This window comes from Doryrhamphus excisus, chromosome 5, assembly GCF_030265055.1.
Source record: "Doryrhamphus excisus isolate RoL2022-K1 chromosome 5, RoL_Dexc_1.0, whole genome shotgun sequence".
NCBI lineage: Eukaryota > Metazoa > Chordata > Actinopteri > Syngnathiformes > Syngnathidae > Doryrhamphus > Doryrhamphus excisus.
This window is the reverse complement of record NC_080470.1, coordinates 13,389,545-13,677,902: the sequence shown is the minus strand read 5'-3', so window position 1 is coordinate 13,677,902 and position 288,358 is coordinate 13,389,545. Positions and strand designations below refer to the sequence as shown.

Here is a 288,358-nt window from a genome sequence, read left to right as displayed (position 1 = left end):
CAAACACAGCAGAGAAGAGCACACATACAGTACAAAGAGCTGTGTGCACAGCGAGCACAGCGAGCAAAGCCTCCCAGCGTGAAAGCAATGAGCATGCACACACACACACACACACAGCGGCAACCATCGGCGTAGAACCAGGACAAGACAGGCAGGGAAGAAGAAGAAAAAAAAGAAGAACAAGAAAACATTTCCACCCAGAAAAAATGCTGAATGACAGCTCGCCTCTCTCACACGTTTAATTGGACATCACGGCGCCGCCGTCTTTCATCCAAAATGTAGGATTTACATCATGGAAGAGGCGGAATACATTACATCATGGTGCCCCCCCCCAACACCACCACCACCATGATTTCACAGGCCACAACTGATGATGCCTCCACAAAGTCCACACATCTTCTACACAAACTTGTTTTTTTCTGGGGTCTGCAAGCGCGAGACCCTCATTCCAATGGCGCTCCAACAGTGGTTGCAGCCCAACAAGCCACCTTGCCCTCCCCCTATCACACACTCCCTGCCTGTATTAGAACTCCAGCTATTAGTCATAGCCGCACGGTGCCAGCTCGCCAGCTTGCTCTGACAGCCTGCGTAGCTCCCTGCAACGCTGTCAAATGCACATGCGTGTGCACACGCAGCATATTTATGGACGCTGGAAAGAAACAATACAGGTTTTGGGGAAAGCACCAACTATCCATCAGTCAGCTACAGACGTGCTAGCTGTAATTTTGTTACAGTTTTGTTACGGTTTTATCAATTTTTGTTGGTTTGTGTTCAAAATAACTTGGAAACCTCTAACAAATTTGGATGGCATTTTCAGGAATCGTGGGAAATGGGATATGGAAGAACGGATGACATTCCTGGGGGGATCTTCTTTAGCCAACAGGCTAACCTGGGAGTGTAATGTTAGCACCCTAGCATCACATAGCTATGCTAGCCAACATGCTACGTAAAACAAATGTGATATGGAAGAAAGGATGACATTCTGGGGGGGGGGGGGGGGGGGGGGTTCCTTTAGCCAACAGGCTAACCTAGTATGATGTTCATGTTAAAATGGGAGTGTAATGTTAGCACCCTAGCATCACATCGCTATGCTAGCCAACATGCTATGTAAAACAAACGTGATATGGAAGAAAGGATGACATTCTGGGGGGGGGGGGGGGGGGGGTTCCTTTAGCCAACAGGCTAACCTAGTATGATGTTCATGTTAAAATGGGAGTGTAATGTTTGCACCCTAGCATCACATCGCTATGCTAGCCAACATGCTATGTAAAACAAATGTGATATGGAAGAAAGGATGACATTCTGGGAGGGGGGGGTCTTCTTTAGCCAACAGGCTAACCTAGTATGATGTTCATGTTAAAATGGGAGTGTAATGTTAGCGCCCTAGCATCACATCGCTATGCTAGCCAACATGCTACATAAAACAAATGTGATATGGAAGAAAGGATGACATTCTGTGGGGGGTTGGGGATCTTCTTTAGCCAACAGGCTAACCTAGTATGATGGTCATGTTAAAATTGGAGTGTAATGTTAGCAAACTAGCATCACATAGCTATGCTAGCCAACATGCTACGTAAAACAAATGTGATATGGAAGAAAGGATGACATTCTGTGGGGGTCTTCTTTAGCCAACAGGCTAACCTAGTATGATGGTCATGTTAAAATTGGAGTGTAATGTTAGCAAACTAGCATCACATAGCTATGCTAGCCAACATGCTATGTAAAACAAATGTGATATGGAAGAAAGGATGACATTCTGGGGGGGGGGGGGTTCCTTTAGCCAACAGGCTAACCTAGTATGATGTTCATGTTAAAATGGGAGTGTAATGTTTGCACCCTAGCATCACATCGCTATGCTAGCCAACATGCTATGTAAAACAAATGTGATATGGAAGAAAGGATGACATTCTGGGAGGGGGGGTCTTCTTTAGCCAACAGGCTAACCTAGTATGATGTTCATGTTAAAATGGGAGTGTAATGTTAGCGCCCTAGCATCACATCGCTATGCTAGCCAACATGCTACATAAAACAAATGTGATATGGAAGAAAGGATGACATTCTGTGGGGGGTTGGGGATCTTCTTTAGCCAACAGGCTAACCTAGTACTGCGGTACTTGTCCATTCATTTGTAAGTATTTGGGCATCTTTTTCTGCATGTAAAACTATAATTATAAATAATTATGGCTTATAAAATGTGTTTTGTGTGAACATTTTGGGTGTCTGGAACGGATGAGTTGGAATTAGAATATTTTCTATGGGAAAACTTGCCTTGGTTAAAAACCGTTTTGGTTTGAGTCAGACCTTCTGGAAGTGATTAAATGGCTATTATGCTCATTGTGGGCCCTTTGTATTTTGTTGTGGACTCCTATAGAGCAGCTACGCACCATAACCAGCACACAAAGCTTTCTAGATCTTCCACAATCTGTACCTATTTCAGCTGGATTTCCTTGGATTTGCGCTTCCCACCAATGTATAATTATGTATTCCATCCATGACCCACCTCCAGGCACGCCCACTCCGCTGTGGTTGGCCAATTCGTGAGTACTTGAAATGACTTTGTGTAGAGAACAGTATATGAGTTGATAATAAAGGTGATGTATCGTTTTAAAATGTCAGCTTTTAACATCCAGCCATACATGTTGGATTCCCAATCCCATCCGGAAGTAGAGACTGGACAGTCCCAAGTTTCTCAGGAAAATAGGTTACTGTAAGACGTCGCTAAATGCTAAGTAGCTTTAGCATTTTAGCGTTTTCTACAACATGGGTAAAGTCTACTGTGTTTTGTGGGCGTACCAGTGTGTACAAAAAACATTGTAAAGGCTATTAGCAACCCCCCTTCCTGTATGCCCACTCTAAAAAAAAGCACTCTCACAAGTGCTTTTGCATGAGTTGCACTAAATAAAGACAGTTAGGACACTGATAAACTGTTGCTTACTGCTGGCCCTTCTGACTCTTCCACACCACCAAGTAACGGTGGAAAGGCGTAGGGCTTCAGCAAGTTTGTGGGCTAGTCCAGCTGCATAGTGGCCCATGTTCCCTAAACAGTCCAGTGGGAAATGCCCTTGACAGATGAAAATGTATTTCTTTTGCTGGTAGGGAATCAGGAACTCCAACTACTTGGGGCTGATGGTGGCGTCTTTAGGAATTGGAAACAAACGTGGCTTTGCTAGCAAGTAAACAGAGGAGCAGAGCTTGGGGGAGGGCAGACAGCTTATCTGGCTTACAGCCACGCCCATATAAGGAAGTCCGTCCCTCTGTGACATCACAAAGGAACTGTTTTACCATGTCTTCTGAAAGCGAGTGTTTTGAGCCATCCCAAACGTCTTTCAGGGCTCACTTCCAAATACACAAACCTCATGATCTGAAACTGTGGCATGATTTAACACCAGAATACAACATTCCAACTACATTTATAGGTCAGAAAAGTGTAAAAAGCATACATCCCCTTTAATTATGTTAACCAAGGCACCACTGTATCGTTTTACGGATTTTACCTGAGTCAAATTTGCTGTTACGTGCTTATTGTCCTTTTTTGTTCAACAGTGTCCAGGTGAAATATGGAGGACCAAAACTGCCAAAATAATAAATAAATAAATAAAAGTGAAAATAAAAACAAAAATGAAAAAAAAAATCAAAAAATTAAATACAAAAAAATTAATATAAATGGAAATAAAAACAAAAATAAAAATATATATACATAAATAAATAAATAAAAGCAAAAATAAATACTAAAATAAAAAACAAGATTCAAAAATTAAAAATAATTACAAAAATAAATGTAGAAATAAATACAAAAATAAATATATAAATAGAATTACATATCAATAAATAAATAAAAGCACTCTGCTCTCATATGTATTTATTTCATGCAGCAGACAATGTCAGCTTGAAATGCAGAAGGAAAAACTATTCAAATGAGGGGGCGGTCCTAAGTGTGTCTTGGGTTGAACTGTTCGCCTATTGGTTGATCGACATGTGAGTGCGAAAAAGCTCCGTCAGGGAGGAGAGAGATCAGGCTCCAATAAGGCTTCCACCCGAAAAAGCAGGTAATCCGGGGAAGCATCATCCGAAATATCTGCTAGCAAACGGAGATCCCTGGAGATTGCAGCCATATTTACCGCCATTGAGAGTGGTGTGGTGACTTCCTCTTGCTGTGGCTGTTTGCAGGCATACCTAGTCGATTTTCGCACTCACATGTCGATCAACCAATAGGCGAACAGTTCAACCCAAGACACACTTAGGACCGCCCCCTCATTTGAATAGTTTTTCCTTCTGCATTTCAAGCTGACATTGTCTGCAGCATGAAATAAATACATATGAGAGCAGAGTGCTTTTATTTATTTATTGATATGTAATTGATATGTAATTCTATTTATATATTTATTTTTGTATTTATTTTTAATTTTTGAATCTTGTTTTTTATTTTTGTATTTATTTTTGCTTTTATTTATTTATTTATGTATATATTTTTTTATATTTGTTTTTATTTCCATTTATATTTATTTTTGTGTATTTAATTTTTTGATTTTTTTTTCATTTTTGTTTTTATTTTCACTTTTATTTATTTATTTATTTATTATTTTGGCAGTTTTGGTCCTCCATAGTGAAATGATGTAAAACGTTCACTTGTCCATTTCATATGTCAGGTTTGTGCCAGTTAAAAAGCTTTTATTTAACAGACCTCTGCATAGATTGCATGCAACATGAGTGCAGAAACTGTTAAAAAAAAAAAAAAAAGCGATTGCCCTCCAAGCACAATCCCCAGAGTTACTACCCAATACTGCGTAGTTGTGGTGGAATTGCAGAAATGAAAGTATAATTCACACACTCGCTCTCTCCTTCCCTCTCTCACACCTCTAGAAGAGTGACAAAGCCATTATGTTAAAAGGTTAGCTCAACGGGAATTCCACTCACACTTAATTACTCTCTCATCACATTTGTCTTTCTTTTTCTTTCTCACTCTGCTTCTCTTCTCTCCTGGCTTCCCACAACGTCCATTTGTCTCCCGTCTATAAAGATCCTGTTTTATCCCGCTCCATCTCTTTACGCCTCATTATTCACAAATCAGCTCTTTTACGTGTTCGTGTGTGGTTGTGTGTGTAGCAGTGCACCTGGACTATAGAGACATATCAAAGCTCCTCACACACACACACACACGCACACAAATGGATGCTGCAACATGTACACGATCACAGTGCAAATAAATAAGCAGGAATCCAGGCAGTCATCTGACCGCTGCAAAGCTCGGCTGACCCACATATGCAGCAGGCGGGGGCTCATCTCCTCCGTTGAATACAAGCAGGCAAATAAAGGGAGGGACTGAGGGATTATCAGGGCTTGGGGGGGGATGGAGGAGGAAGGGGGCCAAGTCCAATGCTGTTATGATGAGATGGCTTGACTTGAAATTGAAGGAATCCCCCCCCCCCCCATGTACTGGTATACGTATATTCATCCAATATATGCAGTACATACAGTATCTATACTTCACTCCAAAGGAGATGAGGATTCAGGTCACAAGTTTAGCCACATGCACACACGCAGGGTCGTTATTGCACAAAAGGAGCTGACTGACTGACTGACTGACACTTTTGATGGCACAAAGACACAGTCAGCCTGAAATGAAAGGAGGGAGGAAGGAAGGCCAGCCAGCTGCTTCACGCATCCTCAGGAGTCCACAGAGGGAAGCGTCCGGCTGCACGGCATCCTGACTCTCCAACACAACATCCTGTTCTTTGGGCCGCTGCACTGCCAGGATTTTATTCCTCCTCTATAGGAAATAATCATCTGTTCCGGGGTAAAACTGTTGCAAGCATGAAAGCTGAAATACCATTTCTACGAGTGCAAAACCACCGGCAATACTAAAAGCTCAAAATACAGGTTATATTTCTACTACGTACACTGTGATATCTTGGCTCCAGCGTACCCCCACCCTAGTGAGGATAAGCGGCATAGAGGATGGATGGATGGATGGACACTGCAACATCCTCTTACGTGCACGGGAAACCATTATTTCTTCTACCGGGGCTCCTATGAATTCATGAATGACTGCTGTTTAATGGCTGACCATGTTTGTCCAAATGAATTGAAATACAAGTGATATTAAATTAGCTCCACACTTCATGGAGTCAAACACGGTATGTCCAACATGAGAAAGTCAAAAGACGTTCTCCTCCCATTCAGTGTGGAAGTGGTATGTTTATGGCTTCATTTTAAACCCTTTCTTGAAGGAAAAGTGCACTTTTGTTTGAAATTTACCCCAGGTTTTTCTAAATTCTAATAATACATGAGTGTTTAGTATTAGTGTTTCATTGCTGGCCAAGAAAACACTTTGTTACTCATAAAATGTTGTTCCATTATAGACATTAAATTAGCGTCACACTGCATGGAGTCAGACATGGTATATCCAACATGATAAAGTCAAAAGTTCTCCTCCCATTCAGTGTGGAAGTGGTAAATCATTGGCTTCTTTGTCCAGCCCCACTCCTGTTTAAACGCTTTCTTAAAGGACAAGTGCACTTTTTTGGAAGGATGCCCATCATCCACAATCTTTATGTGAGACATGAACACACGTCTTTCTCTTTTCTGTGTTCTGTGTTCCAAAGATATAAAAACAGATTAAAAGAGGCAACTAAGAATGGGACACACCTACTCCGTCTCCATGTCCATCATGTGTGCTGCATATGAAGCACATTGTTATTATTATTCTTATGAACATCGCCACGCCCAAGAACTACATTACTGGTGTGGTGACACCTAACTACTAGCGGGCTAGCAGCTATCCCAATGCCTCAGGCCGCATTTAGTTTGATCATTTTGCCGTTTTTCTGCATGAAAATGCTTCATTGCAGCCAAGAGTGGGTACAATTTGCAACCACAAAACAGTGATCATTTATTCATTGATGAATTTCTGAAACATCATAACATCATATTACGAGGGACGACTATATCACTGATGTCTTCTGTGTGTGGGTGGGAGGCCATGGAGGGGTTCAAATGAACATCCAGCCCCAGCACCTCATCGGGATGTCCAGCACGTCCCCACCTGTTCAAGTGTCTTGGGGCCATTGGGGAAGCTTTTACAAGGGCAGACAAGGAACATTTCAATCTCAGCCATTCAAATGCAAAAGAAATGGCTTTCAGGGGATTAATTAATTAATTAATGACATAACATAATGGTTGAGACTACCTGGAAGACCAGAGTGATCTTCATTTCATTTGTGCTCAACACTGGATAGCTTTTATGTATCAGTGTCATTTTGGATGAATACTTTCTAGTAGGGATGCTCCCATCAGGTTTTTATGCTGCCGATACCGATACCGATCATCCACAAGTGAAATCAGCCGATAGGGGCCTATGATGGTTTTCCACTTTTCTGACCTATAAATGTAGTTGGCATGTTGGATTCTGGTATGAAACCATGGCAAAGTTTCACATAATGATGTTTGTGCATTTGGAAGTGGGAGGGCTCAAAACGCTGGCTTTCAGAAGGCGTGGTGTAACTGTTCCTTTGTGATGTCACAAGAGGCTTCCTTATATGGGCGTGTCTGTAGGCCAGATACACTCTCTGCCCTCCCCCAAGCTCTGCTTCTCTGTTTACGGTGTTCGCAATGTCACCCAGGAAGTGTTTATTTGCAGTTCCTGATTCCCTACCAGCATAAGAAATACATTTTCATCTGTCAAGGGCATTTCTCACTGGACTGTTTAGTGAACATGGGCCACTATGCAGCTGGACTAGCCCACAAACTTGCTGAAGCCCTACGCCTTTCCAACGTTACTTGGTGGTGTGGAAGAGTCAGAAGGGCCAGCAGTAAGTAACAGTTTATCTGTGTCCTAACTGTCTTTATTTAGTTGAAGTCATGGAGCAAAAGCGCTTGTCTGTGTAGCATTATAGCGTCAGCAGGGTTGCTAATAGCCTTTTCCCACCACAATTAGTGGTTCTACCAGAGTTGTTTTACACACTGGTAGTCCCCAAAACACATTAGACGTTACCCATGCTGTAGATTCTGTAAGATCTAGAAAGCTTTGTGTGCAGGTTATTGTGTGTAGCTGCTCTATAGGAGTCCATAACTCAATACAAAAGGCTGAACAATTAACATAATAGGTCCCCTTTAAATCTTGCACATTTGAATAGGACTTTTTTCCTTGAAAAATATGACTTTATTCTCATAAAATTGCTACTTCATTTGCCAATATTAAGCCTCTTATTAAGCCATCATATTACTTTGGGGAAATTTACACTCGGTGTTGCTGTCATTCATCAGTTTATTCAGGTAACGTTTCGGTCTGTTTGACCTTCATCAGACATAATAAATTTATACATATAAATTTACGCTTGAAAAAATGTAAAAATTGTAGATATATTATTACAACTTTTTCTTCTTCTAATATTATTGGAAGAATATTATTAGGATTATTTTATTGAAAAAAATTACATTACTTGCCGAAAATGTACACTTACTTTCTTCAGAAATATAATATTACTATTTTTTTTTCTCCAAAATGGAAAAAATCTGCACTTAAATTTGAACAGTTTAAAATGTATCTAAAATTTTTCTCTTTAATAACCGATTTAATTGATACATGAATGACATCATCAATATACTTGAGGGTGTCAAATAGATAAATAAAATGTCAATTGTTAAATTATGTGTTCATAGTCATATATTTATTCACATTAATGATTTATTTCATGAAATTAATAATTAAAATGGGGGGAGGGGGTTACAGTTCAGTGAATGCTGATGCTGATGATGATGATGACGAGGAAGAGGACGCCATGAGAGGGCCAGGATGTAAAGAGGAAGCTGAAAGCGAGGAGGAAATAAGCCAACTGCTTTGATGATTGATTATTTCCCAGTGCAGCTAAGAGGTCTCTCTTCCCCTCCGCTGCTTTTATCTCTTCCCAGCTCTTCATCTCCATCCTTCCTGTTTACATTCCCCTCCTTCGTCCCCTCACTCCATCTCCACGCCACCCAAAACATTCTTTACAGCATCGAGCGTGTTCTCCGTCTGGCGTTAGAGACGCTCCGATTGGACTCTGCTCATTCAACATTACAGCAATAAAGTCCTCATTTATCCAAAAATAATGTTTGTTTTTTCACAAGAGGCAACTTAGACTTAGAGAACAAAAGCTTGTTTCTGAGATAGAAATCTGAATACTAGAAAAATAAAGTTACCATTTTATATTTTCCACAAAACAACATCCCATTTCAATTTAAAGCCTTTCAATATTAAATTAATAACATGGACATTTCACTTCTCTCAGGAAAGGATTTTTTTTTTCTTGAAAAAAACAAAGTAGCCTTCCGAGAGTAAAGTCCTGTTTTTCAGAGAAAGTGGAGTCGAACCAGAACAATACAATTCAGTTGTACTTTTTTGTAATATTCAATACTCTAATATTTAAATTTCTAAAAAAAAAAAGTAGAATTGCAAAATAAAGTTGTTATTTTAAAGGAATGAAGAAGAAAAAATCACATTTAATTGAAAAACAGTAATAATATTACAGGAATAAAGTAGTAATAGTCTTTTGTTTTTGTTATTTTTTAACCTTTTCAAGTTAAACCAGGACAACAACTGTACAACTCAGTTACTCTAAACCAGGGGTGGGCAAACTTTTTGACTCGCGGGCCGCATTGATATAACAAAATTTCCAAGGGGGGGGGGGGGGGGGGGGGGGCAGACTATATATTTTACACGTAACAGTCCACCTGGTATTATTGTATCTGTAAAATTGTCATGCAATCTGCTATTATTATTTATTATTTTATATTTAAATATTAAAAATTAATAAAATATTATAATAATTAAAATAAAATTAAAATAATAATTATTATATTATTATTATGTAAAATTAGCAAATATAACAATATTATTATATATAATTAATATAATAATTAGCATTAATATAATAAATATAATAATCATAATAGTTATAATAATAATATAATAATTATTATTTTAATTTTTATTATTATTATGTGCTTGTGTCTCTTTTTTCAGGAGCACTTTGTAAACAACAGACCATGTCAAAAAACAAAATTGATACAACCACCAAAAGGTTGGCTCAGGCCATGATGCCAGGTTGTATGTTGAGTTTAAATTAAATACTTTTGAAAGATTGGGCGGGCCGTATTCAAACACTTGGCGGGCCGGATGTGGCCCCCGGGCCGTAGTTTGCCCACCCCTGCTCTAAACTGTACTATTCTCTACTGTAATTTTATAAGAAGAAAGTCATATTTTGTAGAGTAAAAAAGTGAGGAGAATGAAGTCAGAATAGTTTTTTTTTTAAGTCACATCATACTAAATACGTATGTTGGAAACGTCCTTACTGAGTGAATATCGTGAAAGTGATGTATTCCTTTGAGTGTTGGTGATTTCTTGGTGTTTTTTCCAGCTGCTGAGGTGGTGATGGCGGAGCCAGTGTTTTGTTGAGCAGTCCAAGTGATTGGCAATCTTTTGTGGGATATGTAGTACACAGAAGGCTGATTTCCCGTCTGGCCTGCCAGTACGGACCACAGTTTTGTGTTTTGTGACGCCTGAACAGACGTACCAGCAAAGACAAATGAACGGTGGATAAAAAGAGACAAGCCTGGTAATAAGTCACTCCACTTGGCAATAAGACAGGAAGTAGACTAACTCTCTCAATCCCACAAGTCTCTGGCTTTTAGAATGTGCTTTTCAAATCCAAAGTTCTAAGCATCTGGGTTTTCTTCTCCCGTCCCTGCCTCTGTGGGTGTCTGTCCCTGGCTTTGCCGCGTCGATACTGGTGTCTGCTGTGGAGGTTTGGAATCAATGCAAGCCATCCATCTGTCGGCTGTGTTGTGCATATGTGGCGCTGTAGCGAGCAGAGCAACCGTTCCGTCATAAGGAAGCTTATTCAAAACCTCTTTATTAAGGAAGAGTTGGCTACCAGCGCCATCGATTCAAGTCACCACCAAGCCTCATCGTCACCCGGAGCGTGATCTCCGGAAGCTGGCGTTACCAGCGATGGCTGTAGGCAACCTACTGAGGTAATTTTTATTAAAAGTAGCACCTGCGAGGGTTGTGAAGGATAAAACCGATAGGACCGGATATCCAGTAAGCCGGACATGCGACTGCATCCGGATGGACGAGGATCATCCATGAATCCCGAGATGAATGGCTTAAAGCAGGGGTCACAAACACGCGGCCCGCGGGCCAAATGTGGCCCGCAGGACACTATTTTGAGGCCCCCGCCTTGATAGGAAAGTTTAATGTTAGTGCGGCCCGCGCAAGTTTGATATGGATGCTGTATGGCAGGGGTGGGCAAACTACGGCCCGGGGGCCACATGCGGCCCACCAAGCGTTTGAATCCGGCCCGCCAGTTGCTTTCTAAGTAACTTCAACTTTTAACATACAAACTGGCAACATGACTAGCAAGTCGGATGTCTGATTTAGTAAAAAATAAACAACAAAACTGTAAAATTAAATGACATAGTTTGATGTGGTGTGATATTTAAAGTGCTCCTAAAAAAGGGACATGAGAACATACAACTGATATAGGATAACACTTTTACAGATAAAATTAGACAAATAATTCAAGGAAAATGATAAGCATAAAATAGTGTGTGTGTGTTAAATATATGTTCTGGCCCCCCAGACAATTTTGTTAACTCAATGCGGCCCTCGAGTCCAAATATTTGCCCACCCCTGCTGTATGGTATCATGTACCCAGAAAAAATGATTACGTTTGATTCATGTTCATGTTAAATGTTAAATAACTGTTAATAGTTATCCTCCCTATCCGTGTGGAAGTGGTAAGCTTTTGGCTATTTAAGTTGAAAGGAAATAACTTGAAGGCTACCGTTTAGGTTGCTAGCTCTCTAGTTTGCGAGTTAACATGTGTCTCAAGACCCTGCAGTTGCGCAATATGTTGTAGATAAAAAGAGTATAAATGTGACTATAGTCGTGTTTTGTCATGTCTACAGGGCTCTAATAATGCTTTGTTCATTTTAATCTGAAAAAAATCATTTGTCTACCCACCAACTATATGTGCTTTCTTAAGTTTTTATTATTTGCTGTTTTATTATTATTATTATATTTATTTATTTATTACTGATTGATTGATTTTCTTTATTCTTGATTTGTTTATTTATTTTTCGTCTTATTTTGTGTAGAAAAATAAAAATTAAGATATTTGAGAACAGTGGAATGTTTTATCAGAGCTTTTCTTGTAGAAAATTGGAACCAAAGCGAAGTTTTTTAATTTTTTTGTTTTTAGTAAATGCGTTTTTTGGGGTTTTTTTTGGAAAACTTGATGCTGCCCAGTCTCACCCAGACCCGAGCTCCAGTGGCCCCCAAGTAAATTGACTTTGAGACCCCTGGCTTAAAGAGACAAAGCAAGACGAGAAGGCGAAGGACAGTCCATCTCTTAAACGACGCCAGAGCCTGGGCTTCCGGCCAAAGGGTTGTCACACGTGCTCTGTAGCTTAGCATAACTGAATATTAGCAGCATGCTAGCTGGTCACATAACAGCCATCTCATGTATCTTATGTGTGAGGTGTTGTGCAAAGCTAAAACAGGACCAGCATCAAACGAATACACAGCCACCAACCACCGGCACCAGCCTGGACTTTTTCAGAGGTTGTGGCCCACACAAATATGCATTCAGGTGGAAATTCCACAAACATTTTTTCACTAATGTAACTAACTTAAAAGTGGGTGGCGACATAGTGAATATGATATTCATTTATTCATTCATTCATTCATTCATTTTCTACCGCTTATCCTCACGAGGGTGCTGGAGCCTATCCCAGCTCTCTTCAGGTGAGAGGCAGGGTCCACCCTGGACTGGTGGCCAGCCAATCCCAGGGCACATATAGGCAAACAACCATTCACACTCACATTCATACCTATGGACAATTTGGAGTGGCCAATTAGCCTAGCATGTTTTTGGAATGGGGGAGGAAACCGGAGTACCCGGAGAAAACCCACACATGCACGGGAAGAGGTCTGCGCGCTAACCACTCGACCACCGTGCAGCCCATATTCATTTATATTATACCAAATTATCATTTGGGGGGGGTCACAACAACTTGAGTGACTTGTTCAAAGGGCATTTTTTGAACAAATTATTGGGGTTATTATTATTTTGGAATGAATCCCAATAAGGGGAGGACTGTGGCGCTTGGCGGAGGTGTGTGCCATCAGGGTGCTTCTCTCATATTAAATGATATTATATTTCATTTGTCTCTGTGGGTGGAGGCAGGGCCGCTAGCATACACACAGAGTGCAGATAGGCGTAACGCATTAGAAATGAAATAGTTTCAAGATATTGTCCTATATAGGGCTGCACGGCGACCAAGTGGTTAGCGCGCAGGCCTCACAGCTAGGAGACCCAAGTTCAATTCCACCCTCGGCCATCTCTGTGTGGAGTTTGCATGTTCTCCCCGTGCATGAGTGGGTTTTCTCCGGGTACTCCGGTTTCCTCCCACATTCCAAAAACATGCTAGGTTAATTGGCCACTCCAAATTGTCCATAGGTATGAATGTGAGTGTGAATGCTTGTTTGTCTATTTGTGCCCTGGGATTGGCTGGCCACCAGTCCTGGGTGTACCCCGGACTTGCCGAAGACAGCTGGGATAGGCTCCAGCACCCCTACAACCCTCATGAGGATAAGGTAGAAAATGAATGAATGATATTGTCATATACTGTCTTACTTCCATTGTACCTTCGGTCAAAGTAATCCCGTCTGGTCTGATTCTCATAGAGCCAGTCTAGTCATGATATGATACCGTGATGTGTACTTTGGCCGGATACAAGCCAACAGGTTAGATATTTGTACACATTCCCCTGCAGTGGAAGGTGAAAAGGCGGCATTGAGCAGGGTGCTACATCTTGTGTGTTTGGACGGACACCTGCTGCTCCATGTCGGCGTTCTAGAATTACCTGTGCTGCCAAATGACACCATGATTACAGGGTTAAAGTGAAGTGCGGAAGCCTTGATTTGGCTGCATTACAACGTTTCACACAATGAGCAGCTTTGTGAACGAGCGCATCGGGCACGCTGAAGCATCACTCTGCCATGTGGAAAAAGCTCACTTCAATATATGGAGGAGGAACAACTAAATGACGGAAATAAACTCGCGCCCACGCAAATTCACAAAGTGTCACTAATTGTTGGAGCGTCGAAAAAATCAAGCATTGATGAACACTCACGCACACCCCCGTGCATTCTCTTACCTGTTTGTGCATCTCTATGTTAAGACCGTAGGACATTTCGTAGTACTGTGGAGACAAAGACACAAACACAGCTTTGTCAGATATTGTTATCCAGCACACATCAACAACAAGAATGCAGAGCCAACATCTGTTGCTGGGCAGAGGGCCATATGGTGGGGTGCATGGTCCCGCCGACATAAACCATGCGTGCCTACTTGTGAAACTCTTTGGCCGTTACCTGAAATCTTTTCATTAGGAGCATCATAAGACGTCACAAGATTAAAACGCAACAACATTTCCTAAGAAAAATGTCTCCTGGGCACTAGGCCGGGGATGAGAAGAAATAAATGAATCAATCAGACAATCAATGAAAAGGCAGCGGATAATCAATATATATACAGAGCCTCCCGCTTCATAGAACAATGGCATGAAGTGAGACCTTTTGACAGTCTTGGTGGGTGGAGGCGGGGCGGCTAGCATACACACAGAGTTAAGAAGAACAGAAAAAATGATCTTAGTAGATTGCAATATATTATCAACTATTTTTTCATTGTACTTTTCTTAAATGTAAAGTTAAAATCTCGTCTCTTGGACTCAATCTCGTGTATCATGGCAGCCCTACCTTTGAAGATATGCTCTAAACCAGGGGTGGGCAAACTTTTTGACTCGCGGGCCGCATTAAATTAACAAAATTGACGGGGGGCATTATGTAGTATTTTACACGTAACAGTCCATTTTTACACCTATATTTTTACACATATTTTACATGTAAAAGTGTCATGCAATCTGCTATATGTGCACTTTGAAATCATTTATTTGATGTAAAGTGTGTTTCTCAATGTATTATTATTATTATTGTTATTTTTATTAGAATTATTATTATTATTAGTTATAGTAATGTTATTATATTATTATTATTATTATTATTATTTTGTTATAATAATAATATTACTACCATTATTATATTAATATTATTAACAACAATATTAATATAATAGTAGTATTATTATCATTATTTGTACTACTATTATTGTGCTTGTGCTCCTTTTTCCAGGAGTATTTTGTAATATTACTACCATTATTATATTAATATTATTAACAACAATATTAATATAATAGTAGTATTATTATCATTATTATCATTATTATTATTATTATTATTATTATTATTATTATTATGTGCTTGTGTCCCTTTTTACAGGAGCATTTTGAAACAGACCACATCAAATAACGAAATTGATAAAGCAGCTACCTCAACCATCAAAAAATTGGCCCAAGCCACAATGCCAGGTTGTATGTTGAGTTCAAATGAAATATTTGGAAAAAAACAGGCGGGCCATATTGAAACACTTGGCGGGCCGGATGTGGCCCCCGGGCCGTAGTTTGCCCACCCCTGCTCTAAACAGCCATTTGGTGACATGATATATCATAAGTTCATTGTGAAGCAGGAATGACATCACATTCCCCAACATGCCAACAAGCCTTCCTGGCGTTACCACGTTGTGTGGTTAAGAAAGTACTCCCACTAATTATGAATAGTGTACCAAAAGAAAAAGAACATTTAGCATTTTAAAGCAAAAGGCACTTTCTTTCAAAATGTATCTACCATCTTTATGTGAGAAATGAACAGACGTCTTTCTCTTTTCTACGCCATCTAAAGATATAAAAACAGCAACAAAAAAAAGAGGCAGCTCAGAATGCACAAGGCTGTTTGGCAGTTTCCTGCATCCTAGCAAAGCAAAGCAAAGCAAAGCAATGAATGCCGGGAAGCACGAGTTGTTTAGTATTCTCCACTCGTATAGGTTTGTTTGTTACCTACATGTTGCCTATCAAGTTGCTGTGTGATGATTTTTGCCTAGTGTGTTCCCGCATAGGTCATGATTGGTTCCTGCCAAATAAAGAGCAGCCTTTTCCTCACCAACCTGTGTGCACGATGATATCCCATTTCATATATTCCCATTTCATATATTCCCATTCGATATTTGATGCTCCCATTCCCATTTGATATTCCCATTTCCACTTGTTTGGACAGACATCATGATGACAACAATATCTCAGAAGAGTAGAATTTAAGAGCTGATATCTAGCAACATGCTTTTGCCTGCTACCTTTAGTTGTAGCAAGCATTGAAATGATGAAGAAACTGAAGAAAAAATATTTTCTCTCTAAATTTAGAGAGAAACAAACAAAGCAAAACTTCTCAATCTCAATCAGAAATCACTCCACACTCTTTATTGTTTTCTGGTTCTACCATATCTTACTTATTGTATGGAAATATAGGGTAATAACTATAAAAGCAATCTTCACTCGCTAAATGTACTGCAAAAAAGGTCAGTAAGGATAATTCATAATGCCGCCGACAGAGAACATACTAACTCCTTATTTCTAAAATCACAAATACTTCAACTTGCTGATATAGTTCATCTTCAAACAGCTAAAATAATGCATAAGGCTAAAAATAACCAATTAGCTAAAAATGTCATCCAATACTTCTCTACAAGAGAGGAGAAATATGATCTCAGGGACGAAGTACATTTGAAACACTTCTATGCTAGGACTACGTTATGCTAGCCATAGCATTTCAGTATGTGGAATCAAACTATGGAACGGATTGAGTAAGGAAATCAAACAATGCACAACGATGAGCCAATTCAAGAAACAATACAAGCAGTTGATGTTTGCTAAATACAAGAATGAAGAGTCTTGAACCAGTCATGATGTGCTATATATATCACTATATTGACACGCACTATGGTACACATTATGGTATTGGATGCTCATATCACCGAGTACTTCGGTATGAGGTACATTATTATAGAATAAATAAATAAATAAACCTATTAAAAAAACTACTATTATAATATGGTATTATGGAAAGCAGGAAGTGAACAAATGTAACAGTTAGTGATTGTAAAAGTACCAGATGGAGGGGTAGGATTTAATAAGCTTTGCTTCTTCCTACTCCTTTTGGACATGTGGAACTGGGAACTGATTATGGGATGCACTCAATTGGAATCTGATGCATGTTCAAATGAAATTAAGCCATTGCCATTACCATTACCATTTAGTGGGAGTGGCTTTTCCAGCAGAAATGATGGTACAAATAGTTGACGAGTCATGCCAGGTCCCCTTTAGGCCCCAAGCTATTTACCAACGATGGTAAGACCGTGTTGTGGGACAATCCAGCACAGCATCGTGTGCTGCTCGCTAAGCATCCTCAAATATGTCCAGCATGTAAGGACGCCTGTCCTGTGAATCACAGCAGATGAGGCTGCTTGCTAAATGCGTGCCCCCCTGCACATTATGTTCTGTGATGATGCTGATGGAGCGATGCTGATGGAGCGATGCTGATGGAGCGATGCTGATGGAGCGATGCTGATGGAGCGATGCTGATGGAGCGATGCTGGCATCCAGCCAGCGAGGCTCCATCATGGTGACAAAGTCAGCCTCGGCTGCTGGATGAACAATGTCTGACTGATGAGAGCGACACCCCTCTCTCTCCCTCTCTCTATCCCAATCTCGCTCTCTCGCTCCACGTCCTCCTCGCCTCAGTCGGCTTCTCTCTGATCCCCATCCGAGTCCACAGCCTGGCTTTCTCTTCTGTTCTCTTGGAATGTTCGCTCCTTTGCCTTGATGTGCCGAGGTCTTTTAACCCTTTTCAGTCATGGCTATCAATCATCCATCTTCCATTTCAACCCTGATAACGTATTGCGCTCCAGCACTGATGTGTACTTAACTGGCCCGCATCCACCACCACCCCCCATTGGTACCATCTCGTCCACGTACAGAAACACACACCTTCACATATCACACCTGACAACGCAAAGCTATTAAAGCTCTCCCCTCGCCGTGTGTGGGACATAAAAGGCGCTGACATCTTACTTTTAGCCAGGCCATGTCTTCCTCTCCTCATTCACACCCAACCTCTTCGCTCCTGATGCGGCTCTTCTTTGTCACTTCATCTTTTCAGGTCCACACAACCATGGTTACGTCTGACAATGTAAACATGTACAGTCTTAGAAGGGGGGTCCTCATTGCTTTGTCTAGATGTCTTTGGGACTGCCCACACCAGGGTGAAACTGTGGCAATGCCTGCCCCCCCCTGCTGTGTTGCTTGTGCTATTATTTTCCTGACAAAGACGCCACACGGAGTCACTGTTATTCTACCCCAAAGTTTAACCCGCATGGACTGACATTTCCCACGGAGCTGGATGTACTCCACCCAAGCCCCGCTGCAACTTTGGACTGCTACATACGCCCCTGGCCACCGTGCTGCAGATCACTTGTAGGGCCATCTTTCTGGAACCTGCGACATCTTAATGTGGACCAAACTTGCCTTTTGCCATGTTGAACTTCCCACGACCAGCATCGTTTACACCGGCACTGTCCGCAAGTTGCCTTGGCAACACGTGTCAATGTCAAATGTATTTATATAGCACATTTCCATCTTCAACCGCCCAAAGTGCCAATAAAACACAGAAAGTACACAAGCATGCCCGATGGTAAAAACCGCACAATTAGCAACCACAGTAAACAATACACAACGCTAATAAAACAGTTTAGAACAGTGCTGATTGCGCTAAGACTGCAAGGGAAATGATCGAAGAGAAGTGGTGAAATATGGAGCGCCGTGTGGTCATCTCATAGACTGAATATACGCTACAATACCGCCATCTTAGCCGATGCTGTCTACTGACTTGGATGGGGAAAGCGTAGAGTGGGTTGTTCCACTTTGTCCCCCCACCCATCGGACGCTCATTGTCTGAGGGTCTACGAGGCAGCAGGCCGGCCCGGATGCTCGGCTTCTGCATGATGATTGGATGATGACGGTACCTGCTTTAATTTTATGGTCTGAGTGTTATTGTTGTTGTTAAATAGCAGAATAAAGTTCAACTAAAGTCACCTTTTTCAGTAGGGGGGTTGGTACATACAGTAATTCACCCCGGAACTATTCAAGTTGAGGGTGTTGCTAACCCAACGGTTCAGGTCGTAGGAAGATGCCTTTTGTTGAGGTTTTAGACGTCTCCTTTCACTGCAGTGTGACTTCATGTTGAACAAGAAAATAAAGGTTGCTAGCTGCATTCCAGACTCCGCCTCAGACTGACGTTCTTTGGTGCTTCAACCAAAATACATTACATAGGAATGTAGAAGGAGGTAGGTCTTTGGGATAGTAGCTGGCAGACTAAAAGAGTGTGAGCACCCCTGGTCTAGACAAACAGACTTTATGTGTGTGTGTGTGTGTGTTTTCTTCTTCTAAAGCTGTGATGTCATGTGTTCTGTCTGTTGAGAGCGCCACAGGTAGGTGGAGCTGTGTATTACATCCTTTTCACCCAGTCATCCCTTGCTGTCTGGACGTGACCATTTACTAATCCATCACATTTTTTTTCAGGTGGACGTGCCCTCAGCATCGTATTTTCTCTCCATGGGACTAATGGGAATGGTAATGGTAATGGTAATGGTAATGGTTTTATTTCATTTGAACATGCATCAGATTCCAATTGAGTGCATCCCATAATCAGTTCCCAGTTCCACATGTCCAAAAGGAGTAGGAAGAAGCAAAGCTTATTAAATCCTACCCCTCCATTTGGCACTTTTACAATCAGTAACTGTTACATTTGTTCACTTCCTGCTTTCCAAAATACAGTTTAAGGTTGTTTTTTTGTTTGATTGTTTGTTGACCCCAAATTGTCCATAGGTATGAATGTGAGTGTGAATGGTTGTTTGTCTATATGTGCTCTGTGATTGGCTGGCGACCAGTCCGGGGTGTACCCCGCCTCCCGCCCAAAGACAGCTGGGATAGGCTCCAGCCCCCCCGTGACCCTCGTGAGGAAAAAGCAGTAGAAAATGAATGAATGAATGTTTGTTTGTTTGAATTTTAAAATTTTGTAATTTTTTGTCCCGTACCCAAGTACTCGGTGATATGAGCATCCAATGCCATAATGGGTACCATAGTGCGTGTCAATATAGTGATATATACTATAGCACATCATGACTGGTTCAAGACTCTTCATCCTTGTATTTAGCAAACATCAACTGCTTGTATTGTTTCTTGAATTGGCTCATCGTTGTGCATTGTTTGATTTCCTTACTCAATCCATTCCATAGTTTGATTCCACATACTGAAATGCTATGGCTTTCATAGCATTTTCATAGCATAGCTTTCATAGGCGGATTTTCCTTTCGGCAAACGTCTCCTAAAAACGGGGACAATTAAAGGACATATTACTGTTTTAGTGTCAACTCAAAATGCATAATCCTTGGTGAAAGGCTATGGCTTTCAGTATGTGGAATCAAACTATGGAATGGATTGAGTAAGGAACTCAAACAACTCAGGAACTCAGAAGTTTGCCGTGCTCAGACCAGGATGTGAGCACACATCCTGGTCTGCTCTGAGGCAAGCAAGCTTTGGATCGGTCGCTAAAGTGGCCTTGACAATCGTGCACGTGTGAGATCCTGAGGACTGAGCTGACTTCTTGAAGCGTTCCCTTGAGAGTGTTGACGTAAAAACAAAATTTCTGGCAGAGCCAGCATCTCCAAGTTCTATGGAGCGCTCATGAAAAGACAAAGATCAAACCAGACAGTTTACCGTCGGCCGAGATCAAGCCAGCCATTGAGGCCTGCCGCATTCTTGTAGCGTCTCATTGAGGCCACTTTTTCCCTGCTTCTGAAATCTGTTCCAGTTATCTGTCGGCCGTGTTTGCACAGTGTAACCCCAAAAAACTGTGTGAAATAATCATGTTTATCACCTACTTCTCCTGTCCTCGTTCCTGACGGAGGTAAAGTCCTTCCAATTCTCTAGGGAGATGATCATTACCCAACAAGGGACTGTAGTTGATAAGAAGCTTCAGCAACCTTCAAGCTTCCCTCCAGAACTACTGAATCCTCCATGGCTGTCATCTTCATTGATTTGGATAAAAACTGTTTTCATCTCGCCTTCACTTCTTCACCAAGGATTATGCATTTTGAGTTTTTAGGAGACGTTTGCCTTTGTTTGCCGAAAGGAAAGTCCGCCCCTGAGCGTGTACAGTTTTTCAATTTAAAGTGCTCATGAGAGTGCCGGACATGATTCATCAACTTTGCGTAAATATGTTATATATTGTTTGGAATTATGTTCCACATTGTTCCGGCCATGACGAGCTAGCTCTTGCAATTCAACCTCTCAGCTAAAGCTGACTAAACAAAGGCTTCTGGAGGTAGATAGTGGACTTGGTTCTGTATATTTCCATCCAAATAGTACTCATGCCAAAACTTTGTGCTGCTGCTGGATGTTCACAGTATCCCAGTGAGACCCAGTGACTTTGTTTCTTTTCTAAAAGGGGAAGCTTTAAGACAACAACGGACAAGGCAAGTGCAAAAAACCAGAGACAGATGGACACCCACCAGTTCTGTTGTTTGCAGTGATCATTTATCAACTTCTAGCGACTTCAGCCAGTACTGTAGATACTGTCCTGGGCAACACTGCAGATGACCTCTTTCCTGATCAAAACATGATCAAATCCAACAATGCATACCAGTAATAATTTAAAAACTCAGGATGTAAGTCTCTTTGTGGTGGTTTGATCTAGATACACAGGTTCCAACGTGAATAAAACGTGTATAGAGTATTTAAAAAAGAAAACAATACGCTACAGTGTACAAATATATTCCATTCTGCAGTTAGTGTTTGTTGATGTAGACATTCATCTTCCATTACAAAATAGAGAAGCCAGTCTTTACAGAATTCTTAAACATGCTGTAAGGCAGGAAGTGGCCAAAACGCAAAACTTCCAAGTACAATGATTAAAAATAACACTGAAAAAAATGGCAAAAACTACACCAAATTTGAGGTAAATGGATACCATTTTGGGGGGAATATTATTTTGTCCAAAAATAATAATATACAGTTAGAAATCCCCTAATTTTGCATGTTGTTTGTTGCGAGTGGTCCCACTTACTTGAGCCGTCCTTGAACGCATCACAAAAACATTGTCCCAGGCTACTCAGATAGACTACTCTCGTGTATTTGTAGCCTCTACCATGCCTTCTACCATGTAGGAATGCATCGAGGCTTATTGGGTGCTCAATGTTTGTTTGGTGGATTTGTACACAACCCTACATTGTGTTGCTACGCTCTACACAGAAGATGTTTCGCAGAAGATGGACAGTGTGTGTGTGTGTGTGCGTGTGTGTGTGTGTGTGTGTGTGTGTGAGAAACAAAGCCTGGCAGAAGGTCAGTAAGCCAACTGGCTACATTTCAAGCATAACTTTCACTTTGACACAAAGGTTTTTGCTCAAATATCTAAACAAATATACCAACTATACTAAACATGGGACTACCATGATGAGTGGGGATGTACACAGACATGGTGGCAGAGATACAATGTCTATAGAAAGCCAGCAGACCTCCAAGTGTCACCAGGGTTTGATCTAAACGGGACGTTGATGCCTGCTTCACATGCTTGTGGCTCCCCAGCACGCCTGATCCATTAAGCATGCGTGTACACGTGTGTGAATGTAACTTGAGTTTCCGTGGTGTTTGTGTATAGCCAAGCGAGTGTGTCAAAGCATTGTTCCCGGGTGTCCCACGGGGGGGCTTGTCTCGCTCATCTACCCTCCCCCCACAGCAGGGATGTTAAAACATTTATTAGAAGGCTGGTCCAAAGCACATCCCAGGTCAGGTTAGCAGGCTACGAGTGATGACTCCATTAGTTCTGACATTAAGCTTGACAGCAGCTCCTCTTGCCGCCAGTTTCATCAGTCGGAGAGTTAAGTCAACTCCTGCACGCAGGGAAGCGGGAATTTGAAGGAGGGCGCTTTATTTTGTTGTGTTGAGGGAGACGTGGTCCAGTTTTTTAATCCCTATGTCCTGCCTTGTTTCTAGACTCCTCAGACTGCTTTAAGGCTCTTAAAAATCCATCCTCCCCTTCATCTGGCCCTCTTAAATCCCTAAACAATTCCCGCTCTTGGAAGGCCGAGCAACTTTGGAGTGGTTAGCATGTCAACCTCACAGACAAAAGATAGAGGGTTCTCCTGTGGAGACAAGACCAGCATGTTGTGTTAATTGTTGACTGGATGGTTGCTTGTTTGTGTACATGTGTCCTGTGATTGGCTGGTTGGTTGATGGATTGACATTGACATGGCATACCCCATATCTCTCACTCAAAGTCAGTTGTAGACTAGTACCTGGCGGCCCTACGACTACCCTGCAGTGGTCGGGCTGATTTCAAACGGAGATGAGACAGCCTACAGAGGAGGTTCAGAGGTTCAGAGACTCCCAACCTGGTGCTCTGAAAATAACCTGACTTTGAATACCAGGAAGACAAAAGAGATCATCGCGGACTTCAGAAAGATGAAAAGTGATCGTTTCCCCCTCTACGTACATCAACAGCAAGGGCGTGGAGAGGGTCCATGACTTCAGATTCTTGGGAGTTCAGATCGCCGATGATTTGACACCTCAGCCATAGTCAAAAAGGTTCAACAACGGATACGCTTCCTGAAAGTCCTCAGGAAAAACAACGTGGCCCGGAAACTGCTGCTGGCCTTCTACCGCTCCTCCATTTAGAGCCTGCTGACGTACTGCCTGACCATCCGGTACGGGAGCTGCACTGCTGCAGACAGAGAGAGGCTGCACAGGACAGTCAAAGCAACACAGAAGATTATCGACTGCCCTCTCCCCTCCCTGACAGACCTCCACAACTCCCGGTGCGTCAGCAGAGCTCTCAGCATCATCAGGACTCCTCTCACCCCCCCTACAGTTGTTTCAGCGACTACCTTCTGGGAGGTGATACAGATGTATCAGGACACGGACAAACAGACTAAAAAACTGTTTCTTCCCGAGAGCCATCATCTCCCTCAACAATTTGTAACCAAGGCAACCAATCGTCCTTTACGATGTAAATGCTTCTTTATTTATTATCTATTCCTCAAACTTTTATATTTTATACTGTCACACTGTCTTGCACTGAAAATTCAGCTGCTCTAATTTCTAATAGTATATGTAAAATGACAATAAAGGGCATTCTGATTCTGATTCTACTGCCAGCCCTGCTAGATCTACTAGTACCTGGCGGCCATACCGGTGGCCCTACGAGATCTACTAGTACCTGGTGGCCCTACTGGTGGCCCTACGAGATCTACTAGTACCTGGCGGCCATACCGGTGGCCCTACGAGATCTACTAGTACCTGGCAGCCCTACTGGTGGCCCTACGAGATCTACTAGTACCTGGCGGCCCTACTGGTGGCCCTACGAGATCTACTAGTACCTGGCGGCCCTACTGCCAGCCCTGCTAGATCTACTAGTACCTGGCGTCTAGTATCATACCAGTGGCCCTGATAGCATCTACCAGTACCTGGTGGCCCTACTAGCATCTACTTGTTCCTGTCGACCCTACTGGTGGCCCTACTCGATCTACTAGTACCTGGCGGCCATACCGGTGGACCTGCTAAGGTCTACTAGTACCTGGCGGCCCTACCGGTGGCCCTACGAGATCTACTAGTACCTGGTGGCCCTAATGGTGGCCCTACGAGATCTACTAGTACCTGGCAGCCCTACTGCCAGCACTGCTAGATCTACTAGTACCTGGCGTCTAGTATCATACCAGTGGCCCTGATAGCATCTACCAGTACCTGGTGGCCCTACTAGCATCTACTTGTTCCGGTCGACCCTACTGGTGGCCCTACTTGATCTACTAGTACCTGGCGGCCATACCGGTGGACCTGCTAAGGTCTACTAGTACCTGGCGGCCCTACTCGATCTACTTGTACCTGGCAGCCCTATTGCCAGCACTGCTAGAGCTACTAGTACCTGGTGGCCCTAATGGTGGCCCTACGAGATCTACTAGTACCTGGCAGCCCTACTGCCAGCACTGCTAGATCTACTAGTACCTGGCGTCTAGTATCATACCAGTGGCCCTGATAGCATCTACCAGTACCTGGTGGCCCTACTAGCATCTACTTGTTCCGGTCGACCCTACTGGTGGCCCTACTTGATCTACTCGTACCTGGCGGCCATACCGGTGGCCCTACGAGATCTACTAGTACCTGGCGGCCCTACTGGTGCCCCTACGAGATCTACTAGTACCTGGCGGCCCTACTGGTGGCCCTACGAGATCTACTAGTACCTGGCGGCCCTAATGGTGGCCCTACAAGATCTACTAGTACCTGGCAGCCCTACTGCCAGCCCTGCTAGATCTACTAGTACCTGGCGTCTAGTATCATACCAGTGGCCCTGATAGCATCTACCAGTACCTGGTGGCCCTACTAGCATCTACTTGTTCCGGTCGACCCTACTGGTGGCCCTACTCGATCTACTAGTACCTGGCGGCCATACCGGTGGACCTGCTAAGGTCTACTAGTACCTGGCGGCCCTACTCGATCTACTTGTACCTGGCGGCCTGACTGCCAGCACTGCTAGATCTACTAGTACCTGGTGACCATACCGGTGTACCTGCTAAGGTCTACTTGTACCTGGCGGCCCTACTGCCAGCACTGCTAGATCTACTAGTACCTGGTGGCCATACCGGTGGCCCTGCTAGCGTCTATTAGTACCTGGCGGCCCTACTGCTAGTGCTGTTAGCATCTACTAGTACCTGGCAACCCTCGTGGTGGCCGTGCTAGCGTCTACTACGACCTGGTGACCACATTACACTCTTCTGCACTCTGTGTGTTTATGCTACCAACCCCGCTTCCACCCACTGAAACAAAGTGACAGTAACAAAAGGGCTCACTCTGTTCATGCCGTTGTTCTCGCAAGGCTGTTTCATTCTAAATGACAAATGTTGTCACCTTTTAATCTTGTGACACATCTGGTAATTCGGACAACCACAGTTGCTAACAGGATAGTTGCATGGACCGAGTGGAACGCCTGCCGGCTGGTGGGGTTTTCCATCTCACTCCCTGACAGCTTAGGAGTCGTGATGAACGTCAGGTTTTTTGTTTTTAGCTCGACGGCTGGCGCTCTCAACGCAGATTCTTCAGACTGTGGTTGGAGCCCAGGGTTTAGGACTAGGTGGGTTACACAACGAGATGAATTCATGAAAAAGTGGCAAGGATCTGGATAAATGTGCTGATATAGGCATTTACTTCCACTGTCGCACGAGCCTGAGAACTAGCAAAGAGATGGACATTGAGGACAAATACAGCTAAGCCTCGCCTCGTTTATGGCGGTTAATTGGTTCCAGACACGACCACGATCCTTTCAGCAATGGCGGAATGTGGCTCAAACCTTTTCCTATACTGTACTTTCCATCTGGTCTTTCTTCCTGGGCTCCTTCCTCCCTGCCTGGCCTTTACCAGTTTGATGGAGAAAAAAAAACACTGCTGAAATATTGAAGCCAGCGTGGCAGGTGAGAGCTTCGTACTACTCCATACTGTAGTACAGCAGTGTCTTGGTTAACATCATGAATACTTCCCAGAAGGGCTGACTCTGACCAAAACGGTCTCTAACCAAAGCAAATTTTGCCATAGAAAATGTCAATCCCTTGAATGTGTTGCAGACGTTATATTTTTTTATGCAGACAATGATGCAAAAATAATGACTATATCACTTTTACCTAGTTTTGTTGGGGAAAAAACTCACAAAACCACCAACTAATAAAATAACACAAAATAAACACATTATTCTGCTGCAAAAATGGAAAAAGTGCATATCAATGTTCTTGAACCAAAACACAACTATGGCGGCTGTGATGTCATGGAAGTGGGGTGTCAGGATGTTTTCCAAGCGTTTGTGCTTTATTTGATCATCCGCTAATGTTCTTCTCGTGCCACAAAGCGGAGGTGACTGGCTTTCACCGAGTCAACATTTTGTGTTCTGAATTGGGTTGAAACAATTTTTTGTCGCTGCGGCAGAGCCAATTAATTACCCAGCGCCTCTCTCTCTCACACATCATGCGATCCCCCGCTGTGAGCTGTCACCCACCAGTGGTCCTTTTTTATGTTTTTATCAGCGCTTTATAGCCAACTCATGAAATACAGAACAAGACAAAACACCTACTGCACATTAAAGGCTATTATATTCTTGTGACTTTTAACGCTAGTAATTAATATTGTTGTGTTTATCACAATAATCATGTTTTTTTTTCCAGAGCAGCTTTTGTTTTTTCTTCATTCATCCGCATGGAAGAAATTGTGTGCTTCTATTGCCTCATAATGAGGCGTTCAGGGAGCATTTTTAACACGAGCTTAAGTCCTGAAGTATTGTTGTGTAACCTTGTAGAGGACTACAAGTGCCGTGTGCCAAACGCGTTTTAATGAGAGCAAGGCAGCACCACAGAGGGGAGCTTGCCGAGGACAATTAGATGTCTACTTTTTGGTAATTGCAGTTTTCCTGGGGACACGAGCATGTAAGCGCCACGTGAATAGCCGCCATGCTACCATGCACACTTGCACATAACGCAGACACAGGCAGCGCTTCCAAGACAGCGCTGAAATCGGCATTCGCCAGCATGATAGCCAACATCCAAACGACTCACTTTGGCTTTTGAATTAACAAGGTCTTATAAGGAGGGAATTGTAGGACCATACAGTCCCTGACGACATACGTACCGTAGCTCCCAGGCTCGACTGTCATACTACCTCGTTCACTACCCACTACAACTTGCACAGCTGGGACCAAACTGGTAGTGGGCATGCTACACTTCCCCATGCTTTTCCACTTCCTGCTTGCTGTGGAGCGCTTTAATTCGTAGGAAAGATGCACGCTGAGCTCTTATCAAAAGTACTTCTGCCACCTTCTACTGTGTACTTGCATCCAAAAACTAATATGTCATTGGGATCAAACGTTTGGGTTGAAAAAACATAGAAATACATCTTTGGGTAGCGAATGAGTTGAAAATATTCATTGCATGGTGTTAAAAGATGAATGAATGAATAAAATTCATTCATTCATTTTCTACCGCTTATCCTCATGAGGGTCGCGGGGGTGCTGGAGCCTATCCCAGCTGTCTTGGGGCGAGAGGTGGGGTACACCCTGGACTGGTGGCCAGCCAATCCCAGGGCATATGACAAACAACCATTCCAAGCAGCCCTAACTCCAAAAATACAACCTAAAATTGACGATCAATTCACAGTATTGGAGGAAAAACACTGAGATTTGAAAGGTTATTGTGCTTTTCCTAGAGACTAGATCAGGGGTGGGCAAACTTTTTGACTCGCGGGCCGCATTGATTTAATAAAATTGACGGGGGGGGGGGGGCAGACTGTATAGTATTTTACATGTGACAGTCCATTTGTGCACGTATATTTTTACACATATTTTACACGTAAAAGTGTCATGTAGTCTGCTGTATGTGCACTTTGAGATCATTTATTTGATGTAAAGTGTGTTATAAATGAATTATGATTGTTATTGTTATTATTATTATTATTATTACGACCAGTCCAGGGTGTACCCCGCCTCTCGCCACAAGACAACTGGGATAGGCTCCAGCACCCCCGCGACCCTCGTGAGGATAAGCGGTAAAAAATGAATGAATTATTATTATTATTGTTAGTATTATTATTATTATTATTATTATTATTACGACCAGTCCTTGGTGTACTCCGCCTCTCGCCCCAAGACAACTGGCATAGGCTCCAGCACCCCCGCCACCCTCGTGAGGATAAGCGGTAAAAATGAATGAATTATTATTATTATTATTATTATTATTATTATTATTATTACGACCAGTCCAGTGTGTACCCCGCCTCTCGCCCCAAGACAACTGGGATAGGCTCCAGCACCCCCGCGACCCTCGTGAGGAAAAGCGGTAGAAAATGAATGTATTATTATTATTATTATTTTAATTATTATTATTATGTGCTTGTGTCCCTTTTTTCAGGAGCATTTTGTAAACATCAGACCACATCAAATAACGAAATTGATAAAACAGCTACTTCGACCATCAAAAGGTTGGCTCAAGCCATGATGTCAGGTTGTACGTTGAGTTTCAATGAAATATTTTGGAAAGAACAGGCAGGCCATATTCAAACACTTGGCGGGCCGGATGTGGCCCCCGGGCCGTAGTTTGCCCACCCCTGGACTAGATATTAGGAAGAGATACCTCAAACTAGTGAAATCTACACACCGACCACTAATGACATCTTAGTACACCCAGAATCCTGAAACCAAAAAGTCTTTGGATGAAAAGTCTAGTGGTTCCAGGAATTAACTTAATCTTAACTCATGCTAGTCAAATCATTTGATTGGATGGTAAACGCTCTTTTACTTGTATAGTGCTTTTCCACCTCCAAGGCACTCACAGCGCTTTGACACTGTTAGCCATTCTAACAATTCTTGACTAAGCTAGACTAAAGTAATCCCTATAAGTAAATAGCTCTTAACGCAGGCAAACATGTCTAGAAATATCATTTGCACTGTAAAGAATGTTTGACATTCCACGGACCAGGACACACCAATGACCAAAGGACTGAGTTTGTAGAGCAATATGGTACATTGGTTTTCAAAAATAAACATTCATCCTATCTGGTTATGATTTCTAATAGCATAAATATTCCTGGAACAAGTAGGCTTCTTTATAAAAACTTGTTGGCCTACTTGGAAGGTGAATACGGGCTTATTGAAGATGATCCACTTATAGGATTATTATACCTTATTTGCACTAATATTTCATTTTCACTTCATTCATTCATTTTCTACCGCTTATCCTCACTAGGGTGGGGGTATGCTGGAGCCTATCCCAGCTGTCCACCCTGGACTGGTGGCCAGCCAATCACAGGGCACATATAGACAAACAACCATTCACACTCACATTCATACCTATGGACAATTTGGAGTGGTTAATGAAGCTAACGTGTTTTTGGAAGGTGAACCCAGGTCTTCCTATCTCCTGACATCGCCTGACTGTGTGACCTACATGCTAACCACTCGGCCACAGCGTGGCCTCATTTAAGATTTCTCATCAAGTAAAAAGAAGTAGCTGCACAGATAGATCATTCCAGTTTGAAGTATTTGTCCTAATATCCAGTCTGTTTTAATTGATATTTGGAAAGGTCTTTCTGCCTTTGAAATGGATTCAGGCTGATGTCCAGATCTATATACCGTATTTTCCGGACTATAAGTCGCACTTTTTTTTTTCATAGGTTGGCTGTTCCTGCGACTTATACTCCAGAGCGACTTATAAATGAAAAAAAAAAAGTGTTTATGTTACATAAACACTGGACACCATTTCTGTTCATGTTTATTTTTGTGTAGCTGAATAACCATTGTGTTAGCATATCTTACACCTACTCAGCCTGTTCTCTATTCTTTTATTAATGTTAGTGTCACTAAAATAGGAGAGAGGGAAATGAGTAACAGGTGTGGAAAAGAAGGAAGACAGGAAATTAGCCAAGACAGTAAGTGAATGAGAAAATAAGAGTATCCAAAGGGGAACCAAACTAGAAAGGGAACAGAAAAGGAAGTGGAGACAAAATAAGGGTATAGATACGGGGAAACAGGGGCAAAGGAGGAAAACATAGAGAGCTGTCATTATGCATTTTTGGCCTTGTGTGACTTATATTACAGACTTATACTTTGATATATATATATATATATATATATATATATATATATATATATATATATATATATATATATATACGTATATGTCTGTCAGAATAACAAGGTATATATGATCATGGATGTTCATGTACTACGACCAGTTCGCGTTCGCTATAAAATATTACTTATATAGAGGAAATGTAAATGATGATGTGTAGGACAATGCAGCCCAAGCCAAGCCAATCCCATCACATGCCATTGCATATTACATGTTGCATATTGCATGTTGCATATTGCATATTACATATTGCATGGACAAGTAACGCAGTCTATTCAACAGCTCTTTGTTGACACAAGGTCAGATTAAAAAAGCAGCCTGTTTGTAAAACCTTGAAAGCTTGACAACATTGCATTTTCGGGCTTGTGGCACACCCACACCCATCAGCACTTAACACATCCTGAGGCAACGGTTTCTTTGAGAAAGACTCCAAATCAGCATAAAAGTGAAGAATCCCATGATGAGTGTTGCTACCAAGATATCCCAGATGCATCTGAGCAGTAAAGGTTAGTGATGCGTACGCACCGACGGCTGATGTTGACTTTGCCGACAATAACAAATGTTTGATGTCATCCAGCGTGGTATTTAAGGATCCTAAAAATGATGAATAGTAATAGCAGGAGCAGTGCAGCGTAGTGAGCAGAGCAGGGGGAAAAACACCCCCCCCCCTTAGGGTGGATGACAGGCCTAACAAGCTAAATATAGCCTTCTGGGTTATCTCCTCTGTGGGCACAGCCAGGCCGTGGTAGCTTCACATTATTTACGTGTCTGTGCTTGTAGACTGGCCATCTTGGACTCCGCATCTACTCTTTCTATTCTTCCATCTCTTACTCTCTTTTGAATTGACTTTTCCCTCCATCTTTGCTCACTCATCCATCCTTAGCTCTCCCCTGCCCTCATCACGCCCTCCTTTTCAGCCGCAGTCTTTCCCCTCGCCAGTCTGTCACTCTCTCAGACATTTTTCTCTGCCCCCCCCCCCCCCCCCCCCGAACCATCGCCCGTGAAGCATGGCGCCATGTTAGCCATCCAGTGTTAGAAAATAAAACAGCCTAGAGTGCTGCATGTGTTAGCATCTTTACCTGCAGCTGTCATGGGGAACAGATGGGCTCCAGTGTTGACAAACAAAAACACTCCACAGGATGTCCAATATGGATGACAATATGACATCTAATCAGCCCGTCTCAGCTGCTCGCCAGCAACATTTTCATTAAAGACTTTATTGTTTTATATCTCAGGGATCGGAGTACTTTATGATGACCTCTGAGCACTGTGGTGTCATTGCAGAGTTCCACCAGGATCAGTGCTTGGCCCTATTCGCTTCAATGTTTACATGCTGCCACTGGGCGACATCATTGGCAAACATCAGATTAGCTTTCACTCTTATGATGACAACACTAATCTAATAATCTAATCTAATCTCCGAGTGTCTCATCGATATCAAACATTGGATGTCCTGTAAGTTTTTACTCTTGAACCCAGATGAAACTGAGATGTTGATGATTGGCCCTGCTACAAAGAGTCGCCTGTTTAAGGACACCACTCTGAGCTTTAACAAAACATCATTACGCAAAGTGACTTTAAAAGATCTGGGTGTGATCTTTTCATAAGCACATTAAGAATGTTCCTAAAACAGCATGTTTCCATCCTGGTAACTTGGCTAAGATATGACCTATTCTTTCCACTTCTGATGCAGAGACCCTAGTCCATCCATTTGTAACGTCTCGCCTTGACTACTGTAATGTACTGCTTTCTGGTCTTCCAAAGTCTAGTTTAAAAAGGCCGCAGTTAGTACAAAATGCAGCAAATCTGACCATATTTCTCCAGTACCAGCCAACCTGCACTGGCTCCCACTTCATCCAAGATGCCACTTTAAGGTTCTGCTACTTGTATACAAAATATGACATGGATCGGCACATTCCTATTTGGTTGACCTCGTTCTACCTTATGCTCCGTCTAGAAACCTACCCTCACGACACGCCGGTCTTGCAGGCTACAAGCCCTTTATATTTGGGCACCAACGTTGTGGGATGCCCTACCTGTTAATATTAGAGCTGCTACCTCAGTAGAAATGTTCAAGTCTTTAGCATTTACTTAATATTATTCCTGGCCGGTTTCACTGCTGCTACCCTCTGCAGAATCTGAAAAGATCTGAGGTGGTCCACCTCTTAGAGGCGCTGCCAAGGAGGGCCCAGCTTGGCCGATGATTATCCTAAGACCCGCAGCTGACCAAGTCTCCTGATGGCCCTACATCTACATCTATGACCTGGACTATTACGCTATTTCCATGCACTTGTCATATGTTGCCCACTCCACAGCCATTGCAGTCATTCCAGCGCTCCCTTCTCAACGTTTCTTTTTTCTCCAAATGGGGTTTGGGGCTTTTCCTTGCCGGGATGGGGGTTCAGATCAGGGGATGTCGTCCATTGTTGCCAGCTTGGAAAGCCCTTTGAGAGGCTTTTGTGATTAAGGGCTGTATAAATAAACTTGACTTGATATCATCTATTATTTAGGATTAGATTTTCACATTATTATTTACTCAGATCTTCCCACGATTTGGGCAGTAGGCCAGAGAAGATAAAGGAATAAATCCATCAACACATTAGATCATTAATATATTGCTATCGTCTCTTGCCTCGAAACAGGCAGGAAACCGTTTTTCATTCTCGTATATCATATCATCATATATCATATCATTGTATATCATCGCTATTATTCATGTTTTAGGATGATGTCATAGTTCCCTCACATCAGCCCACTATTTATCTTACATCCTGAGCATTATGCTATGAAAAGCACCAAATATGTTACTTGTAATAGAAGCCGGGCGGGTGTGCGCTCTAAAATAAGTAAATAACCTGGTTAACATTGGCCTTGTGGCTGGAGGAAACCTCCTGATCTCACTATTTCATCAACTCCAAGAGTTGGCAGTGAGTTCGTCTATCTACCTCTGCATGCACTTCATAATACCGCTTACTGCTGGTGCAAAACTCCAGGGTGGTATACCTGCTGCTCATCACTGGCGTTCAGGTCGCCTTCCCGCTGCTACAACATTGGTTCTGTTGCTGATGTGTTGTACACCTAAATCAAGCCCTTTCCACGTTCATACTACGGATCATTATGAAAGGAAAAGTGCCCTTTTGGAATGTTCCACAATCCTTATGTGGGACATGAACACTCACGCAGTCCAGTGTGTAGTAAAGATACACAAACGGGTAAAAAGAGGCAGGTCATGAATGCACGTCATGGGACACTGAAGTAAAATGCATTCGGGGAGGGTTGCATTATCACCGTGTTGTTGGACGGGGCGCCCTCTCAGGTTTATGAAAGGCAAGCAGCTTTGCAGACGGTGCATATCAAATTCTACGCGGCTCTGCATGGATTTTGTAGCAGAGACAAAGCCTCACGATACATGTGAGTGGCATAATCGCACATCAACACCCGCAAAGAAAAACTCGGGACTGGAAGACTGGCGGCACAAACTAGAGAGGGGCTTTTTGATAGCAACAATGTGTACTGATTACCCCCTTCTATTCATACCGCTGTATCGCTTTACGGCTGCCTCTATTGACCACACGTGAAAGAGTGTTGTAGCGGTTGGGTGTAAAGGAAACAAACCGGCCATCTCAGTGAAACACTCACCATGATGTAGTGCCGCTGCATCTCCGTCTTCTCGCTGGCCAGCTTCTCACACTCCAGCTTCAGGCTGCACAAGGACGCACAAGGACATGCAAATGAGACACTTTCCTTGCATGTGGCCAAGTATCGTCATTTCACACATGACCCAGCAGGGCGCAACGCTCTCACTCCACAAAGTGTGAAGGATGAGTCATTAGCGTTACACAACTGGTCTCTACATTAGGTACACTTACCTGCCACTGAAGTGTGTATTTGGATATGCTAATCATATCATGTAAATACCAGAGGAATCTGAACACACCAGCTTGTTTCCACCGAGCAGTACTGTTTGCTATGTGACGTATCTTTCTTTGTTTCCATTTTATAGCGTAGCTAAATATCTGCTGGTGCTGACCCATTGTTTTGCATACTTTCGTGTGCTATCTCCATGCATGTTAACATGCTAACATTAGAATAGTACAATTTTAGCTGTTTTTAGCATTAGAAATCATAGTAAATCTTTGCGCTCTTGTGTTGTTAGCATGCCAACATAAGAGTATGAACATACGCATGCTTGGTGTTGCATGCTAACTTTAGCATGTTAGCGTGTTATTACCATGGTAGTATTTTTAGCCGTTTTGAAAGTAGAATTCAGAAACAGTTTGGCTATTATGTTAAGTGTTAGCATGCTAAAGCTGCATGTTAGAATTGCTAGCATACTAACAACATTAACATAGCAGCACTTTTCATAAGTATAAACATTGATGCATGTATAGTTAGCATTGGTAACATAAGCATAGTATTTTCTAGCTATTTTCCTGAGTACAAACATCCAAATACTTAGTGCTGTCATGATAGGTGTTGGCATGTTAGCGCTAGCATGCTAACATGAGCATAGTAACATTTTTGACATTTTCATGAGCACAAACTCATACAAATACTCAGTACTATCATGTTAGGTATTGGCATGTTAGCGCTATTATGCTAACATTAGCATAGTATCATTTTTTGACATTTTTATTAAGTGTTAACATGTGCAAACACTTGTTAACCACTGGCTAACCATGTTATTTCATAATACTTTGCATTTGTTTGCTCTACTTTTTTCAGTTGATTACACTTTTCCCCCGTGTTCTAAATACTCCTATCATTTGTGCATTTTGACATGCATGCCTTTCCTACTCATGTCTTGTTTGTCTCTTCATTCTGCTTCAAGGGACGTGCACTTTTTTTAAATTTTGCCCATCATTCCCAATCTTTATGTGAAACATGAGCACATTTTCTGTGCAAAATAGCTCTAGAAAATTAGTTAATTTGAGCTAGGTAACAATGCTGTCATTGGGATACACCTATTTCGACTATGAAGATCTCTAAAAAAAACCTCTGCCAAGGTTGCACGGTTTGATATCCATGCAATGATCATAGATTAACACGTATTAATCTGGAGCTATCCACTCTTCCGTCTGGGAACGCTGAGACGAGCGGCAAGTGAGGTTGTGTTAGTCTGCCAGATAAAAATGTTTTTCATGTTAGCTGCTACAATAACAATTGACTGTGGCTTGGTTAATCTACACCATGGAAATGGAACACTGTTGGCTGTTTTTTTTAGTATTTTTGAGAGGGCTTTTGAGTTAAAATCGGTATTTCCCATGATGTCCTTTGTTAGCCTGACTAGGGACCACGGATGATAGATAGCCTTTTGGCTAAATCAGGAATATTGATGGAAATGTTTATAAACATGCAAAGTCTGTGTAAATAAAAAAAAAAAGTCCTGACTTAGCTGGCCAACATGCAGCCGTCATCATTTGCACACCAATAAGACAGAAAACCTCACACCAATGTGAACCAACATCGGCACCATCCTTGTCAGCATGGCATTAATTCATACCAGAAATGTGCACATTGCTGTACCTGTGATACTGGGCCTGGAGAAACTGGAATTCCTCCTTTATTCGGTCCAGAGTTTCCAGGACGGTGAACTTGAAAGACTGGCCAGGTTGCAAGGGGACCTTGATGGGGGGGAGGACAGACAGAAAGACGGACATTTAAGTGCACGTGTGGCTCTTGGCTATATAACACGCTAAGTGCATGTGCATGGCTCGTACATTTTAGTGTGTGTGCGTGTCAGAGACTAAGGGAAGATGAAAGTGAGAGGAAAGGTCACTTCCTCTTCCCACACATCATAAAGCTGTGTCCTTTCTCTGTCTGTGTTCTCCTCCTCCTCTAATGACTCTTCCTACTTCCCAGCCCTCTTCCTCGTCCCACCCTCCCTCCCTCCTCCACATTAGCATCCTCTTGCCAGCTTGCTAATGTATTCCAGCCTACAAAGAGCTGCGAAAGGAGGAAATGTCATTAGAATCACGTATCTGCTAAAAGCTAAAGAAGGAGCAACAAAACAAACATCTCTCAGGGGAACATCTCCCCCACCAGCCTTTCAACCTACACACACACACACTAAGCACCTTCCTCCACCATGTTTGTCCTAAGACTGGGGTGCTTAATGATAGCGCCACTGTGTGGTGTGTATGTGTCAGAAAATAACCAAATAACACAAAGTAGATGTTTTTTTTTATTTGTGCTCATCTCCATAACTCGGTGATCTATTGGCATAAAAGCCAACTGGTGCCCTACATCGGTTGAAGTTGCTGGAGAAAGTCTGGCCTATTTGCAGCCAATTAGCTTGGCGTTTACACCCATACACACACACACACACAACACAACACACACCAAACCAAACGCCTCCGTCACTCGCCGAGTAACATGTGGGACAAGCAATGTCACCTATGGACTTGGCAGGTATTAAAATACACCCTTCACACTGATATTAATGCCAAGCAACACCATTTCACATTCATTTAGAACCAGCAAGGCATGCTGGGAAGCCCTCTTCCCCCAAGAGGAAATTACCCAGCATAGACTGCGGACAGGGCACCACAGTTGTCCCCCATTACATCACAGTTTTGTGTAGTAGACTATGGTCTCTTCTTAGGCCGACCGTACTGACAAGTAATATGTAGTAATATGTAGTATTGTGGTCACTAGGTGGCCGTAATGACACAAAACATGGAGACATTAGCTTACATGACATTACCTTAACATTGCATGAAGTCAGCCAAGGCATGTCCCACATCATCAAGTAAAAGGTTTTGACTTCACTATTTCAAAATTATTTCACACACACATGCTTGGAAAGAGAAATGTTTCGAGATAAGGGCCTACTGTGCATGAGAAACAGCATCGGTATGACCCAAAGTTTGGGATGAGAGTAAATGTACTCATCAAATGTGCATATGGATGAATTTGTCAGATCCCTGCCTCCACCATGCCATCTCATCAAAATGTCTGATCCACTTGTTATAGTCCTCCTCATCTCTCAAGCAAATCCATCCATCATCTTCATTTACGATATTGCTTGCTGTTTAGCAGAGATACATTCAAAGTAGCTTGCAGCAGTCTTTTGCCCCTGTAGCTTACCAGTTGCAATGTGGTATAAACAAATAATAATAGCAGAGCAAAGGCAACTATAGGGGTGTTATTGCATGTCTACAGGGCTCTAATTGTGTTGGAAATTTAAGTTTATTGCTTGTGATATGAGGCTTCAGGGCAGCCGAGTGCTTAGTACATAGGCCACACAGCGAGGGGACCCGAGTTCGATTCCCCCCTCGGCCATCTCTGTGCAGAGTTTGCATGTTCTCCCTCTGCGTATGTGGGTTTTCTCCGGGCACTCCGGCTACTCCGTTAGCTTCATTGGCCACTCCAAATTGTCCATAGGTATGAATGTGAGTGTGAATGGTTGTTTGTCTATATGTGCCCTGGGATTGGCTGGCCACCAGTCCAGGGTGTACCAAAAAACTGTAAAAAAAAATATAGGTTATTGACGATAATTCGTAGCACAGACAATAACACAAGTGTTATTGTGACAGGTCTACGCGGTTGGTACTACGGTTGGGTCTGGAACCAACTGAGTGCCATGAGGGAGGGACCACTGTACACTAATAGAGGGTCCATCCCATTTGATCCTTTAATGATGTAAACAACAACAGAAGCAAATGCATCCATTCCAATTCAGCGGCAGTGTGCAGAAGGCTACACGCTAACGCTGAGCTACACAAGGTTGGCGGTTTCAGTGGCGAGCTTCATTAGTCTAGACAAGCACAATTCAATTAGATTTCAATTAGTTCGACGGTGGAGGCCAGAGACGTGGTGGGTTCCTCCAGTAATTAATCCGCAGGGCCGAGCTGAGCCGAGTTAAAGTGGAAGCTAGACAGCAAGGGGATGCACGCTAACTGTGTGTGTTTGGTGGGGTAGGGTTGTGGGTGGTGGGGGGTCTGATAAACAGATCCCCACTGACCTTGATTTACACAACACACACGGGGGGGGGGGGGACTTGGAGGGTGTGCTACGGTAGCAGAACACATATGCCATGACATCACTTACTACATGTAGATTCCCACTTGCAGCATGCACACCACTACAACACACACACACACACACTTCAAAGTGGGAAGGAGCGGTAGACAGTAGGACTGATTGGCAAAAGAAGAGATATGATGCCTTGTGTGACAGACAGGCGGATGGATTGAGCGAGTGATAGACTGACGTTGTGACAAAGCGGAGAGAGAGAGACGATGAGCGAGCTGAGGGCTGCTGACTGAGTCAGACCTTCATCCCTGGCACCCCCCACCATGGGAGGGCGACGAAGGAAGACTTTGATTGCCTGTGAATATTCTTATCCTTACAGGTCATCGTATTCTCAGGTCATGGAGTGGATGGCAACTGGACTGTCTAGGTTGTCTCGGAAGACGTTGGACCTCTCATCCCAGCAGGCTTCATCAGTTCATGTTCAAAGACGAGGTAGAACACACCAGCCAGACTAGATAGGACACCTCTAATCTAGTTCATGCTCAAAGACTAGGTAGGACACACCAGTCAGACCGGATAGGACAGCTCTAGTCTAGTTCAGGCTCAAATACTAGGTAGGACACACCAGCCAGACTAGATAGGACAGCTCTAGTCTAGTTCAGGCTCAAATACTAGGTAGGACACACCAGTCAGACTAGATAGGACAGCTCTAGTTCGGTTCATGATCAAAAACTAGGTAGGACACACCTGTCAGACTAGATAGGACACCACTAGTCTAGTTCATGATCAAAGCCTAGGTAGGACACACCAGTCAGACTAGATAGGACACCTCTAGTCTAGTTCATGATCAAAGACTACGTAGGATATGCAAGTCAGACTAGATAGGACACCTCTCGGTTAGTTCATGATCAAAGATTAGGTAGGACACACCAGCCAGACTAGATAGGACACCTCTAGTCTAGTTCACAATCAAAGATCAGGAGGAACACGGACAAGTCAGACTAGATAGGACACCTCTAGTCTAGTTCATGATCAAAGACTAGGTAGGACACACCAGCCAGACTAGATCAGAAAGCTCTAGTTCGGTTCATGATCAAAAACTAGGTAGGACACACCTGTCAGACTAGATAGGACACCACTAGTCTAGTTCATGATTAAAGCCTAGGTAGGACACACCAGTCAGACTAGATAGGACACCTCTAGTCTAGTTCATGATCAAAGACTACGTAGGATATGCAAGTCAGACTAGATAGGACACCTCTCGGTTAGTTCATGATCAAAGATTAGGTAGGAAACACCAGCCAGACTAGATAGGACAGCTCTAGTCTAGTTCACAATCAAAGATCAGGAGGAACACGGACAAGTCAGACTAGATAGGACACCTCTAGTCTAGTTCATGATCAAAGACTAGGTAAGAAACACCAGTCAGACTAGATCGGACAGCTCTAATTCGGTTCATGATCAAAAACTAGGTAGGACACACCTGTCAGACTAGATAGGACACCACTAGTCTAGTTCATGATTAAAGCCTAGGTAGGACACACCAGTCAGACTAGATAGGACACCTCTAGTCTAGTTCATGATCAAAGACTACGTAGGATATGCAAGTCAGACTAGATAGGACACCTCTCGGTTAGTTCATGATCAAAGATTAGGTAGGACACACCAGCCAGACTAGATAGGACACCTCTAGTCTAGTTCACAATCAAAGACTAGGAGGAACACAGACAAGTCAGACTAGATAGGACACCTCTAGTCTAGTTCATGATCAAAGACTAGGTAGGACACACCAGCCAGACTAGATAGGACAGCTCTAGTCTAGTTCATGCTCAAAGACTAGGTAGGACACAATGGTGGTTTAGGTGGTATCACCTTCGTTAGCATCCCATCCAGATGTAATCATATGTAGTCATGTAATCATATGTAGTCATAATTAATATTTCAATTGATTTAATGATCTGAAGCATTTAAGTGTGACAAACATGCAAAACATAAGAAGTCAGGAATACATATATTTATATGTTTATATATAATATTTATTTACTTTTTTCAAAATGTATTTTAATTGATGAATTTCAATTACTGTCACACAAGAACATGACAATGTGGGAGCTTCATTTGTAATTTTACATTTAAAGGTGTATTGAGTATTTGTATTGAGTTGCTCCTATAGAGCAGCTACACACAATAACCAAGACAGAAAGCTTTCTAGATCTTCCAGATTATGCACCCATTTGTGCAGTGTTTCCATGGACATCCTGCTTTAATTTACTCCACCCACGGCCCGCCTTCAGGCACACCCCCGAGCATTCCCGAGGACCTCCAGATGCGTAGGTCCGTGTTTACCGAGTGGGTTGATTGAAGACACAATGAATGAATAATAAATCAACACCTAGTCATCGAATATGGGAACCTGATCCAAAGGAATGCAACGTATCCACACCTTTATGAGATCCAAACAGCAGTTCGAAGAGAGAGACCCGTCCTTTGCTGGTGTTAAAGGCGGCCAGATAGCCAGATGAGATTCTTGCTTGAGTAATTTAAGCAAAGTTAAAAGATAAAAGGGACCCGAGGGGGGAAACGTGTACAATATTTACAAAGATGGAGGCGGAGATGGCGTATGTAGGCCATGGCAAACATTTGTTGTTGAAGTTGAGCACGAGTATGTCGGGTCTCTCCTGTGCTGTGACAGATGGCAGTACAGACTGTTTGGGGGGTCTGAGAGGCTGGCACCAAGGGCCAAAAAAGCCCATCGCCGTGTGTGTTGTTGTATGGATGTGCACTAGTACTGCTCTGTGTGTGTGTGAGAGAGAGAGAGAGAGAGAGAGAGAGAGCACTAATGCAGGCGTCATAGAGAATTCTGATACCAAAAACTGATCCAGTTAATCTAGCTGGTGGATGGGCAGGAGGGGGGGGGGGGCGGTCTCACACACAACTTGTGGGACAGCAGTGAATCACAATTTGGACGAGACGGCACGGGCAAAGCAGGGAATTAGGGAGGATTATCTATGGCGAGTCGAGGGGGGGTGGCGGGGGTAAACAGAAGGAGGGTTCGGGGAGGTCTGTTTTGACTTGATCATAAACAGGATGGCGATGCTGCCCCTCGCCATGACCATCCCCACCTGTGTCAATGGCCCTGCTTCCACGGACTAGCTCACTGACGAATATTTCAGCAATGGACAAAGATAACAAGAACAGACCTGTAATAGATACACGCTAGAATGGTGGAATTGACTTATGGAGGCAAAATGGAGTGCAATACTTGGCTGCAACCAGCAGAGGCACTGTTGATTTGGTCTAAATCACACAGACTTGCTTACTATAGCATCATTATTCGACTCCATGCTACAGTCACATACAGGAGTACACAACTATCATAGACCGTCATCAATAACATTTCTAAAACCATATTTATGTCATCAGGAATCGATAAACTGTTTGCATTCCTGTAGAGATATTATATACGTACATTCATGCACCCATTTTTATACCGCTTGTGGCAGGTATGCTGGAGTCTATCCCAGCCGTCTTCAGGCGAGAGGCGGGGTAGATCCTGGACTGGTCGCCGGCCAATCGCAGCACACTCAGATATTGTAAAGATATGTAAGGGTTGTCTCCAAAAAAGACTTGAAATGTTGTGCCACAAACATCGGGTGCATTAGAATAATCACAAAATGATGACAAAAGATGGTACCATTGCAGGACTATCCCCATCACAGTTGCTCCCATGGGCTTGTCTTTCTTATTTAGTGTCCCGTATGTCTGGACTAAGCAGGAAGAGGGAAAATACATAAGCGGGAGTGCAGAGAATAGTAGGAGTGCCCACTTGTGTATCTGACTACACCGATACGGTACATGCCTCTTTGTGTCTTTCTTCCTCACACTTCTGGAGACGCTCTTGGATAGACTGCCTTCTGTTCGGTGGCCACTCCATGCTTTGATAATAAAACAGACAAAGCCAAACTTGTTTCTGTGGGCTTCATTAATAGAAGAAAGTGTCAAAACACACCCGCAACAACAAAGCTGAACAGCCTTGTTACCGTAACACATCAACATACCTGGGAGGCTGCAGAAACAAAATGAACATAACAAGGCAGCAAGTTACCAGTAAACAAGTTCACCAAGCTCCCAGTCTCATTGCGTCCTCTTGCGGCTGTCCATGAAAATATTCACTCATAGGTTCATGTCACTCTGTATGAATTAACGTTGAAAAACATGTTCAATTACACATATATTTTGATACACAGTTTGTCCCTCGCTCTATTGCAGTTTGAATATCACTCATTACTGTGAGAAATTAGGAAAGACAAGTTATAGGTAGTCCAGTGGTCATGAGGCATCAGTAATGTCAGGAGACATGACGTTAGATTACATTACCTTTCACACTGCATAGAGACTGGCTACTCAACCACCGACTTATTCATTTTTCACATGCCACGGCCGAGACGGACACGCCATGGCTGAGATTGAGCGAAAAAAGGGTTCTCCTCTCAGTCTGAGTGGAAGTGGTACATTTTTGGCTTCTTTGTCCCCCTCCACTCCCTTCAAAACATGTTCTTAAGTTTAGAATAAATGAAGTGGAAAAGCTAACTAGTTAGCTCGCTAGTTTGCTATTCTTGCAGCCCTCATTTGTAAGAATAACAGAGTGTAAAAGTAACTCCAGAGGTGTTATTTCATGTCTGCATTGTTTTAATCATGTTCAAACTTGTATTTAGAAACTCATAAACAGGTTTTCTATGCTGCACCTTACTATTTGGATATACTGAGGGGATCGTACAAAGTCAAGTGGCCATCAAAAAGTTGAGTGGTGATCACGGCAACTTCTGCAAAGTCTCTTATCGAAGCTGGCATGAAGTCTTTGTGAACTGGAACCGTCACATTCAAGTGCACGGTGGCTGCTGACGTCCTTGCACAACACTCGCAAGTGATACTGCAATCATCCATCTGGTGACTGACGTCAGCGCGATTCGTTTTGCATTCTGTCTGAACGCCATCACGGGAGGCTTTGTTCGTCTCTCTCGGTTCATCTTTCATAACAGGCAACTTCTGTTTTTTTCCCCGCCCGCTGGAAATGAGAGCGCAAGTGTGGAACAGATGAACGTCTGCGAGTGATTGGGTAAGAAATAATTCGATCTGGCTGCTCGTCTTCCTTTGCGTCTCCCTGTTTTAGCCCCTGGCGCGCTCTGCAGACGCACGAGTATCCACACGGTGTTGGCGGGCAAGCCCGCGCAAGAAGGCATCGGCAAACACTAACTTGTTCTTCAGCACATTTCTTGCCTTCCACTTCCACTCCGTCGTTCTTCTACCCGCCTTCTTCATTTTGCATGAAAGCGTCTCAGACAAGCAGAGACACATTCGAAGAGAGCATGAAATAATAATTGGCTGGTGAAATATTTAGGGGCAAAAGGCACAATGAATAGATGAGACATGCCCGGGATTGGTGCTCCTGTGAACAACAACAACAACAGCTTACTGCTTTTGGACTGACGGGAGGATATCCAGCAAGGCTGTGTGTAGTCTTATGAACACATCGCTTATGTCCCGTGCAAACACAAGGGGCCGGTCTGAAAGTCTTTCTTCGGATGGCCTTACAATTGGCTGAAAGTTTGACAAGTTGTGATGGGCAGCCCATACACGCAACATTTAGGTAGGAGAACTACCAAAATATCGGCTTCTATGAACGACGCCGTTTTACAAATCGTGGACAAGCAAGGCTTCTGCAACCAGCAGAGGCGCTGTTGATTCAGTACGAAGAAGATCACCATGACATCAGCTATGGGCCATGCAGACCTCTGCTACAGAACAACTCCTCCAAAGAAAACAGGAGTTCAGAACATTTAGGAGGCGACTTATTCATTTTTCTCATCAATGAACGTTTTAGTTAAGCACACATCTTCATTCACACTAAATCTGTATAATTAATTACATTGAATTTTTTCAAAAACAGACTCAGCGACTCGGCCTGGCCGGCGAGGCTCACTGGGAGACGACAGTCCGGTATGAGTTTTTCGGTCAAATGACAGCTATGGTTCGTTGATTAAATTTTAAAATAGGAAAATAATATTTTAAAATAGGAATCAAGATCACAATTTTTCAAAAGTTCTTGTCTATCCCTAACAGTTAGTTTCACTTCCTGGTGTTTTTGTTGATGAGGACGAAATAATAAACGAGACGAGACGTCATCCAACCCACTGTGTCACATGTGGCAATATCAAATGTTAGGGTGAGGGGTTGGACGTTTAGTGGACATGGCTGCAAGCCCAAAGCAAAGCATTTTGCATGCCCATAAAACTATTTTTATCACACCCATACGTTCCCTCATTACTAGTGTGTGAGCGTGTGTGTGTGTTTGTGTGTGTTTTCCGATGCAACATTTTTGCCATCAGCATTTCTACTTGGCTATTAAACCAAAGTCAGACTTTGTACGCCATTTATTGTAATTATGGCGTGCCGTATGATTTCCATATTAACAGAATTGATCAATAAAAACGGAATTAACTGTTAGACGCAGAATCTCGTGGAAAATGACATCGAGTGAATGAAATGCTGTCATCGTGAGGAGAAGGAACGGCAAACGGCTCAATGGTTTAGCTAGGTTTATTAGCGGTCTGTTGAGGACTGATGTCCCATGGCAAAGGTCTACCAAGCTACGGTATAAACACCGGGTAAAATTGGCCAATCATGTATTCCTTCAATAAATGGAAGGATTTTTTTGCACTTAAGTCACAGCGATTTCATTTACTAGGACAAAAGTACACACTCTATGCAGGTTAAATAAGTGTAAAAAGTTTAAAAAAAAGAAAGAAAAGACCAGCCCGGATAAAAACGCATCGCCTTGGCTTCTCATTTACATGACAATGAACAACTATTAACTAGAAAGGCAAAGAAACAAACACTCGTATTTACTATATTGTTCTTGTGTGAACATAGTTTCCAGTTCTATGGTTATCGTCACACACTTCTTTGGTCTCACTTTTCAATAAGGTACACAAAAATACAGCAGTTCAAGAGGAACTATGACACATGAATTTAGAATAGTTACTGATTAACTAGTATAGAACTAAGAAGGAACTAATGACTAAGCCACATAGATTTAGAGTAGTTACTGAGGGACTAGAGCACAAACATTTAGAGTAGTTACTGAGGAACTAATGAAGTAATGAGAAACTGAGTAGTTACTGAGGAGCTATGGCGCATACATTTAGAGTAGTTACTGAGGACAAATAAAGACCTAATGAGGAAGTAATGAGTAGCGGAAGCTTGGTTGCTCATTAACTACTGTAATTGTGGGTACCTTATTGTAAAGTGATACCACTTCTTCTTAGCCATTAAATGTAGCACTCGTTTTTTTTCTCCCTTCCTGCGACATTAACCGCCTGTTGTAATGTCCCCTGAGCTCATTTGTAAACAAACCTTCACCTTTAGAGGAAGGATGTTGTACCAAATGCTCCGTGTTTGAAAAGTGTAAAAGCTTTCCCAGAGACCTCCGTGACGTCACAGCAGCTGCTTGGAGCGTGTGCCCCAATACAGTGCACCTTGCTGGGCCACAGCAGGTGTCTCCTCCCCCTCTGTACTCTGGTTCTCCTGGTAGTAGTCATGTCATTAGGACTCATCCATCCGGTCCTCATTTCTTCCTGTCCTTGTAACTTCCAGGGGTGCACCAACTACACTTACATCTACATTGGAAAAGTAGATATCAAGTCCATCTTGAGAAGCAGAAGGTTAGCGTGTCGGTAAGATATCGTGCAGCTCTAGAAAATCTAAAGCATCCCGGTAGTGTTGACCTTTGAGTTGCCGACTGAAGTCAAACACACAATTAGAGATTGTGTCCGACCATGGAGACACATTTTCCAAATGTAACTTTCGCCTGTTTGAATCTGGTGGTGGTTCCATCCTAATTCCCCAGCCTCCACGGTGGATGCACTTAAGTAGCACATTTGCAGCAGGAGCAACAACAGGAAATGAATATTCCAGCTGTAGTTGTCTAAAAAAGAAACAGGAAGACCTACTTAAGCGTGCTCTGAATTGATGGCTGCTGGAAGGCAAACAAACGCACACGTGAAGGTGCATGCGTGTTTGGCACTCTCACACCTCGCCATGGATCATATTCCATGGCGGCGACAGAAATAACGCCGGCAGAGGGGGGTTGGAGTGATGGCGTCTACATGTTGGCATGGGGGTCAAGCTCGATCACAAAGGTCTGCATTATTCTTTATTGCTTCCATCTTTAACTTCATGCTTTTCTCCCACTTCCGTCTTGTCTCTTTGAGTCCTATTAGCATTCTCTGTGCAGACATAATTGATTCCTCATGCCCGACTCTTGTGAAATGCCATTCATAATTCTGTATGATAGCTATGTGTGTGTGTGTGTGTGTATCTGGCTGGCAAGTCGCTCTGCAGGCGGACTACACACTGCAAAGTGGCCACTGACCTATTTGTAGCACAGACACAGAGAATGACAAATAAATCTGATTATAGCAAGCGGGCCGTGCCCCCCCGGGAATAAAAAGCGTCCTTGGTCACACTGAGCTCAAGCTGTCACTCACCCCTCTGGGATTTTTTTTTATGAGTCCCTGCGTATTTAACCTTTATCTCACTTTGCATTTAACCTTTACTTTACACTGGCGGCGACATTAACGCCACAGTTTGACTGCACTTGAAGGCTGAAAGTGAAGGAAGAGGCTTTTTATATAGGAGCGTTGGAATGAAAGGAGCATGATGGAAACACACACACGGTAGTGACCTGTCCAGACAGTGGGGTCAGCTCCACCACCGACTATCTACAAGATGAGACAACATATGGGGGCCAACATCACGACGCCGAAGACAGACCCAGAAGAAATATGTGCTTACCGGATGCCTGCCCTGAGGGTACATGATCCCAGGAGAGGAGAGGCTTCCAGTCCGTTTGATGGCCAGGTTGGTCCCCTGGCCCTCCACTCCTCTGCCCTCCACCGGTTACACGCTCAGAAAGTCCACTTCTTCTTCTGGCAAATTCAGTCCGATGCTTGTTTATCCAAGAGTGTCATGAGAAGACCCTGGACTTGCTCTCCTCTTATCAGTCTTCCTCCTTCTGTGATCAGTCAAGGTCCAATCATAGTGACATGACAAAATTACATCCCACCCGCCCCCCCTTCTTCTTCTTCTTCTTCTTCTTCTCGCCTCTGCTCGTCACGTCGCCGGATGCCCCTTCACCCGGCCATCCAATGACAGAAACATAAACACACAGATGGATACCCTTCTTCTCTGCTTGGTCTTTCCTCCTCTTCTGTGACACGCCGAGCGCTGCTGCAGAAGGGGAGGGAGAAGACGGAGATGAAGGGAGTGTGTGCGTTAGATTTCTTTTTTTAATATGAAAATATGAAAAAATAAAAATAAAAATGAAAGAACAGCAGGTCAGTGGAGGATCCAGCGGGCTTTTCAGCAGCAAACCCTAGACTGGAATATATTGTGCCTGTTGGCTTCAACACAAACAGGACGGGCAGCTAAAGCTGCTCTTAAGGTGGACTGAGCAGATCGCAGAGAGAGAGAGAGAGAGAGAGAGAGAGGGAGAGAGATGGATCTTTTTGCCGTTGTGGTCACACAGACATATTCATATTCATATAGCTATGTTTCACAATGTGTGGCAGTTAAACGCTTTCAGGAGAGAACATTTTCCAAGGCTTCCCAAAGAATCCTGATGACAATTCCAAATATTAACAATAATTCTGCCATTTATTCAATATGCCATCGGGATGATTCATATTTACATTACAACAGGGGTCTCAAACTCAATTTACCTGGGGGCCACTGGAGCTAGGGTCTGGGCAAGGCTGGGCCGCATCAGGTTTTCCAAAAAAAAAAAAACGCATTTATTAAAAACAGAAAAATATACAAACTATTTCAATGCTTTGGTTCCAATTTTCTACAAGAAAAGCTCTGATAAAACATTCCACTGTTCTCAACTATCTTACTTTTTATTTTTCTGCACAAAATAAGATGAAAAATAAATAAACAAATCAAGAATAAAGAAAATCAATAAATCGATAATAAATAAATAAATATAATAATAATAATAAAACGGCAAATAATAAAAACTTAAGAAAGCACATATAGTTGGTGGGTAGACAAATGATTTTTTCAGATTAAAATGAACAAAGCATTATTAGAGCCCTGTAGACATGACAAAACACGACTATAGTCACATTTATACTCTTTTTATTTACAACATATTGCGCAACTGCAGGGTCTTGAGACACATGCTAACTCGCAAACTAGAGAGCTAGCCACCTAAACGGTAGCCTTCAAGTTATTTCCTTTCAACTTAAATAGCCAAAAACTTACCACTTCCACACGGATAGGGAGGATAACTATTAACAGTTATTTAACCTTTAACATGAACATGAATCAAACGTAATAATTTTTTCTGGGTACATGATACCATACAGCATCCGTATCAAACTTGCACGGGCCGCACTAACATTAAACTTTCATATCAAGGCAGGGGGCCTCAAACTAGTGTCCTGCGGGCCACATTTGGCCGGCAGATTCAATGTGAGAAATTGAATATTTTGGTAACTAGAGGATAGACAACCTGTTTATGACAGTATTATAAATACAGGTCTTAACATTAAGACATTAAGGTCTTAACATTCTTTATTTACAACACACTGCAACTCTTATGCCGCAGGTACTCCATACGCTAGCTAGCTAGCAAGCTACAGCTAGCGAGCCTTGAATTTCTTTCTTCTCAACTTAAGAAGCCAAAAACGTACGATTTCCACAAGTAATGGTCAGTGAACTCGATCATGTGGGACAGCCGTGGCTAATTTAATAATCACTTCATGCAGTGTTAAGGTAATGTCATGTGAGCTAAAGTCTCTGTGTTTTGTGTCATTACTGCCACCGAGTGACCACAATACTACACGTCACTTGTATTTACATACAGTATGTGTGGACTAATATAGATATAGACATAGTCCACCACCAAGCAGCCATCATATATTCAGTCATTCATTTCTGGAACTTTGTAATGTACCAAGAGACAACTGTACTTCTGTTCCACAGAAGGTGCTAAGAAGAAAGTAAATGGTAATTTTCAAGAGAAATTGAACTATACGAAGACCAGAATTGTCCAAGTCAGGGGTCTTGAAGGCACCTTACCGGGGCGCCGCTGTAGGCGAGGCCAGGCCGAGGTGCCTCAAGTATTCCACTGGGGGTGCCCTGGCTTCCAAGCATGCCTTGCGGGCACTTGTCTTGTGAAATATAGGTGTTATTTAAGTATTTGTTGCATGCCTGTTGCATGTACAGATTGAAATATCTGTCAACTGTGCAATTTAGATGAGCAGCAGAGTTTTTAATTGGATGAGTTGAATAAAGTTTGTTCAAGTTCACTTGAATTAGACCATAACGTACCGCAAAATGAATGCATTGGTACTTTTTGCATCGACAGGCAAGCTTATCAAGCTGCTTCTTGGACACATAAAAAAACGTACAACCACACCCTTGATTGACACAACCTGGAGCCAGTTAGATGCAGACACTGATCCACTCAGGAAAGGCTACCGCCCCTGCGTGGGCGGGACACAAGAACAGCATAACAAGGTAGGCACTTCCTAGTTTGGGACCTTCCTGCTTTTAGCACATCTTTCCAGGATTTATCAAGAACTTTTCAACATGGCATTGAAGAAGGTGTTGCTACAGTAAACCTCAGATATATCGGATTCAATTGTTCCCACTGGTTTTGTCCGATATAAGCGAAATCCGTTATATGCGTATACCGGAAAATGTCCGTTTTACGCATATATCGGATTTATATAAATCGGATTTTATCCGTTATAAAAAGGCACTTCCTTGACTATGTTTCCAATGTACCTGGACGCGCAGGCAACGCTGCAAACGCTGCAAATGACGTCGTATAGCGGCCTCTCACGATTCGGCGAATCGGAGCGCCACGATGCGGCCATCCGATATATGCGAGGGAAATTTCATGGAAATGCATTGGAACGGGACTGGAGATTTTGTCCGAAATAGGCGAAATCCGTTATAAAAAATCTGATATATGCAATGAATTTTTATTGGAAATGCATTACAGAAAAATTGGTTCTTTTTTATCTGTCCGTTCTGAGCGAATTTCCGATATATCCAAGTCCGATATATCCGAGGTTTACTGTATTCTCATCCAAGATGAGATATTCGCCGACTGCCGACCACTAGATGCTCAAACCACACTGCCTGTCATCCACGCATCACACATTGATGTTATATGCCTTTCCCAGGGTTGTATACCCATTGGCAGTCTATTCATTCTGTGTTGGTTTTTGTTATGAACACAGTACATAATCAATATACAAGACTATAATGTCTGTGGGCTCAAACACTACCACTAAGTCACAGTATTTCAAGTGTTTCCACGTAGAGAGCATCAGTCTGGCCCAGACGTCTTTTGGCGCTGCTCATAATGTCTTTATCCCGGGCAGCTCTGCCTTTGAACTTGATCAAACAGCCATTAATCCGCAACGCTGGCGAATTGGACGCAGCCGTGCCTCTTGGCATGTGGGTACAGGGTTTCCAGTAAGACAGAAAGTGCATTTCATAACAAGAAGGTCAGCCAGAGGGCAGCCCCGAAGACTTCATTAAGGTCACATACAGAGTTCCTATCATCCTATGTGATCCTTACCAAACACCACTTCTGGTGAATGACTCCATCAAGAAACCTCTACATTTACATAGAGTTGCACCGATTAATCGATGGTAATCAATTACCCAATTAACTTTTTTGGTAATAGATTTATCGTTTTTGACTTATAATCCTCTGATTTCAGCCTCTCAAATGTGAATATTTTGTAATTTCCTTAGGAAAGAACGTAAATCCAATGAATCCACTCTACACACCTGTGAGTCAGTGAAACTCAAGCCTTTGTTAAGTACTCAGGAGTCAGTGAAAATCAAGTATTCATCGAGTACTTGGGAGTAAGTCAAACACGAGTCTTTGTTGAATACTTGACAGTCGGTAAAACTGGAGTCTTCATCGTGTACCGATGAGTCAGTCAAACTAGAGTCTATGTTGGGTACCCGCGAGTCAGTCAAACTTGAGTCTTCCTCGAGAACCTGTGTGTCAGTGAAAGTCAAGTACTTGGGTGCTGGTGAAACATGAGCTTTTGTCATATACACTTGAGTTAGTGCAATTCCAGTCTTCTTTGAGTTCTTGTCGAGTACCTGTGAGTCAGCAAAACTCAAGTCTTCATAAAGGACCCGTATGTCCAGTACCCATGAGTCAGTGAACTCAAGTCTTTTTCGAGTACCTGTGATTCAGTGAAAGTCAAGTCTTCATTCAGGACCTGTGTGTCAGTCAAACCTGAGCCTTCGTCAAGTGTCCGTGAGTCAGTGAAGCTCAAGTCTTTGTCAAGTACCCGTGAGTGACTGAAACGCAAGTCTTTATCGAGAACTTCTGTCAGTGAAACTCTAGTCTTTGTCATGTACTTAAAATCAGTGAAACCCGAGCCTTCGCCGAATACCTGTGAGTCAGTGAAACTCGAGTCTTTGTAGAGTACCCGTGAGTCAGTGAAACTCGAGTCTTTGTAGAGTACCCGTGAGTCAGTGAGACTCATGTCTTCGTTGAGGGCCCATGTGGCAGTGAGTCAAAAATATCAACTGGCGAGATTTAATTCAATGCTGCCACTTGCATGATTTTTGGTTTATTTAGCAGTCACACATTTTTTTTAAAAAAGGCAGACACCGAGTCAGCAACGCTACTTTGCAGGTACTTGGTTTAGACACTTGATTTTGTTTAACAGACCAGTTTGCTGCTCGCAATATTGTACAAAAGAAACCAAATCATACAAAAATGGTGCAAATGAAAACAACAATTGGACTGTCCTGTACTTGTTTGGAGGAGTGTGCTCTGTCCTTACGAAACAATAAGGACGTATAGCCAATAAATACATTGGCTCACTGTGTGTAAAGACGAAAAACTGGCATTCACACCACATCACCTGTCAACCACAGAGCTCCACTTCCTTCTACTTCCTGTTCCAGACATTACAAGCTGCTGAAATCACGGAAAGACTCATTCCAGAACCTTCTACGTCTCAATTGAGTCCATTCACACACAAGGCTGCGTCTAATGACTGGTTCCACCTTAAAAAAGAAAAAAACTCTGCTTGCCGGGAGACTCTCCCGGCGCGCTGATTGGACGAAGGCCACTGCGGCTGCAGCCAATAGCGATCACGGGGACCCACGTTGGCTCCTGATGTAAGCTGAGGAACTGGCCAATAGGAGCGAAGAAGCAGCTTTAAAATGGGCGTAGATGAAAATGAGGAAAGAAGAAAAACGGAGATGGGTCTGTGGGGGATTGTGGGGATTGAAGTTCCGATTATTCTACACACACACCTCATTTGCATATTTTGGAATGATCTAAGAAATAAACAGAACTCAGTTTAACCCAGAAAAAATACGGACATATGAAAACGGTAAATAAAAATGTGCACGGCTTCAACTGTGATAATATTTGAATCAAAATGACTACAAAAATGGCCACACACACACTTTGTGTATGTAGAATGAAGCGAGGGCGATCCTGCAAACAAATGTGATCCCTTGACCTTGCAGTGTAAACATCTAACGTGTGTGTATAGTATAGTGGAGTATAAGCCACAATTAGCTCCACATCCAACTTATTTCCTGCTCCCGGCCCGCAGGAAAGACGTGTGTCACATGTGCTGACATGTTTTAAATAGTTTGGTGTTCATGCGCTGACTTATTCACTCTTTAGCGATGGCGTAAAATTCCCATAAGACATGGCCAAGGTGTGTTGATTGAAAGCCTTTAGCAGTAGCCATGAGGAAGAAAATAACCTTTCATCATGGGATAGGCTCCAGTCCGAGTGAGGAGAAGCGGTATAGAAGATGGATGGATGGATGATCACTATCAGGGGCGTGGTCATAACCATATAAGGCCAAGACAACAACACTGAGTTTTTTATTCATAAAACACCCACATCTTCCAATTAACCCTCCAAAGTAACATTTAATGCTTAACGTAGGAGTTAAAGTATTATGTGTTGCTCATGGGCTCCAACTACAGTTTTAGAGTGTGATTTACTTAAATAAGGATGCATAATTGCAGCTGTGCATGTGAGATAAACATTAATAAAGGCATTAAAGCCTCAGTAAGGAACACCAAGTCTTGTTCTGTTGGTAGATTTGTTTGCGTTTATCTCGGATTTGACGACATATTTCAAATAAGTACGTTTGTCTGTCATTGACCAAAGGGTATTCGGTCTTTGGTGTCAACACGCACAATGGCACAATGGCACTATGGCACATGGCGTGCTATTTCACGAAGCAATAAAGCCTAAGCCAGCTGTGTCCTGGCTGGTCCACCAATATTATAGCCCAGGGTGGGCAAACTTTTGGACTCGTGGGCCGCACTGAGTTAACAAAACTGTGCGGGGGTCCAGAATATCTTTTTTTATAACACACACTATTTTACGCTTATAATTCTAACAGTCCACCTTGAATTATTTGTCTAATTTTATTTATGTATTATATTTAATATATATTATTATATTATATTATATATATATTTAATATATTATTTTTTACATATTATATTTAATATATTATTTTTATACATTTATTATTTATTTATTACATTATATATTATATTTAATCTATATATATTATAATTATATTATTATTATCATTAATTATATTATACATATCAATTATATTATATTTACTATATTATATTATATTTTATTTAGTTATTATTTATTTATTTTATTTGTATTTTTGTGTTTATTTGTATAATTCTATCTGTAAAAGTGCCAGACTATTAGCTATAATGTTTTAAATATGTTCCATATATCCCTTTTTTTTTTTAGCACTTTAAACATCAGACCAAATCAAACTACAAACTTGAATTTCACATTTATTTAATTTTTTAAATTATTTTTATTTGATTTTTTTTTACTGAATAAGACATCCGACTTGCAAGTCATGTTGCCAGCATGTATGTTAAAAGTTAGAAAGCAACTGGCGGGCCGGATTCAAACGCTTAGTGGGCCGCATGTGGCCCCCGGGCCGTAGTTTGCCCACCCCTGTTATAGCCGATGAAAGTAGGCCATCCTCAGTTGCTATGGTAATGAAGCCTGCGTCCCCTAACCTTAGCTGAGACGGTACCACAACTACACGGTGTTACTTTAAAGCAGGGGTGCTCACACTTTTTCAGCATGCGAGCTACTTTTAAAATGACCGAGTCAAAATGATCTACCCACTACAAAAATGCAAAACATCTATTTATTTTCAAATGTATTGAGGATTATTTGTACGTACAATGTATGTTGATGTACCTTACATAACCAAATGAGCCAATATTGCAAAACACACATAATTAACTATTAAAATTTTTTGTAATTACCTGAGTTTACTTTGATGACTTGCACTGAATTGAACCAGCCAGGGATGCATAGTCCGGACAGTAGCTGCTGATAGCCAGCCTCAAGCACACTTCCAAATGTTTATCAGTCATGGATAATATCCGTATCATAATATCCGTATAATATTCCATATCTGTATGGAAGTGATATGTTTTTTGCCTTTTTACTTGGTCCAGTTTTTGCCTTTTTACTTGGTCCAGCTCCTTCACTCATTTTAGTGACCATAAACTTTAGCGAGGGCTTAAAATCTCGCAATTCGCCGACTAGCTTAGCACTTTGCATCGTTGTTTACGCATGAGCGGTGACCTAAAGGTCAAAATTCAGTTGTCATCTGACTGGTTGTCCTGTATGTCAATCAAGTAACGGGGATGGATGATAGGCTGACATCGTAAGTTCTGCTGCACTTAGAGACGTTGTTTGATTTGATTGGTCACCCGAAGGGCAACATTCAGTTGTCATCTGAATGGCTGCCCTGTATATCAATCAAGTGACGGCATTGATGCTGGGATGATATTTTTTTTAATGTCACGCCGCGATCGACCAGCGATCGACCAGTACCACCTCCGCGATCGACCGGTAGCTCGCGATCGACTTAATGAGCACCCCTGCTTTAAAGAATGTGTGTTGTGAGATTTAATGAACTCTTACAAGACCCCCCCCCCCTCCCCCAGTCTGGCAATGAAACGGCCAAAAACAACAACCACATCAATCACTGTCCTGCCATGGAGTGGTCAGTGAAACTCACGTCTCGGCGCAGTACCGTCTGTCAGCCAAACTTGAGTCTTCACAAAGGACCCGTGTGTTCATGAAACCCAATTCAAACTGAGTACTCGAGAGTCAGTGAAACTTGAGTCTTTGTCGAGTACACAAGAGCCACTAAAACTCGGTTTTCGTTGCGTACCCACGAGTCAGTGCAACTTGAGTCTGTGTTGCGTACCCATGAGTCAGTGAAAAAATGGAGTCTTCGTCGAGTAACTATGAGTCAGATAAACTTGAGTCTGCGCAGAGTAGCCGCGAGTCTGCGAAACTGGAGTGAAACTTTCTTTCATTATTGTGAGTCAGTAAAACTTGAGTCTGCATCGAGTACACGTGATGCATCTTGAGTAGAAAAGCAGAGTTCATTTCAGGCAAGGACGGTATTCAGTACCAATTCGGTAAAACACTTGTTGATGATGAGCACATCCCCCCTGCACTGACACGCCTGGATGCAAAGGAAGATGAGACACCAGGACATTGTCACGAGGCCTCCCACTTAGGGCAACGTGCAGAAGATAAATGTGTGATTTTGCACCATGTTTACCATTTGTAAGGAATGTAAATAACATGGAGAACATGGTGTCCATACCACATCACGTGTACACACTGTGACTTATGTGTGCACATGCTGACAATATGAGCTGTGAAGTGACTTTTTATGTGTTTAAAGTGTGTGTGTGTGTGTGTGTGTGTGTGTGTGCAGGGCATGCAGGCTGCAGTAGTAAGCAAAGTGGTGATCAGCCAACTTGGCACACGGCGGTTGTGCGACTAATTGGAAGCGAGGCAGGCTGCACAGAACTAACTCACTGCTCTTGAGTCTGCAGCCGCTCACGTGCTTTCAGCCTGTTTTGATTCCTGTTTTTGCTCCTTTTTTTTTTTTTAATCATCTTATCTGGCAGTAGCACCTTCATGCTCCAACACGTATTCTCTTTGAACTGTGGAAATAAAATTCATGAATGATTGTAAAAACGAATAAATAATGATATAATACATACATTCAATTAATACAATGAATTAGAAATTCAAAAAACAACCTTAACTGGAGTACCAGGAATGTACCATTGCCCCATGGTCAGATTATTTTCATATACCCGGCTATATACTGTACTGTCATATCTCCTTCAGCCTGAATTATATTATATATATCATATTATATAGCATTATGAACATGACACACACCCATCCTTTCAGCGGGAAGGCAACCTAGCATAAAAGGTATTTGGGTTTATTCGCTAGAATGGGAAAAAGTAGTGCCATCGGGTGGACAAATACAAAAACCACATATTGAAAGCCAGTCTTCCACAATGAAATCTCACCACGAAAAACAAAGTGCTGCCACTTTAGAATAATTCAAAGAAGAAAGATGACCAGATCCTGAATATTACATAAGATTGACATTAAAACAAAAGTGCCTTGAGGATCTCTTGGCAAAAATGTGGGTTGAGTCACTGAAACTCCAGTTTTCGTTGTTCGTTGTTTTCGAGTACATGTGATTCGGTGAAACCGTGTCTTCTTTGAGTACCCGTGAGTCAGTGAAACTCGAGTCTTCACAGAGGACCTCTGTGCTTGTGAAACACAAGTCTTCACTGAGTAAATCCTGACTGTTTGTCGAGTACGTGAGCGCCATTGAAACTGTCGTTTTCGTTGTGTACCAGTGAGTCAGTAAAGTCCAAGTCGTCGGTGAAACTATAGTCTTCATCGAGTCAAAGAGAATCAGTGACACTTGAGTCTTCAAGTACCCATGAGTTAGTTATTGAGTCTTCATCAAGTACCCACGAGTTAGTTATTGAGTCTTCATCAAGTACCCATGAGTTAGTTATTGAGGCTTCATCAAGTACCCGTGAGTTAGTTATTGAGTCTTCATCAAGTACCCGTGAGTTAGTTATTGAGTCTTCATCAAGTACCCGTGAGTTAGTTATTGAGTCTTCATCAAGTACCCGTGAGTTAGTTATTGAGTCTTCATCAAGTACCCGTGAGTTAGTTATTAAGTCTTCATCAAGTACCCGTGAGTTAGTTATTGAGTCTTCATCAAGTACCCGTGAGTTAGTTATTGAGTCTTCATCAAGTACCCGTGAGTTAGTTATTGAGTCTTCATCAAGTACCCGTGAGTTAGTTATTGAGTCTTCATCAAGTACCCGTGAGTTAGTTATTGAGGCTTCATCAAGTACCCGTGAGTTAGTTATTGAGTCTTCATCAAGTACCCGTGAGTTAGTTATTAAGTCTTCATCAAGTACCCGTGAGTTAGTTATTGAGTCTTCATCAAGTACCCGTGAGTTAGTTATTGAGGCTTCATCAAGTACCCGTGAGTTAGTTATTGAGTCTTCATCAAGTACCCGTGAGTTAGTTATTAAGTCTTCATCAAGTACCCGTGAGTTAGTTATTGAGTCTTCATCAAGTACCCGTGAGTTAGTTATTGAGTCTTCATCAAGTACCCGTGAGTTCGTTATTGAGTCTTCATCAAGTACCCATGAGTTAGTTATTGAGTCTTCATCAGGTACCCGTGAGTAAGTTAAACTCAAGTACTTGGGAGTCAGTAAAACACAAGTCTTTGTCAAATACAATTGAATCACTGAAACTTGAGTCTTTGTCGAGTACTTGCGGTTTTGTGAAACTCAAGTCTTTGTGAAGAACCCGTGAGTCAGTGAAATTTGAGTCACCGACTTTTTGTCGAGTATGTGAGAGTCATTGAAATTGTAGTTTTTGTTCAATACACGGCTGTGCTGGAGAAAAAAAACCAAAGCAACAAAAGGCTGTGCTGCTTCAGCCAATATGGTTGTCTGGTCTGTGGTTGCATCATGACGTCAGTGGGATGTTGCAGCAGCAGGTGCAGCATGAACACACAGCGTTAGCCAAAGGTGAGGGCAGCGCCTGAATGAGAGCAGATGCGTATGCATGTGTGTGAGGGGAAATAATGCTGGAAACATGCATGCGTGTGTGTGTGTGTGTGTGTGTGTGTGTGTTTGTGCTCACACAGGCCAGCATATCCCCTCAGGAGTCTCTAAACACGGCATCATGAATTTTTCACCACTGACATCCTCCATCTGCACTGATGCCAACACACACACACACACACACACACACACACACACACACACACACACACCTCTCGTGTGTGTGTGTGAGTGTTGATAATACGGAATGAAAGAGTTGCAGCAGACAAGCAAAGACATCCACTGCGATTGTGTTGCTCTGATTTTTGAAATCTATTTGTCACAAATGTTAGCATTGACAGGAAAATATGCTAAGAGACTAGATAGGACTTACGAGAATAAAACCAAACTTTTATGTGAAAAAAGTCGAAAATTTACAAGAAAAAAAGTAGTAAATTGACAAGAATAAAGTTGTACATTTACAAGAAAAAAAGTTGAAAAGGCTTGTACATTTCTGTCATTAAAGTCATACGTTTGTGGAAAAAAATCGTACAAGTTGTACATTTACAAGTCATACATTTATGTGAATAAAGTAATACATTCATTCATTTTCTACCGCTTATCCTCATGAGGGTCACGGGGTGCAGGAGCCTATCCCAGCTGTCTTTGGGCGAGAAACGTGGTACACCCTGGACTGGTGGCCAGCCAATCACAGGGCACATATAGACAAACAACCATTCACACTCACATCCATACCTATGGACAATTTGGAGTGGCCAATTAACCTAGTAGTAGTAGTAGTAGTAGTAGTAGTAGTACAGATTGAATATACGATGCTGTTTGGTGGTAGACTATGGTCTATCATTATTCATAACATATGTAAATACAAGTGGTCACTAGGTGGCAGTAATGTCCCAAAACATGGAGACATTAGCTTACATGACATTAACACTTAACGCTGCATGAAGTCATGGGAAAGTGGCCATGAGAAAAAAAAGTTCCCCTCCCATTCTGTGTGGAAGTGGTACGTTTCTGGCTTCTTAACCTTTGAGGCTAACTGGTTGGCTCGCTAGCTAGCAGTCATCTTGACTCCCTGCAGCATAAGAGCTGCACAATGTCATGTAAACAATGACAATAGGGGTGTTATTTCATGTCTACAGGTCTCTAATAATGTCTCTCATCATAATAATATTATCAGCGTTTCCAGTTAAGATAAAAAGCAAGAAGAAAAAAGATGAGAAAAGCGAACAAGAAGGGGACAAGAAAGACAAGACAAGAAAAAGGTAGGCTGAGGACTTCTCGGAAGAAATAAAGATGCTAGCTTATGTTAGAAGATAGAAAGCAGAAGGATGATGTGAGGAGGGGGAGCAGGAGAAGGAGGAGGAGGTGTCACAAGAGCAGAGTTTTAGCCAGAGGTGTTTTCATACTTGAGCGGCCGCTGATGGATGAAGGTTGGTTGGCTTGTGAATTAGTGATGAGGATCGTGATGAAAGCGATTCCACGGCCCAGCAGGTCGCCTCGGCACCGACAAGGAGGCCGGAGGTCTCCTTGATGGACACGGCAGGACCGGACCCGGCCTGCTGGTGAACTTGTGAACTGTCAACATACCAAGATCCATCTTGCACCTCCACATCTGCACAGGACAGTGCTTGATTCCGTGGATGTGACACCAAACTTTCACCGTAAAACATTTCATCCAACCTCTCCAAGGTTCCAGAGACCTCATGTTGCCTGCCGACACCATCATCCTTCCTTCATGTGTCCTGTGCTGAGCTCTGCTTATCGGCTGCTTTTGTCTGGCATGTGATAAGTCGCCTGCAATCAGCTGGGAGAAAATCAATTAGTTGGTAAAAAACGACGGGGTAAGTGAAGCCTTTCATTGACCCCAAAGGCTGATTTCTCCAACCTGCTATTTTAGTATTTAGTATAAAAAATAGGCTGATTCGTAGTAAAACATGGACATAAAAACACGCCTGATACTTTGAATGACTCAGAACAAATTGACTTTTGTACTCCTTTTAACCAGGAAGACATGTTTGCTTTGGAATCAAACGTCAACAGGCAAAGGAAGACTCATCACTCATTAATGGCCGTTCAAAACAATTCACATTTGCATGCTAAGAAGGCTTTTGTCACATGTTGGTGTCCGTTTACGTCCAATGAAAGAATAAAGCCCTTAAAAGAATAAGTCTATAGTCACACACGTAAATAGAGTAAAGTTCGACCCTGGACGATGGATTCTTACCCCATTACACTTCTCCACTGGTCTGGCTCATTTCTCCAAACTCCAAGATCATTTGGCAAAACAGTTCATCACTTTGCAAAATTCCCCTTGGGGATGAATAAAGTACCTGCCTACCTACCTACCTATACCTACCTACCTATACCTACCTATCTACCTACCTACCTATACCTACCTACCTACCTACCTATACCTACCTATACCTACCTATACCTACCTATACCTACCTATACCTACCTACCTACCTACCTACCTACCTATACCGACCTATCTACCTACCTACCTACCTACCTACCTACCTATACCTACCTACCTATACCTACTTACCTATACCTACCTACCTACCTATACCTACCTACCTATACCTACCTACCTATACCTACCTACCTACCTACCTATACCTACCTATACCTACCTACCTACCTATACCTACCTACCTACCTATACCTACCTATACCTACCTACCTACCTATACCTACCTATACCTACCTACCTACCTATACCTACCTATACCTACCTATACCTACCTACCTCTACCTACCTACCCACCCACCCACCCTCAGACAAACTCAGGCTCCTTAACCCTTAGATGCACGAGTGACTGGACCCTACACTCTTCCATAAGTGGGTCAAAAATGACCTATACTAGAATCTAGAATGCGTTTTTATGCCTATTTTGCCATTTTGGTTAGGAATAATCACTTGTATGATACTATCTAGTATTATATTTAGGACCACACAAGAATGATATCATGTTAGAAACATCTTCATTTTTCACTTTTTTACATCTTTGAAAAAAAAAAACCCGTACAACAATAGAAAATGTGAGGATCCATTGTGTGTTGCATAAAGGTAAGTTAAAAATGTGAATAGCATGATATCAAAAATATGTTTTTTGAGGAATACCTGGAATATGAAATGATAACAGTTTTTCATTACAAAGATATTTCAAAAAAACAACCTGCCCGGTCATTGTTGACCCACTTTTGGAAGGTTGGGGTAGTAACACAAAAACAAACATTTCTTAAAATGTATAAAAGGTAAGTTAAAAATGTGAATGGCATGATATCAAAAATATGTTTTTTGAGGAATACCTGGAATATGAAATGATAACAATTTTTATGGCATATACAGGGCATATACAGACAAACTGTGCTAACAGGCATACAGCATCATGTAAATACTTCAGTATGTATTATTCTATATGTGATGTATTACAGTGCAAATATTTGAATATGGAGTATTACCCACCCACTAATATTGTACATGCACAATACACAGTATTATAAATAATACGTATTTGGTTAATTAGTACAGTAGTTACTGAGGAACTAATGATGAACTAATGAGTTGTGGTTAGGGTTCGGTAAGTTTGTCATTTTATGTACCTTACTGTAAAGTCGAATGTCTTTTTAAATAATATGATGTAATACATAGTACAATAACAATACTTGTGCAAATACTCGTATACTGCCCGATATGATATGCTGTACACATACTGCAATAATGAGCACGTAACATAAATATCATATCTACAAGATAGATTTCAGGGTACGGGGAAGGCTAGTGAGACTCCAGGGAAGGAAGGAGGGAAAAGAGGAAAGAGGGAAGGTCAGTTGAGGAGAGGACACATGGAATTAATGTGTGTGTGTGTGTGAGAGAGAGAGAGCGAGAGAGAGAGAGAGAGAGAGAGAGAGAGAGAGAGCGAGAGAGAGCGAGAGAGAGCGAGAGAGAGAGAGAGGAGACTGTTTCTCATCTGTCTCTGTTTCCTGCTGCTGCAGAGAAGTAGCTGCTACACACACAGCAGCAACTGCACAGGCGAACAAAAATGTTCGTAGGAAACCAACCAAGGGGACCAGACTACCCATTAAAGGGTCCAGGTGTCTGTCAAGGTGATTAGGACACCATCAAGGGGACTAGGAAACCAACCAAGGGGACCAGAATACCCACTAAAGGGTACAGGTGCCTGTCAAGGTGACTAGGACACCATAAAGGGGACAAGGAAACCAACCAAGGGGACCAGAATACCCACTAAAGGGTCCAGGTCCCTTTCATGGTGACAAGGACACCATCAAGGGGACTAGGAAACCAACCAAGGGGACCAGAATGCCCACTAAAGGGTCCAGGTGCCAATCGAGGTGACTCGGACACCATCAAGGGGACTAGGAAACCAACCAAGGGGACCAGAATGCCCACTAAAGGGTCCAGGTACCAATCAAGGTGACTAGGAAACCAACCAAGGGGACCAGAATACCCACTAAGGGGTCCAGGTGCCTGTCAAGGTTACTGGGACACCATCAAGGTGACTAGGAAACCAACCAAGGGGACCAGAATACCCACTAAAGGGTCCAGGTCCCTTTCATGGTGACTAGGACACCATCAAGGGGACTAGCAAACCCACCATGGGCACCAGAATACCCACTAAAGTGTACAGGTGCCTGTCAAGGTGACTCGGACACCATCAAGGGGAGTAGGAAACCAACCAAGAGACCAGAATACCCCCTAAAGGGTCCAGGTGCCCATCGAGGTGTCTCGGACACCATCAAGGGGAGTAGGAAACCAACCAAGGGGACCAGAATACCCCCTAAAGGGTCCAGGTGCCAATCAAGGTGACTCGGACACCATCGAGGGGACTAGGAAACCAACCAAGGGGACCAGAATACCCACTAAAGGGTCCAGGTCCCTTTCATGGTGACTAGGACACCATCAAGGGGACTAGCAAACCCACCATGGGCACCAGAATACCCACTAAAGTGTACAGGTGCCTGTCAAGGTGACTAGGACACCATCAAAGGGACAAGGAAACCAACCAAGGGGACCAGAATACCCACTAAAGGGTACAGGTGCCTGTCAAGGTTACTGGGACATCATCAAGGTGACTAGGAAACCAACCACGGGACCAGAATACCCACTAAAGGGTACAGGTGCCTGTGAAGGTGACTAGGACAGCATAAAGGGGACAAGGAAACCAACCAAGGGGACCAGAATACCCACTAAAGGGTCCAGGTGCCAATCAAGGTGACTCGGACACCATCAAGGGGACTAGGAAACCAACCAAGGGGACCAGAATGCCCACTAAAAGGTCCAGGTGCCAATCGAGGTGACTAGGACACCATCAAGGGGACAAGGAAACCAACCAAGTGGACCAGAATACCCACTAAGGGGTCCAGGTGCCTGTCAAGGTTACTGGGACACCATCAAGGTGACTAGGAAACCAACCAGGGGACCAGAATACCCACTAAAGGGTCCAGGTCCCTTTCATGGTGACTAGGACACCATCAAGGGGACTAGCAAACCCACCATGGGCACCAGAATACCCACTAAAGTGTACAGGTGCCTGTCAAGGTGACTAGGAAACCAACCAAGGGGACCAGAATACCCCCTAAAGGGTCCAGGTGCCAATCAAGGTGACTCGGACACCATCAAGGGGACTAGCAAACCAACCAAGGGGACCAGAATACCCACTACAGCGTCCAGGTGCCAATCAAGGTGACTCGGACACCATCAAGGGTACTAGGAAAACCACCAAGGGGACCAGAATACAAACCAAAGGGTCCAGGTTCTCGTCAAGGGTACTAGCACACCCACCAAAGGCACCAGGAGATCATCAAGGGACCCAGGGGACCAGGACACCCGTAATAAGGGGTCCATGTGGATATCCACGAGAGGTCTAGGTGTCAGTTGAGGTGTCTAGGTAGAACGTGGAGTTAGGGACGCCTCAGTGCCTGAACCACAGAGAGGAGACCCAGAAGGCCCCAAAGGGCCAGGAAAAAGGGGGGGCTCAACGCTTTCCTGCTAAGCAGCAACTAAAACAGAACTTGTACATCTTCCTTTTTCTGTTGGACACACACACACACACAGACACACACACACACACACACACACACAGGGTGCTGTGGGGATATGTACACAGCACAGGCTGGGAGATTAGAAAAGCAGGCCAAGAGACGCTTTCCCATGATGCATTTCTGGGAGCATCCGTATTAGACGAGCTGTGTCAACACTCACTCCTGCTCCAGCTGAGGACGACACACACACACACGTGCACACACACGTGCACACACACACACACACGGTTCAGAGGCTGAAATGATCTCATCCTAGCATTTTTGGTTTGGTAGCAACCAGGATGTCCTTGTGGGCCGTCCGCGTACGTCTGCTCAAGGTGAGCATCGAACATCCTTCCTCACGCTGCAAGGAAATAACACATCCACAGCAGGTATCACATAAATCATCAACTGCTGCAACGGCGGCGCTAAACATAGCTTGGAACCTCAGCCACAGTGCATGCTGGGTAGTCCTGTGGCCAGCGATAAAATATTGGTTCTAAAGAGCATGTGGACGTCTCTCCGTGTTTACTTACCTGGCGTCTCCGTCAGCGGGTTTTGCAACCAAGACTAAAAGCTACCCAGCTTGCCTTGTGGCTGCAGACTGTATCTGACTCCAAACAGGAGTCCTGGCTATAGTTTTGATGTTAAAGTTTGGCTGGATGAAAGGGCTGAGGAGGGGTCAATCAAGACGTAAAAAAGTTAATCATGATTAATCAGGACCTTTCCCTTGTCAGCTGCCATCAAAAAGGAAAGGTAGGTAAGCGTGGATGTCATGTAGAGGTAGCGGGTAATGTTTAGTGGTCGATGATGTCGGCCCCCCCACCAAGATGTCCCTTTAAGAATACTGTAGTTTTCATCAGTTTACCTTTACTTGCGGCAGGTGGAGCAACAGCTTCTCCTAGCGGATGTGAGTGGAACTACATGCACCTCTGGTAAGACTACATATCAAATGTATGGAATCTCCCCTCGGGCATCTCTGTGTGGAGTTTGCATGTTCTCCCCGTGCATGCGTGGGTTTTCTCCGGGTACTTCGGTTTCCTCCCACATTCCAAAAACATGCTAGGTTAATTGGCCACTCCAAATTGTCCATAGGTATAAATGTGAGTGTGAATGGTTGTTTGTCTATATGTGCCCTGTGATTGGCTGGCCACCAGTCCAGGGTGTACACCGCCTCACCCCCAAAGACAGTTGGGATAGGCTCCTGTATTCCCCCGCCCTAGTGAGGCTAAGCGGTAGAAAATGGATGGATGGAATGGATGGCTATTCTATATTTACATGTAATATTTACCTATTCTGAATTATTTCATGTTGGACATTTTATACATATATTTCTGTGCAATATTTTGTCATTAAAGTTTAAAAATACACTTCTTACTATTTCACATGATGCAAATTTGCCCAGCAAAATAAATCACGTGTCAATAATGGTAATGGCAGTGGTTTAATTTCATTTGAACATGCATCAGATTACAATTGAATGTATCACATAATCAGTTCACAGTTCCACATGTCCAAAAGGAGTAGGTAGAAACAAAGCTTATTAAATCCTACCCCTCCATCTGGTACTTTTACAATCAGTAACTGTTACATTTGTTCACTTCCTGCTTTCCAAATGTAATTTGTTGTTTTGTTTTTACTTTATTTTATTATTATTTGTTTTTGATTCATTTTTTATTTTAAAAAAGTTTCTTTATTTCACAACTAAATGATGTTGCATATGCGATATTCACAATAGATTATCCTTGGCCTTCTATTTTAATTTGCTTTCATGTTCATGGATCATTTTATTACGATAAGATGCTCATTAATGGCGTGTCGTTTCATCATGTTGTAAGTATGATGACAGAGTCCTGCTGGGAGGAGTCAGCGAGAACCTGAGTAGGACGCAGGAGTTCATCTCTTAAACGTGGAGGACCACAAGACGGTCACCTGGAACACCCAAAAGACAATCGCTGAAAGACTCCAAGACCTTCCAGCATCCGAGTCGTGGGTGCTGCTGTTTTGAGAAGCAAACAGGTTGGGTTTTTATCGTGGGAAAGAAAAGCAGTGAAGGACGTTGTGTGTGTGACTTGATTGACTTTATTCGTAAGGCACCAGAAGTCCTTCGTCTTCACTGCAGAACATATTTCACATAAAATGTCTGTTTGTACTTCTCATAGTTTGCTTTTTTTAATAACTTGTTTCAATGCAGACACAAAACAATTTCACTTCCAGGTTGTACATTATACACAAAGTATTTAGAAAACGAGAAAAGAAAGAGCTTTACATTGCGACAGCACAAGAACGCTCCAGAAGAGGATGCATTGATATGGACAAAGCTCTAGTGTGTGTACCGTATAGAACCTCCAGCTACAACAAAGACATCCTGTTTGGCATTCCCTAACTCACATCCACACAGAATAACATTCCTGCCAGGAAAAGAAACCGCTGCCGAGAAGAAAAAGAGACTCTTGCTGCAGACCATGCATGCACTGGTGCCACGTGGACGGGGGAGGAGATCAACATCCACACTGGCCGGGAATCCAAGATGTCATCGTTCCAAGCTTTTCTTTGCTGCCCTCTGCTGGCCAGCACGCACAACAACCCTTTCCTGTATATTGTACTAAGGTGCTTCTTCCAGTGAAAACTGGGGAACAATCTGGCATTTGTCCACGTGGCAATCAGACAGCGTTGTGGCGGCCCCTTTCACACAGGCGTTTCCTCAAAAGGCGGGGAAAGGGTTGTGTGAAAGCAGCTTTGGGTGTAAAGATGTCTCCAGATTTGAGGTGGAAATGCTCCAGTGGGAAGCAGGAAATGGCGGCGCACTCACACGGGGCACTTCCACTCGCGGGGGCGCTCATGCTGCCCTACAGCGTCGGGGCTTTGCTGTGTTTTGGCTTTCTAACAGCACTGGAATGGATTATTTGGCAGGTGGATATCATCATCAACTGGTGGGAGGAGTTGTTGCACTCATTAGATGATGTTGACAGGAGAAGGCTATGTATTTATTTTTATTGTGCAATATTTATTTGTTTGTCCCAAAAACATTTTAAAATAAATATAGCATAATAAAAATTGATAAATTATCTATAGAAATTAATATATTGCATAATAAAACATATACAAATTAATTGCTATATTTCTATATAATATATAGAAATTAATAACTTAGATAATTAATTTCTATATTTAGTATAATTTTGTTTGCATTTTTCAATGTATATAATTTTACATAATTCCTTTCTACATAAAAATATATAGAAAAGATATCTCTATATTTGTATTATGCAATATTGTAAATTTTCAATCTTTTTTTATGTAATGTTGTTTATTCTTATAATTCATTTCTATATATTTTATTATGCAATATTCATTATTATTCATTTTTTATCAATAACTATGTGTGTGGGGGCAGGAGGGGGTGGGGGTGGTGGGGGTTGACCAATGGGGTGGCAGTGTCGACGACGTTTCCCAACGCTTCTGAATCAATCAGGCATAAAAAGGGTTGTCTGAATGTTCTGAGCTCCTGTTTCCATGCCAGTGTTGCAGAGAGCCAAATGTGGTTTGGTTGACTTTCAACATGGCCGCTTCCAAGTGGGAGATTTCCTACTGCCAAGCGGCGTGGAATGCAGCACGAGCAGACGTCCGAGTAGGTAGCAGAGAGGCGAGAGGAGGAGAGTGGAATACACAAGGTGAAGCTTGGTCATCAAAAGAGAGAAAACATTCAGTATAAAAAGAGAAAGGATGCGAGGAAGAAGCTAAGTCCTCCCAGGAAGAGATTGTTTCAAGTCAGGTGATATCTTGGAGCTCTGGCAAGACCAGGACATCAAAACAAGAGCTTCCAATGACGCCTAATCAGACTTGTCTCCGTCGTCCTCGCGGTGGCTGTCGGCGCCGTCACGCGACGCTTTCTCTTCCTTGGCCAGCTGCGCTTGGGAGGCCAGCAGGGAGGAGAGGGAGAAGAGGCCGGAGGAGGTGGTGACGGCGGGGAGGCTCGGCTGGCTCAGGCCCAGCGGCAGGGGGGTCATGGGGAGGGCCAGGCCCTGGAGCTGGGACAGCTGGTGGGCCTGAAGCTGCTGCTGCATGGAACACAACCTCCAGTCAGACCACGCCTGCGTATCATCCTCCAGTAGCAGTCATACTCTGGATGTACTTTTCTAAGTCCTGATGGAACGCTTCGAGGAGATGGAGGTCCAACAAAAAGCTGACTTCCAATCAGATCAATGGACGTGATCTTAGGAATGAAAGATGATCCGGCTATGTTGATGCATATCCATATACCGTTTATCCATCCAGCCGTGTGTCAATCATGCATCCAAGTCCACCATCTTTTATTCATCATTGATTGACTGGCACTCTACATGTACATGTACTCTATATGTACATGTACTCTATATGTACATGTACTTTATAAGTACGTGTACATGCACTCTATATGTACATGTACTCAATATGTACATGTACTCAATATGTACATGTACTCTATATGTACATGTACTCTATATGTACGTATACATGTACTCTATATGTACGTGTACTCTATATGTACGTGTACATGTACTCTATATGTACATGTACTCTATATATACGTGTACTTAATATGTACATGCATATGTACTCTAGTATATGTACGTGTACTCTATATGTACATGTACTCTATATGTACGTATACATGTACTCTATATGTACGTGTACTCTATATATACATGTACATGTACTCTATATGTACGTATACATGTACTCTATGCATGACTTAATGAGTAGTAACTTACTGACTGAATGGATAACGGAAATGAATGAATGGATGAGTGAATGAATGAGTGAATGAGTGAGTGAATGAGTGAGTGAATGAGTGAGTGAATGAGTGAGTGAATGAGTTAGTGAATGGATGAGTCATAGAGTGGGTGAATGAGTAAGTGAATGAATGGATGAGTGAATGAACAAGAGAGTGAATGAGTGAATAAGTGAGTGAATGAGTGAATGAGTGAGTGAATAATTGAATGAGTGAATGAGTGAATGAGTTAGTGAATAAATGAGTGAATGAATGAGTGAGTGAAAGTGAGTGAATGAGTGAGTGAATGAATGGATGAGTGAATGAATGAGTGAGTGAAAGTGAGTGAATGGATGAGTCATTGAGTGAGTGAATGAATGAGTGAGTGAAAGTGAGTGAATGGATGAGTCATTGAGTGAGTGAATGAATGAGTGAGTGAAAGTGAGTGAATGAGTGAGTGAGTGAATGGATGAGTGAATGAACAAGAGAGTGAATGAGTGAAAGAATGAGTGAATGAATGAGTGAGTGAAAGTGAGTGAACGAGTGAGTGAGTGAATGGATGAGTGAATGAACAAGAGAGTGAATGAGTGAATGAATGAGTGAATGAATGAGTGAATGAAAGAGTGAGTGAATAAGTGAATGCATGAGTGAATGAATGAGTGAATGAATGAGTGAATGAATGAGTGAATGAATGAGTGAATGAATGGATGAGTGAATGAAAGAGTGAGTGAATGAATGAGTGAATGAATGAGTGAATGAATGGATGAGTGAATGAAAGAGTGAGTGAATGAATGAGTGAATGAATGAATGAGTGAATGAAAGAGTGAGTGAATGAAAGAGTGAGTGAATGAGTGAGTGAATAAGTGAATGAATGAGTGAATGAATGGATGAGTGAATGAATGAGTGAATGAATGAGTGAATGAATGAGTGAATGAATGAGTGAATGAAAGAGTGAGTGAATGAGTGAGTGAATAAGTGAATGAATGAGTGAATGAATGGATGAGTGAATGAAAGAGTGAGTGAATGAGTGAGTGAATAAGTGAATGAATGAGTGAATGAATGGATGAGTGAATGAATGAGTGAATGTACCATGCACATGAGGAAAGGTGATGATAATGACATGTTGAGTAAGAAGCAGACTATAAAGATCGTACCCTGATGATGGAGTTCATCTCTGGGGGGGTGACCTGCTTGGCCCTCTCAATGGCTGCCAGGACCTGCTGCTGGTGCTGCAGATGGTGACGGGTGGGGGCGGGGTCAATGAAAGGCAGACATAAATGGGGGGAGGAGAGGTTAGATCAATATCAATGTCCAAACACAGACCTGACGACCCTGCGGCCATTCAACTGTTCACACATACACCCCCCCCCCCCCCCCACACACACAGTGTGTGAAAGCCTTGTGTGTCATGGCTGGATGGATGGTGGGGGCAGGTGTGCCATAATGGGTGGAGGTGGACCCCCTGGTGGAAAGATAAGAGCACCGGCTTGTCTGAATCACACAAGCATTTATTACACAAACACACACAGAGGACGGAAATGAGAGGTGGTGGTGAGGGTGGTGTAGGAGGAGGACACACAGACAGAATAAGGGAGGATGTTGCAAGGAAGAGAGAGGTTGTGATGCTGAAGGACAGGAGGTGGTTGGGATGCTGAGCCAAGAGGGGTCAGTGTGGAGCAACAGGCCATGAAGTGTGATCTCATTGCAGGTAAGGGATGGGGCTGGGGGGCAGATGGGGGGGGTGTTGGTGGCATCTTGGTGGCACTGTGTGTGTGTGTGTGTGTGTGTACCTCCTGGGACAGGTATGGGAGGACTTGTGCACAGATTCCATTTAATCTCTTCACGATCTCAGCCTGTGGAGGAAAAGAGAATTAGTAATCATGTTAAAAATCATATTTAAAGGTCATAAACAGGTTTTCAATGACTTATTTTCTCTTATTATATCAACTAGATTGGATAGGAGGAGTGTAAATGTGGCTATAGGGGTGTTATTTCATGTCTAGACGGCTCTAATCATGTTAAAAAAGCATATTTCAATGTGATAAACAGCTTTTCAATGGATTATATGTCTGATTTTCACTTATTATGTCGACTACATTGGATAGTGTAAATGTGACTATAGAGGTGTTATTTCACATTTGGCATATTTGAAGGTCATAAATAGGATTTCAATGGCTTATATGTCCTATTTTCTATTTGTATGTCTACTACATTGGGTAGGAGGAGTGTAAAGGTGACTATAGGGGTGTTATTTCATGGCCAGATATCTCTAACAATGTTAAAAAGTGTTAAAAAAGTTAGAAGGTCATTTTGTAAAAAAAAAAAAAGAATCATAAAAACACAGGGGCTTTTGAAAATTGAGTTTTGATTGTAATTGTGGCAGTCCAGAAAGAATTTGAAAGCAGCATATGCTTTTAAATATGCGATGGTGGGATTTCCTGACATGCATGTTCCTCCTGCCAGACGTCTTCCAAAGAAGACGAGAGTGCAGATAAAAGCTTACAACATAAGACAGAAAACATAAATGCTGCAGGAACAGTGGAATATTTGCACGCATGCAGCGAGTCCCTCAGAGACGCTTTCAACATTTCCCAGCATGTGTGATGATGATGATGATGATGATGATGATGATGAGCAGACAGAGGAGCAGAGCGCTTGATGCTGTGCTCTGCATGCATAATAAATGCTAGGCGTGCCGCTCGCCCCTCATTTCGCCTCCAATTTACGCTCCAACACAATTACCCCTCATTTGCATATCTTGGACGCATTGGCTGATTACCACCAAATGTGATAATAGACCTGCATGTGAGAAAGATCGGGATTGGTCACCATTAGCGCCTGTATGTGTGTGGGGTGTTGGTGGCTTTGAGAAGGTCATACCTGATGTTTTCCATACCAATGAGAGCGTGGCCGGAATACCTAAGAGCATGTATTCTTCCTACAGGGATTTAAAGGTTAAGCCTGGGAATATATTTTACACAAATCCCATGAATAGACCATAAGAAACACTTTACTGAAACCACCAATCAATAACCATAGAACTATATAATAATAATAAACCATATAACTCATATACCACTAATCGTCTGTAGAACTCATATACCACCAATCAATATCATCCGTATAACTCATATACCACCAATCAATATCGTCCGTATAACTCATATACCACCAATCAATATCGTCCGTAGAACTCATATACCACCAATCAATATCGTCCATATAACTTATATACCACCAATCAATATCGTCTGTAGAACTCATATACCACCAATCAATATCGTCCGTATAACTCATATACCACCAATCAATATCGTCCGTAGAACTCATATACCACCAATCAATATCGTCCGTATAACTTATATACCACCAATCAATATCGTTTGTAGAACTCATATACCACCAATCAATATCGTCCGTATAACTCATATACCACCAATCAATATCGTCCGTATAACTCATATACCACCAATCAATATCGTCCGTATAACTCATATACCACCAATCAATATCGTCCGTAGAACTCATATACCACCAATCAATATCGTCCGTATAACTCATATACCACCAATCAATATCGTCCGTAGAACTCATATACCACCAATCAATATCGTCCATAGAACTCATGTACCATAGCTACCATAGCTAATTTCGTGGCGCAGTGCAAGGTGGCGCAGGGTGGCGCACCCCACCGAGCAGTAATTTCACCCAATGCCCCCTAAATGAGTAGCTTGGCCCCTCCCCCGTAATCAACATTTTCGAAGTGAAAAGTCCACCAGAAAAAGGACAAGACAGATCAACTCATGGCTCCTCCCTCCCCTCATCCCATCCTGAACATCCAATCACTGTTAGTATGCAAATGGGGGGGGGGATCTGTGTGGGGGTACACACACGCAGCCGGGCCATGCCATGTTAACCATTTTATTTCGGGGGATGTTTTGTATTACCATTCATAGTAGATACATTATCATTCAGTGTAAGTGTATTACCATGCATAGTAGGTATATTATCATTCATAGTAGGTACATATATTATCATTCAGAGTAAGTGTATTACCATTCATAGTAGGTATATTATTATTCAGAGTAAGTGTATTACCATTCATAGTAGGTATATTATCATTCATAGTAAGTGTATTATCATAGGGAGTGGGGTTATTGTCATTCAGAGTAAGTCTATTATCATTCAAAATAGGTGTATTACCATTCAGAGTAGGTATATTATCATTCATAGTAGGTATATTATCATTCAGAGTAAGTGTAATACCATTCATAGTAGGTGTATCATTCATAGTAAGTCTATTATCATTCAAAATAGGTGTATTACCATTCATAGTAGGTGTATCATTCATAGTAGGTGTATAATCATAGAGAGTATGGTTATTATCATTCAGAGTAAGTGTATTATCATTCATAGTAGGTGTATTATCATACATAGTAGGTGTATTATTGTTCATAGTAGGAGTATTATCATTCATAGTCTGTGTATTATCATAGAGAGTGAGTGTATTATCATTCAAAGTAAATGTATTATCATAGAGAGTCGGTGTATTATCCTTACGTAGTAGGTGTATTATTGTTCATGGTAGGAGTATTATCATTCATAGTCGGTGTATTATCATTCAGAGTAGGTGTATTATCCTTACATAGTAGGTGTATTATCATTCAGAGTAAGGGTATTATCATTCACAGTAGGTGTATTATCATACAGAGGAGGCATATCATCATACAGAGTAGGTGTTTTATCATACAGAGTAGGTGTATTATCATTTACAGTAGGTATCATAGACTAGGTATATTATCATTCATAGTAGGTGTATTATTATACAGAATATGTGTATTATCATACAGAGTAGGTGTATTATCATACAGAGAGGTGTGTTATCATTCCTAGTAGGTGTATTATCATTCATAGTAAGTGTATTATTATACAGAGTAGGTGTATTATCTTACGAGTAGGTGTTTTATCATACAGTGTAGGTGTGTTATCATTTACAGTAGGTGTATTATCATACAGAGTAGGTGTATTATCATTCATAATAGGTGTATTATTATACAGAGTAGGTGTATTACCTTACGAGTAGGTGTTTTATCATACAGAGAAGGTGTATTACCATTCATAGTAGGTGTATTATTATACAGAGTAGGTGTATTATCTTACGAGTCAGTGTTTTATCATTCAGAGTAGGTGTATTATCTTACGAGTAGGTGTATTATCATACAGAGAAGGTGTTTTATCATTCAGAATCGGTGTATTATATATCACAGTACGTGTATTATCATTATCACAGGTGTTCATGTCTGACTACACTTGTGTCGTCCAGCTGTTGAGCAGCACCAAAGATGACAAGAAGAGCGTTGGTCGCCTCCTCTCTACTTCCTCTGCTACGTAACTTAATGCGGCTAGCAGTGTACAGCAGTTAACTTCTTTTTACATTTAGGTGACATCTCATACCTTGGCTGTGCGCCATCTTGGAGGTGAATAAAGTATCTTTGTATTTGGGATGACTTGTCCATGCTCACCACATTCACATTCTACCTGCGATGATGAACAGATGCCCAAGGTATTAAAATCTGAGTGGAGACAGGAGGTGAGCAGCACAATGTGGGGGAGGGTGGTGGTGGTGGTGGTGGGGGGTCGCTATCACACAATGGGCCTGGACATGAATGCTCCTCGACACCCGTTTCCACACTTCCACTTCCATTTCAACTCTCTAATGGAAGCAGCGCGTCCGCACATGCTCATGCGGCACACAAAGACACACAAATATCTACAATGTACACACCCATGCTTGCACCATAGCCCTGGTTCAACACGGGAAGAAAAGAAACCATCATGAGCACACACAGATGTCGAATGTACGAGAGCACACTCATGTATGTGTTCTGCAGACAAGAGCAGAAATTACTCCCCCCGCTTGGACCGAACCAACTAATGTTCGAGTGCCCAACCTCCATGTCCCCATTCCTCTGGTCTCCTCTTTCAAATAAGCCGTAGTGCCCAAATCTTTCCCTCCAGTGAGACCCACGCTGTGAAAAATAATATGATGCAACTCTTCCATGTTGATATTTAGTAAGCAACACATGTAGATATGCTAAGAAGGTCGATGCAGGCACGGCAAAACTGATGGGAGCAGCTGTGGGTCTGCAGTTTCTTGTTGGTTTGAACGACAGGTAAGAAGTGATTACAGTACGTCCGCCTGGAGGAAGGACTACACTCAGGAAGGAAAACATAATTTTTCCTCTTTTTACTTCCCTTCATGATGTCTCCAGAGTGTAAGGCAGACTCTTCTGATGATGAAAGTGAAAGTGAAAAGTGAAGTGAAACGAGACATGAGCAATCACAGTGCAGAAACGGAAGAAACGGTCATCATCACTGCCTGGAAACGGGTCTAACACCACCACCATCATGAAGGAGAGAGGTGCTGCTATGAAACGGACAGTGATAACTAAGCAGTGTAGTGCTCTTACTGTGGACAGTCACCCCCCCCCAGTATGCCCGTCTCTCCCTTCCTTGCAACACCCTTTCTAGTATGCAGGCCAACCACAACAATGAAAGGCCTTGGTGTCTGTTTTGTAAGATTTCATTGTAGTATTTCATCTTTGTATTTACTGTATCTGATATGTCCTTCACGTGCCCATAGTCATCATTAAAGGTATCCTCCACATTAGAGATGCATCCCCTAGCCCTCTAACCCCAACCTTATAAGCAATAACATTTTAGATCAACTTCTAGCATGTAGATGGAAGGGTAGTTAGTGCACCCCTGGAGGTAAGAAGGCCAGATGTTCATTGCAGAGCATCTGGTACAACGTCCGTCCCCGTCAAGTGACTGTTTGTTTACCAGTGAGCTCAGGGGAAGTTACAAATATTCCGCTTGCGTTTGGTTCATTTGCTCAAACAGAGAGAATTTAACCTTTGTATACACCTCATTCCGAAAGAAAAGTGCCAATTCGAATGGACATATACTCAATATTTCTTCCCCTAAACCAATTGAGGTATCATGTACATGACGTAACACGCAGATAGAGACGTTCCTCTCCTTAAAAATGGAGGAAATGGAGCAATCAGCACTGGACTGCTGCGGAAAGTTTGTTTTTGGCTCCCACCAATCTTTCATCCCCAGCTTTGGGGTACTCTGTGGTTTCACGGGCAGCACAGACAAACCCAACACAAACCTCTAATTAATGAATCCCACGTCCTCTTCGCCTCTTCCTCGCTGTCATTTTTGGCAGGAGTGCATGGGTTTCACTTTGTGACTTTAAAAAAAGCATAGCGACTGTCTCAACAACTGTGATAAACAAACTTTTGTCCTCCATCTTTGATAAATCATGTGATGTTGATGTTTACGTTTTACTGGGCATGCCCATTGACTATTCCGTTTGATTATAGCGGCGCATTGAGACCAGAGATTGGAATATTCCTTTCCATGTACGTATACCACTGTTTTTGGAGTCATTCGGAAAGATTCCATTCAGAAAGATGAAAAACTCCTCATGTAACCGTGGCATTTTTTAAAGCTAAAACCCAAGGCGGGATTAGAACTTGTCCTAAGGCCAGGGACCTCCTGCATGTTGAAGAGTGTGTGTTATTGTATCACAGGACAAGACGTACAGTATACACAATATCATGTTGACAGAAGAGTTCACCACTACTCACCTGTTTGTGCATCTCAATATTGAGGCCGTAGGACATCTCATAGTACTACAAAAAAGACAAAAGACAAAGACGTTTTGATCATTGAAGATGTCTTTCCTCAAAGGAAGCAACAATGCATACAAAAACAACCAAATCAGCCTAACAGTAACTCATAAATCAAAAGCCGAATGAAGCCCACTGATTCTCATTTGGCCCATCAGAGGTCCTTTAAATGTCCTCTCACAGTTGGCATACAACATACACACCAATAACGACAGACACCAATAACGACAGACACCAATAACGACATACACACCAATAATGACACACTAATAATGACATAGACACCAATAACGAGATACACACCAATAACGACATAGACACCACAGTACAGCAACCCCAAGCCACCGCCACGGAATTCAGGCCACCAGCAGCATGGACCCCACTGCCCGGAGACTGCCGAACACCCTCCCCCCCCCCAGGGCACAGAAGTGCCCACGACCAACGACAGTCCAAGGAAAGCACCACAACTGCGCCCCCCAGAGCAATCCCCAGCATCAGCTGGTCCCAGCAGGACCCAGAGGAAGGCTAGGCAAACCAGACCAAATCATCCCGCAGCCCAGGCCACACCGAGCGAGCTGCTACGCCCCAGTAGCCAGCGGGCCAATGGTGGGGTAGGCAGAGGGCTCTCCATCCCAGCCACACCTGTGTGTGTCATGAAATGGTATTGTGTATATTGTGCAATTAAAAATAGGTCTGCTCCAAAGGGCTGTGTATGTGTGGTGTATGTGTGTGTATGTACAATATGAGGTCATTCAAAGTGGACGACAGCTGAGCTATGGTGGGTGCCATGCCTGCCCAGACCCCCCCAAGATCTTAGTGTCTACAGTGCGGTTAAAATTGAAGGGTGACTGAGACAGAGGAATGCTGAGTGCAACAAAGCAGCCGCAAGGAAAACCCTCACCCCCGCCAGATCCAATTGGGGTCCTTCCTCGGGGTCCTGCTGGGGCCACCCTCCAAGGTCCTACATGTATGTGAGGTGGTGCAATGCAGCAGGGAGGACAGAGGCCCCGCACGGCCACCCCGCAATACCGACCAACCGAGCAGGGCAAGCCAGCACAGCACCGTCCGGAGCAAGCCATGGGCTGCAGGACTGGTTGCCATGATGGGCCGGGTGGGGCCTGTGACCAGTCCTGGACCCGCATGGAACAGAGCACGACCACACCCCAAAGGCACGCGAGCCAAAAGTGCCAGGGAGGGCCAGAGACACATGCACCACACAGCAGAGCCCACAAGAAGAGCCACACCCCTGCAGACACAAAAAGTGAATAATAATGATCATATATTGATCATAATAATTATGTACCACCCTTGGCCATCGCTGTGTGGAGTTTGCATGTTCTCCTCATGCGTGAGTTTTCTCCGAGGACTCCGGCATTCCAAAAACACGCTAGGTTAATTGACGACTCCAAATTCCTCATACAAAGGTATGAATGTGAGTGTGAATGGTTGTTTGTCTAAATGTGCCCTGTGATTGGCTGGCCACCAGTCCAGGGTGTACCCCACCTCTCGCCTGAAAAGAGCTGGGATAGGCTCCAGCACCCCCCGCAACCCTCGTGAGTGGTAGAAAATGAATGAAAGAATATATATGTATGCAGACGCCCGGCACCCCAACGGCCGGCCCGCACCGCCCCCAGAACGACCACTCCACCCACGCCCCATCCCGGATCCAGACAACCCCCACCAAACCCCCAGAACCACCAGGGGGGCAGCCCAGCAAGCAGGGTCAGGGACACCCGGCATCTGCCCACCCATCCCCTAGACCAAGACCAAGCCAGAGGAACCCCAGGAGCGGATACAGACACCCTCAGCCCTTCGAGAGTCAGGTTAACAAATGAATTATTGGTGGCCATATAGATTGGAATTCTATTCTAGATTTTTGCAAAGGACTATGTTCAATTTCTTTTTTGATTTCCAATTAATGAGAATGTTTTCTTGGTGATGCCTAATGCCGCGATGAGGACTTGGTGTGATTTGTTTCTACGTTGATTGTAGAAAGATTGCCCAACAAGCACAATACAGATGAGGAAGGAATGGAGAAGGTCCCAAGTGCCAAAGATAGGTCCTCACACACTGCTTGCCAAAATTATTAATGGAGTGTAAATAGGAATCCATTATATGATCTGGGCAGTGTACACAGATGTTCGAGTCAGTTAGACCCATTTTAAACATTCTCATGACCAAGTATGCTATTCCAGTGGTGCACAGGAAATAAACCCCAAGAAGGATGTCGGAGAACGGAGCTACCACAAATCATTACACCTCATCAAGGGAAAACACTGTCATCCACACAGACCTATTTATGCAAGTGAGCCACTATCTATCACTGTTCACATTCATCACATCACAACAACAAACATCACACTGATTGAAAAGCAGAAATTATTGCTTGTGTTTGAGACGATATACTGGTATTATTATACCATACTGTATACATTATATTACGTTCATGAAATAATCATTGTTTGTGGCCAGTTATCATCCAGTGAAATGTGTTATGGTGACAGTGCTACATGTCTTCACTTCTTGGCCACCGTAGTTACGGCTGGAGCAGCTAACTTGATGGAAGTGGATCATGAAGATGAGCTCACGGCAAACAGGACGTCAGCCACAAAGGACACACAGTGAAGATTAACAGCTCGGGTCATCTTTGTGTGTGTGTTCAGTGTTAATGAGAGGGCCCACCCCGAGGCATCAAGCCAGTTAATCACCCACACTGCTATCTATCTGTACGAGGGACTGGCACTGCCGAATAAACAACACACAAACACTCACCGCCCACACACATTTCCTTACCTCTGGGTCAGTCTTACACAGACACAATCACAACCTCAGACACACACACACACACCCATGTGGAAGCTCCCTAAAGTAATTACAGCGCTTGGGAAATGGAGGTGCTGCTGACTGGGGGAGTGTAGGGGTGAGGGGGAACCTGATATCCTATTAGAGGAGTGTGAGTGTGCATGTGTGTGTGTGTGTGTGTCATAGACTTGAAAACTAAATTGGCCAATAAGCGCCAAAGGACGCTAAAGCCGAAGAAAAAATAACTTTAAACTCATTTTAACTCATTCAATCCCAGCCATTTCCTCAGTAGCGGCCATTTTAGATATCCTGTTCCCGGGCTACACCCACACAAAACATACAACCACACCACTTTTTTGTGTTCTTTAGTAATCAGCCGTAGTACATACGTAGGTAGGTAAGTCAGAGGTAAGTAAAATATCAGTTCAGGGAGAAAAGCATCTTATTGTGAAAGGATACATTTCAAGCAGGACTTCCATTCGGACACAAATATTTGGCTTTTGTGACAGCTCAAATAGCAACATAAACAACATCAAAAAGGCTTGCTAACGATGTATTTACCAGCATAACACCATCAACTATTTACGATGTGGAGCTGAGCTATGTGCGTGCATGTCCGTGCGCACGTGTGCATGCGTTAAAATGTCCCTCCAATATGTAACCTTCTGCACGCTGCACTCCTCCACGCTCTCTCACCTACACCTCCTCAGATCTTCCATCTCTGATCCACACCCAAATGCCCTACTGCCACCTAGTGGCCGTTTTAAGACTGCTGTGAATGTGACAACGTATAAATACAATGTGGGATGGGGCGTATTAAAATATTACAATATATACTTTGGTATTGTAAGCGTTGTCAAAATGGTTATATAAAGAAAAAGAAGAGGTATTGAAATATACTGTATGTACTATTCTGCACTGGGCACTAGGTGCCAGTAATGTTAGTGTAGTGTGTTGTTGATAGCGTGGCCTATAGAGGGCAGTAATGTCCTGCCTGCTGGGTTAGAGCCATCTTTTAGTAAGTACGATATCTAGGATGTGTTGAATTGTTGGTGTTTAGAGCCTGGAGGACAGTGGCTGTGTTCGAAACCGCATATTTACGTGCTACTCATACGAACTCTTTAAGTATGCAGTGTGTCTACACTGGCAGTATGCGATTTTTGAGTATGCGAGAAGTTCCCGGATGCATACTGCATTCGCCAGAAATGTTCAGTATGTATCATCAGCTTACTACTCACACTTAAATTACCCAGGATGCAACGCAACGTGACGTCATCGCGAAAAAACCCCAAAACATTGGCTCAACACTGAGCAGCAGCATGGACCAAACGGCGGTGTCAAGCAGGATATGTTGCGAGTTGGTTCGCTTCTTGTTTTCAAAGTAAAAGCAGTGATTTATCACTATGGTTTTTTTTTTGTATGAGAAAAGTAAGGGGGTGTTTTATTTTGTGAAAATAACCGAAAGTGCATTGCTCACTTCGGCTAGCTTAAATTTTGGGTATGCAGCATGGATTGTGGATATTATGGGCATGGAAGTATGTAGTAGTTAATATGCGGTTTCGAACACAGCCATCGTCCTGTGTCCATTTGAAATAAAAATGCTGACTCATTGACAGCCATCCTGACAGGGGTGTAATTCAGCCACGGCCAAACTCCCACGGCGTGAGAGTGGTTAGCACGCAGGCTTCACAGCTAGGACACCCAAGTTCAATTACACCCTCGGCCATCTCTGTGTGGAGTTTGCATGTTCTCCCTGTGCATGTGTGGGTTTTCTCCGGGTACTCCGGTTTCCTCCCACATTCCAAAAACATGTTAGCTTCATTGGCCACTCCAAATGTCCATAGGTATGAATGTGGGTGGGAAAGGTTGTTTGTCTATAGGTGCCCTGTGATTGGCTGGCCACCAGTCCAGGGGGTGAATGAATGAAGATATGAATGTCCTATTGTCTCTGATTACGTCTACTATATTGGCTAATAGGAGTGTAAAGGTGACCATAGGGGTGTTATTTCATGTCTAGAGGGCTCTAGTAATGTTAAAACGTGTATTTAGAAGGTCACAAACAGGTTTTCTATCCTGCTTGGAGGAAATTCACTCATCACAGTTGGGTCTGTTACCAATGAAATGACTGTACACCACTTAGCCTTTCACTGCCTGTGTGTGTTTACTGTATGGAGCTGCCATCAAGCTGAGTCTGTGCAGACCAAGAGGAGGTGTGTGTGAGTGTGTGTGTGTGTGTGTGTGTGTGTGCGTGCGTGTGTTGGCGGCACAGATTAGATGAGATTAAAGCTAGTCAGAGGATCAATTAGAGGCGAAACATCAGAAGGCTACATTGCCAGATACAATGAGATTAGCCCCGAGCCGTGTGTGTGTGTGTGTGTATACATGTATGTGAGGAGAGGGAAAAGAAGATGTAGGGCAGGATAAAAGCAAAAAAAAAAGGGGGGGGGGGGGGTCGAAGGGAGGTGTTTGTGTGATTTCAAGTGATTAGCTTGTAGGATCAAGCAATGATAAAGAAGTAGAAATACTTGCTAAAAATGATGCACGTGATTCTGGAAGTATTATTTGAACATTCCACCACATAGGATTAGTCTTATGTTTGTCTCTTTCACTACTTACTCTCTTTGTCACATCTATAGTATTTGCTATGCACCTAAATACCATGGATGACACCAGTTACTCTACCTACCTACATACAACATGAATGCATGATGGATGGATGGATGAGTGGATGGATGAATGGATGGATGCCTTGATGATGGCTGGATGAGTGGATGGATGCATAGGTGGATGCATGATGGATGGATGAATGGTGGATGGATGATGGAGGGATGGATGGATGCATGATGGCTAGATGATGGAGGGATGGATGGATGCATGATGGATGAATGGATGCATGATGGATGAGTGGATGGATGGATGACTGGATGGATGCACGCATGCATGGATGGATGGATGATGCATGATGGATGGATGAGTGGATGGATGGATGCATGCATGGATTAATGCATGATGGATGGATGGATGGATGCATGATGGAGGGATGGATGATAGATGTATGGCTGGAAGTATGGATGGATGACAGATGATGGAAGTATGGATGGATGGCTGGAAGTATGGATGGATGGATGACAGATTATGGATGGAAGTATGGATGGATGACAAATGATGGATGGATGGATGACAGATTATAGAAGTATGGATGGATGGATGACAGATTATGGAAGTTTGGATGGATGGATGACAGATGATGGAAGTATGGATGGATGGCTGGAAGTATGGATGGATGGATGACAGATTATGGATGGAAGTATGGATGGATGGATGACAGATTATGGAAGTATGGATGGATGGATGACAGATTATGGATGGAAGTATGGATGGATGGATGACAAATGATGGATGGATGGATGGATGACAAATGATGGATGGATGGATGACAGATGATAGAAGTATGGATGGATGGATGACAGATTATAAACAGAAAATAAACATTTGATTATGAAGGCTCATTATGTATTTGTAGTCATTTTGATAGTAGGCTAATATAGCTAATATAGATACATGGCGCATGTGTTGCCTTCATTATAAGGCTTATGTAAAGCTTTTGATTTTTTGCGGCTCCAGACATATTTGTTTTTTGTTTTTTTGTCCAATATGGTGGCTCTTTCAACATTTTGGGTTGCCGGCCCCTGCCCTTGACCATTGGACCCAGATGGCTGGATAGTTGGATTGAGGGCAGCGTGACTCACCATGATGTAGTGACGTTGCATCTCTGACTTCTCACTGGCCAACTTGTCACACTCGAGCTTGAGGCTGGAGAAGAAAGGAAGAGGAAGGGAGTGAGACACAAGCAGAGCATTGCTGCATCGGTCACCTCAGTCAACATCACTACTTCCACTTTTGGCAGCGTCAGCACCGCCTCTGCCTTCATTACCATCAGCACCGCCTCCCTTGTCAGCCTTGCCATCTTCATCATCATTACTGTCCTCATCCTGACCTTCAGCATCAGCACCAACATGGAGCGGTAACATCTCCACATCTCCATGATGCCCGCTGACGCGTGCAGGTCAAGGTCCATGTGAACTCTGCTCACATGCTATGTGAGAATGTCTGCTTCCTGGAGTAAAACCACATAAATCAATCTAAAAATAGCGCCTGAGCGTCCCCGGTGAGCCGCTTCCCAGCGACAGCCATTAGCTATAATCACGTCAGCGCTGATGACACACGAGGTGACAGGACAAAGGAGGACGCGTCAACAAGTCAGGCAGTTGGTAAAGTGGAAAAGACAGGAGGTAGAAGGAAAGGTGTAAAGAAAATCTGTTGATGGAAGGAGCTGGTTCCGACACAGTGGTCTGACAGGGTATGATCTGATGTGGGGAAGGGATGATGTAAAGATAGGTTCACATCAGGCTGCACGTCTACAATCTCTGATGGGGTGTGCACATTTCTGTCAGGAAGGAAAGGCTCCATTAGAGCTGGGGCTGCGTAGGAGCTGTGTCATCGTCACACAGATTGTACTGTCAGATTACTCACAGTTAGCTTCACTTTTGGCATTTTGCTAATCTGCATGTCAGAGCGTACGCCCTTTGGTCATCGTAGCATGTTGATACGCGGTGGCCTGCAGCGCTTTTTTAGCAGAAGAATACACCATGTGCAGCTCAAGCTCCATTACTGTTAACATCCTCTGCCGGGTACGCCGCCATGTTTGTTTACCTGAGCGATAGTACAACCATGGTGTCAACAGCAAGAGCAAGTTAGCCATCAACTATAAATGTCTTTTTTGCCCATTTCTCGTTTGCTTTTATCAATGGAACAATGTAGAAGATGACTACAAATAATATATTTAACATATTTAATGTGAGGGACCTTTAAATTATGTATAATGTGAACAAAGGAAGTCTATTTGAGTTGTTTTGCAATGTTAATTTTTTGTGACTAGAAATACTGAGTAACATTTATGTCCATCGACTGTATTCTTTATTTAGCATATTTAGCATACCGATAACATGAATTTCTGATGGCACTGGTCCTGCTGCCCTTTCTGTCACCCATTCTCTTGAACATTTTTATGGACAGAATTTGTAGGTGCAGCCAAGGCGTCAAAAGCAGCCCGGTTTGGGGGTCTTAGGATCTTATCTCTGCTGTTAGCAGACGATGAGGTCCTGATGGCCTCATCAGACTGTGACCATCAGCATTTACTGGGGCGGTTTGCAAATCCGAGACTGTGATTCTCATTGGGGAAAAGGGTGGTTTGCTCCCACTGGGTTGGGAGGGTGGAGGAGTTAAAGTATCTTGTGGTCTTGTTCACAAGTGAGCGAAGGTTGGAGTTTGAGGTCGACAGAAGGATCGGCACAGCATCTGCGGTAATGCGGTCGCTGTACCGAACCGTCATGTGAAGAGGGAGCTGAGCCAGAAGGCAAAGCTCTCATCTACGTTCCCACTCTCACCTATGGTCATGAGCTGCGTATCGTGACCGAAGGATGTGTTTAAACCCTTGGTACCGAGGTTGTGGAAGACCCCGCTCCTTGTGTATGAAGCAGGCACACCTCCCTACCTAACTACTCCATCTCACGGGCTGAACCTCCCCAGCTGAGGGTGAATCCTCAAAGTCAGGTATTCACAGCCTAGTTGTGCATCCAGACCCTGCAAGATCCAGTAACCGATTTATGTATGACCCTCTACTCTCCCTCTAGATGGTGCGTTGCTTCTGGTAAGGACCTGGGAATTACCAATGGTATTTCGACTATTTCTACCTGGTTGATGATTCTAAGCACTACACGTCACCTTGGGGTCATTTCCAGGTCGCACCGTAAGATAGGGTGAGAGGCTCAATCGTCCGGGAGGAGCTCAGAGTGGAGCTGCTGCTCCTTCACACAGAGAGGAGCCAGTGGAGGTGGCTCGGGCATCCACTGAGTGCCACCCATGGGTGAAAGTACGCAGAAGAATACACACTCATATTTTCCTACGTTTTTTTGTCGTTTGGGACCAAAGTCGTGTACGCACATTTTACCAGTGCTGACAAGCTTTCTAAATGAGGCCACTGATCTGCAGATTAGCGATTAGCATCATCTTTCCTTGCTGCTGACAGCCTGCACACCCGAAGCAATAATGATTGGAAAGCACAGAGCAATGGGGGTGTCATCTGAAAGCAATCTGTTTTTTGTGTGTAAATCTTACACGGATTCACCAATGCACGGCTAACACATCCCACATGACCGCTGCTGTTGCCGCCTGAATCCAAAATGCTCGGCTTTCTGCTCCTCAAGTGTACGTTTGTAGGCTGTGTGCTGATTGTCATGGCAACACCCCCCACCCCTGTCAGTCTACCTGGGATTGGCTTTTGTGATTGGTGCTCATCAGCCCCCAGGCATGCACCGCTGCTCTCAAAAGACACTTTGATGGAGTTTTATTGCTGATTCTACCCTCTCTAAATCGCTCCTGCTGTCATCTTTATTTTGATTTATGTATTCCCTGATCTATTTATGCATGTGAGCGAGGGAGGGGAGGCGAGGAAGGGAATTAGGAGGAGGAGGAGGAAGACAGAGACAGATACAATGGCTGCTCGTATTCCCAAGGGAGCGCCTGTTGTACATTTGCCTTTTAAAGGCTTGCACAACAGACAGGCACAGCGCTGCAGCAGATCACTACAAAGCTTCCACTGTGACTCCCTCACCACCCTGCCTATCTCAACCCCCCCCCCCCCCAACCCCCTCCCTCCTGAGTCAACAGGCAGGCACTGTATGCATGTTCTCTGTCAAGAGTCGGGGAAAAAAACCTTTTCATTCAACGCCGCTTTGGCTGTCTGAAGGGGGCTGTGTTGTGGGGGTTAACCGCTGCTGCTCACCATTGTGGGAATTACCCAAACCAAAGGAAGTAAAAATACGGCCAGAATGTCATCACCCAAGATCAGGTAGAAATGAACAAAAAGGAAGACCTTCAAGAGTCTCATCTGTTTGGATACACTAGAATCGGGTTGGGTCGTTTTGGCTCAAATCTAAATCACACTTAATTTAGTCTTCATTTAGATCCCACATGCCTGGGAAATAGTCTTTTGGACAGCCTGGCATCTGTGGCAGACCAAAGGCCACTGAGGAGGTTCCGTTCCATCATGGACAACTTTTAAAGGGGACCTATTTTCTGACCTATAAATGTAGGTGTTACATAGGTGTTCAACCATGTCAAACTTTCAAATAATGAGGTTTGTACATTTGGAAGTGAGCTCTGACAGAAGTTTAGGGTGGCTCTGAACACTTGGATACAGAATTTATTGTAACACCAGGCTGTCACAGGGAGCCAGGCTTCAAGCCGGACCATTGCGCTCTCAGACTGCCCTCCCCACAGCCACACTTAGCTATGGCTCCCAGGAAGTCTTTCTACCAGGCAAGCTCAAGCAGAAGTGGTTGGTGTTGGTGATTCCCGGCAAGAGAAACATATTTTCAATGGCATTTGACACAAAGGTGTTTTTGTGAACATGAACGTGAAATATCTGCCAAATGGATGCTTAAGACAGAAGTGGTGCGTTCTAGCCGGTAAAGGTGCATGCAAGTCATACACACTATGCTTGCCCTGAGTAAACACGGACCGACATTACCACTCTTTGAGTTCATACACGGTAAGTCAGGGGTCTCCAGCCAGTAGATCATGAGCTACAGTACGTACCTGTAGCTCCTAACCACTTCAAGTAGCTCTCCAAAGGCTTTATTCATTTATCAACTCCTATATACAAGTAGAAAGTAGGGTTCAGCAGTGGGTATCCAATCACAGCGGAGTGGGCCATGTGTGGAATAAATGAAAACAGAGCGTTTAGAAATCCAGCTGGAATAGGTGCAGATTCTGGAAGATCTAGAAATCTTTCTGTCAGGGTTATTGTGTGTAGCAAAGGGCCCACAATCAGCATAATAGGTCCCCTTTGGGTGATTACCTTTATTTTGACATTTTTGAAGAGCTGCTCCAAATGAAATTCCTCTTGGAGATGAACGAAGTCTGAAATTGAACCTCCAACCTCCATTTCAGTTCACGTATAATTATCCAAGTCCCAACTATTTATTATTTTTCTTACTTAATATATATGAAATTATTGTTATTGTTATGTTTTTTTGCACGGTGTTCTAGTTGTTAGTGCGCCATCTCTGTGTGGAGTTTGCATGTTCTCCCCGTGCATGCGCGGGTCTTCTCCGGGTACTCCGCTTTCCTCCCAACATTCCAAAAAACATGCTAGGTTAATTGGCCACTCCAAATTGTCCATAGGTATGAATGTGAGTGTGAATGGTTGTCTGTCTATATCTGCCCTGTGATTGGCTGGCCACCAGTCCAGGTTGTACCCCGCCTCTCACCCGAAGACAGCTGGGATAGGCTCCAGCACTCCTACGACCCTCATGAGGATAACTGGCAGAAAATTAATGAATGAATTATGGGTTTTTTTTTTCATCATAAGAACGTTCATCAAAATGAGAGACTTGAAATAGTCCAGTTTGTTAGTTCCTACAGTGGCATCAGTGGACATTCAGCCCAAATCAACATCCTAACATTTCTACAGTGGACCCTGAAGGCCGTGTGACAGCTTTATGTGGAAAGAAGGTGTATTTTGCTTAGTGGGTGATGTGTACCTGTGGTACTGTGCTTGGAGGAACTGGAACTCATCCTTGATCCTGTCACACGAGTCAGACGTGGTGAACTTCAGCTGCTGCGATGAAGCCTGCCCAGGAGGACAAAACACCACACCAGATTAGCACAACATTCCCCTCAAACCAGGCTGGGCGAAATGGACACAAACTCACATCCCAGTATATTGACATTGAATATCCATATACAATATATAGCCCAACATTTTTTTCCACCAAGTGAAAGAAATAATTTGATCCAGACTGGCCTCCAGCCTCCAAGAGAGCGAGTCCCAATGAGGTTTGAGTGTAAAGATAATCATTTCATGAAGACTACATTTACGTTAGCGATGCCATTCTGTAAAACAGGCCCAGATCCACTTTGGGGATGTGTGGATCTCCACTATGCAGAGTGACAACTCCCAGAAAAAGCAGCTAAATTTGTTGCTAGTGCCGTTTGAGGAAATATGGGGCCGAGAGGATTCATAATGTTGCCAGTTTTAGCCAGAGTGGCCAAGTTGGCAACACTGAAACTTGTCATTTCCTTCATGTTCTTCTGCTCCGTCCTTTCTCTCTCCTCCTGTATGCAAGGAGTGGGGCAGGGCAAGAGGAGCGCTGACACACGGTCTACAAATCCAGTCTACATCCATTACGACAAAACATTTGTTTTTCATATCCTGCATAAAAATAGAGGGGGCAGCCATATTTGAAGTAGAAATAGGGCCACCTCCCCAGCTTAACGAGCCAGAACGATCATTCTTCCACCACGCTTGACTAATGCTGTTTGGACTCCTTGTAAATCTGTCCACTTTACATCTGCTGGTGTCAAAGCCACCCAGGGACCACATCTCTTGGTGCCACAGCTGGGGAAAGTTAACATCTTCCCAGTAAGAAAAAACTGGTGCTATTAGGGATAGCTTGCCCCCCCCCCCCGCCACTCAGCAAACACGCACCTCAGCAGTCACACAAGCACAGCCATGCAATACAATGACCACAACTTCATTCACTTCCACTCCAGGCATGCATTTGGTTGATACTGATGCGAGAACCACAGACATCCCCACAGACACGGCTTAGTCACCCTGAGACCCGTGCCATTCTACCATCTGAGAAGCATCCACATCAAATCTTCAGGAGTAACGCAACCTATTTAAGGGGCTATCCGCACGCAAACATTTCCAGGTCAAAGGCGTCCAGTATTTTATGCTGTCAGCCTTTCGTGCCATTCCATTCCATTCTCCTTCGCTTACCCGGGTCTGGGTGACGGGGTCAGCAGTTAGGGAAGCCCAGAATCCCGGCCCCCGGGAACCTCCTCCAGCTCCAAAGGGAGGAAACCAAGGGGTTACCAGGCCAGCTGTGAGACATAATCCCTCCAGCGTGTCCTGGGTCTGCCCCGGGGCCTTCTGGTTATGGGTGCCCTGTAAAGCTCTGTAAACCAGCAAAACCACTGGTTTTCAGAAACAATGACATCACCAACCCGTCGCCAACCTTTCACCGTCATGTGACCAGAAGTGACTTTTGATGACAAGCCAACATAATACGTGAAGATTCGGACTGGCATGACTCACCCCTGTCCACATTTTCTTCTTCCCCAAAACAACTTGTAGAAGTCCTTAAGCCAAGACAAGTTGGTCCGGTTTATGTCAACCATGTCTGTGATACCGTCAGCCTTTGGGCGTCACTGTATCCTTTGGCCAAGGAATCGATTCAACCTATTCATCCTCTAAAGGAGGAGACAACCTGAACAGTACAGCTGCGATGGATTCAAGCCCCGCGAATCATGGTCAAGATGTTTCTCTTGTCTCTAAAAAAACAACTTAAGCCCACGTCCACATTAGAGTAGACCACAAGGGAACTTTTTTGGCATGTCGTCCATCATCCACAATGATGGAGTCAGCTTTCTGCTAGCGTTACCTTTGGCTAGCAGCCTGGGGCATCGGGAGCCAGTGTGTGCTCAAGCTAGTTGCTAGCCGGCTAGTAGCTAGCCACTGTGGTGTGGCCAGGCATTGTCGACTGTTGTGTGAACAGATAAGTCACTGTGAAGGTTCTGTTGTGCATGAAAAGTGTTCCATGCTAAAGATATCACTGATATTGTGTGGTGAAAAAGAATGGGCAGGGACTGTGAAACGTTTGGGAACCCACTGCACCATAGCAATGAACAAAAAGCCCCCATTTCTTCTTTCTGTTTACTGCATGGTGTGATGTGGTCAAGATGGATGGGTTAGCCTACCATTCCATCTCTGATTCAGCGTATGTCTGTGTGAAAGGGGCAAGAGTCTTCAACAAAAATCAGACAGAATGTCCATACGCTGCCGTGGATGACTTGAATCATCTCAGTGCTGTCATACGGAACCCTCCGTCTGCACAGAACAAGCTGTTGCTGTGAGACACGAGGCTGTAAAGTCAAACAAGCTATTTCCATTATCTCTGTGGACCGTGCTGGCGCAGGAAGACAATCATCAAACAGCAGCACAGCTATTTGGTTGTGTGCCACACTGAGCATGTGTCAACACACGGCACTTAACTGCAGGCCGCCTCACATATCACGCTGCGATAACTGCTCCCTGCACCGCTTGGCTTTGGCTTTCTGTGTGTGTGCCTGCAGGTTTGGACCCAGTGAGCCCAGGGCTGGAGTTGTTGCCCTAGATCTGCTTTGCGCCATGTCTAGCAACCATTTAAAATTGCATCCTTTTGAATGGCGGAAACAACATGAATTCACACTAAATCCACCTTTTCAAATGTCTGAGCAGATATTTGTGTTTCCATGGTCAGAAAGGCCAGGAAATAAAGCATCCATGATGTTTTTTTGCAGTCAGCTGAATGGTCAACATTCAACCATTAGTAGTCAAATGTAGCACCAGTTAGGGTAGGTATTTTATTTCCAACAGAAAGCACATCTCACTCGACGTGGGTCGTTTATATAGAATGTGTGATGCTACAGCTACAATGGCAGCAGGGGCCCACACTCCTTCAGCCTGGGTGCTACTGCTTTAAATGAAGTCCCAAAGCTCTACCTTCTACCATAAACACAGAATAAATGAACGGCTGGGCTTGTGGGACTCCTGAAGCAGCTGACAGGCTCCAGCAGGCTAAGCGCGACGTGGGTCTGGTCAAGGCAAAAACTCAGGAAGAGTTCGGTGAGGCCATGGGAACACACCTTTCACCTCAGAAACGGGACGCAGGGCCACGCTGTTTACAGTGGGGACGGAAGCCTGCTGACCTCGCAGGCCGTTCTCTCCCACTGACATACCTTCCATAGAGGAAGCAGAGTCTGAAGACACGAACGCAGACCCTGACATCATCGTGACTGAGATATCTGGGGTGGTCACTCCGCATCAGGCTGAGACCGTCAGCATTTACTGGGGCGGTTTGCATCCCAGTGTTCAAGTATCCCGATGTCTTGTACAGACCTGAGGAACTGGACTTCCCAAGTGAGACTGCTGCCCCTGCGACCTGGACCTGGATAAGTGGACGAAAATGGATGGATGGATTAAGCTAATGTTGCTGAAAAACTACTAATAGGATAACTAGTAAATAGTAGGGTTGTAAGGATTCATTCACTACACACGTATATTCGTTCCATCCAACTACATCCATTATATTCCTCCCATCCAACTACATCCAATATATTCCTCCCATCCAACTACATCCATTTATATACAACTACATCCATTTATATTCCTCCCATCCAACTACATCCAATTATATTCCTCCCATCCAACTACATCCATTTATATTCCTCCCATCCAACTACATCCATTTATATTCTTTACAACCAACTACATCCATTTTTATCCAACTATATCCATTTATAGTCCTCCCATCCAACTACATCTATTTATATTCTTCCATCCAACGACAGCCATTATATTGCTCCCATCCAACTACATCCATTATCTTCCTACCATCCAACTACATCCATTATATTCCTACCATCTAACTACATCCATTATATCCCTCCCATCCAACTACATCCATTTATATTCCTCCTATCCAACTCCATCCATTATATTCCTCCCATCCAACTACATCTATGTATCCTCCTCCCATCCAACTACATCCATTTATATTCTTTCCATCCAACTACATCCATTATATTCCTCCCATCCAACTACATCCATGTATATTCTTTCCATCCAACTACGTACATCCATTATATTCCTCCCATCCAACTACATCCATTTATATTCCTCATATCCAACTACATCCATTTATGTCCAACTACATCCATTATCTTCCTACCATCCAACTCCATCTATTATATTCTTACCATCCAACTAAATCCATTACATTCCTCCCATCCAACTACATCCATGTATATTCTTTCCATCCAACTAAATCCACTATATTCCTCCCATCCAACTACATCCATGTATATTCTTTCCATCCAACTAAATCCATTATATTCCTCCCATCAAACTACATCCATTTATATTATTTCCATCCAACTACATCGATCTGTGTTTGGCAAGTGTAGAAAACACATTTCGTTCAGGAAGTGAAAGCCATCAAACTACTGACGTCAACTGATGACTACTGATGTAAGTCATGTTATGTGACTGTGTGTACTGTATGTGGATGTTAGTGCAGTACATGTGTGTACAGCATGTAGTACATCAGCCTACGTGTAGTGTAGTACATGTGTGTGGGGTCCTCCTTAGTTTGAGTTGTAGCTTGGACAGTTCTAAAAGGAAGTGTGGTTGTTACACGTTAACTGATCATGCCTTTTGTTCAAGCATTGATATTTCACCCTTTGTTCTGTGGTCCTTGAACACACCATAGAAACATACAGTAGTTTGATACCTGAAATGTGTGTGAGGCACGCCAGTCAACAATGGCGATCAAAGACAGAAGGGGAAGATTCTGGAGCTGAATGTAATCTAATCATTTTTATTGCAAATGTTGATTGGAAATCTGAGGAGGATCTCCATGCAGTGTTCCAGATCTGCCTGGACCAAAGCACGGTGTTGTACAGGAGCAGCTGGCAACAGACGGATGTCCAGGACATTCATCAAACACTGGAGCGGTACCGTGATGCACACCATCTGCTGAGGTGAAAAAGGTGTGTGCATCCTGCAAAATAAATAACCATGCGGCCAAAACTAGCAAGTTTTAGCACTGACCAGGTGTGTGTGTGCAGCGCGTGATGAGCTTGTGAAGATGATGCTTGGCTGCTAGAGGGCCAAATATCCAGTGCCATGAATCATGCAGCCCACACAGCCTCTCCCTCTCACAGAGGCAGCACTTAAATGTAGGACAAGCTCTAATTCCATTCTGCCCTGCTCCTGTGAGACGTCATTAAAGCATTAAAAAGCTTTGTGCACCGGCCAGGCAATTGAGACAGTCTTCAGCGAATAAATGGGATTTGTCGTTTCAGGAAATTACTGCCCCGCCTTCCATCCCATCCCACCTGAAATCTACTCAGAGACCCCCCCCCCCCCCCCCCACACTGCACACACACGCCCTCTTCCTTGCCTCATCATTGCCACCTTTGTGAAGCTGATTGCAAAACATCATGTATGTTTTTAAACAAGAAGGTGGAAGTGTTAAAGGCAACACTAGGAGAAAATTAAGGTTGAGTTTGTTTAATGTGCGCACACACACACACACACACACACACACACAGAGTGCCAGCAGGATACATAGGAAACATCCTCCTCTGTATAAATCCTGCCTAAGGGCAGCAGGAGTGTGGGGATTGTATTTCCTGAAGCACTGCCTGACTGTTTACATCTCAGTCTGGTGTGTGTGAGTGTGTGTGTGTGTGTGTGTGTGTTGGGGGCAGGGACAGAGCGCAGAAATTGTAAGCACTCGCTAATGACTGGGTGTTATCTCGTTCTCGCTCTTAAACGGCTGCAGAAAATCTCCGCTGGCTAATAGTTGGCCCATTTCTGGGCAGCGGGCTGTTGTGTTGTTTGCCATAGCAACAAGTCCAGTCAAGGACGTGATGATGGCAGCTCATCCGCTGGCTGTGTCTGTTAAAAGACTGAAGAAAGCTGTACTGCTCGCTTCCAATGTGCAGGCAAACAGAGAAAGGAAGCACCTCTTCAGAATATTCATCAGTATACTTCAGGCCAAGAGTTGATGTTTTAGCTAAGTTATGGTTCTTCCCCAGTTCAGGACACCAGGGGTCCTCAACCACTGGGTTGCAATCATGACAAAAAAATCACATGGCAAACTTGGAAATAACTACAATCACATTTTATGTAAATGTCTAAATGTCTAACAATATGAGAAATATGTCTCCATATTTCAGTCCACAAATATTATACATTTGCAAAAGTTTTTACTTGTTTTTGTTGTTCTCCCACTTTGTTTGACAGTCCTTGGAGGGGACCTATGATGCTCATGTTACCCTTTGTATTGAGCTGTGGACTCCTACAGCAGCTACACACCATAACCAGCACACAAAGCTTTCTAGACCTTCAACAATCTGCACCTATTCAACTGGATTTCTTTGGATTCCTGCCAAAATGTTCTGTTTTAATGTATTCCACCCACAGCCCGCCTCCAGGCACGCCCACTCCGCTGTGGTTGATCACACTCCCGGGTGCTCATACAGATTTCTGGTATTGTGCCGGGAGCTGTAAAGCCAACTTTCTAGGACTTGATGATAAGGGTGATGTATATTTTTAAAATGTGGGCTTTTAACATCCAGCCATATACGTATGTTGGATTCCCAATCCCATCCAGAAGTAGAGACTGGACAGTCCCAAGTTTCTCAAGAAAAGAGTTTAGTTCAAGATGTCTCTCAATGCTAAGTAGCTTGAGCATTTTGCAAAAAAATATGCAAAAATCTCCTTCATAAGAAACCCTTAGCTATGCTCAAATCCAATAAATCTAACACCAAAAGCACAAAAAACTAAACATGAGCTAAAGTGCCCTGTTTCAAAGGCTTCTAAATGTCAGCAACAACCGACAAATACTTGGGGGCATTTTGTTGGTTCAATGCCTGATTCCCGAGTGGTTAACACGCAGGCCACACAGGTCGGCCATCTCTGTGCGCCAGCCAATCACAGGGCACATATAGACAAACAACCATTCACACTCACATTCATACCTATGGACAATTTGGAGTCGCCAATTAACCTAGCATGTTTTTGGACGCATGCACGGGGAGAACATGCAAACTCCACACAGAGATGGCCGAGGGTGGAATTGAACCCTGGTCTCCTAGCAGTGAGGCCTGCGCTCTAACCACCCGATCGCCATATTTTCCAATAAATACTTCAGGATGTTTTTCCAAACATGAAGCTTCATGCAAGATGCACATTCCAAAAATATTCCAAAAACATTCCTAAAATAAAGTAGGCCATCGTCTTTTTGAAAGAAATACAGAAAATCTAATCTAATCTTTTACAACAACCTTTAGCAGTGCTCAAATTCACAGCAAAGAACATCCATCCATGGATGTATGCTGGAGCCTATCCCAGCTGTTTTGGGGGAGAGGGGCACATATAGACAAACAAGCATTCCCACCCACATTCATACCTATGGACAATTTGGATTGGCCAAGCTAACATGTTTTTGGGATGGAGGAGGAGATTCCAACCCAGGCCTTCCCATCTCCAGGCTGCACAGATGGACGACTATACGACTGTAAAGTCGTATACTGTATACTGTCATCAAGGTAAGATCTGATGAGCTTATGGAGTACTAATGTGTATATTTGTCTGCTCCACAGCCTCAAGTTAGTACTTCATGCTAGCACACAGCTTGTTCCAAAACCAACTCAACAAAGTCCAGGCTGGTACTGGTAGATGGTGGCTCTGTATTCATTTAATGTTTTTCATTTGATGTTCCTGTCTTAGTTTTACACAGTGCATCATAAGTAATACAGTACAGTACAGTAAGATCATGAGATTTGTGGGAACACAAGCCAGTCCGTGGGTCCCAAAAGGTAGGGGACCACAGAAGTACGCTGATCTTCTTTTTTGGAATTGAAATGGAACGTAAACATGTTTCCGTGTGAAAGAAATCATCTTTTATGAAGGATGCATCAAGTCAAAACATGGCCCGCTCGCTCCAAGCGGTGTCAAACCTCGGTTAGGTACGCCCTGGGTGTCATGTTTGGCTTTTTGGCAACAATGTTAGCTAACATATAGCCGTGCTTTGGTCAATTATTTTACGGCACAAACTATCAAATTCAAGACAGGCAGCCTTGGTTTGTGATGCATCCTGTTAAGTCCTAGAAAACTATCTTCATTTCCACCTGAAACGACATGAATATATTGATGCTGGGAGTTTCTCATTCATTCCTTCCTTCATTCATTCATTCATGGCCAGTTTTTTCTTGGCCAAGAAATCTCGTCATGTTATAATCTCATCGGATCCTGTGGCACCCCCACCGAGAAGAACCCCAATAGACAAATATCACAACAGACCACGTCCAAAACCCTGACCAAAGCTTGGCTGTGATAGATGTCTCAAGTGTGTGTGTACGTGTGTGTGTACGTGTGTGTGTCTTCAGCTGCTGTGGAGCGCAGAAAGAGCCTAATCCTGTTTGGGCCAGGAATTTGATTTTGATTATTATCTCGCACGAACCAAGCCAAGGCTTAGCGCAAACCCCCACCCCCACCCCCCACAGACACACACACCTCCCCCTTGCAGTCCCGACAGATTTGACCTCGTTAAGATGCTTTAAAGAGGATTATTCTACTTTTATCACTTGGAGTGAGCTGCCCTTGCAAACATAGACTTGGCTTGCAACTAGCTTGACCCCCCCCCCCCCACCCCCCACCCATCGTGCAAGACCAGCCAAGCGTGCGGTAAAAAGGCACACAAACACGACACTTACGGCACACTGCCCTGCAGACACAGATGCACAAAATACACACACAAACATAGCTGTGACAAGGTAGTGGGGGGGGGGGGCATTTCATTGCAACGCACACACACACACACACACACATGCACACACACAGGAAAAGAGTGCAGAGATTGCATAGGCGAGGGAAATGGGCAATTTGTCAAGAGTAGGGGAAAACGGTGAAGCAGACGGGGGCTGAGGGTTTGGAGAGCATGTCTGAGATTAAAGCCAGACGCGTGAAGGGGGTGTGGGGGTGGGGGGGCTTTAAGATTACACCCCGTATGGTTGTGCAGATGACTGATGTTTGCTTGTGAAAACCAAGGTTATTACTCCCAACAACATGAACGCAGAAGGAGAGGCAGCCGATCAGTGAGATTAGTTTGCAGCCAAGAGATGGATCTGTGGATCCATGGATGGATTCATACCATGATAACACCAATCACTGGTTGGACGTGCTTTACAGGACCTATTCCTCACACACACTGCCGGTGGTATCTCCTGCTGTAACCACAGATGCCCTGGGGTACAGCAAATCACCAAACATCTATCCCAGGGTGTCCAGACGTGATCATAACAAGAAGCATAGCTCTGATAAGCTAGGCCTGTCGCCATAACACATTTAGCTAGTCCATAATTATGCAACTACTTATCGTCAATAAGTGATATTCATCGACACTTGGAGACCATTTTTTCATTGTTGAGGTGAAATTCACATTTGAACCACGAGATGGTCCTCAGATTAAGTACCCGTATAAGGACCCCGTCTCTGTTCAACCTTGAGGCACCTATGGTCCTGTGTGGAGGTCATACTTGACACCAGGAGATGGCCCACATATGGAACTTTCATCCAACCGACATTGGTGGTTTTATACTATGTGTAGTAAATAGCAGTGATTTTCAACCACTGTGCGTGCCGTGAGAAATTACCCAATATCATTTCTTTAAATGTAACATTTATTAATCATTTTCTGCAAATATTATGTCATTGTCGAGTTTCTGTGGTGTAAAGACTGTCATAGCTATGTAATATCCATCCATGTGGCAACACGTAGCTCATTGCCTCATTCCTCCCATAGACTTAGTGATGCATGTGAGGTGGTTAGTGGTGTGCTGCAAAATTTTTCAAACGTAAAAAACGTGCCGTGGCTCAAATAAGGTTGATAAACACTGGTATATAGGATTTAAACTGCCACGTACTTGAACTAGCATATACTTCCACTGATGCCTTGCTTAGCTATGTTTGGGCTGGCAGGATGGGACGTGGTGGTTGTCAAAGCCCCACTGAGATGGGTTGGGGGGGATCGAGGCATAGACGGTCGTGTACTCGCCAAAAATATACTACTAATTGATAGATTAGGCATGATAAATAGATACTTTCTATAAACCGATGTAATAATAGTGGTACATAGTAGCGCTTGAGGCAGCAGTGGTGTGGAAGATACCGCTGTATGTGACGATGATGATGTTTGGGGTGCTCCAGGGATGAGGAAGAGTATCACAAGCGGCTCAGACTTTTGATAAGAGGCTATGATGGAGACAGGGATCTGACCAATTGTGATCCTGGTGACATCATCCTATACACCTTAGATGAGTAAACCAACTTTGGGTCATACTGATGATGTCTCTCATGCTCAATAGACTTTTATCTCCAACCATTTTCTAGCTATAATAGTAACCTCGAAAATTAAAAACAAGTCTGGCGCTGAAACAGTTAAAGAGGATTTATTATACTCATTGTGGGCCCTTTGTATTGACTTGTGGACTCCTGTAGAGCAGCCACACGCAATAACACACACACAAAGCTTTCTGGATCTTCCACAATCTGCACATATTCCAGCTGGATTGGTTTCATGCTTCATGTGAAAACTGTCTATTTTCATTTAGTTATTCCACTTCACTGTGGTTGGTCACAACCCTAAGGAGTTGATAATAAAAGGTGATGTATCTTTTTAAAATGTGGGCTTTTAACATACAGTCATATGTGTTGGATTCACAATCCCATGTGGAAGTAGAGGCTGGACAGTCCCAAGTTTCTCAGGAAAATAGGTTACTTCAATACATCTCTCAATACTAAGTAGCTTTAGCATTTTAGCCTTAACTTTTCTACAGCACGGCTAACGTCTAATGTGTTTTGGGGACTACCAGTGTGTAAAACAACTCTGGTAGAGCCACTAATTGTGGTGGGAAAAGGCTATTAGCAACCATGCTTCCTCAACACAGACAAGTGCTTTTGCTCCATGACTTCCAGAAAATAAAGACACTGATAAACTGTTACTTACTGCTGGCCCTTCTGACTCTTCCACACCACCAAGTAACGTTGGAAAGGCGTAGGGCTTCAGCAAGTTTGTGGGCTAGTCCAGCTGCATAGTGGTCCATGTTCCCTAAACAGTCCAGTGAGAAATGCCCTTGACAGATGAAAATGTATTTCTTTTGCCGGTAGGGAATCAGGAACTCCAACCACTTGGTGGCGTCTTTAGCAATTTCCCTTACACCCAAAGAAACACTTCCTGGGAGACATTGCTAACACCGTAAACAGAGAAGCAGGACTTGGGGGAGGGCAGAGGGTGTATCTGGCCTACAGACATGCCCATATAAGGAAGCTGCGCACTCTGGTGTCACAGAGAGCTAGTTTTGGAAAAAAAAACTTGCTGAAAGTGATCGTTCAGAGCCGTCCCAAACTTCTTTCAGGGCCCACCTCCAAATGCACAAACCTGATTATGTGAAACTTTGGCATGGTTTAACACCAGAATACAACACTCTAACTACATTTATAGGTCAGAATAGTCGGGTCCTTTTAAGAAGAAACCTCTCCACACACACACACACACACACACACACACACACACACATGCAGTTTCGTAGTGTATTGGGGGTCATATTTGAGTTGGAGCACATATCTGTAGTGACGGAGTATAATGCAATGTTGCTCATGTCCTTTGACATGTTTCCTTTGACTCGGTGATATGGTTGAGGAATGGCTGTTTGTCACGTTCTCTTTGTGACGTTCTCCCAGGCAGTCTGTTGAACATTTCCTGAAATGTTGGCTTCACAATTGTATTGAAAGGCTGCCATGTCTTGTGCAATGTAGCAAGCAACAGTGCCTGTGAGCCTTTGTTTGACATTTACTTTGCTTCTGCCGGGAGGACAGCTCTGCTGCGCATCCACACTGGAGCTGTGTCAGTCCACTTAGAAACTATGGCTGTTGTGCCTTCATTCATATTAGCGTGTGCTTGCTAACTGCTAGCACTCAGTTGTGGATCCACTCAGTAGTTGCCCCGCCTCCACATAATGGGGGCTGAAAGGTGGGTGGAGTCTCTCTGTTCATTCTGCTATAGCGCCAAGGTACACAGACACACATGGAGTGAACCCTCATGTCATCCAGCCTGTGGGGTACAGCGAGAAAAGGAAAAACAAACAGGCATGCATGCACATGTCCAAATGATGACATTATTTTTTTTATTGTTCAATTTATCGATTTATTGTGACAGGCCTGCGCTAACCAATCAGCTAAAAAAATGCTCCAATGAGTCATGTAGGTGAACAAATCGCACGCTCCCTTTTTCTCCTGCCAGTGACGTCAACAGCCGTAACAGCCGTAACAGCCGTAACAGTCGTAACGTCTCCTGAGCTCACTTGGAAACAAACACTCACTGCCTTTGAAAAGTGCAAAGCGGCTGCTTGGAGCATGAACCCCAATACAGTGCACCCGGCTGGGCCCCAGCAAATGGTTTCTCCCCCTCTATACTCTGCTCCTCCTGCTAGTAGTCATGTCATATATATATATATATATATATATATATATATATATATATATATATATATATATATATATATATATATATATATATATATATATATATATATATATATATATATATATATATATATATATATATATATATATATATATATATATATATTTCATGAGGACTTATCCATCCAATCCTCATTTCTTCCTGTCCTTCTTAGATAGACCAAGAAAGGTTGCTGTTGCCATGCTGTGCATCATCGTGGGATGTCAACAGGGTGTTGTCCCAGTCACCATCCTTGGCCTTCTTGGGCTGCCAAACAGAGCAGCTAATTCTCCTGTGTGTTCTGCTCTTGTTGTTTTTGCTGGTCTAGCAGGGGCGCTCTGGCCGGGTTAAGGCCGGCTGAGCCAATCAAGCAAACCCCCGTCGAGAGCTTTGTGCCTGACCAGCGCAGCGTTCTGCAACAGGGAAGGCTTAACTCTTCCACCACCCTACCTTCCGCCTAGCCCCAAGCCCACTTCACAGGGGAACACACACACACCTTGTTAACTCCAACAAAACAGACCATTCCAACACCACAAACCAATGTCAACAACAATTCCACCCATACGTAAGACAACTTGGCACCAATTGTACATCTTATTGGTACATCCACTGCTCATGTCCACGGTCCTGCTAAGGAATAACCACATTACACACTCCTCATCACACTGTTACCACCACTTGAACAATGTCAAGAATGGACTGTTGGATGCACTTTGGATCTTCTAAGTAGAGCTTGAAAATGCTAAAAGAAGAAATTGGATCATCAGCTGATCAAAAGTTTTATTAACAATGTGGACTGAATGGGATTTAGTTTCCTGAGAAACCTGGGACTGTCCAGTCTCTACGTCCGGATGGGATTGGGGATCCAACACATATGGCTGGATGTTGAAAACCCGCATTTTAAAAAGATACATAACCCTTCATTATCAACTCCTAAAAAGTTGGGTCCGGCAGCTATCCAGAAGTCCTCCTGATCACTTGGGAGTGTGACCAACCACAGTGGAGTGGGCGTGCCTGGAGGCGGGCCTTGGGTGAAATAAATTAAAACAGACGAGTTCTATGAGAAACACAGAATCCAAGGAAATCCAGCTGGAATAGGTGCAGATTGTGGAAGATCTAGAAAGCTTTCTAGAAAAAATTGGCATCATAGGTCCCCTTTTGGTATGTTCCATATTGACATGAATATCGGACTTTAAAATGTATGGATGGAAGGATGGATGGATTGAAAAGATGGATGGATGGATGGATGGATGGAAAAAGGATGTACGGGAAGGATGGATGGATTGAACAATGGATGGATGGATGGAAAGGAAGGATGGATGGAAAGGAAGGATGTAAAGGGAGGATGGCTGGATGGATGGAAAGGAAAGATGGATGGATGGAAAGCCAAGGTTCTAGTGTGTAGTAGAACAGCCTGCTAGCATAAAGTGTGTTTCTGTCTCCTTGCTCTAATTGAGCCCCCCCCCCATTGAAAGCATTTGGACACAATCATCCACTGTGTCTCTTCACCAAAATCAACATCACCTGTGACCCGTGTCCTCAACTTCGCTTCTCCAAAGCAAGGTCTCCTGCGGGGTGGGGGTTGGGGGGGTGCAGGCGGGGCTGTGTTTGTCATGCTAATCAGCTGGCCTAACCTTAATGACCCAGACATCTGCTGGTCCGCGTGTGTCAAACCCCCCCTCCCATTCAATTTGTTCCCCCTGCGTACAGAAAGAAGATAAGACCCTTGAGGCTGCTAAGAATGTGTGTGTGTGTCCTTGTTGGGCGGCAACAAGAGGAAATGTTTTTATTCCCATGTAGCAATAATTACAGTGCATGCCCCCCCCCCCCGCACACACACACAATAAACATGACTAGCTTTGTTGCACACACACACAAAGAGATAGGTGCATGCAGACTGGTGTGTGTGTGTGTGGGGGGGGGGGGGGGGGTTAACAGGCGAGACAGGGGTCCACCAGGATTAGAAATCCCCTGCAGCCGGAGGTTTTAGAGGAAAGGCTGGGGGGCTATTCTGTTAATTCAAGTGGGCTTAATAATGCCTCTGCACCCCCCCCCCCCCCAAACATCAGATCTGGAAGGAAACATACGTTAAATAAGGATGAGGAGTGTGTGCAACCAGTGGCCATGTCTGCGTGGTGGTGGGGGGGGGGGGGGTGCCCCCATAGTACTTCCTTTCTCAGCAGCAAAGGTTAGCTCCCATTTTAGCTCCCATGCGCTAGCAAAATATATACTTGACTATGCATCCCCAAGGTCAAACACACGCCCTTCCCAATTGTTTGTCTTTTCATCCAAAATACACTTGCACCTTGGTTAACATCATTACTCCCTTTCAGAAGGTATGACTCAAACCAAAAGAAACTCTAACCAAAGCAGATGTTCCCATAGAGAATAATGGAAATACAATTTATCCTTTCCAGACACCCACAATGTTAACACAAAACACATTTTCTAGAAAATAATTCTACTTTTCCACGCAGGAAATGATGCACGATGATGACAACTGGCAAATGAATGGCCAATGAAACTACCAACTATTTCCTGGTTCGCTGGGAAAAAAACATCAATCAACAAAATGCAACTAAATAAAGACATTATTCTGCTGCAAGCACAAAGTGCAACCTTGTTCAAGTAACAGACATGATGTCGTGGAAGTGTGTCACACGTCAAACCCGCAGAACTGCTTGGAAAATAGCATTGTCCATATAATCTGAATAAAGTCTAAATCATTGAAGTGTACACGAGTAAAAAATAAAAGTAAAAAAAAAACACACACAAGTATTACACACTGTGTGTTACAAGCGAGCGGCCATGTCGAGTCCCTGCAGCAGAAAAGTTGCAATGTGATGTAAACAACAAATAATAGGAGCGTAAAGGTGACCATTATGTCGTGTCTACAGGGCTCTAATCATGTTAAAAGTGTATTTTTAAAGTCATAAACGGTTGTTCTATACTATATAACTATAAAGAACTACGTAAATATACTATACTGTAGAGGGTGAAAAAACGAAAAAACAAACAAACAATAAAGTTACATGGAAAAAGCCTCAATTTAGGAGAGAGTCCTAATATGAGAAGAATGGTAAACAATGTATGAGAATAAAGTGTTAGCATGTCTAGCTAGCCCCTTTCACTTCCTACTTCCTCGCCCCGCCCCCTCCGCATGCCCCAAGCCAAAGGTCACATAAGCGCCCCCCCTTCATAGCTGTCCCAGGCAATGCCTGTCAGGTCGACCCATTCACTTATGTAACCGTTTATTTATGCTGTCATAGAAGGAAAGATGTATTTATGTCGGATGGAAGAGCGTCGGGGAGGTCTACTTCCGAAAGAAGGGTGGAGGTGTCCGACCAAAGGTGCCGGTGCTCGCATCCGTGCTGTGGACTGAGCTTCTGTTGCCATGGCAACGTGGATTTCAGGCTAACGCGGGTCCATACGTCCTATCACATTTGCATATTATTCCCTTGAATGAAGACTCCGTTTGAGCAATTGCATGACTATTAAATAACGAAAGACGCTAGCAAGACAAAGAAAGGACAGCACCACTTACTGAGTGTCTTGATTGTGGAAACATCATGTCAGTCCCTTTGTCCTCGCCGTCCTTTCCCACAGCTGTCAATGTTTCTATGAAGTGTCCTTGTCCTTTGTCCACAGCGAGCTTCAAAGTGGAGCTGTCTAACCTCAGGGGGACGACGAGCTAACAGCAGCGGCGAGACACCCGCAACAAAATAAAAACAGACCAGAAATCACCGAAGAAGTCTGCCGGAGGACCAGCAGAAGACAAACGTCGTGTTATTTGTGCGAATGTCCGTGGGCAGGAAGACAGCATCCAGCTGTCAATCAAAAATGATTCATCGTTTAGTGGTTTGGAAGGTTAGCTAGCTAGCTAGCTGCTGTCAATTCTTTTACTCAACAGTTTTACTTCCAGTTCCTTTTTTACTACGAACGAGCAAGAGAAACACGTTAAGAGAGGAATGACAGGAAAAAAACAACGGTTGGTGTATTTTGCTAGTTGGGTCCTGATTGACGTCCCACAAAGAAACAAAGCGGCGTCCTCATCAAAGCAAACGTTCCCAGAATGGGAAGGTTTGTCTTTACAGATGGAAGACGGCAAATCTTCCTTTCCTTCTTCCACTAGAGACTCGATGACTGCTGCATGGACGTACACGCCCCACATAGAAATACAAGCGCTGCCGCTTATCTACGTCACCTACATCTACAGCAGCAACACGGCCACGTCTGGGCGGCTGGCGTCCTCATGTGGACGCATCCGGTAATGCAGACCGCTCCGAGGCTCACAGGCTTATAGCTTACTGTAGATCACCGGTATTTCAATCCGTTTAACGTTTTAAGAGACACGTTCTTCCTCTTATCCGGCTCAGGGTTGGTATTTCAGAAATATATACAGAATATTCAAATAAAGCTTTACTGTTTTCGTACCTGTTACCACAGAGTATTAACATAACCTGACATCACAAGAATAAAGTGGTACATTGACTAGGAACACGGTGTTACGTTACGTTACAGAAGTGCTAAATTGAGTGGGAACATGGTGTTACGCTGTGTAACAAAAGTGGGACATATACTGGGAACACGCAAACGTGGTACATTCACCAGGAACATGGTGTAACGTTAGGTAACAAAAGTGGTACATTTACTGGGAACATGGTGTGACATTATGTAACACGGTGTAACGTTATGTAACAAAAGTGGTACATTTACTAGAGACACGACAAACGTTATGTAACAAAAGTGGTACATTCACTAGGAACATGGTGTAACGTTAAGTAAAAAAAAAACACACACAAGTATTACACACTGTGTGTTACAAGCGAGCGGCCATGTCGAGTCCCTGCAGCAGAAAAGTTGCAATGTGATGTAAACAACAAATAATAGGAGCGTAAAGGTGACCATTATGTCGTGTCTACAGGGCTCTAATCATGTTAAAAGTGTATTTTTAAAGTCATAAACGGTTGTTCTATACTATATAACTATAAAGAACTACGTAAATATACTATACTGTAGAGGGTGAAAAAACGAAAAAACAAACAAACAATAAAGTTACATTTACTGGGAACATGGTGTGACATTATGTAACACGGTGTAACGTTATGTAACAAAAGTGGTACATTTACTAGAGACACGACAAACGTTATGTAACAAAAGTGGTACATTCACTAGGAACATGGTGTAACGTTATGTAACAAAAGTGGTACATACACTAGGAACACAGAAATGTACATTATTTTTGTTGTGAATTTAACTGTTCTAAGATTTTTTTTCTTATAAATTTAGAACTATTCCGATCAGTTTTTCTTGTAAACTTAATTTTGTAAATGCGTAAATTGGAGTAAAATTTACTTTTTCCTTCTGAATTTGAAGTCATTGTGGTTAACTTCCCCACCTTATGGTAGTAAACTGAGAAAGTTTTACGTGCAAATGTACAATCTTTTTTTATCCTTGTGAGTCAACAGTTCTAAGTGTATGAGCGGACTTTGGTGTACATTGTGTGGCCGTGGGGCTAAAGAGGAGGTGGGTTGAGAATAGGAAGATATTTTATTCCAAATGCAAACATTGAAAAGGAGGCGGCTATGAAAGTAGTAGAATGAGGTTCAGGCAACAGTGGTTGAAATGAAACATAGAAAAGAGAAACATGGCTAAAATACTGGAATCAATCATCATCAGTAAGCACAAGGCTTTCCATCTCAAATACCCCCCTCCCCGACAAACACATGCAATCAGTTGAGCTTATAAAAACAGCAGATGAATAATCTTAATAAAGGATTTCCTAACCCATCATGACATATCTAGTCTTGGACCATGACATTCACAGGCCCTGATTCTTCCCAAAATTGGCACTTCTTCTCATCACCAAGTCAAGAGTCTGCTTTACAAATAAAAGGGGGGGGGGGGGGGGGGGGTTGGCACACTCATTGTACAAAATTTACATTTGGTATACCTGAAAAAACAAGAAAATACATGACTTTCCATTTGTACACCACTAGACAAAGTTGATTGTAGAAAATGAAATCTGGAAAATATACAAGCTGACATGTTGGAGGAGATGGAGAAAGTGTCCCGTCAGTGCTCTCATTCAGTACCTTCACGTCCTCTCCATCACCTGGGTTCACTCATCTGTTGGAAACCTTGGCTCCTCGCCCTTCTACAGTGCAACCTCCAAACCTTTCACTGCCTCAACTCTTATCCTCACTCAGGAAATGACATCACTCCATACCAAACCTTCATGCAGCGTGCATGCAATGCTCCACCTGTCTGCTTACACTGCTGTGAAAAAGTGATTCCCCCCTAAATGATAAATTAAGAGATGAATTGAGATCTATCACTGTGGAAAAAGTTATAAAACAATTTTTAAAGCTTTGGGACTCCAGCCAACCACAGTGAGAGCCATAATCACCAATGGCCAAAACATGGAACAGTGGTGAACCTTCCCAGGAGTGTCCGACCAACCAAAATGACCGCATGAGGTCACAAAAGACCCCACAACAACATCCAAAGAAGTGCAGGCCCCACTTGCCCCAGTTAAGGTCAGTGTTCATGACTCCACCGTAAGAAAGACACTGGGCAAAAACGGCCTGCATGGCAGAGTTCCAAGACCAAAAGCACTGCTGAACAAAAGAACATTAAGGCTGGTCTCCATTTGGCCAGAAAACATCTTGATGATCCCCAAGACCTTTGGGAAAATACTCTGTCGTCTGGTGTAAAAGCATTTCATAGCAACAGTAAAATATGGTGGTGGTAGTGTGATGGTCTGCTGCTTCAGGACCCGGAAGACTTGCTGTGATCAATGGAAGCATGAATTGTGCTGAAGGAGAATGTGCGGCGGGTGAGCTCAAGCTGAAAGCAACTTGGGTTGTGCAGCAGGACAATGATCCAAAACACAGCAGCAAGTCCACCAAAGCAAATGAAGACTTTGGAGCGGCCTAGTCCAAGTCCTGAGTTGAATCCTATTGAGATGCTGTGGCATGACCTTCAAAAGGCCTTGATGAAGGAAAAGCCTCCAATGTGGCTGAATGACAACAATTCCTCCACAGCTGGAAGAGACTCATTGCAAGTTATCACAAAGGCTTGGTTGCACTTGTTGCTGCTAAGGGTGGCCCAGCTACTTATTAGCTTTAGGCTAATCACTTTTTCACACCAGAGCGGTCCATTTCTGCTTCTAAGTTTATCATCACTGTATATTACCATCCTGTAAATAATGCTGGAATCCAACGGTTTTATTGAACTCCAACGGTTGTGTTGTCATACTTAGATTTTTATATTTGTATTTCCATCTTCAACTTTTGGTGACTGTTTTCTTGTTGCACCAAGCCACCAGAGCAACGTCCTGGTATGGGGTGATGTATATGGCAATAAACCGGATTGTGATTAGGTAGAGGTTCCACTGTATGGGACGTTTTGTCGTATCATTAGAGAGAAATCCCTACAAGAGCAGTCGCACGTCGGGAGGAAATCGCATGAGAATGGACGTTATGACGACATGTGCCGCACGGGCCCTTTAAATGTTGGAATGTTGGACCTAGGCCTGTCACCATAACCAATAAATCAATTCATCGCACAATAAATAAAAACCAAGTCACTAATTTTGCCAGCTTCAATGTATTGACTCTCTCGCTATCAAACAGGCTGGATGACAAGAGGGTTCACTCAACAGCTGAGCGTGTTGGTTCAATAGCTGAATGTCAACCCTCCTGTCATTCAGGCGCTTTGTCCCGGTGGGGAGAGGCGGGGCGCTACACGCTAGCATACGCACAACTTGCTAGGTGTGTGTGCGCGGTGTGCTCCACGGTGCAATGCTTCTGGTGTCTACTTCAGTCTTGGGTTTCATCTGCTGTGATTCCTCGAGTAGAACACCTGACCATGAACCAAAGGCATCCAACAGCATATTCCACACACCATGTTGCTAAAGATCCATTAACGACTGAGCATTCTTTTCATTAGGGTGTTTTTTGCTTTTGAAATGCATGTATTATTTTTGGCACAGTGTACTCCTTATTATGCCATAAAACGTGAAAATAATATGGTTTATCGGCAAACATATGTAGGACAATTATCACCTGGCCAAAAGGGTTATGGTGACTGGCCGACATGGTACCGTGCACCAAAATCCTCATCCCGGGCCAACAAGTGACGTGTCGCACTTGGCAATACCATGCTTGTCTTGTACAAAAGGCAAAATGTGAAGCCAAAAAAGCCACCAGGAATGTCACGTAGGCATGTGTGGTTTCGATGCCCCCCCCCACTCTGAGCCCTTGGATGACTAAACCTACCTGAATTCCTTTCCCAAACCCAGAAAGGTGTTCCACCAAATGCTATACCCCTTCCCAATGTTCCACATGATGACTTTGCACAAAGCGCAAAGCTGAAATGGAAGAAGAACGCTTAGAAAGATAAAAGACTTCTCCAGAAAATAGCTTTTTTTTTACAGCAGTAGAAAAGCTCCTTTGCCAGCAGCAGCAAAGGAGGTGGACGTCTTCCATGTATCCAACATTACAACTGGAAGGACGTACAGTATGCTCTAGTACTTGATCAAATATTGGCAACGCGGTACTTGGTACTTGGGAGGGGAACAATCAATAACGTCATCATCATTGTTTGGATGTCAGCCACTAAAGCAATACTGCCGAGGTGTTTACTCCTCATGGTCCAACACAAGTCATGTTGGTTATCTACACTTTCCACTCACGTATGACACATGAAACTGACTACACCATTCAATAACCTGCCCATTACAGGCAACCTCCCGATTTACCTTTCTTACTCCACCAGAGGGCAGCAGCCGATATCGATAACCTGCTGTAGCCCAGCAAGGTGCACTGTACTGGGGCACATGCTCTGAGCAACCGGCGTGACGCCACTGAGGTCTCTGGGAAACCTTTGACACTTTCCAAACGCTGTGGCAGTGAATGGTTCGTTTACAAGTGAGCGCCATGGAAGTTAGGCAGGAGAAAACCGGAGAGCTCGCTTTGCTCACCAGCACAGTACGGGTAATCTGGCCTCATTGAAATGATGGTGAGGGGGTTTATCGGCATGACTTCATAATTCCCTGAACTATCGTGCACCCCTCATCATGAGCATCCAGCAGCTTTATGTATCTCTGCATGCGCTTTAAAACACTGGCTGGTGTCTTCCACTGGTCAGGTGGTGTGCCTGCTATTCCAACATTGGTTGTGTTGTGGTGCTGCTGTGTTGTTTGTTCATAAATGACTTGAAGCATGAGGAGCAGCGTGTGTGTCTATAACCTGTAGTGGTGTTGACTAAGAGAATGAAAGCAAGTGTGTGTGTGTGTGTGTGTGTGTGGTAGCCCTAACACGGTGTAAGCCAAACTATTTACATTTCTGCGTATCAGCAATAAAGCAAATGATGACTCAAGTACACAAAGTACCGGGCTGGCAGATAGCGTATTTGTCTGGCGGGGCTGGCTGCAGTGGGAGAGAGCCCTTTAAAGCGTAAAGTCTTCAAGTGGGGGTGGCCCGGCTGGCATCCCCCTGCAACACCCCGCCACTGCAGAGAAGAAGGTGTCCCACCCGCACTGATATAAGCGGACAACAGAGCCTTTCCAAGGCGGGGAAGGGCGAGTGAAGAGCGAAGCTAACGAGAGTGTTGTGTATGTGAGGGAGGGGCGTGCTGCAGGGGCGTGGCCTTCCATCCCTCTGCCCCCGCCGGGCGGCTTCGAAATCAAACCAGGTTGTACTCCTTGAGGTTGAGCTGCAGAATGGTGTCTTTGACTGCGGCGAAGACGAAGCGGATGTTCTCCGTGTCTGTGGCGCATGTGAAGTGGGAGTAGATGATCTTGTCGCTGTCCGGGTTCAAGTCCACAAACATTTTCAAGATGAACTCCCGACCCGCCAGAGGGTCTCGCTGGGGACCTGGAAAAGGAACACGCCATGTTATCAATTCTATGCATAGAAAATGGATGGATGGCACTGCAATACTGCCTCTATCCACCAGACCGAGCCAGAGGAGCTCAGACCCCAGAGCGAGGCTGATGTCATTGCAGCACCCCAATGAATGTGTTCTCACAAGCAATTGCACATGTTTAGATATTTCTGAGGTATACCTTGACACCATGAGCCAGACTGTTACACTGTTACACATAACAGCTCCTGCACTTATAGCTTGTGATTGGTACAGAAAGCAGGTACAGTTTCCTCACTCACTACTAAACAATTAGTAGTAGATGTCACAAGATTAGAATTTAGCCATAAATTAGCAGTACAATTACGTGTACACAAATAAAAGCTCCCAGTATGGTATTTTTCCTGTGTGGTTCCTACAGAGTACAGTACTGCTATCCTTTCCATTGTACTTCACGGTTAAGGCCACAAGGTGTCCCTATATGATGAAAAAAGTGCTCTCAAGAAGCTGGGGGCTGGCCAATCATGGATGAGCAGTAACATTAGCAGCATTAAAACATTGGGATGTTGCAAGCAGGAAGCTCAAATGAAAACAAACCAAAGTACCGTCAAACTCAGGGAAGTAGTCCACCAGGTGGGAGTACATGATCTTCTCCTCCAGGAGGTCCCTCTTGTTGAGGAAGAGGATGACGGAGGAATTTTGAAACCACGGATATGTGATGATGGTCCGGAACAGCGCTTTGCTCTCCTCCATGCGGTTCTGAGCAGATAGCATGCACACAAAGCTCTCGTTGGCAAGTCACAAGACTAAAGACAGCAGAACCTGTTCAAGTCCACAGCCCTCAACTGGCCCGCTCACGTCAACACAAGCGGTTGTCAACATAACGGAAAGTGGCCTTTCCCATGTAGACAAGAGCTAATATGCTAATAATAAAGAAAAATATGCTTGCCGACTGTATTTTTTTTTAAATAATGGCCCAAAGTTCCCAAATTGCTATCCTTATATGCTATCCATTATTATTGTTGTAGGTGCACATCGAATCGTTTACCACAAAGAGATTTCCCCTACTTATTATAAATAAAAACTTATTTCCATCTGCGATTAAATGCGATTATTTTTGGGTTAACTATGGACAAAAATGCCATTAAACACAACCAAATATTTTAATCGATTGACAGCCCCATTATACATATACATACACACACACACACACACATCCATATATATTTTTTTCAGACTTATCCATGCCCACACAATAAAAGACTTCATGTGTAATAATTATATACTTCTCTCATTCAGGGAAAAAACATCACTTCACTACCCTGCCTCTCACCTCGTTGTCCGACTCGACCAGGACCTGGTCGTACTCGCTGAGCGCCACCAGAAACATGATGGAGGTTACGTTCTCAAAGCAATGGATCCACTTCCTCCTCTCTGACCTCTGACCTCCCACATCCACCATCCTACCAACGATGAAGGGGAAATAAGGGGCAAAAGAAAACAGACAACAGAATCAAGTCATTAGCTTCGGTGATTGATTGTGTTTAAGTGGATGCCACACAGAAAAGCATGCACCAAAGGACCGAGGGTGTCAAGGGAAAGAGCATAAATCATTTCAACAGAAATGTAATATTCATGCAGGAAATTGGTGGCTGAAAAGGACTGGACTGTAGCTGCAGTATGTACAGTAGTAAAGCAAGGCACCCACCCACCCACAACTAGGACAGAAGCAGAAGAAACATGCATGCATGTTTGTGTGTGCATTAGAAATGGTGTTCTTGACTTTCTATTGCGCACAAAAATTCAGAGAAGACAAGAGTAAATCTCAAAGTGTCTAACCAATGATCAAGCAAAGCAGCCTGATATGCAAACAAAACACCTCAATCCATCCATACATCCATTAGTCTGCTCACATGACTGACACTTTGTAATACAGTCGTAAGTCAAGGTCTGGGCACCCACCCCCCTATTTTCATGAGCAAACCAAAGAGTATTTGGATCTATTACTCCATTTTCATACAGTATATCTCATAACTGGTGGATGGACACACACATATCCCACACAAAAAAAGGGCTTCAAGTAAAAAAACAAATCCTGATCCTCCACTTTTCCCCCCGCCAAATATATATACATTTTTTTGGGGGCGGGAAAAAAGTATATAGTATATATAGGTAATATACTAAGCACAGTGATTATAATATGAACCCCCCACTAACTTAAAGGTACCAAATACGACCCAGAAGTGAATACGATTCTACACAAGTTCCTAAGCCTTACTTTGTGAACGTTACTCTGTCAACAGCCTTAACGTTAGCGAGCTAATGCTAACAGAGCCAACAGGAGAACGCCCAACCGCAGAAGTAAAGAGCAACTAAATGTGGCCCTAAAGAGTCATTATTCGTGCCGTCCCGAATACCGCATTCGGGTTCGGCTTCACCCCGATAGCATACACTAGCTTCTTGGAGCACAGCACACAAAAACATACGCCTTACCCTGAGTTGTCCTGAATGCAGTATAATCGGAGGATTGGACAGTAACGGTTTGATGGGGAGGGGCTTTGTAATAGCGGCATTCAGGGCCACAGAACTACATTACGCAGAAAACTCAAGAGCTATGCGTTTTTGTTGCCGCGAGTCCGCCATCTTGTGTAGCACAACCTTGTTCGTTTGCGACTTTCGATGTTTTTACTGATGGTTCCTCAAATTCTGGACACGATAAGACATTAAAATGCCCTACTGTGCAGCTGTAAACTACCTATAGTACATGCCAAGTTGTGCTACACAAGATGGCGCCGTGTGCACTGAAGCACTGCGCAACGGTGACACCGCGCTCTGTGTGTTGTGTTCGGGTGTGAGCTTTCTATGTCTTTCTATTTCTGAGAGTCAGAGACGTACCGCATGGCTACAATGAGTTTGTGTTTGTCTGGGTCCGGCAGATTTTTTTTGTTTTTCGTTGGTCATATTGAAACGCCGGAGATCCGGCACAGTGCCGGAATACTTTGCACACATTTTTATTACATTAGAGCCCTGTAAACATGAAATAACACCCCTACAGTCAACTTTATTACCATATTACCTAATACAGTAGACAAGCAAAAACATATGATGAACATGATAAGCAAAAACAAGACATAACAACTTACTGTTTGCTGTGTGAAAGTTTAGTTTTTCATGGCACTCAAAAATAGCCATCCTTACTATGATGTTTGTTGCTTGATTGATATGCACCCTCACATCACATAGTGCACTGCTTGTACGGCTTCTCAGACGTGACAGGAGACGGGCAAATAAACAGGCAAAAAATGTACCACTTCCACACCAAATAATCAGCTGGTCAACCACCAAACAGCAATCATTTCTTCATTTAAAAAAAAAAAAACACCATCCAGTTAGGTAGCGATATTGAAACAACTTTGTAGCGAGTGATGGACTATACTTTGTTTGTGTTATTTCATCTTCACGCAAGGCTCTTGGTTCACTTCACCAAACGGCACTCATGAATAAAGTCATGAAGTCAGACTTGGCGGCAAAGAAACTACGTTAACTAGCCAAAGATCTTCTATACCACAGGACTGACATGCGCCATATGACAGGAACACTGCAGTTTGGAAAAGGCAAGACTGATTTCTAGAGCACAATTCATACACAAGGTCCTTCAAAGTGAAGAAGGATGAAATCACTTTAAAAATCATTACACAAAACATAGCATAAATCTTTCATTGAAACAAAAAATTATGTGCAGATAAAATCCTTTCACTTGTCATCTTGTCAGCTTGGATTTGAACTTTGCCAAAGTTGAGGATTGTCGCATATCTACTGGAACTGGACTGGACTGTTCCAGATTTTGGCAGCATGAAACCAAAAGTAGTCTCACCGTGTTTAGTCCTGACTCTGGGCACCCCCAGGAGACCACTACCTGAGCTTCTCAGAGGTAGAGATGGTTTATGCAGCTCTAACATGTCAGAGATGTACTTTGGCCATCTAGACATGAAGAGACTGGTACACAAGCAGAGCTGTTTTAAAGTCTATTCTGTGAACGACAGGATGCCAGTGCAGAGACCCCGAGTACTAATAGGCTCATATTTCCTGCTTCTAGTCAGGACACGAGCTGCAGCATTCTGGATGTACCGCAGACGTTTTATAAATGGTTTAGTGAGCCCAGTGATAAGGCCATTACAGCAGTCTACAATAGATCTACTGCAAAAATGCTAGTAAAGCGCCCTTTACATGACAGGAGTGTGCTGCTGTTTTCAGAAATCTACTGCAAAAGCACTTGACAAAGATCAACTACACGACAAGAACACAGCTGTTTTAAGGATCTACTTCAAAACCACCCAGAAAAGATCAGCTATACGACAAGAACACAGCTGTTTTAAGGATCTACTACAAAACCACCCGTCAAAGAGCAACTACAGTAAAGTCTCGTTATATCAAAGTACTGCTTATTACGATACTATTTTCATTTCCCGGCAAATTTCTAGTCTTTTATGATATAATTAGTTCTGTTATTATGATAATCCGGTTACTACGATGCCCTTTTCATCTCCCGCCAGCCAATTTGGTCTGCTTATATCGATACAAAAGCAGCTTAAATCAATCTTTGCTTAAGGATTTCAATACCAAAAAAGAACACGGCGAACGGCTGCTTCCAGTCAACTTTATTTTTCACACTTCCACCACCAGAGCGCAGCACACACACCGATTCCCGCACTTCCTGGTTCACAGGTCATGCTCAACCCGCCCCACATAGCTGGCCAAACACATGCCTGCAACAGAAGAACCGACTGACATAGCATACACACCTATTCCAAAGAAGACACAAGCGTACAAATACATGTATTTAATTGTGTTGTATTCAGATATCTTTTTATTCTATACACACGAGAGAAACCACGAACGCAGTTAGTTCTTCTGTTGCAGGAATGTGTTTGGCCAGCTATGTGGGGCGGGTTGAGCATGACCTGTGAACCAGGAAGTGCGGGAATCGGTGTGTGTGCTGCTCTCTGGTGGTGGAAGTGTGAAAAATAAAGTTGACTGGAAGTAGCCGTTCACCGTGTTCTTTTTTGGTATTGAAATCCTTAAGCAAAGATTGATTTAAGCTGCTCGACATTGTTCTATACTATAGAACAATGTCGAGTGCATTATTGCCCACTTTTAATGCAGTTCGGCGCATACTCGGATATATCGACAGTCCGGTTATATCAATATTTTTTCCGACTCCCGACAATATCGATATAACGAGACTTTACTGTATATGACAAGAACACTACGGTTTTTAAGGATCAACTTCAAAACCACCAGTCAAAGATCAACTATACGACAAGAACACTGCTGTTTTTAAGGATCTACTATAAAAACCACCTGTCATAGATCAACTACATGACAAGAAAACTGCTGTTTTTAAGGATCTACTTCAAAACCACCTGTCATAGATCAACTATACGACAAGAACACTGCCGTTTTTAAGGATCTACTACAAAACCACCTGTTATAGATCAACGATAAGACAAGAACACTGCTTTTTTTAAGGATCTACTACAAAACCATCGGTCATAGATCAACTATATGACAAGAACACTGCAGTTTTTAAGGATCTACTCCAAAACCATCTGTCAAAGATCAACTATACGACAAGAACACTGCCGTTTTTAAGGATCTACTACAAAACCACCGGCCATAGATCAACTATACGACATGAACACCTGTCAAAGATCAACTATACGACAAGAACACTGCTTTTTTAAGGATCTACTACAAAACCATCTGTCAAAGAACAACTATACGACAAAAACACTGCTGTTTTGACAAGGATGTACTGCAAAACCACCTGTCAAAGATCTACTATATGACAGGAGTGCAGTGCTTTTAGAAAATCTGCTGCAAAAAGAGGAGTCACAAATCCTCTGTATGACCGGAGTGCTTTGGTATTTGTAGGAATCCAAGGAGCTCCAAGGAGGGGGGTTGGCCCCACGTTTGGACGTGAACATGAGGGTGGGTGAGCCAGACGTGTTGGCATATCTCCTACCAGGAATATGCACACATTCCAATGCATTGCGGATGAAGAGCTAATGAAGTGTATTAGCTGTGTTGTTGGTGTCTTTGTAAAGCCATGGAGAGGGTGCAATGAGTCACAGTGAGCTCGCTGCAGTGGAGCAGCTGGGAAGCGCTTGAGCGCAACCACGTTGCAGGCGCGGTTATTTGCGGCCTCGCCAAGCGTAGGAGGAGGATGACATGATAGCTTCCTATCGATTTGCACTCTACTTTCATCACTCTTGCTGGCTCCATCTAGTTCCATCTTCTCTCCTTTCCATGTGTGGCTTTGCCAGCGATGGAACGGAAGGTGTTGGAAGGTTGTGGAGCACAGAGACTAAAACAGAAGGCGTAGTTCGGTAAAAAGCACTTCTACTCATGGATGACAGAGGGCAGCTTTTGGGAAGCATTCATTCACATGCTGCATATATATTCCTGCACTCTCTCTTCCAGCAGTGGAAAGTCAACTAAATAGAGTAGGGGTTCAAGGGCCAAAAACAATCTGTTCCTACTGCCGGCTCTTTACATCTACAACAAATCATGCTCATTTATTTTCATAGGTAGAGCAAAGAAAACCTGTTTGACTTTTTAAATACAGCTCAGAGCCTTGGAGACATAGATTAGTTGTTGTTGACAACACATTGCCCAACTCTTCCGCTGCAAACACACCAACGCTTGCTAGCGAGCTAACATTTCTTCCAAATTTAAGCAAAACCAAAAACCAAAAACATACCGCTTCCACACAAAATGGAGGAACTTTCTTCGCTCTATCACACGGGTGCTCATTAAGTCGATCGCGATCTACCGGTCGATCGCGGAGGTGGTACTGGTCGATCGCGGCGTGACATTAAAAAAATATCATCCTAGCATCAATGCCGTCACTTGATTGATATACAGGGCAGCCATTCAGATGACAACTGAACGTTGCCCTTCGGGTGACCAATCAAATCAAACACCGTCTCTAATTGCAGCAGAACTTACGATGTCAGCCTATCATCCATCCCCGTTACTTGATTGACATACAGGACAACCAGTCAGATGACAACTGAATTTTGACCTTTAGGTCACCGCTCATGCGTTAACAACGATGCAAAGTGCTAAGCTAGTCGGCGAATTGCGTCAGATTTTAAGCCCTCGCTAAAGTTTATGGTCACTAAAATGAGTGAAGTAGCTGGACCAAGTAAAAAGGCAAAAACATATCACTTCCATACGGAATGGGAGGTGGACTTTTTTTTTCACAATGTCTTTTTCGAAGTGCGTTTGCCTGGCTAACCTGGCTATCAGCAGCTACTGTCCGGACTATGCATCCCTGGCTGATTCAATTCAGTGCAAGTCATCAAAGTAAACTCAGGTAATTACAAAAAATGTTAATAGTTCATTATGTGTGTTTTGCAATATTGGCTCATTTGGTTATGTAAGGTACATCAACATACATTGTACGTACAAATAATCCTCAATACATTTGAAAATAAATAGATGTTTTGCATTTTTGTAGTGGGTAGATCATTTTGACTCGGTCATTTTAAAAGTAGCTTGCATGCTGAAAAAGTGTGAGCACCTCTGCTCTATCATATGGGACAGTCAATGGCTTGATGGTGATACGGTCATGTCATGTAAGCTAATGTTTTTGTCATTACTGCCACAGTGTGACCCCAATACCACATACCACTTCTGTTTACATAGGTTTTCACTAAGACACCAAACAGCTATCATTTATTAATTCATTTCTGAAAAACTGCAAAGAAGCAAACTGCCATATTATAAAACCCCAAAACATGAACTCATTCAATACCAATACCACATATTTATATGTTTTTCGAAGCCTGAACGCTCGCTCCCAAAGGTGTATTTATACGTCTTGATACTATTGTTTTTTCACAAAAACAGGTGATGAGAAAAGACGTCACTTTTCAGGTAGCAGTGGTGCATTTGATAAGAGCCCGGCATGGATCCTTTGCATGTATTAACACGCTCGACAGCAAGAAGGAAGTGAGAGCATTGGACTGTAGTGTGCAGAAGGCTACGTATTGGAGGAAAATTTGAAAAGGGGACTTACAGTATGATGCTCATTCTGGGACCTTAGTATTGAGCAGCTACACACCGTAACCGGTACAGAAAGCTTTCTAGATCCACCACAATCTGCACCTATTTCAGCTGTGTTTCCAAAATGCTCTGTTTTCATTTATTTCTCCCATGGCCCACCTCCGGGCACGGCCACTGCTCTGTGACTGGTCTCACTCCCGAGCACTTTTGAACTACTTCCGAACCTCACTTTCTAACGTAGATGTTCTAGATCGGTATCAGAAATGTGGTCATTACATATTTTTTGTGAGACTACCGGTGTATAAAAAACTCTGGTGACTGCTGACTGTAGTGGAAAAAGGCTATTAGCCACTCCAAGCGTCAGTGGGCTCGTAATTTGCACCCCGCTCCTTGTATGCACATTTTAAAGCAACACAGACAACCACTTACTTACACTAAATAAACGCAGTTATGACACTGATTAATTGTTAACTTGTGCTTCTGACTCTTCAACTTACCAAGTAACGTGGGAAAGGCATCAGGCTTCAGCAACAGTTTGGTGGAGAGACTACACCTTTAAATCCTGCTGGTGCTTTCCAACATGTTTTAGACATAATGTACTGAGCAGCCAGGACAGAGGTGACATGACCTGACGTATGTGGGAAATCTTCATCATTGTTTGGGCAACTTCCCAGCATTTTTAGGTTGAATTCCGAATTTTTTGACTTTCCAACAACAAATCACCTTGTCATGCATGTTAGAATGCCTTTTTTCTTGACGAGTAGAGAGATCACGAGCCACTTATACATGGACCCAAATATTCCAATTGGATTTGGTTTATTTGCTGAAACGGAAAGAATGTAACCTTTGTATACACCTCATTCCGAAAAAAAAGTGCCAATCCGAATGAACATATAGTCGGATTCACGGGGGTGGAATATTCCTTTCCCCAATCCGATTGAGGTATCTTGTAGCCGCTCAAACGGAAACTTGTCAGGGTGCGTTCTTCTTCGTGGTGTTTTTCTTCTGTTGTTTATTGGCGGTTGGCAAGCAGCTTTCGTGTGCATTCCCGCCATCTGTGGAACATAATCTAAACCCTTCTATACGCCATTCACAAGTCCAGTTTGTCTTTAAAAAGAAAATATATATCTATATAAAACATGTCCTGAGTTTAATTATAAAATATATGCAAGATTGAATTTGATCTTTTCCTGTCTAAATTTATCCTGGGTGCGTTCTTTCAGTGCATGCTCAGATATGACGTAACACACAGCCCCAGACGTTCTTCACTTTTAAAAATGGAGGCGAGCAATCGGCACTGCATTGCTGCGGAAACTTTTTGTTTTTGATCCAAACTAAACTTAAAGTCTGGACGAACAAAAAACTTGCAGTTATTCGGCGTTATTCCAACAAGTGAAAGTCGGGGAAGCCGGTATCACGTGATGTTGATGTTTACATTTTACTACGCATGCCCCATTGACTATTCTGTTTGATTATAGCGGTGCATGTAGACAAGAGATTGGATTTCGGAAAGGTAATTCGGAAAGAGGAAAAACTCCTCATGTAAACGTGGCTATTGTTAATAAGCAGTTTGTGTTGAACTGGAGGCTTTTAGTAGGCAATACATGGGAATGCTGGAATGGGTTGGCAGGGTAACATGAAGCCCACAGACATGCGATGGAAACACGTGAGGCCGAGGTTAGTCAAAGGTGATGCAATTCTTTCCCATCTACCTGAAAATGATGCTTTGCAAGTCGAAAGGGTATTCTATGATCCCGGTGGTTGGGATACGAACCCTAAGCACATCCTGTTGAGTTGGCAGATAGGACGATTCAGCAATACGATCCAGATCGCTAAGGTAGCTGGAGGTGGGAAGGACAGCAAGAGAGGAGGAGGAAATAAAGAAGAAAAGTGAAGCAGATTCAGACCCTCTAAAAGCAAGTGGTTCAGTGCAGATGTAACCAAAGGGAACATTCCTGAGGAACAAGAAGGGATTAGATGCAAATGTGCCAGAAACCCACAAAGGAAATAGACTGTAGCCTCATCCATGATGGCAGCTCCCATACCACATTTGCTCTCCGAGGACTACATGTACAAATCAGTCAACATGGCTTCAATAAGAGACAAGTTAGGAGTCAACAGGCCAACCCGTAGGTCTGGACTCCAGACTTCTGGGATGCTACCATCAGGGATGCGTACATGTTGCAGCCCAAGCCGAGCTCACAGAAGACGGCGACATCGACGGCCGACCAGAGATGTGGCGGGCTCGCCGCCGGTACCTGAAGATTATATTCTCCAGGTCAAAGGGGTACTCAATGATGCCGGTGGTGGGCACTCGAACCCGCAGCACATCCTGCTGAGTGGGCACGTACTCCGATGCAGTTATTCGATCTATATCGCTAAGGTAACTGTGGATGGGGAAGAGTACGTGACAGGAATGCAACAGCAAAACACTGATGTCAACCACATGCACACATCATGATATCAGATACAAGAACTCTCAGAGTTGCATCAGAAACAAGCATCATCTCTTAGATCTCATGTGTGGGTGTACCTAATGACATGGCCGAAAGTCATAATGAACATTTTCAATGCCGTAAAGTCATGTAAGTCAGGAGCAACTTACATATGTGTTTCTGAACACCTGTCGTTAGGGCCGTCGTTAAGGAATGGGGGTGGTTTTGGCCTTTGTCATAACTTGCAATGAGTCTCTTCCAGCTGTGGAGGAATTGTTGTCATTCAGCCACATTGGAGGCTTTTGCAGCATCAAGGCCTTTTGAATGTCATGCCACAGCATCTCAATAGGATTCAACTCTGGACTTGGACTAGGCCACTGCAAAGTCTTCATTTGCTTTGGTGGACTTGCTGCTGTGTTTTGGATCATTGTCCTGCTGCACAACCCAAGTTGCTTTCAGCTTGAGCTCACCCACAGATGGCCGCACATTCTCCTTCAGCACAATTCATGCTTCCATTGATCACAGCAAGTCTTCCGGGTCCTGAAGCAGCAGACCATCACACTACCACCACCATATTTTACTGTTGCTAAGAAATGCTTTTACACCAGACGACAGAGTATTTTCCCAAAGGTCTTGGGGATCATCAAGATGTTTTCTGGCCAAATGGGGACCAGCCTTAATGTTCTTTTTGTTCAGCAATGCTTTTGGTCTTGGAACTCTGCTTTGCAGGCCGTTTTTGCCCAGTGTCTTTCTTACGGTGGAGTCATGAACACTGACCTTAACTGGGGCAAGTGAGGTCTGCACTTCTTTGGACGTTGTTGTGGGGTCTTTTGTGACCTCATGGGGTCATTTTGGTTGGCCGGCCGCTCCTGGGAAGGTTCACCACTGTTCCATGTTTTGGCCATTTGTAAATAATGGCTCTCACTGTGGTTGGCTGGAGTCCGAAAGCTTTAGAAATGGCTTTATAAGCTTTTACACAGTGACAGTACATTCCAATTCATCCTAATTATGTCATGTTTTAATGGGGGTCAGTTTTTCAGACAGGGCCATGTAGGTTTGGATTTGTTTCTCGCTTCATAAAAAGTTTCATTGAAAAACTGCATAACGTGTTGAGTTGTGGTGTCATTCATAATAGTGACTAATATTTTCATTTGTTTGATGAACTGAAACATTAAAGTGTGACAAATCAGATTATTTTTTGACTGCTGCCACTTATACTCTGAAGTGACTTTACAGTCCAGACAATAGGGTATATGGAACCATTGTTGCATATTATTAAGCTATAATATGTTCCACTGCTACATGCAAATAAATAGTGTGTTTTTCTCGTATATTGGCAGAAGAGAGACGTACTATTTGGTAGAGTCGGAGAGCTGGTACTCTCTCCTGCGGTCATAGGCCTCCTGGATGCCAGGGTCAGACCACAGCGTCTTGATGGCGCCGATGTAGGGCTGATCGAAGGACGAAACCATCTCCACGTCCACCTCGCGCACCAGCTGCGCATTACTCTGAGGGTGACAGCAAAGGTGCAGAAATACCCATGAGTCACAGGTCGATATAGTCGTCTCATTCCTCAGGAGGATCACACTTATTTTACAGGATTGGAGGTAATGAGAACATGAGCGGAAAAGCACACCAAGAAGACACCAGTCAACAGGTGTTGTGTATATTACATACTTTGTTCTGTTCCAACTTGTATGGTATCTTGAGGGTCTCCGTGGCCCGTATCATGGCCTGCATGGACGTGAAGATGTTCTGGTAGACCAGCTTGGTGAAGCCTTTCTTGTCCTCATCCGTGTAACCCGAGCCGTGGATTATTCTCATCTGCTTGATAAAAGTGCTTTTGCCACTCTCGCCGGTGCCTGAGGAAAAAACAACGTGGTTTAGCTTTGGGGGAGAATGATGAGGTACCGGAGGAAAATGCCAATGGAGGAAAATGTCCTGGAGGAAAATGCCAATGGATGTTTGTGATGCAGCTCTTCAAGTCCAGCGGTAAGATGCACATGCCTTCCACCATTGGCACTCATATATGAAGCCGCCATGTTGTGTGGAAAAGTGACTTGTTTGGTTGCGCTGTTTGTGCCATGAACGCCATTGTGATCATGTATTTTTCTCATGGACTTGTTAGTTCATTTATTATTGCCTGACTGAGTAACTAGTGGTGTCATAGGCTTATGTTTTTGTTGTCTTGCCTTGATTTCGGCACTTACACTTCACTAACCCTAACACTACATTATGTAAATCAGGGGTGCACACACTTTTTCAACCTGAGAGCTACTTATGACATGACTGAGTCAAAATGATCTATCACCAACTAAAAATTATTTATAAATATATTGATAATTATTTTTATATGTACAGTATATGCTGGTGTACCTTGCATTACTGCATCAACCTATATTGCACAATATAACAAGTAAATTTTTTTGTCATTACCTTACTCTGATGACTTGAACTGAATGGAATCAGCCATGGATGCATAGTGAAATTAGCAGTGTGAAAAATGATTTTAGGGATTTTAGTTCCTTCACCTTTCTCCTTCTCAGCTCGCTCTTCGGAGGGACCTGGGTGTTATAGTTTTTATGAACAGTCCGAAAATGGCGTTCCACATTTTCCTTCTTCGGTAAAGTAATTAAAAAAGTAATTGTAGACTGACAGATGAGGCAAACGCACTTTGAAGAATAAGTCCTACTCTCACTCCGTATGGTAGTGGTAGGTCTTTGGCTTTTTACTTGGGCCAGCTTTTTTCCAGCTTTCCACATTTTTATCCCTTTCTTACTCGCTAGCTTGCAAGAGTTTTGCAGTACTTAGCGCGGTTGCATGCGCAGTGAGCCATGTGTCAGAGAAAGGTCAGGTCAGATGTCATTGTGAGGACAGATGATAACTTTTTTTTTTTCAATGCCATGCGACCAACCCGCAATGCCTTTGCGATCGACCAGTCAATAGCGATTGACGTAACGGGCACTCCTGATCTAAATAATTCAACCAATTGCTCCTTCATTACTTAGTCAAATGTTTTATTTTTTCTTGTGAATTTTTTTATTTCTTTTTAAAACAAGCAAAAATATGTTTATCCGATTACTTGATTAATCGACAAAAATTTCAATACTTGGTTACTAAAATATTCGATAGCTGCAGCCCTAATTTCAACTATGAAGCCCTCTAAAAAAAAAACCTCTACCAAGATTGCAAAGTTTGATATTCATAATACATTAACACATACGCTGATGATAACAGCTAATAGTTGCAGTATCCTGCCATATTTGGATGATTTAAAACACTAGCCAAACTTCTTTTCTAGGCACAGTGACACACATACATGCGAGTTCCGTCAACAACACAGCAGCGACAAAGCTTCCAAAGTCGGCTCTCCTTGGGATGGCCGTGTCTTCCAGCACAAAACGTGTGCTCCAGTCCTCATGTCAAAATTGCTCACTGCAAACCAGCAGCTTGTTGAGTCTTGGTAGCCAAATGGAGAGCTAGCAATCCACTCTTCCGTCGTGTTAGTCGGCCAGATAAAAAAAGGTTTTCGTGTTAGCTGCTAAAATAATATAAAATAATAATATTGTTCTAGCTTGGTTCATATACGAGTCACATGGAAATGGAACACACAACAACCAGGCGCTGAACATAAGATTAAGATTACATAAGATTATTTCCAAATGCCCGCATGTCATGCTGGGTAGTCCAGTTGCAACAACAATATAAACCATGACAACTAAAACACAATCAGGAATACGGTATGTGTATGTTAACTTCTCCTTGTTAACTTCTCTGACCACCTCCATCAACATATTTTGCAATCAAGCAAAATCGCAAAACAAAACACAACAAAATGTTGGGTGAAAGAGAACCACAACCTACCCAGCATGCCTTGCAGCATGGGTATTGCACATACTGTTTGTTTGTAGGTAATGACTTTGTGCTTCATGTGTGTTCACATGTGTTTTTTTGAATGGCATTTTTGTACATGCCAGGGATTCCATCTGACTGTTTTGACAACTCAAGCGTGCCACAATAGCACCGTAAGTCACCTGTTACTTTCCATGTTAAAAGGTTTAAAAAAAGGAATGTGGAAATGCTGGGTGGGCTGGATTAAGATGCTCGGCAGGCCTCAAAAAGAATAACTAACCCTACGACATAAAAACAGATAAAAAGAGGCAGCTATGGATGCACGTCATGGGACGCACCTATTCCCACTCCACGTCCATCATGTGAGCGACATATGACAGAAAAGCAGAGGCGAGATGACTGCATCGTCCCAGTGCCTGCATAGTGGTATTTCTCACAGTCAAGCTGCAGTACATTCCTGGCAGCTACTCTTTGGGGCTCATGCAAGTTCCTATGGCAACCCCTGGTTCCAGACTCATAAATACATGTCAGAAAGCACTCGGTGAGAGGTTTCCTCATGTCTCCATGGAGGCAAGGCAAACATGCAACGCTAGTCACAATGGGTTTTCCCCCTGCAGCTGCTTTTCACTGAGGTCACAGAGGTGACAGTACTGTACATGATAACAGACTTATTCATGCAGACTTACAATGTGCTGTAGTGTATTCCATCTGTACATCTGTACAGTAGAGGTTGTTCAGAACCCCAAACTGGGAACGTAAATGAAACATTATGCATCAGTTGTTCACCATGAACTCCCCAATTAAAGCTTTTCTTATAGTGTCCGCTGTGTGCTCTATGAACATAAATAAACGGCAGTCTCTACATTGTTCAGAGAGACTGGCATGAGCAGCTGCGGCTGTAGGTAACCTCCAGATGGAGAGCATGTCTTAAAATGTTGGTTGCCCTACTTAGTGAAAAAGTTGTGCATGTTATTTCTAATAAACTCAGCAGCACTATTACAACGTTTCTGTTGAATATGTGATGTGAAAGGACCTGGCGGTCAAAAAGAGCCATGCCGTCCTTTCCACTTTCTCATGCGCTCCAAATCAGTTGTTTGAATCTGCAAACACAGGTGTGTATTTACAGCAGTGATGAACATATAAAGTGCTTCTTTGAACCAAAATAAAACTGGACTAGACTTATTACCTTACATGAGTAATTATTATCATGTATTATTCCATTTTCTTATTTTTCTTTAATAACGCATCTATCTATCATTAGTCCAACAGCGCCTGAAATAAGCAGCACCTTAGAGGAAGGAAGCCATGGAACACATCCAGTTTACTGGGAGGGGCTAGCTAGAGGCCCAAACTGCCATTTGACTGGTGATTTACATGAAGATCAATAACCAGGAGCAGAGTGTGACACATCCACCTTGCAAAGTAAAGAGAGAGGGGGTGTGAGGAAGAAAGTGTGCCCTGAGTAAATGATTCCCTAACACTCCCCCGAGCACCTCAAACAGGAAGCTACTTGGATGGCCACTTCAGCTCGGCGCTGGGGGGCTTTTTCTCACTGGATTAGGAACCAAATGCTGGAAGTGGCCCGTTTTTGCCCGCTGGAACTTTTCCAAAGACATTTTCAGGACATGAACATTTGCTTCAAGGAATCCAAGCCGGAAATGACCCCTTGATAGGAGCAGGTTTCATGCCTTTCACACAAATGTATGCTCTTTTTGAGGCGCAAAGCTGAAACAGAGCTTGCCTTTGGTTATTAACAAGTATATGTTTGCAGAACGCATGAATATTTGTTCCCGCCCATGTTGACAGTATTAAAAAAAAACTACAAATCATACCTTTGAGCTAGGCTTTTGAACAAACAAGTCAATATTCGCTATGTCAGCAGTCATTGGAACAGCGACTAACCCCACGTCAAATACTTCACTAGCTACAGGATGGTGTCGCTAAAATACAACTTAAGCCTCAATTACACACCGCTCCACACCACTAGCATAAATGGCGACAGCTGGCTCCACCCCCTATGGCGGAGCTTGAGGTGAACCCCAAAACAAATGTTAACGGTCGAGCTGTAATTGGTGGACTTTCCTTCAGGCATCATTTCCTTCTTGGGGAGGCATGGTAAAAGTAGGCCATAACAAAAGAAACAATGGAGTAAGTAGAGGAGACTTTGAGCCTGTTGGGTGGCCAAAAAAAACAGCGAACCGGGGCATGTTAACCGAGGTATCTAACAACGACCTCAGCCCAGCCCAGCCTATTAGTGGATGACATGTGTGTGCATATCTTAAAACCTTCCTCCAATGAGTAACCTTCTGCACGCTACACTCCTCCATGCTTTTCCACTTCCTGCTCACGGTGGAGCGTGTTAATACATGGGAAAGATGCACTTCTGCCGCCTTGTATCCATTTTTACTGCTAAACACTGCACCAAACATGAGCTCTGCTATTGTGCAATTGTGTCATCAAGTAATTTTGCCTCTTGTGCAAAAAGACGAAATCCTGCGTATCAATAGGTCTTCGGTAGCGACTAAGTTAATAGTGGTCAGGAGGTGTGCCACTGTACACAAATAAAACTAATACCTACAAGTTGTATAACCACTTGACATGAAATGTCATCATACGTGGGTGTGTGTATTGTCTGTGGGGACATCCACACCCAATACTTTTAATATCTACTATGATGTCATACCCATTTCTTCATGCATTCAATTGTCATTTGGGGAATATAAAAACTGCACGTCCCCTGCCATTGACCCACAGGGTTGTGTAGGTGTGGGACACCAACAACTACGCAGGTACCGTACGTATTTAGGTTGACCTAAGAAAGAAAACTATTGGAATCTACCGGTACAATAGGAGACTAAGCAAATGGATGTCTTGGCCACAGACATGAGGAGAATGGCTGATGGTATTGTTTCAGACACGGCAGTTTGGTGACAGTTTTCCTCAGCAGAGACTCTTTGAGACACTAATCCCTTCTGCTAAGTCTTCTTCCACCAGACCATGCGGTATGAGGTTTGTCACAAAGATGAGCTACAATGCTGTACACACTGCTACCTACTGTACGGCTACAATCACACAGCCCCGTTATGATGTATGATGAAGGGCAAACAGGAAGTGCCAACCATATTTGTCCACCACAGGTAAATGAATGTGTGGGAAATACTGGAAGACTGTAGTTACTGTATGTCGCTGCTGTGCCACACTGCTTAGCGCCAATGATGACGTTAACAACATGACAACACATCAACATAAGCAGACAGCTTTTTCAGTGAAACAACACTTTTGAAGCTCAGACTTTGCCATTTCTTTTTATTTTGGCGGTCATCCACGATCCTTATGTGAAAAATGAACACACATCGTTCCCTTCTCCATGCATTCCAAAGAGAGAAAAACAGCCAGCATGAGGGGGCCAAACATGGACATAATGGGACATACCTATTAAGACTATAAAGACCTAAAAACAACACCTCCAAAAACAGGCAACCAATACCCATTTGCATAACTGACGTGTATATGATGCACGCTATTGTTATTGTAGCATCTAACAACAAGAACTATTTTTGTGGCGTAGCGACACAATGCCTCAGGCTACTACAGACAGGTAACACTGGAGCTGCTCCAGTGTTGTTTGTGGGTTAGTAAAAGTTACCGCTAGGTTAAAAATCATGCCTGGCTGGCACGTGTATTGTAGAAGGTTGTGGCAATAAGCCCCAAAGTTGGTCAACTTTGACATCGCAACTGACGCAAGCAGTGAATACCAGCTCTCAACGTAGACCTGACATCGCCAGGAAGACTCTGCAAGATGCTTGTTTGCTCTCAGCATTTCTCAGCAATGGGGAGTAAACGTCTTGTGCCAAAAATACAGCCATCCCAATACTCTTTCTATGCTGCTGCTGCTGATGGTAGTGTTACTTCCCCTCTATGGGCTAAGTCAGGGGTGCTCATTAAGTCGATCGCGATCTACCGGTCGATCGCGGAGGTGGTACTGGTCGATCGCGGCGTGACATTAAAAAAATATCATCCTCGCATCAATGCCGTCACTTGATTGATATACAGGGCAGCCATTCAGATGACAACTGAATGTTGCCCTTCGGGCGACCAATCAAATCAAACAACATCTCTAAGTGCAGCAGAACTTACGATGTCAGCCTATCATCCATCCCCGTTACTTGATTGACATACAGGACAACCAGTCAGATGACAACTGAATTTTGACCTTTAGGTCACCGCTCATGCGTAAACAGCGATGCAAAGTGCTAAGCTAGTCGGCGAATTGCGTCAGATTTCAAGCCCTCGCTAAAGTTTATGGTCACTAAAATGAGTGAAGGAGCTGGACCAAGTAAAAAGGCAAAAACATATCACTTCCATACGGAATGGGAGGTGGACTTTTTTTTCACAATGTCTTTTTCGAAGTGCGTTTGCCTCATATGCCATTCTACCATCGCAGTACCAAAGAAGGGAAATGTGGAGTAATGTGGAGGTAATTACAAAAAATGTTAATTGTTAATTATGTGTGTTTTGCAATATTGGCTCATTTGGTTATGTAAGGTACATCAACATACATTGTACGTACAAACAATCCTCAATACATTTGAAAATAAATAGATGTTTTGCATTTTTGTAGTGGGTAGATCATTTTGACTCGGTCATTTTAAAAGTAGCTCGCATGCTGAAAAAGTGTGAGCACCCCTGGGCTAAGTGAAATCTGCACCCAGGAAGGAAGTCCCATTAATGTTTAAAACAATCAAAATGCAGATGTACACTGTAAGTACTACATGTTATCATGAATGTACCTGTTACTGCCTGGTCTCAGCATGGATATAAAACCATAAAAGTTTTTTTTTTTTTTTTAGAGGGCTATATACATTAGTTGAAGCATATGTGTCCCATTACATCCATTGTTAGCTCCCTAATGCTTTCTCAGAGCATTCAATTGATCACAACTGGACTGATCAGGTTGTCTTAGAAGATGTTTGGCCTCAATAGTTCATGATCAAAGTCTAGGTGGGACACAGACCAGTCAGACTAGACTGTTGCCTAGGACAGCTCTAGTGTGAATGAATGAAAATATTGGCAGGCATACGTACACCCCTCATGCTAGCTGTCGTTATCTCTTTCGAACCCACATAAAAGGGAAAGCCATGGTCAGGTTGTTTGTAGTAGGGTTGGGTGATATTTAATATGTAGCGCTTCCAATGATAAAGTATGAATGATAAATGGAAAGAAGCAGGACTTTATTGATACGTAAGATGAATGAAATGCTGTCATCGTGTAGGGAAGTAGTTAGTAAAATCACAAATGCCTGCTGACAACGTTTATTCTTGGACCCAACTTGTTGTACAAGACACTCTCAGACACAGGACACACTTTCTTACCTATAAATACATGTCCTTTACAATTTGACACAAGCTTACTTCATTATATGGCTTGAAGGGGAAGTGCGCTGAAAAACAAATTTTATCTAGCTGACTAACACGACGCGTCATTTCCAGAAGGAAGAGTGGATAGCTAGCTCTCCATTTGGCTACAAAGACTCAACAAGATGCTGGTTTGCGAATGTATCGGTCGATCCTTAGTGGAAATAGGTGTATCCCAATGACAGCATTGTAAGCTACCTCAAATTAACTCCTTTTCTCATGTTATAATGCACAGAAAAGGGAAAAATGTGTTTTATGTTTCACATAAGGATTGGGAATGATGGGCACAATCCCCCCCAAAAAATGCACTTCCCCTTTAAGGTTTGTAGCTTTTTATACAAGACTCCATTTATATCGTCATATCGCGATACATCAAAATATCCTGATATGTGCTGAGGTCCATAACACCCATCCCTATTGAAAATGACAAATATTTCCAATATAAATAGTTGCGAGTGGGATCATCGTACCATTAACCAAAATGGTGGTGATTTGGATAATTACTAAAGTTGCCCAGCCCTACGCAAAGAGACACGTAGAAAGTATTGGACCATGTAGAAGACGACACATGACACAGTGCACACTCTGCTTCTCCCCATGGGGAGACTGAATGAGTGACAGGAGGGTTGACTCTCATTCATTGGCTACATTTAATTTGGCTACAGAACCAACACGCTCACATGTCAATCTATCGACGCCGGCAAAATTAACCAGTTTGTTTTTATTTATGGTGCAGTAAATTGATGTATTGAGTATGGTGACAGGCCTATGAATGTGTAATTATGAGTTTTGTACATGAAACAAACCGACTGCTGAAACTCAGGGCGTGTCAATATCAGTTTGCTCAACCACCACAGCTACCAGACAAACACAGGGCACAACTAGACCATGCCTTCTATCTAGAGCTTGCCACACAGTGCCAAATGTTCCCTCCAATGTGTCACCCAAGCCTAGCCATGGCGGGTGTGCCTACTGCAAGGACCTGATTCTCACAGGTAGGCTCCCTTTCATGCCACATCCTTGGGTGTTGGCCATCAGGCAAACACTCGTTAACCCAGTTCACCCACCCGTTTCACACATACAGTAATACTTGCATGATGGATGGATTATGCGTGCCAAACCAGTACACATGCACACATTGTTTTAGTTTTAGATCTGTGTCAATACATTCCATTTTGATGATCAGCTTTTACTGGATGCACGTTTTATGAAATACTTTGTTATAGGTTCGGAGAGATCGCAGCAGAGAAATGACCACAAACAACGACTGTATGTATATTAATGATATTTAATGATAAAACACACAGCAGTTCACAACATTTCCCATCATAAGTTATTATGCTAGACACAAGCTGTCACCCCCATGCCCCCACATAACACTCCAATCCGCACAGTTCAGATCCAGAATAGCATACCTTACCGTTGACAGAGGGCGGAGAGCCAAAACACCCCGGTAGAGTAATCTGGAAACCGAAAGCTGGACACTCGTGCACAGTTCACAGCAGACTCTAACCGGGATTGAGAAAACAAATGCTTTATAGACTCGCCCGTGCGAAAACAGGTGGCCAGCCTGTCTCCGCAGGAGAGGAGTCATCACCTCCGTCCTCTGCCTCAGGCACCTCAATGTCTCACAACATTCTAGTTCGTTTCTCACAACATTCTAGTTCGTTATCAGGATATGGGAATAATATTTATCCCGTTGCCGGAACAAGTTAAAAACAAGTTATATAAGTGTGAAAAGTCAAAAAGTGTGCGAAGCAAGTTATATAGCTGTCAAATACAAGCGGGCAAAAACAAGTATATGAGTGTAAAAAAACAAGTACAAAACATGCATTGCATAGCCACGTGGGTCAGCTCAGGACAACACAAATAATCTCTTCCTTCAATGCAGTATCGCAGTAACGCAGTAAGGCAGTATCAACAATACTAATGACACCCAACCCTGACCGACTGGCCAAGACTACACACCTTTGGATAGTAGCGAATACACCAACATGACCACATGCATGCTGTGTGCCAAGAAAGAAACACCAGCATGATTTCAATCTTACCTATTGTGTGTGTGTTGTTCTCCTTGCTAACAGTGTTGAATGCTATAATTATTATATATATCATTCTCTATCATTCTCTTTATTGGCCGATTAGTTTTATCCCCAACAGACCGCATGCTCCTGACACAGGTTCAATCATAGCAGTTTCCATTGTTTTAATAAGAGTATTCTCTATCATCACCTTATGCACTTGATAGTTTTAGCAGATTGTTGCACAGGTCAGCTGTTGGTTCCTGCTTCGACCTTCCGACCTGTCGCACCTCCTCCAGTGCCAATGCGGGCAGCTGCAGGGTCGTCAGTTGAAGACCACTGTTCACAGATGTTTCGCCCAACAACTCTTCTTCTGTGGCAGTCAGATTGCAGGTAGTCCATATAACCCTAAACATAACCACCCCTTACACTATGTACTATGTCCATTTAAGACATATAGTATATATAGCCCTAAACATAACCACCACTTACACTATGTACTATGTCCATTTAAGACATATAGTATATATAGCCCTAAACATAACCACCACTTACACTATGTACTATGTCCATTTAAGACATACAGGATATATAGCTCTAAACATAACCACCACTATGTAACAATTCCATGAGAAAAATACATGATCACAATGGCGTTCATGGCACGAACAGTGCAACCAAACAAGTCACTTTTCCACACAACGTAGTGTAGTCAGAGTGCAAATTGTGAAAGGTGTGTGCATCTTACAGCTGACACCACCAACCACTGGGATTTCATTGTTGGCGCACAACGGCAGTGGCGTTAAAACTGATAGACGTCACAGTGTTCCAACTGCTGTTTACCACATTTTCTCTCTGTTTTCTTACGTTTGCTTTTCCTTGACCTTCGTTGTCTTGCCACTTTTTCTAGCCGCTTCAACCTTCCCGCGTCTTCAAACACCCGCTTCCTTCTTCGTTCTCTGCGTGCGTGACCTAAGAAATTATTCGAAACAATTCTCAACTACTTTTTGTAATGGAGGTATTGGAATTGTCCAAATGATCACTGTAGCCCTAATTTAATGACATGTGACTACAAAGCAAGCGGACTAGCACTGCTTTGACAGGAGCTGCTCTCCATCCATCTTCCATCTGGGAAAATCCAGCCTACTTTACAGCTGGAATGATTTTCCTCCGCTCAACAGATGAAACCACTAAATGTCCTTTGCATGGGCACTCTGGCATTTCACACAACAAGACAATCCTTAGGGCAATCCTCCACGGTCCTTATGTGACACATGGACACACGTCTGCCTGTTTCCTGTGTGTTCTAAACGTATACACACAGGTCAAAAAGGCAGGTCATTAACTCATCCAATCCCAGCCACTTTTCAGAAGACATCATAACAAGGCCATTTTTGACCGTTTGGACTGATATTCCAAGGTACACCGAATATTGTGTTCATGGAACGTACCAAAACAAAGATTAGACTCATCTTTCAGCAGCAAAAAAAGTTTTTGTTTCTGTTTTTTTTCCCCCATTCTTTAGTAATCAGCAATGGACCATGAATAAGTTTCAGGAAAATATTGAAAAACAGCTTTTTGTGATATACACATTTCAAGCATCACTTTCACTTGACTGACACCAACATAGCCATATGTATTTAGCCCAATATCCAAACCAAAAATGCTTGTTTTACGTTAAATATTACACCAACAACTAACACGAACTAACCGTTTGTTGTTTTTTTTTTTCATTTTTTACAATTCTGTTTACTTTTTACCAGCATAGAATGTGCTTTTTGACCTGGTGAATAAATGAATTACTTAATGAATGAATCACTTCGTAAGTGATCACTCTTATGTGGTTTCAATCCAGCCTATGAGTATCAATAATTGCAAACTGTACTTATTCTTGGCCTAAATTAAGCATTTTTAAGCATCAAATGGTGAAATGAAGTAAAATACAAACACAAGGCAGAGGCAGCGTGGTAATTGTGAATGTAGTACTGTATTCCATATTGGCCACTCGTTGTCTAGTTACTGTGACGCTGCTGCAGTAGGAGCTTTATTTAGGTCTTGCATAGCTTATTTCCTCAGATTCTGTCTACTATGCTGGTTAATACCAGTGCAAAGCACAGGCAAGTATGCGGTCCAGGAAAAGACAAAGTCTTATCAGTCAGGTCTAGAACCAATGAACGACCATAAATGTTATGTTGAAGGAAGGGTTCCAACCTCATAGTGAAACTGTAAGGATGTAGAGCAAGTCGGGCCTCTGGAGGGGCTACATTGGAATGAATGGCAGGGAATACCACCTTGCCTTGCAGCACACTTCATCCTAATCAACATTGTTCCTCCAGAGGATGGTACAGCAGACAGCAGGAAGGTTGCCAGTAAACAAACAATGCTTGCAATCACTACTGCAAACTCTCCCACAGTGAGACTCATGTTCACTTTGTCTACAGTTTCCTGTCTCCAAAACACCAATTAGTATTTTTGGGGACGGTACCTTGTAATAACGGCCACTTAGCTTGGAAACTCATAAGGCAGGAGATTAGTAACAGGTGTGCAGCATTTACTGCACAGTGGAAAAAGGCCATTTGTATCATTTGTGTTTTGCAACGGCAGGCCATGCAGCGTTGTCACGTGGCAATGATACAAGGCATCAATACCGCACAAAAAGGCAGTAAAACCAGGCCTGGCATGACATAGTGAGCGATGTTGCATATTGCAGATGAATACCATTAATACGAAAGCACAAAACCCACTTCATGCTCTTTCTTCCACCACATCGCCACCTATACGCCTGAATTCCACTTTTGCTTTGAACTTCCAGCATTACGTAACTTCTAGTTCCAAACACCGCTGGAAGCTGCCTGAATGGCAATTGTAACCCCAACTGCATCATCAACACTTCATAATCAATATCCATTTGGTGACATCCACCATTGAAATAAAATACATCATGCCAACCACACTTACTGCTTATTTGCTTATTTATCCACAAAGCCACCCTCCCTTCCTGATCACTACACACCATTTGTCCACCAGGACAGGACCTCCAAACGTCTTGGGCACTCCGCTTTCCTCCCGCAGTGCACAAACATGCTTATGTTAGTCTATATGTGCACTGCCATTGGCTGGCCACCAGTCCAGGGTGTATACCGCCTCTTGTCCACAGTCAGCTGGGATAGGCTCCAGCATACCCCCGCCAACCTGAGTGAAGTTACCCCCTCCCCCACCTCACTCTACAAATAGTCTCATTTTTTAGTGGTAGGTTTGTGCTGTTTTGTGCAGTTAAAATGAACGTTTGGGCTACTTTCGTTTTTTAGTTATTAACAATTAAAATTTTGGCCTACTACATAATCAGCCCCCCAACATGTTCAGAATTATTAAATAGGCCAAAACTTAAATTAACTCAAAAGCAAAAGCAACACAAATTGATTTCAGTCAGTCCAGTTTAATTGCCCAAAACTGCACTAACCTAGCACAAAAAAAATTAGACTACTTTGGTTTCATTCCGAGCATGTCGGGGGGCTGGCTGACCTTTGGTTGACCTTTGTAATAAACTGTAATAACTCAAAAATCAACGTTCATTTTAACTGCACAGAACAGCACTATCGTAGTGAGACTATTTGACCAAAGTTTTGAGTAAGGTGGGGAGCCAACTTCACTCAGGTCCCCCGCCACCCTATCGAGGATTAAGTGGCATAGAGAATGGCGGGATGGATATACAGTACAGTGGAACCTGAGTTTTCGTACCCCCTGGTTTTGATAGAATTCGATTTTGAACAAAAATGATTGCTCTAATAAACAAAGCATGGATCTAAAAACTTGTTGGGGGTGTTTTAATAGCAGCCTTTCTGTGCCATGATGTACATCAATTACCTGCTTCTTTTTACCTCTTTACAACACACAGAAAAGACAAAAGATGGGCACAATTCCAAAAAAGAGCACTTTAGAATACTAAATAAACTGGCGGGTAACTTGGCTTCAGGCAAAGGTCTTTTTTTTCTTGTATATTTACAACATTTTTTCCTCGTAAATGTGTGACATTATTCTCCTAACTTCCAACTTTTTTTCTCGTAAATGTACAAATCTTTTCTTGTGGCTGTACAAGATTATATAAATGTGCAAATCGCTGATTATTTTAATACTCAGGCCTAACAGGCATTGCCTGAGGCAGCTATGAAAAGTGGGGGCTTATGTGACCTTTGGTAAAGGTCATATTTTTTCTCACAAATGTATAACTTTTTTCTCGTAAATGTAGGACATTATTCTCAGAAACTCCCAACCTGTTTTCTCATAATTTTTTTTCTTGTAGCTGTATAACTTTATTCCTTGTAACTGCATGACTTACGTAAATGTACAACTTTTTTCATACAATTGCGAGAAGAGTCAATTTTAGCCTCAAAATCTCTGATTATTTTAATACTCTGCCGTAACAGGCATTGCCTGAGACAGCTACGAAAAGGGGGAACTTATGTGACCTTTAACCTTGGGCTAAGGTAATATTACGATTTTTTTTCTCGTAAATGTACAACTTTTTTTCCTCGTAAGTGTACAACATTATTCTTGTGAATGTACTATTTTTTTTCTCTTAAACATATGGCATTTTTCTCGTGAATTTACAGCTTCTTTTCTCTGAAATTTACCACTTCAGTTTTTTCTCATGAATTGGCGGTAATAAAACCTATGAAAGCTTTGGCCAAGGTAATAATACGGCATTCTTGTAAATGTACACATTTTTTTCTCAAAATGTACACATTTTTTTCTCAAAAGTGTGTGACATTTTCTCATGAATTTGCACCTTTTTTTTGTAAACATATGACTAAATTTACAGTAGAGTTGGGCGAGATGGCCCTTAGCATATATCACGATATGATAATATAAAATTTAATTTCAGCAGAGTCTGAGCAACAAGTTGTGAAAAAAGATTTTATTGTGGAAATCTCAGAATATTTTAATACTTGGTTGTAACAGCTATGAAAAGCCAGGACTTATGTGACCTTTGCCCTTGGGCAAATAACATTAAACATTATTCTCATATATTTCCAACTTTTTTCTCTGAAAGCTACGATTTCTTTTTCTCGCGACTATACCACTTTCTCATAAATTTATGCCTTAATTCTTGAAATCTCAATTTTTTTTCAGTTGGTTTTCTATGCTGTAATTCTGAACATGTTCAATTTATGAACATTGAATCCTACCCAAACCGCGATAAACGAGGGATCGCATTGTCTATCAAATGTTTTTGTTCATAATCCTGAGCGTGTGGAACGGATGAAGTGGATTTTCTATGATTTACTACTGGAACAATTGTAGTTGTCGTCTGCCCTGACTGGAAGAGATGTGCAGTGAAACCAGTGGATTTCTATGAACAGCTTCTAGTGTCTATCCAGGTCTATCCAAAGAGCATCCAATGTGCTGTGAACTCAACTCAAAAGGCAGGTCCGACTGCCGGATGTGTCTGACGGGCCAGCAGTTGACTGTTTTGTCAAGAAGAGGAAGAAGATGATGCAGGCTCTTACCCAGCAGAAGAAGCTTCAGCTCCCTCCTAGAATCTCTTTTGTCCCGCCGGAGCTGCTTCTCGATCTCCGAGTTGATCCTTTTGGACTCCTTCGCCTCTTCACTCAGGCAACAAGCCATCATGGAGTCAAGAGTCATCACCGCATCAGACCAAACAGCACTGACACACTACTACTACTACTACTAGTAGTAGCAGTAGCAGCACTGCTAGTACTACTACTACTACTACTACTACTAGGCAAGCTCCCGGTGGGTGCCAATGTAATCCTCTCTTGGAGCTTTCCTGCAGGTCCAATGGAGCTCGCTACTTTGCTCGTTGAACTGACAAATATTTGACAGCTAAGACTTAAGTCGTATGCAAATTGTCAGTGTGCAAAGCCTGCCTGAAGATTGGAAAAAAGTAAAAAGCGACGTTCCCACTTGCAAAATGCTGGGAAGACCACTTTCCTTCCAAAAACAGCGAAAATGAGTTTGGGTGATTGTGGCTAGCTTGTTCGCTAAAAGCAGCTAATGTTATAACAAGCTAACGTGGAGGTGGGGGGTGTCAAATCAGATTCCCTGTATGACTTTTAATCAATCCCCCCGCCACGAAGCTTAACTAAAAAGAAAAGGTCGTTTTTTTTAATAAAACGCTACAGGCTGCGTCCCAGAGACACAGCGGGACATTGCTGGCCGCCTCCGCCACATTTGATCCGAGCTTCCTGCAGGCTTAGCCTCCCCGACGCCGACACTGCCCGCCCGCGTACCGCTGGGAACAAGCGGCTTGCAGCACGTCCATCTACCCGCACTCACACGTCGAGGATCTCCCGGTGTCAGACGCTGATTCAAATGACAGCCATTAACTATGACAACGCACACAAGAGACCGATGCGCCCCCGGTGGGGGACTGGGATGGCTAAATGGACGAGCAAAGGCTTTGCTAGCTAGGTTGGCTTTGCTAGCTAGGTTAGCTTAGCTCGCCATCCATGGAATTGCAGCCAATTCCCAAAAAAGCGCTAACTGACAGAGGAACGTCATTTCTCCCAACGAGCTACCTCCAAGTAAACCTTACAACGTCAAATAGTGCCAATCAAATTGGCACTTGAAGCCAGGACGAGTCATCGTTTCTGGTGTGTGTTTTTTTTCCTTGTGGAATAGCGCTCCACGTCCTGCCAGGAGTGGCGCTGCCCCGTGACGTCACGTGTAATATTCAGGTTTTGCTCATGTAATATTAAGGCTTATAATATTTTCATCTCTCAAATTCCCGACTTTATTCTCATAATATTCCTTTTTTTGTAAATGTTTGAGTTATGACTTTGTTCTCGTAATGGTAAGAGCTTTTTCGTAAATTTACAACTTTATTATTGTATTTATTTATTATTTATAACTTTATTCTTTTACATTTTATGACTTTATTCTCTCTTAATGTGAGTTTTTTTTTCTCATAGGTGTATGATAATATTTCAATTTTTCTCTAATGAATTAACTGGTTAACGGAATTTTCCTTTAACCGCGGTAATATTTTTGAGGCGGATTCACGTGCGATCCACCGTGCATGAGTGGTTAGCGCGCAGGCCACGCACTAGGAGACTTCCGTTCAATTTCTGTGTGGAGTTTGCGTGTTCTCCTCGGTTTTTTGCGGGTACTCCAGCTTCCTCCCCCATTCCAAAACCATGCCATAGGTTAATTGGCCACTCCAAACTGTCCAGGTATGAATGTGGGTGGGAATGTTAGTCTACATGTGCCCTGAGATTGGCAAGCATTTCAATCGATTGACAGCCCTAAATATTATTTTAAAAATTGGGTTGAAAATATATGACATTATTCTCTTAATATTGTGAGTTTTTTTCATAAATATGTGACCTCTATACTAGGTGGCCAGGGTGCATGTACATGTGCTTCACCTACAAACCAAACAATGTTAACAATGTTTCAGTTCATGATTAAAAAAAAATGTGAGTAAGAAGTATTTGAAGGTTTTTCTTGCTTTTCATGAACAAGCCGTAAAGACAAAGAAAAACAAAAGAAAGCCATGAACCAGAAGGCGACAGGACCAACGAGGCCTCCAAAGCCTTTATGCTTGAGCCAAGTGACACATCGTGGATCTTTACTGTCACTGCAGGGAGGACGCACCCTGATGACGTCACGGGCCCATGCTCCCCGCTTGATCTTGCCACAGAAATCCAAGTAAGTGTCCAATGGAGTCAGTGGGTGTTGCTGCTGGTTTCACGGGTGACATTCTGGCTTCTTCTCGGCCGCTTCAACCACCGACACAAACACAAGTAGGACGAACGTGAAGAAATATAAATATTACTTGGACGTGAAGAAGTATTATTAGGCAGAAGTGAAGAAATATTATTCTAAATGTGATGACGTCATACATCCGCCTTTGTCGTTTCGTGTGTCGTGTTTGACAGGCATTTTTTTCAGTCCTTTGACAAAAAGGCTTCTTGTTTGAGTCCTGTTCGTCATAGGTTTAGTTCAGATTTGATTGGTGAAAACTAACAAATAACAACGTTTAGCACAGGAATATTTCCAGTTGTTCCTCAGAAACATACAACTTTATTCTCATAAAGTTATTATGAGGTTTTTATTGGAAATGTATGACTTTATTGGTATTATAAGGTTTTTCTGATAGCTTTATTGCTTTATTCTTGTAATATGTGTCATGATCTGTGTGTTGTCGCTCTGCTTTCGCCCTTGTTGCCACCTTTGTTTTGTACATTTTCCTGTGTGCACACTCTTGGTTGAATAAATATTTTTGTTCATGTCCTGCCTCCGCATCTTGGGTTCCGGACCACTTCACTACTTACTGACAATATGACCATTCCATTTTTTCCTCAAAAATGTATAACTTTAGTTTTGTAAATGTAAGACTTGATTTTTGTAATATTACAAGTTTTTTCCCATATCGTCATTTATCATTTTATCCTCGAATTTATGACTTTATTTTTGTCGTGAGAGTAGGGAAAAGCTGGAGGAGATGCTAGTAGAGTGGAGGTTTGCACTGGAAAGGAGAGAAATAAAGATTAGCCGCAGCAAGACGGAGTATATGTGTGTGAATGAGAGGGACCCAAGTGGAAGAGTGAGGTTACAGGGAGAAGAGATACAGAAGGTGGAGAATTTTATGTGGGGTCAACAGTTCAGAACAATGGAGATTGTGAAAAGGAGTATTGTATATTTTGTCAACATGTCGGGTGCTGGTGCCATCCACTACAAATGTCATATTTTGCTCATTTCGCTTTCAAAAATGGAACAATTGGGAGATAATTCCAAAGATTATCCACCACATGTGAGCAGAATGTGGTAAATACATGTAAAAACAAAAAATCAGTTGGCATTGATATACTGGCATTGATATGCAATTAATAAAAGGAGTTGTAGATTGTATAGCTACACCTCTGACCCATATCTGCAACCAGTCATTTCAAACAGGCACATTTCCTCATCAAATGAAAATAGCAAAAGTCATTCCAATATATAAAACCGGAAATAAACATATATTCGCTAATTATAGACCCATCTCTATACTTCCACAATTCTCCAAAATTTTAGAAAAACTTTTTAACCATAGACTTGATCACTTTATAGAAACACAAAAAGAACTAACTGAACATCAATATGGGTTCAGATCAAAGCGATCTACGACATTAGCAGTCATGGAACTTACAGAAAAAATAGCGACAGCGATAGATAATAAGGAATATGCAATAGGTATTTTTATGGACTTCCAAAAAGCATTTGATACTATTGACCACAACTTATTAATAAAGAAGCTGGAAAGATATGGGATCAGAGGTATAGCACAAAGGTGGTTACAAGATTATTTAAATAATAGACAACAATATGTGCAACTAAATGATAATAAATCTGATCTACTGAATGTGACATGCGGGGTACCACAAGGTTCTGTGCTGGGTCCTAAATTATTTATTATATATATGAATGACATATGTGTATGTATATATATATATAAACATATATATATATATAAATAGATATTGTAAGTGTATATGTGAGAAAGAATAATGTAACATAGTATGCATGTCTGAAATAAATTAAGAAAGAAAGAAAGAAATAATTGATCTGTCATGTCAGAGACCATCAGAGAATGAATGGATTGAAATTCCACTGCGGTGGTGTCCCAACTCAAACATGGAGCCCATGTTATGTCCAGAATGAAGGTGTTTCATTATGAGAACTCATAAAGGTGTATGATGTTTCCTTTATGACAGATAAATCATTGACACCAGCCTGTTTCCCACAGCAGCCAGTCACAGGGGACAAAGTCTCTTCTCTTGCCGGAAAGCGACCAAAGAAAGACTGACGGGAAAATGATCATCACATGCGGACACCTTCTGCACACGCCCTCTCACTGTCTTCGCATTCCCCTTGGCACCTTTCTTTCTCTTCTTTTTATTTTCCTTTTCTTTTCCCCAACGCCACACCCTCTCGTCGTGTCGTATCATCTCATTATTCACTATTTTCATTTTGCATCCCTGGAGTCTATTCAGTGTTTTTTTAAAGGGAGCCATCCAATGCACACACACACACACACACACACCTGGTTTCCATGGCAAAGGAGATCTCAGGTGATCTGAACATGGGAGGCAAAGAGAGCCCAGACAAACCGGTTCTGCTGGCAGAGACAAAAGAAGAAGAAGGAGTGACAAAGTGCCTACTGTACACTTCTCTGAAACATGTCAGCAGATGCTTCCTAGCATAGCCTGGGATTAGTCTACATGGCTTTGTGGACTTTGTTGAATCGCATATGAAGCACAGCGCGCCCTCACATTCCAATCAGGTCACACCAAAAGCCAAGCGTAGAAAAGCCAGACAGCAAACCATGTCAATCCAATGAAACTTCCTTTGGCCCCATGGCGGGTTATTTGGCAGCCACCGTCAGTGGCAAAGTCCATTTCACAGAACCACACAGCACAGGACAGACTAGCTTGCATGACCAATTCATCAGCCATTACTTCATCACTAGTCCCTCAGTAACTACTCTAAAAGTGGGTACTTTAGTCATTACTTCCTTGTTAGTTCCTCAGTTAGTACACTAAAGGTATGTGCCTTAGTCATTAGTTCCCCAGTAGTTCCTCAGTAACTACTCAAAATCTAGGTGGCTGAGTTCCTCCGTAACTATTCTATTCATTAGTTCCTCATTAGTCTTTCATTAGTTCCTCAGTAACTACTCTAAATGTATGTGCCTTAGTCATTAGTTTCCCATTAGTTCCTCAGTAACCACTCTAAATCTAGGTGGCTGAGTTCTTCAGTAACTATTCCACTCATTAGTTCCTCATTAGTCTTTCATTAGTTCCTCAGTAACTACTCTAAATGTATGTGCATTAGTCATTAGTTTCCCATTAGTTCCTCAGTAACTACTCTAAATCTAGGTGGCTGAGTTCTTCAGTAACTATTCCACTCATTAGTTCCTCATTAGTTCCTCATTAGTCTTCCATTAGTTCCTCAGTAACTACTCTAAATGTATGTGCCTTAGTCATTAGTTTCCCATTAGTTCCTCAGTAACTACTCCAAATGTATGTGCCTTAGTCATTAGTTTCCCATTAGTTCCTCAGTAACTACGCTAAATCTATGCGGCTGAGTTCCTCAGTAACTATTCCACTCATTAGTTCCTCATTAGTTCCTCATTAGTCTTTCATTAGTTCCTTAGTAACTACTCTAAATGTGTGTGCCTTAGGCATTAGTTTCCCATTAGTTCCTCAGTAACTACTCTAAATCTATGTGGCTGAGTTCCTCAGTAACTATCCCACTCATTAGTTCCTCATTAGTTCCTCATTAGTTCCTCATTAGTCTTTCATTAGTTCCTCAGTAACTACTCTAAATGTGTGTGCCTTAGGCATTAGTTTCCCATTAGTTCCTCAGTAACTACTCAAAATCTAGGTGGCTGAGTTCCTCAGTAACTATTCCACTCATTAGTTCCTCATTAGTCTTTCATTAGTTCTTCAGTAGCTATTCCACTCATTAGTTCCTCGTTAGTTTTTCATTAGTTCCACAGTGACTACTCTAAATCTAGGTGGTTGAGTTCCTCAGTAACTATTCCACTCATTAGTTCCTCATTAGTCTTTCATTGGTTCCTCAGTAACTGTTCCACTCATTAGTTCCTCATTAGTTTTTCATTAGTTCCTCAGTGACTACTCTAAATGTATGTGCCTTAGTCATTAGTTCCACAGTAACTACTCTAAATCTAGGCTGATAGTTGGCTGAGTTCCTCAGTAACTATTCTACTCGTTAGTTCCTCGTCAGTTCCTCAATAACTGTTCATTCGTTCCTCATTAGTTCCTCAGGAACTACTCTACTTATAAGTTCCTCATTAGTTCCCCAGTAACTAGCTACTCATTAGTTCCTCATTAGTTCCTCATTAGTTCCTCTCTAACTACTGTATTTCTGTGTAGCTTTTTGTAAAGTGAGACCGAAAGGAGCTCATGGCAAAGTAGGAATGTGGACGGTCTGGCCTCGATACAGGAAGTTAGCACCAGGAAGTGGCTGCATCCCAGCCAAGAAAGAAGAAGAGAAGGGAGCTAATGTTGGGGAAGAGGTAAAGGTGTTACCCAAACAATCCCCAACAATGGAAGAGTGTGGATCCCTGTGTCCTCCAATAATGTTGGTCAAGTGATGTTAAAGGCTTCCTGACATGAGTCATCAACTTTGCTTAAACGTCTTCTGTCTTCTACGGAAATAAATTCACTTGAAAAGATAATGTAATCTCTTGAGGCGCACTTGTACATTTATTATTTGAAACTAATTTGACAAGCAGTTAGAGCCGATGCTCTTATATTGAAAGCCCAGATCGCTTGACTTCCGGCGCTGTTAGTGAGTGACGCGCCGCACGGTACCGTCGCCTTGAGCGCATTCCACTTGCGGCGCGGAACCGAAGACGCGGAACATTCCTGCGTAGGCGCGGTGGACTTTCCCGAGCAGCAGGTTGGTTGGTCGTGTGAGCAGTGGAGGGAGGAAGAGGAAGAGAGCAAGAGGGAGGAAGGACGTGTTTGTCTCATGACGTTGCTGGGCTGCTTCAGCCGCACTTTGCCGCCGGACGGAGGTGCGCTGGCCCGGGCAGCTGCTGGGAGGGAATGGACCGCGGAAAAGAGCCCCTGGAAGCTGGAGTGTGAAGCAGTGATTTAAGGTAAAGGAAGTCAGTCTTTCGGCGTATGACCTTTATTCATCAATCAGGTAAACAAAACTTCTCGGAAGACATATTTTATCTATACATGCTAATAATAACTTTATTATGATATGGGGCGTACTTTCATAGGTATACCAGGTATAGGTTATTTAGGTTGGGGTTTATATTGAGTGTCAGCTTTCATAGTCATGGAGCCAAGCTATGGGAGAAGATAGAAGGTATGTATATGGATATTCATTTCCTATCTAGCTGCAGTAATAATCTAATATGTTTGTATTAGCTGATGATAGTCCATGTGGCGTTTGCATTGTGGTTGGTGTGGGATGAAAAGGAATACACTGCAGTGGGAGGCACTTACTCCACATGAAATATACTTTCTTGCCCTGGACTTTGTCATGATCAAAAACATGGAAATGGCCACTCGAAGTTATGATAATCTGTTATATCTTTGGTGTTTGGGTTGTCCTTGGGTGGATGACAGCTTTTGGGTTTTTAATGTTACGGCACGTGTTTCTGTGTAAGGACCAATGTGAACCATGCTATCCTGTCATTGCTTGAAGAGCATCACAAATTAATCTCCTACCTTTTATAGCTCAAATGAAAGAAAACATAAACAGGAATACATACTCATACTCATCCCGGACCCGACCATGATAAGTGAATTTCCCGCAATTTTGCATTCACTATTAACTCTTTGCCTGCCAGCTGTTGCCAGAGGAGAGAGATCTATACTGTCAGAGTTTTGGCCATTGTTGATGAACGTCCGAGACTCACAGAATATTGAGTTCTAGCACTAAATAAACATTGAAATTATGGACACAAACTTTAAACTCAGAAAAAAAGTTTGTTTCTAGCCTTTTTGTATCTTTATAAATGGGCAGGAGAACACAGGGGGGCTTATTTGGAACAAAAACCGTCCATATTGTTTGTTTTAGTGACGCCAGAAACATCTGACCAGTTGTTTACTTCTATGAGACAAGACAAACAACACAGGAAAAAGGATTTGGATGACAAAGTAACTAATTTATTCACAGATTTACAACATAACACTAACTCATCATCTATTTACAGATGTGCACGTATAGACGTATGTGTGTGCGTGTCTATAAACTAAAAAGCTAAATATGTCGCTAGATCAGGGGTGGGCAAACTTTTTGACTCGCGGGCCGCATTGATATAACAAAATTTCCGGGGGGGGGAGACTATATATTTTACACGTAACAGTCCACCTGGTATTATTGTATCTGTAAAATTGTCATGCAATCTGCTATTATTATTTATTATTTTATATTTATAATTAAATATTGAAAAAATAATAAAATATTATAATAATTAAAATAAAATTAAAATAATAATTATTATATTATTATGTAAAATATGCAAATATAACAATATTATTATATATAATTAATATAATAATTAGCATTAATATAATAAATATAATAATCATAATAGTTATAATAATAATATAATAATTATTATTTTAATTTTTATTATTATTATGTGCTTGTGTCTCTTTTTTCAGGAGCACTTTGTAAACAACAGACCATGTCAAACAACGAAATTGATACAACCATCAAAAGGTTGGCTCAGGCCATGATGCCAGGTTGTATGTTGAGTTTAAATGAAATACTTTTGAAAGATTGGGCGGGCCGTATTCAAACACTTGGCGGGCCGGATGTGGCCCCCGGGCCGTAGTTTGCCCACCCCTGCGCTAGATGTATTTGACGGTGAATGAGTTAATAAACGTAATATTTTGATTGTTAAAGCATAGAAATCCTGTTTTTGACTTTCCGAAAAGACGTTTTTAGGGCCATGTAGACACCCCCATGGTCACTTTCCCACTCCTGTCATTCTTTAGTTAGCCCCTTCAATGTATGGGGAAGAAGGACAAAAAAGAAAAGCCCAAAGTATACCACTTCCACACAGAATGAGAGGAGATTCTATCCCAGCCGTGGCGTGTCTGTCTCAGCCATGCAAAAAATCAAGTCATCTTCCATAAGAAAAGGCATTTGCAGTGTAGGAACTACTCCAATGTATTGATCGATCCTCTTGGCTCGATTCTGTGTGATCAAAACTAGAGTGGTAAAGGTCAAAGGTTAAACAGAGCCAAGTAGTCGTGTCGGCTATGTTGTGGTTGGCCTGATATGGATTACCAGGAAAGTCATCCCAGGTGCATTGCCAGATCAAGACTAATATGCAGTGCATGATTGGACGTGTAGTATGACTGACAGCACGCTGCTTGGTTGACCCTCAGGTTTTGGGGCCATGGCGGGTTCCTGGGACCTCTGCCGGGCCATGTGCATGTCCTGTCTCTCCGAGGAGGAGCAAAAGAACATTGCCGTGAACAGAGAGATCAATCGGCTCCTCGGGATGCAGAAGAAGAGGGAGCGGCGGGAGATCAAGATACTGCTGTTGGGTGAGTGCTGGCACCACTTGGGGGCGGGTGCGTCTCAATCATGCGGTCCACCGATGAGTAACCACATAACATACTGTAATGCTGCGCTACTGATGCAACACTCGGCCCGGCCTGTTTGGTGACCCAAAGCAGAACTAAGCACAACTATGTCAAGCATGCGTGCACGTGTGAGAATGTCAAGCATGGCCAACAACGTCACTCGTCCAAACCAACCAGACCGGAGAGAGGCTGGGCTCAAAAAGCCACAGGCACGGCGATGGCACTGCAGATAAGTGCCCACCTGATCGGGTCTGATGAGAACGGATTGAACATTCACTACTTTACTTGTCTTTGTCTGCTCCATGTCAGCATGGATAGACCAACACCATTCTACGCAACAACAGCACAACCAATACCAAGCATTGATTGATCGATTGATCCTTTAATCGTTCATCAGCAGTTATCAGAGACGCCAAGCGGAAGGAAGTGGTGTCAGTTCCTTGTGATAAGGAGCTGACTGAACTAAAGATGAAGGTATTCTCGCCACATTTAGTACGGTATTTAGTAGGGATCGACCAATATGGGTTTTTTCCTGCCGATACCGATTTTTTTCCATCACCCTTAGCCGATGGATGATTTTGCTTGGGCCGATATTTGTGGCTGATACTGCTTTTGCTCCCTCAATTTATATGAAAAAATGACAATGATAACAAATACTACAGGTCTCAAGTTGAAACAAATATTTATTGAAATGTAAACACTGAACACAGTAGGATTCAGCTTTCTTAAACTCGCATTTGAACAGCATTATCAACTTTAAAAGGAATAAATATTCAACCACGTGCAAAACATTTCTGTCGTAGTTTAAGTTTATCTAGCATCCATGTGATGACTGCTCCTCCGCAGCGTGACACGGAGGTTCCCAGCGTGCTTTGCGGCACCGTCGATGTAAATAGTTCGTCAGTTTGTAGTTAATGTAGCATAGTTGTTCATTCTTGGTCTGCTCAGCTAGTGAGAGTGCTTTTATTCATCTGTTGCGTTGGTATGTGATGTTTTTTGGGATTTCTTGTTGTCACACCATGACTTCAACTGTTATGCCTAGCGGTCACCCAGTGAAATGTGATGGGCTATGCATGGTGTAAAAAACAAGCTTATTCTATTACTCGGTATTTATGTTTCCTATTTCAAAGCAGGTGGCAATATTTCAACTAAGCTTAACTACTATTTGAGACTATTTAAAAGTTGAAAACTACCCTCGTTATGATGTGGCAGCAGGGTACCGCGGCAACACAAAGCTGCCCGGCGGATGCCTGTCTGTAAATCATGCGGCGGAAAAATATATCAGTGAACCCACGCATGTATCGGCCGAATAAGATGTATAACGAATAACGCAGAATAAGATGATTCTTTCTTTGGCTACCCCTTCCAGCACAGGACAAACAGACGCCCTTGGACTTTGCCTTACAGGAAAGCGTAGTGTTGTGTTAAGTGACAACTTTATTATCATCACAAGATGGCATGTAGCAAAGGGCCGATACACATCCAGTACACACTTTGTTACGTCTAACACTGTAGCACAGCTGAGACGCTGTTTTCATTCCAAACTAAATTGCATGAAAACTAGATTGTTGGAAAACCAAAGTTCTATGGTCATAAAGTAGAATCAGTCGGTTCAAACTATCAACATCACAGTACAAGGCCGTATTTGAAGTAGCAGTATTGTACTGAAACGTGATTGGTTAACGTGCAATTATGAATACGCAAGAGAAAATAAAACATTTGATTACATAATAATACAATATACAATAATAATACAATACTTTAGAATGTAGTATTACTATTGAGGTCTGTAAAGAAAAAAGCAAAAACGTGTTCATCAGTTGTCTATGCAGAACTCCAAATCCATGGATGGAAATGTTTGAGGATTGGATCAAAACAACCTTTTTGGATAATAATCAAAAAGCAATTTTCATATGTGGAGACTGAGTGCCAAAGATGTGGATGAAGCATATGAAGACTTTCTACATGCTTCTTTGAAGCTGCACGATAAGAACTGTCCAACGGTCCAAGAAGCAAAAGAAAAACAACCAGGATGACAAAAGGACATACCAATGCTTGTAAGAAGAAGAACACACTATACAGGATATTCATCATTCAACAGACTAAAGAAGCAGAAGGAACATATAAGATAGGGATGGGCGAGTACACCGCTGTGTGTATCTGTATCTGGTCACCCATCTGAATGACCTGTATCCGTACTCGTAATGGGTGAGGCACATGGCCATGGATTATGGGTGGGCCTTAAATCTGAATATTTTTATTATTATGAAGTCGGACATTGACTTGGATTGATCAGAAGTTGCTATATGTATTGTTTATTATTCAGCTATATGTGTGGAAGTGATCCTTGAGACTGTATCCTTTGATTATTTTTAATAAGCTCTGTGAAATTGGTGATAAACATGGCAATAAACATAATAATAATCTGTCAGGGCTGCACAGTGGTCGAGTAGTTAGCATGCAGACCTCACAGCTAGGAGACCTGAGTTCAATTCCAGCCTCAGCCATCTCTGTGTGGCGTTTGCATGTTCTCCCCGTGCATGCGTGGGTTTTCTCCGGGTACTCCGGTTTCCTCCCACATTCCATTACACATTCTAGGTTAATTGGCCTCTCCAAATTGTCCATAGGTGTGAATGTGAGTGTGAATGGTTGTTTGTCTATATGTGCCCTGCGACCACAAGAGAATTTTATTTAACGATGGTATCCCAGGGCTGCACGGCGCACGAGTTGTTAGCGTGCAGACCTAACAGCTTGGAGACCCGAGTTCAATCCCACCCTCGGCCATCTCTGTGTGGAGTTTGGAGTCTATATGTGCCCTGGGATTGGCTGGCCACCAGTCCAGGGTGTACCCCACCTCTAGCCCGAAGACAGCTGGGATAGGCTCCAGCACCTCCGCGACCCTCGTGAGGATAAGCGGTAGAAAAGGAATGAATGAATAATTCTTGGCTGTGTATGTAAGTCCAAGGGCTGTATTTTTAAAGCACCGCGTTGGCTACAACAAGCAGTTATCCAACTGATTCAGCCAAACCACTGTCAGTGACTAATGCACTATCGTGCCCGCTGTCTTGATTGCAAGGTGCATACTGCCACGTCTTGACAGGGGTGCTAAAATAAGGCCATACATGCAGAATACTTGATGCCGCTCTTGTGATGCTGTGCAAGTGTACCTAATGTCTGCCAGTCAATGCAGGTTACTGTTGCCACTGTCCGGATACTGCTAACTGAAAATGTTATTATTAAATCTTATATTGCAGGTAGCACGCCTGTTTTATGATGACTTCATGGAATAAGACTAAATGGAGTTGTTGAGTGTCTGCACAGCGCTGTGCACCGTGCACGCTACAGAACAAGTTTACCAATTAACTTTAGATACAAGCCCAATAGAGGCGAGCTGAAGAAAAGCTAATGAAGTGGAGGCATTGTGACGATGGCCAAGCCGTGAATGAGGCACCGCTGAGGTCCGCTGCAGCCGTCTAGAGAGAGGCAGTCGCTGTGGGTGAGTGATTGGCCAATCACAGAGCGTGAAGAGTGAATACTTACTCAGCCTTTTCTTTAAACACAAATACGGATAATGACCGAATGTACTCCTTTCATACTTGTATCCGGCAAAAATGCATCATCCATAAAGGAGTATCCGGTTCGTCCCTAGTCTGCAGATGTGGTCCTGTACCGGACTATCGTGGTGAAGACAGAGCTGAGCCGAAAGGAGCTGGGGCATCTAATCCGGATGCCTCCTGGACTCCTCCCTGGTGAGGTGTTGCCGGAGCCCAGCCGGGAGAACGCCCCTGGATAGGCTGTAGAGATTATGCCTTGGGGACCGGGAAGTCTGGACTTGCCTACTGAGGCTCCTGCCCTCACGACAAAAGAAAATGGAATAGAACAAGAATATGGTAATCATGTGTATGTGCCACTAGATGGAGCTGTAATCACATCTAGAGACATCCTCGCTGGACGCCACTGCAGCGGACTGGGACTGGTTACAAGGCAGCAAGGGTGTCACTGGTTGGACGGTGTGAAATGAGGTTGACGCCACTACACTACGTAGTCATGTGCTTGCTTGGAAGCGACACACCTCGAGCATGTCACTTAACACTGCATTCCAACATTCACGCTCTCGTGTAATGTGAATGAACAAGATACTGAACCCCCAATTGGAGGTGGAAAAGTGCCATACAAGTGGAAGACCATTTACTATTTGCCACAGGAGTGGTATCATTCATCACAATAACCATTCCAACAACCCAAGATAATCCTCAAAGTTATCAGTTTCATTAGCCATTACCATATATACCATTCATTCATTTTCTACCGCTTATCCTCACGAGGGACGCAAGGGGTGCTGGAGCCTATCCCAGCTGTCTTTGGGCTAGAGGTGCGGTACACCCTGGACTGGTGGCCAGCCAATCCCAGGGCACATATAGACTCCAAACTCCACACAGAGATGGCCGAGGGTGGGATTGAACTCGGGTCTCCAAGCTGTTAGGTCTGCACGCTAACCACTCGTGCGCCGTGCAGCCCTGGGATACCATCGTTAAATAAAATTCTCTTCTGATGCCCCCCACCCCAACACAAACCGGTCCGTGGGCTCAGAAATGAGCGCTCCTCCTGCCGGTTATGAATAATAATCTCCACTGTGAACAACATGATTCAGCACAAAGCTAATCCTGCAAGTTCAAAACCTGGAAGCGAATGTGAAAACTAATTTGGGCTTGATTGACAGTTTGGGCCAGGAAGTAGAAATTGTCACGCTCTCCCACAGGAACTGGGGAGAGCGGAAAAACCACATTCATCCGCCAGATGAGGATCATCCACGGACGAGGCTTCTCGGAGGAGGACAGGAAAGGCTTTGCCAAATGCATCTTCCAGAACATCTTTACAGCCATGAAGGCCATGACCGGAGCCATGAGCACGCTCCGGATTCCCTACTCCAACCCGGAGAACGAGGTACGCCAACACAAACATGTCCACACACAAATAGCCTGGGCTGGCCTCCAAATTTGCTGAGTCAGCAACAAAGTCCATTAGAAGCAGAATCAATCACCTTGGATCCTCCAGATCTACGCTACCTGGCTCCAGGATGTCAACACGGTGCAGATCACACAGATGGAGCGAGGCTACGTGGACGCCATACGCCGTCTCTGGGCCGACTCGGGTATACGGGTCTGCTACAGCCGGCGCTGCGAGTTCCAACTCTTGGACTCCACGGAGTAGTGAGTACAAGTTTTTCATCTGAAATCACACCATGCTAGTATAGTTAGTTCAAGAACAAAGTTTTTTTTTGCTATTTTTAGTAGAAAGCATGTGGTAAGCGCTCACATACGTACACAAAGTAGTTGGTTGATGTTCTGCATCATACGTTGGTAGTGTCTGTCTGTTTTCTCCACCTATTGCGTTGCTGTGTGTAGTTCATTGAACAGTTTGGACATTGCAGTTGTGTTAGCCCCGCGACTCCTAGCTCATGTACGTAGTATGCTTCAGTTGAGTACCATCTAGTGGCTAAAAATAATAGCACAATTATTGACCAGCAAAACGTGTTATGGTGACAGGCCTAGTAGATGGTTTCATGTTAGTAAATAAATGGTTCTTTTCAACCAGTCCAGGGTGTACCCCGCCTCTCGCCCAAAGACAGCTGGGATAGGCTCCAGGATACCCCCACCCTAGTGAGGATAAGCGGTCTAGAAAATAGATGAATGGATGGTTATCTTCATGTAAAAGAAGGTTTTCATTGTGTTTTTGATGTTTTTTAGACATTTGGGCTAAATTTACTGTATATGGCTACATTTGTGTCAAAATGAAAGCTTGAAATGTATCTGCTTTTCCCCGTTTTAGTTGGGAACTGATATTTTCCAGAAACCTTCCCGTGTTCTACTGCTGATGACTAAAGAACAGAAATCGGTAGAAACAAACTGATAAAACAGATGAAAGATGAGAGTCTAACCTTTCTTTTGGTGTATATCAAGTTGATATCGCCCTATATAGAACACAGTATTCTGTCTTATAGAATGTCCTCATCATTTTAGTCATGAAGGTGAATTCAAAAGGAGCTTGTCTCAGCTAAACCTGTCCTGTTTCATTTCCTGGCGTAATGAAAGGTGACTCCTGCAGACTTCGGAATCCAGCCACTGGGGCGGGGGCTTGTTCCTTTCAGACCGTATGGAGTAATTCCCAGCATTCATCCACCTGCTGATGGCTCACTTTGACGTGGATGTTCGATAAAAGCTTAGCTGCAGCCTTCAGACGCTGCTGTGCTTCCTGTTTGCAGAGCAGCTCAGTCATCAAAGTCTGTGCCTGATAAGTGACCAAGGCAAACAGCTTTACAGCCATAAAGCCTGCTGTGGACACGCTCCCTTCCTGGGCTTTTATCATTTTTAATCACTGCTAATTCATCACCTATCTTCTGTCTCGTATGTTTGCTTTGCACATATGGCGATGTTGTCGCTGCAGTCAGCTAGCGAGACACTTTCTGACATGGTCCTCTCTGCCTTTCAGCTACATGAACGATCTGGAGCGCATCGCCGCGCCAGACTACCTCCCCACAGAACAGGATGTGCTGAGGGTCCGATTCCCCACCACGGGCATCCACGACTACTCCTTCACCATCAACAGGATCACACTCAGGTGGCTAACATCAGCCCACGTATGGCTGCCTTTGTGTTTGTGCACTGTTCACCTGTCGGACTCATGCAGGATAGTGTTTCTCTTGGCTCCACACGAAGCTAAGCCGCCCTGGGCTAATTCCATGTCACACATCCTCACGGTGTGCATAGTGACACTCGAGTATGCTGCAGATGCTTTAGAGGAGGCATATGATGAAAGTTCTCACAGTTTCTAGGTGTCAAAATAGCCCAAAGGTGAAGAATTAGAGCGGACTTAAGAACCTGGAAAAGCAGCCTGGCTGGCCTGGTACAGCCATGTAAAGTTCATCCTGACTGATGGAGCATATGGTGTGTATCCTCACCAGGGTCACAGGTATGCAGGAGCCTATCCCAACTGTCTGTGGGTGGGGTACACCCTGGACTGGTGGCCAGCCAATCACAGGGCACATATGGACAAAAAACTATTGCCACTCACATTCATACGTATGGACGATGAAGAATGGGGGAGGAAAGCGGAGTACCCGGAGAAAAGCTGATTGTGTGGCCAACATGCTAAACACTCGTCCACCGTACAGCTGATTCAAACAATTCTTAGTTTCCATCCGGTCTCTGGTTTTTTGTACGGCCAACAAACAAGGCTGGGGCGGGGGTATGATGGTAGAACACACGGAACGATGAACAACTCTGTTTCTGTGAGCCCTGGTCGGATGAGGCGTTCAAGTGCACTGTGTATTTCTAAACTGTGTGTGCTGTTTTCATTCACTTTGCTCAAGAAGGGGAGAAACATAATTGTTGTAACAAAGGGTAGGATTAAGGATGAGGGATGGCAGAGGAAAGGTTCCTATTTCAGCTAGCTTACAGGTGGAATGGAAATGAGGCCTGGCTTGAAACGTTTTCCCTCTCTGCTCCTCCCTTCTTCTGCTCAGGATTGTTGACGTTGGCGGCCAGAAGTCAGAGCGTCGAAAATGGATCCACTGTTTTGAGAATGTCACCTCGCTCATCTTTCTGGCCTCCCTCAGCGAGTACGACCAAGTCCTGGAAGAGCGACAAGTCATTGTAAGTTTGTTCAAACTACACAAACACACATAAACATAATTAACACACGTAACAAACTCCAACTGGGCGACCGGGCATGCTCAGAACACCTCACCAGGGAGGCGTCCGGGAGGCGTCCGGGAGGCGTCCGGGAGGCATCCGGACTAGATGTCCTAGCCCCCTCACCTGGCTCCTCTGACTGTAGGAGAGGGTGGGAACATAGATCCATCGGTAAATTGAGAGCTTTGCCATCTGGCAAGCTTTGCCTTGCGACCACATTACTGCAGATGCTGCGCCAATCCGCCTGTCGACCTCACGCTCCAATCATCCGTCACTCATGAACAAGACCCCGAGATACTTGAACTCATCCACCTGGGGCAGAACCTCATTCCCAACTCAGAGTGGGCAATCCATCCTTTCCTACTGGGAACCATGGCCTCTGATTTGGAGGTTGTGAATCCTCATCCCAGAAGCTTTACACTCAGATGGAAATCGTCCCAATAAACACTGAATGCAGCCCGAAGAGGCCATCAGGACCACTTTGCCTGAAAATAGCAGAGATGAGACCCTAAGCTAAGCCCCCCAAACTGGACTCCCTCGACGCCTTGGCGACAAGGCCAGCCTTGGCGGAGGCCAACGTTCACCGGATCAGGCTGGACTTACTGCTGGCAATGTGGGCCTCCTGCTCCAACGTACAAGGTCCCACTGCAAACAGTGTGGTCCGGGCACTGCTTCCCCTTTCTGAGGCGTTGGATGGTTTGCCAGAACCTATTTGAGGCTGACTGAAAGTTGTGCCCCATGGCCACTGAACTCCTCCCACGCCTGAGTTTTTGCCTTGACTACCGCAGAAGCTACATGCCGCTTGGCCTGCCAGTACCTGTCAGCTTCTTCCCACAAGCCATCTATGCTCAGTTGGACTCCTTCTTCAGCTTGACGGAAGCCCTGACCTTTGGTGTCCACCCGGGGCTTGCCACCACGACTGCCACCGACCACCTTGCAGCCACAGCTCCGATCAGCTGCCTCAGCCATGAAGGCATCTAATACGGCCAAATGGGACTCAATATACTCGTCCTCCCCAGGATGCAGGTGAAGGTGAAGAGTTGAAGACTCGACGAGCAGGACACTCTGCCAGATGTTTCCAGCACACCCTCACGACATGTTTGGGTCTCTCAGGTCTGCCATCTAATCCAACTCATCATCGAATGGTGATCACTTGACAGATCAGCCCCCTCTTCACCCGCGTCTCCCTATCTTATAGAGGTCCAATAACATTGCACTGCATGGGTTCAGATTGGGGAGGCCGTTCCTCCCGATCACGCCACTCCAGGTAATTGCCCACATGGACGTTGAAGTCTCCCAGCAGAATGACTGAGTCAAACTGCCAAAGGCAGTTTAGAGTACCCTATAAAACTTCAAATAAAGTTTGAAAAGTTCACTGGGGATGACCCACAACACAGAGGCACCGAGCCAGGGGGCCATTACTAAGTCCACACCCGCTCGCCGCCACTCCCCTGCAGCAACTCCAGAGTAGGAGAAGGTCCAGCTCTCGAAGCGTTTGGTTCCAGAACCCAAACAGTGGGTTGAGGTGAGCCTGACTATGTCTGGTCGGAATGTCTCATGTTTGGGCTCCTTCCCCACATACCATGTCCCAAGAACCAGACTTGGCCCCCGAAGACCAGGTCGTCCAGGCGCCCGCCCTCGACTGCCTCCCACAACACAATGCACCGGGCCTTAATGCTTGCCCCCCAAGTGGTAGGTCTACGGGGTGAAGAAGCATGACTTCATGGTGAGGCCCCGGAATCCCACTTCTGGGCGAGGTGCGGCCTCTCCTCTTTGTTCATAAGGGTCATCTAACATCCTGATTTGTTATTGGTGGATTGGCGTCTCAAACTACACATGGAAATGCAACTTCCATCTTGACTTTTCTGATGATGGATGAAGTGAGTGAGTGGTAGGATATGTCTCCATCTATAACAGAGTGATGTGTTGACTTGGCCTTGCTTGGCATCCTGCACGCCACTATTTTTAAACTTTAGTTTATGAAACTAATATTCCATGGTGAACTGGAAAATGTGTTGTATGTTTTGTAGGAAGATATGTCATTTTGACTTGGAACTTGCATGCTTGAAAATTGCGTGCACCCCTGATATACATGTACAATATACATAAATACTATATTATTATAAATATACTCAATATACTGTGTATATTGTCTATTTTGGTAGTAAGAGGTCGATCTTTGGAACTTGCAGGGTGACAAGCAATGAGCACCCCCTCCCTGAATGCACACAAACATCTCCATGAGTGTCCAATTATGGGGTGGCAGCAACAAGACGGATGATTCAAACCTAAAAGCACTCTATGACTATGACTATAGGACACTCTATGACTCCATTCAAGGAAGAATGGAGTCACTAACAGACAACCTGGAAGACATGTTGGGACAATGGTCCCTCCTCATCGTTGTCCGTCCTAGTGTCCCTTCACCTGTCTGCCAGCAGGTGTCACTCCTCAACTATAGCCAGCAGGCCCTCTCCAAGCCTACATACTTCCTCAGCAGCCTGAATGAAAGAAATCTACTTCAACACATCCTGGAAGTTGACTTGTTCATCTGTGTGTCTCTCAGAACCGCATGGAAGAGAGCTTGGCGTTGTTCTACACCACCATCCACTCGCCATGGTTCCACAGCACCTCAATCATACTCTTCCTCAACAAGACCGACATCCTGGAAGACAAAATCCAAACGTCTGACCTGAAGAAGTACTTCCCAGGTTTCACAGGTAAAAGTGGTGCTGCTCACTGAGCTGAGGTCACTTTTAAACTCATATTACCCAATATAGTTAACATAATAAGAGAAAGTAACACAATGACAACCTGTTTATGACCTCCTAAATGTGTTTTTTAATATTATTAGAACCCCCTAGACATGAAATAACACCCCTACAATCACCTTTACACCTCTATTATCCAATATAGTAGACACGATAAGAGAAAGTAAGACATAGAAAACCTGTTTATGACCTTCTAAATGTGTTTTTTAATATTGCTACAGCCCACTAGACATGAAATAACACCCCTACAGTCATCTTTACACCACTATTCCCCAATATAGAAAAAGAAAAGCAGTTTACCATCTTCTAAATAGTTTTTTTCAACATTATTAGAGCCCTCTAGACATGAAATAACACCCCTAGAGTCACCTTTACACCTCTATTATCCAATTAGTGGGCATAATAAGAGAAAATAGGACGTAGAAAAGCTGTTTAGCACCTTCTAAATAGGTTTATTAATAGTATTAGAGCCCTCTGGACATGAAATAACACCCCTATAATCACCTTTACACCTCTATTACCCAAACTGCAAAAATGAATTTTAATAAAACAATAAATATTAATAAATATTAAAAGACTCCTTTGCATCTAATTGCTGAACAATGCACAGTGACAGCATGTGATTATTCATATATCTACTGTACATATAGAGAGTTAGCAAGCTAACTAGCTAGCCTCTCCTATTTACTAAGAAAGGGTTTCTAACGGAGTGAGGAGGAAGGACAAAGTAGGAAGCAAAAGCCTTACCACTTCCACACAGAATGGGAGGTGAGGCGCGTTGTGTCGGACATGCATTGTGAAGGTCATCTTGTCTAATGTCATGTGGCATTACTGACACCTTGTGGCCAGAATGCTACATATAACTTGGCTATCAACGTTTGGACATGAATAAAAGTCCACAGTCAAAGGTGAAACAGTGATTCATCAATTCGTTTTCAGAAAGAAGGAGGCATATTAGTATTAGCGGTCGAGAAATGTCACCTGTCTTAGCCGCCTGACCAACATGCATTTTGTCTTGTCCTGTCCCAACACCCGACCCAATTCCAGGTAGGAGTCAAAACGCGGAGGATGCCAAAAAGTACATCTGCAAGATGTACGAGCTGCAGGCCAACAACGTGGACAAGAGGGAGGAGAAGAAGATGGTCTACCAGCACTTCACCTGCGCCACCGACACCAACAACATCCGCAAGGTGTTCAACGACATTAGGGACACGGTGCTGTTCAAGTCCCTCCGCGAGTACGGCGTCCTATAAGCAGCCAGAGGATGGACCATTTGAGGGTTCTATTGAAACATGAAGGATCAGAAGGCAGTCCTCATCCTCTGCTGCCATGAAGATGATGATGATGGGACTTCACCGAGCCTGATGGATTTTTTCAAATTCTTCTTCTGCAGAAACAGACCAAATCAGGCAGATATGCAACGTTAACAGGATCCACCCGTTACATCAGTAATGGCTGCGCTCAATATAATATACCACCTTCACAACTTCACGTCTATTTTCCCTCACAAGCTCCTTTCATTCACATAATTCTACAGTCAGTCCTATTGAAATATCCCGACATGACTACTAGCAGGAAGAGCAGAGCATGGAGGGGGAGGAGCCCCCTGCTGTGGCCCAGCAAGGTGCACTGTATTGGGGCACACGCTCAGAGCAGCCGGCGTGACGCCACAGAGAACTCTGGCAAACCTTTTACACTTTTCAAATATGTTTCAGGTCCGTGCTCCAGCTCCGTGTTTGTCCCCGTGTTTTGCCTGTCCTACAATGTTCTAGAATATATAGAATGTTCTAATTTGCATATCGTTCGCATATGATGTCGTGAAATGTTGCAGGAAAAAAACAATCTTATAGTAGAGGTGAAAAAACACCTTAACTACGTTTAGAACTACAAATAAACTTTTTTTCTTATTTTGAATTTTCTATCATTTCATCCAAATAAAATCTTTTATCTGGGCCAGCGCTTCTCAGTTCTCCCATCACACGCTGGCTCTGGAGAACCTTTTAAATTATCTCAATTGAACTGTGAATAATACCTCTGCTGGTGAATATATGTCATAGCGCCACATCATGGCGGCACCCGCCGCTGCTTCATGAGAAGACAACATGCACAACAATACGGGCAATTCACTATAATAAAAAACTCCAGAAAGTCGCTCGTCGCTTCTGATAAAATATGTCGTCAAGGGGGTGGAATGTCGCCAGAACTAGTGAAGGATTTCATATATGTTTGTCTCCTATTCTTTGTGTCTCATATATGTTTGTCTCCTATTCTTTGTGTCTCATGTATGTGTGTCTCCTATTTCTTGTGTCTCACTCATATAACTATGCACTACATTTAATCAAGTACAACCAAGTAGCCCTGGGCAAATCACAGGACACATAATCACTTTCAGGCACATACAGTTCCGGAGCTCTACTACACATCCACAATTTTGACTAACAACAGATAACGGGGGAGCATGACGTCGGCAGCCATAGCCTGTCGATAACGGCTGGCTCCACCGCTCCACCCCGCCCGCCCTGCGTTGGTGAGAAGACGTCGGCCGAGGAAAGGAGGGGGGGCCACCTGTGATACGCCAGAGATCTACCGACATTTTTTAGCATAATAAAAGCCGGGCAGGGACAGTTAGCTGTCCTCATTTGTTCTGACCTGTAAGTAAAGCCTAGGTCTCTGCAGGTGTTAGGGGAAGACTTATGAGCCCGGAGCTCCGTGTAATCTGACTGGTCTGAGAGTAAACCATATAACTGACAAGTTTGTTGTCATCTCTTGCCTCCAACACGCCACCCACAGGAATCACTGACCTAAGAACAGGTGGTCAAATTCCAACAATTGGCACCCAACGTGGTGCCATAAATGTAACGCTCCATTCGGGTCCAGTGAAGGGCAGTACACCGAGCGCGGTGAGGGAAACGCTTCACTTGGATGCTTAACAATAGACAGGGTCTATTGCGCTAATTTTACTGGGTGGAGGGCCGTAAATGTAACGCTCCATTCCGGGTCCTGTGAAGGGCAGTACACCAGCAGGCGGTGAGGGGAACGCTTCACGTGGATGCTTAAATAGACAGGGTCTATTTGACAACTTTCTTTATTGCTCAACATCCTTGCAACTATCAGTTTTGTATTTGTTTTTTCTTTTAATTGTTGTGGGAATAGAATGGAAGGTGAGTTGGGCCGAGAATGTGAGGAGTAGGAAATGTGTGGGGGTCCCCCGAGGGTGTCACAAAGTGAGTTGTTTGGTTTTGCGTAAGGTCAGGTTATGAGTGGCTTGGTAAGTCAGGATAAGAATAAAGATAGACAGATGGTACGTAAGACATGGGAAGTGTGTGATGGACAGAGTAGGGATAATATTGTGAAGGTTCAGAGTAAGTTCAGACGGGAGGAAAAGATTATGAAATAAATGAGACAGGTGGAGGAGAAAATTGAGCAGGCGTCATTCTGGCAGAAGTCAGAACTTAAGAAGACGCTGAAAAAATTAGAAGATTCCAGGCGAATGATTCATTCGATGGGGATGGCAAGCTTGGCTTTGGCCGCCCCGTACATGACGCGGGAAAAACAGTCGAAGGCGAGAAGGGCCCTAGTGGTCACGCCATCGGCACCCCCGCCCGATCCAAACCCTCCCAGTGGAGTCTATCCTTATCCTAGAAGTTGACATTGATGGGGAGGAGTTAAATAGACACGTTCCGACCCTACAACAAGCAAGGCGCCACCCCCCAACAGACATAGGCGACCCCGTGCCACAGGTTGGCGACCCGTCAGTGGAGACTGGCGGTGCGACTTCCTGCACGGGTGCGGCGCAAAACATGTCCCTTATAGATTCGGCCAGACACAGTAAAAGCGTATCTAAGATTTTAAAACAAATTGACATGTCTAATGTGTTGCCAGAAGGCTGTACCAGGCGCCGACACACTGCTGAGACAGATTACGGCAGGCGCCAGCCGGCGACACCTACGGCGGAACGGGATACCCAATCGGAAGATGACATATCCCTAACGCCGTCTTCACCAGCCCCTGTGAGACGAGACGACACAGGGGCTCGATCTAAAACAGTTATGCCTTTAAAAGTTGACGTGGCGGGCCAGCACACGGTATACACACCCTTTTACCATAACAGACATTGACGGCATGTGTCATAAGTTGCCTCCACTAGCCCGTGGAGCAGACCCATGGATCAACGAGGTATTGCGCCTCACAGCTGGCCTCAGTTTGGCCTGGGGAGACGTCCGCTGTCTGTGACCACACTGTTTTGAGCGGCAGTGCTAGCTGGAATGCCCTCGTCAGTGGCTAATAAATTAAAAGATGTTCCTAATCTGTCAGTCGAAACAGAAAAATCATACAAAGCAATCTTGTTACACCACATGCGCAGGCACCGTGAGGAGGAGGACGAAAAAGATAAAACACCAAAAGGATTTAGCAGCACAACTGTTGAAATTACAATTGGCTAAAGAACGAGAATTCACCTCAGATAAAAAGAAAGAGGAAAACATAATGTGGCAGGGGCGTGGTGGCATATCTAACCGAGGTGGGAGAAGGGGTGGACCGTCTCAGGGCTACACTGGCTGTTTTGTGTGCGGAGCTCTTGACCACTGTGCACGTGATTGCCTCACGTGCACTTGACAGTGGCCACCATCAGGATCACCGCAGTCGCTCCCACAACAACAGCAACAGCAACCATGGGCTCATCAACCACAAGGCACGCAGTCACAAGGAGGCTCACATGGGCTGGGCGGCCCATTCCACCGACCTCAGCAACAGCAAGCGGCTTCTCAACCTTCCCCTGCTGGTCAATACTACCAAGACCAGGACGGCGGTGCCAACTGGTTTGAACTTGATTGGTCGTGACATATTGACTGCTTCTAATGCTACTATTTTGTGCACAGACTCTGGTTTAACCCTGACGTTGACAGACGGCACGACAGTGGACTGCAACAACCAAAGTACAGGAGGACAATACCTGCTCAAAGAACTACCGGCAACCACAACAGCCGACATTTATTGGTGCCATCTGACTCAGACTTCTTCACCGAGCAGTGTGGTGTCAGTCTATGAGACGTGGAAACCATGGATCCTGTCCAAGGCCACGTATATGCCTCCCACCACCCCGTTACATTGCACATTGTTTTACGACACACAACAGGATATGACATATCAGGAAAGATTTGAAGAAATTGAAGGTATGGAGTGGTGGTTAAATTATTTCTCGTCTTTTCGCAGGTCCTGAGAGGGTGGCGGCCAGCATCTATTTTGTTAAGTTGGAACAGGCCTGGTACAAAGGCACCCCTGATTCGGCGCCACACATCTCTTTGGCTGTGGCCCCAGGACATGAACAACGGTCCTTGGGTCCCATGGTGAAACGGTTGTTGGCAGCTAAAGACTGTACGCCGCTCCCTGAGGTACCGCAGGTACAGCACTCTCCCTCGGAGTCGGCGTATCGTGTGGTGTGCCAATGCACAGACGTGTCCGTTGTTCAACATCGCTTGATTGACAGGTACGAGCTAAAAACACTGACAGATCACAAACTCTCCGGACCCATGTTGGACACCATCCCGGAGGGGGTGTGGTCCAACGGTCCATTTGACGTAGGTTGTTGTGAGTTGAAAGTATTTTGCTTTCACCTATCATGGCCAATGGTTACAGTACACCCGCATGCCCCAAGGTTTCAAGAACAGCCCTGGTTTGCTCAATCATCATTTGCGCCAGGTTTTGTCAGTTTTGCAGCTTCCAGATGGATGGACGATCTCCTCCTCGCCACTGACTCTGCTGATTGTTGTTTGCAGGCCACGGAAGCCGTGCTGCTGTGTCTGTACGAATTGGGTTTCAAAGTCTCACGCAAAAAGCTACAATGCTGCAGGAAATCTGTCACCTTTCTGGGTCATGTTCTCTCAGCTGCTGCATCCCAAGCCTTCCACGGTGGGTGAAATGCTGTCCTTTCTGGGACTGTGTGGTTACAGTCGACAGTACATCCCCTGCTACGCGGAACGCACTGCGCCCTTGCACGCGTTAGTACGTGCCAAGGGCTCTAGGCATGCCAACGCCAGGCTGGACTGGGACTCGGAGACTTCACAAGCCTTTGTGATCCTAGTTCAGTCGCTGGCCTCTGCTTTGGCTGCGCAGACAACCGTTGTGTACTCGTTACACCGCGGGGGTCGCGACTCTCATCCAAAAGACCACCCTGCCCCGGAGGATGTCTCATCTCTTAGGTCGCCTCGGTCTGCATTGGATGCAGCCCGTGAGGGGGGAGGTGGTGAAGATGTCGCTGCCCTTGGCGATATCCCGAGCCCTGGGGGCTCCTCCTCCCCAACCAACAACTGAGGCGATTTCTGGATTAACTAACACACACACACACACACACACACTGATAGTTCAGCACCTGATTACACTGATACTGCACAACATACATGCAAGCGGCAAACTATATTACATGCCACTTAGGATAAGCTTCCTGGTTTTGTTTTGACATTTTTGTCATTAGCTATACTTCTTTATCTCACTCTGTGTTCTTTTTCGTCTGTAGGTGTGGTCGGAGGCCGAATAACTGCCACGGCGGTCCCAGACGGAATGGTGTCCACCAGTGCTTCGAAACATTACAAGAGAGAGTTCCAGACGAATATAAACTAGTCAATCAGATTGCAGCAGGTTTTGAGTCAATTATCCCTTGGATCACCGTTAATAAAAATGTTGATTGCATCAATTATGTGCATTACAATCTACAGCGCCTCTCCAATCAGACCGAAGAAGGCTTCAAGGCGGTAAGTGAACAGTTGCGGGCCACGTCTTTGATGTCCTTTCAAAATCGTATCGCTCTCGATATGTTATTAGCAGAAAAACATGGTGTGTGTGCAATGATTGGTACGGAATGTTGCACTTTCATCCCAAACAATACAGCACCGGGTGGTCGTTTGCCTTGTGCAATTGAAGGTCTCACAGCTTTGAATAAAATCACATGAAATCACATGTCGGTGTGGACACCAGCCCGTGGGACTCGTTGATGAGCTACTTTGGTAAGTGGAAAGAGTTGGCCTCCGGCATTATTATTGCAGTTTTAGTGTTTCTTGTTCTGGCTGGTCTTTTCGTTTGTTGTTGTCTCCCATGTTCCAAGTGCCTTTTCCAGCTCATCCTGTCCAGGGTGATGGCGGCCGATGGGCGAGGTCAATACCAGTTGGCCCGCCTGCATCCACCGCCCCCACAGGGTGACCAGGTGCTTCTTCCCTAACTCTGATCCGGTATTTCACCTTGTGGCCTCTGTTGAGGCCATGAGGGGGATTGAAGGATTTCATGTATGTTGGTCTCCTATTGTTTGTGTCTCATGTATGTTTGTCTCCTATTTCTTGTGTCTCACTCATGCACTACATTTAATCAAGTACAACCAAGTAGCCTTGGGCAAATCACAGGACACATAATCGCTTTCAGGCACATACAGTTCCGGAGCTCTACTACACATCCACAATTTTGACTAACAACAGATAACGAGAGAGCATGACGTCAGCAGCCACGGCCTGTCGATAACGGCTGGCTCCACCGCTCCACCCCGCCCGCCCTGCGTTGGTGAGAAGACGTCGGCCGAGGAAAGGAGGGGGGCCACCTGTGATACGCCAGAGATCTACCGACATTTCTTAGCATAATAAAAGCCGGGCAGGGACAGTTAGCTGTACTCATTTGTTCCGACCTGTAAGTAAAGCCTACGTCTCTGCAGGTGTTAGGGAAAGACTTATGAGCCCGGAGCTCCATGTAATCTGACTGGTCTGAGAGTAAACCATATAACTGACAAGTTTGTTGTCATCTCTTGCCTCCAACACAACACCCACAGGAATCACTGACCTAAGAACAGGTGGTCAAATTCCAACAATATTGTCAGGGCAAGGGTGCGTGGCGCGGCGGTTTGATCCCCAGATGCAGGACACAGCAGGCTCAGGTAAGGTCTTAAAGTCTTTTAATTGTCCAGTGAGTGAGGCACAAGAAACTGAAAGCGAGGGAGCACAAAGAGGGGGCTCTGTGACTTAGTGCCAGCAGGCACAACACAAATTACCTCACGAAACAATAAGTAGTCCGCGTCTGTAAATGCACAAGGAGAGCAGTAAGGGTACAAATGACACCAAAACCCAGACGTGCCCCCAAACAGCAACACGAGGTATAAGCACATGTCACAGCGCAGCGTGACAAATATACCTTTATTCGTCCCTCAGTGTAGAAATTTACATTGCACAGCAGCAAAGGGGACAGAACTAGTTCAACAGTAAAAAAAATAAACAATCTAAGAATAAACAAAAGTAATAAAGTAATAACAGTTTAACAATTTTGTCACGCGGATTGTTGTTTGATTTCCCGACGGGGAGTTCCTGTTTTGTATGTCACAATTTCACGTTGAACCTTGAGCAGGATTACGATTGCAACAACCAGTAGGGTAAAGCAAACCCTTCTCACTAGAACATCACTTTTTTTCATATTTTTTAAAATGATTTCAAGACCAAAATATGTGATTTGGATACACATGACAGAGGTCTATTAAACTCATGAAAAACATGCAACTTAGTGAAAATTGGATTTAGCGCCTTTTGGTTGCAAGCTCTTCACTTCTTCCCTACCTTTTGTTGCAACTGCACAGTCAACAGCTTGGGCAGCCCTGGGTGTGTGTCGCATACGGAAACCTTTCTTCCGTGGCATCTAAAAGAAAAGAGATGAAATCAATGTCAGTTCACACACCATGTACTTAAGCTTCTAAATGCTCTTTTCCATGCTCTCTGGTTACCCCGTGTGTGCGTGTGTTTTCTCCGTGCCCCCCCCCCCCCCCCCCCCCCCCCCCATTGGCGATGCCATATTGTCCATAGGCATGAAACTGAGTGTGAATGGTTGTCTATATGTGCCCTGTGATTGGCTGACAACCAGGATGTACAACTGGGATAGACTCCAGCAGCAGCAGTAGAAAATGAATGAACATATCCATACATCTTACGTACTGCCTATCCTCACAAGGGTCGCGGGCATGCTGGAGTCTACCCCAGCTATATTCAGGCGAGAGGTGGACTACATCCTGGTCACCAGCAACACACAGGGCACATATAGACAACCATTCACAGTCACATTCATGGCCACAGACAATATGGAGTGTGTGTGGGGTGGGGGTCAAATGAAAGTGAGTATGAATGGTTGTCTCTATGTGCCCTGTGATTGGTTGACAACTGTTGAATACATGTGCATCAAGAACCTTCTACAACAACAGTATAGTCATCAAGCTGGACTTGTTCCACTGTATGCAACGGCTTCTTCGTGAGTGTGCCTCAGAACATCACTCGCTATACAGTACCTTTGCACAGTTCCTGTCGGCTGCCTTCTCTGTGGTGGACCAGGAAGACCTGCAGAGGCTCCAGGATGCATACGTCTTCTGTGGCATCCAGCCTGCAAATCCCACCAAGCAGCATATTCGTGAGCACTGCAGGATAAAGATTCCTCCGCCCGGGACGCTTATTCAGAGAGTGGAAGGGGTGTTGAAGCACTTTCTGTTAGAATAAAATGTAGATACAAGTATTATTTTGTTAGTTATCACACTTATATCCATTTGCTTAGACAATAGAAAGTGTTTGAATGTGCTGAAGAAGGAATGTTCCCGTGACCCTGATCAGAGACCCCCAGGAACCCCCAGGTCCTGGAGGTGCCTGGATACACCAACAGCGACTCTGCAGATGCTCATGTTAATCCTGCAAGAATGTGTCAAGATAAATAACTCATAAAACATTAAAAGTAATTGCTCTCACATACACACACACACATAGACAAACAAATACAGCTCGTGCAACTGCCTTCTCCACCCCCCCTTAGAGTTGCACGACCATGTAGTAGGGACCCTCGAAAGAGAATAAAAAGAGAGGAGTGTGAACTGCATACTCAGAGTGGAGCGGCATGTCACTGGGTATGTGGTTTCACTCTCCTCGCTGCGAGTAACTTTGAATATTGTTGTCTGTCTCTTCTGTATTTCTGTATTTAAGTGTTTTTACAAGTGTCACAGGAGATTGAACCTGACACTTTCACCTGACCACAGATCCGAATGGCATCCCTCTATATAAGCCCTCCATGCTAAAGAGATGGAGGATCCAACGTGTCCACATTCTGCGCGGTTGCCTCAGTGATCCTGAGGTGGAAGGGGGCATACTGTACCGCCGTGGAGGAACGATACAGTTAAACCACGTGCCAGGTGAGCGTGCAGCAGTCCCCGTCTGGATCCCCATCAGAGGCACGTCGCAGCAGGAGGGCTACCACTTTCACCAGGCCAAATGGGTGACCGGCACGCAGGTCTCCCCAGAGCTGTTCCAGGCCCAGGCCATGACAGGAGTGTGTCGCTGGAACTATCAGCGTCTGCTGGACCTGAAACTGCCAGGCGTTTGTCTCCCGCCTGTTTTCGACCCTGCACTGATGTGCTCCCTGAATGCTGTTTCCAGACGGGTCTGTGGCGAAGAAAAGTTTGTCCAGGTTTGGCCTGGAGTACAGGGAGCCAGAGTGTTGTTCGGTCCCTTTAGACTGGGACAAACATAAAACCAAGAAGGACCCCGGCCGCGCCACAAGTGCTCCTTCTCCAGGCATCCTGTCTGATCAAGGAGCTGGTCAGGGAGCAGAACCAGTGCAGCCTTCCTCCACACCTCCCACCAGGCTTTTCAACTTTGTTCCCCACTCTGTTCACCCTCTTCAAACTGCTACTGCGACTACGTCTAGTCGTGTGGCCCCTATCCCAGCATCTGAGTTGGACAATAAAGCTTCTGTTACTGAGCTTCAGCCACAGCCAGGTAAAAACTTATCTAATCATGTGTCCCCTTGTTCTAATAGTGTTGCATCTTGTTTGAACCAAATAACAAATGTGTATCTCATGGTTTTCTTTGCCTAGAGCCCACAAGAAGATTGCCCATCCAATGTTCTTCGACTGCTGCCCGCACTGGACCAGTGGAGACTGGAGGGAGAGTATTTGTGTTGGACCACAAGCGCTGGCCGTCTCCAAAGAAGTCGGCAATTGACGAGCTCCTTAATAAACACCGCGGGCACGAGGACATGATCAAGCTTGTGGTTCGGGAGTATGGCACTCTTGTCCACAAGTCCAGCAAAGACCCCAACAGCATGCTGCATCCAACATCAAAATTGCATATTTCCAAATACATAAAACACAACAGTAAATTTCTCAATACATCATCTTCACTAAATACCAGCCCAGAGAAGCTGCAACATACACAGCAGCTTTGGCAGTTGCTAAGCACTACCTCTGCTGTGCCTGTCGTGACACTGCCTGCAGCTATGGTCATTCCACCATCACCACCACCACCACCTGCTCATACCCTATTGGAGCAGGAGCAACCACCTCCTGTGTCAAAAAAACTCAAACAAAAACATGTCTGTGCTGTTGTCAACCAAAATCAAAATATCAAGGGGATGTGACATCAATACATGACTTTTATCAGCGGGGCCCTGTCAGATACTTTTATTGCCCCACAAAAGTTTTCCAAAAATATGGTGCAGAAGGTCTGACAAACCCCAAGATGCCATTTCAAGAGTTCAGTCAAACAGACTTCTACCAGCGAGAGCTCGATGATACAAGAAAGAGGGTGGAGGGAAAAACAGCAGAAGAAGAGGAAGAGGGAGGAATCTCCTCCACCCCCTGTCCGAAAGTGCCGGTTCTGCAGGATGCAGCTAAAGCAGGGTCCGAACAGCCCCCACATCCACACTGGCTTTCCAGGGCAAGCAGGGAAGTACATCTACTGCCCTGCCAAAGTCTTCTCTATCTATAGAGAGAACGGGATGGAAAGAGAGATGAGCTGGAGGGAGTTCCAGGCCTCTCCTTTTTATGAAAAGGAGAAACAACGGTAGCAAAATAAATGAACTTTTTTTTATTATTATTCATAGCTTGTGATTAGTATTCATTTTTTATTTCTGAGAGTGTTTTTGAGTGTGGCATGGCAACCTGATAAATAAATATTCTTTGTTACATTGCATTGATTTTGTGTTTTATTTCAAGCATCAATATAATAATCTGGTATCAATATAAGCCTGATAGGAATAGTTTGTAATCATATAGGGATTAATTGGAAACAATATATATTGTGGAGAAGAAAATGGTGACTTGACTGATGCTTAGACGGGATTCAGACACCTGACTTCATTTCTCCAAAGTCTCTCTGCTTGTCAACAACAACAACACCCACGCGGCCCCCGCGAGCTAAGCAGGCCTTTTTCTGCTTAACCTGACCTTTTTGATCAATTCCACAGCTGACCGAGTTTCTCGGGGAACACAAGAAGCGAGAGGTTCAGTCATCACTGGGAACTTTGGAAGTGTAGTCACCTTAAGTCAGGTCTGCTTTGGTGAACTTCAGAGGCATCATGACCAGTCTGCATCAAAACATGATCTGAAATCCTGTTGCAGGTTTCTGGCATTGATTCTTAATTCAGTTGCCATCCCTGATAGATGGTAATGGTAATGGTAATCATGCCCGCGTGGCAGGCGAGTCTCTTTGCTTGTCTGACGTCTGTGTCGCATCCTGATTGGCTGGCAGCAAATGTCAACAATATGCGCGCGGCCCGCGCTTGGCAAGTGAGAATTCTACCACTGAACCACCAATGCCACGTGGGGACACACTGTAAGAGAACAAAATTCAACTGTCAAGTGGATGAGCCTCTGCAAAGTGGCGCTGAATGACAAAACATCACAATGTCATACTCTTTGGATTCAAGCACCTTCTGGCGTAATGGGATCCACAACAATCATGTCAGCTGTGGATGCAACGTCAATGCGTTCTTGAAGGGCAAGTGACAAAAAGAAGTACATGGTTCAGAAATCAGCTGCCAAAGTTTCACTGACCAAGCACCCAGGCAGTGCTGGGATTTGAACCCAGGATCTCCTGTTTACTAGACAGGCACTTTGACCAGCTTAGCCACAGTGCCAGCAGTTCATCTGGTACCAACACAAAAACAGTTCGCCAATGGGGAAAAATGTTCATACAAGGGAGGGAGTCCAAAGTCAAACACTTGTGTGAATTGAAAGTCCCTGGGTGGGCTCGGTTATCAAACTCGCTCCCAAGGAAATGTTGGAACTTGGGAAAGCATTAAGAATGCCAAAAGCCTACCCTATGGTAGAAGATAAGATATGCCTTTATTGTTATTCTAGTGGGGAAATTTGCAAGGTCCCGCAAGTTCCGCAACAGCAGTGGGAGTACCTCAGTATGTTTACAGACCATGGACTCCTCCTAAATTTAGATACATAGCCTTATCCATGTCAAAACCACACAACAACCTTGACCAAATCCTGACTGACATAACTGACTTGGTACATAATCACCGTCTCAACGGAACTGAATTAGCCCAACTGTTGACATTGACCACAGGCTCCAAGTATGGTGCTTTTTGTACGGCCATTTAGCCAATTTGGCCAAAAGGGAAACACCCTCGTGGCCCATTGCCATTTTTATGTTACCTGGCGACTTCAACCAGTGAACTCCACTGTACCGCTTATCCTCATCAACGGACTGTATTCCCCACTCTTTACCAGCATGGGGACATTCCAACCCAAGATGAGAACACACTGGACCAGGTACACAGCAACATAGTACGTGGCACAGACACAGCTTCACCCTACCCCCACTTTTAGCCCAGACTGAAAAAGCAGAGAAACCCCTTTGCAGCTGAAATTGCTCAGTTGGGAGAGCGTTGGACTGAATCTCTAAAGGTCCCTGGTTCAATCCCAGTTTTCAGCACAATTGCTGTTTACATCGTGAGTTGGCAAATAGTTTGTAAAGGGGTGACTTTGTTCTCTTGATTTCATCAACATCGATCACGACAACACAGCCAATGACATATTAAGACCAGACAAGTGCAGTTGGGAGGTGACATACAGAATCCTGATGCATATCATGTTACAATCAGACACAAACAGGATGTAGGACCCGACCTTTAGTTCGCGCAAATGTTCACAGCATTAGGTCTGCAAAGTGTTCAGCTGATGCACATTTACTGGAAAGGAAAATGGGCTTTTGTCATGGTAGCCATGCCGACACAAGCAAAAAGGTTTCTCCCGCCAGGACAACAATGAAATTCAAGCTTTTCTCGCAGACGAAAAAGAACCAGCTGGAATGAGCAATCTGCACCTCCAAGTCTGAGTTTATGGTTCTTGCCCAGAAAAGCATAGCTCACAGCCATAATTGTATAGTGGTTCCTACTCTGTGTTGTGGCCGCAGCAACCCCGGCCGATTCAGGGTCATGGCAGGTGTGTGTTGCTTTTGTAATTGTATTGTCTGAAAAGACAAGATTGTCTGTCCACTTGAAGTGTGGTGATGTAAAAATACACTAGTTTTGACCACACCTGTATTTTTAGTAAACATTATTAGCATGCAATGAATCAAAGTATAAGGTATGATGTCGGAGATCAAGAACGCTTTTGTTGGCAAAAAAAAGCCATAACATATCATTTCGACAATACGGGTATCAAACCCGCTATTTCTCTCATGTAGAGCAAGAACTCTAGCCTTTGAGTTAAATCCCCCACTGCACAGGAAGGCTGCCACAATTTCTGCAACACCAAAACACTAATTAAGATGTGTCATTTTCAGTCAACAAGACCATGTCCACAAAGGAGATGAGGTGACCGAGAGGTTAAGGTGATGGACTGCTAATCCATTGTGTTCTGCACGCATGGGTTCGAATCCCATCCTCATCGGACTGTACTAGTGCACCAGTTTTGACACCACCTGTGTTTTTAGGAAACATCATTAGAATGCAATTAATCCAAGTATCCGGTACGATGTGGGAGATTGAGAATGCTTTTTTGGCAAGAAAAAGGCATAATATACCATTTGGAGAATGCAGGCTTCGATTCCACTTCATCTCACATGCGAAGTGAGCGCTCTACCATTTGTGGTCCTACAAGAATGGGATTTGTTTTTGTGTACTTCGAATGAAATGTTTTCCGCATGTTGCAGAATTTTCCACAGGAAAGAAATCTTTAAGATGTATCACCAAAAGAGCTGAACCGCCCAATGTGGGGCTCGAACCCACGACCCTGAGATTAAGAGTCTCATGCTCTCCCGACTGAGCTAACCAGGCCCTTTTCTGCCAAGATATCACTTTTTAATTTTTTTAAATTCATGTGGTCTTCTTGATGTTTGATCAATTCCACACCCAACCTAGTTTCTCAGGGAACAAAGGAGCGAGAGGTTCAGTCATAGCTGAGAACTTTGGAAGTGTAGTCATCTTAACCCTCCTGTTATGTTCATTTGCCAGGAACAGCCATGATGTTCCCGGGTCAGTTTGCATGTTTATTTATCTGAAAGATGTCCAAAACCAGATAAATCCCCACAAGCATTGTTAGTTATTCACTGCTAACTCCATTACTAACTATTCTATCAATGTTTAGTGCAATGGTGTACCTTACCTCTCACAGGTAGTGGTTTAATTAATTTTAATTAATTAATTAATTGAATTAATCAGGGCGGCACGGCGGTCTGGTGGTTAGTGCGCAGACCTCACAGCTAGGAGACCAGGGTTCGGTCCCCGCCCTCGGCCATCTCTGTGTGGAGTTTGCATGTTCTCCCCGTGCATGCGTGGGTTTTCTCCGGGTACTCCGGTTTCCTCCCACATTCCAAAAACATGCTAGGTTAATTGGCCACTCCAAATTGTCCAATTAGGTATGAATGCGCGTGTGAATGGTTGTTTGTCTATATGTGCCCTGTGATTGGCTGGCGACCAGTCCAGGGTGTACCCCGCCTCTCGCCCGAAGACAGCTGGGATAGGCTCCAGCACCCCCCGCGACCCTCGTGAGGAAAAAAGCGGTAGAAAATGAATGAATGAATGAATTAATGTCATACTCTTTGAATTCAAGCACCTTCTGGCGTAATGGGATCCACAACAATCACGCCAGCTGTGGATGCAACGTCAATTCGTTCTTGAAGGGCAAGTGACAAAAAGAAGTACATGGTTCACAAATCAGCTGCCAAAGTTTCACTGACCAAGCACCCAGGCACTGCTGGGATTTGAACCCACGATCTCCTGTTGACTAGACAGGCACTTTGACCAGCCTAGCCACAGTGCCAGCAGCGCATCTGGCACCAACACAAAAACAGTTCGCCAATGGGGAAAAATGTTCATACAAGGGAGGGAGTCCAACAAATGTGTGAATTGAGAGTCCCTGGGTGGGCTCGAACCACCAACCTCTCAGTTAACAGCCAAACGTGCTGACCAATTGCGCGACAGAGACTACAACAGCATGACTGCAGTCAGGTTTCACTAAGTGCTGTCCACCTTAACTCTCGGGTGGTCCGGTCTGTTACGTTTCAGGTGTCATTCTGAATACTGCCCTTTCGCAGGAAAAGAGCCTTTGTACTTTTTCAACATGAGCTCTAAAGAAAGGTATAAGCTGAGATATACTGCATTGGCCGGGAATCGGACCCGGGCCTCCCGCTTGGCAAGTGAGAATTCTACCACTGAACCACCAATGCCACATTGGGAAACATTGTCGAAGAACAAATTAAATTGTCGAGTGGATGTGCCTGTGCAAAGTGGCGCTGAATGACAAAACATCACAATCACAACACACGCACGGGATGCCAGGGGAGGCCGAGTACTAACAGAGCTGAGCGAGAGGGCATAAGAAAAAAAATTGTGAACTTGTGGTGGTTACCCGACAGCACCAAGGATATGGTGCACGTCTGATGCGTAATGCATGCCAGGTGATGTTCATCTAGCGAGCGGACATTCTTGTGGGGGACAAGCTCAACAGTAGGAATGTTGAGAGAACTGACCAGTCCGCTATCAATGAAGTTCTCGTCCGCCCCAGAGTCAATTAATGCTGTGGTAGGAGAAGCTTCCCCCGCCCAGGATATCGTACCTTCCACCTGAAGTCGGCCCACCAAAGCGGATGACGCAGCCGGTGTGGTTGGAGCGGGCAGTGCCAGCAGCTGGGGAATATCCCTGGTGGAGGAAGAGCGTTGGCGTGCTGGGCGAACTGGATAGCGGGAAATTGTGTGTAGGACTCCCCCAGTACAGGCACAGCCACAGGCGTGGACGGTGACTCCTCTCCGCTGACGAAAGGCGACTGGCTCCCAGTTGCATGAGGACGACACTCCCGACGTCATCAGACGGAGCTCCGTGTTTTGTCTGAGTCACGGCTGGTGTGTGTTGCTTTTTGTTGTTTTCTTGCCTGAAAGGACTTCCAATTTTACTCTTGGCGAAACACTGATAATCCAGAACATTAGTTGGAGGGCTCGTGGCCACCTGGTCACCTGAACAGGGACTTGAATCCCGGACACTCAGATCAAAAGTTTAATGTTCAGGTGATTGGCTCAACCTTTGTCTTGTCTGACCATTAACTCTTTTTGTCCAGAAGATATTAGGCTTGTCCATGTGGGCAGTTTAAGACCTCCGTCGATCTTGGAGGTGGCAATTTCGGGACAGGGGCTTCTTCATCTCTGCAAGGTCAAGTACAGTATGCCAGAAGATTTTGCCTTGTGAGTTGTCCTCATTCATCAAGGGCCTGGATAGCTCAGTTGGTAGAGCATCAGCCTTTTAATCTGATTGTCGAGGGTTCAAGTCCCTGTTCAGGCAGAGAAGAGTAGACCCCACATTACCAGCATGGGGACATACCAACCCAAGATGAGAACACACCAGGTACACAGCAACACATGTGGCAGAAACACAGCTTTACCCTGGCCCCCCTTTTAGCCTCTACTGAAAAAGCAGAACACCACCTTTGCAGCTGAAATCGCTCAGTTGGGCGAGTGCGAGAATTAAGATTTAAAGGTCCGTGGTTCAGGATTTGGAAGCGTTCAGCCAAATCATGCGGGCAAGACGCGAAAAGATGAACATTTCCAGGGCCGAGGCCAAAGCTTTAAAAGAATTAAGAACAAACAGACAAATCGTAATCAAACCGGCAGATAAAGAGAGCGCGGTGGTGATTTTGGGACGAGAACAGTACACCCAAGAGGTTTATCGACAGCTGAACGATCAAAGATATTATAGAAAACTACAAAATCCAATTGTTCGGCAGACAATGCCAATGGTACGAGAGATCGTGTATACGTAAATTGTATTATAAAAAGTTCATCCTAACCATCAGAAATAAGTTCAGGCAATGGTCCGGCGTTCGTGCAAAAAGTAGGGTTAGCCTAATCCTAACCCAAACCCAAACCCAAACCATATTCTACAACAACTGCGAATAAAACAAAGGTTAGGGTTTGTCTATCATCCCCAGTCCCAAGAATTGGTAGAACGAGTAAATGGGACACTCAAAGCCAAGCTCAATAAAATCTGTGCTAGCGCAAAGTTAAATTGTGCGGATGCACTAACAATTGTATTAATGAGCTATCGCATGCAAACTAACAGAATTACACATCTAACACCGCATGAGATGCTTACGGGTCGACCCATGCCAGCACTGCATTTGAGAGGGCCTTATAAAGGGCCCCCACTTGAGCAGTTGCAAAATGAATTGACTATATAAAATATGTTAACTGCCATACACGGAGCTATCTATGTGCAGGAGAAAAACAGGGTTCCTGAGTCGACAAAGGTGACAGGCGGCTTGGTGGTGCCAGGCAACCAGGTGTACATCAAAGTGTACAGGCGAAAGTGGCACGAGCCAAGACGAGAGGGACCCTATAAGGTGGTTGAGCAGCCTTACCTATTTCCCAATCCGGACGATCGTGAGGATGATGGCACTGACTCAGAGGACTCGATGAGCCATGAGGTATGACTGTTGCTATGATTGGCAAGGGAGCCGGACCTTGAGCTGAACATCACCATCTTTAAGTCACTATGCGAGTGGTTCGTGTTGCATTACTTGCCAACAAGAGGAACCCGACGAGTACGGGGACCAGCTGTCCCTGCACCTGGACCTGATGGCGCAAGGGGAAGTGGTTTCCCCCATGGACCCGGCCCCCTCCCCGGCAACAGAGGCCCTCTGTCGTTGGGAGTCCGAGAACTTACTTGACGACACCCCACTGGTGACCTCCACGCCGCCAACGAAATCACCTGTGGAAAAAGAAGGCCAATGGGAAGAGCTGCTGGCGGACATCAGTTTCGACAGCTCCATGTCCGGCTCAATAGGCGGGAGCCAAAAGCAACTGGTCCAGCGACATTGGAACACCACCAGGAAAATGGTCGACCGGAAACTTACCGTGTGGAAGAAATTTGTCATCCTGGGAGATTCTAACCTGTCCCGGTTCCCACCACATGACTTCCCAGATCTGCAGGTTGACAGCTTTCCGCGGGGCCACCTTTAGGAGTAGCCGAGGCACTACTCGCCAAGGCAGTCATTCACACGAAGGTGGAAAAACTGGTGTTGTCCTTCGGGATCAACAGTAGAACTCAGAAATTCAAAGAGACCACCTCCAGGCAGTTGCAGGCCCTTTGGAAAGAGGCCAAGCGGGTCTTCCTGGAGGCAGCAGTTTTCATCCCATTAGTTAACCACTCACCATACTAACGCCTACTGAGAACCCTCAATGAGTATATTGAGGATAGACTACCGTCCATCCCACTTCTGCAGGACAATCTGTTCCACACAGACCCAGACTGCATACACTGGACCACGTCCACTGCTGAAGCAATGCTCAGGCATTGGACACGATTTTTAAACTTGTAGGCCCCCAAAGGACAAAGTCCCTGGGGGGTCCCAAGTTTCACTAAATTGCCAAAATGTTAAAGTGTTATCCCCCAGTTTCAATCCATCCGGAGCACAATTATCCCTGTTATCCAAAGGCCTACCTTTTATACCTACCCAATCAGGAAACAAGAATTATAAATTGGAAAAACACAAAAGACTACTTTGGGATGTGCAAGAATATCATAGACGGCTTAGACTTATTGAATTTTTCGGTAGAGAAGAAGAAGAAAAAAGTGCATAGCCAAAGTTCCACCCCCCCTCGATTGCCCCCCCCCCCCCCCCCACAACCCCCCTTTAACACAATCTCCCCCGCCCTACACACCCTAATTAGAAAAGATAGGGAACTAGCCGAACAGAAACCTGAGGAAAAGGATAACCTAACCAAAAGGGAAAGAGCCGCACTAAAGGAATTGAATAGGGATAGCTCCATAGTTATCAAACCGGTGGACAAGGGATCATCTATAGTAATTCTTAGCAGAGAACAGTACGTCTGGGAGGGACAAAGACAATCAGGGGACCCCACTTATAAAAAACTTGTATACACAAACGATACCCCTAGTTCGAAAAATCATCAAAGAACTCATCTATCAAAAATCCATCAAAACCCGAGACTTGGAATCCCCCACACCACTTCCCCCCGGGTAGACCAATTGTATCGGATTGTGGTAGTGAAACATATGGTACGGCTATATTTATTGACTTCTATCTTAACCCACTCTCCAACAAACATTCGGCTTATGTGAAAGATACCTACAATTTTGTCAAGTTAGTCCAAAAAAATTAAATTGCCGGCCCAGGCCTTCTTTTTTTCGCTAGACGTGGACAATATGTACACGAATATCGATACCAAGAGGGGCCTAGAAGCTGTCAAATACATATTTGATGAATACCCTGACAGGACAAGACCCCAGAAACAACTTTTACAATTATTGGAAATTAACCTCACTAGAAATGATTTTGAATTTAACTCAGTTGTGGGCGACCTGATGAGACCACCACTTAGCATGTGGCATGTGCGAGAGACTAGTCCGGGCGAGACCGGTGCAACTCATACTTACCTGGCAGGGGAGATACCATGATCAAGAAGGTGGTTCACCCAGGGCGAGGCTCAGCCATTGCACATGGGTTGAGCTGACCTCTGCGAATTCCCCAAACGTGGGAATCTCGACTGCATAATTTGTGGTAGTGGGGGACTGTGTTCGCGCTCTCCCCTTATCCTGTGTTTAAAACAAGAGGCAGGTGCAGCACCGCACTGAGCTCCTTGGCTTGCGAGTGCAGCCAGACCAAGCAAGAAACGACCAGCCCAGCACTACCAATGCTTGCTGAAAATGTCTGCCCGTCCGCGGGAGACAACCAACCAGCCGTGAGGCCGATCTGCTCTCAGTCAGGAAACCTCAATGAGAAACGGCAACAAGACAGAGAAAGGGGCGTCGGCAACCATTTCGATTGATCTGAGTCTAAAGTTCAAGGTTTGCTCGCAGGCAAATTTGAAGCAGCGAGAATGAGCAATCTGCACCTCTGAGTAAGAGTTCATGGTTCTCACCTAAAAAAGGATAGCTTATAGCCGTAATCGTGTTGTTGTTTGTATTCTGTGTTTTGTCTGAGTCACGGCTGATGTGTGTTGCTTTTTGTTGTTTTCTTGCCTGAAAGGACTTCTCGCTCGACCCAATTTTACTCTTGGCGAAACACTGATAATCCAGAACATAGCCTTAAACTGCAGGTGCATTAGTTGGAGGGCTCGTGGCCACCTGGTCACCTGAACAGGGACTTGAATCCCGGACACTCAGATCAAAAGTTTAATGTTCAGGTGATTGGCTCAACCTTTGTCTTGTCTGACCATTAACTCTTTTTGTCCAGAAGATATTAGGCTTGTCCATGTGGGCAGTTTAAGACCTCTGTCGATCTTGGAGGTGGCAATTTCGGGACAGGGGCTTCTTCATCTCTGCAAGGTCAAGTGCAGTATGCCAGAAGAGTTTGCCTTGTGAGTTGTCCTCATTCATCAAGGGCCTGGATAGCTCAGTTGGTAGAGCATCAGACTTTTAATCTGATTGTCCAGGGTTCAAGTCCCTGTTCAGGCGGAGAAGAGTAGACCCCACATTACCAGCATGGGGACATACCAACCCAAGTTGAGAACACACTGGGCCAGGTACACAGCAACATATGTGGCAGAAACACAGCTTCACCCTGACCCCTCTTTTAGCCTCTACTGAAAAAGCGGAACACCACCTTTGCAGCTGAAATCGCTCAGTTGGGCAAGTGCGAGAATTAAGATTTAAAGGTCCGTGGTTCAAGCCTGGGTTTGAGCACAATCCCTGTTTACGTTGCGACTTTGCCAATAGTTTGAAAATGCTTATTGACAGGCTGAAAGGACCTTAACTTCATTCATCAAAGGGCCACCCCTCCAGACAACATTAGAGGAGGTTACAAGCCAAACCTTTCAAGCCGTGATTGTGATTTCATGTTTTGTTGAAGAAAAGCCCATAATTTGTGGAACAATTTTCCCTACAAGGGAGAAACATTTGTCAATTTGGACAATTGTCAATATGCCTCCACTTTGGACACATCGTCTTGTGTCATTGTTTGGCAACTGCTTCACCAGTCCCCTTAAAGGGCTCACCCTTCATAGTGTAGTGGTTAGCACGTTTGCCTTACATGCAAAAGGTCCCTAGTTGGAAACTGGGTGGAAGCAAGGCCGTTCAATTCCTTCTTTCACAAAAAAATCAAGGTGACAAATGGGAACAAGGATATGTGCTTGATCCCTGAAGGTGTGTACACGGGCATCTGTCCCCAGTTTGGACACACAATCCATATTTCCCGGATGACTGATCGGGTGCGTCACTGGCCTGCACGAAGGGGCTTATAGGAAGGAGGTGGCCGCTGTGGTGTCGTTGCATGCAAACAACATCCTCATCCTTGACACAGCGAAGACCAAGGAGGAGAATAATCGTGGATTTGGTCCGCTTACACTGGCAGGATTTCACCAGTCCTGTTGAAAGCCTGGCCACTGGTGTGGTTTCCGTCATGCAGTCATTCGCCTAACACTGAAGACACTCCTTTGCCGGCGCTGTGACTTAGTTGGTCAAAGTTCCTGTCTCGTAAACAGGAGGTCCTGGGTTCAAATCCCAGCAGTGCCTTGCATATGTGTTTCAGCGACTCCATTTTGTTCTCTCTAACATTTCAAGTAAATGTTTTGAATCAGACGTCATGTTCTGTTGAAGAAATATCCATAATTTCTGATGTCATATGTAGCATAAATGTCATATGTACTACAATGCTCTCGACAAAGGCAAAAACATTGTGCATTTGGACATTTGCGGGGCTAAGAAAACAGACCACATTGGCAAAACAAAAGAGGTTCGGGTCTAACATTTAAGGGAAGCGCTCTACTATCTGAGGTAATTCCCCTGCTGCTGCAATGTTGGCAGAGAAGGTCCAGTCACAGAACTATTTTGGTTCCTTTGCTGGAGTACGTCAAAGTGACACTGTCTCTGCCTTGCTGAGTGCAGACATAAAGCAGTCCCTGGTGGTCTAGTGGCTAGGATTCGGCGCTCTCACCGCTGCGGCCCGGGTTCGATTCCCGGTCAGGGAATTGACAGTTGGGTAGGTTTTGACTGGAGATAGGATTTGTCTTCGGCCTCGGTCGAATGGTTGGGGTCATCTTGAAGCACAAACCGTTGTCATCCTGAAGCGACTGACAACAGAAATATGGACAACACAATAAGACAAGGTCCTCGACTGAGAATGCTGTCAGGACTGGGTTTAGGGTGAGACAGAGCATTTGTCGGATGCTCAGGGATACATCCTTGTTAGAATAAAATGTAGATAGAATGAATATAGCATCAGTTATCACCCTTATATCCATTTGCTTAGACAATAGAAAGAGTGTTTGAATGTGCTGAAGAAGAAATGTTCCTGTGACCCTGATCAGAGACCCCCAGCAACCCCCAGGTACTGGAGGTGCCTGGATGCGCCAACTGCAACCCTGCAGATGTTCACGTTAATCCTGCAAGAACGTGTCAAGATAAGAACTCATAAAACAATAAAAGTAATTCCTCTCACATACACACACATACACATAGAGAAACAAATACAGCTCGTGCAACTGCCACCCCTAGAGTTGCATGACCATGTAGTAGGGACCCCCGAAAGAGAATAAATAAAGAGGAGTTTGAACTGCATACTCAGTGGAGCGGCATGTCACTGGGTATGTGGTTTCACTCTCCCCGCTGCGAGTAACTTTGAATATTGTTGTCTGTCTCTTCTGTATTCCTGCATTTAAGTGTTTTTACAAGTGTCACAGGAGTTTGAACCTGACAACCCACTGACTCACAACGACCTTGCACATCTACACGTGTCAGGGTTAAACATATTGGCCTCTCATGTTACATGGTGTGACTAGGGACGTAGAGTCAGTACTTCAGTCTCCGCATTGAACGTCTGCAGCAACTGCCCTAAGCCACTTGCTGCCGCTGCCTTTGCTCAGAATGAAGTCACAAGAGTGCCACACAGACTGACTCCTTGAGATAACCAGAGTCCTGTCTCTGAATTTGGACACAGGTCAAGTGGCTGGGCTTGTTGTGGGCGACCTGATGAGACCACCACTCAGCATGTGGCATGTGCGAGAGACTAGTCCGGGCGGGACCGGTGCAACTCATACTTACCTGCCAGGGGAGATACCATGATCAAGAAGGTGGTTCACCCAGGGCGAGGCTCAGCCATTGCACATGGGTTGAGCTGACCTCTGCGAATTCCCCAAATGCGGGAATCTCGACTGCATAATTTGTGGTAGTGGGGGACTGCGTTCGCGCTCTCCCCTTATCCCGTGTTTAAAAAAGAGGCAGGCGCAGCACCGCGCCGAGCTCCTTGGCTTGCCAGTGCAGCCAGACCGAGCAAGAAACGACCAGCCCAGCACTACCAATGCTTGCTGGAAAGGTCTGCCCGTCCACGGGAGAAAACCAACCAGCCGTGAGGCCGATCTGCTCTCAGTCAGGAAACCTCAATGAGAAACGGCAACAAGACAGAGAAAGGGGCGTCGGCAACCATTTCGATTGATCTGAGTCTAAAGTTCAAGGTTTGCTCGCAGGCAAATTTGAAGCAGCGAGAATGAGCCATCCGCACCTCTGAGTAGGAGTTCATGGTTCTCACCTAAAAAAGGATAGCTTATAGCCGTAATCGTGTTGTTGTTTGTATTCTGTGTTTTGTCTGAGTCACGGCTGGTGTGTGTTGCTTTTTGCTGTTTTCTTGCCTGAAAGGACTTCTCGCTCAGCCAATGCAAAGCCAGGTAAAAACGTAAGTAGGGACACTGCCTGCAGCGATGGTTATTTCACCACCACCACCTGCTCATACCCCGTTGGAGCAGCAGCAACCACCTCCTGTGTCAAAAAACTCAAACAAAAACCATGTCTGTGCTGTGGCCAACCAAAATCAAAATATCAAGTGGATGGGACATCAACCACGACGTTCATCAACAAGGCCCTGTCAGATAATCTTATTGCTGCAGAAGGTCTGACAGACCCTAAGATGCCATTTAAAGATTTCAGTCAAACAGACTCCAGTGGGAGCCGAACATCAGCTCCCTCATCAAGAAGGCACAGCAGAGGATGTACTTCCTACGTTCCTATGGCAGCTGAAGAAATTCATCCTGCCAAAGACAATGTTGGTGTACTTCTACAGCTCCATCATTGAGTCCATCCTCACCTCCTGCAATCTCCCGTCCCTCCAGGATCTCTATGCCTCCAGGACCCTAAGGCGTGCAGAAAAGTATTGTGGCCGATCCTTCTCAACCCGGACACAGTCTCTTTGAGAGGAGGCTGCAGTCCATCAGGACCAAAACCTCACACCACAAGAACAGTTTCTTCCCGTCTGCTTTCAGCCTCATCAACAAGGCCCGGAACCCCCCCTGACACTGATCACACCCCACCTCTGCCTCATCTTGCCACTTTGACACTCTATATGCGTTAAATTAACGCTCAGTTTGGACTCTTAGGAAAAACAATCAGACTGCAGTTCCGGAACAACAAACAAAAAACAGACTGTGTACATATATTTATACTGTATTCTGTATATTTTGTATTTCTGTATATTTGTAAGTCGTGCTCCATGGCCTCACCGAATTCCTCCCACACCCGTGTTTTTGCCTCGACAACCGCCGAAGCCGCGAACCGTTTGGCCTGACAGTACCTGTCAGCTGCTTCCGGAGTCCCACAAGCCATCAATGCTCGATAGGACTCCTTCTTCAGCTTGATGGCGGCCCTGACCTCTGGTGTCCACCATCGGGTTCGGGGCCTGCCGCCACGACTGGCACCGACGGCCTTGCGGCCGCAGCTCCGGTCAGCCGCCTCAGCAATGGAGGCACGGAATATGGCCCATTCGGACTCAATATCCCGGTCCTCCCCCGGGATGCAGGCGAAGCTCTGCCAGAGGTGAGAGTTGAAGACTCGACGAACGGGAGACTCTGCCAGACGTTCCCAGCACACCCTCACTACTCGTTTGGGTCTACCAGGTCTGTCCAGCATCCTCCCCCACCATCTAATCCAACTCATCACCAGGTGGTGATCAGTTGACAGCTCAGCCCCTCTCTTCACCCGCCTGTCCAGAACATGCGGACGCAGGTCTGATGACACGACTGCAAAGTCGATCATAGACCTGCAGCCTAGGGTGTCCTGGTGCCAAGTGCACTTATGGACATCCCTATGTTCAAACATGGTGTTAGTTATGGACAAACTGTGGTTCGCACAGAAGTCCAATAACATCACACTGCCAGGGAGGCCGTTCCTCCCAATCACGCCCCTCCAGTTGAAGTCTCCCAGTAGAACGACGGAGTCACCAGGACTCCAAAAAGACCGGGTACTCCGAACTGCCGTTTGGCGCGTACGCACAAATGACAGTTAGGACCTTTTCCCCAGCCCGAAGGCGTAGAGAAATTACCCTCTCGTTCACCGGGGCTGATTCCAACACAGAGGCACCAAGCCGGGGGTCTATTAATAAGCCTACACCAGCTCGCTGCCTCTCCCCTGCAGCAACTCCAGAGTAGAACAAGGTCCAGTCCCTCTCGAGGAGTTTGGTTCCGGAACCCAAACTGTGGGTCGAGGTGAGTCCGACTATGTCTAGCCGGAATATCTCAACCTCTTGCACAAGTTCAGGTTCCTTCCCCACCAGAGAAGTGACATTTCATGTCCCAAGAACCAGTTTTTGGCCACCGAAGACCAGGTCACCCATGCACCCGCCCTTGACCGCCACCCAACACACAATGCACCGGACCCTTATGCTTGCCCCCGTAGGTGGTGGGTCTACGAGGGGGAGAGCCCATGTGGCTGGAGGTGAAGGCCCGACCACCAGGCGCTCACCTGCGAGCCCCTCCCCGGGCCTGGCTCCAGGGTGAGCCCCCGGTATCCCACATCTGGGCGAGGTACGGTTCCTCCTCCTCCGTCACCTCCTCAGTGGCAAAACTTCGGGGTGGACAAGTACCGCCCGGAATTCCTCAAGGCTCTGGATGTTGAGGGACTGTCTTGGCTGGCACGTCTCTTCAACATTGCGTGGAAGTCGGGGACAGTATCTTTGGATTGGCAGACCGGGGTGGTGGTCCCCCTTCTCAAGAAGGGTGACCGGAGGATGTGCTCCAACAATAGGGGGATCACACTCCTCAGCCTCCCTGGGAAAGTCTATTCCAGGGTGCTGGAGAGAAGGGTATGACCGTTGGTCGAACCTCCGTTACAAGAGGTCCAATGCGGTTTTCGTCCTGGTCATGGAACACTGGACCAGCTCTACACCCTCATGAGGGTGCTGGAGGGTGCATGGGAGTTTGCCCAACCAGTCTACATGTACTTTGTAGATCTGGAAAAGGCATTCGACCGTGTCCCTCGTGGCGTACTTTGGGGGGATTGGTGGCACGCTACTACGTGCTATCTGGTCCTTGTACAAACGGGGCAGGAGTCTGGTTCGCATTGTCAGTAGTAAGTCCAGCCTGTTTCCGGTAAACGTTGGCCTCCGCTAAGGCTGCCCTTTGTCACCGATTCTGTTCACAATTTTCATGGACAGAATTTCTAGGCGCAGCCAAGGTGTTGAGGGAATCTGTTTCAGGGGCCTTAGAATCTCATCTCTGCTATTTGCAGATGATGTGGTTCTTATGGCCTCTACGGGCTGTGACCTTCAGCGCTTACTGGGACGGTTTGCATCTGAGTGCGAAGCGTCTGGGATGAGACTCAGTACCTCCAAATCAGAGGCCGTGGTTCTCAGTCGTAAAAGGGTGGAGTGCTCCCTCCGGGTTGGGAATGAGGTCCTACCCCAGGTGGAGGAGTTTAGGTATCTTAGGTATGTTCACGAGTGAGGGAAAGTGGGAGCGTGAGGTCGACAGACGGATCGGCGCAGCCTCGGCAGTAATGCGGTCGCTGTAACGGACCGTCGTGGTTAAAAAAGCTCTCAATTTACCGGTCGATCTATGTTCCCACCCTCACCTATGGTCATGAGCTTTGGGTCATGACCGAAAGAATGACATCTCGGATACAGGCGGCTGAAATGAGTTTCCTCCGTAGGGTAGCTGGACTCACCCTAAGAGATAGGGTGAGGAGCTCAGTCATCCGGGAGGGCTCAGAGTAGAGCCGCTTCTCCTTCACATCGAGAGGAGTCAGTTGAGGTGGCTCGGGCATCTAGTCCGGATGCCTCCCGGACGCCTCCCTGGTGAGGTGTTCCGGGCATACCCAGCCGGGAAAAGGCATAAGAGTGACAATGGACTAGTGAGGACAGTTACGGTGTTTCACGATGCTTCAATGTCCCGCAATGGCATGTGAATGCACTCAAGAGCAATAAATGCATCGAGAACAGCTGTAAAGGAAGCGTGAACTCTTTACTGGACCAGGTCAGCTAAGTAACAAAGACAATACATCTGCAAGCTCTTCAAAGGACAAAGGTAAAGAGTAAGGAGGTAAAGAGTACAGCCATAGCAGAGGATGGTTTCGATCCATCGACCTCTGGGTTATGGGCCCAGCACGCTCCCGCTGCGCCACTCTGCTGCTGACATCTGTACAAGTACCCAGCTTTGTGCGGCTCCTTTTGAGTGTCCTCTGTTGTCAGTGAACCTCACAAGGTCACAGTTTTTTTTCCTGATCAGGGCACCGTTTTAGGTTGGGTGGATGAGTGATCGAAAGCGCCAGATTAAGGTTCCTTACGCTCAGGAGGCACTGGTTGAAATCCCACAGCTGGCATTTTCCTGGTCAGCTCCATTATCCACGACTGGAATGATTTGGCATCAAAAGACTGTCAGATTGTACAAGACACCTGAACACCTTGAGAAGAAGATTAAGAGAGGTTTTGTTCTAATGAGAAGGGTTTGTTTGTTGACATTGTGACATACAAAAGAGGAACTCCCCGTCGGGGAATCGAACCCCGGTCTTCCGCGTGACAGGCGGAGATACTGTCCACTATACTAACGAGGACTGCTGCTGCGATGATGTGGTGTCGATTGGCCAAAGGGGAATTCAGAACAGGCTCGTGGCCCATGACCGTTTTTATGGTAGCTGGAGACTTTAACCACTGAAATCCATCCCGCTTATCCTCATCAACGGACTGTATTCCCCACCCGTTACCAGCATGGGGACATTCCAACCCAAGATGAGAACACACTGGACCAGGGACACAGCAACATAGTAGGTGGCACAGACACAGCTTCACATTGCCCCCACTTTTAGACCCGACTGAAAAAAGACTCTCTTGCTTGGTGCTAACATGATGACCATTAGCATGTTAGCATTTAAGCTAATTTACTCATGTCTCAAGGCAAATAGACACATGGCATGATGTGGGGACACTATGGGACTGCCTTAACACTTTTGGATCTTGAGGCTGTCTTGCTAGTTTTTGTTTTTTTTTACCCCGGACACAGTCTCTTTGAGAGGAGGCTGCGGTCCATCAGGACCAAAACCTCACGCCACAAGAACAGTTTCTTCCCGTCTGCTGTCAGCCTCATCAACAAGGCCCGGAACCCCCCCTGACACTGTTCACACCCCACCTCTGCCTCATCCTGCCACTTTGACACTCTATATGCGTTAAATTAACGCTCAGTTTGGACTCTTAGGAAAAACAATCAGACTGCAGTTCCGGAACAACAAACAAAAAACAGACATATATTTATACTGTATACTGTATATTTTGTATTTTCATTTTTTAATAGATGTGTCTGCACCTACTTCACCAAAACAAATCCCCAGTCGAGGTCAGCAGGCCCCGTCTCCACTGTAAACAGTGTGGACTGGGCAATGCTTCCCTTTTCGGAGGGTCCGGACGGTTTGCCAGAACCCCTTTGAGGCCGACCGAAAGTCGTGCTCCATGGCCTCACCGAATTCCTCCCACACCCGAGTTTTTGCCTCGACAACCGCCGAAGCCGCGAACCGTTTGGCCTGACAGTACTTGTCAGCTGCTTCCGGAGTCCCACAAGCCATCAATGCTCGATAGGACTCCTTCTTCAGCTTGATGGCGGCCCTGACCTCTGGTGTCCACCATCGGGTTGGGGCCTGCCGCCACGACTGGCACCGACCGCCTTGCGGCCGCAGCTCCGGCCAGCCGCCTCAGCAATGGAGGCACGGAATATGGCCCATTCGGACTCAATATCCCGGTCCTCCCCCGGGATGCAGGCGAAGCTCTGCCAGAGGTGAGAGTTGAAGACTCGACGAACGGGAGACTCTGCCAGACGTTCCCAGCACACCCTCACTACTCGTTTGGGTCTACCAGGTCAGTCCAGCATCCTCCCCCGCCATCTAATCCAACTCATCACCAGGTGGTGATCAGTTGACAGCTCAGCCCCTCTCTTCACCCGCCTGTCCAGAACATGCGGACGCAGGTCTGATGACACGACTGCAAAGTCGATCATAGACCTGCAGCCTAGGGTGTCCTGGTGCCAAGTGCACTTATGGACATCCCTATGTTCGAACATGGTGTTAGTTATGGACAAACTGTGGTTCGCACAGAAGTCCAATGACATCACACTGCCCGGGTTCAGATCAGGGAGGCCGTTCCTCCCAATCACGCCCCTCCAGGTCACACTGTCATTGCCCACATGGGCGTTGAAGTCTCCCAGTAGAGGAGAGGAGAGGGCGTCATGCTGTAATCTCGCGAGAGGGTACGTGATGCGCCAAGTCAGACAAGCGGAATACAGCACTCCCAAACAATCTTAACTATTTAAACATCCGCAAAGTATTTTTAGATATAAACCAACATATTTGACTGCTGGAAAAGTTACAGCTCACAAAAAACAAACCTGGAAGATCTGGAGGAGTACATCGACGGGTGCTTCGATAGTATCGTCATGGGCAAGTCACCCAAGACGCCGAACTCCAAGCGTAGCCGTCCTGAGGACTCCCCTGGGGGGACGTCGCCACCAGGCACAGACATCAAGGACATCCTCGATTCCATCGACAAGAGGCTGATTTGCTTGGACGGCCGCCTGGCTCTTGTCGAGGTACTCCATAAAGAATTTCAGGCCATCCGTGAGTCGCTGGACTTCAGCCAAAAACAAATAATCTCCTTGGTGACGGAGAACACAACCCTCCGTAAATCAGTGAAGTCCCTCACCGACGGAGTTTCACAACTCCGCCAGGAAAACAAGTCCATAAAGGAAACGATCTTGGACCTTCAGGCTCGAAGCATGAGGGACAACCTCGTCTTTGCAGGAATTCCGGAGAAATCTGAGGAAGACCCGGAAGAATCCGTAAGGGCCTTCATGGCGCAACGGCTCAAGCTCCCAGCTGACGTCATCGGGGACATCACCTTCCATCGCGTCCACCGCCTGGGAGCCAAGAAGCCAGAAAATAGAAGGCCGAGACCCATCGTGGCAAAATTTGAACACTTCAAGCAGAAGGAGCAGGTGAAAGGCCGAGGCCGAGAGCTGAAGGGGACGGACTTCAGCGTGAACGACCAGTTCCCAAGGGAGATCCTCGACAGACGCCGTCGCCTGTTCCCTATCCGAAAAAAGTTCATCAACGAGGGGTGCCGAGCTGTCATTACAGTGGACAAACTCTTTGTTAATGGACAGCTATACCGCGATCGTGAAATTACACCGTGGCTGTATTAATCATTCTAACATGGTAACTGAATATGCTTGGTAAGGTAAGGTAACATCCTACTTTTTCATAGCAACATGATAAAGGTTCGTATATTATAACGCGCTCATCCTCGTTAATGCCTGTACTCTGCCTTCAAATTACTCTCCGTTTTTCTCCCTTGCACCTCATTCCTTTCCTCCCTGTCTTGCACACTTTCTCACTATCTTTCCCCTCTTTCACTCACTTATATTCCTGTTTGTCACTTGTCTGTTTTCTGCACCAGCATGTCTATACAGTTCACACACACTCACTTAATCACAAACCCGCAAATACAAACATTGTACATAAAGACACACATCCATGTACACAGGTGGCTCGTACTGTACATCTGACACATAATCCTACAACACTGCCACTTACACACACGCATATCTCACACATGCATACACCAACATTACACCTTCACTAGTCAGATCAGGAGGACTACATTATAATATGCCCATGTGCACTTTAAGCATATATTTAATTGTATATGCTTACATTACCTACAGGCACATATACTTCACACTTGCACATATATACACACACATATCATCATAAGCTAGTCTAGGATGTCCTCACTGCAATTTGTCACAAAAAATGTTTAACCATCTAAAGAATATCCAAGCAGACATTGTCTTATTGCAAGAGACTCACATCTCCAAAGCAGCTGCCCATACATTTCACTCACCACAGTTTCCACACATATACTTAGCAAACTACAACTCCAAACAGAGGGGCGTAGCCATTTTAATTAGCCGGAGGGTCAATTTTACACTGCTCAACAATACTACAGACATAGAAGGTAGATATATAATAATTAACATATCTGTGGACAATGTTAAATTTTGCATTGCAAACATATATGGTCCTAATGTTGATGACCCCTCTTTCTTTCACACCTTTTTTTCTTCTCTCTCTGCACACCTGGATTCAAGCTTGATCTTGGGAGGGGACTTCAACTTGGTATTTAATCCAGATATAGATAGGTCTAGCCCAGCTGGGGGACATCGTGAGTCTCAATCAACAACAACACTGAAAAAATTTATGACTGATTTTGGTCTTTGTGATGCTTGGCGCTCTTATCACCCTACTCACAGAGAATATACGTATTTCTCACCAGTGCACCACACGTACTCCCGAATTGACTACTTCTTAACAAGTAGCTCAATCTTATCAGACATATCAAATATTCACATACACCCTATCATTATTAGTGATCACGCACTAGTCTCTCTCTTTCTTACTAACCAAACCACAAGTACACCTACTAAATGCTGGAGATTTAATACATCATTGCTTAAAGACCCAGACTTTTTAAAGGACTTTGAGAGAGAGTGGACAATGTTTTTAGATTTTAATGAGCAACCGGAAACCTCGGCTTGTGTTCTCTGGGAGACAGCAAAAGTAGTAATGCGCGGGAAAATTATCTCCTACTCATCATATAAGAAAAAGAAAGAAAGATTATTGGAATTGGAATTGGAGGAAAAAATCAAACTCCTTGAAACCGCTTATGCAGATTCACAGGATGAGAATACTCTGAATAATCTTAGAAAATTGAAATTAGATTTAAAAGAAATTACTGATAAGAAAATTCTGTTCCAATTACAAAGACTACGTTTGGAGAAGTTTGAACATGCCAATAAATCTGGAAAATACTTAGCTAATCAACTAAAACTTAATAAGGAAAAAAACTCTATCTCCTCCATTAGAAACTCAGAAGGTAACATCACTCACCTTCCGGAGGAAATTAACTCAGTCTTTAGGGACTTTTATAAAAGACTATACACACCTCAGATTAACCCTTCTGTTCCAGACATTGAAACATTTCTTAGCACCATAGAATTACCAAAATTAGAAAAAAATCAGGTGACAACCCTGGACTTACCCATTTCACTAACAGATCTTTATGATGCTCTACAGCAAATGCCAAATAACAAGGCACCAGGACCGGACGGGTTCCCTGCCGAATTTTATAAAACATTCTGGTCATTGCTAGCCCCAGTATTTTTTTAAAATGGTTCAGGAAATAAAAGAAAATGCACGCCTACCCCCATACATGAACTCTGCTGCAATCAGTCTTTTGCTAAAATCAGAAAAGGACCCAACATTACCTTCCAGTTATAGTCCAATTTCACTTATTAATGTGGATCTTAAAATAATATGCAAAGTATTAGCTAGAAGACTGGAAAAAGTTCCCCCTCATATAATACATCCTGATCAATCAGGATTTATCAAGGGGAGACACTCAGTTAGCAATGTACGCCGCTTAACCAATCTGATTGATCACTCTATCATCCATAATTTGGAAACCACAATCGTCTCACTAGACGCTGAAAAAGCATTCGACAGAGTTAACTGGAAATTTCTCTTTGCAACCCTACAGAAATTTGGCTTTGGAGAGTCATTTAGAACGTGGATCCAAATATTATATAGCACCCCAAAGGCCTCCGTTCGAACCAATTATCTGATCTCTCCAGAATTCACTTTACAAAGAGGTACTAGGCAAGGTTGTCCACTCTCCCCCTCATTGTTTGCTATCTTCATTGAACCTCTTGCAGCTGCAATTCGACAACATGTAAATATTAAAGGGATCCACACAACGAATGTTCATCATAAGATAAGCCTTTATGCTGATGATGTGTTACTCTTCCTAAAAAACTCACACTTCTCACTTCACCAAGCTATCACACTCATCAATAACTTTAGCACCTTCTCGGACTACTCTATTAACTGGTCTAAATCCATAGTATTGCCCATTCATTTCGTTTTCCAGAGCACCCCCTCTATACCACTGCGTTCCAGGAATATCAGGTATTTGGGCATCAACATTTCCTCCAATCTGTCAGACCTGATCAGCTTGAATTATACCCCACTGTTGAAATCGATTGAGGATGATCTTGAACGTTGGAGAACTTTGCCGATCTCTCTTATGGGCAGAGTATCCACTGTGAAAATGATGATATTACCAAGGATCAATTATCTGTTCTCTATGATCCCAACCAAACCATCTATAACTTGGTTTAAGTCATTAGATTCATATATAAATAAATTTCTTTGGAAAAATAAGCCAGCACGAATAAGCCTAAAAACAAAACAAAAATCTAAAGAATGTGGGAGCTTAGAACTGCCAAATTTCTCCAATTACTTCCTGGCAAATAGGCTACAGTATATCTTAAAATGGATAAAACCTAACCCCTTGGATCAGTTATGGCTAGACATTGAACAATCATTTAGCCAAGAAATTCCCATCTTTAACTTACGTACCTTTCATAAGTCAAATCCTTAGGAAACACGATTGTTTTAAAAGTATAAATATTAAAACCACTCTGACAGCTTGGTGGGATTTTTTAAAAATAACTAGGTCCTCGCTCACTCCTTGCCAGTACACTCCGATCTGGAATAACCCTGATATATTGCTTAAAAAAAAACCTTGGATTTTACAACATGGCATGAAAAAGGAATAAGTTGCTTGCAAAATATCATAAGGGGGGGAAAGTTTGTGTCATTCACTTACCTTGTTACACAGTATGGGTTAAGCCAGAATACATTTCTTGAATACTCACAAATTAAATCCATAATTAGAGCTAGGTTTCGTAACATATCTTGGGAAAGCTATCCCACCATTGACCAATTCTTAAACGTATCCGCTCCCCAAACATTATCCAAGTTGTACATTCTTTTGTCAAAGTGCGACAACACCGTTGGGGTTCCAGTCTCCAAATGGAACCTAGATTTATCTACAAGCTGTGACCCTGAGTTCTGGAAGCAAATATGCCTTAATTCGTCCCGTCTAATAAAAAATCCCAACCTACAGTTGGTTCAGTTCAAAACCATTCATAGAGTACACTACACAGGGCAGAGAATGTTTAAAATGGGTCTAACCGACACTGCCCAGATCATGTAGTAGATGATTATTTACACTCCATGTGGGCTTGTGCCCCCATTAGTAATTTCTGGCAAGCAGTGTGCGAAGACCTTTCTTTGGCACTTGGGACCTCTATTCCTTCCTCACCTGTATTATGCTTGTTGGGCTTGTTGATCTTTCTACAATCAACGTAGAAACAAATCACACAAAACTCCTCATCACAGCGTTAAGCATCGCCAAGAAAACCATTCTTATCAATTGGAAATCCAAAAAAAACTAAACATAGCCATCTATATGGGCTCCAATAATTAATCTCTTAATCTAATCTCTTAATCTAATTCTCGAAGGGCTGAGGGCTCTGGCTTGGGGGCATGGTCTTGGTCGCCGGGTTGCCCTGGCGTCTGGGGGGTGAGCGGGTGGGTGCCGTGTATCTCTGTCCATTCTTGCTGGGCTGACCCCCTGGAGGTTCTGGTGGGGGTTGGTGGGGGGCTGTCCGGATCTGGGGATGGGGCGTGGGTGGGGTGGTGGTGGTCGTCCCGGGGGTGGTGCAGGCCGTCCCTCGGGGTGGTGGGTAGACGAGGAGCCGCATCCAGTGGGTGGTGGGTGCCTGCTGCTGCTGGGGGGGTGATGTGTGCGGCCGGTGGCGCTGGTTCCTCCGCGGCCTCCCTCGCCCCTGGGGGTGGGCCGGGTTTGCCCTGGGTGCTCTGGCTTGGCTACTGTGTGGGACCGTGGGGTGTGGGCATGGGAGGCTTTGGCCCTGCCCTTGGTGTGGGCACGGGTGGTTATACCCCGCTGCCCTTGCAGAGCCTTCCCCCTTAGGTATGTATATGGCTATATATGTGTGTGTGTAGGTATGCATGTATATATTTATTATTATCATATCTAAAATAGCTAAAAGATCTAAATTATTAGAAAATATATTATATATAAATGATTATTATGTATTAAGTATCAATAGTAGTATCATTTTTATACATACATAACTATTATCAATATATTATTATTATTATTATTATTATTATTATTATTATTATTATTATTATTATTATTATTATTATTATTATTATTATTATTATTATTATTATTATTATTATTACTATTATTACTATTATCAATTATCAATTACTTTATTTTATTTTTATTTATTATTTTTATTCTCAATTTTTATTTTTGTGTATGGTAGGCATGTGCGAGTTATGGGGACCGTGTGCTATCGTCCCACTCTGGCTGTGGCTGTTTCCCGGGTGGGGTGCCTGGTAAGCTCATACGGGAGGGGGGGTCTCGTTTGTGCAGCTTGGGCTCTGGGTGGGAAGGTGCGGTGCTGGGGTGGGGCATTACCTGCTTCTCTCCCTTCGGTAGGGGGGTGGCTGGGTTGTGGTGGATGTGGGGCGGGCGGGTTGGGGGGCTGGCTGTGGGTGCGTGGGTACCGGGACGGGTAGCGGTTGGGGAGGTGCTCTGCGCGGCGCGGGCCGGGATTGGTGGGGGGCTTGCTTGGGGGGTGGGGTGGTGGGCTCTGGGTCGTGGGGGGTGCCTCGACCAAGGATTGGGGGGTGGGTTCTGCTGCCTGGTGTGTGTGTCTCTGTCCCGCCCTGGCACTCTTGGCTCACATGCCCTGGGGGCGTGGTTGGGCTCTTCCCCATGCGGGTCCCGGCTCTCCTGCGGTCTCTGTGGTGTCACTCCCTGGGCTGCCATGGTGACGGATGTGTTGCCGGGGCGCGGTCCCTGCTGTTCTGGTGGTTGTAGGAGCTGCCTTGGGGCGTGTGGTTTGTCCGCGGCTCCTGGTGGTCCGGGGGTGGCGTAGCTGGCACAATCCCTGGTGGGGCCCTCCGGGGGGCAGGCCGGTCTGGCTGCCATGATGGGCTGGGTGGGGCTCGTGGTTGGTCCTGTGGCCCGCGGCTTGCTCCGGGCGGCTGGCTTGCCCAGCTCGGTTGGTCGGTAGTGCGGGGTGGGCGTGTGTGGGGCCCCGGTCCTCCCTGCTGCACTGCACCACCTCACATACATGTAGGACTTTGGGGGGTGTCCTGCAACTGGTTATGCCTGGGGCGAGGGGTTTCCTTGCGGATGCCCTTTTGTCCTCGGCATTCCTCTGGCTTGGTCACCCTTCAATTTAAACCGCACCTTAGACACTCAGTTCTGGGGGGAATCTGGGCAGGCATGGGACCCACCATTGCTCAGCTTCCCTCCACACACACACAGACACATACACCACACACATAGGTCAGCCCTATGGGGCAAGCCTATTTTTAATCGCACAATCTACACAATACCATCATCACACACACAGGTGTAGCGGGCTGGACCGGAGAGCCTTCTGCCTACCCCCGTGATTGGCCTGCTGGCTGCTGGGGCTTGGCGGCTCGCTCGGGGTGCCCTGGGCTGCAGGATATTTTGGTCTGGTCTGCCTGGCCTTCCTTGGGGTCCCGCTGGAACCAGCTGACGCCGGGGCTTGCCCTAGGGTCATGGTTGGTGCTACCTCCCTGGGTCTGTCCTGGGTCGCGGGCACCAACGTGCCCTTGGGGGGGGCGTTCGCCGGCCTCCAGGCGGTGGGGTCCGCGCTGCTGGTGGCCTGAAGTCTACGGTGGTGGCTTGGGGTTGCTGCGCTGCGGTGGCTGCTGCGGGGACCGGGCTGTGTGTTGGGAGGGGGCCTGATCCTGCTCGTGGGGAAGGGGGCCTGGGTGACGTGTGGTGATGGGGGGCATGCTCCTCGGAGTGGGGGCTGCTGGGGGGACGGTGCTCTTCCGGGCGTTTGGGTGTCTGCTGCTACTGGTCCTATGCTCTGCTGCATCACTGTCCCTGTCTTTGCCCATCCCCAGTCTTGCCTTAGGGCTCGTCGGGGATGGTTCTCCGGTACGTGGGTGGAGCGCTGCTGGTTCTGGGGGCGGGGGGGAGGTCGGCCCTCCCGGTGGATGGTGGGGTCTGTCGGTGGCCTTGCGCTGGTCTTAACTCCTTGGCTCTGGTGCTTGGCCTCCCCATGACTTGGAGCTATGGCTCTCCCTCTCCCTCTATATATGTGGGTGTACGTGGGTGTATATGGCTAAATAGATATACGGGGGGGGGGGGCTCTGCAGGGGTCTGGCGCAGGGCGTTCCATCTCTACCGCCCGGTCCTCCATGGGGCAGTGTGCCCGGGCCTCTTCTGTCCTGGCCGGGGCGGTCCTATGTCGGTGGTCAGGCCTGGGATTACCTGGGGTGGGCCGGGGTCTGCTTCCTGGGTGTGTGTGGGAGGCGGGGGTGCGGCGCCTCCGGCCGTGGACGGGCTCCCTTCCGGTTGGCGGGGGCGCCCCTGTGCCCACAGGTGTGTGGCCCTCGATGCCCTTCTGCCCTAGTGGGTTATGGTCTCCCGCTGGTCTCGGGGGTGCGGCTCTCCTCCGGCCTGCTGGCGCCCTGTTGCCGGTTGGGATTGCTTCTCCATGGCCTCTTGCTGGTCTCTTCGGGGATATGCTTCGGGGGCGGATCTTGAGGAGTCGGCCCTGGCTTTGCCCACACCCACGCGGCCGGAGGATCTCTGGCGGTGGAGGCTTGACCTGGCTGCGCGGGGCGGGGCTTGCTGGGTGGTAGAAGGCAGTCTCTCTCCTTTTGTCATTCTCAGTAACAATTACACATTCACACACTCGCATTCACATACACAAGCACGCTTACGCACACATATATGAATATATACACAGAAGTACACACCTCCATATGGACACTCACAGCACTTGGGTGCTTCTCTACACAATCTACCATCTTATCCCTGATGTCTATATGCTATTGGTATGCTATTATTACAGTAAAAATGATGTCAAGCAGTGAGATTTTAATTACTGTAACTGTATGGCTGTAATTGTGTTTACTATCATGGGTCATGTCTTCATTGTTACTATTGCTACTGGTAAGTTGGACTGTTTCACTTCACTGATATCATCTCTATTGTGACCCTTAGCCATCATTGACATTTAACTGTTCTGTTTGTCACTGTTGTTGTTATGGGAATTCTTGTTGCTGCTGTTTTTGTCTCTCTCTCTACTGCCCCCACCCCCCCCACCCCACCTTTCTCTTCTTCTTTTCTGTGTTTCTTCTTGCTCCGGTCCGGTCGCTCCAAATGCGCATAACAAAAACATCAAATAACGGCAAATAAAATTTCTTGGTACAGGGAAGTTGTAGCCAACACCTTTCCTGATACAGAGCAAATCTGTTTAGCATGTAAGGGCATTTAGATCAACAATACTATCTGCCCCAATGGCTGGACGGGACAAAAAAATAAATAAAATTAAATTAAATTAAATTAAAAAAAAAAGAAATCAGCTGCCAAAGCTTCACGGACTAATCAGCCAGGCACTGCTGGGATTCGAACCCAGGATTTCCTGTTTACAAGACAGGCACTTTGACCAGCTAAGCCACAGCGCCAGGCGAGAAAGTCACCCTGGCAATGCTGCCTTTACTCTTCTAGACATAAACTGCTCCAACGTTGAGACGACGCCATTTGTCGTGTGTCATTCGGTCAGCAGGGGGAGAATCCCGTATATTTGGCACCGATACAAAGGGTTTACCAATTGGGAAGAATGCAAGGGTTCTCCAAAAGAGGCTCTCCAACATAAGTGTCACACGAGGGTCTAGAAATGGTCCCTGGGACTGACACAGATAACTAGGCTGTTCATCTGGACTAACTTAGAATAAAATGTAATTACAATTATTATAACGCTAGTTAATGTTAGAATAAAATGTAAATTCAATTATTATAGTGTTAAGTTATCACCCTTATATCCGTTTGCTTAGACAATAGACAATAGTCTTGAGTGTTTTGAAGCAGCATTCCAAGACGCTGACCAGCTACTCCCAACACCACTAATCTTGCAGGTGCCTGGGAATGCCAGCAGCAACCTTGAAGATGTTTCATCATGCAAAATGTGCCAAGATAAGAACACATGCACAAAAAGTAATTATTCTCACATACACACACACACACATAGACAACAAGTACAGCTCGTGCAACTGCTTGCTTCCCCCTCCCCTTGGAGTTGCACAGCCATGTATTAGGGACCTCCTAAAGAAAATAAAAAGAGAGGAGCATGAATGGCATACTCAGAGTGGAGCGGTATGTCACTGGGTTTGTTGTTTCACTCTCCTCGCTGCGAGAAACTTAGAATTTAGTTGTCTGTCTCTTCTGTAATTAAGTGTTTTTACAAGTGTCACAGGAGTTTGAACCTGATACTAACATAACATAATAACCACATGGGAAACAAAACGCAGAGTGTATGAATGCCTTTTAAAAAGTGGGCTCTGGAGGGTCAGGATGGCCGAGCAGTCGAAGGCGCTGCATTCAGATTGCAGTCTCTAATGAGGCGTGGGTTTGAGTCTGTTGTGGAAAAAAATTCTATCATCCTAAGTAGGATAGAGAATGCCTGAAATAAATACATAACTCTGGCAGTTTTTATTACCTTTGCAAAACAAAGGGGCCAGACAACAGACAGTATGTAGGTGTCTGGCCAAGAGTGGTCTCTTGGCGGGAACTTTTATACTCCATAGCATGCAAATGAATTACATTACAATAGAAAAGAGACATTCTTGTCACTCCCCCGATGCCTCCCTCTTGTATGGGGGTTAGTCTACACACCCATTCTTCTGGCACGGTTTGTCACACCCATGCAAGGTAACCTCCTAGGGTCAACCATTTGGTGGGACCTCTTGATGTTCCCTGTCCCATGAAGGTGAAGCTTTGATCAAAAAATGACCTCCTCCGACACTGTCCCAAACCCCAGGTTACAGATATCTTCCTGCTGTGCCACTATCCTTGAAGGGACAGCAGGATGTGCTCGGATGCTAATGTTGAAGCTCTACAATAGGCCGTAAAGTAATTCACACAATGTGTAACCTCTGTTATACCTGTGAAATATATTTTTTTCCATCACAAGTCCCACTTCTGACAGCTTCTTGCATCTTGAAGTGGCGTCACCCTTCATTCTAAAGTGGCCGAGGCTGCTCCCACTGGGCAGTAAACCACTGGTGCTTTTCAACATGACCGCTGCTGAAAAGTATACAACGCAGACCTACTGCATCCTGGGGTCTTGCGTTTCTCCAGAAACCAGTCTTTGTTCTTCAACATGACCTCTGATAAAAAGTATGAAAACCAGAGTCATGGAAATACCAGTAGAGGACTGCTGGAATTAGAACCAAGGAGCCCCTCTTTGCTAGGCATGTAATTTGACCAACTAAAGCATAGTGCCTGCGAAGCATGCAAACTTGACAATGATGCCTTTAGTAAAAAAAGGATATCCTGTGCATCTGGCACCGACACAAAAACAGTTCCCCGATGGGGAAAAATGTTCATGCAAGGGAGGGAGCCCAAAGCCAAACACATGTGTCAATTGAGCAGCCCTGGGTGGGCTCGAACCACCAACCTCTCAATTAACAGCCGAACACGCTGACCAATTGCTCCATAGAGACTACATCCGCGTTACGGCAGTAAGGTTTCAGTAAGTTTCCACTTCTGACAGAAATTTGCAAATACTCAAGTGCTGTCCACCTTAACTCTCAGGTGGTCCGGTCTGTTACTTTTCAGGTGTCATTCTGAATTCTGCCCTTTCGCAGGAAAAGAGCCTTTGTCCTTTTTCAACATGAGCTCTGGGTAAAAGCTTAGATATACTGCATTGGCCGGGAATCAGACCCGGGCCTCCCGCTTGGCAAGCGAGAATTCTACCACTGAACCACCAATGCCTACCTGAGGCGCCGAACTTTTAACTGGAACTGGAAACGTTTGTGTAGCCTCGCACACAAACCAAGTGTCTTCCTCACAAGCACACCCAATGTGGGTCTCGAACCCACGACCCGGAGAGTAAGATGCTCTCCCGATTGAGCTAACCAGGCCTTTTTCTGCTGTAGATATAATTTTTTGTTTTTCTTTTTTATCGATGTGGCCATCTTGATGTTTGATCAATTCCACAGACAACCTTGTTTCGGAAGGAGCGAGACTTTCAGTCATCTGTAGTTCTACAAACTCTGACTCAGGCCACATCTTTGTACCCGACATTTCCAATTTATGATCACTCTGCAACTGCCCCTGAACAGACACCCATGTCCACCCTCTCTTGAAAAACATTTGACTCGACTCAATTAAATGACACACTCAAACCAAAAGACCATAGTTGGAATCTCCCAACCCCGTTGGCATATCAACGAGTATGTCCACACCCCGAGCTTATCAAACTCACTCCCAAGGAAATGTTGGAACTCGGGAAAGCATTAAGAATGGCAAGAAGTAGGATTAAGAATCCTACTTCTTGCCAAAACCTACCCTTTGAAGTAGAAGGAAAAGCCTACCCTATGGTAGAAGATAAGATATGCCTTTATTCGTCCCTCAGTGGGGAAATTTGCAAGGTCCCGCAAGTTCGGCAACAGCAGGGGGAGTACCTCGGTATGTTTACAGACCATGGACTCCTCCTAAATTTAGATACATAGCCTTATCCATGCCAAAACCACACAACAACCTTGACCAAATCCTGACTGACATAACTGACTTGGTACATAATCACTGTCTCAACGGAACTGAATTAGCCCGACTGTTGACATTGACCACAGGCTCCAAGTATGGTGCTTTTTGTACGGCCATTTAGCCCAGACTGAAAAAGCAGAGAAACACCTTTGAGGCTGAAATTGCTTAGTTAGGAGAGCGTTGGACTGACTATCTAAAGGTCCCTGTTTCAAGCCCAGTTTTCAGCAAAATTGCTGTTTACATTGTGAGTTGGCAAATAGTTTGTAAAGGTGTGACTTTGTTCTCTTGATTTCATCAACATCGATCACGACAACACAGCCAGACAATTACATATTAAGACCAGATAAGTGCAGTTCGGAGGTGACATACAACAGATGTTCACAGCATTAGGTCTGCAAAGTGTTCAGCTGATGCACATTTACTGGAAAGGAAAATGGGCTTTTGTCATGGTAGCCATGCCGACACAAGCAAAAAGGTTTCTCCCGCCAGGACAACACCCACATGAAATTCAAGCTATGCTCGCAGACGAATAAGAACCAGCTGGAATGAGCAATCTGCACCTCCAAGTCTGAGTTTATGGTTCTTGCCCAGAAAAGCATAGCTCACAGCCGTAATTGTATAGTGGTTCCTACTCTGTGTTGTGGCCGCAGCAACCCCGGCCGATTCAGGGTCATGGCAGGTGTGTGTTGCTTTTGTAATTGTATTGTCTGAAAAGACAAGACTGTCTGTCCACTTGAAGTGTGGTGATGTAAAAATACACTAGTTTTGACCACACCTGTATTTTTAGTAAACATTATTAGAATGCAATGAATCAAAGTATAAGGTACGATGTCGGAGATCAAGAACGCTTTTGTTGGCAAAAAAAGCCATAACATATCATTTCGACAAAACGGGTATCAAACCCGCTATTTCTTGCATGTAGAGCAAGAACTCTAGCCTTTGAGTTAAATCCCCCCGCTGCACAGGAAGGCTGCCACTATTTCTGCAACACCAAAACACTAATTAAGATGTGTCATTTTGAGTCAACAAGACCATGTCCACAAAGGAGATGAGGTGACCGAGAGGTTAAGGTGATGGACTGCTAATCCATTGTGTTCTGCACGCATGGGTTCGAATCCCATCCTCATCGGACTATACTAATGCACCAGTTTTGACACCACCCGTGTTTTTAGGAAACATCATTAGAATGCAATTAACCCAAGCATCCGGTACGATGTGGGAGATTGAGAATGCTTTTTTGGCAAGAAAAAGGCATAATATACCATTTGGAGAATGCAGGCATCGATTCCACTTCATCTCACATGCGAAGTGAGTGCTCTACCATTTGTGGTCCTACAAGAATGGGATTTGTTTTTGTGTACTTCGAATGAAATGTTTTCCGCATGTTGCAGAATTTTCCACAGGAAAGAAATCTTTAAGATGTATCACCAAAAGAGCCGGGCCTTTTTCTGCCAAGATATCACTTTTTAATTTTTTTAAATTCATGTGGTCTTCTTGATGTTTGATCAATTCCACACCCAACCTAGTTTCTCAGGGAACAAAGGAGCGAGAGGTTCAGTCATAGCTGAGAACTTTGGAAGTGTAGTCATCTTAACCCTCCTGTTATGTTCATTTGCCAGGAACAGCCATGATGTTCCCGGGTCAGTTTGTTGTTTATTGTATGTTTATTTATCTGAAAGATGTCCAAAACCAAAAAAATCCCCACAAGCATTGTTAGTTATTCACTACTAACTCCATTACTAACTATTCTATCAATGTTTAGTGCAATGGTGTACCTTACCTCTCACAGGTAGTGGTTTAATTAATTTTAATTAATTAATTAATTGAATTAATCAGAGGCATCATGACCAGTCTGCATCAAAACATTATCTGAAATCCTGTGGCAGGTTTCTGGCATTGATTCTTAATTCAGTTGCCATCCCTGATAGATGGTAATGGTAATGGTAATCATGCCCGCGTGGCAGGCGAGTCTCTTTGCTTGTCTGACGTCTGTGTCGCATCCTGATTGGCTGGCAGCAAATGTCAACAACACGCGCGCGGCCCCCGCTTGGCAACTGTCAAGTGGATGAGCCTCTGCAAAGTGGCGCTGAATGACAACACATCACAATGTCATACTGTTTGGATTCAAGCACCTTCTGGCGTAATGGGATCCACGACAATCACGTCAGCTGTGGATGCAACGTCAATTCGTTCTTGAAGGGCAAGTGACAAAAAGAAGTACATGGTTCACAAATCAGCTGCCAAAGTTTCACTGACCAAGCACCCAGGCACTGCTGGGATTTGAACCCAGGATCTCCTGTTGACTAGACAGGCACTTTGACCAGCTTAGCCGCAGTGCCAGCAGTGCATCTGGCACCAACACAAAAACAGCTCGCCAATGGGGAAAAATGTTCATAAAAGGGAGGGAGTCCAAAGTCCAACAAATGTGTGAATTGAGAGTCCCTGGGTGGGCTCGAACCACCAACCTCTCAGTTAACAGCCAAACGTGCTGACCAATTGCGCGACAGAGACTACAACAGCATGACTGCAGTCAGGTTTCACTAAGTGCTGTCCACCTTAACTCTAGGGTGGTCCGGTCTGTTACGTTTCAGGTGTCATTCTGAATACTGCCCTTTCGCAGGAAAAGAGCCTTTGTACTTTTTCAACATGAGCTCTAAAGAAAGGTATAAGCTGAGATACACTGCATTGGCCGGGAATCAGACCCGGGCCTCCCGCTTGGCAAGCGAGAATTCTACCACTGAACCACCAATGCCACATTGGGAAACACTGTCGGAGAACAAATTAAATTGTCGAGTGGATGTGCCTCTGCAAAGTGGTGCTGAATGACAAAACATCACAATCACAACACACGCACGGGATGCCAGGGGAGGCCGAGTACTAACAGAGCTGAGCGAGAGGGCATAAGAAAAAAATTAGTGACCTTGTGGTGGTTACCCGACAGCACCAAGGATATGGTGCACGTCTGATGCGTAATGCATGCCAGTTGATGTTCATCTAGCGAGCGGACATTCTTGTGGGGGACAAGCTCAACAGTAGGAATGTTGAGAGAACTGACCAGTCCGCTATCAATGAAGTTCTCGTCCGCCCCAGAGTCAATTAATGCTGTGGTAGGAGAAGCTTCCCCCGCCCAGGATATCGTACCTTCCACCTGAAGTCGGCCCACCAAAGCGGATGACGCAGCCGGTGTGGTTGGAGCGGGCAGTGCCAGCAGCTGGGGAATATCCCTGGTGGAGGAAGAGCGTTGGCGTGCTGGGCGAACTGGACAGCGGGAAATTGTGTGTAGGACTCCCACAGTACAGGCACAGCCACAGGCGTGGACGGTGACTCCTCTCCGCTGACAAAAGGCGACTGGCTCCCAGTTGCATGGGGACGACACTCCCGACGTCATCAGACGGCGCTCCGCTGCTGGAGCAGGGAGGGAGGAGTGGTGCCGGAAGAGCCCCAGGAGGTGGGATTTGGAGCCGACGTGTGGGTCGGAGAGGCTCCGCCCTCCGCTGTGTGCTGCGCTCCCGCAGCCGAATGGATAGCGACAGAGAGCGGCTGGAATGACAAGGCGCCGCGGAGCGCATATTGGGCGAGCCTCAGGCAACAAGTGCAAGATGAGCTGGCCGCTCGGGATGAGACCCAGATGCTGAGGCTCGCCCGATACGCGTTTCGTAGCGCCTTGTCATTCCAGCAGCTCTCTGCCGCTATCCCGGTTAGCTCAGTTGGTCAGCGTGTGGTGCTCATAACGCCAAGGTCATGGGTTCAACCCCCCGTACTGGCCACTCTTCTTTATGTGCTCCAGGAACAACAAAAGGGCGACAACCCACTGGCCCCCATATCCAACATCACACCACCCACCCACCTGTGAAACACCCTCGACAAGGCCGCTGAAAGACCGGGGAGAGGTTAAGAAAACAGCATGTCAAAGCAGAGTGGCAACAAACCTCTCGGCCACCGAGACTGCAAGAAGCAGATCAATGGGGACAGTGGACCCCATTATCCTCTACCCAAAATTTAGACCTCCAGTGTAGAGAATGCGGACCGTGAAAGGACAACACCCCGGTCCTCATAACCAACAGTACTCCACCACAAGGTAAACAGCATGGCGGCAAAAATGCCCAGCCAAAGCGTCACAGACAGGATTCCAACCTGTGCGGGGAAACCCCATTGGATTTCGAGTCCAACGCCTTAACCTCTCGGCCACCGTGACTCCTTGGAAAAGACCAATGGGGGCAGGTGACCCCATTGTCCTAGAACCAAAATTTTGCTGATGTCAAGGATCAGCTGGCAACAAGTGCATGGGAGGAAGACACATGGTTTGTGTGAGGGGCTACACAAGTCTTTCCACTTCTAGTTAAAAGCCAGGCACCTCACATTGTTTCCATAAAGTACCAAGGGATTGTCCTGTTGCCCTTGTATTTTGTGGGCAAAAAGGACCTCAGACCCTATCACTGGTCACCTGAACAGGGACTTGAATCCCGGACACTCAGATCAAAAGTCTAATGTTCAGGTGACTGGCTCAAACTTTGTCTTGTCTGACCACTCTTTTGTCCAGAAGATATTTGGCTAATGTGGTCTGTATTGTCTTTGTAGGGAGCATTGTAGTACATGTGACATGTATACTGTCCGGCTGCGGCTGCTTTGGCTCCAGGTAATACAGACACTTTGTCAATAATTTCACCACATAGATCAGTGTTTTCAGCATCAAATGCCCAGCGTAACAGTACAAGAATAGTATACGACAGACAGGCTATCCTTCGTCTGAGAAAAATCAGCAATTTGAAGCCCATGAACTTTGAAAGCCTTGATCTGCTACGCCAGTTAGGAAGAACAGATCACAGTACAGACCGCCCGTGGAGACATCGAAGGTGATGCGAGAGGAAGCAGAAGCGGGGTTGTCGTGGTGGACTTACAGCTAAGCTAAAAGCGAACCCGTTCCGACCAGCGCTTCCATCAGTCTTGCTCGCCAACGTACGCTCCCTGGAAAACAAATTGGACTACCTGAAATTGGACTTAAGCACCAAACGGGAGACAAGAAACTGCTGCATCCTCATCCTCACCGAGACATGGCTCAACTCATCTGTCCCGGATTCCGCCATTAGCCTGGACGGGCTCACAACATTCAGGTCTGACAGGAGCCATGCACTCACGGGTAAAACCCGGGGGGGCGGTGTTTGCATCTATACTAATAACAGTTGGTGTAACAACGCTACCCTGGTCTCCAGTCACTGTTGTGTGGACATTGAGTTTATGATTGTGAGATGCAGACCTTTCTACCTTCCCCGAGAATTCACCAGCGTCACCATTGTTGCCGTCTACATTCCACCTGATGCTAACTGCAAGCAAGCCCTGAATGTACTCTACCTTGCCATCAGCGACATGCAAACCACACACCCGGACAGCGTGTTTATTGTTGCTGGAGACTTTAACCAGGCCAACATGAAGACGGTGCTTCCGAATTTCTACCAACATGTGGATTTTGCTACTAGAGGTGAGAATACTTTGGACTTGGCTTACACAAACATCAAGGAAGCATTCAAAGCCGTCCCCCGCCCACACCTTGGCTCCTCAGATCACAGATCTGTTATGCTAATTCCAGCATACCAGCCCCTGCTCACCAGGGGAAAGCCTGCTGTGAAGAAGGTGAGGGTGTGGCCAGAGGGAGCTATGTCTGCACTGCAAGACTGTTTTGAGTGCACCGAATGGGACATGTTCAGAGAAGCTGCAACATACAACCAACACACCAATGTGGGGGAGTATGCTGCATCTGTAACAGGCTACATACAGTGGTGCATGGAGGAGGTTACAGTCACCAAGACGATCATCACACGGGCCAACCAGAAACCTTGGATGACTCAGGAGGTGCGTGAAAGACTAAGAGAACGCAATGCTGCGTTTAAATCTGGTGATGTGATGGCACTCAGATCAGCAAGGGCAAATCTGAACCGTGCCATCAGAGTGGCAAAGCGTGCCCACAGCCGGAAGATCCAAACCCTGCGAGGAAGGCTACCCCCACCCCGATGAACAGGCAGTCAAGTTTGATACTGCTGCTGTGTGGAGAGTCCTGAGGAAGGTCAACGTGCGGAAAGCTGCAGGCCCAGACGCCATTCCTGGACGGGTGATCAAGGAATGTGCAGACCAGCTGGCCCACGTGCTCACAGACATCTTCAACACCTCACTGGCCCAAGCTGTAGTCCCCCCGTGTTTCAAGTCCGCCACAATAATTCCAGTGCCCAAGAAACCATCTATTACATGTCTAAACGACTTATGAAATGTTTCGAGAGGGTGGTTAAGGACCATATAACCTCCATACTCCCCCCATCACTCGACCCTTTCCAATTCGCGTACCAGCCAAACCGCTCCACTGAAGAAGCCATCTCCACTGCTCTCCACCTGAGCCTGGAGCACCTGGAGAAGAAAAACACCCATGTACGGATGCTGTTCCTCGACTTCAGCTCAGCATTCAACACGATCATCCCCCAGGACCTGGTACGCAAGTTGGAGCCACTGGGCCTCAAGACCTCCCTGTGCAACTGGCTGCTTGACTTCCTCACAGATAGAACCCAGTATGTCAGAGTGGGCAACAACACATCCAGTGTCATCTCCCTGAACACCGGCTCACCCCAGGGATGTGTTCTGAGCCCCCTGTTGTTTACCCTAATGACCCATGACTGTCGCCCCAAGTACAGCAGCAACCATATCCTGAAGTACGCGGACGACACAACAGTTGTAGGCCTCATTCAGGACAACAACGAACTGGCTTACAGGGAGGAAGTGCGACACCTTGTGGATTGGTGCAAGGCGAACAACCTGATCCTGAATGTTGACAAAACAAAGGAGATCATCGTCGACTTCAGGAGATCCAGACCCAGCCACACTCCACTCAGCATCAACGACACAGCCGTAGAAGTTGTGAACACAACCAAGTACTTGGGGGTGTACATCACGGACAACCTCTGGTCACTCCACACCTCCGCTCTGGCGAAGAAGGCACAACAGCGACTGCACTTCCTGCGGCGGATGAGAAGAGCCTCCCTCTCCCCTCCTATCCTTACCACCTTCTACAGAGGGACCATCGAGAGCCTGCTGACCAACTGCATCTCCGTCTGGTCTGGGAGCTGCAAGGCCTCGGACTGGACGTTACTGCAGAGAGTGGTGAGGACAGTGGAGAAGATCATCGGGACCCAGCTCCCCCCCATTAAGGACATAGCAAACAGCCGGTGTGTATCTAGAGCCCATCAGATCTGCACTGACCCACACACCCCCAGCATGGACTGTTCTCTCGCCTGGCATCGGGGAGAAGGCTCTGCAGCATCCGCTGTAGGACGACCAGGTTCAGAGACAGCTACTTCCCCCTGGCCATCAGACTGCTGAATGCCAAATAAGCCCCTCTACCTTTACTTACATTATTATTATTTATTTCAATTATTTGGGCAATTTACTGTTCACGCTGCACTTTACAATATGTTGTTCATATTTGGTGTCTATTCTATCTATTTATTCTCCACATTATTATTATTTTTATTATTTATTATTACTTATCTTCTTTTGTGTCTGTTATTATATGGGAGCCAGGCAACGACATTTCGTGGGCAATTTCACTACTGTGTTTTTGTGCAATGACAATAAAGGGAGTCTGTCTATCTATCTATCTATCTATCTATCTATCTATCTATCTATCTATCTATCTATCTATCTATCTATCTATCTATCTATCTATCTATCTATCTATCTATCTATCTATCTATCTATCTATCTATCTATCTATCTATCTATCTATCTATCTATCTATCTATCTATCTATCTATCTATCTATCTATCTATCTATCTATCTATCTATCTATCTATCTATCTATCTATCTATATGACATCAGAAATGATGGGTCTTTATTCAACAGAACAAGAACAACATTTCTTTTAAATAACAGCATAGGAGCTGCTGAAACACAGAGAAGGCACTGCTGGGATTTGAACCCAGGATCTCCTGTTTACTAGACATGTCTGTCAAAAAATCACAACAGTATACAGTGTCTTCTCTTAAGGGCCCCTGCTTACCAGTTGATGGGGTTTGACTTGATTCCTTTTAACATAAAAGCATTCCGTCGTCTCTTAATCTATAATCCTGGCTGGCGCTTTTGCAAAAGCTAATATTTTCAAGCAGAGCTTCTGTGTTTCACCAGACCTGTGCAGAAACAAACTGAAATCTGTGACTTGATCAACCTAACTTCTGATCAAATGTGTTAGACCATGGAAGCTGGAATGTGCTTTTGAAAAGTCATTGACATGCAGTTTGCCAATTGGGAACCACACAAGTGCTGTGCAAGAGTGGAGCGCAAACATGAATGAACAGTGACACTGATGCATCAAGAGAACGTCCCTGGGTGGGCTCGAACCACCAGCCTCCCGGTTAACAGCCGAGCACGCTGACCGATTGCGCCACAGAGACTCACACCCTGCCAACTTCTGTTCAGTTGAAGCCATACTAACGCATGCTATGCGTCCAGCATGGCCTTTGTTTTGGATGTGACTCGCACCTTCTGGTGTAACAATCGAGGCATTGCAAACCAGGACACCAGCTTTACTCTTTGATGAACGCAAAGTATTTTTGGGTACAATCCAGGGGTCTTGTGCTCTCACGGAAATGGCTCTGTCCTTTTTCAACATGAGTTGAGACAAAATGTATTAAAATAGACAGACTGCATTGGTCACTCAATCAGAATTTCTCAGTTTGCCAATTTCAGACTGCGTGACAAAGAATCAAGTCAAACTCCATCGACAGGATGGACAGGGGACAACAAAGCAGGGAATATAAGGGATAGGGAGGAGAGGGGAAAGATGCGACCGCCTTTGTTGAGAGCCAGAGAAGAAGCTCTCATCTCTGCAAGGTCAAGTACAGTATGGCAGAAGATTTTACCTTGTGAGTTGTCCTCGTTCAACAAAGGCCTGGATAGCAGTTGGTAGAGCATCAGACTTTTAATCTGAGGGTCCAGGGTTCAAGTCCCTGTTCAGGCGGTGAAGGTAGGCCCCTCCCCTGAATAACTTGTTTACCAACACAAAAACAGTTCGCCAATGGGGAAAAATGTTCATACAAGGGAGGGAGTCCAAAGTCCAACACGTGTGAATTGAGAGTCCCTGGGTGGGCTCGGTTATCAAACTCGCTCCCAAGGAAATGTTGGAACTTGGGAAAGCATTAAGAATGGCAAGAAGTAGGATTAAGAATCCTACTTCTTGCCAAAAGCCTACCCTATGGTAGAAGATAAGATATGCCTTTATTCGTCCCTCAGTAGGAAATTTGAAAGGTCCCGCAAGTTCCGCAACAGCAGTGGGAGTACCTCAGTATGTTTACAGACCATGGACTCCTCCTAAATTTAGATACATAGCCTTATCCATGCCAAAACCACACAACAACCTTGACCAAATCCTGACTGACATAACTGACTTGGTACATAATCACCGTCTCGACGGAACTGAATTAGCCCAACTGTTGACATTGACCACAGGCTCCAAGTATGGTGCTTTTTGTACGGCCATTTAGCCAATTTGGCCAAAGGGGAATTCAGAACACCCTCGTGGCCCATTGCCATTTTTATGGTACCTGGCGACTTCAACCAGTGAACTCCACTGTACCGCTTATCCTCATCAACGGACTGTATTCCCCACCCTTTACCAGCATGGGGACATTCCAACCCAAGATGAGAACACACTGGACCAGGTATACAGCAACATAGTACGTGGCACAGACACAGCTTCACCCTACCCCCACTTTTAGCCCAGACTGAAAAAGCAGAGAAACCCCTTTGCAGCTGAAATTGCTCAGTTGGGAGAGCGTTGGATTGAATTTCTAAAGGTCCCTGGTTCAATCCCAGTTTTCAGCACAATTGCTGTTTACATCGTGAGTTGGCAAATAGTTTGTAAAGGGGTGACTTTGTTCTCTTGATTTCATCAACATCGATCACGACAACACAGCCAATGACATATTAAGACCAGACAAGTGCAGTTGGGAGGTGACATACAGAATCCTGATGCATATCATGTTACAATCAGACACAAACAGGATGTAGGACCCGACCTTGAGTTCGCGCAAATGTTCACAGCATTAGGTCTGCAAAGTGTTCAGCTGATGCACATTTACTGGAAAGGAAAATGGGCTTCTGTCACGGTAGCCATGCCGACACAAGCTAAAATGTTTCTCCCGCCAGGACAACACCCACATGAAATTCAAGCTTTGCTCGCAGACGAAAAAGAACCAGCACCTCCAAGTCTGAGTTTATGGTTCATGCCCAGAAAAGCATAGCTCACAGCCATAATTGTATAGTGGTTCCGACTCTGTGTTGTGGCTGCAGCAACCCCGGCCGATTCAGGGTCATGGCAGGTGTGTGTTGCTTTTGTAATTGTATTGTCTGAAAAGACAAGACTGTCTGTCCACTTGAAGTGTGGTGATGTAAAAATACACTAGTTTTGACCACACCTGTATTTTTAGTAAACATTATTAGCATGCAATGAATCAAAGTATAAGGTACGATGTCGGAGATCAAGAACGCTTTTGTTGGCAAAAAAAGCCATAACATATCATTTCGACAATACGGGTATCAAACCCGCTATTTCTTGCATGTAGAGCAAGAACTCTAGCCTTTGAGTTAAATCCCCCCGCTGCACAGGAAGGCTGCCACTATTTCTGCAACGCCAAAACACTAATTAAGATGTGTCATTTTGAGTCAACAAGACCATGTCCACGAAGGAGATGAGGTGACCGAGAGGTTACGGTGATGGACTGCTAATCCATTGTGTTCTGCACGCATGGGTTCGAATCCCATCCTCATCGAGCTATACTAATGCACCAGTTTTGACACCACCTGTGTTTTTAGGAAACATCATTAGAATGCAATTAACCCAAGCATCCCGTACGATGTGGGAGATTGAGAATGCTTTTTTGGCAAGAAAAAGGCATAATATACCATTTGGAGAATGCAGGCATCGATTCCACTTCATCTCACATGTGAAGTGAGCGCTCTACCATTTGTGGTCCTACAAGAATGGGATTTATTTTTGTGTACTTCGAATGAAATGTTTTCCGCATGTTGCAGAATTTTCCACAGGAAAGAAATCTTTAAGATGTATCACCAAAAGAGCTGAACCGCCCAATGTGGGGCTCGAACCCACGACCCTGAGATTAAGAGTCATGCTCTCCCGACTGAGCTAACCGGGCCTTTTTCTGCCAAGATATCACTTTTTAATTTTTTTAAATTCATGTGGTCTTCTTGATGTTTGATCAATTCCACACCCAACCTAGTTTCTCAGGGAACAAAGGAGCGAGAGGTTCAGTCATAGCTGAGAACTTTGGAAGTGTAGTCATCTTAACCCTCCTGTTATGTTCATTTGCCAGGAACAGCCATGATGTTCCCGGGTCAGTTTGTTGTTTATTGTATGTTTATTTATCTGAAAGATGTCCAAAACCAAAAAAATCCCCACAAGCATTGTTAGTTATTCACTACTAACTCCATTACTAACTATTCTATCAATGTTTAGTGCAATGGTGTACCTTACCTCTCACAGGTAGTGGTTTAATTAATTTTAATTAATTAATTAATTGAATTAATCAGAGGCATCATGACCAGTCTGCATCAAAACATTATCTGAAATCCTGTGGCAGGTTTCTGGCATTGATTCTTAATTCAGTTGCCATCCCTGATAGATGGTAATGGTAATGGTAATCATGCCCGCGTGGCAGGCGAGTCTCTTTGCTTGTCTGACGTCTGTGTCGCATCCTGATTGGCTGGCAGAAAATGTCAACAACACGCGCGCGGCCCCCGCTTGGCAAGTGAGGATTCTACCACTGAACCACCAATGCCACGTGGGGACACACTGTAAGAGAAAAAAAAATCAACTGTCAAGTGGATGAGCCTCTGCAAAGTGGCGCTGAATGACAACACATCACAATGTCATACTCTTTGGATTCAAGCACCTTCTGGCGTAATGGGATCCACAACAATCACGTCAGCTGTGGATGCAACGTCAATTCGTTCTTGAAGGGCAAGTGACAAAAAGAAGTACATGGTTCACAAATCAGCTGCCAAAGTTTCACTGACCAAGCACCCAGGCACTGCTGGGATTTGAACCCAGGATCTCCTGTTTACTAGACAGGCACTTTGACCAGCTTAGCCACAGTGCCAGCAGTGCATCTGGCACCAACACAAAAACAGTTCGCCAATGGGGAAAAATGTTCATACAAGGGAGGGAGTCCAAAGTCCAACAAATGTGTGAACTGAGAGTCCCTGGGTGGGCTCGAACCACCAACCTCTCAGTTAACAGCCAAACGTGCTGACCAATTGCGCGACAGAGACTACAACAGCATGACTGCAGTCAGGTTTCACTAAGTGCTGTCCACCTTAACTCTCGGGTGGTCCGGTCTGTTACGTTTCAGGTGTCATTCTGAATACTGCCCTTTCGCAGGAAAAGAGCCTTTGTACTTTTTCAACATGAGCTCTAAAGAAATGTATAAGCTGAGATATACTGCATTGGCCGGGAATCAGACCCGGGCCTCCCGCTTGGCAAGCGAGAATTCTACCACTGAACCACCAATGCCACATTGGGAAACACTGTCGGAGAACAAATTAAATTGTCGAGTGGATGTGCTTCTGCAAAGTGGCGCTGAATGACAAAACATCACAATCACAACACACGCACGGGATGCCAGGGGAGGCCGAGTACTAACAGAGCTGAGCGAGAGGGCATAAGAAAAAAATGTGTGACCTTGTGGTGGTTACCCGACAGCACCAAGGATATGGTGCACGTCTGATGCGTAATGCATGCCAGGTGATGTTCATCTAGCGAGCGGACATTCTTGTGGGGGACAAGCTCAACAGTAGGAATGTTGAGAGAACTGACCAGTCCGCTATCAATGAAGTTCTCGTCCGCCCCAGAGTCAATTAATGCTGTGGTAGGAGAAGCTTCCCCCGCCCAGGATATCGTACCTTCCACCTGAAGTCGGCCCACCAAAGCGGATGACACAGCCGGTGTGGTTGGAGCGGGCAGTGCCAGCAGCTGGGGAATATCCCTGGTGGAGGAAGAGCGTTGGCGTGCTGGGCGAACTGGACAGCGGGACATTGTGTGTAGGACTCCCACAGTACAGGCACAGCCACAGGCGTGGACGGTGACTCCTCTCCGCTGACGAAAGGCGACTGGCTCCCAGTTGCATGGGGACGACACTCCCGACGTCATCAGACGGCGCTCCGTGTTTTGTCTGAGTCACGGCTGGTGTGTGTTGCTTTTTGTTGTTTTCTTGCCTGAAAGGACTTCTCGCTCGACCCAATTTTACTCTTGGTGAAACACTGATAATCCAGAACATAGCCTTAAACTGCAGGTGCATTAGTTGGAGGGCTCGTGGCCACCTGGTCACCTGAACAGGGACTTGAATCCCTGACACTCAGATCAAAAGTTTAATATTCAGGTGATTGGCTCAACCTTTGTCTTGTCTCTTTTTGTCAGGAAGATATTAGGCTTGTCCATGTGGGCAGTTTAAGACCTCCGTCGATCTTGGAGGTGGCAATTTCGGAACAGGGGCTTCTTCATCTCTGCAACGTCAAGTACAGTATGCCAGAAGATTTTGCCTTGTGAGTTGTCCTCATTCATCAAGGGCCTGGATAGCTCAGTTGGTAGAGCATCAGCCTTTTAATCTGATTGTCCAGGGTTCAAGTCCCTGTTCAGGCGGAGAAGAGTAGACCCCACATTACCAGCATGGGGACATACCAACCCAAGATGAGAACACACTGGGCCAGGTACACAGCAACATATGTGGCAGAAACACAGCTTCACCCTGGCCCCTCTTTTAGCCTCTACTGAAAAAGCGGAACACCACCTTTACAGCTGAAATCGCTCAGTTGGGCGAGTGCGAGAATTAAGATTTAAAGGTCCGTGGTTCAAGCCTGGGTTTGAGCACAATCCCTGTTTACGTTGCGACTTTGCCAATAGTTTGAAAATGCTTATTGGCAGGCTGAAAGGACCTTAACTTCATTCATCAAAGGGCCACCCCTCCAGACAACGTTAGAGGAGGTTACAAGCCAAACCTGTCAAGCCGTGATTGTGATTTCATGTTTTGTTGAAGAAAAGCCCATAATTTGTGGAACAATTTTCCCTACAAGGGAGAAACATTTGTCGATTTGGACAATTGTCAATATGCCCCCACTTTGGACACATCGTCTTGTGTCATTGTTTGGCAACTGCTTCACCAGTCCCCTTAAAGGGCTCACCCTTCATAGTGTAGTGGTTAGCACGTTTGCCTTACATGCAAAAGGTCCCTAGTTGGAAACTGGGTGGAAGCAAGGCCGTTCAATTCCTTCTTTCACAAAAAAATCAAGGTGACAAATGGGAACAAGGATATGTGCTTGATCCCTGAATGTGTGTACACGGACATCTGTCCCCAGTTTGGACACACAATCCATATGTCCCGGATGACTGATCGGGTGCGTCACTGGCCTGCACGAAGGGGCTTATAGGAAGGAGGTGGCTGCTGTGGTGTCGTTGCATGCAAACAACATCCTCATCCTTGACACAGCAAAGACCAAGGAGGAGAATAATCGTGGATTCGGTCGGCTTACACTGGCAGGATTTCACCAGTCCTGTTGAAAGCCTGGCCACTGGTGTGGTTTCCGTCATGCAGTCATTCGCCTAACACTGAAGACACTCCTTCGCCGGCGCTGTGGCTTAGTTGGTCAAAGTTCCTGTCTCGTAAACAGGAGGTCCAGGGTTCAAATCCCAGCAGTGCCTTGCATATGTGTTTCAGCGACTCCATTTTTTTCTCTTCAACATTTCAAGTAAATGTTTTGAATCAGACGTCATGTTCTGTTGAAGAAATATCCATAATTTCTGATGTCATATGTAGCATAAATGTCATATGTACTACAATGCTCTCGACAAAGGCAAAAACATTGTGCATTTGGACATTTGCGGGGCTAAGAAAACAGACCACATTAGCAAAACAAAAGAGGTTCGGGTCTAACATTTAAGGGAAGCGCTCTACTATCTGAGGTAATTCCCCTGCTGCTGCAATGTTGGCAGAGAAGGTCCAGTCACAGAACTATTTTGGTTCCTTTGCTGGAGTATGTCAAAGTGACACTGTCTCTGCCTTGCTGAGTGCAGACATAAAGCAGTCCCTGGTGGTCTAGTGGCTAGGATTCGGCGCTCTCACCGCCGCGGCCCGGGTTCGATTCCCGGTCAGGGAATTGACAGTTGGGTAGGTTTTGACTGGAGATAGGATTTGTCTGCGGCCTCTGTCGAATGGTCGGGGTCATCTTGAAGCACAAACCGTTGTCATTGTCGTTGACAACAGAAATATAAACAAAACATGGACAACACAATAAGACAAGGTCCTCGACTGAGAATGCTGTCAGGACTGGGTTTAGGGTGAGACAGAGCATTTGTCGGATGCTCAGGGATAGATCCTTGTTAGAATAAAATGTAGATAGAATGAATATAGCATCAGTTATCACCCTTATATCCATTTGCTTAGACAATAGAAAGAGTGTTTGAATTTGCTGAAGAAGAAATGTTCCTGTGACCCTGATCAGAGACCCCCAGCAACCCCCAGGTCCTGGAGGTCCCTGGATGCGCCAACCGCAACCCTGCAGATATTCACGTTAATCCTGCAAGACCGTGTCAAGATAAGAACTCGTAAAACAATAAAAGTAATTCCTCTCACATACACACACATACACATAGAGAAACAAATACAGCTCGTGCAACTGCCACCCCTAGAGTTGCATGACCATGTAGTAGGGACCCCCGAAAGAGAATAAATAAAGAGGAGTTTGAACTGCATACTCAGTGGAGCGGCATGTCACTGGGTATGTGGTTTCACTCTCCTCGCTGCGAGTAACTTTGAATATTGTTGTCTGTCTCTTCTGTATTTCTGCATTTACGTAAGTGTTTTTACAAGTGTCACAGGAGTTTGAACCTGACAACCCACTGACTCACAACGACCTTGCACATCTACACGTGTCAGGGTTAAACATATTGGCCTCTCATGTTACATGGTGTGACTAGGGACGTGGAGTCAGTACTTCAGTCTCCGCATTGAACGTCTGCAGCAACTGCCCTAAGCCACTTGCTGCCGCTGCCTTTGCTCAGAATGAAGTCACAAGAGTGCCACACAGACTGACTCCTTGAGATAACCAGAGTCCTGTCTCTGAATTTGGACACAGGTCAAGTGGCTGGGCTTGTTGTGGGCGACCTGATGAGACCACCACTCAGCATGTGGCATGTGCGAGAGACTAGTCCGGGCGGGACCGGTGCAACTCATACTTACCTGCCAGGGGAGATACCATGATCAAGAAGGTGGTTCACCCAGGGCGAGGCTCAGCCATTGCACATGGGTTGAGCTGACCTCTGCGAATTCCCCAAATGCGGGAATCTCGACTGCATAATTTGTGGTAGTGGGGGACTGCGTTCACGCTCTCCCCTTATCCTGTGTTTAAAACAAGAGGCAGGCGCAGCACCGTGCCGAGCTCCTTGGCTTGCGAGTGCAGCCAGACCGAGCAAGAAACGACCAGCCCAGCACTACCAATGCTTGCTGGAAAGGTCTGCCCGTCCACGGGAGACAACCAACCAGCCGTGAGGCCGATCTGCTCTCAGTCAGGAAACCTCAATGAGAAACGGCAACAAGACAGAGAAAGGGGCGTCGGCAACCATTTCGATTGATCTGAGTCTAAAATTCAAGGTAAACCTATCCAAGGGTCAATGTACGTCAGGTTGGAAGCGTCGAACCAGGGTGAGGTTGACACACCTTGTCTGGTCCTCAGGGCGTCCGTGGCATGAGGTGAGACCCTAAGGAAGTAGCACTATGCACTAGGCGCTCCACATCAATTGACAATACTGTTATTGGAGGAAGGAAAGAAATCGGGGCACAAACACCAGTCATGTTCTCGGTCGGTAACCTATCACTCACGTCGGGTCCACCGCACCACTACCAGAGGTCAGCCCTGAGGAGCGACCAGAAGAAGGCATCCACCAGTAAGGTAGAATTACACTAAGAGGTATTAATGCCGGGTTGTACAAATCGGGAACCTGTGGAAACGGTAATGCACATAAATTTACCTTTCGCCACTGTGCTGTTGAATATAAGCTTACCTTTGACATCTGTAACCTCGGGGTGCGCGAATGGCCTACAATTAGCCAATAAAACAAAGGATTCCTTGTAGAATTTAGGCAATCGATCCCGCTACCTCTCACATGCAAAGCAAGCGCTATACCATTTGAGCTAATTCCCCTGCTTTTCCTGAATTGGCAGAGAAGGTCCAGTCTCAGAACTATATTGGTTCTTGAATTAACTCAGAGCAAATGACTACTGGATCGTGGGAGGGAGCAAAGCAGTGGCTCAACATATTTGACAGTGCATCCCATGCCGGAAAGCTCGAGGAGCCACAGAGGAACAAAAGATGGCTGACTTACCTCAAGACCACATTGAGCCTTCTCCACCAATTACCTATGGTGGCATGGATTGTTTTGGCCCCTTTCACACAAAACAAGGGCGTAAAGAACAAAAACAGTACAGTCTACTATTCACTTGTCTATGTTCTGGAGGTGTTCATATAGAGATGCTGGAGGACTTGACCACTGACTCATTCATCAATGCCCCAAGATGCTTCATTGCCATCAGAGGTGCTGTTTGGCACATCCGATCAGATCAGGAACATACTTAGTTTGAACTAAAAATGAAATGGAAAAGTCTCTAAAGGAAATAAACACAGAAAGAGTAACAGAATACCTGGCAGACAAGCAATGCAACTTTGTCATAAATGCAAGCCATATGGGAGGTGTTTGGGAGCGCCAGATCAGAACCATCAAAAGCGTGCTCATATCAGTCCTAGCAAACAGTGCTGGCAGGTTGAGTGACAGTTCCTTGAGAACCTTTCTTTAGGAAGCCATGTCTGTTGTGAATAATCACCCTCTTACTGTGGACAATGTAAACAACCCATGTGTCTGGAACCACTGACACCTAACCACCTGATTACCATGTAGTCATCTATTCCCATGCCACCACGTGTTTCCAAATTGGCGCTGCGGACGGCTGCCTTGGTGTGTTGGTCCTCCAGCACCTGGACTCTGCAGGAACCTATGCTAGGATCCTGTTTGTGGACTTCAGCTCCGCCTTCAACACCATCCTCCCAACTCTGCTCCAGGAGAAGTTCTCCCAGCTGAGCGTGCCTGACTCCACCTGCAGGTGGATTACAGACTTCCTGTCTGACAGGAAACAGTGCGTGAAGCTGGGGAAACACATCTCAGATACAAAAATCGTCAGCACCTGATCCCCCCAGGGCTGCGTTCTTTCTCCTCTGCTCTTCTCCCTGTACACAAACAGTTGCACCTCCAGTCACCAGTCTGTCAAGCTCCCGAAGTCTGCGGACAACACCACCCTCATCGGACTCATCTCTGACGGCGACAAGTTTGCCTACAGGTGGGAGGTTGACCATCTGGTGACTTGGTGCAACCTGAACAACCTGGAGCTCAACGCCCTAAAAACAGTGGAGATGGTTGTGGACAACAGGAAGAACTCAGCCTCTCCTGTCCCCATCACCCTCTGTGACTCTACGATTGACATTGTGGAGTCCTTCCGCATCCTGGGTACCATCATCTCCCAGGACCTCCAGTGGGAGCCGAACATCAGCTCCCTCATCAAGAAGGCACAGCAGAGGATGTACTTCCTACGTTCCTATGGCAGCTGAAGAAATTCATCCTGCCAAAGACAATGTTGGTGCACTTCTACAGCTCCATCATTGAGTCCATCCTCACCTCCTGCAATCTCCCGTCCCTCCAGGATCTGGACGCCTCCAGGACCCTAAGGCGTGCAGAAAAGGATTGTGGCCGATCCTTCTCAACCCGGACACAGTCTCTTTGAGAGGAGGCTGCGGTCCATCAGGACCAAAACCTCACGCCACAAGAACAGTTTCTTCCCGTCTGCTGTCAGCCTCATCAACAAGGCCCGGAACCCCCCCTGACACTGTTCACACCCCACCTCTGCCTCATCCTGCCACTTTGACACTCTATATGCGTTAAATTAACGCTCAGTTTGGACTCTTAGGAAAAACAATCAGACTGCAGTTCCGGAACAACAAACAAAAAACAGACTGTGTACATATATTTATACTGTATTCTGTATATTTTGTATTTCTGTATATTTGTAAGTCGTGCTCCATGGCCTCACCGAATTCCTCCCACACCCGAGTTTTTGCCTCGACAACCGCCGAAGCCGCGAACCGTTTGGCCTGACAGTACCTGTCAGCTGCTTCCGGAGTCCCACAAGCCATCAATGCTCGATAGGACTCCTTCTTCAGCTTGATGGCGGCCCTGACCTCTGGTGTCCACCATCGGGTTCGGGGCCTGCCGCCACGACTGGCACCGACCGCCTTGCGGCCGCAGCTCCGGTCAGCCGCCTCAGCAATGGAGGCACGGAATATGGCCCATTCGGACTCAATATCCCGGTCCTCCCCCGGGATGCAGGCGAAGCTCTGCCAGAGGTGAGAGTTGAAGACTCGACGAACGGGAGACTCTGCCAGACGTTCCCAGCACACCCTCACTACTCGTTTGGGTCTACCAGGTCTGTCCAGCATCCTCCCCCGCCATCTAATCCAACTCATCACCAGGTGGTGATCAGTTGACAGCTCAGCCCCTCTCTTCACCCGCCTGTCCAGAACATGCGGACGCAGGTCTGATGACACGACTGCAAAGTCGATCATAGACCTGCGGCCTAGGGTGTCCTGGTGCCAAGTGCACTTATGGACATCCCTATGTTCGAACATGGTGTTAGTTATGGACAAACTGTGGTTCGCACAGAAGTCCAATAACATCACACTGCCCGGGTTCAGATCAGGGAGGCCGTTCCTCCCAATCACGCCCCTCCAGGTCACACTGTCATTGCCCACATGGCCGTTGAAGTCTCCCAGTAGAACGACGGAGTCACCAGGACTCCATAAATACGGGGTACTCCGAACTGCCGTTTGGCGCGTACGCACAAATGACAGTTAGGACCTTTTCCCCAGCCCGAAGGCATAGAGAATAGCCGGGGTCTATTAATAAGCCTACACTAGCTTGCTGCCTCTCCCCTGCAGCAACTCCAGAGTAGAACAAGGTCAAGTCCCTCTCGAGGAGTTTGGTTTCGGAACCCAAACTGTGGGTCGAGGTGAGTCCGACTATGTCTAGCCGGAATATCTCAACCTCTTGCACAAGTTCAGGTTCCTTCCCCACCAGAGAAGTGACATTTCATGTCCCAAGAACCAGTTTTTGGCCACCGAAGACCAGATACCCATGCACCCGCCCTTGATCGCCACCCAACACACAATGCACCGGACCCTTATGCTTGCCCCCGTAGGTGGTGGGTCTACGAGGGGGAGAGCCCATGTGGCTGGAGGGGGAAGGCCCGACCACCAGCCGCTCACCTGCGAGCCCCTCCCCCGGGCCTGGCTCCAGGGTGAGGCCCCGGTATCCCACATCTGGGCGAGGTACGGTTCCTCCTCCTCCGTCACCTCCTCAGTGGCAAAGCTTCGGGGTGGACAAGTTCCGCCCGGAATTCCTCAAGGCTCTGGATGTTGAGGGACTGTCTTGGCTGGCACGTCTCTTCAACATTGCGTGGATGTCGGGGACAGTATCTTTGGATTGGTAGACCAGGGTGGTGGTCCCCCTTCTCAAGAAGGGTGACCGGAGGATGTGTTCCAACAATAGGGGGATCACACTCCTCAGCCTCCCTGGGAAAGTCTATTCCAGGGTGCTGGAGAGAAGGGTACGACCGTTGGTCAAACCTCCGTTACAAGAGGTCCAATGCGGTTTTCGTCCTGGTCATGGAACACTGGACCAGCTCTACACCCTCACGAGGGTGCTGGAGGGTGCATGGGAGTTTGCCCAACCAGTCTACATGTACTTTGTGGATCTGGGAAAGGCATTCAACCGTGTCCCTCGTGGCGTACTTTGGGGGGATTGGTGGCACGCTACTACGTGCTATCTGGTCCTTGTACAAACGGGGCAGGAGTCTGGTTCGCATTGTCAGTAGTAAGTCGAGCCTGTTTCCGGTAAACGTTGGCCTCCGCTAAGGCTGCCCTTTGTCACCGATTCTGTTCACAATTTTCATGGACAGAATTTCTAGGCGCAGCCAAGGTGTTGAGGGAATCTGTTTCAGGGGCCTTAGAATCTCATCTCTGCTATTTGCAGATGATGTGGTTCTTATGGCCTCTACGGGCTGTGACCTTCAGCGCTTACTGGGACGGTTTGTATCTGAGTGCGAAGCGTCTGGGATGAGACTCAGTACCTCCAAATCAGAGGCCGTGGTTCTCAGTCGTAAAAGGGTGGAGTGCTCCCTCCGGGTTGGGAATGGGGTCCTACCCCAGGTGGAGGAGTTTAGGTATCTTAGGTATGGTCACGAGTGAGGGAAAGTGGGAGCGTGAGGTCGACAGACGGATCGGCGCAGCCTCGGCAGTAATGCGGTCGCTGTAACGGACCGTCGTGGTTAAAAAAGCTTTCAATTTACCGGTCGATCTATGTTCCCACCCTCACCTATGGTCATGAGCTTTGGGTCATGACCGAAAGAATGACATCTCGGATACAGGCGGCTGAAATGAGTTTCCTCCGTAGGGTAGCTGGACTCACCCTAAGAGATAGGGTGAGGAGCTCAGTCATCCGGGAGGGCTCAGAGTAGAGCCACTTCTCCTTCACATCGAGAGGAGTCAGTTGAGGTGGCTCGGGCATCTAGTCCGGATGCCTCCCGGACGCCTCCCTGGTGAGGTGTTCCGGGCATACCCAGCCGGGAAAAGGCCCCGGGGCAGACCTAGGACACGCTGGAGGGATTATGTCTCACAGCTGGCCTGGGAACACCTTGGTGTCCTCCCGGTGGAGATGGAGGAGGTGGCCGGGGACCGGGAAATCTGGGCTTCCCTACTAAGACTGCCCCCCGCGACCTGGACCTGGATAAGCGGAGGAAGATTGATGGATGTGGAGGTGGAGAGGTGTGACATTTCTGATCAAATTCAGAGGTCATGTGTTGGTGCCGAAAACGGTCTTTGCACTTTTTTACACCGATGAAAGGTATAAAAACAGCCCTGTTGCATTCGGAATCGGACCCGGGTCTCCGGGTCTGCTGAAACAACCGAAACATTCCCCATTCATTTCCAATTATAGCGAAAGCCCATTATGAATGTAATATACTTTTGTCCAGGAGTGGCGATGTGGCCGCTTCTGTCCTCCATCCATGTTGAACTTCGGGTAATAAAGAGCACAATTGCTTTTGTGAGCGAAAAAAGCAATTGCGAGCGAGTGAGCGACGAGACGGACAAAAACATGGTAAACTACAGTAAAAGAAAACAGCACAAATACTTAAAAAAAAATATATTTTGTCTTTGAACTGTTCTGCTTTCATGTTTTTATGTGGCTGTTTGTGGTGTGGTGGTGCCACTTCCGCTATTGTTCGTTATTTACGACTGCCGCAGTATACCTATTACACGTAGTATACCTATTAGCATTAGCAACAGTTATTTGTATGTTATAGTTATTCGTGAAATTTCTCTAACTGAGCTTCAGCCAAAGCAAAGCCAGGTAAAAATCATGTGTCCCTTTGTTCTCATAGTTGCAGCTTGTTTGAACCAAATTACAAATGTGTATTTCATGGTTTTATTTGCCTTATTAGCCCTGTCAGATACTCTTATTGCTGCAGAAGGTCTGACAGACCCTAAAATGCCGTTTAAAGATTTCAGTCAAACAGACTTCTTCCAGCAAGAGCTGGATGAGACAAGAAAGAGGGTGGAGGAAAAACAGCAGAAGAAGAAGGAAGAGGGAGGAATCTCCTCCACCCCCTGTCCGAAAGTGCCTCTGCAGGATGCAGCTGAAGCAGGGCCCGAAAAGCCCCCACATCCACGCTGGCTTCAGAGAAGTACATCTACTGCCTGCCTCTCCTTTCTATGAAAAGGAGAAACAAAGACGGCAAAATAAGTGAACAATACGTATATTTATTATTCATGACTGCTTACATGTAGATTATTATTTATTTTTTATCATTGAGAGTGTTCTTGAGTGTGGTACCCTGATAAATAAATATTCTTTGTTACATTGCATTTATCCTCTCGCCCGAAGACAGCTGGGATAGGCTCCAGCACCCCCCGCGACCCTCGTGAGGAAAAGCGGTAGAAAATGAATGAATGACATTGCATTGATTTTGTATTTTATTTCAAGCACTGTTATCAATATAAGCCTGATAGAAATAGTTTGTAATGATATAGGGATTAATTGGAAAACAATAATATTGTGGAGAAGAAAACAGTGACTTTACTGATGACTTAGACGGGATTTGAAAACCTGAATTCATTTCTCTGAAGTCTCTCTGCTTCTCCGATGTCTCTCTTGCATCCTGATTGGCTGGCAGCAAATGTCAACACCACACGCGCGGCCCCCCTTGGCAAGTGAGAATTCTACCACTGAACCACCAATGCCACGTGGGGACACACTGTAAGAGAAAAAAATTAAACTATCAAGTGGATGAGCCTCTGCAAAGTGGCGCTGAATGACAAAACATCACAATGTCATACTCTTTGGATTCAAGCACCTTCTGGCGTAACGGGATCCACAACAATCATGTCAGCTGTGGATGCACCATTGACTCGTTTTTGAAGGGCAAGTGACAAAAAGAGGTACGTGGGTCAGAAATTAGCTGCCAAAGTTTCACAGACTAAGCAGCCAGGCACTGCTGGGATTTGAACCCAGGATTTCCTGTTTACAAGACAGGCACTTTGACCAGCTAAGCCACAGCGCCAGCCGAGTAAGTCACCCTGGCAATGCTGCCTTTACTCTTCTAGACATAAACTGCTCCAACGCTGAGATGATGCCATTTGTCGTGTTTCATTCGGTCAGCAGGGGGAGAATCCCGTATATTTGGCACCGATACAAAGGGTTTACCAATTGGGAAGAATGCAAGGGCTCTCCACAAGTGTCACACAAGGGTCTAGAAATGGTCCCTGGGACTGACAAATAACTAGGCTGTTAATCTGGACTAACTGTTAGAATAAAATGTAAATTCAATTATTATAGTGTTAAGTTATCACCCTTATATCTGTTTGCTTAGACAATAGACAATAGTCTTGAGTGTTTTAACCAGGAACATTCCATGACGCTGACCAGCAACTCCCAGCACCACTAATCTTGCAGGTGCCTGGGAATATCAGTAGCTACCTTGAAGATGTTCCTGTTCATCATGCAAAATGCGCCAAGATAAGAACACATGCACAAAAAGTAATTGCTCTCACATACACACACACACATAGACAACAAGTACAGCTCGTGCAACTGCTTGCTTCCCCCTCCCCTTAGAGTTGCACAGCCATGTATTAGGGACCTCCTAAAGAAAATAAAAAGAGAGGAGCATGAATGGCATCCTCAGAGTGGAGCGGCATGCCACCGGGTTTGTTTTTTCACTCTCCTCGCTGCGAGAAATTTTGAATTTTGTTGTCTGTCTCTTCTGTAATTAAAGTGTCACAGGAGTTTGAACCTGAACCTGAAGTTTGGTGCTGCATTCAGGTTGCAGTCTCTAATGAGGCGTGGGTTTGAGTCCCACTTCTGACAGCTTCTTGCATCTTGAAGTGGCGTCACCCTTCATTCTAAAGTGGCCGAGGCTGCTCCTCCTGGGCAGTAAACCAGGGGTGCTTTTCAACATGACCGCTGCTGAAATGTATACAAAGCAGACCTATTGCATTCTGGGGTCTTGCGTTTCTCCAGAAAACAGTCTTTGTTCTTCAACATGACCTCTGATAAAAGTATGAAAACCAGAGTCATGGAAATACCAGTAGAGGGCTGCTGGAATTAGAACCAATGAGCCCCTCTTTGCTAGGCATGTAATTTGACCAACTAAAGCATAGTGCCTGCGAAGCATGCAAACTTGACAATGGTGCCTTCAGTAAAAAAGGAAATCCTGTGCATCTGGCACCGACACAAAAACAGTTCACCAATGGGCAAAAATGTTCATACAAGGGAGGGAGCCCAAAGCCAAACACATGTGTCAATTGAGCTGCCCTGGGTGGGCTCGAACCACCAACCTCTCAGTTAACAGCCAAACACACTGACCAATTGCTGCATAGAGACTACATTCGCATTACTGCAGTAAGGTTTCAGTAAGTTTCCACTTCTGACAGAAAGTTGCAAATACTCAAGTGCTGTCCACCTTAACTCTCAGGTGGTCCGGTCTGTTACTTTTCAGGTGTCATTCTGAATTCTGCCCTTTGGCAGGAAAAGAGCCTTTGTCCTTTTTCAACATGAGCTCTGGGTAAAAGCTTAGATATACTGTATTGGCCGGGAATCAGACCCGGGCCTCCCGCTTGGCAAGCGAGAATTCTACCACTGAACCATCAATGCCTGCCTGAGGTGCCTACCTTTTAACTGGAACTGGAAAGGCTTGTGTAGCCCCGCACACAAACCAAGTGTCTTCCTCACATGCACACCCAATGTGGGTCTCAAACCCAGGACCCTGAGAGTAAGAGTCTCATGCTCTACCCACTGAGCTAACCAGGCCTTTTTCTGCTGTAGATATAATTTTTTGTTTTTCTTTTTTATCGATGTGGCCATGTTGATGTTTGATCAATTCCACAAACAACCTTGTTTCAGAAGGAGCGAGACTTTCAGTCATCTGTAGTTCTACAGACTCCGACTCAGGCCACATCTTTGTACCCGACATTTCCAATTTATGATCACTCTGCAACCGCCCCTGAACAGACACCCATGTCCACCCTCTCTTGGGGAACTATTGACTCGACTCAATTAAATGGCACACTAAAACCAAAAGACCATAGTTGGAATCCTCCCAACCTCGTTGGCATATCAACGAGTATGTCCACACCCCGAGGTTATCAAACTCGCTCCCAAGGAAATGTTGGAACTCGGGAAATCATTAAGAATGGCAAGAAGTAGGATTAAGAATCCTACTTCTTGCCAAAACCTACCCTTTGAAGTAGAAGGAGAAGCCTACCCTATGGTAGAAGATACGATATGCCTTTATTCATCCCTCAGTGGGAAAATTTGCAAGTTCCCGCAAGTTCCGCAACAGCAGGGGGAGTACCTCAGTATGTTTACAGACCATGGACTCCTCCTGAATTTAGATACATAGCCTTATCCATGCCAAAACCACACAACAACCTTGACCTGACATAACTGACTTGGTACATAATCACCGTCTCAATGGAACTGAATTAGCCCGAATGTTGACATTGACCACAGGCTCCAAGTATGGTGCTTTTAGTACGGCCATTTAGCCAATTTGGCCAAAGGGGAATTCAGAACACGCTCGTGGCCCATTACCATTTTTATGGTACCTGGCGACTTCAACCAGTGAACTCCATCCATTTTCTGTCCCGCTTATCCTCATCAACGGACTGTATTCCCCACCCTTTACCAGCATGGGACATTCCAACCCAAGATGAGAACACACTGGACCAGGTACACAGCAACATAGTACGTGGCACAGACACAGCTTCACCCTACCCCCACTTTTAGCCCAGACTGAAAAAGCAGAGAACCCCCTTTGCAGCTGAAATTGCTCAGTTGGGAGAGCGTTGGATTGAATCTCTAAAGGTCCCTGGTTCAATCCCAGTTTTCAGCACAATTGCTGTTTACATCGTGAGTTGGCAAATAGTTTGTAAAGGGGTGACTTTGTTCTCTTGATTTCAACATCGATGTCTGACGTCTGTGTCGCATCCTGATTGGCTGGCAGCAAATGTCAACAACACGCGCGCGGCCCCCGCTTGGCAAGTGAGAATTCTACCACTGAACCACCAATGCCACATGGGGACACACTGTAAGAGAAAAAAAATTCAACTGTCAAGTGGATGAGCCTCTGCAAAGTGGCGCTGAATGACAACACATCACAATGTCATACTCTTTGGATTCAAGCACCTTCTGGCGTAATGGGATCCACAACAATCACGTCAGCTGTGGATGCAACGTCAATTCGTTCTTGAAGGGCAAGTGACAAAAAGAAGTACATGGTTCACAAATCAGCTGCCAAAGTTTCACTGACCAAGCACCCAGGCAGTGCTGGGATTTGAACCCAGGATCTCCTGTTTACTAGACAGGCACTTTGACCAGCTTAGCCACAGTGCCAGCAGTGCATCTGGCACCAACACAAAAACAGCTCGCCAATGGGGAAAAATGTTCATACAAGGGAGGGAGTCCAAAGTCCAACAAATGTGTGAACTGAGAGTCCCTGGGTGGGCTCGAACCACCAACCTCTCAGTTAACAGCCAAACGTGCTGACCAACTGCGCGACAGTGACTACAACAGCATGACTGCAGTCAGGTTTCACTAAGTGCTGTCCACCTTAACTCTCGGGTGGTCCGGTCTGTTACGTTTCAGGTGTCATTCTGAATACTGCCCTTTCGCAGGAAAAGAGCCTTTGTACTTTTTCAACATGAGCTCTAAAGAAAGGTATAAGCTCAGATATACTGCATTGGCCGGGAATCGGACCCGGGCCTCCCGCTTGGCAAGCGAGAATTCTACCACTGAACCACCAATGCCACATTGGGAACCACTGTCGGAGAACAAATTAAATTGTCGAGTGGATGTGCCTCTGCAAAGTGGCGCTGAATGACAAAACATCACAATCGTAACACACGCACGGGATGCCAGGGGAGGCCGAGTACTAACAGAGATGAGCGAGAGGGCATAAGAAAAAAATTAGTGACCTTGTGGTGGTTACCCGACAGCACCAAGGGTATGGTGCACGTCTGATGCGTAATGCATGCCAGGTGATGTTCATCTAGCGAGCGGACATTCTTGTGGGTGACAAGCTCAACAGTAGGAATGTTGAGAGAACTGACCAGTCCGCTATCAATGAAGTTCTCGTCCGCCCCAGAGTCAATTAATGCTGTGGTAGGATATCGTACCTTCCACCTGAAGTCGGCTCACCAAAGCGGATGACGCAGCCGGTGTGGTTGGAGCGGGCAGTGCCAGCAGCTGGGGAATATCCCTGGTGGAGGAAGAGCGTTGGCGTGCTGGGCGAACTGGACAGCGGGAAATTGTGTGTAGGACTCCCACAGTACAGGCACAGGCGTGGACGGTGACTCCTCTCCGCTGACGAAAGGCGACTGGCTCCCAGTTGCATGGGGACGACACTCCCGACGTCATCAGACGGCGCTCCACTGCTGGAGCAGGGAGGGAGGAGTGGTGCCGGAAGAGCCCCAGGAGGAGGGATTTGGAGCCGACGTGTGGGTCGGAGAGGCTCCGCCCTCTGCTGTGTGCTGCGCTCCCGCAGCCGGTTGTCGAGCGGCTGGAATGACAAGGCGCTGCGGAGCGCATATCGGGCGAGTGTTAGAATAAAATGTAGATACAGGTATTATTTTGTTAGTTATCACCCTTATATCCATTTGCTTAGACAATAGAAAGTGTTTGAATGTGCTGAAGAAGGAATGTTCCCGTGACCCTAATCAGAGACCCTCAGCGACCCCCAGGTCCTGGAGGTGCTTGGATGCACCAACAGCGACTCTGCAGATGCTCATGTTAATCCTGCAAGAATGTGTCAAGATAAGAACTCATAAAACATTAAAAGTATTTGCTCTCACATACACACACACATAGACAAACAAATACAGCTTGTGCAACTGCCTTCTCCACCCCCCCCCCCCCCCCCCCCCTTAGAGTTGCACGACCATGTAGTAGGGACCCCCGAAAGAAAATAAAAGGAGAGGAGTGTGAACTGCATATTCAGAGTGGAGCGGCATGTCACTGGGTATGTGGTTTCACTCTCCTCGCTGCGAGCAACTTTTAATATTGTTGTCTGTCTCTTCTGTATTTCTGTATTTAAGTGTTTTTACAAGTGTCACAGGAGTTTGAACCTGACCTTTACTTGGTCCTTCGAGCCAGATCCCAAGATACCTGAGGAGTCCAGTTGTGGAGCGGACAAGACAGAAAGACCGTGGCCACGGCAGACAAAACCCTTTGACGGGCTGTCTTCTCAGCTCAACAACTGGAAGCTGAAGGTTGACGGGATACCTACGGAAGAGAAGACAACAATCAGTAAGACACTTTTGATCAGAGTGTAGAGTAAAAGGGCGCCGTCCCTTTGTGTTGTGAGTGAAAGGGTGTCAACCCTTTGTGTTAAAGCAGGGGTGGGCAAACTGAGACCTGGGGTCCACATGCAGCCCACTAAGGGTTTTTGACCCCTAGAGCTGAGTGCGGCCCGCGAGTCAATAAGGTTTGTCACCCGGTGCTAAAAGCCTTGTGTATACTAGTCGCTGGCAAGCAAAGAGACGGACTCGACAGTCTTCTGTAGGAAGACGAGCTGGCAGTCTTGTGTAATAAGATGGACCCACAGTGTTACGGAGTTGGCGGTCTTTCACAATAAGACAGAGTTGGCAGTTTTTTGTACAAAGACGGAGTTGGCGGTCATGTTAGGCTAGAAAAGGAGTGCCTCCGCGGTGAAAGGCCTTTTCGGGGTTTGAATGTGAAAACGTTTTCAAAGTACGAATGAGTGTGTGAATGGGAGATTTTGTCACTAGACAGGTCTTCATATTAAAGGGTGAGAAAAAGAGTAAGTATTTGAGGAAGCAGAGGCAAGAATTCTCCGCCCTCACCAGGGTAGAAGCTTGAGAATTACCTCAAAGAAAAGTTCATTACTCTCTCACTGACAAACAACCCTGTTGTTAGTTTTCCCTAGGAAGCTCATCACAACAGGGACCAAATTATTCCCAAGATGGGAAATAAAAGTGGGAAACCACAAGTCAAAAGGGAGAAACTAAATTGCAAGGATTGGTGTTACGTGTTTCAGCACCAACCAACCAAAATAAAACATCTAGAATTATGGATTAACAAGTATGGTTTTGATGGACAATTATCGATCCCTAAATTAATTAAATTGCAACAGGACATGGCGAAAAAGAACAAGAATCAAACCAATAAAATGCAAAAGGAAGGGTATGATGACCTATCATATTGGAAGGAGTTGGCAGAAAAAAGACAGAAAGGCCAGGCTAAAATGAAGAAAGAAAGGAAGGCGAGAGAAAGAGCAGAAAGCGAACGTTGTAAAAAGGAAGAGTTACAAAACACAGTAAGGGAAGTTTTACTTCAGGAGGATCAAAAAGATGAAGGAAAAGTAAGTGAGGAGAAAGACTCACATTTGTGACACGAAAGGAAGGTAACGAAAGTAGGGTTATGCCAACTAAAGGAGTGAGCAATCGTAGTCAAAATGATGGTGTAGTAAGTGGACAATCACGATTGTATCCACAGTTCGCTGAACCCCCACATTATGACAACCACAATGTCAGACCATCAGCGCCATACCCACCACAAACAAGAGCTAAACCTTTTTCTGTTGAATGGTCAAAACAGATGGGAGAAGTATTTTCTCCTAAATTACCACCTAGGGTTTCACCGGAAACCGATGCGTTTCCAATGATAGAAGTACCAAACCCCAATGTAGCCAATGATGAAAATCCCACAATCTTAGTGTATCGTACATGGACACAGGAAGATGTAAAGAAGGCCTTAGATGGTGTCACACCTGTAAAAGAGGACGCCGTAAAATTTATTACAGACATGAACAACATTGGAGCAAAGAATCAATCAGTTGGAAGAGAGAGTCCTAGCAAAGTTCAGGAAAAGAGCTAATTACTCAACAATAGGACAATGCAAACAAAAGAATGACGAATCATTTGATGAGTATAGAGGGCGTACGATTACGGTATTCAAACAAAATAGCGGCCTTGCTGAAGATGATGAACCCACAGGCCCATACCAACAACAGTTAAAAAACGCGATACATGCTAATTCAAATCCTGGCATAAAAGGGTGGGTTGATAAACATTTCATCGGAATGCCCACAGCAAATATGGCAGACTATATCACGTACGCGCAGCATGCAGAAAAGGTGTTAAACAACAAAAATAAGATGCAAAAAATAGACACCTTTGTTACAGATAACGGAGAAATCCTCTTCCAAAGTCAAGGACGATTCAGAGGAAAAGGAAGAGGAAGAGGTAGAGGAACAGGTAGACAGAATGTACGAAGCTATCCCAACAATACTGGATGTTGGAATTGCGGTGAAGAAGGTCACTTCTCCCGTGATTGTGACAAAGGCCAGTACAAAAGGAACCAAAAGCCATATTCAGCATGACTAGGCGTGTCTAAACAAATACAACCACAACGAAATGATGAACCAGTAGTAGAATTAAATCTACAAGAGATATTTGCCTTTGAACATCCCCGACCGGAAGTCACATTGGAAGTGAATGGTAATCCAATCAGATTCATTTGTGACTCGGGAGCATGTAGAACAACTTGCAGGGAAGAATTTCCACATTTCAGATCTGCAGGCAATACATGGCTCAGGACAGCAGGAGGAGATTTGACAATAGCAATCAACTCCCTACCAGCAACTATTAGAGACCCGCAAGGGGGGACATGTAAACTATCCATCCTCCTAGCCCCGCAATGTCCAGCAAATTTACTAGGAAGAGACGCAATGGGAGCATTGGGTCTTGCCCTAGTTCCCACAGACAAGGGCCAACTGGTAGTCAGGCGAAAACACGAATTACAAAGTAGCTTCGTCTTGCAAGGGAAAGGGGAACCATCTAATCATCTATTCCCTGGACATCCCAAACAAGCCTCCGTTGAGCATAGGCACTAGCCTCCTTCAGGAAGCTTTACCATCGCTTCAAATAGTACAGGATCAAATGCCACCAGATGAACTGCATGTAACCATTAATTTAAGACAAGACTGCGGATCCGACCTAAACTATGAGAAGAGATTAGAAAAAGCTACACCTGCAAAAATACTCCTTACACATTTGTATACTGATGGAGGAAGTACTGCAGCAGTGGCCGTGACATTAAAAGAACTTGACCCATTGTATTATGGGTGGACGAAGCCACATGTATCACTCTACAAAGAGTCGGATGACAAATGGAAAGACACAGGGCAGATAATACGAATTGGGATGAATGCCAAAGACTGGACTGTAGACCCACAGGGGTATGAAGTCAGTGAATCCACAGGACTATTGAGAAAACCATTGTTCTGGACAATTCAGATTAATTTTGGCAGACACATAATAGATTCAGCTTGATCAACTTATGTTTTGACCGAAGAGGAAGAAAACAAATTAAAAAAAACATACCAACAATATTGTGGTCTCTAGGTCCATCAGATGTAGGACTAATTAAAAGTGCCCAACCTGTACAAATTAAAGCTAAAAATGATTACAGACCATGTGTTAGGCAATACCCAATAAAACCAGTGATAGAAGAATTGTTAAAAGCTAAAGCCTTAGTAGAATGTAACAACTCAAAATGGAACATCCTTAATTTTCCAGTGGGAAAAAGTGCCACTCTCTGTGAGATGGAGAATAGATAGATAGATAGATAGATAGATAGACTCCCTTTATTGTCATTGCACAAAAACACAGTAGTGAAATTGCCAACGAAATGTCGTTGCCTGGCTCCCATATAATAACAGACACAAAAGAAGATAAGTAATAATAAATAATAATAATAATAATAATAATGATACAGGATAAGCTGTAAATCAAGCTGTGGTGACAAGAGTACCTTGTGTGCCTGACCCACACACATTGTTAAATTCTTTACCAACAAATGTCACATAGTTCACCATAGTAGACATCAGTAATGCATTCTCCTCCATTCCAATAGAGAAAGAAGGTTTAGGTTCGCATTTACGTTTGCAGGAAAAATATACATACACACGCCTACCACAAGGATATTGTGAAAGCCCGATAATTTATTCACAAGCAATGATAGCCAGTATGTCTATGTTGAACCCCCAAATGGAAGCCAGATATTACTATATGTAGATGACATCCTACTAGCGTCACCAGATAAGAAACCGTGTGAGGAAGACACAATAGCCTTATTGCATCAATTAGCAAAAGAAGGCCATAAAAGTGGGTAAAAGCAAATGATGTCCTTTTTAGGATTCACTAATTAGATGTAGATGTTGGATCCCGAACTATGCACAAATAGTACATTAACAAACTTAATGTACAAAACAGACTTAAAAATTATGTCACTCTTACAGTGTTTACAGCAAAACATTTATACAAACAGTAGATTTTAAAGGTGTGAAGTGAGACTGAGGTCATGTACTCAGTCTTACTACAAGAGTATGGTGCAAAGAAACGACCAATAGCGTACTACTCTTGTAAGCTAGATGCAGTAGCATGCGCCATCTTACATTGTGTGCGGGCTGTAATAGCAGCACCTATAGGCATGGAAACAAGTGCATGCGGTTTCTACCCTGCTATTAGACTAACATGACATTTTTGTCTCCTGCTAGACATCTGTCTTGCATGGCGACACTTTTGTCCCAACCACACTTAACACTTGAGCGATTCACCACGCTCAACCTGAAAAATTACAAGTAGATTTTGAGATATTGGCTGATATGCAACAACAAAGTCCAAAACAGGAAATTGACCACTGGCTTAGGAATAAAGCAACCCTGGACAAAAATGTTTATATGTCGACAGATAAGAAACCAATCTTGCCAAAAAATTGTAAAAGTGGGCTGATATTTTGAGCCATGGTGTTACACATGTCTCAACAGGAGGGATGTGTCACACTATTAACACCCACTTTAATTCGTATTTAAAAAATCGTATTCCAAAAAATTTTGTAGCACGTTTTTAACGTGTGCAAAACACAACGTCCAGGACAACTTGTGACCGAGGCGTGGCCAATTTCCAAAACCACAATATTAATTTCAAGTAATACACATGGACCTTATTGAGCTAAATAAAAGTGAAGGAAGGTCAGCCCTGATTCTTGCACCCCAGAGCTGTTGTAGATTGGCCTCAGATGGGATGGAGTAGGGGGTATGTGTATGAGATGGACCAGGATCCTGTTCCTGGACCAGATACTTGCTCATTCACCCCATTATCTTTATTACCTCCTGAGTTTAGTTTCCCAATGAGTGAATGGCCATAAATGCCTGAGACCATCCTGGCTTTGTGATTCTCCCACAATGATCTCTGAAAAGATAACACGAGACGCAGCACAGGATGCTGTGTCCTGACCTTATACTAACTTTACTAGTGGTTGACAAGTACTGATCACAGTTTAACATGGTATTCATCTAATCTGCATGGAATATATTTTCAATGAAACAGAATTAGACTACAGCAGTCACTTTGTAAATCAACTTGTAAAAGAAAAGAAAAAAAGGGAAAGGAAAACAGGAACAATGTTCCACATGGACTTAAAGAACCATAGCGCGTACCATCCCCAAAGTGGAGGACTGGTAGAATAGAAAATGCATGGAAGAAACAAAGTGTCCAAGGACACAATGTTTAGATCTTGTTAAATTACACAAACATAACGGCACAAATGGTTCGAGTCCATATGAAACATTGTTTGGTAAACCTTATAGGTTGACACAGTTCAGAAATGTGTAGAAAACTGATGACGATTCCACTTTGATAGAAGACATGAGATTGACACCAGGAGACTGAGTGTTGAGTAAAAGTGGAAAAAGAAAACACTGGCACTCTCCCAAGTGGGAAGGGCCTTATCAAGTACTGTTAACGACACCAACAGCATTAAGAATTGTAGAAAGAAACACTTGGATACATCAAACGCATTGTAAAGTAGTCATTGTTCTGACGAGGAAGGTAAAGACCAGTCTGTGATGCAGGGGACTTCAGAGTCCTAGACTCTGAGGCATCGTGCTGAGCAGTGAAGATTATAGCACATACCCTGGTCCAGAAAACCGAACAATGCATCCTAGTTCTAAGATCACTATTGTAACATCAGAATTGGTGTTCCTGACAAGTTGCAGTGTCTTCTTCTTTCCCATACAGTGCCTCAGTGTCTCGGAGTGGACCATGATCTTGATCGCACACCTCCACCCTTGCTTTACCAACAACAACTTCCTGATTCAACAACATGCATGATGAGTCCCCTCAGCTCATCAGCCATGCCATTGTGTCCAGTTTTATCTTCACCAAGACCTGAAGAAGATCCATCAAATGAACTGTGCTCTGACAGCAAACGATCACTTCCAGACTGAAAGTTCAGAAGATGTTTGCTGACATGGTGTTTATGGTGACAACGACAATCACATCACCAGCCACTAAAGTGGAATGTGGCCGACTCAGAACTGGGCAGGATCACACCTTTAATGCAAGGACAAGCCAAGCACCAGAAGTGGCAACAAATGGCCGCCTGCAAGGAGGACATCCAGAGGACATCAAGAGAACAGACGTGTGGTGTTGATGTAGAGACAAATACCACTATGACATTGTATATAGTAACATGAGCGGAACATGTGCAGTAGTGACATTACTGATTCCAGATCCATTTACCCTATGAGTGTTGACATGTTACTAAATGCTAAATCTTTGAAGCAGATGAACATCACCTCCCAAACTACTTCCAAACAAAAAGGGAGGTTTCAGACACCGACTGGATGACGAAAGACAATCCCACTGACATCGATGCCATCAGCGTGCCACGAGGGGTACAAACTAGTAAATCAGATTGCAGCGGGTTTGGAGGAAAATGTTATCCCATGGATAAATTAACAAAAATGTGGATAGGATTAACTTCCTCCACTATGACATACAGAAGCTTGGGAACTACACCGAGGCCGGACTCACAGCAATTGGAGAAAAACTCCATGCCACGTCACTCATGGCCTTCCAGAATCGCATCGCCTTGGATGGACTGCTGGCACATCAGCAAGGAGTGTGCGCCATGTTTGGCGACCAATGTTGCATGTCCATCCCCAACAATACAGATTCCACAGGAATGCTGATGCGTGCGATCTCTGGTTTAGAGGCGCTAAACACCAAGATGAAGAACACTGGTGTTGACACTGAGATGTTTGGTGACTGGTGGAGAGCATTTTGGGGACAATGGTCTCCTTACGTGATGTCCGTGCTTATTGCACTCGCTGTTGCCCTTCTTTTGTGTGCCTTATGTGGATGTTGTTGTATCCCTATCATGAAGGTTAGAATCACATGGACTGTGAATTTAGCCATGGCACCAATGACAACAAGGTAAATGAAATGTACCCCCTACTGGTGGCAGGTGGCAGCGATGACAGTGATGATGACTAGGACAGCTATTATAGATAAGCTCCTGACTTGTTTCTGACTTGTACTTTGACTCAGGTGACGAGAACACTTCCGTTTAAATGTAAGCACATTTTCTGACAAATATGACCTGCTAGGTGAAAACCTGAGAGGAGACCCAAGGAACAACAGCAAACAGATAAAAGCGTGATAAACAGGAGGGAAATGTTAGAATAAAATGTAGATACAGGTATTATTTTGTTAGTTATCAAACTTATATCCATTTGCTTAGACAATAGAAAGTGTTTGAATGTGCTGGAGAAGGAATGTTCCCGTGACCCTGATCAGAGACCCCCCAGTGACCCCCAGGTCCTGGAGGTGCCTGGATGAGCCAACAGCGACTCTGCAGATGCTCATGTTAATCCTGCAAGAATGTGTCAAGATAAAGAACTCATAAAACATTAAAAGTAATTGCTCTCACATACACACACACACATAGACAAACAAATACAGCTCGTGCAACTGCCTTCTCCACCCCCCCCTCCCCCCCTTAGAGTTGCACGACCATGTAGTAGGGACCCCCGAAAGAGAATAAAAGGAGAGGAGTGTGAACTGCATATTCAGAGTGGAGCGGCATGTCACTGGGTATGTGGTTTCACTCTCCTCGCTGCGAGTAAACTTTGAATATTGTTGTCTCTGTATTTCAGTGTTTTTACAAGTGTCACAGGAGTTTGAACCTGACACTTACTCTACAAATCAGTGGTAACCGTGGATCAGGATGAGGTCCCCAAACGACGCCAATGTCTGTGACAGCTGATGTTAAGGATCAGCTGATCAGAAGATACGTACTTGGTTTGTGTGCGGGGCCACAAGTCTTTCCAGTTCCAGTTAAAAGCCAGGCTCCTCATGTAGTTTCCATAGAGTACCAAGGGATTGTCCTGTTGCCCTCGTATTTTGAGGGCAAAAAGGAGGCGTTTGCAAGTGGACCTCAGACCTGGTCACCTGAACAGGGACTTGAATCCCGGACACTCAGATCAAACGTTTCATGTTCAGGTGACCGGCTCAACCTTTGTCTTGTCTGACCACAAACTTTTTTTGTCCAGAAGATATTTGGATTGTCCATGCGGGTAGTTTAAGACCTTTCGGGACCGGGGCCTCTTCATCTCTGCAAGCCCTCGGTGGAATTGTTGGGGTCACCTTGATGCGCTACTTGAGAACAATAAATCACGTACTGGGTTTCTTCACTATTCCATGATAAGAGACCAATCTAGAGAATGCGGCCAGGATTAGGTTTGGGGTATTTGTCTGACGCTGAGGGATAGATCCTGGACTCATTTACGATCCCACATCTCTTTTACAAAATACAAAGGATTCCTTGGAGAATGCAGGTATCGACTCTGCTACTTCTCGCATGCTAAGCAAGCACTTTACCATTTGAGGTAATTCCCCTGGTTTGGGGTATTTGTCGGATGCTAAGGGGTAGATCCAATCCCAACATCTCTTCTACAAAAGGCAAAGAGCTCCTTGGAGACTGCGGGCATTGATGCCACAACAAGACAAGACAAGGTGCTAGAGGGGAGAATGCAGTTAGGACTGGGTTTAGGTTAGGACTGGGTATAGGGTGATACCGATGGCTGTGTTTGGCCTAGATATCGGGATTGGGGCCCGGATTACTATTCGCTACTTGGGAACATTTCATCAAAAAAACAAAGGAGTTTATGGAGAATGCGGGCATTGATCCCGCTACCTCTCACATGCTAAGCGAGCGCTCTACCATTTGAGCTAATTCCCCTGCTGATGCAGCGTTGGCAGAGAAGGTCCAGTCTCATAACTATTTTGGTTCCTTTGCTGGAGTACGTCAAAGCGACACAGTCTCTGCCTATCAGAGTGCAGCCATGATGCAGTCCCTGGTGGTCTAGTGGCTGGGACTTGGTGCTCTCACCACCGCAGCCGTTGTTCGATTCCCGGTCAGGGAACTGACATTTGGTTAGGTTTTGAGTGGAGATAGGATTTGTCTTAGTCCTCGGTCGAACGGTTCGGGTCATCTTTCAGCGCTATCTGTGAACTGCTGTCACTGCACATAAAAACTATTCCAAGTCCGCCAATCGAATCCCGGTCTACCTCCTGATGGTCTTTACGTCTTTCATAAATGGGGTGTTAAAATGTGAATTTTCAAAAGGAACAAAGACAATCCATCTGCAACCTGGTCAACGGACACGTAAACAGTGCAGGTACCCTCCTTTGTGTGGCTCCATTTCAGTGTCCTCCGTTGTCAGCGAACCTCACAAGGTCACAGTTTTTTCCTGATCAGGGCACCGTTTTGGGTTGTGTGGATGAGTGGTCTAAAGAACCAGATTAAGGCTCCTTTCGCTCAGGAGCCACTGGTTGAAATCCCACCGCTGTCATTTTCCTGGTCAGGTCCATTATCCACGACTGGAATGATTTGGTAGCAAAGGACTGTCAGATTGTACAACACAGCTGAGCACTTGGAGAAGAAGATGAATAGAGGTCTTGTTCTCCCGGACTGGTTGTTGCAACCCTGCTCAAGGTTCAACGTGACATACAAAACAGGAACTCCCCGTCTGGGAATCGAACCGCGCAATCTTCCATGTGACAGGCGGCGATACTGGCCACTATACAAACAAGGACTGCTGTTGAGGCGATGTAGTGTCGATTGGCCAAAGCGGGATTCAGAACAGGCTTGTGGCCCATGACCGTTTTTATGGTAGCTGGAGACTTCAACCAGTGAAATCCTTCCCATTTTCTGTAGCTCTTATCCTCATCAATGGACTGTATTCCCCACCCGTTACCAGCATGGGGACATTCCAACCCAAGATGAGAACACACTGGACCAGGTACACAGCAACATACGTGGCACAGACACAGCTTCACCCTGCCCCCACTTTTACCCACGACTGAAAAAGCAGAGCACCACCTTAGAAGCTGAAATACTCACTTTGGAGAACGTTAGACTGAAGTTCTAAAGGTCCCTGGTTCAAGCCCGGTTTTCAGAACAATCCCTGTTTATGTTGTGACTTGGCAAATAGTTTGAAAAAGCTTATTGGCTGGCTGAAAGGACCTTAACTTCATTCTTCAAAAGGCCGGACATCCAGCCATCCAGACAAGGTTAGAGGAGATTACAAGCCTATTTACAAACCATTGACTCCAAGGGCACAAGTTGAGTCCATCGAGATATCAAAGTGACCCCGAGGGTGGCTAAGGTGTTTCTTTCAAGCCGCGATTGTGATGTCTTGTTTTGTTGAAGAAAAGCCCATTATTTCTGGAACAATTTTCCCTACAAGGAGACATCTTTGTCCATTTGGACAATTGTCAATCTGCCCCCACTTTGGACACATCGTCGTGTTTCATTGTTTGGCAACTACTTTGTGACTTCACCAGTCCCCTTAAAAGCCCCTTCTTTCGGGTTTCCATAGTGTAGTCGTTATCACGTTTGCCTAACACGCAAAAGGTCCCCAGTTCGAAACTGGGTGGAAACATGGCCTTTCAAGTCCTTCTTTTACAAAAAAAGTCAAGGTGATAAATAGGAACAAGGACATGTGCTTGATCTCTGAAGGGACTTGAACACTCAGATTTAAAGTCTGATGCCCTACGAAGTGAGCCCCCAGGCCTTTGGTCAAAAGACTTGTTTTTATGTATTTGGAATGAAATGTTTTCTGCATGTTGAACAATTTTCAACAGGAAAGATATCTTTCAGATGTATCAATAAAACTGCTGAATCGCCCAACATGGGGCTCGAACCCACGACCACGAGATAAAGAGTCTCAAGCTCTACCCACTGAGCTAATCGGGCCTTTTGCTGCTCTAGATATAATTTTTTGTTCTGTTTTTATTGACGTGGCCATCCTGATGTTTGATCAATTCCACAGCTGACCTATTTTCTCAGGTAACAGAAGGATGGCCGAGCGGTCGAAGGCGCTGCATTCAGGTTGCAGTCTCTAATGAGGCGTGGGTTGAAATCCCACTTCAGACAGTGCGGGGCTGCAAGTCTTTCCAGTTCCAGTTAAAAGCCCGGCTCCTCATGAATTTTCCACAAAGTACCAAGGTGTTGTCCTGTTGTCCTTGTATTTTGAGGGCAAAAGGAGGCGTTTGCAAGTGGACCTCAGACCTGGTCACCTGAACAGGGACTTGAATCCCGGACACTCAGATCAAAAGTTTCATGTTCGAGACCAAATGGTCCTTCGAGCCAAATATCTTCCCAGTGACCTGCAAGATTCAGAGGGAGGCAGGGATGTTCTGTGCCTGTTCTGAACCAACAAAGGTTGACGTCTTGATGGGTCATCGAGGTCCAAAAGGTTTACTTAAACAAGTTATTCCTTGTGCACTAGTTTCAGCCCCACATTGGGCGGTTCAGCACTTTTGGTGATACATCGTCAAGATTTCTTTCCTGTGGAAAATTGTGCAACATGCGGAAAACATTTCATTGATGAAGTGGAATCGATGCCTGCATTGTCCAAATGGTATATTGTGTCTTTTTCCTGCTAAACAAGCATTCTCCATCTCCAACATCGTACCTGATACTTTGATTAATTGCATTCTAATGATGTTTCCTAAAAACACAGGTGGTGTCAAAGCTACTGCATTGGTATAGTCCCATGAGGATGGGATTCAAACCCATGCACGCAGAACACAGTGGATTAGTAGTCCAGCACCTTAACCTCTCGGTCACCTCATCTCCTGCAGGACCTTTGTTGACATGGTCTTGTTGACTGAAAATGAGTCCCAACATCTGAATTAGTGTTTGGTAATGCAGAAACTGTGGTAGCCTAGTTAGAACCCAACCTTAAACTCCAGGTTATTTTGTTGAATGACTAGTGGCACAGTGGATGACGTGTTGTCTACGGGTTAGACAGCTGTAATCATATCGTGGTTCGTACTCATTGTTGTGTCCGCACCAACCCTGGGTCATGGCAGGTGTGTGTTGCTTTTGTTATTGTCTTGTCTAAAAAGTACTTTTCTCTCAACCCAATTGTAGTCCTGGCGAAACAGTGACAATGCAGAAGCTAACCTTAAATGACAGGTCCTTTTGTTGTACGAATAGTGGGGCAAAGGATAACTCATCTCAGAAGATTCAAGTTTCAACTCCTGGCTAGCTAGCAAATCTTTTCAATTAACCAGACTCTAAAATTCAATTTTTGCTCGCAGACAAATTAGAAGCAACTGGGAGCAGCAATCAGCACCTTCGAGTCAGAGTTTTTGGTTCTTGCCCGGAAAAGGATAACTCTGCTCATGAGGTGCTCGGGTGTGTTGTACAATCTGACAGTCCTTTGCTGCCAAATCATTCCAGTCGTGGATAATGGACCTGACCAGGAAAATGCCAGCTGTGGGATTTCAACCAGTGCCCCCTGAGCAAAAAGAGCCTTCATCTGGTGCTTTAGACCACTCATCCACAAAACCTAAAACGGTGCCCTGATCAGGAAAAAACTGTGACCTTGTGAGGTTCGCTGACAATGGAGGACACTGAAAAGGAGCCGCACAAAGCAGGGTACCTGCACTGTTGACGTGTCCGTTGACCAGGTTGCAGATGGATTGTCTTTGTTCCTTTTGACAATCCACATTTTAACACCCCATTATTGAAAGACGTAACAACCATCAGGAGGAGTGAGGTTTATTGTGAGGACCTTTAGAACTCCAGTCCAACGCTCTCCCAAGTGGGCTATTTTAGCTGCGATGGGGGTTCTGCTTTTTCAGTCGGGGCCTAAAGTGGAGCTGTGTCTGTGCCATGTACTGCCGTCTTCGCCGACATGGCCTCGGTACTGTGGGCGACGAGTTCGCCTCCTGGTGGGAGGTTGACGATCTGGCGACTCTATCTCCAGTCAAAACCTAGCCAAATGTCAATTCCCTGACCGGGAATCGAACCCGGGACGCAGCGGTGAAAGCGCAGAATCCTAGCCACTAGACCACCAGGGACTGCTTTAGGCTTGCACTCAGAAAGGCAGAGTCTGTGTCGCTTTGACGTAGTCCAGCAAAGGAACCAAAATAGTTATAAGACTGGACCTTCTCTGCCAATGCTGCAACAGCAGGGGAATTAGCTCAAATGGTAGAGCGCTCGCTTCGCATGTGAGAGGGAGCGGGATCAATGCCCGCATTCTCCAAAATCTCTTTTGTTTTTTGTGATTAAATGTTCCCAAGTACCAAACACTAATCCGGGCCCCAATCCCGATATCTAGGCCAAATACAGCCATAGGTATCACCTTGTCTTGTCTTGCTGTGGGATCAATGCCCGCAGTCTTCTAGGAGTTCTTTGCCTTTTGTAAAAGCGATGTTACGATCGGAAATGAGTCCAGGATCGATCCACGTGGTAGACCCGCGTCCGATTCCCGGCCAATGCAACAGGGCAGTTTTCATACCTTTCATCGTGAAAAAAAGTGCCAAGACCGTTTTCAGGACCAACTGATGACCTCTGAATTCGATCAGAAACGTCACACCTCTCGACCTGAGACTCTCCACCTGAGACTCTCCACCACAAGACTTGATTATCTAATCCAAATTCTGTCAATAGTGGCATTCTCAGCCACAACCTCAATGAGACGCCGTCGAACGCTCGGCCGTACTCACTAGCCTCAAAACAGCAAGACCTTCGATAGCTCAGTTGGAAGAGCGGAGTACTGAAGTGGTTCAAGCTGGCATCCTTAGGTAGCTGGTTCAAGTCCGGCTCGAAGGACAAGCCCTTTGCTCATGTTATGTCTGCCAGGAAAGAATGGCAATACCGTCTTGTCTGAAGGACCTCCACTTCCCTGTCGATGGAGTTGGACTTGAGTCTTTGTCACGCAGTCTGAAATTGGCAAACTGAGAAATTCTGATTGAGTGATCAATGCAGTTTGTCTATTTGAATACATTTAATCTCAACTCCTGTTGGAAAAGGACCAGCCATTTCCGTGAGAGCACAAGACCCCTGGATTGTACCCAAAAATACTTTGTGCTCATCAAAGAGGAAAGTTGGTGTCCTGGTTTGCAAAGCCTCCATTGTTACGCCAGAAGGTGCCAGTCACATCCAAAACAAAGGGTTCCATGGTGTAATGGTTAGCACTCTGGACTCTGAATCCAGTGATCCAAGTACAAGTCTTGGTGGAACCTACTTGCCTTGCAGCAATCTAGTGTTTGGACTGTGTCTTCCTTTAACAGTAAGAGTATGATGACTTATTGACTTACTCTACAAATCAGTGGTAACCGTGGATCAGGATGAGGTCCCCAAACGACGCCAATGTCTGTGACAGCTGATGTCAAGGATCAGCTGATCAGAAGATACTTGGTTTGTGTGCGGGGCCACAAGTCTTTCCAGTTCCAGTTAAAAGCCAGGCTCCTCATATAGTTTCCATAGAGTACCAAGGGATTGTCCTGTTGCCCTCGTATATTGAGGGCAAAAAGGAGGCGTTTGCAAGTGGACCTCAGACCTGGTCACCTGAACAGGGACTTGAATCCCGGACACTCAGATCAAAAGTTTCATGTTCGGGTGACCGGCTCAACCTTTGTCGTGTCTGACCATGAACTCTTTTTGTCCAGAAGATATTTGGCTTGTCCATGTGGGTAGTTTAAGACCTCAGTCCATCTTGGAGGTGGACATTTCGGGACCAGGGCCACTTCATCTCTGCAAGGACAAGTAGAGTATGCCAGAAGATTTCTCTGCCAATGCTGCAACAGCAGGGGAATTAGCTCAAATGGTAGAGCGCTCGCTTTGCATGTGAGAGGTAGTGGGATCAATGCCCGCATTTTCCAAAACCTCTTTTGTTTTTTTGTGATTAAATGTTCCCAAGTACCAAACACTAATCCGGGCCCCAATCCCAATATCTAGGCCAAATACAGCCATAGGTATCACCCTAAACCCAGTCCTAACTGCATTCTCCTGTCTAGCACCTTGTCTTGTCTTGTTTGGGATCAATGCCCACAGTCTCCAAGGTGTTCTTCACCTTTTGTAGAAGAGATGTTGGGATTGGATCTACCCCTTAGCATCCGACAAATACCCCAAACCAGGGGAATTACCTCAAATGGTAAAGTGCTTGCTTAGCATGCGAGATGCAGCAGAATCGATACCCGCATTCTCCAAGGAATCCTTTGTATTTTGTAAAAGAGATGTGGGATCGGAAATGAGTCCAGGATCTATCCATCAGCGTCAGACAAATACCCCAAACCTCATCCTGGCCGCGTTCTCTAGACCAGTCTCTTGTCATGTAATAGTGAAGAAACCGAGTCCGCGAGTTATTGTTCCCAAATAGCGCTTCAAGATGACCTCAACCATTCCACCGAGGCCGAAGACAAATCCTCTCTCCAGTAAAAACCTATCCAAATGTCAATTCCCTGACCGGGAATCAAAACCGGGCCGCGGCGGTGAGAGCACCGAACCCTAGCCACTAGACCACCAGTTATTTTGTAAAACAGGGAATAGAAAGGCCATGTTTCCACCCAGTTTTAAACAGGGGGCCTTATGCGTGTGAGGCAACCTGGATAACCACTAATTTATGGAAAAATTATGAGATCTGACCCCCACTGGAGGAGTTCAAGGTACCTTGGCGTCTTGTTCTTGGCATCTAACATGACAAACAACAGTTTACCAGTTGATCTACGTTGGATGCTCCACTGGTCCGCCACAGTGATGTGGGAGCTGAACCCAAAGGCAGAGCTCTGGTCCGATGGTCCTGAGCTTTGAGTCAGCATGGAAAAGATAAGATCGTGGGTAAAAGCAGCTGAAATGACTTTGTTTTGTGGTGCGGCTGGACTTTCTCTTAGACATCCGCGAGGAAATTGGACAAAAGCCACTGCAGAAATTTCATGTCAGTGTGAAGAATGTAGAAAGGAGCCATGCAAAAAGGGAAACAATCTCGAGTTATATTACACCGAAGTTGTTGCTATTATGAGCCATGCATTCATGTACTCTTAGACTATTCTTAAACCAAAGGAGTGCATCAGGGGGCATCCGGATTTGAACCGGAGACCTCTTGATCTGCAGTCAAATGCTCTACCACTGAGCTATACCCCCTCTCACACACCAAGCATGGTTACACGATGGGAACCATCTGCATATGCACTAAACCAGCACACATCCTCATGGTGACTGGGAGAATTGAACCAACAAAGGTTGACTTCTTGATGGGTCATCGAGGTCCAAAAGGTTTACTTAAACAAGTTATTCCTTGTGCACTAGTTTCAGCCACACAGCCTAGTTAGAACCCAACCTTAAACTCCAGGTTATTTTGTTGAATGACTAGTGGCACAGTGGATGACGTGTTGTCTACGGGTTAGACAGCTGTAATCATATCGTGGTTCGTACTCATTGTTGTGTCCGCACCAACCCTGGGTCATGGCAGGTATGTGTTGCTTTTGTTATTGTCTTGTCTAAAAAGTACTTTTCTCTCAACCCAATTGTAGTCTTGGCGAAACAGTGAAAATCCAGAAGCTAACCTTAAATGACAGGTCCTTTTGTTGTACGAATAGTGGGGCAAAGGATAACTCATCTCAGAAGATTCAAGTTTCAACTCCTGGCTAGCTAGCAAATCTTTTCAATTAACCAGACTCTAAAATTCAATTTTTGCTCGCAGACGAATTAGAAGCAACTGGGAGCAGCAATCAGCACCTTCGAGTCAGAGTTTTTGGTTCTTGCCCGGAAAAGGATAACTCTGCTCATGAGGTACTCGGGTGTGTTGTACAATCTGACAGTCCTTTGCTGCCAAATCATTCCAGTCGTGGATAATGGACCTGACCAGGAAAATGGCAGCTGTGGGATTTCAACCAGTGCCCCCTGAGCAAAAAGAGCCTTCATCTGGTGCTTTAGACCACTCATCCACACAACCTAAAACGGTGCCCTGATCAGGAAAAAACTGTGACCTTGTGAGGTTCGCTGACAATGGAGGACACTGAAAAGGAGCCGCACAAAGCAGGGTACCTGCACTGTTGACGTGTCCGTTGACCAGGTTGCAGATGGATTGTCTTTGTTCATTTTGACAATCCACATTTTAACACCCCATTATTGAAAGACGTAACAACCATCAGGAGGAGTGAGGTTTATTGTGAGGACCTTTAGAACTCCAGTCCAACGCTCTCCCAAGTGGGCTATTTTAGCTGCGATGGGGGGTTCTGCTTTTTCAGTCGGGGCCTAAAGTGGGGGAAGGGTGAAGCTGTGTCTGTGCCATGTACTGCCGTCTTCGCCGACATGGCCTCGGTACTGTGGGCGACGAGTTCGCCTCCTGGTGGGAGGTTGACGATCTGGCGACTCTATCTCCAGTCAAAACCTAGCCAAATGTCAATTCCCTGACCGGGAATCGAACCCGGGACGCAGCGGTGAAAGCGCAGAATCCTAGCCACTAGACCACCAGGGACTGCTTTAGGCTTGCACTCAGAAAGGCAGAGTCTGTGTCCCTTTGACGTAGTCCAGCAAAGGAACCAAAATAGTTATAAGACTGGACCTTCTCTGCCAATGCTGCAACAGCAGGGGAATTAGCTCAAATGGTAGAGCGCTCGCTTCGCATGTGAGAGGGAGCGGGATCAATGCCCGCATTCTCCAAAATCTCTTTTGTTTTTTGTGACTAAATGTTCCCAAGTACCAAACACTAATCCGGGCCCCAATCCCGATATCTAGGCCAAATACAGCCATAGGTATCACCTTGTCTTGTCTTGCTGTGGGATCAATGCCCGCAGTCTTCTAGGAGTTATTTGCCTTTTGTAAAAGCGATGTTACGATCGGAAATGAGTCCAGTATCGATCCACGTGGTAGACCCGCGTCCGATTCCCGGCCAATGCAACAGGGCTGTTTTCATACCTTTCATCGTGAAACAAAGTGCCAAGACCGTTTTCAGGACCAACTGATGACCTCTGAATTCGATCAGAAACGTCACACCTCTCGACCTGAGACTCTCCACCTGAGACTCTCCACCACAAGACTTGATTATCTAATCCAAATTCTGTCAATAGTGGCATTCTCAGCGACAACCTCAATGCGACGCCGTCGAACGCTCGGCCGTACTCACTAGCCTCAAAACAGCAAGACCTTCGATAGCTCAGTTGGAAGAGCGGAGTACTGAAGTGGTTCAAGCTGGCATCCTAAGGTAGCTGGTTCAAGTCCGGCTCGAAGGACAAGCCCTTTGCTCATGTTATGTCTGCCAGGAAAGAATGGCAATACCGTCTTGTCTGAAGGACCTCCGCTTCCCTGTCGATGGAGTTGGACTTGAGTCTTTGTCACGCAGTCTGAAATTGGCAAACTGAGAAATTCTGATTGAGTGATCAATGCAGTTTGTCTATTTGAATACATTTCATCTCAACTGTGGTAGCCTAGTTAGAACCCAACCTTAAACTCCAGGTTATTTTGTTGAATGGCTAGTGGCACAGTGGATGACGTGTTGTCTACGGGTTAGACAGCTGTAATCATATCGTGGTTCGTACTCATTGTTGTGTCCGCACCAACCCTGGGTCATGGCAGGTTTGTGTTGCTTTTGTTATTGTCTTGTCTAAAAAGTACTTTTTTCTCAACCCAATTGTAGTCTTGGCGAAACAGTGACAATCCAGAAGCTAACCTTAAATGACAGGTCCTTTTGTTGTACGAATAGTGGGGCAAAGGATAACTCATCTCAGAAGATTCAAGTTTCAACTCCTGGCTAGCTAGCAAATCTTTTCAATTAACCAGACTCTAAAATTCAATTTTTGCTCGCAGACGAATTAGAAGCAACTGGGAGCAGCAATCAGCACCTTCGAGTCAGAGTTTTTGGTTCTTGCCCGGAAAAGGATAACTCTGCTCATGAGGTGCTCAGGTGTGTTGTACAATCTGACAGTCCTTTGCTGCCAAATCATTCCAGTCGTGGATAATGGACCTGACCAGGAAAATGCCAGCTGTGGGATTTCAACCAGTGCCCCCTGAGCAAAAGGAGCCTTCATCTGGTGCTTTAGACCACTCATCCACACAACCTAAAACGGTGCCCTGATCAGGAAAAAACTGTGACCTTGTGAGGTTCGCTGACAATGGAGGACACTCAAAAGGAGCCGCACAAAGCAGGGTACCTGCACTGTTGACGTGTCCGTTGACCAGGTTGCAGATGGATTGTCTTTGTTCCTTTTGACAATCCACATTTTAACACCCCATTATTGAAAGACGTAACGACCATCAGGAGGAGTGAGGTTTATTGTGAGGACCTTTAGAACTCCAGTCCAACGCTCTCCCAAGTGGGCTATTTTAGCTGCGATGGGGGGTTCTGCTTTTTCAGTCGGGGCCTAAAGTGGGGAAGGGTGAAGCTGTGTCTGTGCCATGTACTGCCGTCTTCGCCGACATGGCCTCGGTACTGTGGGCGACGAGTTCGCCTCCAGGTGGGAGGTTGACGATCTGGCGACTCTATCTCCAGTTAAAACCTAGCCAAATGTCAATTCCCTGACCGGGAATCGAACCCAGGCCGCAGCAGTGAAAGCGCCGAATCCTAGCCACTAGACCACCAGGGACTGCTTTAGTTTTGCACTCAGAAAGGCAGAGTCTGTGTCGCTTTGACGTAGTCCAGCAAAGGAACCAAAATAGTTATAAGACTGGACCTTCTCTGCCAATGCTGCAACAGCAGGGGAATTAGCTCAAATGGTAGAGCGCTCGCTTCGCATGTGAGAGGGAGCGGGATCAATGCCCGCATTCTCCAAAGTCTCTTTTGTTTTTTGTGATTGAATGTTCCCAAGTACCAAACACTAATCCGGGCCCCAATCCCGATATCTAGGCCAAATACAGCCATAGGTATCACCTTGTCTTGTCTTGCTGTGGGATCAATGCCCGCAGTCTTCTAGGAGTTCTTTGCCTTTTGTAAAAGCGATGTTACGATCGGAAATGAGTCCAGGATCGATCCACGTGGTAGACCCGCGTCCGATTCCCAGCCAATGGGCTGTTTTCATACCTTTCATCGTGAAAAAAAGTGCCAAGACCGTTTTCAGGACCAACTGATGACCTCTGAATTCGATCAGAAACGTCACACCTCTCGACCTGAGACTCTCCACCTGAGACTCTCCACCACAAGACTTGATTATCTAATCCAAATTCTGTCAATAGTGGCATTCTCAGCCACAACCTCAATGAGACGCCGTCGAACGCTCGGCCGTACTCACTAGCCTCAAAACAGCAAGACCTTCGATAGCTCAGTTGGAAGAGCGGAGTACTCAAGTGGTTCAAGCTGGCATCCTTAGGTAGCTGGTTCAAGTCCGGCTCGAAGGACAAGCCCTTTGCTCATGTTATGTCTGCCAGGAAAGAATGGCAATACCGTCTTGTCTGAAGGACCTCCGCTTCCCTGTCGATGGAGTTGGACTTGAGTCTTTGTCACGCAGTCTGAAATTGGCAAACTGAGAAATTCTGATTGAGTGATCAATGCAGTTTGTCTATTTGAATACATTTAATCTCAACTCCTGTTGGAAAAGGACAGCCATTTCCGTGAGAGCACAAGACCCCTGGATTGTACCCAAAAATACTTTGTGCTCATCAAAGAGGAAAGTTGGTGTCCTGGTTTGCAAAGCCTCCATTGTTACGCCAGAAGGTGCCAGTCACATCCAAAACAAAGGGTTCCATGGTGTAATGGTTAGCACTCTGGACTCTGAATCCAGTGATCCAAGTTCAAGTCTTGGTGGAACCTACTTGCCTTGCAGCAATCTAGTGTTTGGACTGTGTCTTCCTTTAACAGTAAGAGTATGATGACTTATTGACTTACTCTACAAATCAGTGGTAACCGTGGATCAGGATGAGGTCCCCAAACGACGCCAATGTCTGTGACAGCTGATGTCAAGGATCAGCTGATCAGAAGATACTTGGTTTGTGTGCGGGGCCACAAGTCTTTCCAGTTCCAGTTAAAAGCCAGGCTCCTCATATAGTTTCCATAGAGTACCAAGGGATTGTCCTGTTGCCCTCGTATATTGAGGGCAAAAAGGAGGCGTTTGCAAGTGGACCTCAGACCTGGTCACCTGAACAGGGACTTGAATCCCGGACACTCAGATCAAAAGTTTCATGTTCGGGTGACCGGCTCAACCTTTGTCGTGTCTGACCATGAACTCTTTTTGTCCAGAAGATATTTGGCTTGTCCATGTGGGTAGTTTAAGACCTCAGTCCATCTTGGAGGTGGACATTTCGGGACCAGGGCCACTTCATCTCTGCAAGGACAAGTAGAGTATGCCAGAAGATTTCTCTGCCAATGCTGCAACAGCAGGGGAATTAGCTCAAATGGTAGAGCGCTCGCTTTGCATGTGAGAGGTAGTGGGATCAATGCCCGCATTCTCCAAAACCTCTTTTGTTTTTTTGTGATTAAATGTTCCCAAGTACCAAACACTAATCCGGGCCCCAATCCCAATATCTAGGCCAAATACAGCCATAGGTATCACCCTAAACCCAGTCCTAACTGCATGCTCCTGTCTAGCACCTTGTCTTGTCTTGTTTGGGATCAATGCCCACAGTCTCCAAGGTGTTCTTCACCTTTTGTAGAAGAGATGTTGGGATTGGATCTACCCCTTAGCATCCGACAAATACCCCAAACCAGGGGAATTACCTCAAATGGTAAAGTGCTTGCTTAGCATGCGAGATGCAGCAGAATCGATACCCGCATTCTCCAAGGAATCCTTTGTATTTTGTAAAAGAGATGTGGGATCGGAAATGAGTCCAGGATCTATCCATCAGCGTCAGACAAATACCCCAAACCTCATCCTGGCCGCGTTCTCTAGACCAGTCTCTTGTCATGTAATAGTGAAGAAACCGAGTCCGCGAGTTATTGTTCCCAAATAGCGCTTCAAGATGACCTCAACCATTCCACCGAGGCCGAAGACAAATCCTCTCTCCAGTAAAAACCTATCCAAATGTCAATTCCCTGACCGGGAATCAAAACCGGGCCGCGGCGGTGAGAGCACCGAACCCTAGCCACTAGACCACCAGTTATTTTGTAAAACAGGGAATAGAAAGGCCATGTTTCCACCCAGTTTTAAACAGGGGGCCTTATGCGTGTGAGGCAACCTGGATAACCACTAATTTATGGAAAAATTATGAGATCTGACCCCCACTGGAGGAGTTCAAGGTACCTTGGCGTCTTGTTCTTGGCATCTAACATGACAAACAACAGTTTACCAGTTGATCTACGTTGGATGCTCCACTGGTCCGCCACAGTGATGTGGGAGCTGAACCCAAAGGCAGAGCTCTGGTCCGATGGTCCTGAGCTTTGAGTCAGCATGGAAAAGATAAGATCGTGGGTAAAAGCAGCTGAAATGACTTTGTTTTGTGGTGCGGCTGGACTTTCTCTTAGACATCCGCGAGGAAATTGGACAAAAGCCACTGCAGAAATTTCATGTCAGTGTGAAGAATGTAGAAAGGAGCCATGCAAAAAGGGAAACAATCTCGAGTTATATTACACCGAAGTTGTTGCTATTATGAGCCATGCATTCATGTACTCTTAGACTATTCTTAAACCAAAGGAGTGCATCAGGGGGCATCCGGATTTGAACCGGAGACCTCTTGATCTGCAGTCAAATGCTCTACCACTGAGCTATACCCCCTCTCACACACCAAGCATGGTTACACGATGGGAACCATCTGCATATGCACTAAACCAGCACACATCCTCATGGTGACTGGGAGAATTGAAGCAACAAAGGTTGACTTCTTGATGGGTCATCGAGGTCCAAAAGGTTTACTTAAACAAGTTATTCCTTGTGCACTAGTTTCAGCCACACAGCCTAGTTAGAACCCAACCTTAAACTCCAGGTTATTTTGTTGAATGACTAGTGGCACAGTGGATGACGTGTTGTCTACGGGTTAGACAGCTGTAATCATATCGTGGTTCGTACTCATTGTTGTGTCCGCACCAACCCTGGGTCATGGCAGGTGAAAAACCTAGCCAAATGTCAATTCCCTGACCGGGAATCGAACCCGGGACGCAGCGGTGAAAGCGCAGAATCCTAGCCACTAGACCACCAGGGACTGCTTTAGGCTTGCACTCAGAAAGGCAGAGTCTGTGTCCCTTTGACGTAGTCCAGCAAAGGAACCAAAATAGTTATAAGACTGGACCTTCTCTGCCAATGCTGCAACAGCAGGGGAATTAGCTCAAATGGTAGAGCGCTCGCTTCGCATGTGAGAGGGAGCGGGATCAATGCCCGCATTCTCCAAAATCTCTTTTGTTTTTTGTGATTAAATGTTCCCAAGTACCAAACACTAATCCGGGCCCCAATCCCGATATCTAGGCCAAATACAGCCATAGGTATCACCTTGTCTTGTCTTGCTGTGGGATCAATGCCCGCAGTCTTCTAGGAGTTATTTGCCTTTTGTAAAAGCGATGTTACGATCGGAAATGAGTCCAGTATCGATCCACGTGGTAGACCCGCGTCCGATTCCCGGCCAATGCAACAGGGCTGTTTTCATACCTTTCATCGTGAAACAAAGTGCCAAGACCGTTTTCAGGACCAACTGATGACCTCTGAATTCGATCAGAAACGTCACACCTCTCGACCTGAGACTCTCCACCTGAGACTCTCCACCACAAGACTTGATTATCTAATCCAAATTCTGTCAATAGTGGCATTCTCAGCGACAACCTCAATGCGACGCCGTCGAACGCTCGGCCGTACTCACTAGCCTCAAAACAGCAAGACCTTCGATAGCTCAGTTGGAAGAGCGGAGTACTGAAGTGGTTCAAGCTGGCATCCTAAGGTAGCTGGTTCAAGTCCGGCTCGAAGGACAAGCCCTTTGCTCATGTTATGTCTGCCAGGAAAGAATGGCAATACCGTCTTGTCTGAAGGACCTCCGCTTCCCTGTCGATGGAGTTGGACTTGAGTCTTTGTCACGCAGTCTGAAATTGGCAAACTGAGAAATTCTGATTGAGTGATCAATGCAGTTTGTCTATTTGAATACATTTCATCTCAACTGTGGTAGCCTAGTTAGAACCCAACCTTAAACTCCAGGTTATTTTGTTGAATGGCTAGTGGCACAGTGGATGACGTGTTGTCTACGGGTTAGACAGCTGTAATCATATCGTGGTTCGTACTCATTGTTGTGTCCGCACCAACCCTGGGTCATGGCAGGTTTGTGTTGCTTTTGTTATTGTCTTGTCTAAAAAGTACTTTTCTCTCAACCCAATTGTAGTCTTGGCGAAACAGTGACAATCCAGAAGCTAACCTTAAATGACAGGTCCTTTTGTTGTACGAATAGTGGGGCAAAGGATAACTCATCTCAGAAGATTCAAGTTTCAACTCCTGGCTAGCTAGCAAATCTTTTCAATTAACCAGACTCTAAAATTCAATTTTTGCTCGCAGACGAATTAGAAGCAACTGGGAGCAGCAATCAGCACCTTCGAGTCAGAGTTTTTGGTTCTTGCCCGGAAAAGGATAACTCTGCTCATGAGGTGCTCAGGTGTGTTGTACAATCTGACAGTCCTTTGCTGCCAAATCATTCCAGTCGTGGATAATGGACCTGACCAGGAAAATGCCAGCTGTGGAATTTCAACCAGTGCCCCCTGAGCAAAAGGAGCCTTCATCTGGTGCTTTAGACCACTCATCCACACAACCTAAAACGGTGCCCTGATCAGGAAAAAACTGTGACCTTGTGAGGTTCGCTGACAATGGAGGACACTCAAAAGGAGCCGCACAAAGCAGGGTACCTGCACTGTTGACGTGTCCGTTGACCAGGTTGCAGATGGATTGTCTTTGTTCCTTTTGACAATCCACATTTTAACACCCCATTATTGAAAGACGTAACGACCATCAGGAGGAGTGAGGTTTATTGTGAGGACCTTTAGAACTCCAGTCCAACGCTCTCCCAAGTGGGCTATTTTAGCTGCGATGGGGGGTTCTGCTTTTTCAGTCGGGGCCTAAAGTGGGGAAGGGTGAAGCTGTGTCTGTGCCATGTACTGCCGTCTTCGCCGACATGGCCTCGGTACTGTGGGCGACGAGTTCGCCTCCAGGTGGGAGGTTGACGATCTGGCGACTCTATCTCCAGTTAAAACCTAGCCAAATGTCAATTCCCTGACCGGGAATCGAACCCAGGCCGCAGCGGTGAAAGCGCCGAATCCTAGCCACTAGACCACCAGGGACTGCTTTAGTTTTGCACTCAGAAAGGCAGAGTCTGTGTCGCTTTGACGTAGTCCAGCAAAGGAACCAAAATAGTTATAAGACTGGACCTTCTCTGCCAATGCTGCAACAGCAGGGGAATTAGCTCAAATGGTAGAGCGCTCGCTTCGCATGTGAGAGGGAGCGGGATCAATGCCCGCATTCTCCAAAGTCTCTTTTGTTTTTTGTGATTGAATGTTCCCAAGTACCAAACACTAATCCGGGCCCCAATCCCGATATCTAGGCCAAATACAGCCATAGGTATCACCTTGTCTTGTCTTGCTGTGGGATCAATGCCCGCAGTCTTCTAGGAGTTCTTTGCCTTTTGTAAAAGCGATGTTACGATCGGAAATGAGTCCAGGATCGATCCACGTGGTAGACCCGCGTCCGATTCCCAGCCAATGCAACAGGGCTGTTTTCATACCTTTCATCGTGAAAAAAAGTGCCAAGACCGTTTTCAGGACCAACTGATGACCTCTGAATTCGATCAGAAACGTCACACCTCTCGACCTGAGACTCTCCACCTGAGACTCTCCACCACAAGACTTGATTATCTAATCCAAATTCTGTCAATAGTGGCATTCTCAGCCACAACCTCAATGAGACGCCGTCGAACGCTCGGCCGTACTCACTAGCCTCAAAACAGCAAGACCTTCGATAGCTCAGTTGGAAGAGCGGAGTACTCAAGTGGTTCAAGCTGGCATCCTTAGGTAGCTGGTTCAAGTCCGGCTCGAAGGACAAGCCCTTTGCTCATGTTATGTCTGCCAGGAAAGAATGGCAATACCGTCTTGTCTGAAGGACCTCCGCTTCCCTGTCGATGGAGTTGGACTTGAGTCTTTGTCACGCAGTCTGAAATTGGCAAACTGAGAAATTCTGATTGAGTGATCAATGCAGTTTGTCTATTTGAATACATTTAATCTCAACTCCTGTTGGAAAAGGACAGCCATTTCCGTGAGAGCACAAGACCCCTGGATTGTACCCAAAAATACTTTGTGCTCATCAAAGAGGAAAGTTGGTGTCCTGGTTTGCAAAGCCTCCATTGTTACGCCAGAAGGTGCCAGTCACATCCAAAACAAAGGGTTCCATGGTGTAATGGTTAGCACTCTGGACTCTGAATCCAGTGATCCAAGTTCAAGTCTTGGTGGAACCTACTTGCCTTGCAGCAATCTAGTGTTTGGACTGTGTCTTCCTTTAACAGTAAGAGTATGATGACTTATTGACTTACTCTACAAATCAGTGGTAACCGTGGATCAGGATGAGGTCCCCAAACGACGCCAATGTCTGTGACAGCTGATGTCAAGGATCAGCTGATCAGAAGATACTTGGTTTGTGTGCGGGGCCACAAGTCTTTCCAGTTCCAGTTAAAAGCCAGGCTCCTCATATAGTTTCCATAGAGTACCAAGGGATTGTCCTGTTGCCCTCGTATATTGAGGGCAAAAAGGAGGCGTTTGCAAGTGGACCTCAGACCTGGTCACCTGAACAGGGACTTGAATCCCGGACACTCAGATCAAAAGTTTCATGTTCGGGTGACCGGCTCAACCTTTGTCGTGTCTGACCATGAACTCTTTTTGTCCAGAAGATATTTGGCTTGTCCATGTGGGTAGTTTAAGACCTCAGTCCATCTTGGAGGTGGACATTTCGGGACCAGGGCCACTTCATCTCTGCAAGGACAAGTAGAGTATGCCAGAAGACTTCTCTGCCAATGCTGCAACAGCAGGGGAATTAGCTCAAATGGTAGAGCGCTCGCTTTGCATGTGAGAGGTAGTGGGATCAATGCCCGCATTCTCCAAAACCTCTTTTGTTTTTTTGTGATTAAATGTTCCCAAGTACCAAACACTAATCCGGGCCCCAATCCCAATATCTAGGCCAAATACAGCCATAGGTATCACCCTAAACCCAGTCCTAACTGCATTCTCCTGTCTAGCACCTTGTCTTGTCTTGTTTGGGATCAATGCCCACAGTCTCCAAGGTGTTCTTCACCTTTTGTAGAAGAGATGTTGGGATTGGATCTACCCCTTAGCATCCGACAAATACCCCAAACCAGGGGAATTACCTCAAATGGTAAAGTGCTTGCTTAGCATGCGAGATGCAGCAGAATCGATACCCGCATTCTCCAAGGAATCCTTTGTATTTTGTAAAAGAGATGTGGGATCGGAAATGAGTCCAGGATCTATCCATCAGCGTCAGACAAATACCCCAAACCTCATCCTGGCCGCGTTCTCTAGACCAGTCTCTTGTCATGTAATAGTGAAGAAACCGAGTCCGCGAGTTATTGTTCCCAAATAGCGCTTCAAGATGACCTCAACCATTCCACCGAGGCCGAAGACAAATCCTCTCTCCAGTAAAAACCTATCCAAATGTCAATTCCCTGACCGGGAATCAAAACCGGGCCGCGGCGGTGAGAGCACCGAACCCTAGCCACTAGACCACCAGTTATTTTGTAAAACAGGGAATAGAAAGGCCATGTTTCCACCCAGTTTTAAACAGGGGGCCTTATGCGTGTGAGGCAACCTGGATAACCACTAATTTATGGAAAAATTATGAGATCTGACCCCCACTGGAGGAGTTCAAGGTACCTTGGCGTCTTGTTCTTGGCATCTAACATGACAAACAACAGTTTACCAGTTGATCTACGTTGGATGCTCCACTGGTCCGCCACAGTGATGTGGGAGCTGAACCCAAAGGCAGAGCTCTGGTCCGATGGTCCTGAGCTTTGAGTCAGCATGGAAAAGATAAGATCGTGGGTAAAAGCAGCTGAAATGACTTTGTTTTGTGGTGCGGCTGGACTTTCTCTTAGACATCCGCGAGGAAATTGGACAAAAGCCACTGCAGAAATTTCATGTCAGTGTGAAGAATGTAGAAAGGAGCCATGCAAAAAGGGAAACAATCTCGAGTTATATTACACCGAAGTTGTTGCTATTATGAGCCATGCATTCATGTACTCTTAGACTATTCTTAAACCAAAGGAGTGCATCAGGGGGCATCCGGATTTGAACCGGAGACCTCTTGATCTGCAGTCAAATGCTCTACCACTGAGCTATACCCCCTCTCACACACCAAGCATGGTTACACGATGGGAACCATCTGCATATGCACTAAACCAGCACACATCCTCATGGTGACTGGGAGAATTGAAGCAACAAAGGTTGACTTCTTGATGGGTCATCGAGGTCCAAAAGGTTTACTTAAACAAGTTATTCCTTGTGCACTAGTTTCAGCCACACAGCCTAGTTAGAACCCAACCTTAAACTCCAGGTTATTTTGTTGAATGACTAGTGGCACAGTGGATGACGTGTTGTCTACGGGTTAGACAGCTGTAATCATATCGTGGTTCGTACTCATTGTTGTGTCCGCACCAACCCTGGGTCATGGCAGGTATGTGTTGCTTTTGTTATTGTCTTGTCTAAAAAGTACTTTTCTCTCAACCCAATTGTAGTCTTGGCGAAACAGTGAAAATCCAGAAGCTAACCTTAAATGACAGGTCCTTTTGTTGTACGAATAGTGGGGCAAAGGATAACTCATCTCAGAAGATTCAAGTTTCAACTCCTGGCTAGCTAGCAAATCTTTTCAATTAACCAGACTCTAAAATTCAATTTTTGCTCGCAGACGAATTAGAAGCAACTGGGAGCAGCAATCAGCACCTTCGAGTCAGAGTTTTTGGTTCTTGCCCGGAAAAGGATAACTCTGCTCATGAGGTACTCGGGTGTGTTGTACAATCTGACAGTCCTTTGCTGCCAAATCATTCCAGTCGTGGATAATGGACCTGACCAGGAAAATGGCAGCTGTGGGATTTCAACCAGTGCCCCCTGAGCAAAAAGAGCCTTCATCTGGTGCTTTAGACCACTCATCCACACAACCTAAAACGGTGCCCTGATCAGGAAAAAACTGTGACCTTGTGAGGTTCGCTGACAATGGAGGACACTGAAAAGGAGCCGCACAAAGCAGGGTACCTGCACTGTTGACGTGTCCGTTGACCAGGTTGCAGATGGATTGTCTTTTTTCCTTTTGACAATCCACATTTTAACACCCCATTATTGAAAGACGTAACAACCATCAGGAGGAGTGAGGTTTATTGTGAGGACCTTTAGAAGTCCAGTCCAACGCTCTCCCAAGTGGGCTATTTTAGCTGCGATGGGGGGTTCTGCTTTTTCAGTCGGGGCCTAAAGTGGGGGAAGGGTGAAGCTGTGTCTGTGCCATGTACTGCCGTCTTCGCCGACATGGCCTCGGTACTGTGGGCGACGAGTTCGCCTCCTGGTGGGAGGTTGACGATCTGGCGACTCTATCTCCAGTCAAAACCTAGCCAAATGTCAATTCCCTGACCGGGAATCGAACCGGGACGCAGCGGTGAAAGCGCAGAATCCTAGCCACTAGACCACCAGGGACTGCTTTAGGCTTGCACTCAGAAAGGCAGAGTCTGTGTCCCTTTGACGTAGTCCAGCAAAGGAACCAAAATAGTTATAAGACTGGACCTTCTCTGCCAATGCTGCAACAGCAGGGGAATTAGCTCAAATGGTAGAGCGCTCGCTTCGCATGTGAGAGGGAGCGGGATCAATGCCCGCATTCTCCAAAATCTCTTTTGTTTTTTGTGATTAAATGTTCCCAAGTACCAAACACTAATCCGGGCCCCAATCCCGATATCTAGGCCAAATACAGCCATAGGTATCACCTTGTCTTGTCTTGCTGTGGGATCAATGCCCGCAGTCTTCTAGGAGTTATTTGCCTTTTGTAAAAGCGATGTTACGATCGGAAATGAGTCCAGTATCGATCCACGTGGTAGACCCGCGTCCGATTCCCGGCCAATGCAACAGGGCTGTTTTCATACCTTTCATCGTGAAACAAAGTGCCAAGACCGTTTTCAGGACCAACTGATGACCTCTGAATTCGATCAGAAACGTCACACCTCTCGACCTGAGACTCTCCACCTGAGACTCTCCACCACAAGACTTGATTATCTAATCCAAATTCTGTCAATAGTGGCATTCTCAGCGACAACCTCAATGCGACGCCGTCGAACGCTCGGCCGTACTCACTAGCCTCAAAACAGCAAGACCTTCGATAGCTCAGTTGGAAGAGCGGAGTACTGAAGTGGTTCAAGCTGGCATCCTAAGGTAGCTGGTTCAAGTCCGGCTCGAAGGACAAGCCCTTTGCTCATGTTATGTCTGCCAGGAAAGAATGGCAATACCGTCTTGTCTGAAGGACCTCCGCTTCCCTGTCGATGGAGTTGGACTTGAGTCTTTGTCACGCAGTCTGAAATTGGCAAACTGAGAAATTCTGATTGAGTGATCAATGCAGTTTGTCTATTTGAATACATTTAATCTCAACTCCTGTTGGAAAAGGACAGCCATTTCCGTGAGAGCACAAGACCCCCTGGATTGTACCCAAAAATACTTTGTGCTTTGTGAACAAAGGGTTCCATGGTGTAATGGTTAGCACTCTGGACTCTGAATCCAGTGATCCAAGTTCAAGTCTTGGTGGAACCTACTTGCCCTGCAGCAATCAAGTGTTTGGACTGTGTCTTCCTTTAACAGTAAGAGTATGATGACTTATTGACTTACTCTACAAATCAGTGGTAACCGTGGATCAGGATGAGGTCCCCAAATGACGCCAATGTCTGTGACAGCTGATGTCAAGGATCAGCTGATCAGAAGATACTTGGTTCGTGTGCGGGGCCTCAAGTCTTTCCAGTTCCAGTTAAAAGCCAGGCTCCTCATGTAGTTTCCATAGAGTACCAAGGGATTGTCCTGTTGCCCTCGTATATTGAGGGCAAAAAGGAGGCGTTTGCAAGTGGACCTCAGACCTGGTCACCTGAACAGGGACTTGAATCCCGGACACTCAGATCAAAAGTTTCATGTTCGGGTGACCGGCTCAACCTTTGTCGTGTCTGACCATGAACTCTTTTTGTCCAGAAGATATTTGGCTTGTCCATGTGGGTAGTTTAAGACCTCAGTCCATCTTGGAGGTGGACATTTCGGGACTGGGGCCTCTTCATCTCTGCAAGGCCTCGGTGGAATGGTTGGGGTCACCTTGATGCGCTACTTTAGAACAATAAATCACGTACTGGGTTTCTTCACTATTCCATGATAAGAGACCAATCTAGAGAACGCGGCCAAGATTAGGTTTGGGGTATTTGTCTGACGCTGAGGGATAGATCCTGGACTCATTTCCGATCCCACATCTCTTTTACAAAATACAAAGGAGTCCTTGGAGAATGCGGGTATCGACTCTGCTACTTCTCGCATGCTCAGCAAGCACTTTATTATTTGAGGTAATTCCCCTGGTTTGGGGTATTTGTCGGATGCTAAGGGGTAGATCCAATCCCAACATCTCTTCTACAGAGGGCAAAGAACTCCTTGGAGACTGCGGGCATTGATCCCACAACAAGATAAGACAAGGTGCTAGAGGGGAGAATGCAGTTAGGACTGGGTTTAGGGTGATACAGATGGCTGTGTTTGGCCTAGATATCGGGATTGGGGCCCGGATTAGTATTCGCTACTTGGGAACATTTCATCAAAAAAACGAAGGAGTTTATGGAGAATGCAGGGATTGATCCCGCTACCTCTCACATGCTAAGCGAGCGCGCTACCATTTGAGCTAATTCCCCTGCGGATGCAGCTTTGGCAGAGAAGGTCCAGTCTCATAACTATTTTGGTTCCTTTGCTGGAGTACGTCAAAGCGACACAGTCTCTGCCTTTCAGAGTGCAGCCATGATGCAGTCCCTGGTTGTCTAGTGGCTGGGACTTGGTGCTCTCACCACCGCGGCCGTTGTTCGATTCCCGGTCAGGGAACTGACATTTGGTTAGGTTTTGAGTGGAGATAGGATTTGTCTTGGTCCTCGGTCGAACGGTTCGGGTCATCTTTCAGCGCTATCTGTGAACTGCTGTCACTGCACATAAAAACAATTCCAAGTCTGCCAATCGAATCCCAGTCTACCTCCTGATGGTCTTTACGTCTTTCATAAATGGGGTGGTAAAATGTGGATTTTCAAAAGGAACAAAGGCAATCCATCTGCAACCTGGGCCCCGTTTCACAAAGCAGGTTTAGTGAAAACTCGGGAGTATGTTAACCCTGAAATGAGGGAAACTCTGAGTTTTCCGTTTCAAAAAGGGAGGTAAGTCAAACCAGAGACAGAGGAGTAACTCCAGCCTGTTTCACAGAGAGAGGTAACTTAACCTCGGTGTCAGTTACTATGGCAACAGACTCTGTGAACATAACCTGGTCGGGACCAGGTTTTCTTCAATGAACCTCGAGTTTCTTTCTGTCTCCGGTGTGATTCATTCATTGTCGCGCGTGTTTAAAGCCAGTTTGGTCGTTTTTCATAATCACCATCACCAACAGCAGTAAAATAAACAGAAAGACAAAAAAATTTTTATTTGGTCTTCTTTATTTCCTACAAATAAGAAAAAAAAATGGTTTCTTACTTTTTAATTGTTACAATCATCAACACAATTCACCTATGACCATGCACCCACCTCTAACTTGTGTTTTAATAATTCAATTTCCAGATCCGTTTTAGTTATCTGGCGGTCCAGCAGCACCATTTCTTTTTCTGTTTTTTGTACTGTTTTTAATAAATGCACTTTGTAGATTTCTTTTAGTGGTAGCTGGGAACACATAAGGATGACATTATCCAGTTGCACATGAATTCCACTGAATTAACCTCTGGAATTTACTGAATACGTATCTCACTGTGTCAATCTGTGCTGTGGAGGTTGAGGGACCCTCTTCCTGCTGCCCAGCCATGCTCTGCTAAAATGGATAAGAATCCGTTAATACTTCAGTGTAGGCTAAAAGTCACTATAATCCACAAAAGCATGTAAACACATGTGAATGGAGAGGAAATCAGTAACATCAAGATTTTACCTCTGTAGGCCTCTCAGGCTCCCTCTCAGACACCACAGAGAGGGCAGCAGACATTGTGGTCCCATCATCTTCATCATCCTGTTTAGAGTGTTGTGTTTCACTATGCTATACTTTAAATATGGCATAATCTCTGGACTATTGGCTACTTACAGTTAAAGTGGCACATGGATCCACTAGACCAAGTACGTCTTCAGAATCTGTTGAGACAAAAGAAAAACACATGAAAGGGAAATTAACATTGAACTATAGGCCGAAAAGAAGTTTGAGGCCTAGGCCTATTGCATCTTATCAAGGCTGGTGGCTCCTGTGTAATCATGTCCGAGGATGAGGTTCCTCCAGGGATCCCCTCTGCGACTGGCCTCCCGACAGTCTGACTCATGGCCAGCTCCTCTGCCTCGGTCAGACGTGGTGGGGGTGGTCCTCCGCCAGTTTTGCGGGCAGATGCCCGCTTTCTGTTGGCTGAGTAGAAGTTAGATGTTGCTTTTCATAGTCTGATTTAACTGTATACAGGCGAGGACATTTATGTGTGTGAAAACAATATTATGTTGGAGATAATGCACACTGAAACAGCTGCTGAATGATATTTAGTGGTAAACATGATTAAAAAAAGGCACCCTGACTGTTATGCTGAGGGTTTACCTGTTTGAACAATGTTTTTATATTTCATCTTCAGCTGCTTCCACGTTCTTTTTTCGCCGGTGGGATTACATCTAAGTGACATAAATTGTAGCTGTAACACCATTCTACTTGTTTGCATCTGTAGCCTAATATTATTGTGATTGCATAAATGTATATAATAAATTTAAACTTACGCATTGACTCGAGCACTAATCTTCTCCCACGCCGACTCGCGTTCTTTCGCTGCTGCAGCCGTGTTGCTTTTCTTTTTAAAAACGCTTTCAATGTTGCTTTTCTTTTTAAAAACGCTTTCAAATTTGCCGTATGACCGCATTAATATATCCAGTTCCAGAGGACTGAAATACGACGATCTTTTCTTCTCACTCGTTGCCATGGTGAATCGAGGGAACGGGGCTCCATTGATCAGGGCTTTTTAAAGTCGTGGTGCACGCGCTTAACTCAGAGTGAACAAACTCTGTGTTGATTGAACCAATTGAAATCACCTGTTCTGAAACCCGTAAGTCAGAGTTTCCTGTCTCAGAGTAGATCAACTCAGAGTTCAGGGTTAGACTCCAGAGTTGGTTGAACCTGCTTCTTGAAACGGGGCCCTGGTCAACGGACACGTAAACAGTGCAGGTACCCTCCTTTGTGTGGCTCCATTTCAGTGTCCTCCGTTGTCAGCGAACCTCACAAGGTCACAGTTTTTTCCTGATCAGGGCACCGTTTTGGGTTGTGTGGATGAGTGGTCTAAAGCACCAGATTAAGGCTCCTTTCGCTCAGGAGCCACTGGTTGAAATCCCACAGCTGTCATTTTCCTGGTCAGGTCCATTATCCACGACTGGAATGATTTGGTAGCAAAGGACTGTCAGATTGTACAACACAGCTGAGCACTTGGAGAAGAAGATGAATAGAGGTCTTGTTCTCCCGGACTGGTTGTTGCAACCGCAACCCTACTCAAGGTTCAACGTGACATACAAAACAGGAACTCCCCATCTGGGAATCGAACCGCGCAATCTTCCATGTGACAGGTGGAGATACTGGCCACTATACTAACAAGGAATGCTGCTGAGTCGATGTAGTGTCGATTGGCCAAAGCGGGATTCAGAACAGGCTTGTGGCCCATGATCGTTTTTATGGTAGCTGGAGACTTCAACCAGTGAAATCCTTCCCATTTTCTGTAGCTCTTATCCTCATCAACGGACTGTATTCCCCACCCTTTACCAGCATGGGGACATTCCAACCCAAGATGAGAACACACTGGACCAGGTACACAGCAACATACGTGGCACAGACACAGCTTCATCCTGCCCCCACATTTACCCACGACTGAAAAAGCAGAACACTACGTCAGAAGCTGAAATACTCACTTAGGAGAACGTTAGACTGAAGTTCTAAAGGTCCCTGGTTCAAGCCCGGTTTTCAGAACAATCCCTGTTTATTTTGTGACTTGGCAAATAGTTTGAAAATGTTTATTGGCTGGGTGAAAGGACCTTAACTTCATTCTTCAAAAGGCCAGACATCCAGCCATCCAGACAAGGTTAGAGGAGATTACAAGCCTATTTACAAACCATTGACTCCAAGGGCACAAGTTGAGTCCATCGAGATATCAAAGTGACCCCGAGGGTGGCTAAGGTGTTTCTTTCAAGCCGCGATTGTGATGTCTTGTTTTGTTGAAGAAAAGCCCATTATTTCTGGAACAATTTTCCCTACAAAGGAGACATCTTTGTCCATTTGGACAATTGTCAATCTGCCCCCACTTTGGACACATCGTTGTGTTTCATTGTTTGGCAACTGCTTTGTGACTTCACCAGTCCCCTTAAAAGCCCCTTCCTTCAGGTTTCCATAGTGTAATGGTTATCACATTTGCCTAACAGGCAAACGGTCCCCATTTCGAAACTGGGTGGAAAGATGGCCTTTCAAGTCCTTCTTTTACAAAAAAAAGTCAAGGTGACAAATAGGAACAAGGACATGTGCTTGATCTCTGAAGGGACTTGAACTCTTGATACTCAGAGTCTGATGCCCTACGAAGTGAGCCCCCAGGCCTTTGGTCAGAAGATTTGTTTTTGTGTATTTGGAATGAAATGTTTTCTGCATGTTGAACAATTTTCGACAGGAAAGATATCTTTCAGATTTATCAATAAAACTGCTGAATCGCCCAATATGAGCTTAAGCGTCGCATGCTCTACCGACTGAGCTAATCAGACCTTTTTCTGTTTTAATTGATGTGGCCATCCTGATGTTTGATCAATTCCACAGTTGACCTTGTTTCTAAGGGAACAGAAGGAGCGAGACCTGCACGGTCAGGATGGCCGAGCAGTCGAAGGCGCTGCATTCAGGTTGCAGTCTCTAATGAGGCGTGGGTTCAAAGGCCACAAGTCTTTCCAGTTCCAGTTAAAAGCCAGGCTCCAAATGTAGTTTCCATAAAGTACCAAGGCCTTTTGTCCTTTTGCCCTTGTATTTTGAGGGCAAAAAGTTTGCGTTTGCAAGTGGACCTCAGACCTGGTCACCTGAACAGGGACTTGAATCCTGGACACTCAGATCAAAAGTTTCCATTTCGGGTGACCGGCTCAACCTTTGTCTTGTCTGACCATTAACTCTTTTTTTTTCCGGAAGATATTTGGCTTGTCCATGTGGGTAGTTTAAGACCTCAGTCCATCTTGGAGGTGGACATTTCGGGACCGGGGCTTCTTCATCTCTGCAAGGAGAAGTACAGTAGGCCAGAAGATTTTGTTTTCATATTGTCTTCATTGTCCTCATCTATCAAGGAGGAAACCAACCTCTGCAGACCTAAAGCAGTGCCTGGTGGTCTGGTGGCGTGGATTCGGTGCTCTCACCGCCGCGGCCCGGGTTCGATTCCCGGTCAGGAAATTGACATTTGGATAGGTTTTGACTGGAGATAGGATTTGTCTTCGGCCTCGGTGGAATGGTTGGGGTCACCATGAAGAGATACTTGGGAACAATAAATCACAGACTGGTTTTCTTCACTACATGACAAGAGACTGGTCTCGAGAACACAACCAGGAAGAGGTTTGGGGTATTTGTCTGACGCCGAAGGGAAAGATCTTGGACTCATTTCCGATCCCACACCTCTTTTACAAAATACAAAGGATTTCTTGGAGAATGTGGGAATTGATCCTGCTACCTCTCACATGCTAAGCAAGCGCTCTACCATTTGAGCTAATTCCCCTGCTGTTGCATTGTTGGCAGAGAAGGTCCAGTCTCATAACTATTTTGGTTCCTTTGCTGGAGTACGTCAAAGCGACACAGTCTCTGCCTTTCAGAGTGCAGCCATGATGCAGTCCCTGGTTGTCTAGTGGCTAGGACTTGGTGCTCTCACCGAATCGATACCCGCATTCTCCAAGGAATCCTTTGTATTTTGTAAAAGAGATGTGGTATCGGAAATGAGTCCAGGATCTATCCATCAGTGTCAGACAAATCCCTCAAACCTAATCCAGTATCTTGTCATGTAATAGTGAAGAAACCCAGTTCGTGATTTATTGTTCCCAAGTAGCGCTTCAAGGTGACCCCAACCATTCCACCGAGGCCCAAGACAAATCCTATGTCCAGTAAAAACCTATCCAAATGTCAATTCCCTGACCGGGAATCGAAACCGGGCTGCGGCGGTGAGAGCACTGAATGCTTTTTTTTTATTATTATTTTCATACATTCAACATACTTTACACATCAATTCTGAATTTCAGTCCCATTTCTTCATTTATATACACCATTGTATTCCCTTTGACAAAAGCATGATAGAATTCCCCCTCCTCCAAGTAATAATACAAAATGGAAATGTCTTTTTTCATTTTACTTTTAAAAGTTTGCCATACATCCACATTTCTCTTGTCATAGTGAATCATATTTCTTCGTACTTTAACAGCATATCTTGCATGGCTCAATGTATAGTTTAACAGATTTGCATTACATTCTCCCACCCTTTTATTTACACCAAATAACCACAGTTCTTTCCAGTCCATGTCCCTTACAAATCTTCCTCCCCAACAACTCGTTATGAGCTTTCTCATTTTGTCAAAATATGTTATTAACCCTTCACATTCTATGAACTCATGCATAAATGTTTCTACCTTCTTTTCACATACTTCACATTCTTTGCTTACATTCTCATCAAATTTGCTTATAATTAGATTATTGAATATTCTATTGTGTCTTAGCATGAAGTCCATGTGCTCACATTCACTGGTGTTCCATTTCACTCTCATATTTGCCCATATTTTCCTTACATCCATTCCTTCTATTGCTTTTTCTATTGCTTCTATATGCATACAATATCTTAGTTTTTACATTCTCCAGTCTTTTCTTACTTTTCCCTTCTCCCACATAGAGTTCCAGCTCACAGTCATCCCCCACCTTATGCCCTCTTTCAATCATCATTCTCCACTCCCTCGGCATCCCATCTTTAATTTTGCCCATCACTTTTTCCACCTCTCCCACCCCAATGTCATCCCCCCTCAATTTCACTTCATCCACCATCACCTGTGCTGACATGAAACCAGGTACATATTCATACACTATATCTCTGACTTTGCTTATACCTGCCCTCCTGATCAGCATATTGTCCATCATTCTTCCGTCGCTTGTGATTTTTGGATTTAAGAAGAGAGGTTGTTCCCATATTTGTTTTAGATTTTGACATTCATAGCTTATGTTCTTTACAAACTCCCCCCATGCACTCAACACCTCTTTGTGAAACTCATTCACTCCATTTAACATTCCTTTTATCATTTTCATGTATACACCACTCTCTCCGCACCCCCCACATTGACTGATTGCTTCCTTCAGAAAAGCCTTCCACACGTGATCATTCTTAGCAGCTAAATAGTTCACCATTGTCTTCACCCTCATTGCCTTCTTTTTGCATTCTAGACTTACTAGTTTTAATCCACCATCCTTGTATTCGTTCTCTAAAACCTCCCGTGCTATTCTGGCCCCTTTCCCATCCCACAAAAAGTCATTCACCAACCCCTCCACTTCTTTCACCACTCTGTCAGGCACATCCAACACTCTCATTGCGTAGATCATTTTACTCATTAGCAGTGCATTCACCACCACCACTTTCCCTTTTAATTTTAGTCCTCTCTTTTTCCAAAATTTCAATGTATTCTTCATACTGTTTATTATTCCTTCGTACTGTCTATCCCTTCCTTCTACTCCCTCTATCCCCACATTTATCCCTAAGATCTTCATATAGTCCTTCTTCACCTTTAACCCCATCTCATTCTTCCCTGATTCACTTACTCCTATATACATCATCTCCGACTTCCCAATGTTGACCTTTGCCCCCGATGCCCTACCATAGGCTTTTATACTTTCCAGTACTTCTCCTACACTCTCCTCATCTTTTACTGTGATAGTTGTGTCATCTGCATATTGGTATACTAAGCTCCTCTGTCCTCCTGGTATATTTATCCCTCTAATATTATTGTTCCCTTGCAATAGCCATGCCAGCGGTTCGGCTGATAGAGAGTATAATAAGGCCGACATCGGGCAGCCCTGTCTGACAGACCTTTCTAATCTTATTAACCCTGTTAGAACGCCGTTAACTTTTATAACGCTTACGACATTTTTATACATTCTTTTAATCCAGCCTACCAGCCAAACCATATTCTTTTAAGTAATGTAAATAAATATTCGAGATTCACCCTGTCAAAAGCCTTATTTAAATCTATGCTCATGATAATCCCTCCACCGCCTTTTTTCATATAATCAATTACATCCTTAATACTACATATTGTGTCTGTGATGTCCCTTCCAGGTATGCCGTAAGATTGTGTTTTTCCTATAATTTTCCCTATGAATCTCTTCAACCTGTTTGTGATTACTTTTGCCAGTATTTTATAATCATTATTCAACATACTAATTGGTCTATAGTTTTCTAATTTTTCCCTCCCACCCTTTTTATATACTAAACTTATAACCCCCATTCTTATACTATTTGGCATCTCCCCTGTCTCCTCCATCCACTTAAATAATCTATATAGTACTGGAGTTAGTATGGTTTTAAACTCAATGTAAAATTCTCCTATCAGTCCATCCGAACCTGGACTTTTATTCCTTTTTAATTCGCTAATTGCTCTATCTATCTCTCTTCTATCTATTTCTTTTTCACTTATTAATTTATCTCCCTCGCTGACCTTGACCCTCACCTTTTCGAGAAGCTGTTCCATGACTCTATTGTCGACCTTTTCCTCTTTAAATAGGTCCCTATAAAACTGCTCTACCCTCTCCACTATTCCAAATCCATCTGTGATGATCCCCCCGTCCCCATCCTCTATCTCCCCTATGAAGCTCCTTTTCTGGTTTGTTTTTTCCTAGCCCAGAAAATATCCACTACATTTTTCTCCCTCAATCACATATCTTGCACTACTTCTCACCATCGCCCCTCTACACTTCCTCTCCTCTATATCCTCTAATTCATATTTTAGGGCTATGTATTTTGTTAGATCACTTCCCCCATTGTCTATTTTTTCATTCTCCTTGTCCAGCTCATCCCTCAGCCTCCTTTCTCTTTCTTTCTCTCTCCTGCTCTTATCTCTCCCATATTTTATGCTCAATATTTTAATTGCTCTTTTGACCCTTTCCCACCATTCCCCAACATTATCCTCATACATACTATCATTCATCCATATTGCAATGCATGTCTCCACTTGATTTTTATATTTAGTGTCGTGCAGTAGGCTTCCATTCAAACACCACACCCCGCCTCCCCTCCCCTCCCTCCCTTGTGATAAAGTCAAACACACAATTGCATGATCGCTGATTGCAGTCATCTTATATTTGATTGATCCTATCTTGTTTAAGATGTTTTTTTTTGCCCAAACCAAATCTATTCTGCTTTGTTTGAGCACCCCCCCTACCACTTGTTTCCTTGTGAACACCTTCCCTGCTGGGTTTCGTTCCCGCCATACATCCACCATTCCATTTGCTCTCATATTTTGCAGTAGAACCCCCCTTGAGCTGTCATCCCTGAACCTCATCCCTGTGCACACATCCAACCTCCCACACCACACATTGAAATCCCCGACCATCACACAGTTCCCTTCCATGAACTCCTTCAAACTCCCAAAAAAACCTTCCTTTCCCTCTCATCGTTCGGTGCATAGATGTTCCATAGCTGATATGTTTTGCCACCATAATGAAACTCAATCCCTAAAACCCTCCCCTTCCCATCCTTCCCACACTCCTTTACATCTTCCACCACTCCCTGCCTAACTAATATTGCCACACCCCTCGCATTCTTCTCTCCATTATTAACAAATATTTCCCCAATCCACTCTTTCTCTATATAATCTATAACCCCCCATCCCAGTTAGTCTCTTGCAGACAAACAATGTCCTCTTTACATATTTGCATTGCATAAAGCAGTCTCTCTTTATTTCTTAGTCCGTTCCCATTGAATGAGGAAAGCGTCAGCATTGACTTCAAGTGAGAAGGAGAAAAGTCTGACACCCCCCACTTTTAATTCTACATTAATCTGATCAGTTTCTTTGTCTCCTTCCGATCAGCTGTTCTCCCCTTGATCTCCTCTTGCACTGTCAAACCCTCCTGCCCCTTATCCGACTCCTCACTTGGGAATGATGTAATGTTCCCTTCGTCTCTTCCCTGTTACCCTTTTCTCCCTCACTCGATACATCTTTTAGACTCTCTCTAGTTTTACTCGTTGTTGCCCCACACACTTCCAGCTCCCTTTCCTCTCCCCAAATTCCCTCAATCACCTTGAACCCATCAATCACTCTCCTCCCTCTTTCCTCCCCATGATTATGCCTCTTGTCAACAATGTCATTCTTACTTTCGTTGACCGTGTCCTCTCCTGTTGTCTCGTCTTCTCGTCCTGCTGTTAGCTCTTCCACACTCTCTTCATTCCCGTCGCTCCTTTTGCGCTTCAGCTCTGCTGTCTCGTTTGCGCCGTCCTCACGAACCCTCACGGACTCTGTTCCTCGTCTTCCATCCTTGCTGCTGCAGTGATCCTGACGTTCTGAGGCCTTTGCCCCTCTTCCTCCTCCATGCTGACCGCCTCTGCTTAGATTCTGGCTTCCGGCATCTCCTCATCTCCCGCTGGGTCGCTTGATTGACGGCACTCCCTGGCGTAGTGGCCCTGTGCACCGCAGCTGAAGCACTTGAATTCCGGGCACTCTCTTAGGATGTGCCCAGGTTGAATACACAGCCTGCACACCTTGACCTGCCTATCGTGCATCACCTTGAAATATTCTTCCCCTTCAAGTGTCGAGAATTTGGTTGCGAAGGGGAGTGAGCGGACCCTTTCATTGAATTTGACGCGGCAGAAGCGTGTGCCATCCAAAATGTCCGTTCCTGGCCACTTTCTCCTCTTTATTGGTGACACAACTGTCACTCCCCAGTCCTCCAGTTTCTTAATTATTTCACTGTCTTCAGTATTGAAGGATTTCATGTGTGTTTGTCTCCTATTGTTTGTGTCTCACTCATATAACTATGCACTACATTTAATCAAGTAGAACCAAGCAGCCTTGGGCAAATCACAGGACACATAATCGCTTTCAGGCACATACAGTTCCGGAGCTCTCCTAGACATCCACAATTTTGACTAACAACAGATAACGGTAGAGCATGACGTCGGCAGCCATGGCCTGTCGATAACGGCTGGCTCCACCGCTCCACCCCGCCCGCCCTGCGTTGGTGAGAAGACGTCGGACAAGGAGAGGAGGGGGGCCACCTGTGATGCGCCAGAGATCTACCGACATTTCTTAGCATAATAAAAGCCTTCATTGTGACTTCATATCTATTTCTTCCTTTAAATCTGCATCCTGTCATGGTTCCACAGTTTAGAACAATTCCCTTGTCCAGTGGTGCAATGGCCCCCTCACCCACGACTTCCACTGCCACAGCTAATTGCCTAGGATAGGCAGCAGCCTTGTCTGATGGCTCCCTGGCTACCAGCTTGACTTGTGCTCCTTGTTTAAAACAAAAAGTGCCCCTCCCCCCACCAGCCACAAATTTGGGGGGTGGGGAAGGACAGGGAGGGGGGAGCGGGCCCACTCCCTGAACATTCACAAACAGAATTTTTAAGAAAAAAAAACACTTTCAATAGAAAAGAAAAAACTGAATATATCTCAAAAAATATCTCTCTGTGATCTACTCTCCAACTGCTCTCACCGTTTTTTTTCAGGGTAGCATGGCCGTAAGGTGCCAGGTCAACTGAAAAGATCCTATTTGAAGGCGATGCAGGCCAAACTAGACTCCAGAAAAAAAGTGTCAAACAGCACCCTCTGCTGTCAGGCAAGAGCATCTGCAGGGTCGCTGTTGGCGCATCCAGGCACCTCCAGGACCTGGGGGTCGCTGTGGGTCTCTGATCAGGGTCACGGGAACATTCCTTCTTCAGCACATTCAAACACTTTCTATTGTCTTAGCAAATTGATATAAGGGTGATAACTAACAAAATAATACTTGTATCTACATTTTATTCTAACATTTCCCTCCCGTTTATCACGCTTTTATCTGTTTGCAGTCGCTCCTAGGCTGTCCTCTCGGTTTTTACCTCGCAGGTCATCTTTGTCAGAAAATGTGCTTACACCTAAACGGAAGTGTTCTCGTCATCTGAGTCAAAGTACAAGTCAGAAACAAGTCAGGAGCTTATCTATAATAGCTGTCCTAGTCATCATCACTGTCATCGCTGCCACCTGCCACAAGTAGGGGGTACATTTCATTTACCTTGTTGTCATTGGTGCCATGGCTAAATTCACAGTCCATGTGATTCTAACCTTCAAGATAGGGTTAGGGTATTCCCAGGTGGTCTCCCATCCAAGTACTAACCACGCCCCTGCTTAGCTTCCGAGATCTGACGAGATCGGGCGTTTTCAGGGTAGCATGGCCATAAGCTACCAGGTTAACTGAAAAGATCCTATTTGAAGACGACGCAGGCCAAACTAGACTCCAGCAAAAAGTGTCAAACAGCGCCCTCTGCTGTCAGGCAAGAGCAGAAACCATAAAAAGCTTACAGCACCTGGTATTCCCAGGCGGTCTCCCATCCAAGTACTAACCAGGCCCGCCCCCGCTTAGCGTCTGAGATCGGACGTTTTTTTTTTTAATATTATTATAGAACTTACAACAGTACATCACAGATATGCGTTTTTTTTAATTATTATTTTTTAAAAATCATATATATATATATATATATATATATATATATATATATATATATATATATATATATATATATATATATATGTATATTTGTAATTGTTGTCATTATTATTATCACTATTATTTTGAATAAGTTGAACATTATTTTGCCATTGTCTGCTACTGAGATTAGGCTGCTCCCTTCTGTAAAAGAGTTCTCGAAGCTTTCTTGGTCGGCGGCCCGGCATATCGACATGGCCTTCTTTACATTAGCCTCAAAGTATGTCCATACGGGTATCTTCTTTTTTTCAAACTTTGTGAGGTTCCGTCTCAGCCATATGGCGTACCTCGCATGGCTCAGCATAAAGTTCCATAGGAATGGAATGGCCTTTATTGTCATTATACAAGATGTACAACGAAATTGGAGAGCTTCTCCTTCCAGTGAAGTAGTCAAGTTTAAAGAAACAAAAAACTATATAAAGTAGAGAAAAAAAGACTATTTAACAAGATATATACAAGATATCCAAAATATACACATAGTATTGCACAAGAGCATATGCAGGAGCAGATATATTAATTTTAGTGCAATGATCAATGGGTCATAGTGCAAATAATGTCTGGTGTATACAGATGAGTAAAGTCACATATGAGTGTATTGTAATGGTTGTTAAATAAATAAATATGATTGAGATAGTAACTGAGGCAGTGATGGAAAATATTGCACATTTGTACATTGTATGTCTGAGTTCAGGGTGGTGATGGCTCTTGGGAAGAAGCTGTTTCTCAGTCGGCTTGTTTTTGCCTTGATGCACCTGTAGCGTCTGCCAGAGGGCAGCAGGTCAAACAGCTGAGCACCGGGATGTAAATTGTCCTTGATGATGTTGCGAGCTCTGCTGAGGCACCGGGTGGAGTAGATGTCCGTCAGGGAGGGGAGAGGGCAGCCGATGATGCGCTGCGCTGCCGTGACTGTCCTCTGAAGCCTCCCTCTGTCCGCCTCAGTGCAGCTTCCGTACCAGGTGGAAACGCAGTAGGTCAGCAGGCTCTGGATGGACGAGTGGTAGAAGGCCAGTAGCAGCTCCCTGTTCGGGTTGTTCCTCCTGAGGACTCTCAGGAAGTGTAGACACTGCTGGGCCTTCTTTATGACAGCTGTGATGTTGTCTGTCCAGGAGAGGTCGCCGGAGATCTGGACTCCCAGGAACCTGAATGTGTGGACCCTTTCCACACACTCGCCATTGATGTAGAGGGGGGGGCGGGTCACTTCTGTTCCTTCTGAAGTCCACGATGATCTCCTTTGTTTTGTGCGTGTTCGGGGCTAGGTTGTTGTCGGAGCACCAGGTCGTCAGCCTCTGGACCTCCTCCCTGTAAGCTGCCTCGTCTCCCTGTGAGATCAGTCCGACCACTGTGGTGTCGTCAGCAAACTTGACGATGATGTTGCTCTCATGGGCCGGACTGCAGTCGTGTGTGTAGAGGCAGTACAGGAGGGGGTTCAGCACGCAGCCCTGTGGTGATCCGGTGCTCAGACTGCGGGTGGAGGAAAGGTGGGGGCCGAGTCTCACAGTCTGGGGTCTGTTTGTTAGGAAGTCCTTGATCCATCTGCATGTGAGGGGAGGGAGGCCTAGGGTGTCCAGTTTTGTAGTTAGGATGTCCGGGATGATGGTGTTGAAGGCCGAGCTGTAATCCACAAAGAGCATCCTGGCATAGCTGTGCTGTTGTTCCAGGTGGTTCAGCACCGCGTGCAGGGCTATGGCGATGGCGTCCTCTGTGGATCTGTTCGCCCGGTATGCAAACTGGTGGGGGTCGAGTGGGGGGGGGGACAGCCTTTTATGTGATGGAGGACCAGTCTCTCAAAGCACTTCATGATTATGGGTGTGAGGGCAACAGGGCGATAGTCACTGAGGCTGGATGCGGGTGACTTTTTCGGGATGGGGATGATTGTGGCGGATTTCAGGCAGGTGGGGATGACTGCTTGGGCCAGGGAGAGGTTGAAAATCCTGCAGAAGACTCCGGACAGCTGGTGTGCACATGCTCGGAGAACCTTTCCAAGTACGCTGTCAGGGCCCGGGGCCTTCCTCGGGTCCACTGCTTGGAGCACACGCCTCACGTCATGCTCTCCTACAGTTAATGGGGGGGTCGTCGTGGGGCCGGGAGGGGCTTGGGGCAGGGCTGGAGAAGATGAGTGTGGCTGTGGTGTTTCAAAGCGGGCAAAGAAACTGTTGAGCTCCTCTGCCAGAGACACGCTCAGGTCTCCTGACATCACATCACGTCCTCTGAAGTTAGTGATGCTCTGCAGTCCCTGCCACACCTCTCGTGGTCTATTGCTGGAGAGGTGGGACTCTATCCTCCTGTTGTAGTCCGCTTTGGCTGTTTTTATTCCTCTTCTCAGGTCAGCTCGAGCCGTACTGTACAGAGCTCTGTCGCCTGACCTGAAGGCAGAGTCGCGGGCTTTGGGGAGGGAGCGGACCTGGCTGGTCATCCAGGGTTTCTGGTTTGGAAAAATCCGGATGACTTTGTCCACAGACACAGTTCCCATACAAAACTTGATATAGTCTAGTACTGTCACTGTGTATGTTTCCAGGTCCTGATGTTGAAATAGGTCCCAGTCTGTGTGTTGGAGGCAGTCCTGAAGTTCACTGTGTGCATTTTCCGGCAATGTGGTGATGATCTTTTGGTGGGTCTGGATCTGCGTCTGAGGGGGGTGTATGCAGGAGTGAGCAGCAGGGAGAGATGGTCTGACTGTCCGAGGTGGGGGAGTGGTGTTGCTCTGTAGCCGTGCTTTATGTTTGAGCAAACATGATCAAGAGTGTTTGGTCCTCGCGTTGGACACTTGACATGCTGATGAAACTTCGGGAGTACAGTCTTTAAATTGGCCTTATTAAAGTCCCCGGCTATAATATGAACGCAATCAGGGTGGGCCCGCTGATGGCTAGCGTGCTAGCGTTAGCACCCGGTGGGATGTAAACAGCGGTGACGATCACAACAGTAAGCTCCCTCGGGAGAAAATACGGCCGGCATCTTACGGACATGTACTCAATGTCAGGGGAGCAGTGAGTCTCTATGATCTTGCTGTTGTTGCACCAATCCTCATGCACGTAAATACAGACCCCCCCACCTCTGCTCTTACCGGAGTCCTCTGTTCGATCCCAGCGGTGTAGAGAGCGGCCGGCTAGCTGCACGCTAGCATCGGGGATCGTCGGTTTGAGCCAGGTCTCTGTGATGATTAGAACACAACAGTCACGAATGTAGCGGTTTCCCTCGAGCTGTAACTCCAGGTCGTCCTTTTTGTGGGTAATGGATCTGGCGTTGGTGAGGTACAGGCTGGGCAGGGGTGGCTTATGTGGGTTGTTTCGTAGCCGTAGCAGTAGGCCGGACCTGCGACCCAGCTTCTGCTTGCGCTCCCTCTCTTGTCGCTTATTCTCATCAACGGACTGTATTCCCCACCCGTTACCAGCATGGGGACATTCCAACCCAAGATGACAACATACTAGACCAGGGACACAGCAACTTATGTGGCACAGACCCAGTGTCACACTGCCCTACTTTTAGCCCAGACTGAGAGCCACTTTAGCAGCTGAAATATCTCAGGTAGGAGGGCGTTATACTGAAGATCTAAAGGTCCCTGGTTCAAGCACGGTTTTCAGCATAATCCTGATTTGCATTGTGACTTGGCAAATAGTTTGGAAAAAGGACCTTAACTTAAAAATCCCGCCCATCCAGCCAACCTTGAGTTCACTGAGACATTAAGATGAGCCTGAGGTTGGCTCAGGTGCTTTCTTCACAGCTGGCTTTTAAACCTTTCAAGCCTCATTTCCAATTGTGATTTCTTGTTTTGTTGAAAAAAAGCCCATTATTTCTGGAACATGTTATATGAACTACAATTTTCCCTACAAAGGAGAAGTCAGTTTGGACAATTGTCATTCTGCCCCCACTTTGGACACGTCGTCGTGATTCATTGTTTGGCAACTGCTTTGTGACCTCGCCAGTCCTCTTCACAGACCATTCCCCATTGATCCCCATTCACATGTAAAAGATCCCCGGTTCGAAACTGGGTGGAAACAATGCCGTTCAATTCCTACTTTTACAAAAACATGGGAACAAGGACATGTGCTTGATCTCTGAAGGTGTATACACAAGCATCTGTCCCCAGTTTGGACACACAATCCATATTTCCCAGATGACTGATTGGGTGCATCACTGGCCTGCATGGAGGGGCTGTGGTGTCATTGCGTGTGTGGCAAAGCGAGCGGGGTAGGTAGTTTGCTGACAACGCCACCTGGGGACTTTCACCCCTGGATGTAACAGTGTTTTATGAAATAGCTTGTTACAGGTTCGGAGAGATCGCAGCAGAGAAATGATCACAAACCAGGACTGTATGCATATTAATGATATTTAATGATAAAACACACAGCAGTTCACAACATTTCCCATCATGAGTTATTATGCTAGACACAAGCTGTCACCCCCATGCCCCCACATAACACTCCAATCAACACAGTTCAGATCCAGAATAGCATACCTTACCGTTGACAGAGGGCGGAGAGCCAAAACACCCCGGTAGAGTAATCTGGAAACCGAAAGCTGGACACTCGTGCACAGTTCACAGCAGACTCTAACCGGGATTGAGAAAACAAATGCTTTATAGACTCGCCCGTGCGAAAACAGGTGGCCAGCCTGTCTCCGCAGGAGAGGACTCATCACCTCCGTCCTCTGCCTCAGGCACCTCAATGTCTCACAACATTCTAGTTCGTTTCTCACAACATTCTAGTTCGTTATCAGGATATGGGAATAATATTTATCCCGTTGCCGGAACAAGTTAAAAACAAGTTATATGAGTGTGAAAAGTCAAAAAGTGTGCGAAGCAAGTTATATAGCTGTCAAATAGAAGCGGGCAAAAACAAGTATATGAGTGTAAAAAAAAAGTACAAAACAGGCATTGCATAGCCATGTGGGTCAGCTCAGGACAACACAAATAACAATCTCTTCCTTCATTCCACCCTGTGGCCTGAGCTGAAACCACCACTTAATTGATAAACCGTTCAGGTAGATCATCCTCATTTTCAAACATCCAATTAACATAGGCATCCCCCTGGTGAAACAACATCATGATGTCATGACTCCAGCCTAACATGTGCCCAAAAACAAATTGAGACATAAAAATACGATCGGGAAATGGTAAATGCAGGGGGTCCGAACGCCTTGGCCACCAGGATACATGATGACCCGGAGGGTCAGCTTCCACAACCATCTTTGTTATCTCCCTCCCAAACGGCCCCAAATCATCGTATAGCTCTATTTTCATTATTCAAGAAACTGCGTTATAAAGTCGTCGCGACAAAATAGCTCGGGTGCGTCTAATATACCAAAACATGCAGCAGTTAACTAAAGTCATCAAAGCCAAGCATATGATAAGAACCAATAATGGAGGGGCTAAGTGTTGCCGTGCTGTTATCGACATTCTTGCAAATATATCCCACCAGTGATGAGCCGAAGATTGCTCAATCGTTCTGGCGGCATGTACCACCTCATTCCGGGCGATCATGGTGGACACCTGCAACCTGGACACATCTGCCAAATGAGTTTTCACAAGATGCTTGAGTGTCTCCGAACGGTTCAGTGCGCTGCTGAAGCGTGTCAGATCCACCTGCCAAGGCAGCGATAGGGCTTGCCACTGCACAGCAGACAGTCGGTTGGTCCAACTGAAATTTGTCAATCGAAACGATTGATTGTGCCAGGTAAACAGATGCACGTCCCATAAACATCCGGAAAACGGTGTCGTTGGCAACTGGGGATGTGGATTCACTGTTGCTACACAAATAGAGTGGGGCCCTATCTGGTATAGCAAGTCCTCAGGCTTCTCCACATTCCAGTCACACAGTGCCGTGTCATTCGTAAAACATGGGTCTCGATATATTTGCATTTGTAAGCATACAGTCCCCTTGTCCATTATGTCACAACCTTCCAGATCATAAGTCAGGTTAGTCTGTGGACTAAACCAGTCCCCATGCGTTTTCAAGAAATAATAATGGTTTCCCACTATTAATGGCAAAATCCGATATCTGCATATGGTCATGGGTCGGGTTACGTTTACTTCCAACCACATTCCTTGACAGTGTGTTTCATTGCATTGAGTCAGGCTAGGTTTAAGTTGTAACCATACGCGGTCCGATATGTTCCATAAGTGTCTCCACGGCTGCACTGCTGAGGAGGTCAATGTTCTCAACAAACGTTCCTGCTGAACTTTAGCATTAAGCATTTGCAAGGTACATTTGGTACTATTCAACGCGATCCTAACATTGTGTAAAACTTCTGATGTTGCATCCCACATATCAATGTTCCAACCCAGAAATGCGTCTATGATATGCGCTCCCCCTAACAGTGTATCATACCACGCTCGTTTGTTCCTTCGTGGCTTGCAGGTTGGTATCGATGGTAACCTTATCTCCCAATGAATCTCATTATGTGTCATCTGGTAAGCCATGTGTGTGCATGATGTCGCTATTGGCACTAACGTAGGGTGTGTCACCTGCTGATGTTGTGGTACTACCAAAATGACCCAGATTGTTGACCTGCGTCCCGTGATCTCCGTTGAGTTTGAAATCCAGATGTCAGTGTCGCCTGATGTTACCGTCCATTGCGTCCCATTGGTCGATGAGCATGATACGTCCTCACGAAATGTGAAGGGATTTTCCGTCAGGAAGGGATTTCCCGTTAATCGACAGAGGCTTACTTCAGCTTCAACGGTAACATTGCATCCCGTTCTCAGGATCATGGACCATGCATGTGGTCCTTGGTAGGGGTCGCAATCCATGGTGATGTTTGCAGTCTGGCAGACGGACCACGCAGGGCAGCGGAAGTTATCCTGCGTGCGATTATTGGTGCTGTTCTTCCATCCCACTCGAACCACGCGAGGCAAGCGAGGAGCTCCTTCCACCGGTGTCATCCAAGAGTGTGTGTTCCTCGGGCCGCATGCAGGCAGGACAGCCAGGAGAGTGCCCCAACCAACGACATGGCCATCTCCATGGTACGGTGATCCTCGGGCCCCTTCCGCCGGACGTCCCACCAGCAGCCTCAACATCCACGCTCCGACGCTCGCCACCAGGCTGTGACTGAAAAACAAAACACATGCTCCTCCCAGTCCAATCATGGATATTTTCGGTCCCTTGAATTTAGCAGGATTGCCTGAAATTATCGTGGTCTCCGCCCCTGTATCAACTAAAGCTCTTACTTCCTGATCTGAGCTTTTCCAATGAATAATCATATTTACATGAGGCCTAGGGTCTTCTTGCGACCAGCGGGGTACAAATTTGGCCGCTGCCTCCGGGGCTTGACCCCCATCCTATTCAAACTCAGCTAAGGAGGGGTAAAGACCACCGCCTTCCGAAAGGGGGTTCTTACCCTGTCTCTCCCACATCCCGAGCGAGCCCAGATCTGTCAACAAAGCCAATATCTGACTAAGGGGCTGATCTGTGTTGCCCATCAACACAGTCAGAACAGTGAGTTTATAATGTGAGGGTGCCATTCGAATCATCAAATCCCTCACATTTTTTGGGAGTGTTGAATCATATACATGGTCCAGCTTCCCTATGAACAATGCTTCTCTTACCATAAGGCGAGTGAGGCGCTGCTTTGCTTCCTCCCCACTTACCACAAAAGTTCGTATTTTCACCTCATCACCCCTGAGATTTTTCCTCTGCTTGCAAGTAACATGCCTCGTGCTAGCAACAGCCTTCTCACACATCCGCTGTAAATTAGCTTTTTTGCACTCCAGCAATGTTATTTTAGTTTGTAACATCTGATTCTCCATGTTAACTTTATCAACTTGTCCTCTTAGTTTCAACATTTCATGCTCCAGGCTAGTGTATTTTTCTGTCTGAATTTTCCATGCCTGCGCGCATGCCCACATGCACTTAACAGCTCCTCCAAGCGGAGCTTTGGGTTTCACCACAACCCTAGGAACACCAGCGGTATTTTCTGTCCATGCTTCCGGACCAGAACTCCCCGCTTGCAACAACTTATCAGCTACCGTCTTCCACGGCGCTGCCCCCCACCCCGGAACAACTCTGCTCTCCGCGGCGGGAGTATTTTCCTTTTTCCTAACCATTTCTCTCACTGAGTCTCTCCTTTTCAAAAAGTTACAGGTTCGTGACACCAAAATGTTTTATGAAATAGCTTGTTACAGGTTCGGAGAGATCGCAGCAGAGAAATGATCACAAACCAGGACTGTATGTATATTAATGATATTTAATGATAAAACACACAGCAGTTCACAACATTTCCCATCATAAGTTATTATGCTAGACACAAGCTGTCACCCCCATGCCCCCACATAACACTCCAATCAACACAGTTCAGATCCAGAATAGCATACCTTACCGTTGACAGAGGGCGGAGAGCCAAAACACCCCGGTAGAGTAATCTGGAAACCGAAAGCTGGACACTCGTGCACAGTTCACAGCAGACTCTAACCGGGATTGAGAAAACAAATGCTTTATAGACTCGCCCGTGCGAAAACAGGTGGCCAGCCTGTCTCCGCAGGAGAGGACTCATCACCTCCGTCCTCTGCCTCAGGCACCTCAATGTCTCACAACATTCTAGTTCGTTTCTCACAACATTCTAGTTCGTTATCAGGATATGGGAATAATATTTATCCCGTTGCCGGAACAAGTTAAAAACAAGTTATATGAGTGTGAAAAGTCAAAAAGTGTGCGAAGCAAGTTATATAGCTGTCAAATAGAAGCGGGCAAAAACAAGTATATGAGTGTAAAAAAAAAGTACAAAACATGCATTGCATAGCCATGTGGGTCAGCTCAGGACAACACAAATAACAATCTCTTCCTTCAAACAGGTTTGATCAATCACAAACTCTACATTAATCCCCAAAATCCCACAGAACAAGATCGTGATTTACAATGATAAAAGTAGTTATTTTATTAAACGATTATCTTAAAATGAGTGACAAACCATGAATAATACAAATAAAATGGTGATGGGAGGAGTCAAAAAGAAAAGAGGCCTGGGCTGGGGCTTACCACGACAGCGGTAACATAATGGGAGGGATCCAAACCACACTGCACCCGTGACTCAGTAAACCAAAGGTGGGAAAAAAGGGGACCAACAGGGAAACCGCTGCCGCTCTGGGCCCTCAGCACCTGCCAACGAAAAAGAACATCCTTAAAAGCATAAAAGCAAGGCAACCCTCACACACTTCAGTAATTAAAAGTCAATTTCAAACCAGCTGACGCCGGGGCTTGCCCTAGGGTCATGGTTGGCACTACCTCCCTGGGTCTGTCCTGGGTCGCGGGCACCAACGTGCCCTTGGGGGGGCGTTCACCGGCCTCCAGGCAGTGGGGTCCGCGCTGCTGGTGGCCTGAAGTCTACGGTGGTGGCTTGGGGTTGCTGTGCTTTGGTGGCTGCTGCGGGGACCGGGCTGTGTGTTGGGAGGGGGCCTGATCCTGCTCATGGGGACGGGGGCCTGGGTGGCGTGTGGGGATGGGGGACATGCTCCTTGGAGTGGGGCCTGCTGGGGGGACGGTGCTGTTCTGGGCGTTTGGGTGTCTGCTGCCACTGGTCCTATGCTCTGCTGCATCGCTGTCCCTGTCTTTGCCCATCCCCAGTCTTGCCTTAGGGCTCGTCAGGGATGGTTCTCCGGTACGTGGGTGGAGCGCTGCTGGTTCTGGGGGCGGGGGGGAGGTCGGCCCTCCCGGTGGATGGTGGGGTCCGTCGGTGGCCTTGCGCTGGTCTTAACTCCTCGGCTCTGGTGCTTGGCCTCCCCATGACTTGGAGCTATGGCTCTCCCTCACGGGGGTGAGCTGCCCGGCGGGTGTCGGCCGGCGCGGTGGAGCGCCTTACCACTCGCCTTCACGCCCCCTCCGCTTGCTCATGTGCGGGCCTCCTCCCCTCGCCCGCTCCTTTGTCTGCCACACTGCCGTAGCCTCGATGCCATGGTCGAGGGGAGTCTGGGGGTGCTATCCCTTGGCCGTCCGTACCTCCCTGGGCTCGGGGCCTGGTTGTGGGTCTGGGACCCCTGGGTCCCCCGCCTGTGATGCCCCGGACGCCCAACCCGGGGACGTCCACAGTGTGTGCTTGCGTGTGTCTGAGATTATTTTATGTATTTATTGTTTTAAATAATGTGTATATGGCTATGTAGATATATGGGGGGGCTCTGCGGGGGTCTGGCGCAGGGCGTTCCATCTCTACCGCCCGGTCCTCCATGGGGCAGTGTGCCCGGGCCTCTTCTGTCCTGGCCGGGGCGGTCCTATGTCGGTAGTCAGGCCTGGGGTTACCTGGGGCGGGCCGGGTTCTGCTTCCTGGGGGTGTGTGGGGGGCGGGGGGGCGGCGCCTCCGGCCGTGGATGGGCTCCCTCCCGGTTGGCGGGGGCACCCCTGTGCCCACAGGTGTGTGGCCCTCGATGCCCTTCTGCCCTAGTGGGGTATGGTCTCCCGCTGGTCTCGGGGGTGCGGCTCTCCTCCGGCCTGCTGGCGCCCTGTTGCCGGTTGGGATTGCTCCTCCATGGCCTCTTGCTGGTCTCTTCAGGGAGATGCTTCGGGGGCGGGTCTTGGGGAGTCGGCCCTGGCTTTGCCCACACCCACGGGGCCGGAGGATCTCTGGCGGTGGGGGCTTGACCTGGCTGCGCGGGGCGGGGTTTGCTGGGTGGCAGAAGGCAGTCTCTCTCCTTTTGTCATTCTCAGTGACAATTACACATTCACACACTCGCATTCACATACACAAGCACGCTTACGCACACATATATGAATATATACACAGAAGTACACACCTCCATATGGACACTCACAGCACATGGGTGCTTCTCTACACAATCTACCATCTTATCCCTGATGTCTATATGCTATTGGTATGCTATTATTACAGTAAAAATGATGTCAAGCAGTGAGATTTTAATTACTGTAACTGTATGGCTGTAATTGTGTTTACTATCATGGGTCATGTCTTCATTGTTACTATTGCTACTGGTAAGTTGGACTGTTTCACTTCACTGATATCATCTCTATTGTGACCCTTAGCCATCATTGACATTTAACTGTTCTGTTTGTCACTGTTGTTGTTATGGGAATTCTTGTTGCTGCTGTTTTTGTCTCTCTCTCTACTGCCCCCCCCCCACCCCACCCCACCTTCTCTTCTTCTTTTCTGTGTTTCTTCTTGCTCCGGTCCGGTCGCTCCAAATGCGCATAAAAAAAAACATCAAATAACGGCAAATAAAATTTCATGGTACAGGAAAGTTGGAGCCAACACCTTTCCTGACACAGAGCAAATCTGTTTAGCATGTAAGGGCATTTAGATCAACAATACTATCTGCCCCAATGGCTGGACGGGACAAAAAAAAAAAAAAAGTCCATTTCAAGAGGGGCTCTGTCAAAGAGGGATTCAGGTAACCCTCTATGGGCTCACACTGACACTGTTGTCCAGGCTGTATTGCCACTGCTTCAGCCGCGGTGGGTGGGGATGACTGGAGGAGGAAGAAGAAGTGGAATGAAAGAGGCAGGTCCCGGAATTGACACCTCCAAGATCGAATGAGGTCTTAAACTGCCCACATGGACAAGCCAAATATCAGCAAAGGTTGAGCCAGTCACCTGAAGGTTAGATTTTTGATCTGAGTGTCCCGGATTCAAGTCCCTGTTCAGGTGACCAGTGACAGGGTCTCAGGTCCACTTGCAAATGCCTCCTTTTTGCCCTCAAAATACAAGGGCAACAGGACAATCCCTTGGTTCCACCAAGACTTGAACTTAGACCACTGGATTCAAAGTCCGGGGTGCTAACCATTACACCACGGAACCTGCAAGGGTACAGACAGCGCCGGGCCCTGAAGTACATCCTGTCAGATTACATTAGCGTTGATATAACTTCACTGATGGTGGTGTTCTGGGAATTGTGTAGAAAAGTAATTCAGGGGCAGGGAGGGCTTGTCCGAGAATTGAACTCGGGACCTCTTGCACCCTAAGCAAGAATCATACCACTAGACCAACAAGCCCCTGCTTGGGTAAATACTTACCTTTCCCCGGTCAGTTGGCGGCCATGATGCGGGTGTTTTCTCAGTTGACTGGGTTGTGCGCTGTTGGTTATGGGGACCGGGGGGGTTATGAGGGGCGGGGTGTTGTGGACGAGGGCTTTTTTGTTCCTTCACGGTCCGCATTCTCTGCACTCGTGATGTAAAATTTTGGGTAGAGGATAATAGGGTCTACTGCCACCTTTGATCTGCTCCTTGCAGTCTTGGTGACCAAGAGGTTAGTTGCCGCTCTGCTTTGACGTGCTGTTTTCTTTACCTTTCCCCGGTCTTTCGGCAGTCTTGTCGAGGGTGTTTCACAGGTGGGTGGGGTGATGTTGGTTATGGAGACCAGTGGGTTGTCGCCGTGGGCTTTTGTTGTTCCTGGAGCACATAAAGATGGATGGTCAGTATGGGGGTTGAACCCGTGACCTTGGCGTTATTAGCACCACGCTCTGACCAACTGAGCTAACCAACCACAGGACACCTTTGCATCAAATGTTTCCAGCTCAAATCAACTAACTCATCCTTAACAGACCGCATTCTCTGTGCTCGTGGTCGAAATTTTGGTTCTCAGACAATGGGGTCATCTGCCCCCATTGATCATGCAGTCACGGTGGGCGAGAGGTTTGCCGCTGCTCTGCTTTGCCATGCTGTTTTCTTTACCTTTCCCCGGTCGGTTGGCAGCCTTGATGGGGGTGTTTCGCAGTTGACTGGGTTGTGCGCTGTTGGTTATGGGGCCTGGGGGGGTTTGGGCTTTTGTCGCCGCCATGCTGTTTTCCTTGTGGTGGTGTACTGTTAGTTGTTGTCAACGGGGGCTTTTGTTGTCTCTTCACGGTCCGCATTCTCTGTACTCGTGGTCTGAAGAGGATAATGGGGTGCACTGCCCCCATTGATCTGCTCCTTGAGTCTTGGTGACCAGGAGGTTTTTTGCCGCTCTGCTTTGACATGCTGTTTTCTTTACCTTTCCCCGGCCTTGTCGAGGGTGGGTGGTGTGATGTCGGTTATGGGGGCCGGTAAGTTGCCGCCCTGGGCTTTTGTGTTTTCCTGGAGCACATAAAGAAGAGTGGCTAGTACGGGGGTTGAACCCGTGACCTTGGCGTTATTAGCACCACGCTCTGACCAACTGAGCTAACCGGCCACTGGACACCATTGCAATATTTTATGTTTTTTTTAATTTTATGTACCCCGAAGCAGACTCAATCGCTACGCTGGGGTCTGAGAGCGATAAGTGGGTACCTGGTGGACACCTTGTTTGTGCTCTTGACAGGTATTTCGGGACAGTTTAACAATTGGCTTTTGATGGTGGAACAAGCTAAAACAAGGAAAACAGATTGTTTAGCGTGCCTGGGAGTGGGCCCCTTATTGCAAATAGTTCCCGCTGTGATTTCCGCCGAGTGTCCCTGATGAATACATCCACTGCTCCAGAAGCAGCCTCGGCTAATTGTCGGCCATTCGCCATAGAGCACCCCGAGGTTACAGAGGTCAAAGGTAAGCCCATATTCAGCAGCACAGTGGCGGAAGGTAAATTTATGTGCATTACCGTTTCCACAGGTTCCCATTGGTACAACCCGGCATTAATATCTCTTGGTGTAATTCTACCTTAGAGATGGATGCCTTCTTCCGGCCGATACTCAGGGCTGACCTCTGGTGGTGGTGCGGTGGACCCGGCGTGAGTGATAGGTTACCGACCGAGAACATGACTGGTGTTTGTGCCCCGATTTCTTTCCTTCTTCCAATGACAGTATTGTCAGTAGATGTGGAGCGCCTAGTGCATAGTGCTACTTCCGTAGGGTGCCACCGGCCGTCCTGAGGACCAGGCGAGGTGTGTCAACCTCACCCTGGTTAGACACCCCCAACCCGACGTACATTGACGCCATAGGTATCCCTCGTGGCGTCCCAGAGGAGTATAAAATTATAGATCAGGTTATATCCAGTTTTGCTTCTATCATCCCTTTGATTTCCATTAACCGAAATACCGAAGGGATTCATTATCTGCATTATAACATTCAGCGTCTCTCTAATCAAACTGAAGCGTTCAGCGCAGTTAGTGTAGCATTTATCTACTTCTCTGATGGCCTTCCAGACTTGCATGGCAGTTGACATGCTATAAGCAGAAAAGGGTGGTGTGAGTGTAAGGTACATAAAAGTTAAGGTAACATGGTTTAAAAAAAACAGTTTAAAATGTATAAATATGGTTAGAGCATTTAAGAGTAGTAATAGTTCATGTCATACATATC

The 288,358-nt window shown here is 45.1% G+C and overlaps 4 protein-coding genes and 42 non-coding genes across 53 annotated transcripts in view; 19 read left to right on the top strand and 27 right to left on the bottom strand.

Annotated features, from left to right (window-relative positions):
• Positions 1–48,127, bottom strand: part of tle2b (TLE family member 2, transcriptional corepressor b) — an 88,122-nt gene extending 39,995 nt beyond the window's left edge. For 3 of the 4 annotated variants that reach the window (XM_058074027.1, XM_058074026.1, XM_058074028.1), the window contains exons 1-4: positions 47,526–47,780; positions 36,222–36,319; positions 34,335–34,398; positions 14,200–14,244 (exon numbers count right to left, since the gene is read on the bottom strand). In XM_058074027.1, coding sequence (XP_057930010.1) covers positions 14,200–14,244; positions 34,335–34,398; positions 36,222–36,319; positions 47,526–47,549 — 231 coding nt within the window. In that variant the 5' untranslated portion in view covers positions 47,550–47,780. Of the gene's footprint in view, positions 1–14,199; positions 14,245–34,334; positions 34,399–36,221; positions 36,320–47,525; positions 47,781–47,909 lie in introns of those variants that run through there. The other variant, XM_058074025.1, reaches the window with a different exon arrangement.
• An 11,127-nt stretch (positions 48,128–59,254) lies between these two features.
• tle5 (TLE family member 5, transcriptional modulator) lies at positions 59,255–105,443 on the bottom strand. 4 transcript variants are annotated; one of them, XM_058074326.1, is made up of 8 exons: positions 104,790–105,443; positions 88,649–88,737; positions 83,792–83,855; positions 77,199–77,243; positions 71,331–71,393; positions 70,695–70,769; positions 60,420–60,543; positions 59,256–60,314 (listed from the first exon to the last, which is right to left on the bottom strand). In XM_058074326.1, the coding sequence occupies exons 1-8, from the start codon at positions 104,814–104,816 to the stop codon at positions 60,187–60,189; spliced, it is 615 nt and encodes a 204-aa protein (XP_057930309.1). In that variant the 5' UTR covers positions 104,817–105,443; the 3' UTR covers positions 59,256–60,186. The 4 variants fall into 4 exon arrangements, with proteins under 4 accessions (XP_057930308.1, XP_057930309.1, XP_057930310.1 ...); XM_058074325.1 differs by having other exon boundaries at positions 59,255–60,543; XM_058074327.1 differs by lacking the exons at positions 59,256–60,314; positions 60,420–60,543 and adding an exon at positions 66,798–68,848 and having other exon boundaries at positions 104,790–105,442.
• A 734-nt stretch (positions 105,444–106,177) lies between these two features.
• Positions 106,178–139,598, bottom strand: LOC131130131 (guanine nucleotide-binding protein G(q) subunit alpha). 2 transcript variants are annotated; one of them, XM_058074323.1, is made up of 7 exons: positions 138,418–139,598; positions 123,301–123,485; positions 122,977–123,131; positions 120,901–121,029; positions 112,449–112,578; positions 111,721–111,874; positions 106,178–111,126 (listed from the first exon to the last, which is right to left on the bottom strand). In XM_058074323.1, the coding sequence occupies exons 1-7, from the start codon at positions 138,551–138,553 to the stop codon at positions 110,936–110,938; spliced, it is 1,080 nt and encodes a 359-aa protein (XP_057930306.1). In that variant the 5' UTR covers positions 138,554–139,598; the 3' UTR covers positions 106,178–110,935. The 2 variants fall into 2 exon arrangements, with proteins under 2 accessions (XP_057930306.1, XP_057930307.1); XM_058074324.1 differs by lacking the exon at positions 120,901–121,029 and adding an exon at positions 121,447–121,575 and having other exon boundaries at positions 106,179–111,126.
• A 5,681-nt stretch (positions 139,599–145,279) lies between these two features.
• On the top strand, positions 145,280–160,368 carry LOC131129499 (guanine nucleotide-binding protein subunit alpha-11-like). The gene is made up of 8 exons (XM_058073129.1): positions 145,280–145,541; positions 147,799–147,960; positions 152,759–152,943; positions 153,055–153,209; positions 154,489–154,617; positions 155,522–155,651; positions 158,257–158,410; positions 159,509–160,368. The coding sequence occupies exons 2-8, from the start codon at positions 147,810–147,812 to the stop codon at positions 159,712–159,714; spliced, it is 1,110 nt and encodes a 369-aa protein (XP_057929112.1). The 5' UTR covers positions 145,280–145,541; positions 147,799–147,809; the 3' UTR covers positions 159,715–160,368.
• Positions 160,369–173,056: 12,688 nt separating this feature from the next.
• On the top strand, positions 173,057–173,138 carry trnas-gcu (transfer RNA serine (anticodon GCU)). Its single transcript has one exon. It is a non-coding gene; the product is annotated as a tRNA-Ser (tRNA).
• Positions 173,139–173,451: 313 nt separating this feature from the next.
• On the bottom strand, positions 173,452–173,524 carry trnak-cuu (transfer RNA lysine (anticodon CUU)). Its single transcript has one exon. It is a non-coding gene; the product is annotated as a tRNA-Lys (tRNA).
• A 1,320-nt stretch (positions 173,525–174,844) lies between these two features.
• Positions 174,845–174,915, bottom strand: trnag-gcc (transfer RNA glycine (anticodon GCC)). Its single transcript has one exon. It is a non-coding gene; the product is annotated as a tRNA-Gly (tRNA).
• A 4,211-nt stretch (positions 174,916–179,126) lies between these two features.
• Positions 179,127–179,290, top strand: LOC131130311 (U1 spliceosomal RNA). The gene has a single exon (XR_009130010.1). It is a non-coding gene; the product is annotated as a U1 spliceosomal RNA (small nuclear RNA).
• A 791-nt stretch (positions 179,291–180,081) lies between these two features.
• Positions 180,082–180,154, top strand: trnak-uuu (transfer RNA lysine (anticodon UUU)). Its single transcript has one exon. It is a non-coding gene; the product is annotated as a tRNA-Lys (tRNA).
• A 982-nt stretch (positions 180,155–181,136) lies between these two features.
• On the top strand, positions 181,137–181,210 carry trnat-cgu (transfer RNA threonine (anticodon CGU)). Its single transcript has one exon. It is a non-coding gene; the product is annotated as a tRNA-Thr (tRNA).
• A 383-nt stretch (positions 181,211–181,593) lies between these two features.
• Positions 181,594–181,665, top strand: trnae-cuc (transfer RNA glutamic acid (anticodon CUC)). The gene has a single exon. It is a non-coding gene; the product is annotated as a tRNA-Glu (tRNA).
• A 1,064-nt stretch (positions 181,666–182,729) lies between these two features.
• On the top strand, positions 182,730–182,893 carry LOC131130312 (U1 spliceosomal RNA). The gene has a single exon (XR_009130011.1). It is a non-coding gene; the product is annotated as a U1 spliceosomal RNA (small nuclear RNA).
• A 4,542-nt stretch (positions 182,894–187,435) lies between these two features.
• On the bottom strand, positions 187,436–187,507 carry trnad-guc (transfer RNA aspartic acid (anticodon GUC)). The gene has a single exon. It is a non-coding gene; the product is annotated as a tRNA-Asp (tRNA).
• Positions 187,508–198,326: 10,819 nt separating this feature from the next.
• Positions 198,327–198,400, bottom strand: trnat-ugu (transfer RNA threonine (anticodon UGU)). The gene has a single exon. It is a non-coding gene; the product is annotated as a tRNA-Thr (tRNA).
• Positions 198,401–200,636: 2,236 nt separating this feature from the next.
• On the bottom strand, positions 200,637–200,707 carry trnag-gcc (transfer RNA glycine (anticodon GCC)). The gene has a single exon. It is a non-coding gene; the product is annotated as a tRNA-Gly (tRNA).
• A 1,822-nt stretch (positions 200,708–202,529) lies between these two features.
• On the top strand, positions 202,530–202,611 carry trnas-gcu (transfer RNA serine (anticodon GCU)). Its single transcript has one exon. It is a non-coding gene; the product is annotated as a tRNA-Ser (tRNA).
• Positions 202,612–204,163: 1,552 nt separating this feature from the next.
• Positions 204,164–204,234, bottom strand: trnag-gcc (transfer RNA glycine (anticodon GCC)). Its single transcript has one exon. It is a non-coding gene; the product is annotated as a tRNA-Gly (tRNA).
• A 1,361-nt stretch (positions 204,235–205,595) lies between these two features.
• On the bottom strand, positions 205,596–205,677 carry trnas-cga (transfer RNA serine (anticodon CGA)). Its single transcript has one exon. It is a non-coding gene; the product is annotated as a tRNA-Ser (tRNA).
• Positions 205,678–209,839: 4,162 nt separating this feature from the next.
• Positions 209,840–209,913, bottom strand: trnan-guu (transfer RNA asparagine (anticodon GUU)). Its single transcript has one exon. It is a non-coding gene; the product is annotated as a tRNA-Asn (tRNA).
• A 2,294-nt stretch (positions 209,914–212,207) lies between these two features.
• trnas-gcu (transfer RNA serine (anticodon GCU)) lies at positions 212,208–212,289 on the top strand. Its single transcript has one exon. It is a non-coding gene; the product is annotated as a tRNA-Ser (tRNA).
• Positions 212,290–213,562: 1,273 nt separating this feature from the next.
• On the bottom strand, positions 213,563–213,636 carry trnat-agu (transfer RNA threonine (anticodon AGU)). Its single transcript has one exon. It is a non-coding gene; the product is annotated as a tRNA-Thr (tRNA).
• Positions 213,637–213,978: 342 nt separating this feature from the next.
• Positions 213,979–214,049, bottom strand: trnag-gcc (transfer RNA glycine (anticodon GCC)). The gene has a single exon. It is a non-coding gene; the product is annotated as a tRNA-Gly (tRNA).
• A 2,107-nt stretch (positions 214,050–216,156) lies between these two features.
• trnat-cgu (transfer RNA threonine (anticodon CGU)) lies at positions 216,157–216,230 on the top strand. The gene has a single exon. It is a non-coding gene; the product is annotated as a tRNA-Thr (tRNA).
• Positions 216,231–216,613: 383 nt separating this feature from the next.
• Positions 216,614–216,685, top strand: trnae-cuc (transfer RNA glutamic acid (anticodon CUC)). Its single transcript has one exon. It is a non-coding gene; the product is annotated as a tRNA-Glu (tRNA).
• A 1,074-nt stretch (positions 216,686–217,759) lies between these two features.
• Positions 217,760–217,923, top strand: LOC131130318 (U1 spliceosomal RNA). Its single transcript, XR_009130017.1, has one exon. It is a non-coding gene; the product is annotated as a U1 spliceosomal RNA (small nuclear RNA).
• Positions 217,924–225,172: 7,249 nt separating this feature from the next.
• trnat-ugu (transfer RNA threonine (anticodon UGU)) lies at positions 225,173–225,246 on the bottom strand. Its single transcript has one exon. It is a non-coding gene; the product is annotated as a tRNA-Thr (tRNA).
• A 3,674-nt stretch (positions 225,247–228,920) lies between these two features.
• On the bottom strand, positions 228,921–228,991 carry trnag-gcc (transfer RNA glycine (anticodon GCC)). The gene has a single exon. It is a non-coding gene; the product is annotated as a tRNA-Gly (tRNA).
• An 11,932-nt stretch (positions 228,992–240,923) lies between these two features.
• trnav-aac (transfer RNA valine (anticodon AAC)) lies at positions 240,924–240,996 on the top strand. Its single transcript has one exon. It is a non-coding gene; the product is annotated as a tRNA-Val (tRNA).
• Positions 240,997–243,355: 2,359 nt separating this feature from the next.
• On the bottom strand, positions 243,356–243,427 carry trnae-uuc (transfer RNA glutamic acid (anticodon UUC)). Its single transcript has one exon. It is a non-coding gene; the product is annotated as a tRNA-Glu (tRNA).
• Positions 243,428–244,522: 1,095 nt separating this feature from the next.
• On the top strand, positions 244,523–244,594 carry trnaq-cug (transfer RNA glutamine (anticodon CUG)). Its single transcript has one exon. It is a non-coding gene; the product is annotated as a tRNA-Gln (tRNA).
• A 1,825-nt stretch (positions 244,595–246,419) lies between these two features.
• Positions 246,420–246,491, bottom strand: trnac-gca (transfer RNA cysteine (anticodon GCA)). The gene has a single exon. It is a non-coding gene; the product is annotated as a tRNA-Cys (tRNA).
• A 1,264-nt stretch (positions 246,492–247,755) lies between these two features.
• trnae-uuc (transfer RNA glutamic acid (anticodon UUC)) lies at positions 247,756–247,827 on the bottom strand. Its single transcript has one exon. It is a non-coding gene; the product is annotated as a tRNA-Glu (tRNA).
• Positions 247,828–249,859: 2,032 nt separating this feature from the next.
• trnae-uuc (transfer RNA glutamic acid (anticodon UUC)) lies at positions 249,860–249,931 on the bottom strand. Its single transcript has one exon. It is a non-coding gene; the product is annotated as a tRNA-Glu (tRNA).
• Positions 249,932–250,592: 661 nt separating this feature from the next.
• On the top strand, positions 250,593–250,679 carry trnal-caa (transfer RNA leucine (anticodon CAA)). Its single transcript is given in 2 exon segments — positions 250,593–250,629; positions 250,644–250,679. It is a non-coding gene; the product is annotated as a tRNA-Leu (tRNA).
• A 340-nt stretch (positions 250,680–251,019) lies between these two features.
• Positions 251,020–251,091, top strand: trnaq-cug (transfer RNA glutamine (anticodon CUG)). The gene has a single exon. It is a non-coding gene; the product is annotated as a tRNA-Gln (tRNA).
• A 1,825-nt stretch (positions 251,092–252,916) lies between these two features.
• On the bottom strand, positions 252,917–252,988 carry trnac-gca (transfer RNA cysteine (anticodon GCA)). Its single transcript has one exon. It is a non-coding gene; the product is annotated as a tRNA-Cys (tRNA).
• Positions 252,989–253,340: 352 nt separating this feature from the next.
• Positions 253,341–253,412, bottom strand: trnae-uuc (transfer RNA glutamic acid (anticodon UUC)). The gene has a single exon. It is a non-coding gene; the product is annotated as a tRNA-Glu (tRNA).
• A 2,032-nt stretch (positions 253,413–255,444) lies between these two features.
• Positions 255,445–255,516, bottom strand: trnae-uuc (transfer RNA glutamic acid (anticodon UUC)). Its single transcript has one exon. It is a non-coding gene; the product is annotated as a tRNA-Glu (tRNA).
• Positions 255,517–256,183: 667 nt separating this feature from the next.
• On the top strand, positions 256,184–256,270 carry trnal-caa (transfer RNA leucine (anticodon CAA)). Its single transcript is given in 2 exon segments — positions 256,184–256,220; positions 256,235–256,270. It is a non-coding gene; the product is annotated as a tRNA-Leu (tRNA).
• Positions 256,271–256,610: 340 nt separating this feature from the next.
• Positions 256,611–256,682, top strand: trnaq-cug (transfer RNA glutamine (anticodon CUG)). The gene has a single exon. It is a non-coding gene; the product is annotated as a tRNA-Gln (tRNA).
• A 1,825-nt stretch (positions 256,683–258,507) lies between these two features.
• Positions 258,508–258,579, bottom strand: trnac-gca (transfer RNA cysteine (anticodon GCA)). The gene has a single exon. It is a non-coding gene; the product is annotated as a tRNA-Cys (tRNA).
• A 2,361-nt stretch (positions 258,580–260,940) lies between these two features.
• Positions 260,941–261,012, top strand: trnaq-cug (transfer RNA glutamine (anticodon CUG)). Its single transcript has one exon. It is a non-coding gene; the product is annotated as a tRNA-Gln (tRNA).
• A 24,828-nt stretch (positions 261,013–285,840) lies between these two features.
• Positions 285,841–285,912, bottom strand: trnaq-uug (transfer RNA glutamine (anticodon UUG)). The gene has a single exon. It is a non-coding gene; the product is annotated as a tRNA-Gln (tRNA).
• Positions 285,913–286,034: 122 nt separating this feature from the next.
• Positions 286,035–286,106, bottom strand: trnap-agg (transfer RNA proline (anticodon AGG)). The gene has a single exon. It is a non-coding gene; the product is annotated as a tRNA-Pro (tRNA).
• Positions 286,107–286,522: 416 nt separating this feature from the next.
• Positions 286,523–286,596, bottom strand: trnai-aau (transfer RNA isoleucine (anticodon AAU)). Its single transcript has one exon. It is a non-coding gene; the product is annotated as a tRNA-Ile (tRNA).
• A 589-nt stretch (positions 286,597–287,185) lies between these two features.
• trnai-aau (transfer RNA isoleucine (anticodon AAU)) lies at positions 287,186–287,259 on the bottom strand. Its single transcript has one exon. It is a non-coding gene; the product is annotated as a tRNA-Ile (tRNA).
• Between the last annotated feature and the right edge of the window lie 1,099 nt (positions 287,260–288,358).

Bases quoted from the DNA above. Each gene is read 5' to 3' on its own strand.
- tle5 (XM_058074325.1), bottom strand. From the start codon at position 104,816: ATGATGTTTCCACAATCAAGACACTCA. The intron at 83,856-88,648 runs GTACACATCACC...TTTCTTCTCCAG, and splicing joins CTCCAAGCACAGTACCACAG to CCTCAAGCTCGAGTGTGACA. The intron at 60,544-70,694 runs GTACGATCTTTA...ATTTTCTCCCAG, and splicing joins AGATGAACTCCATCATCAGG to CTGATTGCAGGCGACTTATC.
- LOC131130131 (XM_058074323.1), bottom strand. From the start codon at position 138,553: ATGACTCTTGACTCCATGATGGCTTGTTGCCTGAGTGAAGAGGCGAAG. The intron at 121,030-122,976 runs GTACGTCTCTCT...TCCCACCTCCAG, and splicing joins CTCTCCGACTCTACCAAATA to CTACCTTAGCGATCTGGATC. The intron at 111,875-112,448 runs GTGAGAGGCAGG...CTATCTGCTCAG, and splicing joins TGGTCGAGTCGGACAACGAG to AACCGCATGGAGGAGAGCAA.
- LOC131129499 (XM_058073129.1), top strand. From the start codon at position 147,810: ATGGCGGGTTCCTGGGACCTCTGCCGGGCCATGTGCATGTCCTGTCTC. The intron at 153,210-154,488 runs GTGAGTACAAGT...TCTGCCTTTCAG, and splicing joins CTCTTGGACTCCACGGAGTA to CTACATGAACGATCTGGAGC. The intron at 155,652-158,256 runs GTAAGTTTGTTC...TGTGTCTCTCAG, and splicing joins TGGAAGAGCGACAAGTCATT to AACCGCATGGAAGAGAGCTT.